Source organism: Uranotaenia lowii, chromosome 1 (assembly GCF_029784155.1).
Source record: "Uranotaenia lowii strain MFRU-FL chromosome 1, ASM2978415v1, whole genome shotgun sequence".
NCBI lineage: Eukaryota > Metazoa > Arthropoda > Insecta > Diptera > Culicidae > Uranotaenia > Uranotaenia lowii.
In genome coordinates, this window is record NC_073691.1 from 154,173,003 (window position 1) to 154,461,360 (window position 288,358).

Here is a 288,358-nt window from a genome sequence, read left to right on the forward strand (position 1 = left end):
AGTTTATATTTGCAATTCTAACATACAGGAAAAAAAATCATTCGTTAGAACAAAAGGCAGGTTTTTGAAAACATTGATCATCTTTTTAATTTCGGTGAAGCGAATTTCTCACCGTCATCCTTGATAAATAAAAAATCGCAAAATGGCTTATTAAGGTTGTAAAATTAGAATAATGAAAACTTGAAATTGAAGGTTAGTTATTGAAATATCATTTAAAAAGGATTTTAAAAAAATTATTTCAACGGTATATACAGAAACAAAAAAAAACATCTTTATCATACTTTTCAATACCTAGTTGACAATATTAATTAAAATCAATTAATGTTTTTCCGATTAATAAGGTCAAAGTAAATATTCATAAACTCATTAGAAAAAAAAATTTTAGATCAAAATAATTGATTTCAATAGAAATCAGAGCTTTGTTATAAAAAACTTTAATCATCCTACTTGATATTTAATCCTAGCTACCAATTTGCAAAATCAAATTAGTTATTTTTTTCTGAACAACCATGCACCAATTGATTTCGAAACAGAATACTTGCATTAAGCCATACGCAAAAATTGGTCATAGTATTAAATCCAAACATTGGTCAAAGTATTAATTATTCGAAATCCATTACAAAATACTTATGGTAATATATTAGGCCGTATTGAAAATGAATGAGATTAAATACGGCATAATACTTAGCTGCTGTTTACTGCAAACTACTTTTTTTTGCCAGAGGACATTCCGGGAAGAGCATTTTATTTTTATTTCATTTATTTTCTGTAACTGTAACATCGGAGTTTGAAGGAAGCCGCCAAAGTGCAGACATTCCACTGATTAATGAATTATATAAAATACAATAAAACTTTTCTAAGGATAACAATTTTGACACACGTGGAAAAAAAAATTTCATCCTGTTTCGTCAAAGCCTACTTCACTTCCAATCATATCTCTATTTATTTTCTTTTTTTTTTTGTTCAAAAAGTGAACTAGATATTGGCACAGAAACTTTTTTCTGTTTGTTTTATTTTAACTACAGAAGGTTAATTGCCCTTGTTAGAAAAAGTATCCCATGAAGCTTTTGAACTTTTATTCAAAGATCCGTTGTGCTTTAAATCCCTGTACTGCACTCCACGGAGAAAATAGACGATACTGGTTCGAATTTTTTCTGCTAATTACACCAATCATCAAGATGTAGCTGATTTCTTTGCATTCAACTATAAACATTGCATTCAACTATTTGGTCAACAACAAACTGCGGATTGTCCTTATGCAATCTATTATGAATATAGTAGTTTCAACTCTAACAGCATAATAAATTCGTTTGTAAATATGGTAGATTCAACTACAATCGTATGATTGATATTAGGTATTCAACTATAAATATGATAGATTCAACTAAACAATTCTGATTAACCTCTCACATTGATCTATAATAATGATAGATTCAACTATAAATTTCTGATTGTCAAATCTTCTAACCATGATAAAGTTCAGTGCCCCAGCGAGAACTCGTCGATCTAATTCTGTGCTTTCATATAAAATCCACCGAACATCATATGGCTACAAGAAAACCATTCAGTGCAATGATGCGTATTCGACGAGGAGTGTAGGACAAAAAGAACGACGCGTGGGCGGCATTAGTCGAGAGAAGCACCCGTCGAAACCCCAAAACGTCGAAATCACCGACAGCGGAAGAGACAGTGAGTCCAAATTTTCCCAGAGAAAAAGCACCGCCTGGTGAAGGAGAGGCTCTAGGAGCTGGAGCAGCTGCATCGTTCCCATGAAACACACAGATTTTTTTTCGATTTTTCTAGTTATCAATAACTTAATTTTTTTAAAATGTTTATCCGTTTCTGGTGAAGGATCCTAAATGAATGTTTATTTTTGATGTTGAAAAGTGTTGGTGAAACAACTTGCATAATGTCGAGAACACAACCAGCGACAATCAGGACATTCTTTCATTGTTTTAATGAAAGGTAGATAAATAATCGTTAAAAAATAAACGTGTGTCCTGTTTTATTTTATTTTACTACTGATTGTTCAACAAAATTAGTCAGCTGATCGGTGAAATGAACCGAACATTTAGCAAAAGATAACCAAACATCAAATATTTCAGGTGTACACACAAAATTGATTCACGAAATTCGAGTTTTCATCAGATTGCCATCAAATTTTCAGGGATTGCAGATGGCTTGCCAAACCAGGAATTTATTCGCAAATTTGGACATCTTCTGAGTGCGGACATGCTCTGGAACGCTGAACTTATCATTGGCCGTGAAAAACAGATTGCCTGGGATCTGTTTGATGTCGGCCTTCACATATGTTTCGTCTTCCATGATGCAGCATTCAACTTTTGTCACCATATTGAGGTACAACTTCCTAGCACGTGTTTTAGCGGACTTGTTCTGCTTTGGTCGCGATTAGGGACCTTTTGTACTTTGAACGATCGAAGCCCAGCATTAGATTTGGCCTTCTGGACAAAACTTCGGCTTAGGTGCAGCTTCATAGCCACATCTCAAACGGAGGCGTTCGGGTTTCGGTTGAAGGCCCCAACTACGCGGTTGTGATTTTTGTGTTGTACGGAATGCTTTTTCTTTCACTTCTGGGCTTCCGATCGGTGGTCAATCGTTCCTTGAACCACTTAATCATTCGCGACACCGTGGAATTCGCGATTCCCAACGTTTTAGCGATGGAACGATCCTTGTTCTCGTGATGAATGCGCAAGATTTTATCACGCACGAGTTGTTCTTTCGACTCCATTTGCGCGAGTTTTGATCACAGGACTTTTAAACTTGCAGGATGTAAACAATGAACTGTGAACAAAATCCACCCAAATTTTCAATAAATTCTACCCAACAGTTAAAAAGTTAGAGCAATTTCATAGTGTGGCAATTTCATCGCGGACACCCTTAGTGTTCAGTGCAATATATTTGTTATAGACAATTACCATTTTGCTTCATTAAATGTGGCTTATGGTGAAGGTCAGTTGTCAAAACAGTTGCCTCCTGAGCCCGATCTTCATTCGAACACAGTTGTACCGGATAAGTTTTTCAATATCTGTCCGCCAACTGAATCGTTGATTTACGTCGACAATATGGAAAATAAATTTGAGATTTGTTTCGTTGAAGCAACTGATATGACAGATGTTTCGGAGTACTGCGTTTGCAAATGGAGCCTTTTCTATCCTGGATTCGATGTTCTTCTTGTTACCATTCTGGATTATCTGGCTATCAAGATAGTATTGAGACACCCTAGTTTAGTCATTCACTTGTCGAAGCGTGTTAGAAAATTTTAAAGGAATCAATTAGATTAGTTTTTACGAAATCCTCATAGAGTTAGTTCAGAGTTTTAAGCTTTAGGTAATTTATGTCTATGGTATGATTTGATAGTATTTTCTCCCAAAATTATCAAGCTTCCGTATATGTACCGATTTTGAAGTTCAACATTCAACAGAGGCTTCCAACAACCTAACCATCAATTCTACTGAAGCCATGCTTTCCATGGTCTCTTATCGCGCGCAGCTCTCAGTAACTAACAAGTGGTGAGTGGTGGGAAATTCACCACCAGAGACTCCCCGAACGGAGGAGCCTCCAATTAAGCTTGGGCACCGCACCATGGCGGTTGACTTTAACATGGACTTGGAAGGCAATCACGTGCCAGCCAGCCAGCCGCCCAAACCTCGGAAAAGAAGCAACGCGCAAGCGAGAAAGAGAACGCGCACCACCAATAACCTGCCCTAACCAGGCTTACTGGCTGAGGCGCAGCGCGCGCGCCAACTTTTCGACGGCTTAGCTCAACCGACTGGAGGAACTCAGCTGACGGCTCAGTTGGTCGCGATCCGCGGGACCAAAAGCGCTAGTTTTTCACCTTCTCTTCGTCTCTACGGGCGTCGTCGTCTGAGAACTTTCGATTTCGTTGGAGTTCTCTAAGAGGAGTTGAGCCGCTTCAGGCTTTGAGTGATCTTGGTTCTGGAACTAAGCGGGAACGATATTTTACCGGTTTGTTTATTATTATTTTTTATCATTCATTTAAAAAAGGGATTTCACGCCTCACTGCGATCGATTAGTTGGGTTCCGGTGGACGAGACTTGAAGTAAGCAGGAAGTTTCGAACTAAGTGCCAAAGTGGATCGCCAAGTCGTAAAGTTTAATTTGCATCCCAACGATTCGGGTGGAAATCGATGGGGGTGATTAGAAATGTAGGAATTACTTCGTCGAAACCGGTACCTGGCACACATGCCAATCTGCTATTAATTAGTTTATTAAAAATGAAGGAAATTTGATTCCCAAGTTTTAACGCCTCATGTATCGCGACCCGGAATCTTTGGCAGTCGAATAAATTCCCCGCCAAATGTGACAGTGACCTGTGAAGATTACTATCCGGCTGCCAAATGGAAACCCTGTCGTTAAGCCAGGCCGGCCGTTTTAAGTCGGATCGGATTTAAAACCAGCTAACCTAATTTCGACCTGGACAACAGATTCCCCTTCCCTGGCTCTGGAGACAAGAATAATCGGGCAACGAAAAAAAACCCGTGCTCAGCGACAGTTAATTTACCAAACAGGCCGGAAAGTGAGTAAATGCATTCTGGGTCGTCAACTTCCGCGAGTTCCCTCAAAGTAGAAAAATAAAATAAACCCGGGAAGAATTGAGAAGTGAACGGTTGACCCGAGATTACTCTGGTTACAATTTGTCCCCCATTCCCTGGTGAAAGTACACCCAAGTAGTGACCACACTGTAGTTGTTCTCAGATTACTTAAAGTTGAAACGGAAGAATCTCCTCCTCGGACATCCCTCCTCTGCCACAATGTTGCTCAAAAAAAAATGACCAGTTGTTTGGCAATGTGACACGATTTAACGAGCCCAGCTCTTCTGTGTGTGGTGCTTAGCTAATTATCCCATCTCCGGAACTGGTCCGATGGCGGCCGATTGAGAATTCTCAACCCTAGAGCTTCTGCCGGAAAGGTCGAATCAATTGATGGTAAGTGATTATGTATTTTGCAGTAATCTTCTTCAGGGCTTTTGGGACCAGTTATGTGAACTCATAGGAAAATAGGATTCTCACTATCAGCTATTGAGTTTTCTGGGTAATTGAAAAAAATTTTATGTCTTGAGCTGCAAGATAATATAATTACATATTTAATATTATTAATTTGAGAAGAGACCTTTAACCATTAATATGGATTTCATATCCTAAATAAAAAGTCATATTTAAGTTGTTCTAAATTTTCATTAAGGTATGCATCGTCTTTATTCGTGGAAAAAATTAACTCCAAGGGGTTCCGACTATCGCTCGATTCACACCTCAGATGAAAATGAAAATTAATACTTTTTCAATAACTAAAAGGTTTGGGGATCTGCGGGAAATATGCTCTCGCTTCAAGGAATCGTTCGTGAATAAAGCTAGCAATCCAGTAGATTCGGCGTTATATTTGAAGATTAACCTTTACAGAAACACACAAACAGGAACACTTAATTTAATAATAAATTAAGTTTAGGTCCTAATCGTAAAATTTTTATAAACTTTCAAAAGTATGATTTCCGTTCCGTTTGGGAAAAAGTGCGCATATACATAAATTTAAGTGTCTCCGAAAGTGTTGGCAAGGTAAATAAAGTTCAATTGGACAGGGTGGCCAGATGGTATTTTTTTAAATTTGTATCGGCCTCATGAAAAAAATCTGTATTTATCTGTATTTGAACTAAAACTTCTATTTCTGTTTTCAGTGTTAGATTTTGCTTAGCATGTAAGTTGTAAATGTGTTTTAATGGTTTTAACGTATTCAGAATACAAAAATTGACAAATAATTTCATTAAATGAACATACAAAACACTCTCTTATTCCTCTTTCTAGTCATTATTAAACCTTCATACACCGCTTTTGTTTTAGACTTCTTTACATATAATTTTTAATAGTCAAAATATAACATAAAAGAGTATAAAAACTTTGTATGAATTTTAAAATTTTATGAAATTCATGAACATTAGCCTCGAAATGCAATGTTTAGATATGTTGTTTTACCAGCCGTTTCGACAAAACAAGAAATCAGAAGCAGCAGCCTTAGAAACCTGCGCTTCCTAAGCCATTCCGTCTTTTTCCACCGATAGGCCAAATCAATACAAACAATCAGCAACAGTAGCCCTGAAAACCTCTGGGGCGGGATTATGGAACTCGAAACAATCGAGTTTCGTTCGATTCGACCAACTTTGGCATTACCGATCTCGATTCGAATGGAACATTTCGAGATGATCTACTACCCGATTTACTCGAAATCTAGTATGTGAAAATTTAGAACTCGAACGAGATTCGTAATACTGATGCTAATTCGATTCGAGTTCAACTCGAAACGGGTAACTCGAATCGAATAGGATTCATAATTCCACCCCTTCCTGAGCCATTTCCGTTTTTCCACCGGTTGGCCAAATCAAAGCAAACAAACAACAGAAGCTGCCGGAAAATCTGCCCTTTCAAATGCATTCCGTCTTTTTCCACCGGGAAACTAAACCAAAACAAAAAAACAGCAGCAACACTCTCAAACATCTGCGCTTCCGAAGCTTTCCGTCTTTTTTTCCACCGGATGGTCAAATCAAAGCAAACAATCAGCAACAGCCGAAAAATCTGCGCTTCTAAACCCATTCAATCTTTATCCACCAGAAAGCCAAATCATAACAATCAGTCAGCAGCCGCAGCCTTTGAAATCTGCGCTTCTTTAGCCATTTCCATCTTTCTCCACCGGTAAGCCAAACGAAAACAAACAATCAGCAGCAGCAGCAGCAGTCTTGAAAATCTCCGCTTTCAAAGCCATTCCATCTTTTTCCGGTAGCCGAATAAGAAACAATTTTGATCGTAGCAGCAGCCTTTAAAATCTGTGCTCCCTGTGCCAATTCGTCTTTCTACCGGAGGCCGAATCAGAAACAAATTTTTCGTATTAGCAGTTTTGATGATCTGCGCTCTCTGTCCTTATTCTACCAACTACGCCATTGTCGTGATTTTATGATTCTTATGCATCTCAATTCAGAGATTCCCTCACGTCTTTCACTCACTAGAATAGATCAATGACTAACTTTGTTATGTTTGTTTTGCATCGTGTTGCCAAATTGACAAATGTTGCACCAAAAATTATAGATACAAAGATACCTAGCTCTATAAAATTTTCCTACAAATCCAACAGACAATCTTTTAACAAACATTAACACCATCTACTGACAGAAAAGTTCGAAATTTCTCGATAATTGAAGTTTTCGCTAGTACCCCTCATTTCTGGAGATTAAAATGCACTCTGACATAATTTTTCCCATTTTTGAAGGAAATCTATGCCAATTAAAAGGTAACTTGCTTTATGCGCAATCAAATTTCTCGATTAAAAAGTAAATATAATAACAGACGAGAACTGACGTTCACAAAGTCCTTATGTTTTCTCTCTTCCGTTAGATAAATTAAAATTGAATATTCTTGTAAAACATAATGTCATTTTAAATAAAAATTTGAATACATTGATTCCCAAAAAAAATTGTGACAATAATTACAATCTTTAGAGATGTAAAAATTGATTTCTATCGGAGCAAAGCTATTAAGATTTTTAGCAGCTTAGAATACAATCAAGGAACGTAATGTGATTATTTTCAGTTTTGACGACTGTTTGTCAAAGGTATATCAAATGAACTTTATTTTCCAACCACAGTGGTGGCTTTTGGTTGTAGTTTCTACTGGATTGTTACGAAATTTATGTTATTCACTTACACTGATAGACAAAAGTATTCAACTCACGCTAACTCATCGCATTTATTGGAGTTTACACAGTATCTTCAACTAGTTTGTGATAATTGCACATTTTTATATGTTAATAGATTCTGGGCAATGTTTTCGGAATTCTGAAAATTTCTACACTAAACTCTTCTTCCATAAAAAGAAGAGAAAATGTTAACACTACGAAAAATTACATCAGAACACTGAAAGTGTCTAATACTGCTAGTGTATGTTCTTTGGATGTTTTGGAAATTAGCGTTCACTAAAGCTGGACCATGGATAAAAATTCCAAGAAACATTGCTGAGGATTTTGCGATCAAGGGTTTTTGGCGATGTGGCTAGGTTTTCATTTTGATTGGTGTGGTATTTTATGAATCAATAAATTACACGTGTTTACACCAGATAGTAACCTTTATTATTGTACTTCAGTGATGCCAGTATTATTTTATTATTATCGTTTACACTCTTAAACACAACACCACATCTTCCCTTTTTTATAAAAATTAAACAGCTTGACAATCAATCTTCGAAACGGGCAAGTTTTCTTATAGCACACTGTGGACGTTCAAGAATCTCCTGCTTTGATTCCTCGATTACTTTTGGTGCTACACGAAGTTCCTCGCATCCTTCTGCTTCCCTTGACACCACAAGATCTGAAATTTCGTAACCATCGGTTTCCATTTCGGTAGGCTCCTCTCCTGGTCCTTTAACTGCATCTGCTGGAACTTGCTTGAGGTGGCTTGTATTTCGATCATAGAACTTATATGGCTTTGGGTCCAGAACCGTAACTCTTGAACCTTGTCTAGATTTTACTTCCACAGCTGTTGGCTTGAACGTTGTAGTAAGCTTATTCCCAGGCAAAACGTTCTTCATTAGAACCATATCTCCAACAGCGATGGCCGAAGGATGAGCTCTGCGACGTCGATCCTCCTTTTCCTTAAAGATTTGATCTCGATCTCTAAAATCAGATGGTGGAGGGGCTGCTGAGATGTCTTGCAACGATGGAAGTTTCGTCCGTATAACTCTGCCAAACATCAGCTCGCTAGGAGTCTTTCTCGTAGTACTATGCGGGGTAGAATAGTACATCGACAAATAGGTAAGAAGGTCTTGCTTCCAATCATTCTTAAGCGCTTGGCTTATTTTTAAGCGCTTTTCTAATGATCGATTTTGGCGTTCAACGAGGCCATTTTCCTGTGGCCAGTATGGTGTTGTTTTGTTTAATACTATACCTTTTTTACGACAGTATTCATCAAATTTAGAACTAACGAACTGACGGCAATTATCTAAGGTGATCGGGTTTGGGTATCCCAATCGAACAAATATCTTCTCTAAACGATCAATAGTTTCACCAGCTGTTATTATCTTGAGGTTTTCAACTTCCTTGTAGCGGCTGTAATAGTCAATAATGACCAACAAATAGTCACCACACGGCAGTGGGCCCAGGAAGTCAATAGCCACGTCCCTCCAAGGTGCATCGGGCAGTTTCCTTCTCTGCATAGGTTCCGGCCGATCAGGTTGACTCACCACCATACAACCCTGACATTTATCTACAGTTTTTGCACTCATCTCGTCCATACCCGGCCACCAGCATGTCATACGCAGTCTTTGTTGCATTTTTGTGCGACCCGGATAACCCTCGTGAGTCGTGACCTAGCTGAAGCATACGTTCTCGGAGTTTTTCTGGAATGATCAACCGAGATCCTCGAATAATCATTCCTCCAACTTTACCAAGTTCATTCCTAAATGGGTGATATGGTTTCAGGCGAGCTGAGGCGTAGTTCCAAATCCCTTTGTCGAGAAACTCTCTTAGCTCAGAAAGCTCAGGATCATCTAAGGAAGCGACTTCTAGTTCATCTATGTCAATGGCTGTGGACTCGATCACGTTACGTACATATACGGATCAAATTCATCTACAGCTGTTGTCAGAGCAAGACGGGACAAGGGATCAGCTTTATTTGCTTTACCCTTGCGGTAAACAACAGTATAACTGAACACCTGAAGTCGCAAAACTCAGCGTTCAATACGGAGGCAGGGTGTTGAGGTTGGAGCAAATATTGCTTCAAGCGGTTTATGGTCGGTTTCCAACTCGAAATGGATTCCAATCAAGTATATTTGGAACCTCTCTACGGCCCATACCAACGCTAAAGCCTCCTTCTCTGTTTGTGCATAACGCTTTTCGGCATCGGTGAGGCTCTTGCCGGCAAAACAAACCGCTCTTGGCTGCCCTTCAAAAAATTGTATAAGTACAGCCCCCAAACCGACCGGAGAGGCATCAGCTACGACTCTGGTAGACAGTTTAGGATAAATCTCCTATGATGGATATGAGGTGATTAAACGCTACTTGTTCTTCAGACCCCCACTTGAAAGGATTGTAACTCTTGGTTAATTCACGGAGTGTATATGAAATTGTAGCCAGATTCGGAATAAAGGAGCCAACATAATTTACAAGGCCGAGGAAACTACGCACTTCCTCCGAAGTGGCAGGAGCACGGAATTTCTGTACCGCCTCAATTTTGGATCGCGACGGGGTCATACCATTTTTGTCAAAACGATGTCCTAAAAAGTCGATTTCGGACATTTTGAATGCACACTTTCCTTGGTTCAAGAGTATATCATGGTGACGAAACTTTCCTAGCGTTTTCTGAAGCGCATCGTCATGCTCTTTTTCAGATTTCCCAAAAACGAAGATGTCGTCAATAAAATTCACTGTGTTGGGACAATCTGATAATATCTGCTCGATTACCTTCTGATATTTCTCCGGAGCACAAGAGATCCCGAACATTAATCTCTTATACCGATACAAACCTCGATGAGTTATAAAGGTGGTAAGCGGTCTACTAGCAGCGTCAGTTTCCAGCTGATGAAAAGCGTCCTTGATGTCCAATCTTGAAAATATTGTTGCCCCGTTAAGCTTCCATCTGATGTCTTCAATAGTAGGTAGCGGATGAGTTTCCCGTAGTATCGCTTTGTTCACTTGACGCATATCGATACACAATCTTAAATCACCACTATCTTTCATCACAACGACTAAAGGAGATACCCATCGGATGGGTTCAGTAACGGGTTCGATGATATCTTTTGCAAGTAGTTCATTAAGTTTTTCTTTAACCCTTTCGAGTGTTGCAAAAGGCAATCTCCGAAGTCTTTGTGAAACCGGCGGCACAGATTTATCGATAGGTAGACTGATCTTGTATCCACGAATTTTGAAAAACGGGCGGATTGATGTTACCTTATGGAGTGATTCCCTTTGGCTAGGCAGATCCACTATCAAAACATCCAGACTAGAAGCTGTCTTCCTTCCCAAGAGTGGTTGTGGACTTTTACTACATAGAAAGTTGCCACTGATTTGAGTTGCTTATCTCCGTCGTTGATTACAATTTCTGCTGTGAACCTATGACTGTCAGGCAGTCATTTGGCAGTCATTTTGAGCGTATGCTTTGAACTGCCTGTCCGGTGGAAGAAGGCCCTCCAGTAAAGCAACACCGTTGCGCGCCATGACCTGTCGGAAACTTGGTTATTTAAAGTTCTAATTCAACCATAATTTAATTATTTACCTGTCATGTTTTTGCCTTTCTTTCAGAAAGGTATAGTTATCGGTCGATTTGGGAGATCATTAATTATGGGTCTTAGATATACCTTTATAGGTACCTATCGAATCAGCTCGACGAGTTCAGACGATGTCAGTGTATTTGTGTGTGTTGGTGTGATTTTTTGTAAACTTTTTCCACACGTTTTTGCGAAACTGGGAAGTACAATAAATATGATTTTTGTCTTAAAAAATTTGATTTTTTTCCCTCTTCAATGTATAAAAGAAAGAAAAAAAAACAAAATAGTTTGAAAAATAAATTTTCATAGTAATTATCATCAAATCATCACTCCAAAAAACGTGTCAATTGGCCTTGCTAGCCACAACCAGCAATCACTAAAATCAAGATTATCGTATACTAGCTGACCCGTTGTGCTTTGCTACACCTTCCGAAAACAAATGTAATTTGTAAAAATTTATTCAAATTTAGATTTTAGAGAGCATTTTTTTAAATCATACTTCAGAACCAACAACTTTGAAATGAGAGCTGCAGCTGTAGTTCTGAATTGCAATTCAAAGATGGTATATATTATTTACTGAAACTTGATCTCTAAACTCGTTTTTCAGGATCTGAAATTTGTACTCTGTACCCAAAAAACCCTTTTTAAATATGGTCCCTTCTTTGAAAAGCTCTTCATCTCAAATTTACATGGGAGCTCTCCCATCTTTTCCTATTTTGTCCCACACTGCTTGAAGAAGGTAGGCAAATTTAACATGCTCGAGTTGACATAATACTAATTGAACGAAAAAGATTTGCATATTGGAATTTATTGCAAATTGCAGTTTATGGAGTGAGAATTTTTTAAATCGATGAATAGCGTGAATCGAGACAGTTTTTTGAGTATATTCCTTATAGTCTGTATTATTAGTACTTCCAGCTCCTGAAAAGCTTTTGATGGGGTATTTTTTGGAGTTGAAAAAATAAGCTAAAGAAATTTGAAAAAAAAACGATGAAAAGGATTTTTATTAACCATTTTCAAACAGCTTTTTTCACCATCCTCGCCTACGAAGCAGTTTGAATATCTATCCTTTTTGCGCCAAAATTATGTTAAAAAAATTGTTTTGCCATATTCCAAACTTGTGGACATGAGACATTATAGCTTGAAGTTTTTCCAAACAGCACTTATCATGGAAATGAAAAATATATTAAATTAGTTATGTATTAAATACAGTGCAAATTTCTTTTTTTTTAAATAAATTTACTAAGGCAAAAAAATATAAATATTCAAAAAAATATCAGTTGCAGAAATTCAAATATTCAAAAATGTTTTCAAAAACAAACTTTTAAGTTTACATTTGTCCCGTATATTGGGGTAAATGTCAATGCAAAGCTTATTTACAGATGCGTCAGAGTAATGGCTTTAGAATGAATTTAATACGTATTCATGTTTTTTGTTCTATCAAGTTTCACCGATATCTGCAGCATTCCTGCAGTATAAGTTTATGTTTTTACTCCACTTTTAACGAATGCCAGGAATGACCTTCATTTACAAATACATTTAAGAATTTTCAATATCCGCTTCAGTTTCAACATTCGGAAAACTCCTTCTGGTCTTTCCAACCTATTGAATCATTTTGAAAATGAATTTCTTAAAAGATCGACGTTTGCCCTTGCCCCACCGTGTAAGTTGACAGGAGGGAATATTGTTTTTAACACTATAGGGGTATACTAAAAATTTCTCATAAAAATGTTGCCTCCAGTTGAATATCAGTTCTTAAGTCTCGCTTTTCAAAAACGAAGCGGATCAAAAGTCTCTTTTATGCAGCCATGTAACACAAAAACACTTTTCATGTTAATCAATAATCATTCATGTAATCAAAAAGTACGATGGTTTTTTCAGATTTTTTTAAAATAAAAAGCTCCCAGTTTCATTTCTAAATTCGTTTCAGTGGTGTTTTTGGGCCGAAGTAACAATTTCTAGAAGAAAACATAATTTTTAATTTTTTTTAACATAAAAATTGAACGTTTGAACATGTTCTAATGTTTCTTGAATGAAAAGTCGAATGCTACCTACATTAACACGAACTAAATATGGAAGTATTTTTGCAAAGCTTTCAATTGGTTTTGATTCGATTGATAAAATACCAATCCGCAACACATCTAGGTTGCATATCGCTCCCACGTGCATAAGAAACATAGGAACTTGGTTGAGAAACTGGCGCCTGATTGTTAAATTTTTCCAGCGATCAATGAACAGTATGCTTTAGTTATATCCATTTGCGACGACGTTTGCTTGATCATAGAGACGAAAAAACAAACCCCTCAAATAAAAGAAAATCTCAAAAAATAGATGCCATGACTTTTCAATTTCAGATTTTGGCCAAAAAAAAGTTGGTACCGTCAAACGGGGCATCATGCAACAGCGGGGTTCGATGCAACATTTATATAACACTACATTGAATCAATTTTTAATTTAATGTATTGTAATAAAGTTATCTTTTAATGATAACAAAATGATGATGACATAATTTCTCACATTTTAAGCTAGTTTTCTTAAATTTTTATATTTTTAAGTAAAATTTGAAAAATTGAGCAATAAATGTACAATTTTTAACATTTTTTGATGCCGAAAAAAACTTTACCCAGTATGACGGATCGGCTTGATAAAATTATCTACAAACTTTTTACTGGTTTCCTCATGTTGTATCAACATTGTTGGTCTAAAAATATTTTTCGAACAATCACCCAATTTTTTTAAATAAATATTTTTAAAATTCAGTTAGGTGTCTGGGGTTAAATGCAACAAAATGCAAATCAAAGAAATACCTTGTAAATCTCGTTTCCATGTGTTGGAATATGAATGTTTTGCATCACGCGTTTGTGAACATTGAAATTTCATTCATCCAAACATTTATTTTTATAATTTCAGCTTTTAGAATTTTTCGTAGTATTATTTAACCCCTAAATGTATGCAGCATCCTTATTTTCATAAAAAATGTGAAAATTAGTTTTAACAGACCCAAAAACTACAGCAATTGGTATTGTCATGCGTAATGGTCTTAAAGGCATCGCCAATATATCAAAAACTATAAATTTTTGTACGTGTTCATTAGATTTTTCATTAAAAACAAAGTTTGTTGCAAGTTACCCCATTTTCTAAGGAGGTTGAAAATCGCATGTTTTTAGAAAATTAAAAATAACTGAAGAAACCTATAATTTTTCTAACTACACCAATTTGATATCCCAGCATCCTTTAAACTTTTGATGGAAAAGAGGTAGGATTAACTGTGAACATAAGTTTTTTAGAAGTTATTGAAGTTGAAAATTGTCGCATGTTGCCCCAGTTGACGGTACCTACATATATGTTTTATTCGATCGACAACATGTCAATCTGCGTCTCATCTATAGGCGTCATTCATAACCATGTGCTGTACAAATGAGCTAGGAATCAAGTAGAAAAAAAAATCACATCAAGGCTTCATATCGCCACCCCTTGCATTGAAAATATTCTTGGTTGAGAAATACGCGCCAAAATATTTCCACTGATCAGTATGCTATGCCACGGTTACTATCCTTTTGCGACGTTGGCTCGCGACGCCTCGACCTTGGAAACGAAAAACAAACCGCCCAAAGGAAGAAAAAATCTCGAGAAAATGTATGTCATGACTTTAATTTGTTCCGAAAAACTACAAATTTAGTATGGAAGCCCCCCCTCCCTTAAGTCGGATGGAGTTTTGACTATTACAGAAACCATCCCCGGCCTCAAAAACCCTCAGATGCAAATTTTGACGATGATCGGTTCAGTAGTTTCCGAGTCTATAGGGAACAGACAGACAGACAAACATTCATTTTTATATATATAGATATGACGTCAAATTATACGTGACGTCATAGATACGCGCTTGCTATCTAAAAGTATGGACCTGTCGATGTGTGGAAGGGAGAACAGACAGGCTTCACTCCCACTCAGGTTTGATGTCATCGTGACAGAAACCGTGTAGGAGGAAGACGACAGTTCAAATTTTCCCAGCTAATGATTGTATTTTTCATTTTAATGGTTTAGTTTGAAACCGAACCATTTCAAAAATTTCGGAACCGAAGCTCCGAATTATTGAACATAAAAATGGTTTTCACCAAGGGGTACGACCCCGAAATTTATGAAGTCGTTGGTGAGTACGTCATGCCCACACTGCATGGTACGAAAGCAATAGTAACTTCGCCCAACATTATATTCAGGAACAGATTGCTCTGAGAAGGGGAAAACAACACGGGTACGCGGACGATGTATGCACATCCTCTCATCTTCTCACGTGCCGTTCGTGCTTACGAAGCTTTTTCTTAAGCAGCAACGACAGGAGAGTATTTCGCCCGTGGAAGCAAATTAACACGTTCGTCGCCACGCTCATTTTGCTAGTTTTACTAGAAGGGCCCAAAGAAATTCTAAGAGCGAGAAAGAAAAGAGGGAGAGTTCCCAGATTTGCAACTTGAGGCCAAACTGAGCGGCTAACTTGAGTAAGAGAGCGTCACCTGCTTTTTGATGTGACGGGGCCCCCCAGGAAATACACCCCACGGTGTGCCAAAATACGTTATTAAAAATAAAAAATGACCACCAAAACGGCACTCGACATTCGAAAGATATAGTATTCAGGCATCTATCCTGAAAGTTTGGAAATGTTTCATCGGGCTTTTTTGAAATTAGAGCGATTTTAAATTTTAAGTCAATTTGCATTAGATTTCCAATGGGGGTTTTCGACCTTATGATCTATGACCATGGATTTTTCTGACTACACATATTTTTTGACAATCACCCAGTTCAATGACTTTATAGAAAATTTCATGCCCGACAACTTTGTGGAAGACTGGAAAAAGATTTGAGTTGATCCTGAAAAGTTATTGGCAATTTTCTAAAACTTTATTAGACTGATTGAAATGTTTCCATGTTTCTTAAGTTTTTTTTCAATTCCGCTTCACTAAAAAGCGAATATCTTTCCAGGCGTAGTTTGAATCGTTTTTGGGTCTTCAACCATTTTTATCGTGCTTAAAATGTGATTAGTCGAACAAGGCAAATAGCTTGATATTGGCTTTAAAATAGTCATTTTTGATTACCTTCTTAGATTCAACAATAAAAATAAACGATATTTTTTATTTAAAATTATAAATCAACACAGATGACCATTGTTATAGTCCACTACAGCATTTAAGAGATGATCATAGTACAACTTCGATGTATCGGGGGTTTGATATCGTTTCCACGATTCTGAAAAATCATGATAAACACTCTCCGAGGCTTGCTCTCCGAATACACCCAGCGATTTTCCGGTGTATTCGCGAAAATCCTTTACATGGAATCGTAGAATGTGGAATTTGGAAGAGTTTGGCAGTTTAAGATTCTCCCACACTGTAGAAAACTCATCAATGAGTGATGTGTATTCGGAATCTAAGTTTTCCTTAAAGCATGCCTTGTTAATCTCCTGGAACAGCTTCAGTGCCTACGATATCGGTATTTTTCAGTTTTAAGTGTTTTTTTTATTTATCTATTTTACTTACCTTTAAATGTTCTTGCACATCAAAATGACCTGCAAGCACATCTGAGAAATCCATTAGATTATGGTATGCTTTCCCTGTGAAACCAAACGTTTGTTGGAGATGCCTCACTCCTGCCTTTGCAGTCCACAATTCTGCTAGCTTGGATACGTTTCTGCAACTGCCTTAAACAAGGCATCCACGATTCCGAGAGTTAAGATCAAAGACGGTGGGGGAGCGGCAGTTCATATTAGCTGATCGCCAGATCCTTTGAAGAGTGGCTCGTGAACAGTTGGCTTCTTTCCATTGCTGTGCGTTTTTCTTGATTGTCCCCAAAGTCTTCAAGTTTCCGTTACGTGTCATCAAATATTGCTTATTGGCATCGCAATATGGGCACGGATGTGCTGAAGAATGAGCCATTATGCCCGTTATAATATTTATGACTTTTAAATCTCCTGCAACATAACCATCGATGTCTTGCAACTGTAACGCGTTCAAAATTGGAGCAATATTCTCATGTTTTTCTTACAGTTTTAAGGTAAGAGCAAGAATCACAAGTAGTTGATTAAATAATTTGACATTATAATACTATAAGTCTTATGTTCATAACTATTTCTAAAATACCATCGAACACCGCCATCCTTGAAACGTTCAGCTTTGGACTGCTGTCCCAATGAAATCACCGACAAAGTAATTTTAAAAGAACCACCTCCACCGTCCATTCCAAATTTAAAAATTAGTTCTTCATCAGACATATTTCGCGAGTCTCGAATCTTTTGAATAATTTCTTTTACATCGACGCAGTATACCTACTACAGGTGCTTCTTTGACGCTTTCGTTTCCTCCCATATCACTCAACTTCTTGATTTCGAAGAAATCCTTTAATTGCCGGTTAAATGAGCCTAACTTTTCTTTAAGATTAGGCTCAAAATTTATACCCATTTTACGGAAGTTTCGTGTAATACTTAGAGTTTTCCACACGCTTAAGTTGTTGTCAACTTTTATTTCGAAAACATTCTGGGCAGATAAAGTCTGCTTCATTTAATATTGGAACACAAACAATTGCGTGTAGTTCAGTCATTTATTAACGAATTCATAATTTGTTTTTCAAACAAATGTAGCATTTTCTTTACTCTTTCATAAAAAAAAATTAAAAAAAATTATTCATTGGTGTTTCGAAGAAATTTTCGTACTTTTCCCGTTATACGGCACATTAGGCGGCGCACACCCTTTTCGTTCACCGTTTTGGCGATTTGATTCCACCAGTTCTTCATTTGAGTCATGTTCCTAACAAGTTTTCCCTTTGCCTTAAGCCTCCGCTTCGTGATTGCCCAGTATTTCTCTATCGGCCGGAACTGGGGGCAGTTTGGGGGGTTGAGGTCCTTCGGTATTACGCTGACCCCGTTCGTTGCGTACCATTCCATAACCGTTTTGCTGTAATGGCAGCTTGCGAGGTCCGGCCAAAACATAACTGGATGGTCGTGGGCACGAATAAACGGCAGAATCCGTTTCTGTAGGCACTCTTTTTTGTAGACTTCTGATGTCATTGTCTTGTCAGTGAGAAAGACTTTGGTTTTCTGTCCACAACTGCATATCCCCTGCCAAATCATGTACTTGCGGGCGAATTTATCCGCAAACACGAACTTAAATTTTGCAGGTACATTCCCCCGAGCCGTCGCCAAATAAAATTTTTGACCTGGGATTTGCCCAAAGTCCGCCTTCACGTAGGTCTCATCGTCCATCAGAATACATCCGTCGAACTTGGTCAGCACTTGGTCGTACAGCTTTCGAGCACGGATTCTGGTCACATTACATTGTTCTGCTTCAGCGTCCGATTTGGCTGTTTGCTGGCTCGGAATGACCTTATTCCTTCCCGGAGACGAATTCGTCGCGCCGTACTGTGAGCGGCCTGGAACTTATTGGCCAAATCGCGGTCTGAAAGATTGGGATTCCTCTTGACGGCCTTGATGACTTTCCCACGCAGTTTCCGGTCGACAGTTCCACTCCGACGCTTCGAATGCGGCTTCCGAGCCGTCGTCAATGTTTCCTTGTACTGCTTGATAACACGCCATACGGTATTTCTGGGCATTTTAAGCTGTTTAGCTAGCTTCGATGCCGACAACAATGGATTTTCAAGAAAACTGTGCACAATTTGATCTCTCCGTTCGGCTTCCATGGCGGTTGTTTACAAAATGCTATCGTTTGATGTTATGACATAAATACATGGTGAAAGGTAATGAATTTCCCGACACGTGGGTGAAAAAAGTTTCCAAATCCGTCCACTAGGAGCGCCACAATATGCAAAAGAATTTGTTCCAATATTAAATGAAGCAGACTTTACAGGAGCAGTTGGTTTCAAAGAGCTGTGAGCTAGTATGATGACTATTACCCATAGATTTACTATTACATACACATTTGTGCTGAAATTTCTATCCCAAACAACTTTATCGAAGACCCAAAAACGACTCAAACTACGCCTGGAAAAATATTCGCTTTTAAGTGAAGCGGAATTGAAAAAAAACTTAAGAAACATGGACAAATTTCAATCAGTCTAATAAAGTTTTAGAAAATTGCCAATAATTTTTCAGGGTCAACTCAAATCTTTTTCCAGTCTTCCACAATGTTGTCGGGCATGAAATTTTCTATAAAGTCATTGAACTGGGTGATTGTCATAAAATATGTGTAGTCAGAAAAATCCATGGTCATAGAACATAAGGTCGAAAAACTCCATTGGAAATCTAATGCAAATTGACTTAAAATTTAAAATCGCTCTAATTTCAAAAAAGCCCGATAAAACATTTCCAAATTTTCAAGATAGATGCCTGAATACTATATCTTTCGAATGTCGAGTGCCGTTTTGGTGGTCATTTTTTATTTTTAATAACGTATTTTGGCACACCGTGACCCGTCACCCGAATATGGGTGCCGTGGCGATGAACGTGTTAAATATAATAAGACAAATGCTACTGAATCCTCTCGAGCTTTAAGCTCTCGAGCTTGTTTTTTTGTTCCCTTTTCTCTTCCTCTCTTCAGATCTAACGTTGCGTTGTTGTTGTTGGGGTTGGTGTCTTGCAAAAACGATGACGGCTTGGAGGTCAATCTGAACTTTCACTTGCTGAAGCCAATGGAAGATGACAACCAAACAGAAGCGCCACCAAGCCCTTCATAGTAGAGTTTGAAGCATTGACAAAGTTGAAGAAACAGAAAAAAAAATGACTAAATAGACCAATTTGACGAAATTGACAAATTTGACATAATTCATTGATTTGACAAAACTCACTTGATTAAAAAAATCATAACATTTACAAAATTTATAAAATTGACAAAATCGAGAAAATTGGCAGAATTGACCAAATTGACGATGAAAAACTGGATTAAAATTCACTGAATTGACAATATTGATAAAACTGACAAAATTAACAAACTTGAAAAAATTGACAAAATTGAAAAAATCGACAAAATTGACAAAATTGACAATATTGACAAAATTGACAAAATTGACAAAAGAGATGACAAAATTCACTAGATTGACAAAATTGACAAGATTGATAAAACTGACAAAATTGAGAAAATTGAAAAAAGTGACTTAATTAACGATGACAAAATCGAAAAAATTCACTAAATTGACAAAATTGACAAGATTGATAAAACTGACAAAAATCGACAAAATTGACAAAATTGATTAAATTGACCAAATTGACGAAATTGACAAACTTGGCTTTATTCATTGATTTAACAAAATTAACCTAGCTGAAAAAATCATAAAAATTGATAATATTTATAAATTTGACAAAATCGAGAAAATTGGCAGAATTGACAAAATTGACGATGACAAAATCGACAAAATTCACTGAATTGACAAAATTGACAAGATTGATAAAACTGACAAAATTGAAAAAAAAAAATTACTAAATTAACGATGACAAAATCGACAAAATTAACTTAATTGACAAAATTGACAAGATTGATAAAACTGACAAAATTGACAAAATTGACCAAATTGACCAAAATGACCAAATTGTCAAAATTCACAAAATTGACAAAGACAAAATTGACAAAATTCACTATATTTACAAAATTGACAAAATTGAAAAGATTGACAAAATTGACTGGCGAAATTTACAAAATTGACCCAATTGACCAAATTGACAAAATTGACAAGATTGACAAATTGACAAAATTTACAAAATCGAAGAAAATTGACAAAATTGAGAAAATTGGCCAAATACACTTAATTGACAAAGCTGACAAAATTGACAAAATTGACAAAATTGACAAAATTGACAAAATTGACAAAATTGACAAAATTGACAAAATTGACAAAATTGACAAAATTGACAAAATTGACAAAATTGACAAAATTGACAAAATTGTTAAAATTGACAAAATTGACAAAATTGACAAAATTGACAAAATTGACAAAATTGACAAAATTGACAAAATTGACAAAATTGACAAAATTGACAAAATTGACAAAATTGACAAAATTGACAAAATTGTTAAAATTGACAAAATTGACAAAATTGACAAAATTGACAAAATTGACAAAATTGACAAAATTGACAAAATTGACAAAATTGACAAAATTGACTAATTTGATAAAACTGACAAAATTGACAAAATTGACAAAATTAACAAAACTGACCAAATTGACAAATTTGACAAAATTGACAAAATTTTCAAATTTGAAAAAGTTGACAAAATCATGAAAATTGTTAAAATCGACAAAATTGACAAAATCTAGAAAATTGGTTAAATAGACAAAATTTATAAACTAAGAATGCTGACAAAATTATGAAAATTGAAAAAATAGACATTATTGACCAAATTGAAAAAATGACCAAATTAACAAAATCAACAAAACAGAATAAAAATCTCAAAATAACAAAATTAAAAATACTACGCTTTCAAAATTTTCAATACTTTTAATTTTCAAAATTTATTCTACCGATTTTCTGCATTTTGGTATCGTATTTTACTCTAGCAATTGAAATTTTGTTCCAATAATTTTATCTATGTATTTGATTCCTCTACTTGAGAGGTTGAATTATTTGAAATACATGGTCAGGCATCTTTTTTTAAATTGTATTCTTAATTTTTATACCCCTTCAATTTTGAAGATATCATATGCTGTAACTCCAAAAGGAGTAAATTGAGTTAGATTATAATGTCATAGAAACGGAATCATACATCATATTCCAGAATCTAGTCATTCAAAAATCTCCAACTAGTTGCAAATAAGGTTATTTATATGAAAATTATGATTATATAAAATTACTTTTATCCTAATAAAAACTTTGAATCTTTAATTCCTAAATTCATTTTGGATTTATTGCGTATGAAATTCATTAATCAAAATTCATAATTCATTTTGTTTTATATGTACCCAAATATAATTTACAGGCTGAAAGAAAGGCTACAATCCACTGTCAAGTGTATTAAATCGGGTTTTTCATCTAAGGCTATGATCATTTAGTATCCGGGCAGTTACAAACGTGTGTATTTTAAAAACTATTCATTTTATCGAAAAAATTTCTAGGAAGCAATTGAAGGTGTTAATATGACATTTAATGTAAAAATATAAAAAAAAAGTTTATCAATGATTTCAAGAAATACTCTAACTTTATCATAAAATCTCTTTGTTATCTTTGCACACTTTTTTCAGTCATGTATTGATTTATTTTTTTACCACAGAAGCAAAACCTTTCCAAAATCATGATATTTTACACAAACTCACCTAGGAAAAGCAATTGGAATCTGGTTGGAACCTTTTCATGAGTAGGCATCTCGAAGAATTTGATATCTTAAATCCGGTTTTAACATAATTTTTTTTATCCATCAGAACACATCTGTCATATTGCGTAAAAACCGGATGCACAGATTGCGATCTTTGGAACTGATCATTATTAGTTATTTACTTGGTGTCTTCTAGTCAGGCAACACTTTTTGCCGGCCGGAAATGGATGTTTTGCATTATTTAAGGAGTATACATTCAGTATCCCCCATAACCATAGACATTTTACTATATTTAAGATCAAGAGATCAAGTTGCATTCCGATGGTTGGTTTGAACTTCCTCCTGGATCCTAGAGTCTCCTTATACTTCTTAACCATTTGGTCCGAAAAAAAAATCAGAAAAAATCAACAGTTCATGAGCTTTCAAGTCAAAAATGAAGAATTTTCGAGGCGCAAAATGCGTAAAATGAGCCAATTTGTGCAAATTTTTTTAACCATGTCTTTTTGCATCGTAAATATCTCAAACACACGTTAACTTAAAAATCTATCAAAAATAGGCAAGATAGTCTTTTTCATAACTAACACAACGCTACTAAAGTTTTGCATGTCCGTGCTCTATTAACGTAGCTATCACCGAAATAAAGTTCCCGGATACTAAATGATCATAGCCTTATTATATTGGATTGAACCCCTGGATCGATTTGCATCTCTATAAGAACTCCTCCCACTTTAGCCCAAATCAAATCATTTCGTTCATCTTCTGATCCTACCATCTCAATCAGTTCTACTTCCTCATTCGCAGCTGAACAAAATTCAATTGAATTTATTTGTCGGTTAACACTTCCATAACGATTAAAATTTGGTTTTGGTCTTGAGTATGGTTTTGCTACTTGGTCAAATTTCCTTTTCGAAAATTGTGGTTTCGCATTCAACTGCTGTTGTGGCGGTCGGTTTACCATAGATCCACCAGCAACTTTTGAGAAACATACTGCTGCATAATGTCCTCTCTCGCCACATTTCGCACATGTTTACTCCATGCTGGACAGGTCTCAGTTGCATCGTGATTGTCTGTGCCACAATACTTGCAAAATGTTTGGATTTTACGTACTTCGTCGGAAGATTTCATATTACTTGGACAACCACTTATTTGTTCACTTGCTGCCCGACTTGCCTCAAATGCATTGACATGCTTCATGATCAAATCAACAGATAGTTTAGGTTCTTGTAAAAGCTTTTCTCTAAATTGTTTGATGTTATCATCGACAGACAGCGAATAACAGTACGACGATCGCTAGATAAAGTCCACTGAGGAGGAGCGAAACGCCAAAAGTAGCTCGAAACGTTTGGACCAACTGGCAAGTAATTTCGTTTTTATTTTCGCCGAAAAAAGTCGATGATAACATCAAACAATTCATCGCGGCGATTAACCAGTTAATCAACTAAACAAATTTTCTCTAAATTGACAACCAAATTAACCCTGTGCAAATTAACCCTCTAACTGCTAGTTTTTTTTTTCAAAACCTGTAGTATAAATTTCGATTTGCTCCTTAGCGTGTTTATACTGAGTAGTTACATTCCTGTCGCAACATTAGATGGTGGCGCTTTTTGATTTTGTCCGTCGATTTCCGTCGGAGTTCCGAATCTTTTATTGGATTATTTTTGGGTGCCCAATGGGGAAAAAAGTGTATAAACCGCGAAAAATTCAATATTTTCCATCCTACGCGAAAAAAATTTATGAAAAAATACTTTTCTTTAGTGAAAATATTCGGAGAATCGATTGGACGTTGTTTCGGAGGCCGAACAAGCTTACGAACGGAGTTATGGTGCCTTTTTAACCCCCGATTCCCATATATTTTGTGAACAATCCAAGTTCGAACATGCTTTTTTTTTAAATAATTGAAAATGTTGGGAATTTGACGTAAAAACAGCCTTAACTCCATTTTCCGTGAGGTGGCTCAAGCAGCTTTCTTTCAATTTTCTGGAAGTCACATTTGGTTAAAAATTCAAGTCCGAGCATGCTTTTTCTGAACGGTTTGAAAAATTTTGGGAAATTAAGGGCAGAGCAGCCATAACTCCAGTTTTCAATCCGTGTGGTGATTCCATTTTTTTAATACATATGTACCTTATTTTTATCAAAAAAAAAATAATGAAACCAATTGTAGCCCCAAAACCAACATCATATTCCAACCGCTTTGATCGCCTTATATAGATTTAAAAGAAATTGGACCAAATACTAAAATGTATTCTTTAAAAAATCCCACCAAATTGTGAGATGAAAACAAAAAATTTGAAAAAATTGTGAAAATTTCATGGAAAAAACTAATGTAAATAAGAGATGCACCCTGCCAAAATCGGAAGTGCTGGCGCAGCTCTGCCTGAGTTCATTCTTTTTCGACGCAACTGTACATAGATGAAACCTTGCCTATGGAGCTTTCAATATACACCTAGGTCTTTTTTTACACTGATATACGTACCTACCGCGTAAAAAAAAACCGTGTAAAAAAAAACCGTGTTAATTCCCGAAAACCGTGTAAACAAAAACCGTGCTAATTGCGGAAAACCGTGTAAAAAAAGAACTTTAAATTTATGCGGCTTTGAAACTTGAAACAATAAGACATGTAACTAGACACTTTAGACCTTAGACATGACACCTGAGACATGAGATTTGAGACCTGAAACTTGAGACTTTATACTGGTTCTGGTTCCTTAGACTTGAGACCTGACAATTGAGACATGAGACCTGAGAACTGATACGTGAGACCTGAGACTTTCGACATGACACCTGAGACCTGAGACCTGAGACCTGAGACCTGAGACCTGAGACCTGACACCTGAGACCTGAGACATTAGACCTGAGACCTGAGACACAAAACATGAGACCTGAGACATGAGACATGAGACCTGAGACCTGAGACATAAGACATGAGACATGAGACACGAGACATTAGACATTAGACATGAGACATTAGACATTAGACATTAGACATTAGACATTAGACACGAGACATGAGACATGAGACTTGAGACCTGAGACCTGAGACAAGAGACATGAGACATTAGACCTCAGACATGAGACATTAGACATTAGACATGAGACATGAGACATGAGACATTGGACATGAGACTTGAGACTTGAGACCTGAGACATGAGACATTAGACTTTAGACATTAGACATTAGACATTAGACATTCAACATGAGACATGAGACATGAGACATTAGACCTGAGACATAGGCATGACACATGAGACTTGAGACATGAGACATTAGACCTGAGACCTGAGACACAAAACATGAGACATGAGACATGAGACATGAGACTTGAGACCTGAGACCTGAGACATGAGACCTGAGACCTGAGACATGAGACATTAGACATGAGACATGAGACATGAGACATGAGACATGAGGCATGAGACATGAGACATGAGACATGAGACATTAGACATTAGACATTAGACATTAGACATTAGACATTAGATATTAGACATGAGACATGAGACATGAGACATGAGACATGAGACTTGAGACCTGAAACCTGAGACTTGAGACAAGAGACATGAGACATTAGACCTGAGACATGAGACATAAGACATTAGACATTAGACATGAGACATGAGACATGAGACATTAGACATGAGACATGAGACATGAGACATGAGACATTGGACATGAGACTTGAGACTTGAGACCTGAGACATGAGACATTAGACATTAGACATTAGACATTAGACATTAGACATTAGACATTAGACATTAGACATTAGACATTAGACATTAGACATTAGACATTAGACATTAGACATTAGGCATTAGACATTAGACATTAGACATTAGACATTAGACATTAGACATTAGACATTCAACATGAGACATGAGGCATGAGACATAAGACCTGAGACATTAGACATGATACATGAGACTTGAGACATTAGACATGAGACATTAGACATTAGACATTAGACATTAGACATTAGACATTAGACATAAAACATGAGACATGAGACATGAGGCATGGGTCTCTTGTCTCAAGTCTCCGGTCTCAGGTCTAATGTCTCAGGTCTAATGTCTCAGGTCTGATGTCTCAGGTCGAATTTCTCATGTCTCATGTCTCATATCTGAGGTCTTATGTCTCTTGTCTCATGTCTCAGGTCTCATGTCTCAGGACTCATGTCTCGGGTCTCATGTCTCATGTCTAATGTCTCAGGTCTCATGTCTCATGTCTCTGGTCTCATGTCTCATGTCTCATGTCTCATGTCTCATGTCTCATGTCTCATGTCTCATGTCTCATGTCTCATGTCTCATGTCTCATGTCTCATGTCTAATGTCTCATGTCTCATGTCTCATGCCTCATGTCTCATGTCTAATGTCTAATGTCTAATGCCTCATGTCTCATGTCTCATGTCTCAGGTCTAATGTCTCAAGTCTAATGTCTAATGTCTCATGTCTCATGTCTCAGGTGTCAAGTCTCAGGTCTTATGTCTAATGTCTAATGTCTCATGTCTCAGGTCTAATGTCTCTTGTCTCATGTCTCAGGTCTCAGGTCTCAAGTCTCATGTCTCATGTCTCATGTCTCATGTCTTATGTCTCATGTCTCATGTCTCATGTCTCATGTCTCATGTCTAATGTCTAATGTCTCATGTCTCATGTCTCATGTCTCATGTCTCATGTCTCAGGTCTCATGTCTCATGTCTAATGTCTCAGGTCTAATGTCTCATGTCTCATGTCTCATGTCCAATGTCTCAGGTCTAATGTCTCATGTCTCATGTCTCAGGTCTCAGGTCTCAGGTCTCAGGTCTCAAGTCTCAGGTCTAAAGTCTCATGTCTCGTGTCTGAGGTCTCAAGTCTCATATTTCAGGTCTCAAGTCTCAGGTCTAATGTCTCAGGTCTCAGGTCTCAGGTCTCAGGTCTCAGGTCTCAGGTCTCAGGTCTCAAGTCTCATGTCTCAGGTTTCAGTGGTCTCATGTTTCACGTTCTTAGTCTCAGAGCTAAGATTTTCCCAACTTCAAAAACATTCTAAGTGCTTTCCTTTGAAAAGGACTTAGAATATTTTCTCTCAAAAACCGTGTTAATTCGCGAAAACCGTGTAAAAAAAGCCGTGTAAAAAAAAACCGTGTAAAAAAAACCGCGTAAAAAAAAACCTAGGTGTAATTTTATTTCAAATTTTTCTCATTCATGTTATGTTCCGTTTGTACCCAATTAGACATTTTTATGTCATCCTCGATTTTTTCGGCCCATTTCGGTGTGCTCGAGGTTCATTGTTGGGCTCGAACTCATATCCATTGATTCAAACTACTAATTTACTCAACTGACTGAGCTATAAGCAATAGACTGAGGGTTATATTTGAATGTCTCCAACCCTGGAGTTTTAAAAGCTTCGTTTTGGTCCAAAACTCATCCACGATTTTTTGCACTGTACCCCACGAAATATTGCATGATATGTGGTCATGCAATACCTCGCTAGGCACCCAGCAGAGGTGTCAATTGAATTTATTGTTTATCAATGCAAAAAGACATACACCTGATGAACAGATAATAACTTTTTTGTTTAAAAAGATACAAAGTTATAATATTCGACAAAGTTGTTCAGCAGAAACCGGAATTTCCTTTAAAGAATTTAATAAATTAAAAAAAACCATTAGCAGGCTCGGTTCCCCAGAAGAAACAATAATGATGATGATTTTTCAGTTCAAAATATTCAATTTTCCCATACGAACCTAAAAGTGAAAATTTCCTCATGTAAATTATGTTAATCATGTTACTTAAAAATTCTGCTAAAAATCATGGATGAGTATTGGACTAAAACGAAGCTTTTAAGATCCCAGGGTTTGAGAAATTCAAAAATGACCCCAAATCGACTCAGTCTAATAAGCAAGCCGATAAAATCTCTGGTACCTATCACTTGACGAATCAAAAAATGAAATGAATGAATGAAATGAAAATTTTACTATCTTCGGACTCAAGACCATTGCTCCGATAAAATGTATCAAAGGGACTTGTGTTTGATAAATAATTTTCCCGTATGTCCAGAAACACTAACATCATCAAATCCTTATTTTCAAATGGGAAACTGATTTAACAAAATTAAACGCCGCACTGCATCACAACCAGATTTTCAAATTCATCGTGTCTGTCCGGATTAATCTGTCCTCTCCTCCACCCGCTGTTGCCGACTACTCCCACACCAGACCGGACCAATTGCTTTTCTTTTCTTTGCTCCCGAAGGTAAATTTATTGACAGAGGCCTTGCCATTCAGAAGGCTGGCAATGCGGATCGGTCGGTCGATCGGTCACGGGTGTGCGTGGTAATTGGCGAATTAAATTATCAATGGGCTTCGCGGCATTGAGTGCAATCGAGACCCGGAATTACTTTTCCATTTGGACATTCGAGGGCGAGTGGCCTCGAGAGACGCCTCTTTCTGACGTCTGGCTGCTCGATGACGACGATGAGATCGAAAGCGAACCGAAAGAGGGAAATGATTGACTTTGTGGATGGCGGATTTTACTCTGAAGAGTTTATTAACGACCCCTATAGGAAGAGTTACTTAGTTGTACAAATTGGAAACAGGTGGCGAAAACCGGGGGTGGAAAAATCAAAGCGGTGGCATTCGTTTGAATTACTTTTTGCTTGCTCGCAGTCATGGTCCGGGGACGGCCCCTCGAATCGCGATACCAATCAAAGGAAATCAACTATCTCGACACAATCTAATCACTCACAGAGGAAAGGTTATATAGGGGGTGGTGTAGTGAGGGAATGGGGGATTTTTACTTAATTTGGTGTTGCCTGTTGGATTTCTCAAAGTTTTTAGAAGGCATTCTTTAATTTAACCTCGAAGTTGATCCATCTGGCCTATTTAGGGTCTTTGGGCAATATCTTCCTGGATAGATGGTTGACGGTATATTTTTTACGATGAACAATAAATTTTAATCACCTATTTTGATATTATAAAATATTTTTTTCGAAACTGTAGCAATTTATTGCTATTGAATGCTTCAAGCCCAGCAGAAACAACAATAGTAACACAATTCATGTTTATATTAACTCTTTCTAGACTTAGACGATGAGTCGCATGTCGACAAGAATGGAAGACCTAGGTGTAAACATAAACACATTTCAACAATCAATATCGCAGACCAAGTTGCTAGCACTAGGCTTGAGATAGACGTTCGTTTATCGCAAACTTAAAATGCGTCTTATTGTGGGCAAACTGAGCGCCGCCCACTAGGTCATAATGGTCACTCTTATAAATGAAAAACTTGATCCCATTATCTCGGAAAATAATAGGGAAGGGTGGAGAAAATGGATCCCTGGGGTGACTTAATTTCTCAGCTCCAGATCGTAACATGAATGTCTTACAAATATTAAACGTTTCAGAAACATGGGTTACCACGTAAAATTTTAACAAATATTTTCTTGCATTTTTAAACTCCAAACTGAAAATTCTAAGGCTATGATCATTTAGAATCCGGGCAGTTACAAACGTGTGTATTTTAAAAACTATTCATTTGATCGAAAAACTTTCTATGGAGAAAATGAAGGTGTTAATATGACATTTAATGTAAAAATATTTAAAAAAGAAGAATAGAAGAAATAATATAACTTTTCAATAAAATATTTTTTTCATCTTTGCACACTTCTTTCAGTCATGTATTGATTTATTTTTTTTAACACAGAAGCAAAACCTACACAAACTCGCCTGGAAAAAGCAATTGGAATCTGGTTAGAACCATTTCATGAGTAGGCATCTCGAAGAGTTTGATCTTTTTAATCCGGTTTTAACATAAATTTTTTTGTCCATCAGAACACATCTGTCATATTGCGTAAAAACCGGATGCAACGATTGCGATCTTTGGAACTGATCATTATTAGTTATTTACATGGTGTCTACTAGCCAGGCATCACTTTTTGCCTGCCGAAAATGGATTTATTGCATTATTTAAGGGGTTTGCATTCAGTTATCTCCAATACACTTTTTACCATATTTAGGATCAAGGGTTGCACTACGATGGTTGGTTCGTGTGGATCTAGAGTGGCTCCTTATACTTCTTAACCATTTGGTCCGAAAATAAATCAGAAAAAATCAACAGTTCATGAGCTTTCATGTCAACAATGAAGAATTTTCGAGGCGCAAAATGCGTAAAAGGAGCTAATTTGTGCAAATTTTTTTTTTTACCATATCTTTTTGAATCGTTAATTGAGATATTTACACACACGTTTACTTAATAATCTATCAAAAATAGGCAAGATAGTCCTTTTTATAACCAACACAAGGCTACTAAAGCTTTGCATATCCGAGCTCTAATAACGTAGCTATCACCGAAATAAAGTGCCCGGATTCTAAATGATCATAGCCCTACACACAACTGTTCCAAAAAAAAAACATGTCCTGCTTTTATCGAAAAAGTCCCACCATCCCGCTTTTTATTCGAAATGTTCCACTTTTTCAACAAAGTATACAAATAAATTTATTAGTTTGTTCATTACTTAATTATATTAAATAATATTTTATTCCTTTATCTGAACGTCACAACAAACCAATGTCAATAGGATGCTGGCTTTTTTCTAAAACTATGATATTTTTAAATTTTGCGGTGGAAGGCGGATTCAAGCATTCCGTTTGAGTGCTTTTAAACATGTTTCATCTTTACCTATCACGAAACCCCATGATAATTAATTTGGTAAGTAATATTTACTCTTCAAGAATGAACCTCATCTCATCTATACAAATCAGTAGATTCTGCTTGATTTATTTCGGAATAAATTATGATGCATATTTCATTCTACTCTTACAATAATGAATAAGTTTATGGATTAAAATGTTTGGGCAACATATGCGTTATTTTACGTAGAGTAATTGTTATTGTCCAATTTCCAAAAAACGTTGAAAAACAAAAAATTTCACCATTTTTCCCTTTGAAAATAACTGAAATTGTTCAATAATCATTTTTACAGTTAAAATAGCTTTTTATCTCCATATTTACCCAAAAAAATATTTTTCAAATTTTACCGGAAGAAAATAAAAAACTTTAATAGCTCAGTAAGTGGTTCCAGTGCTGAAATTTTCTAACAGCTTGCTGCAAAATGTCTAATATCTTAGAAAGGTTCATTGGAGCTAAAATTCACTCAAATTTAACACAAATAAGATTGAATCAAATCAGTAACATAAATTCGTGATGTGGTGCCTAACACTTTTTCAATTTTTCATTTACTGTATTCTTTTTTGTTTATTAATATAAATATTTTATGTAAGATTAGCGTATGAAAGTGAGAGTAGAAAGTGAAATAAACGTTTAAAGGTGTTTTTCTTCTAAAATATATTTTTTTCTATATATGGTCGTTTTCATCACCAATGTGAAAAAAAACAATTTTTTTTATATTCAACTGATTTATTTCATTACTTTTTAGCGTCAGGTTGCCAGATTTCCCGCTTTTATTCGGGTTTGCCAGGATATTCAATACATAATTAAGGAACAGTCCGGCCCGGCCCGGTTTTCCGAATTTCCTTGAAAAATGCCCGGATTTTACCAGGATTTATTCAGTTTTTTTTGGCAAATTATGTTGTAATTTTTTTTTTTCATAATTATGTCGCATTTTTTTGAGCAAGTTTTATAAAATTAATCAAGATAGGGTTTTTAAAAGCCTTAAATACGTTTTGAAATCTCTAGATGGATTTTGATGAAAAGTTTTTTTTTCAATTTTTTTTCTTGATTTTTGTTGAGTGATTTCTGGGTTTCAACCAAACTTGCCCGGATATTGACCGGTTTTTGGTCGTTAATTTTGAAATCATATGCTTGAATTTTACCAGATTTTTTTTTATATAAAATTACTTGGATTTGCCCGGCCCGGATACGTGCTGAAAAAAATCTGGCAACCTTAATATAACTATTCATGTTTTTATTTATTTTAATTCTTCCAGTTAGTTTTCAGTAATTTTGATCAGACAATAGGCTCTACTATTTGATAAAAATCAGTAAAGTATTCGAGAAACTGAGATTTAACCGTGTTTTGGAAGTTATTTCTGAAAATATACAGAAATTTCTATTGCCATTGATTTAAAAGATTATAAGGATGTTTTTGAATGAATTTTCGAAAAAACTGAAAAACTGAAGAAATCAATCAAATTTGAAGAAAAAGTGCTTCTACTCTTCCAATCCGTTCTCCAAAAATGGCAAAAAATGGGCAGTCCAATTTGCAATATGTTGTAGTTCAGAAATATGGAAATCTATCTCACATAAAATTAGAGTGGGGTTATGAGGAGTTTTTTTTTTCATCCTTAGTTGAAGTAAACCAATTTGAAAATTTTATCGTTTTTTGAAAATAAATAACATAATCTTAAAAGATAAGTTTTCATTAAAAGACGTGTAAAGTATGCCTAGCAATTGCAAAGCAAAATACATTCAGAATTTTATTATATATTCGTTATTCAATGTAAGCCAATTTTTGTGAAATTTTTCAATAAAATTCAATCTTTCCCTAGCATTTCTTTGAGAATTCTTAAACGAGTATACTTATGAGTATCATCTTCATGGTTTCGTGTAGCCTGAAAGGGCCGGAATACGGTGAGATATATTGGTAGATAATCTTGACTGCTTCATAAATCGGTTTTCTGCCAGCTTTTCTGGGTTTTGGACCACTGTGCGTCCGTGGCCTAGAGGATAGCATTTAAATCTTCTAAGCCAGTGGTCATGAGAAATGAATTCAGAACTCTTCAAAGAAACATAAAGTTTCACTGAGATCCAACATGTGTTTGTTCGTTTTTTTATTGTACACTAGCTGATTCTACCCGGCGATGCTCGGGTTTTTATAAAATATTAATAAAAAAAAGTCGTTTGACTTTTCGAAATTTTCTTAACTTTGTTCTCATCATTATACCAAATTTGGTCCAGGTTTTTCCATGTAGACTTTGAAAGTTTTGTTAGTATTTTTAAAGTTTTTATTGGGATAAAAACTAATAGTTATAAGATTTGAAATAACTGAAATTTAAAAATAATTTCCTCTCAATGCTTATTCATATTATAGCAAAAAACAATTTTTTAAGGTTGAGTAGATTTGCCCTAATATTTGAGGCCTTCGCAGGCAAAGGGGTATAAGTGTATATTACTGACTTCGAGAAATCACGCTTAGAAGTTTTTGTTTTTGGCCATTTTACATACATTTTTCGATAACTTTTAATTTATTTTCGAACGTAGATGTTTGTAAATAAAACTCTTAAAACATGAAAAAATCACCAAATTAAGTTTTTAATATGAAAAATCGCTTAGAATTATTATTTCCAAATCGATTATATTTGCATGCAGCCCTTTGGCTCTAAAGGTCGCATTCTATATGGGAGAGTGGGGTATCAGGACACTTTTTTTCTTTGTTCAATAACTTCTCTATGATCAAATGAAAATAAAAAATGGTATGGTTTTCTATATTTTTGAAGTATCATTAGGCATTTTATTTTTAATTTTTTATAAGTTATTTTCCACAAGTTTTGACTGTTTTAAAATAGGCAATTTTTTGGGGATTTTGAAAAATGTTGGAGAATCGTGGAACACTAAATTCAAATTTAACAAATAACATGCAAAGTTTATGAGTTGAACCAATTTTTTAATTTTGAAATTCATTTCGTTTTTTTAAAACAATTTCAGATGATTAAATAATAAAGAGAGTTGTGTTAAGGGTTTCCACGATGAAATTGCCACACTATGAAATTTATCTTACTTTTTAACCGTTGGGTAGAATTAAATGAAAATTTGGGTGGATTTAGTTCATAGTGCATTGTTTACATCCTGCAAGTTTTAAAGTCCTGTTATCAAAACTCGCGGAAGTGGAGTCGAAAGAACAGCTCGTGCGTGATAAAATCTTCATCAAAGATCTCTCGCATCGTTCCCTCGCTAAAACGTTGGAAATCGCGAATTTCACGGTCCCGCGAGTGATGAAGCAGTTCGAGGAGCGATTGACCACCGATCGGAAATCCAGAAATGAAGGAAAAATAATCCGTACATCACCAAAAATCACAACCGCGTAGTTAGAGCCTTCAATCGGAACCCGAAGTCCTCCTTTCGGGATGTGGCTAAGAAGCTACACCTAAGCCGAAGTTTTGTCCAGAAGGCTAAAACTAAGGCTAGGCGATTTTGAAGCAGCCCCTTCTTAAAGACCTAAGGTAGTGAAGACAGTCGAGGAACTGAAGAAAGTATGAATTTACATGCAAAAAACGTTTGTTTCACAGTTTGTGCAAAATCATATGGCCGGCATAAAGGCCCAGATGCGGGCATTTGCTTATGGACTTTAAATAAAATACAGTAAAATGAAGTTTAGTTGTTATTTTTCAATCCCTGAAAATTTGATGGCAATCGGATGAAAGCTCGAAATTTGCGAATTAATTTTGTGTGTGGCCCTTTCATTTTGGCCCTCTTTATGATCGAATAGTTCCAAAAACCTGGCTCGCGAACGTTTTGGAAAAAAAAGGATGGACACAATCCCCCTTATTCTGCGCCGCGCGTGAGGTGACGATAGTCGAGTCACCCGATTTCAGTAGTCGCTTTAGGTGAGAAACGTCTTTTAGAATGAACTTTTTGATTTCTTATCCTTATCTAGTAGTCACCGTGAGTGACAAATCGATGCTTGTAGTGACGTTTACAGACGAGAATAGAACCTCTGTCACATCGGCTTCGGAAATAAGGTGATAAGACTCACGTGACTCCGACTCGACTCGACTATCGTCACCTCACGCGCGGCGCAGAATAAGGGGAATATTTTCAGAGTCTTTATTTGGCATAAGAATACTTTACAAATAGAGAAAATGTATTTTAAGTTCTGAAAGTGTATAAAAACTTAAAAATATAGGTAGCCCAAGATGTGTGGCCCACGATTCCCCACAAGCTATGATTTCCAAATTAGTTGCGTTTGTGTGTCGTTTTGATGTTTTATGAGCATATTTTCGTAATGAATTTCAGTTCCCCCATCGATGCAATTAGCGGGTGCTTTTTAAACAATTTTAAGCTTGATAAATAAAAGAAGCATATGGTTCGTTTTTATGTCAACAACATATAGAAAAACATGCTTAAGCAAAGCGTCGACGATGACAGTAGGACTGAGATTTTTATTTCAACATACATCTGCGATATTCAGAGTGGCCCACGTTTCCTCACTCTCCCCTACTTAAATTTGAATTTATGAAATATAGTTTGAATATTTGGTGAAATTTATTCAATTTCAACAAATATTCAAAGGTTCGAATTGGTCGAAAGACAAATTTGCGAATTTGACTTTAATAAAACATTGGGTTTGTGTAAATTGATTGTGATTTTATATCAACTTTTGTACTTGCTTTAATGATACAACGAACGGAAAAATATATTTTTATTGATTCGAAACCGTTCTTCTCATATCTTAAGTATTGTATCCCTTGTTTCCAATTGACTGCTTTGAATGAATCGTTTCACTTTTTCATACCGTCTAGTTATTCTCACAATCCACAGGGGAACTCCATAATATGATCTACTTAATTGCTGCGAAAATTCATACAATTCTGATTTCTCAGACTAACCGGCTGAGACCAAAATGCGCGCTTCATTTCTCCCCAAAAATGTTTCAGACTAAGTATGGGTGAGCGCAAAAATTAGCATCTTTTTTTTAAAGAAAACAAATCCACCCATAAAAGGAAACGGCAGCGAGGCAGAAGTGACCGTTTGAAGATAATGATCATCACACCTTCCATCTTCCGGTGCGGCACCCCACCTTCGTAAATTCCGGACCAACCCATAACCTCAACATGAGGTCCGAACAGACAAAACTCCTGGTGCGGCCTTACAGATCTAAACCACTGACCACTGGTCAGTGTCTAAACTTTTCGGACAACGGGCTAAACAAAGTTTGCATTACGATAAAACCCAGCCAGACTGACTGACAACTTGAACGCGCCCGAATGAATCAACGGATGCATGGATCTGGTGCGAAGATTGTCTACGATTTGTGTTTGGTTCGATGATTTTACCCCTACTGGCTACCGAATGACTTTGTCTTTGACCATTGATGCCTAGTCTGAGGAGTGAATGTTTTGATTCGATGGAAGTTGCGCGAATTTCGAGGGAGACAAATTGGTGAAACGGCAATCATTAATCAATTGTGGCACGTGCTTTCGTTGCCGCTCCAAAGTGTTCGGTTTTTGTTCAAAACGTCAAACGAAGCCATGGTTGGTTACATCACAACAAATCTAATGGACTTGACACATCGAGGTGTTCGGAAAGTGCTTGTGCTAACAGCTGTTAATGTGCCGATGAATGACAGCTATATATCAGTTTCCGCTTTGATGTTTTTTTTTTCATTTCAAATTTATTTTCATATGAAAAATAAACCGCCATTGCAACGTGATTGGACTGTTGAACCACAACTAAATCAAACAGTAAGAGCATGTTGTCCTGCTTTAGGGATGATATTAAATGAGGTTTTAAGTATTCAATCATTAATCATCCTTGAAAACTTTTTGAAAATTTGAAAACGAGTATGATCCCACTACTGCAGCTTGACTGCCAAAAATCAACCATACGAGCGTAGTTGAGTCAATTATTTACGGTTGAAGTAGCTGACCTCGTAGGCTAGGTTCTATCATCATTTTGAGCTGTTCGTTTATGCGTTCTTCCTGTTTTTGAAGAATAACTTTGGAGTAGCATTCATGAATCAATCCTTTGATTTTTTTTTGAAAATGGAAGTGATATGCTGAACCAATCGTTAGGACCAATGGTTTTCTAACTTTTTCTACTCATCACTGATCTATGTTTACTCTTGAGCTTGAACTCATGGACATCGGCTCAGGAAGCAACTGACTTGCCAACTAAGCTATATCACAAGCCCATAAATATGATTATGTTATCAGTTTCCGATGCAAAATAGTATTGTGTTTGATTTTGATATCACAACAGGTTATGGACCCAGTGGTTTACTGGCTTTGACCGATCTTCTGATTTTTTTGGATTGCGATGTCGAATCCAAAGTTCGAAGAGTGCATCGCAGCAGTTGGTGGTCAACCAACCTTCGAAGGCCAGCAACTACCACAGCCCGAGGCGGTTTGGCGTTCCCTCACACGGCAGCCGGGTTCTCGAAGGAACTGCCGTTCGACGGTAGAACGGTGATCTTCGGAGCCTCGAAGATGCGCCTCGAGAGACGTCTGGCCAAGCGTTGGACTCGCGTGGAGAATCTAGAGGAAGAATCTGCCGAAGCTGTTCCAGAGGCGGATGGAACAGGAGGTAACTGCGATGGACGAGTTAGTGATGGCCATCAACAACGTTGTCCTGAACAAAGTTGTTGGGGTCAATTTTGTCAAAGACGTGAATCTCCCTATGAAGAGGTTCGACTCTTTGTCATCACTATTTTATGAGTGCGACTTCATCATACGGGAACTGGACCGGATGGGAGCAACTCTGAGTAGAGGCGAAAAGGTCCGCTAGTTGCTTCTCGATTGTTCCTTGATTCTTAGCTCCTTAGAAACATCAGCACTTCATCAAATCAACATCGAGGTGAGCCAACGGTAGCAAACCACGCTTTACGGACCGCGCTTAAGAAGGCGGTGCTTCGCGTGCCGCGAGAAGGGTCACTTCAAGTCGCGCTGTCCCAAGCTTAATGCGGCTTAGAAAAACGGCTTCAGGCGTGACGGAGGCAGCGCTCACGCAATGTTGGCCCGCGTGAAGCGCAAGCAGATAGAAGAGGCGTGCGTCCGGGAGATAAGCACTCTTGGTTCCCTAAGTGCAGCTGCTGAACGCGAAGCAGCGGCTAGAGCGGTGCGGCGCGTCCTCACCTTTCCTGGCGAGGAAGTTAGTGCAGGTCGCAAGCAGCTGGGAGCTACGTTTGCAGGCGTGGCAACCCCGCATTTGAGCACAACTTCGAAGGTCGCACCTACGCTGGCTAGCGGAATTCGGAAGTTGGCTCCTCTGCAGGATGACGGAAGAAGGCCATCGGTCAGGCAAAGGTTGTCACCAAGGCCACTACTGAACTAGAGACAAATCTCCTTTCGGTTACATAGGCTTCCACTAAGGGAAAAAGGGTTACTTTTTCTGATGGTAAGATCACAATTACAGACTTGGGGGAGGTCATTTCTCAAGGGACAGTAATTGATGGTTTTTATTCCCTTGAATTGGATTCGTATATTGAAAATTCCAAGGCTTTACTTGGAAAGAACCGGTTAGATTTTGATACACGGCACAGTAGACTTGGCCATCTAAGCAATGCTGGCGTAACCAAACTCATGACACCGAAGATGGTAGAAGGAGTAGATTTTGGCGTCGAGACTTCCCACAAAAACGAAGTTTGCGAAAGCTTTTTAGATTGAAAACATTCAAGAAAAAAGTACAAGGGTCTATAAATACCAAGGACGAGTAGGCCACTTAAATCATTGCATTCTGACTTTTGCGGATACATGGAAGAAACCACGTTTGATGGGCATCGATTGTTCGTAACATTTTCGGATGACTACTGACATTTCACAGTAATCTACCTAACGCAAGAGCGAGGTTTATGAGAAATTTAAGGAGTTTGAAGCGACGGCAACGGCGATAATGGCCGTGAGTACGTTGGGGGAGATTTTCAAGAATTTTGCTAAGCAAAAGGCGCCCAATCGGTTCTAACAGTAGGGGAGAGTGGGGATACTTGATCCCCTTTTCTTATTTTCACCATACCTTTTTGGAAAAATTTAGCAACTCGCCGTCTTTGACATTTTCTGACAGCTTGTAATTTCAAGTTTCTATGCTCCAAAAATTAGAACGATACTTGAACCCGTTGATGAACTAGAAGCATTTTCGTGGGAGTAAAAAATTTGCGATTTTTCTGAAGTTAGGGGAGACTTGATCCCCTATTGAAGGAGACTTGATCTTTTATTCAGGAAGCCCTAATCCTTTTATAAAAATCAAACAAAACCCCAAGATAGAATGTTAATTGACTATTTTGGTCATGTTTGTTCTCATTTCACAATTTATAGCAGACATAAGAAGAAAATTCTGTGACTTTGTCTCAACGCTAATAACATTGCATACTTAAAGGCGCTATTTTATATAATTAAGAGAAAATTAATTATTTTTGCTCTTTTCTTCAGACAATTGTTCGATAAATATTAGCTTTTGGATAAATATTAGTAATTTCGTAATCAGCAATCATAACGATCAATCAGAAGAAGAATATGCCGTTTGGAAGGGGGATCAATTGTACCCAACTCTAGGGGATCAATTGTACCCATAATCAACTTTTTAGAAAACTTGTTCTGAAAAAAGTTGAGAGTTTTCCATTACTTTGAAAATATGGCATTTTGAAGTTCATTTTAAGATCGAGCGATTGATACATTGGAACAAATATTTTTTCATAATTTTCCCAAGTAAGGAGCATTTTAAAGTGATGAAAAAAGATCTTCAAGTTACATTTTGTGAAATTTTTCAAACAAAGTTCAATTACTCAAACAATTATTTTGTTAAAATTTTTTAAACAACAAATATTGTTATTTTGCTCATTTTGGCACATTTTTCTAGAACATTTGATCTTTGTAAGACATTCCAGTTTCGAGATATAGCTAAGGAATCAAGTATCCCCAGGGATCAAGTATCCTCATTCTCCCCTACCGTTTACTCATCAGCAGAATGGCGTGAACGAAAGAATCAACCGAACGTTGATGGAGAAAGTACGAGCAATGATCTACGAATGCGATCTTCCGAAATCGTTATGGGAAGAAGCTGTGTTCTGCACAGCTTATCTCACAAATCGATCGCCCACACGAGCTCTTGTGGATAACAAGACGCCATTCGAAATGTGGTATGGCAAGAAGCCTGACTCTAGCAATCTACGCGGCAGACTAGGGATGACTAGCCAAAGTGGAAAAATGCCATCAGCGAAGAATTGAATGCCTTGAACGAAAATAAGATCTGGAATACGGTCGAGCACTTACCCAATGAACGAAAATCGATCGCATCAAAATGGGTATTCTCTATTAAAGAAGACGGAAGATACAAACCAAGATTAATAGCGAAAGGTTGGTGAATCAACCAATCATCCATTTACAAGGAACTGCTAAGATGTTTGCAGTATCTGGCTCTTTCAACAAGGCTGAACATTTGTGCCGCGGTCAGCGCACTCAGCAAGTTTCAAGCGACGCATTCCGATGCGCATTGGGCGGGACTAAAGCGGATTCTATGATATCTGCGTGGTTCGACGTTAACAAAGCTGGTCTATACTAAGGGGGTAGAGAACCCTGTTTTTCAGGAATATGACTCTGTTGTGGTATGAGCCTACTTGGTTGAATGATTCAACTGAATCAAAGCAATCGAAAGATTCCTTTTAATTCAACCACGGTAAATGAAAAGTTCATATACCAGTATTTCGATAGCAACTTACTACCTTCTTCAGTGAACGTTTTCGATCGATCAATCGAAAAAGTTCACTGAAGAAACCTCCTTGGCGAGCTAGGTGCTAACACCGACTCTTTTCAAATCATTTAAAACAACATTCGATTCACAGAAAAACCTAGGAGTCATCAACGAATGAAGCATTTGGACGTGAAATATATGTTCATTCGAGAGCTGGTTAAAGTAGGCCATTGACTACACAAATGGCCTGTACAAATTCGATGATTCCACGACGATTGTTTGATCTATGCTCGCCCACACTCTATACAAACATTTTTCACGCGAACACAAACGATTGCTGGCGAAAACAGAAACAGCAACAAAAAAAATCATCTCCACCCCGCACAGCAAAAAAAATTGTAACGATGGACGATGTAATGTAATGTGTAAGCAGATGTTAGTCATATGATGTAATAATTTGAATTTATGTTGTTTTATTACAAAATTGTCGTGTTATTACATCCAAACGATGTGCACAATTTTAAGATGTCTGTTAGTGTAATATCACATCATTGAATGTAACAACATCAAAGCAACTCATATCTGTCAACGAAAAAACAAATCATATCAAAAACGATGGAGGGGTTTCTGAGGCTCTGAGGTAACCGATTAACTGGTAAGAAATATCAATTTGTTTAAAATTTGTAAGCAAATGTGTTGATATATGATAATATTTATATTTTTTTGCTTTTAGGACAATTACCTAAAAGAAATAATGTACTAGGAGTGTGAGAAAAAGTAAATAAACAGACGGAGGGTAAGTGTTTCGATTAATTTTTTTCTTCTGCTTTCAGGTGCTTCAATTATATTGAATCCTTTTAAAGGCTCAAAGCCTCAACCCGTTCCTCTCTTCATGTCATGCATGCCCATATGAGAACATAAATTAAGATCCAGAGTCAAAAGAGCAAAGACGAGTCTACGGGATGCTGATAGTTTCGACAGTAAGGACATTGCCGGATTCTGTTGTGGACTTAAAATGAAACATTCGATTTGCTTGTCGCGTACCGAACAGACCATAAAGTGTTAAAAAAAACCTACGATTGATGAGATATAAGACGTGATTGTGAACGCTGGATTTAAATTTTGTGTATTCAGTTGAAAAACCGAGATTCTCGCTGCTGATGCAATCTAGTCTAGTAACTTCATTAAATCAATTGCAGCTACGTAGTAATTTTATTAATTTAAAAGATTTTCTTTAATAAATTTCAATCTGAATAAACCATTTTTGTAGTTTTATTGAAGATTTACTCCTCTGAAAATGCCCCAGTAAATTTTAAACATAAAATCTTTCAGAGTATTATTTGTGACCACTTTGACCATTTGTGATTTTCAAGCATTAAGCCATTTTTACTCCTTCAATTTGATCATTTGAAAGCAAAGAGTTCATCAGACCTCTAATAATTGTAAACTTTCACATATTTAGGAAAGTACAACGACAAGTTCATACAATAATATCTTCCCTCATAAATATCGCATCGAAATTTTTACATCGTTTTGATGCTCTACGTTTATGTGTTTGTCTACTACGATACATTTTCAAGTACAATTTTTTTACATCTTAACGATGTGATTTTTTAAATCAAAACGATGTAATATTAGGTAACATTTGCGACTCAAGTTATGTGCACGTTTTTGATGTAATATCGCAACACTTTTTTTGCTGTGCGGCTGGGAGGATGGTTTGTACAAAATATTTCGATCCCAACCGATTTTACTCCAACCGTTTGGGCGCTCATTCAAGCAGTGCCATACACTATACAATTCGTGTTTACAGCGCCAAATTTTATCGAATTTCATCGCATTTGTACAAATGTTGGGCCTTATTCTGCGAGGCGAATGAAGTGACTCGGAGTCACATTAGTCGTAGTCACGTGACTACTGTCGTGGTATTCTGAGAGGCGACTCACTTTAAGTGACTAGTTCATTGCTCCGGAGGCGAATGTTCATTTTGACGTTCCAGCGGAGATGAACCAGTTTCATCGGGTTCACCATGCGAACTGTCAAAACATGGAAGAACATTTAAACGAGGTAGTGTAATATTCAATTTCTTTGATGACGTCAGATTCATAAAGCATTCGAAAATTGATGCTGATTCAATGCATGATTTTTTTTTTTATATAATTAAACCTATGTACGAAATTAAAAAAATTCCATTTTTTCTTAAATGCGCTGCTAACCTCTGAGCGGAATTCAAATTGTCTTTTGTTCTTGTTCGGGTTAAGCCAGCGGCTTCGGCGTAGTGGTTAGAGTTCAAGTCATCTACGCCAAAGTTCATGAGATCGAATCCCGGTCATGGCATACATAGTACACTTTCTGTGGTCTGGTGGTTTTAGCATTTATGAGATGCTAGCCATCATTATTTCGAAAGATGTGCGCTTAGAAAGAGACGAACCAGCCCAAGGCTGAAAGTCTCTATAATAAGAAAAAAAAATTGTTCGGGTTAAAAAAAACTCGGATTTGCATTTTTGTGCGTGATAAAAAATTAAATTAAGTTGTGAAATTCAAATTAAAAATGTATGAACTATTAATATTCTGGAATTAGATTTCGATACTCGAGTCGAAACTCTCATGTTTATTTGAATTTTAATTCGACTTAAATTCAGATTGAAAACCTCAATCTTAAATTTTATGTTGGATTTACGATTGTCAGACGAATTTCAAATTTTCTATTGAAGTTGATTTAGATTCAATATTAAGAGCCTATTATAAAAATCAGTTTTCTTAAATAGATTCATAATTCAGATGTACAGATTTCAGTTAACATTTGGAATTAGAATATCAAAATATATAAGAGCCATTTGCATATTATTCCAAACGAATCCTTAGTTAAGGTGCAATTTCAGTTCATATTACTTTATAAAAAGTAAACCTTAATTAAATCATTAAGATTTTCGTTATTGAATTTTATTAAGATGTTTATTATTAGTTGAAAAACAATCTGTACATGTCTGAATTTGAGTCCAGCCAAGCTTTTTGTAATCTCGTTTTTTTTTTTCTAAACATATAGATTAGTTTCGGAATAGAAGATTGAATGTAATTTCTTGTTTCAATAGAAGATTTTTTTTTAATGATTGCGATTGTTTTGCATCATTATTCAAAGTGGAATTGATAGCAAGAAAATTCCCTTTTGATGCAAATTTAAATTTAATTTTTTCAGTTCCATTTTTTGGCAAAATCGGAAAATGTAAACATCATTTTTAAATATGTAGTCCAAAAAGCATCTTAACTTTTTTTTATTTATTACCATTTTTTTTTTAATTATTAGATCTGTACTTTTCAGTGTTCGGCATTAAAACGCTAATCGCTAATTTGTCTGCTCCGTTTTTGTAAGATAATTATCACTTTCATTTATTTTTTCACCAAATTTTTGCACCAGCAGATAGACAAACGTCAAAACAAGTAATTAGTCAAGGAAGAATGCTGATACATGCTTTTTTGAAGTGTCTGGCGTTAAATCGCTAATCGCTAATTAGTCCGCTACTTTTTTGATGACAAATTTATTTTCTTACGGGATTTCTGTTGAAATAACGGATAAACAAACTCCACTAGATGCAATTATTCAAGCAGGAATGCTGATAAATGTTATTTTCTAGAAAGTTATGGAGTTTCTAGAGCCGTAAGTTCTCCAGAAATAAAGTTAAAAAATAAATATTGAAACAAAAATGTAGTGGACTAACTAGCGAATAGCGTTTTAATGCCGACCTCTGGTACTTTTCCATAAACAAATCACATCATTGACCATAAATTGTGCATGATAATTCCTCTAGCAGTTGCAATTTCATTTGATTTTGATTCATTAAATTTAGTCTTTTAAAGTGCTATATTATACACCCTTAAAGAACTTAAAGAACTCGAAAAATAGATATAATCATATGCCAGTGTTCTGTCATAATGAAGTAGACAAACAAACATATAAAAAATAAGTTTATCAAATATTTACTTTTTTATTAATAGCTTACTAATACAAAGGCAAAAAAAGAATGTTGTACCTAAGAAATCAAGTTGCCCATGACCCACGACATTTATTTGAAGTTCATCCGGAAATGACTTTTGTCCAACGTGCGTACATAATCAGGTAATGCATATCATATTAATTTAAAGCACAACTTTGTACATATGATCGCAAATTTTGAACACTTATGCATTCTACTGAATTCGCAGAACCATTTCAGTGATTGTTTTCAACTAAAACTTTAAAATTGGAACTCATAGACATAAAAAAAAAATAAAATTTTTCGGTTTATCTATTGGAAAAAATTAAGCAAAACTTTATGCATCACCTTCTCCTATATTTTGCCTCTGCATTCATTCGCGGGTTGGTGGAGTGAACCATGCATACTGTCAAAATACGTCTCTAACAAGACAACAGATCAAAAAGTTTAACATTTGATTTTTTAAATTCTGAAGTTTGCGCCATCCTGAGCAAGGTTGATTTGGATTTGCAATTAAGAATTTCAATATTTGTAACGTTTATTTTCTGTTTCAGTCTGTTCTACTGTTGTTGATTTCGTCTGCCGTGGCCAAAAGCGAAAAAATAAGCTACAAACGGCAGTTCATAATTTCATTCCGAATGAAATTTTCAGGATGATGGCTCTACACAAAAAATTAAGCCCGCCGGAAGGACCAGGTGACCAACATCTCTGCCAGTTTCAAACGGATCCTGTCACGACACAACTGCTTTGAAAATTGGTTCCAGTTATGTGGTTAGAACAACTTTAAAGGTTGTAAAACGTGTGGGATTGTGTCTTCCAGCAAACCGTTTTTCAGTTCTTTAAATATTGTGAAATTGTGAAAAGTCGGCAAAATAAATTATATAAAATGTTTAATTGACTGTTTTGTTTAAATTGTGAACTTCAATCGTAACGTTAAGGTGAATATCGTATCATAGGTAGCACGGAAACATCTGGTTATTTTTTAAAGAATTGTGTTAACTGAAAATGGTCTTAATTAAAAAAAAAAAAAGTTTTTTATTACAATTGTCTAAAATAATTCCTTTTTTCTAAAACAACATATCCTTGAAACCTATAAAATATTTGCCTCAAAAATTTAATTTATAAAAATCACAGATACAATAAATTAAACAAGATTATTAATGGAAGCATTTACGAAGTGATTGAATACACTTAAAATAAACTTCTGGAATAAAAACTTTTCATTTTATTTCGATTTTTTATATTTTTCATGCAAGTCACTTTCGAAATAGGTAACGACTTGAAAAGTCACTTGCCACCGACTTGAGTCACGCCATTCGCCTCTGAGAATACGGTGACAGTAAAAAAAAGTTCATTCGAGTCACCTAAAGTTCATTCAAGTCACGACATTCGCCTGCTAGAATACGGTGACTCTAAAAATCGTAGCCACTTCACGTCATTCGCCTCGCAGAATAACCCCCGTTGTGTAGTCTGTGGCCCGCTAAAGCTTCTGAAGGTCCACATCAAACACATCCGTTTGGAGGACCAACCGCCCGATGCATTCTCCATGCAAGAGGCTTTCCAAGGCACAGCATCGCAAGCTGTTCGAGTTACTGAATGTGCGAATTGAGAGCAGGTGTTGGAATTCACTCGTGACGGCCGAACATGTTTACTCCGCGGAGATTAATATAGACTGACGAACCGCGTGGCAAATGTAAACAATAACAGAGAGTTTCGAGTGAGGGAGAACGTCATTTCTCTATTGTCTAGAATTGATGAAGAGTGAATTCGTAGTGTTCACTGGAACTGTTGCCAGTTGAACAGATAGGAAATCATGAGAGATCCGAATGGGACCTATGTCCGGAGGTAGGCAGGTAGACTTCATGACGCAGGGGTAACTAGTAGCCGAGTCGTCTGATTGCACCTATGCACCCAGAACAGTGAACCATCGGGAAAGATCAGGCTCAGATCCGGACTAGCGCAATTTGGGGTCCAACGCCGGTCGATGAAGCGATAAATTGCTTGTAGTAGTTTTTTTAACTTTGAAAGGAAAAAGAATATCAAGACTTCAAATTCTACTCAATTAATAAAAATCATCTCTATCTTACCCTTGTGCCTCCGAGTAGGCTTAACCCCTTTCTCAAAGATGTGTCTCACGGCACATGATTTACATTTTTGTTTTAAAAACGTTTAACGCATCATTATAGGTCCCGGTGCTTTTCAACTTTCATTCTGCTGTCACCAGGTGAAGGTGAAATTCACTCACTGTCGGAGATTTGCATTGATTATTCATGGCTCATATCGCATAGCTACTAACTTTTTCCTACCCTTAAAAAACTTGTCGTTGTGATTGTTGGTTTTTTTATTTATCAATTACCACATAATACCATTCATACGTCTCACAGGAACCACAAAAAAAACTCGATCCGACAGCCCATTTCCTCCGCCGCGGCTATCGGTGGGGTTTCCGAAAAAAAAAACGCTCCAGCAAAAACAAACAACACAATCTTGCTCCGGGTACAAATTTTCCGTCATCCGAATGAAAGCCTACCTTGTAACAATGACCTATTGAATAATATCCCATGACCGGACCGCGCACAATCGGAGCCCGTAATCAGAAAACTGCAACCCGATGGCTTTTTATGACCCTTCCATTCGGCGTGCGGTCCTATCTCTCTCTCTCTCTCTCGCACCTGTCTCGTCACAGTCCTAGCCCAGCGACGACCAGAGATAAATGATTCAATTTACAACTGCTGAAATGCTGCCATTTGAAGTCATGTTTCTTTCACGGTGTTTTTTTGTCGACTTTTTTTCTGTTGCTTTCTGCACTTTTCGTTCATCTTTTCTCTGTTCGCGCCACAGCTGATTGGGAAGGTCAGATTTTGCGGTTCCATGACATTCCTTTCTCTTAGCGGAAAATTCGTGGACAGCTCTGTCAACTCTCAGTCACCAGTTGTGCCCATCAACACGCGGTTTTACTAAATTGATGCAATTTCTATGGTAAAAGATGACGGCAAAACTGGCTAATGATGCAACGTAGATGGGCTTTTGCTAAGATATACGGGTAACATATTATAACTATGGTTCATAACACACAAAATTAAAACGAAATTGGAAAAGGCATACCGATCTTTGTCATTCCCTGTCATCCCTGAAATCGACCAAGAATTCAATCTGCACGCTCATTTTTATCTAACCATTTATGTTTATAGAATAACCATTTTATTGTTTTTGATGACAAACTTTCAATATGGTTATTTTTTAAGAATTTTTCTGTGAAGAAATTTAACCATTTTGATAGTTCTCGAGTGAAAACCAAAAAATGAATGAAAAATTTAGAAATATGTACATCACGCCATTTTTAAAGTGATTGGTTCTGCAGCCACAGGTGCATTTTCTGTTAATAATAAGAAATTTAACATTTTTCGCTTATTTAGCGCCATTTATAGAAGTGAAAATGGAACGACGAACATCCTCTGGTCCAGAAAGGTAAGTCTTCAATAATATTTAGATTGATGAATCTGATATATTTTTTTCACCGAAATTTGAGGATCCTTATATTTTGTTTATGTTTTCCTCGGACAGGGAAAGCCCGCTGGAGTTAAATAATCGGAAGCAGGATTCGACCTGGTGCGGAAAACAGCAAAAAATCGTTCAAGTGTTAACATTTTTTGGTCCGGTCATTTTCCGTACCATCCGGAGGGAGCTGAAGTGGGTAGGAATGATAGGAAAACATCACCCGGATATAGAGGAAATGGTAGATTCGGTAGGACGGTAGGATATTCCCAACTACATCTGCTGCAACACCAACATCCCAACTCAAATAATTGGAAAAACTACAGCAGCAAATTAAGAAATACAACGGAATAATGCAAACCCATCCTTGAGCAGATTTCTAAAAAGGCTAGTCTCGCTTGGAAAGGAATAACAAGAACTTGTAAGTTATAACTCATTTTTTTTTTCAAATAATCTGATTTTATTTTCCATCCCATTTCTCATTATTAGAAACACTGTCCAGTAAGATAAAAACAGATTTGTGCAGTTGGTGCCGGTCATCCCCCGCAAAGACACTCAACAGAATACTACCAAAGAAATTATTCTACATGGACCACTTCCGGCAGCGTCTTCACTTGGTCCCGGTCAAGACACTCGTCGACAGCCCAACAGCAAGCTTCAGGGAACAGTCTGTAGTGACTCTACAACGCTAACACGAAAATAATGTACCGCCCAGAAGAACTTCGATTTCTACTGTTCAAAAATGTATATAAAAATAATACCAAATACTATCACTAACTTGGTTTCTTTTAAATGTCGAAAAACTGATTTTGCGAACGAAAAATGACGGTTTTTATTCAAAATTTTATGACAAATCCTCATGAATCGAAAAAAGCAGCTCATTTGAATTTCGTTTGAAAAATAACCATTTTTCAACTTCTCCTCCAGAATCGCATTCGGTTAAAAAATAACCATATTTGAACTTCTCCCCGAGAAGTCATTTTATGACTTCTCATGGAGAACTCATAAAATGACATTTCCCGGGAAAAGGTCAAAAATGGTTATTTTTGAAACATAAATGGTTTAATAGTTTCTAGCGTGTGTATAATTTATATTGCCTGTCTGAATGATCGAAGGGATTTTTTTTTATAATGAAAATCTCGGGCTCTAGAATAATTTTAAAACAGTTTTGAGCCCCTCCTACTTGAGGAAGAAAAATGACGGGTGTGTGCTCCAAAACAAGATCAATGCAGCATAACTCCAATAGTTTTTAGGTGGTGTTCATCTCATTTGGATCACAACTGAATTATTAAAATATGTAACTAATAGAAAGGTGAAGTACGGTAAAACTTGTACAATAGAGTGCCCCAAATGACCCGACTTTTGAAAAAGTTATACGCTGCAGGCTAAAATTGATCCTTGGCCTAGTACAAGATCTCATGCCAAATTTGGGCCAGAACGGATCACGTTTAGGGGTCGCTCAACGAGCCTGAAGTTTGTATGGGATTTTGAGACATTTTGTTCGAGAGAAACATGAAAAACCAGTTTTTCATCAATAACTTTGGTTCCCGTCGGCCGATTTCTTTCAAAAACGGGTTTTCTTAAAGCCTAAATTATGACAAATATTTCATGCGAAGACTGCGTTTCGATAAAAGTTAAGATAAAAAAGTAATAAGGCTTCAAAAATGGGCTAACTTTTTTAACGGTGGTATTCAGCACTGTTAATGAGGCGTCAATATGTTCGACCGCCTCGACTCATTAACAGTGATGAATACCATCCTTAAAAAAGTTAACCCATTTTTGAAGCCTTGTAACTTTCTTATCTTAACTCTAATTGAAATGCAGTCTTCGGGTGAAATATTTTTTTATAATTAAGGCTTTAAGAAAACCCGTTTTTGAAAGAAATCGGCCGACGGGAACCAAAGTTATTGATGAAAAACTGGTTTTTCATGTTTCTCCCGAACAAAATGTCTCAAAATCCCATACAAACTTCAGGCTCGTTGAGCGACCCCTAAACGTGATCCGATCTGGCCCAAATTTGGCATGAGATCTTGTACTAGGCCTAGGATCAATTTTAACCTGCAGCGCATAACATTTCACAGGTTTTGAATTTCCCATACAAATTTGGGGCAGTCTATTGTACAATTTAAAAGTGTTTTTTGATGATTCCCGAGTGTGAATCATATTCTATAGAACAGTATTTATTTTTTGTATTATCACATTAAGGACCGCGAAGAAATCTAAGCCGGAGGACACCAAAATTCGGTATTCTTTATCTCATAAACCCTTCAAATTTAGTTTGTTTGAATTACTCAAAATGATGTGTTTATTTTTACATTCTCCCAGAGCATAAACCTCAGTCACGGGACGACAGTTATCTAGGTGAGTGGAAATGCTAGCTCAGAAGCTGACAATAGCACGGCAGGTTTTCTCTGCTGGAAAAAAGTTGCATAAGTATTTGGCGACCTACTGGCAGGGTTCTCAACTGTTCTTCGAAAAATGTCTGGAAGATTTTGAAAAAATGTCTGAAAATAACTGGATAATTAAGTTTTAAGGTCGCCAGATCTCAATGTTGCGGATAGCCACTAATCGTATGTTTCTGTCATTTTCAGTCACGTGCTCTGTCTAATTCTCAATTAAACATACATCCTTAAAAGCATTTGCTGTTAATAAAAGGTTTCAAACACTTCTGAATTCATTGTTCATAAATTCTTATCGTTTCCTGCCATATTATACCTTGACCAATTATAATTTTCATAGTTTTCTAGAACAATTTATGTCCAAAAGTCTGGAATTCTCTGGAAGAAATGTTGAATGTTGAATGTGGAAACCTGAAAAAATGTCTGGCAAATATCCAAAAAGTCTGGAAGATTCAGACAAAAACTGGAAGGTTGAGGAAAGCATGAGGAAATACAGCGTGTTTAGTGGACAGCTGCTGTAGAAAAAATACAGGTTGAGAGGACAGCCTGCATGTTGGGAGGACCAAATGAATTGGAAACAGCGTGTTGAGAGCACAGCTGTAGATAACATAAAACGAGCTGAGAGAACAGCCTGAAGATTGCGTGTTGGGAGGACAACATGTATTGGAAACAGCGTGTTGAGAGGACAGCTGTAGATAACATAAAACGAACTGAGAGGACAGCCTGAAGAATGCGTATTGGGAGGAACGTATGAGGAAAAACAGCGTGATAAGTGGACAGCTGATGTAGAAAAAAATGCAGGTTGAGAGGACAGTCTGAAGAATGTGTGTTGGGAGGAACGTATGAGGAAAAATAGCGTGTTTAGTGGACAGCTGCTGTAGAAAAATGCAGGTTGAGAGGACAGCCTGAAAAATGCGTGTTGGAATGACCACATGTATTGGAAACAGCGTGTTGAGAGGACAACTGCAGAAAACAAAAGGAGAGTTGAGAGAACAGCCGCAAGAATGCGTGTTGGGAGGACCGCATGAATTGGAAACAGTGTGTTGAGAGGACAGCTGTAGAAAACATAAAGCGAGCTGAAAAGACAGCTTTAAGAATGCGTGTTGGTAGGACCTCATGAACTGGAAACAGCATGTTGAGAGGACAGCTGTAGAAAAACTAAAGCGAGCTGAGAGGACACGCATGAGAAGAAATAGCGTGTTTAGTGGACAGCAACAGCAACTAAATGCAGGTTGAGAGGACAGGCTGAAGAATGTTTGTTTTGAGGACCAAATGAATTTGAAAAACAGCGTGTTGAGAGGACATCTGTAGTAGAAAAAAGGCGAGTTGAATTGTTAGCCTGAAAAGTGCGTATTGAGAGAATCGCAATATCAGAAAAATAACTAAAGGTGCTGTAGAGAAAAAGCGCGTGTGGCCACAAAAAACAGCGTTTGAAAGGACAACTGTCATAGAAAAGGCAAGTAATGAAAAAGGCCTTATGATTTCAGAGGACCGCATGAGCCAAAATCGCTTGGTGAGGACAACTAGCGTAGAAAAAAGTAAGATTAGAGGACAGCTTTAACATTTTCAGATGTTTTTAAGCTTTCATCTCCAATGCTGTCAAGGCAAGAAAAGCTTAAATCTGATAAAAAAAAGCTTAAAACGAGATTCACTAACACTTAGCATATAGATAGATGTTGGTCACACGTATTATCAGTAATCGTGTAACGTTGCATACTCCTGATGGAAGCGCGAGCTTGCAAATTGTTACACTCAAAAGAAAAGCAAAGTAAAATTACTAAATCCGTGGTTCAAATGAACAACACTCAACCCTATTTTTGAGTCAGTACTGTTTTGTTCTTGAAATTACTTCGCACATAGGAATTTAACTATGTGTCGGTGTTTGCTAAGCATTTACGGATACGCATACTACGGATTCCAACTGCGTTCGTTGCAAAATTGGCATTAACCCTAATCCGCTCTTGAGTGTCAATATGACACCATTGGAAGTTTGGCGGCTTGTAACTTTCTTCGATGCATCCAAATATAACAATTTATTTAGGGACCCTCAAGGAGTTTTCGGAATCTTTAATTTTGCATCATTACTTTTTTATGAACGCACCCTGAAAGCCTAGGAAAAAAATCTCTCTAATCAGGCCTTGAGTGTAAATTTGCCACTCTTCGCTTAAAACCGCTATACCTCACTTGTTTCTCAACGGAGTTTTACAAAATTTATAGTTTTGAAAACCTTGTAATGTATGTATTCAAATATGTTTTTCAGACAATATTCACTTCCAACACTTCAGCTTTCCGTTATTCAAAGTCTTAGAAAAAATCCGGAAAAACATGCTTCAATTAAAAGACTGTAAATAAGCTAAGGAATGCTCAAAAAAAATTTCACTTAGTTTCCAAGAAAGCTGAAGTTTTTTAACTATACGATACTCATAAGGATACAATTTTTGGATTTTTGAAGATCATGACAACAACAAAATATTAAAAAAAGTGGTGTAGAAACCGTACTTTTCAATCAGTGAATACTATTCATATACAATATATACAATATATACAATATATACAATATATACAATATATACAATATATACAATATATACAATATATACATATACATATTCAATACAATTTTGACTATTCACTGAATAGTCAAAATTGTTTAAGTCATACCAAATTAACTTTGAAGAAAGGATTGGAAAGTTAACGTAATTTGGCACATTTTTGCGTTTTTAGATTGTCAAAATACAAATCACAGAATTTTTGACAAATTTTCAAAGGTAGCTGTTTTTTTTTTTTGGTCAGTTTGCAATTTCTCAGATTTTTTTGCACTTGCATTTAAGTTTGCACTAGATTTTGAGTACATTTACACAAAACTTTTTTTTTCATTTTTTGTGCTCATAATCTTCAAAAAAAAAATCAAAAAATATATTCTTATGTCCAACGTTTAGCTTTTAACACTAGAAGGACGGGCAAATTGAATATACCTATTCGGACCGTGACCAGTCAAAATGACTGGTAAAGGGGAATATTTTTATAACATAATATTTTTTACCTTTTCCTTTTAATATAATTTTGTTACTAATTCGGTAATATTTTTGTTATAAAATGGAAATATTTTTTCACCATGGGTGCACGGAATCACCTCATTTTGGCATAGTTGACGATTGCGTGTATGTCATGGATCGAATTTTTCAAATCATTATCAAAAAATAAAAAAAAATAAAACATTACCAATCCTTACAGAAATTAATGTTATATGGTTATAGGTTTTGACCATGGGTGCACGGTGTCACTTCAATTTGGTCGTAGTAGATATTTTAAAGCACCCACCGCTCTGAAGTTTTTCAACTTGTTGCTTATAAACCATACCTGATATTGTAGATTTTTAAGCATATTTTTCCATAAGTCAATTCAACATGGGTGCACGAATTCACAGCCATTCTTCCAAAATCAACTTTTGCATGCTAAAGGTAAAGAAAAACGAAAGAAAATGTGTGTTATACAAATGATTCTTCACTATGGGTGCACGGATTCACCGCATATTCTTCAAAATTTTGCGTTTTATGAAAAAGTATTTTGAAAATTTGACCTATACCAAACTAAAAATGCGGTAAATCCGTGCACTCATTGTGAAAAACCTTGAATATAATGACAATTTTCTTGCTAATCTAAAAATGCCGTTATTTTTTCCGTTTAGCATGCAATAAAGATGATTTTTTAAGAAAGGCAGTGAAACCGTGCACCCTTGGTATATTGCTCTTCTTATAGAAAAAAAAGTGAACGGTTGAATTTTAGGAATTATGTTTGTCAGGTTATATCGTGAGACAAACAACAATGAAAATAAAATGAAAATTATACCAAACACTACTATGTCTCAACATGAATTTTAAATCAACAATTTATTCAACGTTTTATTCATTTCTGGAAAAAAAAGTTTCAATCATAACTTTTAATTATATGTTTACATATTTATTAGTATAAAACAGGTTTTTTTCCAATCGTATATTTATCTGATTAGATGGTAAATGAATCAACGTTTGATATTCTGATTGTGAAAACATTGGTGAAATTCAAAATAAAAACTAGATTAAAGATGAAGAAAATCACTAAGTACTTGAAACCACTTTAACTTTTTTGTGATAACGCTTATCGTGATGCGATCAAACTTATTGAAAATTGTTAAAAATTTTTAAAAGTTTGACTATAAAATTCGGTATAATAATACAATATTATTTGATTAATAAATTTGGAAATCATAACACAATTTTAACTCAATTTATCTGCATTGTCGGTAAAAGTAATGTTCTTTTAGACAGAACATTTCAACATTAACAATTTAAAAATTTGATTCTTGAGGAACAAATTGATGACATGTGATGAAAATAGTTCTTATCAAATTCTACTCGCTCATTTTCAATAGGTATTCATTTCTTCTAATTCGATCTGCCTAAATTTAAATAATCTTGAAATTTTCTCAATTAAAGAACATAACTTCCATCAACGGGAAAAAATTTCGGCTCAGTCAATTCACGGACCCAAAACACCTTCTCTTCTATAAATAGATAAAATTTGATTTAATGTGGATATGTGTAATCGAACAAGCTTAGCTTAGATATTGTAAAATTCTACAAATTTGTGTCATACTTTTGTCATTATTTTGTGATATTTTGTTGTCATAACTGTATCTTATTTATACCCATTTGTATCCTTGAAGCCAACGGTGTATAAGCACAGAGAACAGGCGTACAAGCTCAAACAAAAAATCTTCAAAAAAAATTTGTAAAATTTCAAATGGTGACATCCAAAATATATGTTAAAAATAGACTCGAAACAGTGTCATCTATTGCGCCGTTCAAAAGTTACGAATCAAATTTTCAAGTGCGCAATTTTCGAAAAGGCGTAATCGTTTATGAACTAAGACGGGTTTTATTTATTAATAGATAAATGCAATAAGAGTTACTATTGACTGGACAGGATTTCACTTCCTTTATTTTGTACAGTTTTATTTTATTGACTTTTTACGGTAAGTGTAACGATTTTTTTTTAAATTTACGTAAAGTTCCGGGATATTTTTCGTCAAAACAGCTTCCGGGAAAGGAGTTTTATACGGCAAAAGGAAGGGGAAAGGTAGCAGATATTTTCAAGCACATGAAACTGTCAAAATTATCTGGTTTGGTAAGGCATCTGTACCTGTGGCTTGAAAAGCAGCATTTTCATACCTTCCGGGACTGTCAACCAAGAAATTTACGTAAAAGAGTGTTTGAATAAACGTCTGCTGCCTTTCCTGAAGAAACACGGTTATTCCGTACTGTTTTGGCCGGATTTGGCCGGATTTGGCATCTTGCCATTACGGTTAAAAGGCCATGGAGTGGTACGCCGCCATCAACGTGCAGGTGGTTCCCAAGGACAAGAACCCTCCCAACACACCAGAGCTCCGCCCAATTGAGAAATACTGGACTATTGTCAAGCGGAACCTAAAGAAGACCAAAAAACCTGCTAAGGACGAACAGCAGTTTAACCCTTCGTTTCATGATTTTTTATTTTTCCTTAAAAATCATTCTAAACTGTTTTAAATGATGAGTATATCAAGAAAAAAAAAATTAAATAAAATACGATTTTTCCATTTTTCCATACATTAATTGTTGTAAAATTGTTACTTCATGAAACAAAGGGTTAAGGTAAACTGGCTTTCTGCGGCGAAGAAGGTGGACAAGGTGTTAGACATCTGGAAGTGGATGAAAATAAAAGACAAAATACTTGGTAAATTTAAGAGAAATCCAAACAGTGTTTATCTCCGTGATCTCTTAAAACATATTTCTAAAAATCTACAAAACCTAAAAAAAACACTAAAAAAGAGATCTACAAAAACCTGTTCCGCAATGCCAATCCGAATAACATGTGAAAATGCCTAAAAGAGCTCACAGGAGATTCAAAGGACGAAAACAAAGAAATCAAACTTAATGTTGAAGGTAACTTAATCGATCATCAACAACTAGTTGCCCAAAAGTTTAACGATTTCTTCAGCAACATCGGACCCAAGCTTGCAGGTACGATCACAAGTTTGAGTAACGTTAATAGATTTGAGACCCTAGCCTCACAGTCAAATTCTATATTCCTCCGGCCTGCCAGTTCCCAGGAGGTTGTTTTAGAAATTAAAGACCTCGATACTAATAAAAGTGTGGGTGATGATGGAATTTCAGCACAATTCATCAAGCGACATTTTAATTTCTTTTCGGGTTTGATAAGTGACGTATTCAACAAAACCATCTCGAATGGAAGATTCCCAGATTGCCTCAAAATCGCTAGAGTTGTGCCAGTACATAAGCAAGGTACAAAAACAGATCCAAACAATTACCGTCCAATCTCAGTCCTGCCGATTCTGAGCAAGCTCTTAGAAAAAATGTTGGTATCGCGCATCACCACTTTTTTTCATCAAAATAATATACTATATGAGCATCAATACGGTTTCCGCTTAGGCTCAAGTACCCCCACAGCGACCTCCAATCTATTTGCTGAAATTTACCGCGCAATCGAGGATAAAAAACACATTGGTCTTCTTTTCTTGGATCTGAAAAAGGCTTTCGATACTATAGATAACAAGATAACACTATACTTCTAAAAAAAACTGGATTTCTACGGAATACGGGGACAAGCCAACGATCCCATAAAAAGTTTCTTGTCAAATCGAAACCAGTATGTGATGCTAAACAATTTTCAAAGTAACCTCCGTCCTCTCAAAGTGGGAGTACCTTAAGGAAGTTATTTAAGTCCTTTGTTATTCCTACTTTACGTGAACGATTTGCCGAATCTGAAACTCCACGGAAAACCACGGTTATTTGCCGACGACACCTGCCTACTTTACACCGAGGAAAACCCCGTCACGATAATCCAACACATGGCAGAAGACATGAAACTTCTTCAACAGTACTTCAGCGAAAACAAGTTAGGCTCACTACATTCAATCCTTAAAAAGTGAAGTTACTTCAGCATGCGGGTTGTTTTGGAAAATTATAAGCTTCGTGCCTTCAGAACAACTATGCGTTATGTACCATGCGTTTGTACAATCTAAGCTTCAATACTTATTCATCTGGGGAGCTGCTAACAGGTAGCGCAAAACCGATGTTTGAAAGTCGTTTATAAGCGTTCTCGTTTACCTGTACCTCGAAGCTGATAAATCTACTCTTCCAATCAACGCGTTGAGGGAGCTACAAGCTGTCTCAATAATCCATAATCACCTACATAACCCAATTGCACATCATAATCAAACTTACGACCACCCGGATCACAGGTATTCTTTAAGACACCAAAGTAGCTTATACGTCAGATAGCCCACCTCCGAATTTGCCAAGAAAGCATTTACCTGTCATGGTAAGATTTATTACAACCGACTTCCTGAAAACATACGATCAGAAGGAATCATCGCCAAATTCAAACACCTCATCAAGAGATTCACAAGAGCTAACATAGAAACATACATTCAGTGAACTAGACCAACAGTCCGGTTTCTGGTAACCTGACTAGCCAGCGTTCCCTTAAAAGAGATTTGTCTCACTGGGAACGCCTCAAACTCCTGGATCTTCATCACTCTCCAAGCGACCAGAAACTCGTATTATAAAGAAACTAATGCCTTTCACATATGTATTTTTCATCTTTTCGCCACCACCAACCGCCTCCGCCCACCGCCACCACCAGCGCCACCTTCAACCACCCAATCAAAGTTTTTAGTGAAAAAACTGAAAAAAAACGAAAATATTGTACAAAAATATTATTGAAAAAATAGTTGGAAAGATAAAAAAAGAGTGATGAGGAGGTTTTATGCCTTTGGGAGAAAGGGCTTGAATTTAGCTTTACTCCCAGGGGCTTTTCCTGCTCACACACATACATAAAAAGGTGGCTGTACAAAATCTGATGGCAGGGAATAAGACGCGGCAATTCGGATTTGGAAATGCGGAAGCCTAACTGAATATTTTTCCTGAATTTTATACTAATTAAACTTGAAAAAGAAATTTAATTTGATTTTTTGAATAAACGATTTCACCGATTTATACGCGTTTACCCTTGACCAAACTTTGACCGTAGCACCCTTCAGTACAGTAAAGTTTAAGGATTTTATTTTTTCAAAAGATGGGCCAAAGGAGTCATGTCTCCCTTGATGTTGAAAATTCCGTAAATTTATTATTATTTATTATTTATTTCGTCTTTGGTTTAATTACCGTACAGACTGATGACTTAAAAACTAGGATATTCTTTTTAAGCCTATTTAAAAAAAAAGGTACTGACCTAGATTATTTTCGTTAATTTGGCTCCAATTAAGGGTATTTTGAACAAAAAGGCAAACACACAAAAATAGCAATGCTTAAAATGATTTCATCATTGGTTTGATAAGGAAGTTTGAGAAATTTTGACGATTTTTATTGTGAAAATATACCACGACTCCTCGTGATACCATTTGATAGCGTAGAGACTTTCTTGGTTAAAGCTCAATCCATGTTTAAAAAGAGAATTCTTCCATCTTACTGAAACAACACGACCAGTTGTTTATGTTAAGATAGTACCTACTGTAGAAGGCTGCAATTTGTTACTGATGCAATATGAAAAATAATTTCAAAAATTATTAGCAAGATTGTGCATCTTTATTTCCTAGATTCGGAGCAGAGTAGCTGTAAGAAAGTGAAATTAGCTGCAGCAATAATATAAGTCAGCTAGCGCATAAACGATTCCAGTTCACACACCTATAAAATATGGCACCCGTTGGTTCGGATGCACTTTTAAGGGGCCAGAGCGAGCAAAACGGTCTCATTTGATATGCAAGTCGCCTCACTAAAAACGAACCCACAAAACCTTCTCCTTCCGGGCTCAGCGTTACGAAACTGCTTGGCCCCAGAAATTGTCAAACCGAGAAAACCGAGAGCGCGTTCTTATCGGTGCTCATAAATCGCGGCACGGTTAGCGTGAAGGTAAAAAGCGAAAATACTGCCTACCTGAAACCTAAACAACAACAAACCCACTACACTACCGTTTTCCTCCTACTGGCGAGCGAATGTTGACTATTTAGTGATAGCGCCTCGCCAGCGCACAAAAACCCTAAAGGTACTGCTAATAATCGTCTAATGGCTCGCTTCATCATGTTTTCTTTTCGCCTAATGTCATTCCTATTCTCATCCACACCTTTTGCTCTGTTTCCATTTTCAGATTTCATTGACAGATTTGAACCGGGCGATGAGTTTTGCCAACGCCGCCATTCGGACCGAAGCCGGTGCAGTTTGGTTGCCGGACCAAAAAGGTTCCATCCAGTACCCAGTAAGTGAGGAAACCAAATGGAATGCACAAGCTGGAGCAACTAGAATCGTGTCACATGAAGGTGGACTTATCGAAACGCTAGCTATTTGATGTACTCCCCCTCGGGAGTAATGGACCGGCAATCAAAGCCGGTGGCCAAACACGGATCAGATGAAGCGAACGATCACGAAATGGTTGAGAGTATCCACCTGGCCGTTTTATTTTTATCTTCAAAGTACAGTGTGCTTGGGGCGTTTTGAAGTATTGTACCACTAAAGTGTTTTTCAAGTGAAACTCATTTTTTCGTAGTTTTCGCAAATCAACACGATATAAACGAGAAAATAATTCTATAAGTCCATTTCATCTGATAGGATGAACATCCCTGACAAAAAAGCTCTTTTCATATAAACACGTATTTGCTATTGGGATTGGGATTAGCTCTGAGACTAGAGACATGAGACATTAGACTTCAGACATGAGACTTAAACTTGAACATGAGACACGAGACATGAGACATGAATCCCCTCAAAGTCAACAGGAGGAGATTGTAATTTGCTGTAAAATTGGAATTCCCATATATAGGGGTCCCATTATGTCCAAGCACGATTTTTATACAACCCTGCTTATTCCGGATGACTTTTAAACAGACGATTTCTGCTGGATGTTGTTGTTTACAGTTTATCTTAGAACTCTTTGTATCGTAAGCTACACTTTTCATTATTTCCTTGAAAATAAGAAGCGATTTCCCGGAAAACCACATAAATATTGTGCACAAATGGTGCATTATCCCCAAGATTTCGCTGGCGAGGTTGGCGAATAAAGGGTGGTACGGTCAAAATTTGGTCAAGAGAAAACGCGTGTAAATCGGTGAAATCGTTTATTTAAAAAATCAAATTATACTTCTTTTTCAAGTTTAATTAGTATAAAATTCAGGAAAAATATTCAGTTAGGCTTCCGCTTTTCCAAATCCGAATTCCCGGGCCTTACGCTTAACCCCTGCCATCAAATTTTGTACAGCCAACTTGTCCACCTTCTTCGCCGCAGAAAGCCAGTTTGCCTTGAACTGCTGCTCGTCCTTAGCAGTTTTTTTGGTCTTCTTTAGGTTCCACTTGACAATAGCCCAGTATTTCTCAATTGGGTGGAGCTCTGGCGTGTTGGGAGGGTTCTTGTCCTTGGGAACCACCTGCACGTTGTTGGCGGCGTACCACTCCATGGCCTTTTTACCGTAATGGCAAGATGCCATATCCGGCCAAAAAAGTACGGAACAACCGTGTTTCTTCAGGAAAGGCAGCAGACGTTTATTCAAACATTCTTTCACTTAAACTTCATGGTTGACAGTCTCGAAAGCTATGAAAATCCTGCTTTTCAAGCCACAGGTACAGATGGTTTGCCAAACCAAATATTTCTTCGCGAACTTTGACAGTTTCATGTGCTTGAAAATATCTGCTACCTTTCCCCTTCCTTTTGCCTCATAAAACTCCTGTTCCGGAAGCTGCTTGTATTCGGCTTTGACTTAGGTTTCGTCGTCCATTACCACGCAGTCTAACTTCGTCAGCATCGTCGTGTCCAGCCTCCGGGATCGCGCTTTGGCCGTCGTATTTTGGTTATCATCACGATTTGGAGTCACTACCTTCTTGTAAGTCGATAGGCTCGTTTTTTGGCTCGATGCACGGTTGTAGACGATACACCCAGCTTATTTGCGGCATCTCGGAGAAAGAGGTTAGGGTTTCGCTTGAAACTACCGGCAACTCTTTTGTCATCTCAGCGGCTTCCGGTTTTCGATTTCCCCCCGATCCAGACTTCCTTGCTGTCGACCAACGTTCCCCAAACACTTTAATTACATTTGTAACGGTTGATTTGGCAACTTTTTGCGATTTTGCCAGCTTTGCGTGCGAGTAGCTCGGATTTGTTTAAGTTGTCTTGTTAATTTTTGTTAGCCCTCTTAAAGTAACACCGCTTGTTTTGGAAGACTCTTTAAGCCTCTTATGAAAACTAAACTTGGTCCAGAAGCCTGCTATAAAACTTTAATTGTTACCTGGGTCCTTACCTCAAGTCCATAATTTTCAATTTCAACTGAAGGTGCCTGAAATCCATTCAGCCCAACAATCACTTGGCTCATTATCCACTAGGCCCATTATCCATTCGTCCGATTGTCCATCCATCCTAATGACCATTCGGCAAAACATCCTTTGCACAACCTTGGGCCATATTGATCATTCGGGTTAGTGACCTTTTCGGCATGATAATCCCATTCGGCCTAACATCAATTCAGCCTAGTGACCAGTGGGTCTATCATCAATTTATACTATCAATTTAACGAATCGTCCTCTTAGGCAGAACATCCTTCGACCTGATAACCTGACAACCTGATTGCCCATTCGACCAAGCAACGTCCGACCGAACATCTTTTGACCTGAAAAAAAATAAATAAACAATTCAAAGATGCACCATTTTGGAAAAAAACACAAACTGGCTTTATCTGTTTGGAAGATGTCCACATCAAAACAAAGCATAGCTTAGACGCGTTTACGTAACAGCTCTGTACCATTTACGTACAGCTGATAAGCCTCCAAATGTTCCCAACCGATTGACATTTCTTCTCATGTAGATGGTTTCGGCAATTCGTGTGATTTCCGTACCTGTAACGGTGATTAATTGTTCGTGGCAGAAGGTGGGTGAGGAAGAGCGTCTATCTGCACGTTTTGACTTTATTAGGAAAACGAGAGGTCACAAAGAACATCCCAACGAAAAGTGAACGAATTCAGAGGAAACCATGTTACAATCCAAACGGTCCGAAGAAAGCGAAAGTCAATGAAGACCCTCCAAATACCTTTGTATGTTGTTATCTAAATTTTGCCGGTTCGTGTTTTTGTGTCTCCCCCAGTTATGTAAATTAAGCGACAACAATACTCAGTCCCATTCCTAACGATAATGATGAGAAGTTTGGTGGAAAACGATGAAGAAAAATCCTGCCAAATATGCCAGGAAAAAGTGCAATGACCGAGCACAGGAAAAATCGAAACCAAATTCCCCTACGGCGAGTGAAACATAACCTAGCATAAGTGCGCGATGTCAAACAAACGGATCGAGAAGGTGTAGTTTCGAATTTATTGGAAATCGCCCGGAACCCGAGCCGGAATTCGCTCGTTTTGGGGCGATTGGTGTTGGTGGGCTTTCGAGTGAAAAGAAGAAAACACATCCAGCATCCACCCCGCTCGCGGAAAAAGTGTCGTGACGATCGCCTCCTCGTCATCGTCGTCGTCGTGTGATGCCGAATGTATCTCCTTCAATGATTATGCGCGGTAATTCGTGAGGGGAGTTTGTTTTCCGGCCGCACAGAAAACAACAACAGTGTGGAAACAACATGCAAAATGAATCCAACAACATGTGCATGACGGTTCTCCTGTTTTTGTTGCCGATCGTGGAGTTTGTCCGAGCAGAGCATATGCAGTATTCAGGTAAGAAAACTTGTTGCTTTTGATGTCTACACTAACCTAGCATAACTTATGTCATCAAAGTTTCATAACATTAGGCTGAGATCTAATATCAAAATCGAAGCCGATACAAGATATATCTTTCTCGGGTTTGAGAACAATACGTTTTTCACAGTTATTTTCTCCCGTGACTGAGACACTGGGAATCAATTGTTGTGACGTACGAAAAATATATTTTTTTTTCCAATTCAGTATTTTTTACTTAATATTCTCTAGATGTCCAAAAAACTTTGCGAGAACAATAAAATTGTGGACCTTTTTTGTTGTTTCCAAACATTTCTGGAAAAATATTTTTTTATTTTCATGAACTTTTTTCTTTGTTCTAGTTTTTCTGAAATTAAAAAACTAGAAATAACAGATTTATTAATAGAATAGGAAAAAATACTTTGCCTAAGTCACATTAAGTATAGGTTCATCTTAATATGTCATTTTTATTGCTCGCATATAAAACCTATTTCGTACCAACATAGATTAAAATTTCAGCTGGAACTCTTTTCCAATTTTCCAGTAAAGGGCGAACACGAAATTATTACGACACCTAAAATATCATGTCGATTTCCTATATTGTTGAGAATCAAACAAAACATTTAGAATAGTTTGATACATATATTTACTTCAAAAATCAAAACAAAAGTTAGCCGATGGAGCCTTGAGTGTAAAATTGAACGCGTTTTCGCTTGATTCCCTCCATCAAAGTCCTAACAGTGTCATCCGGTACCAGTTTTTCATTTTTTTTCCCATTTTCTTAACATGTCCTTCTCGTCTTTGACTGTCTTCTTGCTTTTCCGAAGTTCCCGCTTCATTATTTCCCAGTACTGCTTCATTGGGCGCAGCTCCGGACAGTTTGGCGGGTTCATGTCTTTTGGAACAAAATGGACAGAATTGGCCGCATGTCAGTCGCATAGTCGCATGATTCCAAATCTGGCCAAAATAGCAGAGCTTCGTCATGCTGCTGCAAGAACGGCAAAAGGCGCTTCTCGGAGCACTCAGATTTCAAGATCTCGCCCTTTGTCACGAAAGGCTCACTCCTCAATCCTCAAGATCAGGTGACCTGCCAAACGAGATACTTGGAGGCGAACTTCGAATTTTTTTTTCTAAAATTTGTGGAATATCAAACTTGCTCTTGTGAAAAACTCGGTGAAAAACTCCAACCCCGGAATTTGCTTAAAATCGGCTTTTATATACGTTTCACACAGAAGCCATATTTTGTCAGCATCTTACGTGCCAGTAGAGCTTACGTGCCCGTGCTTACGTGTATGTATGCAGTCCAGCTTTCTTCTTTGCATTCTGGACATAGCTTTGCGACATGCCGATCTTTTTAGCCAAATCACGGCTTGAGACGTTGGGATTTGCTTTAATCATTCGCTTCACCTTTCCTTCCGTCTTTTTGTTCTCCTGTCCCGGTTTTCTTCCAGCTTCTTTGCCGCTTAAACACTCTGGAGACGGTTGAATGGTGAATGTTCAACATTTTTCCCAACTGCCGGTGCGAAAGGTCAGGAAATTTCAGGTGTTTGGAAAGAATTTGTTCTCTCGACTCGCATTGGTTCACCTCCGTTTTCGTTGAATAGAAAAACAGACTTCGGATTTGACAGCATGTAAACAATACACATCAATTAGAAAGTGTGCAATATTGGTTGATTTTTACCCAATGATACATAAGTAATGCTCTATTGAATGCGTCGCAATAATTTCGATTTATCTCGATTAGACAAGTGTATTGATAAAGCCTTCCATAAACGGAATGAATGCGAATTTGATTATTTTAAAATCATTGCACATTTTTGTGAAAAAATCTGCTAAAGAAAAGTCATATTTATGAGAGATTTTTTGGTACCAAACCAGTTCTTGTTGAATTCTTCGACCCAATTAGAAAAGCTGTTTTTCATAATTGATGTTCATAGATACACGTTTCCGACTCGAAGATATAGGTCGTACTCGATATTACGATTTTTTGACGTAGAATTACGTCTTACGGCAACACTATAGGGGTACAAATTGAAATTCGCGAACGAACCTCGCGTCACGAAAAAAGCCTCTTTAACGGACATCTCTTCCAAAGATCATTTCGGGATGATTGTGTGTTGGTACACCAATACCATTTAAGCGAAAATACGAATTGGTGCTTGAAAATGTATAAATACCTGCCGCTAAAATCAATTACCAAGTTGTAAGGGATGAATCATCCGCGAGGATGAAAATCCCGGTAAAAAGAAAACAACAAAACAATTGCCAAGTTGTGTTTAAACATTTCAGAGTTCCGGATGTATGCTACCGAAATTGCTTGCGCGGCTGGTGCTGTGCGACCAGCCAAGAGCAAAAATCCAAACGTTCTCACAGAGATAAGGAATCTGGTGTTGGCAGCCAACATGACAAGACGTTGCACAGTGGTCCAGAAATGAAATTGAGCGGGAAACAATTATTTGCGCTCTCGCCTTAGGTTTAAGACATTTGGTGTCCAAGACAAAGTTGTAGAACATTACAAGGCGCTACTGATATAAATGTTACGATGAGTACGGTTATTCCTCACGCAGCCAAAAGTATTCAAAAATAATAAAGAGTTCAAGTTTTCCCTTTGCCTTAAACCTCGTGATTGCCCAGTATTTCTCTATCGGCCGGAACTGGGGGCAGTTTGGGGGGTTGAGGTCCTTCGGTATTACGCTGACCCCGTTCGTTGCGTACCATTCCATAACCGTTTTGCTGTAATGGCAGCTTGCGAGGTCCGGCCAAAACATTACTGGACGGTCGTGGGCACGAAAAAACGGCAGAATCCGTTTCTGTAGGCACTCTTTTTTGTAGACTTCTGATGTCATTGTCTTGTCAGTGAGAAAGACTTTGGTTTTCTGTCCACAACTGCATATCCCATGCCAAATCATGTACTTGCGGGCGAATTTATCCGCAGACACGAACTTAAATTTTGCAAGTACATCCCCCCGAGCCGTCGCCAAATAAAATTTTTGACCTGGGATTTGCCCAAAGTCCGCCTTCACGTAGGTCTCATTGTCCATCAGAGGTCAACTCTTGGTCGTACAGCTTTCGAGCACGGATTCTGGCCACATTGTTCTGCTTCAGCGTCCGATTTGGCTGTTTGCTGGCTCGGAATGACCTTATTCCTTCCCGGAAACGAATTCGTCGCACCGTACTGTGAGCGGCCTGGAACTTATTGGCCAAATCGCGGTCTGAAAGATTGGGATTCCTCTTGACGGCCTTGATGACTTTCCCACGCAGTTTCCGGTCGACAGTTCCACTCCGACGCTTCGAATGCTTCCGAATGGCTTCCGAGCCGTCGTCAATGTTTCCTTGTACTGCTTGATAACACGCCATACGGTATTTCTGGGCATTTTAAGCTGTTTAGCTAGCTTCGATGCCGACAACAATGGATTTTCAAGAAAACTGTGCACAATTTAATCTCTCCGTTCGGCTTCCATGGCGGTTGTTTACAAAATACTATCGTTTGGTGTTATGACATAAATACATGGTGAAAGGTAATGAATTTCCCGACACGTGGGTGAAAAAAGTTTCCAAATCCGTCCACTAGGAGCGCCACAATGAGCAAAAGAATTTGTTCCAATATTAAATGAAGCAGACTTTATAATCAGAACCTTGATATCATACTCATTCTAGTAGGGGAACATGCCCTATTATGCGCCACCTAAGCGAATCGCTGATTTTCTATGTTTTCCACGTACAAATTGTGTTAAAAATGGGTGTAATCGTCGAAGAAAAGTGTTTTCTACAAATTCCTATGATTTATCATTGCTCAAATTGCTATAGTTTCTTCAAAAACATGATTTTTAAAAACCATATTCAAAGCCACAGAACAAAACTGTGTTGCGAATACGCGCCGCTGTGTATTCAATACGCGCCTAGCAGCCGAACACACCCGAGAGCAGCCGAAGACCGAAAACACACCAATACTTACAGACACTTTGACTGAAAAGAAAATCAAAATGGACTAATAGAAATTTAACAAAAAATTAAAAATAGATTTTTTGGGCTGAATTAACGCTCAAAATATGGTTTTAGACTTTTTGTTCATTTTGGATGAAAATTGGCCTTTTTGAAAAATTAATGCAATTTTCAGCCTACTACGATTGGCGCGTTATAAAGAGCGCATGGGCCGTGATAGAACATACCCATGAAAAGCATACCTTAGCGAGTTCAGTATGATTTCTTAGCATAAAATCATAATTTAGATTCTCCTCCATCGATGTGTCAGCAAATATTGTCTTATTCATTTTTCTCTGCTTGGTGACACCTTATTATAAATGTTTTAAAATTTAGATCGAAATGAAGAAAAACCTAAATTCTGAATCTATCACGACACAGGGGCATTTTAAGGAAAAATTCATACTTGCCATGACCAATCACAGCATTTAAAACAAATTGGTAATATTTTGCAGGCTTAAAATGTTTCAGATTCTTCAAAACAAGAGTGGCGCGTATTAGCCACATGGGGCGTTATATGAACTTTTCCCCTACATGGTAAATCTGAATATAACTCTGTCATTTATTTACCCAATCTAAATCCCTACAATGACAAAGTTACGATCAAAAAAAAATTTTAGGTCAGACATTTCGGTTAAATTTTCCGGAACATAATCAATCTTTGTTATAAGTTTTCATGAAGCATGACTAGACTAAATTAAACTAAATATCAAACAAATACGGTTAACAGATTGACGATATGCTGTTTGATAACAGAGATACAGATGAAAAAAAATTACAAATTTTTGAAGACCGATCTCAAATTTTTAGCAGATACACCATACTTCGAGGTGACCCCGAACTTTTGATCGATAAGTTAGGTAGCTATTTAATAATTTGAAGTACAAGTCAAGTTATTGCTCAAAATTTAACAAATGTCTTTTTGAATGAGTGTGTTTTCATGTTTTAGAAGGGATGATCCCAAACTTTCGGCCGGCAGTGTACTTTCAATTCTATGTGGTTTATCTATAGGTGGGGACAAAAAAAACTTTAGTATTAGCACAGAGAACAGAGTTCGGGCTGGAGCTCGAAACGTGTGTGAGAATATCAACCTAAGTTTCAAACCAAATTCGTAAGTGGACTAACATCCATAAGATGTCGCTACCAGTACACCTAATTTTTTTTTCATTTTTTCGACACGCTTAGAAATTAAAACTCATCGCTTATCTTAAAGGAGGTCAGTGCAATATATGACAGTACCACAATTTGGTGTGTAATAAATTATAAAAACATCATGATTTAAAAAAAATGCAAATCATATTTCAATCACACTTTAATCGCTGTGATATGCCCCATATTGAATTGAAAGTTGAATTTCAAGTTTGAAAGTATGGGTGGGATTTTAATATCAGTAAACAGTTTTCTAGAACAGAAAATGTGAACATAAATGTTTTAGGGATGAATCAGCCTATTGGTTGAAAATCCCCAGAAAAAAAGAACATAAATGTTATAATTGTAAATTATGGGTCGATATTCGATGGGTCGATAGGAACCTCCCTTCCACAAACAATAATAATCTCGAAACTATTATACAAACCATCTCTGGCCCGATAACCTCTCAGATACCAAATTTCACTTAATTCCGACCGACCATTCATACGTGATGGTATTACAAAGAAAACGCCTCCATTTTATTATATAAGATTGGCGAAACTTTCATTTGCCGCATGCCATCATTTTTTGTACAGTTATATTATCCGCATTTTTCGGTGCAGAACGCCAGTTTGCTTTGAATTGCTTCTCGCTGCTTATAGGGTCTTCATACAGTTTTGCACAAAAATCGTAAAATATTTCTCGATTGGGAGAAATTCTGGTGTGTTGGGAGGGTTCTTATCCTTGGGCACAACCTAAATGTTTGTGGCATACCATTCCATAGCGTTTTTCCATAATGGCAGGATGCCAGATCCAGCCAAAATAGCACAGACAAGTCATGTTTCTTTAGGGAAGACAGCAAACGCTTTTGGAGACATTCTTTTACGTAAATCTCCTGATTGACGGTCCCGGCTGCAACGAAAATGTCGTTTTACAAGACTCAGGTACAGACAGCTTTTTGACAAACTTTGATAGTTTAATATGTCTAAAAATGTCTACCATCTTTCCCTATCCGGTTGCTATATAAAAATCTTGTCCGGGAAGCTGTCTGAAGTCTACCTTGGCATAGGATTCGTCTTCCATTACCACCCCAGACAACCATTTGGTGGGTATATCAAATTTGCAGCACAAATATACGTGCAAATATACGTGTAAACATATCGTATATAATGCATCAAAACCAGTATTTACGTATCATTTTGGAGGACATATAGGTACATTTGCACACATATTATTGATTTGGATTGTTTTGTCGTAATAAAATCATGCAATGTATTTAAATACGATAAAGAATATGCATGGGACGCACATTGTAGGTGCAGATATACGAACCTGAGTTTAAATAACATTCATATGATATAATCTGTAAAATAATATACGTCTTCTGGTTGTTTGGGACGCAATCAAACATAGTCAACAATGTCGTAAATATACAGCTTGCTTAGCCTTTCATCCAATAACCATATTGTTTTATGAGCATGTAAAAGTCTGATTCACATAGAATCTGGTCGGATAAAATAGATCATTTCTCCGCAAAGAAATAACATTAGAGATGGGCAAAACGGTTCATTTTTATGAGCGGCTCAGAGCCGTTCGCTCAATTCAATGAGCCGGTTCATTTGAGCGGCTCAAAATTGAACCGCGTTCGCAGCACCCGATCAAAAGTTTGTTTTTCGACGCAAGTTCATAATGTGAACCACTGCTGCAGCCATTAGAATTAGAATGGCTCAACGGCTTTTCTGGTTGTTCGTTTTCTTTGAATGGCTCTTTGTAGATGTGGCCCCATAGATATGCGTCAAATTTTGAGATAAACATAATGAATGAGCCTTTACAAATATATGTAAATAGGGGAAATTTGGGAAGCATGGAAAAAAAAATCTGGAAAAATGAAAAACTCACAAGAATACTTATGTAGATTTTGAAATAAAACACTTAATAAAGGATAACAGGTAGATTTAATAAGTAATTTAAAATTCAACGAATAAGTAAGATATTTCACATTTCTCTTTTGAATTTCTATTTAGTTTATATTGTGATTAACGAAAATTATTTTTTGCATATTGCTGGAAGAAAGTCGGCTTCGTCTGTCGTTACAAATTTGCCCAGCTTTGGAGAAGATCCGTTCACAGGGAACTGAAGTCGCCGGGATGCACAGCCTTTTTAGTACCATTTGATACAGGCGGGGATAGACCGACTTCCTTTCTTCCCACCAAAGCAAGGGATCGTTTTTTCTTTGAAGATGCGGCTCTGCTACATATTTGTCTAGCTCAATGATTGCAGCAACTGCCGGATCACGAGACGCTTGCAGTCTACCTACAACCTCGTCGAATTCTTCCCACAGAAACGACTGTGCTGAATTGCTAGCAGCATGTGTATGTGTCAGTTCCATCGGCTCCGGCATTGGTTCAATCGATGTCATTCTCATCTTTCTTATTAATGACTGGTATGCATTTTGGTATTTATCGTCATCTCCGAAACCTTGCTTTTTAAAGCGTGGATCCAGTAATATTGACTGGGCAACTAATTCGTTAGATTCCAGAAGAGAAAAACGTTTCGCCAACCCTGAAATTAATTGCTCACATAGCTTCTGAATATTCTCCGGTACCGATTTTTCCCGATCCAAGTACTGCCGAACGTATCGTGTCATTAATCTAGAGAGAACTGCAATTTTCGATAGTGACACATTTTTCTCTGCGGATATTTCGACTGTTACATCATAAAACACTTTCAACACCTTTACTGCATGATCTATTTCAATCCAGTCATGCGATTCCAGAGACAGGTCGGATTCTAAAAGTGCCAAAGTTGATACAACAGGCTCTTTATTGCGAAGCAACCGATCCAACATGTCATACGTAGAATTCCAACGAGTTGGAACGTCTTGTTTTAATTTTAACACAGGCCTGTTTAAATTCTGTTGCATTTCGTGTAGCTTGGATAAGGCGTGGGAGCTTTGTTTGAAATATTGAACGATTGATTTAGCTCTATCGACAACACCTTTAATCGATCCAATAATAGCTGTCTGTACCACCAAATTCAAGGAATGGGCAAAGCAGCTCAAATGACGGATTTTTAAAATAGAAGTGGCTAGTTTCATGTTAGCTGCGTTGTCTGTAACTATTGCTGTTATTTTAAAATTGATTGAATATCTTGTTAAGACTCCCGTTACCCAATTCGCGATATTTTCGGCTGTATGTCTTTCGGAGAACTCGGAACACTCCAGCAAAACCGATTTCAGTTTTGTGTTTGGCTCGAAATAATGTGCGGTAAGTGCATAGAAACTAGTGTTTTTAATGCTGGTCCAGCCATCACTGGTTAAGCAAACTGCTGAAGCGTCCAGTAATGCTTTCTGCACAGATGACTGGATGTCGTTATATACAACTGGTAACAGACTTGTTGTTAATGTTTTTCTGCTAGGAAGTTGATAGGTCGGATTCAACATCCCAACAAAAGTTTTAAACTCATTATCCTCGACCAATGATAGGGGGTGAAATTCTTTGCATATCATCTTCAGCAATTGAATATCACATGCCCTACTTTTTTGAATAGGCATGGGTTTAATTCTATCAACAAAATTGGTCATCAACGTCTGCGCCACTGGTTGTGGTTGCGTGGGAGGAATAAAAAGTGAAGTGGATTGACTTACGGGGTTGCTTTGCTGTTCGGTTGCTTCTTCTTGGACACTTGGTTGTGCTGTGGTGTTTCCTGGTGCTGCCGCTGACCGCTCTGTCCTGTCGACATTAATTGTTGGGTGGAGAGTGGAAAGGTGCCGCTTTAAATTTCCTGTCGATCCACCGGACAACGCAAGACTTTTTTTGCAGTAACGGCATATACCTGCAAATTTTCCTTTGCCATTTTCTTTTCGTTCGAAATGGTACCATATGTTACTTGATGGCATGGTAACAGCTGTAAAACATTATGCTTGAAAAAACATCTTTCATTCTTTTTAAGTCCTTTTTCTTACCTTTCGTCCGTTGACTTTCGATGTCAAACCAAATCGAAATTCTGAATTCAGGATAAAACACAGCGCAGAACAAAACCGACCAGCGACCAAACGTGAAACGATGATAGAATGGAAACACAACTTGAACGTAGACTGCAGACAATTAATGAAAATTTTCCCATACGCCACAATCGATGTGGAAATATATATTTCGCTTCCTTTTTTTCTAACACGAAATGCCGCCAAACAGTTGCATCTGCTATTGAATGAATGAGAAAAACGGTTTGTTCGTTCGATTGAGTAGAAAGAACCGTGGAACCGTGAGAATGAACGAACGGTAGCGGTTCATAAATGAACCGATTCTCGCCGCTCAACACCGGGTAAAAAACTGAATAGAAAGAACGAAGAGTGGAGTGGAGAGCCGTTCTTACCAATCAGGTTGGAATGAGCCGCAGCTTATTTTTGAACCGTAGCTCATTGAACCTCATGTGGTTCGGAGAGCCATTCGGTTCGTTCGAACGAACGGCTCTCCACTCTTCGCTCATTCCATTCAGTTTTCGACTCGGTATAGAGTTGTTTTTGACATTTCTTACGCACACTTGCTGAGCATGTACAGATGAGACGGGACAATTAACCTCAAAAACTCTCGGTACAAATAACGTGCAGGCGGTCGACACACATGGTCGTTTTTGAGGTTAATTGTCCCAAAGTTGAAAGTGTTGGTGAAACAACGTGCATAATATCACGACCACTATCAGCGGCAAATAGGACTATTGAGCGGCAAGACACGGTTCATTTTTGAGCCGCGGCTCTTTTTTCAAGAGCCGCCGCTCGTTCGTTCTTTTTGAAGAACCGGTTCAAATGAGCGGCTCTTGAGCGCTCGCGCATCACTAAATAACATACAACAAAAGTAAAAATGCCATTTTGTAGGGTTTTTATTGCATTTTAAGGAAAAAAATCATAAAAATCATTCGTCAGCTTTTCAGATGAATTTTCGAACTTTTTTTGTGATACCACCCATCATTTTCTGCACAGTACTTCTGGTAACCTCATTAGCCATCCTGTTTCACTATTGCTGATCCACTCTTTTTTTCTATTTCTGCGATAGCTGATTTGGGCTCCCGTAGGGTACCACTGTAAAAAAATTACAGTATTCAAGAAAAAAATGAGCATTGTTCTACATAAGGATTATTTATCGACTGAAATTAAATCGGATGAACAAGCGGAAAACATTGAAGGTTGATTTAATAAAAAGTTGTCAAACAAACATGTATACCAAATATTATTATCGGATTACCTATTGTTTATAAAACAAAAAATTGTGTTTGCCTTGAGCTTGGTCAATCAGCAATCAAAATCACGGAAAAATGAATAATAAAAAAAACCTGTTTGCTATGGGGTCAATTAGCGGACAAATTCACAAAAAAAAAAATGAAAACCTGTAGTTGTTTAAATAAGTTCGACGACACGGTAGCGATCATTCATTGAATGTTGGATTTCGTGCTATGTTTTGCAGTCGGAGTTATCCGTATAAAGTTTAACTGAAAAGCGGTGTAGAAAACCGTCAGATTTTATACTGATTTGACAGATTGCACAAATTTCGCAGTTATGAGTGCGCAGTCCAATTTTTTGCTATGCGAATGGTATTATTTCCTATAATAGATTATTCACCGCACACAACTTCTTTTTTTAACTTCTCATATACGATTTGTTACATTTTAACGACAACATAATTGAATTCGACCAGCATATAAAGTATCAAAGACGCATTTATCGCATCAAAAATCTTCGTCATGCCAAATTCGTAAATTCTCAGGCTATGGAAAAATTTGTTTTCAATAATGTAGATTGTTTTTTGTTTTGTCTGGAATTTTAACGCCCGCAATTAATTCAATCTCAATGAATACTAAGAATAATAATATTACATTCCGATGACTTCATGTTTTGTCCTCTCTTGCAAAATAATGATTTGAAGATTGATTCAAGAATTTACTTCTTAACTTTTCAAAGAAATTAGTGAGTAAGAGTGAATTTTTTAACTGTGTTTACTGCTCCGGCTAGCCTACCGCACGGAAGCCTACCGTCGCGCGATTAGAAATTTTCCCAGTAACCGCAATACTTTTCCATTTGAGCAGGTTTTTTTTTCTAGGTTCTGCCACATTCTTCAGTTTGCCTTAACTATTGCCCAATATTTCTCGATGGAACGAAAATCTGGACAGTTTGGTGGATTGATACTTTTTTCAACAAAATCGATCTTGTTCTCCTTATACCACTTAACGACATCCCGGCTGTAGTGGCAGCTTGCCAGGTCTGGCCAGAACTTCACCGGACCTTTGTGGGACCGAATGAATGGCAAAACACTCTTCTGGAGACATTCTTCTTTGTAAACATTTCCATTAATTGTGTCTTCTTAGTCATCTTCCAACAACTACAGATCCCTTGCCAAATCATAAACTTACGAGCAAATTTATCTGCGAAAACAAACTTGAATCTACCCGCAACATTCCCTTTACGCTTCCCAAGGTAAAATTTATTACCGGGTATTTGTCCAAATCCATTTTGACGTAAGTTTCGTCGTCCATCAAAATGCATCCGTTGTATTTCGTCAACACTTTCTCGTACAACTTCCTTGCCCTGGTTTTGGCAACCTGGTTTTGTTTCAGCGTCCTGTTGGGGTGTTTGTTTGCATGATACGACTGCAAGCCTTCTCGTAAACAAATTCGTCGAGCTGTAGTGTGGTTCATCTTGAACTTTTTCGCCAAATCACGCAAGGAGATTCCAGGATTATTGTGAACTGATCCAATTACCTTTGCTCGCAGCTTCGGGTCATATGTTCCACTTTTACGCCTGGTTTGTTTTGCTCGATCCACCGTAAGGGTATCCCGGTAACGTTGCAGCATCGAATTTACAGTCGATTTTGGATATTTCAGGAATTTCGCGATCTTTACCCCTGACCACGTCGGTTTCTCTACGTAAGTGTGCAAAATTTTCTCTCGCCTTTCGCGTTCCATCGTCGATAACTTTTGACTGACTGCTTCAATCTTAATCAAATTTTCACCACTAAGTAAACAAACCATCCGGATCAAAAAACTGTTAATAGATTCGCGATGTGACAACTAGGGGCGCTGCAGTAAATGAAAAGATGCGACAAGATTCTATGTGAAACAGACTTTAGTCATTTAAAGCATTGAAAATGAAAGCAGAAGCCACCATCTTCGATTAATGATGGCGTCAAGCAACAATTTTCTTTCCTACTTTTTGAGGCCCTTTCATTCAGTACTCATTTTGTAGAAATATTCAAACCAATTTTCAAAGATTTTTATAGATATATTTTTTTTAAACTCAAAGCCAACACACATAACTCATCCAAAAATGTTTAAAATTTAAAGAAGTGCAATCTAACCTGAGCGTGTCCTTTTTTGACATCTTGATCGAGAACTGTCACTAAGTTGTATGGCGGTTTACAAATCAAGCACTAAGTGCTATTATTAAACATGCTAAAGAAAGCTTGGAGCAAAATTCTCAGTTTGTGTTTTATTGTAGTTTAAAGCATTCATAACTCTTTTAAAACAAACTAAAACAGCATGTTTATAAAAGCATTTTGAGCGTTTTCAAAACTATCTAACAACCAATGACCGAAGAATATAAGCATTTTGTATGACTATAATTAAACCGTCATAAAATGAGCTGCACAAAAAATGCCATAATAAAACCAAAATAAAACTTCCTATGGCTAGTTGGCTTAATCTGAGTTACTTGGGCTGCCAGGCCAAGGTCGTTCAGTTGCTCCATCGTTGAAGGAGTCCACGGCAACCCTCGGTTTGGTGTTCAGTCAATCGATCTAGTCAAGATCTCATCCATTACGATTAGAAAAGGAAGCGGTGATAAGATACATCCCTGTCTCACTCCAACAGTTACCGGGATTGGATCGGACAGATATTGAAGATATTGAAACATTTTTCGGGTTGTGTTGCTATTTTTTCATTTGAGTGGCCATCACTTGTCAAATGTCAACTCTCATTTTTAGCTCCCGATAATTTGGTTCAGATCTTTAGTGGATTTCTAGCTTCCACGATAAATTCACAGGCTACGAAGTTTAAATTTTTCTTCCATCAGTAGGAATCGATCCCAGCCTGACTGGGCACAATCACGTTCGCACTCTCGTTGATCATTCACATTTTAGCGCTCGAGCGCCTCATTAAAGCCCATCCGGAACGAACGAAACCAAAAAAAAAACTAGGGGTGCCCATGCATAGCAAATGTAACTGTCGGCGTTTCGCTTGTAATTATAAAACGAAATGTAAATAAACTGAATGAAAGCGTTTAGCGACGTCGTCGTCGTTGTTGCTGTTGATGTTACTGCTTGTTAAAATCGTGTGGTCATGGGAGAATGGCCCTCAATTTATTCATGTAACTCATGTTGGTCCCTTGGGTGGGTGGCAGGGCGCGCGGTCCATTTGAAGGAAAGTTTAACAGAAAAGTCGAAAATGAGGGGAGGCATCGCTATACTGGTGCTGTTGCGATGCTTGCATATGTCGAATATAGATCTTATAAGTGCTAGAAGGTTGATGAAGCGACTTTATGAAGTTTGAAATTTTCCTAGACTTATAAAAAATTCTGGGATTAGTCAATTAGTTATAGAATTTTTATCTCTTTATGAATGGAAAGTGAAAAGTTCTCTTATTATTATGATGCCTCCGATGCCAAAAAAAATTATGGAAATTATTAAAACCAAATTGGGTTCGGTGTAGTAACGTGAACAAATGAACTCGGAAGTCCATTTCACGGTGATGGGCTTTGAATGTTATTTTTTAAAGCCCGGAGCCATTATGGAACTGCTAATTGGTAGGTTCGAATGAAATTATATGTACCTTGCTACAAAAATGGCTCCGTTATCTGATGGTGATACTTGGATGCCGAAAAAATTCAAATCATATACAAATTACAGCTACAACTAGCTTATTCGGTACATATGTAACGATGAAATGTTTCAGAATTCGTTTATTTTCGAAATAAACAAAAAAAAATCGCTACCAAAAAATGCAATAAACAAGGTCTCGTCTTCAATAATTAATTTATTGATGATGCTACCCATTTGGACATTGCTCCCGATTGGTTGATGACATCTAGGCTATCGACTCAACACATTGAATCATCTAGCATAAATTGCCATTACGCCTCGTTTTTATTTTTATTAACTTATCGAACTTTTTAAAAGCTCTGCCGACAAGAGAAAAAAAATATGAACAAGCTGCGAAGTTGCTGAATTTATGCTGACATAAAATCTGACCTGCTGAGAGCAAGCATCGCGGCGCTTCCCGTTCCAAATCAGCTTTGGCCAGGGGAAAAAAGCAAATGACTGCCGCCCGCTCGCCAAATTGAAACAGGGTTACCGTAAAAGAAATAACAACGTCAATAATAACTAAAATAAAGTTTACTACTTCAACCTGTAGGGTTATTGACGTCGCATGGTTATTGTTTACTGCCTTAAATATTGTGGAACTCGATAGGGTAGAGACGAGCTAAATACGCATACTAACAGAAATATCAATTGCATTCAATATTTCAATAACATAAGAATATGAAAACATGGCCGTTGGAAAGGGAGGGGGGTTTTGGGGGTTAAACCCCTCCCCATGAGGGTCCAAAAAAGCAAGCCAGGTATGCTACTCTACACTCAAAATTTAAATCCATAATCAAATGATGATAATTATAATTCTATTATAATAGAAGAAATATATTCAAGAAAAACAATCTAGACTAAAAATTAATGTCGAAACCTCAAAAACTCATCCCATGTTCAAAATTTAGCTACAATTTTTCAAAATTTTCTCACTCGTTCATAGACCAAGTTTGTCTGAATTTTTTCAGCACGTATCTGGGCTGAACAAATTCGGGCTATTTTATGTAATAAACCAGGAAAAATCTGGGGGTATTTGATTTCAAAACTTTCCACCAAAATCCAGGCAATATCGGGCAATTTTGATCAAAACTTAGGAATTGCTCATCAAAAATCATGAAAATAACTTGAAAAAACCTTTCCTGATTATTTTTTTTAACTTGCTCCAAAAATTGGACACATGAATTATAAATATTTTACAACTTAATTTGTTTTTTAAAGTTTGATTTAAAATGAGAATGAAAACAAACCCGGCTTTTCCGATGAAATCTGGTCAAACCGGGTCAAACCGGATTTTTCCCAAATTTTATATTCAATATTCGGGTATATTTATATTATTTGTCAGTCAATCTGGCAACCTTATCGTAGACATTCAGGTCTGAATACTAAATTTTAAATTAAACCCATTTTGGAGGTTCTGATTCTATATTCTCATACCCAAAATTGTATTTCTACATATTTTCGTATTTCTGATTATGTATCAAGTTTAGCATTCTTGATTTTCAGTTCGAATAATCATTCGAAATTAGGAATGAAAAGCTGCTTTGAAATCCTGATTCGATTTTGCATTTTATATCAAATTTGAATCATGTTTTACAAAAATCATTTGCATTTTCAATATTTTGATAATAATTTTCCGAGTATGAAAAAAAGAAGAATTTGGTTTTTTTAACACAAACACAAACTTTATTCTAAAACAAAATTTAAACATTAAAAGCTTCTAAGTAGCGATCCAAAATTGAAAACTCAGATTCAGATTTATCATTTGAAATTCACATTTTTAATCAGATTCACAAAATTGGTTAAAAATAAATAATTGAAAAAATTAATTAAGATTAAACCAGCACAACAAAATTAAAAAAAAAACCTATCCAAGATTGAGGGCTCAAAGACTTGGCTCATCAAATTCTGATCTGCAATTAAGTTTCGGAAATCGCATTTTTTGTACATTTCAGAAATGGTAGAGAAATTCGGAAACAGTTCAATTTTTGAATTAAGGTTCAGTATTCAGATTTAAAATTCAGGAATGAGTGAACGAGTTTTTCAATCAATATAAAATTGTAAAAGAATTCAAGAGAACATGAACATAAAAATTTGCTTGTCCATTTCCAGATTTGTTTTTTTTTTAATCAGAAGAAGTTTGTACACACAATTCAGCTGAAAATAACAGATATAAAGTTCAATATGAGTTAACTTTCTATGCTTTGTTTCATGCAAAATATCCCAAATTATATTTAAAAAAATTACCCACAGGATTTTCATCATGGAATTGATTTTTTATGAAAAATAATTCCTGTTAAAAAAAAACAAGTATCTGAACTTCACCTAAAAAATCAGCACAAAATTCTACAATAAACTGAACCAAACAAACTATGTCTCAGATTAAATTGTGTTCATCTTATCATTCTGTTCGAAGCTTATTTTTTCCAATTTCGCCGTCCCGATTTTTACCCGAAATGTCCCGCATTTTTTCTGACTTACACTGTAAAAAATCAAATTTTAATTCTCTGGTTTACACAAAAAAAACTTCCCAATACGCTTTGTTTCTCAAAATAAGCAATACAACACAAAATAATTTTCAAATATTCATCTTTTTTTTCTAAATAAATAAGCACATTTTTTTCGGAATTTACATTAGACAATCCTAAATAACTCTAAAGTTATAGTAAGATTCTGATTCAGTTAAGCATTCTTGGAGCACGTTCTACTTTGGTATGAAGAAAATATAGTTTAAGTTGTTTCCAAATAATTTTAAGATCTTAATTTTTCGACAGAATCTTAGTTTAATTTCCAAACTCTATCTTATTCGACTCAATCTTCCAAAGTATAAAATGATGGAAGTTCTCTTGAGTTTTGACAAATATTTGTTACTTCACAAAAGAATTAAACGCGATATCAAATCCATCGTTTACATGTAGAACTTGAAATATTTCTCTCAAATAACGTGTTGATTTGCGAGAACCGTGTAAAATGACCCTGGTTATTGCAAATAAAAAACCGTGTAAATGAAAATCGTGTAAGAAAAACTGAGCAAAACCAATCCGCTTTGAAAAAAAAAACTTAGTGTACTTTCTAAGAATTACTTTAGTATGCGTATAATTTCGACAATAAAATTAAGCTTTTTTAAGATTTTCTTAAATGTCCCGCTTTTTTCGGCTATGTCCCACTTTTTTGTAGTGAAATGTCCCGCTTTTTTCTGAAAGTATCTGCATTATACTGATCATGCTAGTTGAATATGATCGTACAAAATCGTCGAAAATCGTTTTCCTGTAACTTCAGAAAATATCGCGCGATTCGACTATCCATCTCCTTCTTCGCGAAAGTATCGCGTACTGCGGTGCAATCAGTTTTAATTACAAAAAATCGGATCGGATCCCGGGCGGATTCCTGCCGACGAACCTCAAACCCGAGAAACTCTACTTTTTGCACAAAAAAATTACTTTTGTTCAGGTTGATTGTAAATCCTCACTCTTTCAAGATCAGCAACAACACTTCGAATTTTTCAAGCACTTCTATTCCGCATTTTCTGGCCACAATAAGATCGTCTATGTAAGTCACGATCACTACACCTTATTGACGTGCTCTATTCACTATTTTGTTGACCGCTCGCTGGAACACTGCACACTCGTTGGCCAATCCGAACGGCATCCGAAGAAAACGATAATGACCATCCGGCGTCGAAAACGCAGTATACTGTTGACAATTTTCATCCAGCGGGATCTGGTAGTACCCGCAGTACAAATCCACCGCGATGAATACTTCAGCTCCTAATAGCTTATCTAGAAACGTCTCTATATCGGGCATCGGGAATCGATCTTTCACGATTTTGTTGTTCAGTAACCGGTAACTGCCAGACGGTACTGGTTATTCTTCTTGGGCTGTTATACGGAGACTCGGTTTCTTGGATGATCCCAGCATCAAGAAGCTCATGCACGATTTCTGCCAGTGCAGTTTCTTTAGCGTACTCCATTCGTCTGGGTTTCACAAATACAGGATCATTATCCACCAGCTGAATTTTCATTTCGGTAGCTTGTTAGGTTTTTGAGGTACTGACTCCATGATCTTGTACATGGACAAACTTCAGCGTCAACTTTCGATTGTTTCTCATCTGAGGGATTTTTCGAAATCAGCTTATTCCACATGAAATTCACATAGTTTCTTTTTTTAGCATGATGATATCATCGCTTTTGATAATGTCTTTCCCGAATATCACCGACACGTCCTGTGCCCAATCTGCTACTATCGCCAGCAATACCTTTAGCTCGATGTCGTCAACTTCGGCCAAAACCTTACAGTAATAAATTACAAATTTTGATCCTCCCAACTTTTTCTTTAAGCTTTTCAGATACCGTTGATCGATCTGCAGCAGAATCAATGTGTGCACCAAATTTTACACCAGCCAATTGGATAGATTTCAGGAACAAACTTTTTCTATCTACCAGTCGCATTGTGTTAGCACTATTATTCGTATTTTTCTGGGAGCTTTTTTCTTCAACTCGGGCCTTGCAATCTCGTTTAGCATGCCCTTTTCCGTTGCACCGAAAACATCTCATCTCAGGACACCTTCTCGCTAAATGCCCCGACTCTTTGCACAAGAAGCAAACGGATTCTCTAGCCTCCTTCATGCCCCTTTTACCTCCACTTTGAAGGCTCTTCTCCAGCCCGCTACTATCACTCGTAGATGGTGAGACTGATTTCACATTATCAACCCAGCGCAACTGATCTAACAATTAAGGCACTGTAGTAGTTTTTCCAATCGCCAAACTAGACCTCTGGATAAACCGCTTGAGGCCAGTCATGATGTAAGTGACGATTACTTCTTCCTCGAACCCTCCCTTGCGCCCCATGGCCATCATCTCGTAGACGCATTCTTCGATAACTTCACCGGGTTTCAATTTTTGTGCCGACATCAAACTGTGGTAATACACTGGATTCTTCTTTTTGGGAAATCCTTTCACAATTTCAGCTTTAAAACTTTTTCAGCTATGGGCTGCAGTATGGTTACCCTCTAGCCAGATTTTAGCGCAACCTCCGAGATCAAGTCTAGTTCAGAGCAATCTCATTGACCCGGATCATCCATTATTATTTCCAGTATTATCGATAGACTTTCTCCACGTTTCGCTCCACAGATTCGCTTCTATTAGCCACCCGATTCTCGGTCAAAAGATCCAACTGACCTTTTAGAGCAGCAATCTGGACTCTTAGTTCTTCCTCCATCTTGCTTTTGACCACAGTTGTCTTCACTTTGCGATCAGCAACTTTGCACGTGGCTTCTGAATCTGATATGTCGCAATAGTTTTTATCGTCAGATTCTGACATTACCAGGTTCCACTAAAGTGGCTAAGGAATCATATTCAACCAAGGCTTACCAAGGCCCTTCGACTCGAAAATTTCCCGACGATGAAATTTTCTACTCCGGCAACTACTCGACTAGTTACCCGACGGTGAAACTATCTACTCTGGAACTACTCAGTGCAACCCCCGACGATGGTATGCCTTACTTCGGCAGAATGAAAGCCCCAACGATGACTTTATTGTTCGATCACGTATCGCGCCCCGTTTTGCCTGGTTGAACAATCGAGCTTAATAGTCTTGTAGGCCAAATTTAACGAGAGCCTACCCTACACACTTCGGAATACTTCTTCCGACTTGCACATGGATGAATTACTCCGGTATCTCTAACTTACCAAGATACCTTACACACCAAACTTGCACGTACGGTTCTACCCGGTATTTTGGTTATTCCGGCCAATTTGCGGTATCCGTAGTGCGAATGCTGTCTACAACTGTGAGAAACCTTAATTCTCCAGTTCTTAAATTACTACTTACTTACTTAATGATCCCGCGCCGATCCTCCGGTGCATAGGGCCGTGGTAAAAGACCTCCACTGTTGACGATCCGGAGCCAGCGTCTTCACCTGGTCCCAGTCAAGATTCTCGTCGACAGTTCGGATTTCAGCGGCTAGGCTTCGCCGCCACGAATTTCTGGGTCTGCCTCTTCTTCGATGACCTTCTGGATTCCAATCTAGCGCCTCTCTGCAAATCTCGTTTTCATCTCTTCGCAGCGTGTGCCCAATCCATCTCCACTTACGTTCCCGAATCTCGATTTCTAGCGCCCTTTGATGACACCGGCGATGTAGTTCCTCATTCGAGATCCAATTGCCAGGCCACCAAGCGCGGATGATATTCCGCAGGCAGCGGTTTACAAATACTTGCAGTTTTCGCGTCGTTACCGCATATGTGCACCAAGTTTCGCACCCGTACAGCAATACGGATTTGACGTTTGAGTTGAAGATTCGGATTTTCGTTCGTAGAGAGATCTGGCGTGACCGCCAGATGTTTCGGAGACTCGCAAACGCAAATCGGGCCTTTCTTATCCGGGTTTCGATGTCTTTTCTGGTACCACCATCAGGCGTTATCTGGCTACCAAGATACTGGAAGCACTCCACTTTCTCAACTTGTTGCCCAGCTACCATGAAACTGGAGGGATTTCCTGTGTTGATCTCCATCGACTTGGTCTTTCCGACATTGACTTTGAGACCTGCTGCCTTGGAACTTTCGGTGAGATCGTCGAGTTTGCTCTGCATATCTGGTTGTGTTTGGGCGAGCAAAACAATATCGTCAGCCAGGTCAAGGTCGTTCAGTTGCTCCATTGTTGAAGGATTCCACGGCAATCCTCGGTTCGGTGCACAGTCAATCGATCCAATCAGAATCTCATCCATTACGATGAGAAAAAGTAGCGGTGATAGAATACATCCTTGTCTCACTCCAGCAGTTACCGGGATTGGTTCGGACAAGACACCGTCGTGCAAGACCTTGCACGAAAATGCCTCGTACTGTGCTTCGATGAGATGGACTAGTTTCTCTGGGACCCCTCGTCGCCTTAGAGCCGCCCAGATGTTTTCATGGTTAAGTCGGTCGAATGCTTTTTCGAAATCAACGAACACCAGCAGAAGAGAGTCCTGGAATTCGTTGATTTGTTCCAGTATGATTCGTAGCGTTGTGATGTGGTCCACACATGATCGTCCGGATCGGAATCCAGCTTGTTGCCGTCGGAGTGTAGCGTCTATTTTCTCCTGGATCCTGTTCAGGATCACTTTGCAGAGTACTTTGAGGGTTGTACAGATCAACGTTATGCCTCGCCAGTTACCGCACTCTGTCAGGTCTCCTTTCTTCGGGACCTTTACGAGGATACCCTGCATCCAGTCGGCCGGGAATGTTGCAGTATCCCAGATGTCAGCGAAAAGACGGTGCAACATTTGTGCTGATAGGGCAGGGTCGGCTTTGAGCATTTCAGCAGGGATGCAATCGAACAAATTCTTAAATTACATGGGATATTTTGGACACTAAAGGACAAGCGTCTAGCTTCTATGTGTGTAGTGTAGGGATCAGGATAGGGTAAGAAATATGAAAGAAATCGTGCCCATAGTCGAAGTAGATTTAAACGATTAGAATTGCCGTAATAGATATAGGCGTGAGCGTTTTTAAAAGAGCGTAGCTTAAGCGTGTTCGTGTTTGTGATTACTGTCGATACTGAGAATACGGTCGTATGTATGTATAGTGAAAGCATTTGGAAGAGCTAAACTGTTGCACAGTTGCACGCGTTGAGATTGCGTTGGTGAACTGATTGTATGCGGGTGCGGGTCGAGTAGATACGGACGGTTCGCGAATTTCTCGGTCCGAAAAGCGGAACTGAAAACGTGGCGTGCAATGAGGAACATCCTGGTCCGGTTACTACATGTAGGATTAAGACTTAATGTATTGAACAAGTATAGTGAAGGAGTATTGCTCACTGCGAAAGTTCATGATCGCAGCGAACTACGTTTGTAAATGTCAAAAGTCGATTGCCTTATTGGCCAAATTGTTACACGAGTGTTTTTGATTTGAATGAGTTCAAGGTTTCATTCCAATAGATTTCTAGAGATTTTATTAAAGAAAAATAAAGTTTTAAATTTGTAAATTTGTTCAGCATTTGTAAAAGATGTTTTTTTTTACTGTAAATATTCTAGTGGAGAGCACGGTTGCAGCTTTTTAACACATTTTGGAGCTTTGTTTTGATGAATTTTTATTCGTTGCAAGCGTTTTTCTGCTGAAGTAGTTTCTGTGGCAATCAACCAAACCAAACAAACTATGTCTCAAATTAAATTGTGTTCATCTTATCATTCTGTTAGAAGCTAATTTTTTCCAATTTCAATTTTAAGCTTTTCTTTAAACCTTATACTGATCATGCTTGTTGATTATGATCGTACAATAATTTAATATTAGATTTAAAATTTCAATTTTGTCTATGAATTAACAGAATTGCAATATTGCTTTGGTTAAAACCCCGGATTGTTGAAGTTAATCTAAACTATAGAATGTTTGAAGAAGCCACCTGCAATGTATTGAATTTAATTCTTTAATCAATTGCAATCATTTTAATCAAGCACAAAATTGATCAATCTTGTAAATATCTGAAGCGTAAAATAGGATAAACGAAAATTTTTGGCGAGTTCAGCCAAAGTCAAGACAATTTGAAGAAAAAGTTTTGTGGTAGGGTAAATAATAATAATTTAATAATAATTTATTCATTGAAATTACGGTAGCCTTAAAGTTATATGTAACTATTGCACAAGGTCAAGAGTTGAATTATTGTTGTCTAGGTAAGACTTTTTAAAAAATATTTATTTCATAATACAACTTAAGACTAACTTAGTACTATCACTTTCACTATTCACTGCGACTGTTGACCGTCTGGAATCTCGAACTGAGTAAGAATCTTGTGTTGAGTTCTGGATGCTCCATATTTATACTGCCGCTTATCGCCAATGTTGTCCTTCAAGGTAGAGTCGAACTTTCTTGATGCGACGTGTTGTATTCATGAGTGGGACGGGTTCTGTTAATCAATCTATTTCTATGCTTTGTTTTACATCGGAGGCGACGATAACAATTTTATGAGTCCGTTGGCTCGATCCCATTAACCTTGTTTTGATAGCTTGTCGATCGGATGATGTTGTTTGTTTTAAGTCCGAGGTGTTGATTTAAATAATGTGTTGACTTTCGTTAACTCAAGGAAGTACAATTTAGGAGAGATTGAATTAATGTACCCGACCTTGGCACCTAAGGCATGGTTTACCCTTTTTTCGACATTCCTACCTTCCTGTTGAGTGCACCATATAACATCCTATGAAGAATTTACTTGCTAACTTGCTTAGAGTTCAACAAAAATATGTTTTCTCTATGGAACTTTCATTAATGTGAGTAAAATGCATGCAAAGTACTCACTGCGGTGCTCCAATTACTTGGCCGCCGTACCAATTGTTTGCCGTTTCGATGATCCGATTCTTGGCCACCAGCAAAGTGCAATAGATCTTTACCAACAATGCTCAATTGACAGTTAACAGAATCGTTGGCTATTCTGAATATAAGGCCACTGACAGAATAACGTCAGCTGAGCGTAAAGTTCTATACGACGATGAGCGACCGGGTGCCACTCATACAACAAAAAGGCTTTTGAAAACATTGATGAAATTTGGTTGAAAGGGAAGCACAAAATAAGCTTTCATTTCAAAAAGTCGGAAGTCCAGAAAATCCGCAATGCGATTGCGACACATAGGGTTATTTTCACTACCAAACAACTGTCTTCATATTGTGGAGTTTGGCTTCAAAAAGTAAAAAATTGAAAAATTCCTTGAATGGTATTTAAAAATTTTGCCCTTTTGAATTTGTTAGCTGAGATTATGAGCTCCTAGCAAGAGCCATCTCGAATGCCCGGGGTATTGCGCAGTGGTTTGACACGCCAAATAGATGTTAGAATGTAAACCTTGCTAAAAAAATTTTTTTTAATTCGACTCACATTAAATATTTTAAGGAATAATTGAAAAGGAAACGATATTTTCCTGAACTTCCAACTTCTGTTTCCATAAAAAAAATTAGAACAAAATTCCAAAAATTAAATCTGAGTAGGTCTATGGTTCCCAAGCAATAGAAAACGATTCCAAAACTTTATTAATTATGTATTTTATATACTAAAGTCATAAATTGCCATCGATCTAACAATTTTTAGATAAGAAAAACATCTTAAGTCTTGTGAGATGCTTAATTTAACTAAGTTTTTTTCAATATTTCGAACCACTGTGTTCTGTAGGAGACCACGCTTTTGCTCGGCAGACTGCAATGCAAATGCTGTTCGCACGCATACCAATGTACCTTCGATTCATGGTTTCCAAATAGCAATTTTTGCATTTAAAATGCTTGGATATGAATTTTAGTTCGTCGAATCACTTATGTTCTCCAACTTATTTCGAAACTTAAGTTGATAGCAACGGTCTTATCATACAACCCAATTAGAATGAAAACATTTGTGCGTAGATTTAAATGAATTTTTAGGGAAAACATCAACCCAAAAATACCACTTTAAGAACATGTATTTTTTCTAGCTTCCAACACTGGTGGTGTATTCCGATTGAAGTTGCATGCCAAGAAAAGGAACAAAATTAGTTTTAAATTTTTATTCAAAACCTATATAAATATTCACTCTTTAGTCTTCCTAGTATTTTTTGATTTTTTGCCGAGTTTAACTGTAAGCATGAGTATTTATTGCAAATTTTTCAAATGAATGTCCGCGTTTGAAAGCGCATGTGAATTTAACAGTTACACTAGAAAGGTGAGTTCATCTGATTCTCATACGGTGATTTCCAACATAATTTCCTCGGATGCAGATAGAAAAAAATTAACTTCTTTATTAAAGTACAAACAATCATAAACTTCGGTATGCACAGATTTCAAACAAATTATTCTCTTCGCAATGAAAATATATTCAAAATTTTTTAAGCTCAATTTGGACCTGAAAAACATGAAAAGACATGTTGGCATGCCAAGAAAAGGACCATGCCAAAATAGGGCTCACTTACCCTAGTCTGTCCCGTGCCTGAATGATTTTAAATGAAATGAAATGAAATTAAATGAATTTTCATCAAATTTATGTAATTATGAATACAAAATAATTTAATTAAGTTGAACGAGAATTAAATGAACATCCAGGATAGGATGAGAGAAGTAAAAGTGGATTTCGTAATCGCTAATCACATTCACTATACATCACACATACTGAAAATGCCCGATTTCTTCATCTTTGCAATTAGCCAGTCGCCTATAATTCTCTAGCTCTCCGGCGGCAGACAGATAAAAAAAAAAATACTAAGCAAGGGTCCCAAACACAAAACATGCCAAGCTATTTGGAACGCTCAACAGAAGCGCGAAGGCGGATTATCGTAAATCGGCTACCCGTTTTTTTTTCTACGTTTACTTCCTCCGCCCTCCACAATTTGTTCCTGATTATTGGCTATGATCATGTTGCTTAGTCATGATGATCATGCTCAAGGCCCGGTCTTTGGGGTTCCAACCATTTCTGAAGTAGCCGGCTGATGAGATGCATCTTGTGGTCTCGTATAACTTCCCGCTTTTTGCTTCATCTGTCCGTCTCAGTCGTCAATAAGGGTCTGTTTGGATCGGTTCATTCCGTTCCTTTTTTTGCTGGTCCTATCTTTCGAATTCCACCTTGGGGGTGGATGATGTAATGAATTCAATTGAAAATATGAGGGAACGCCTTAAACTTTTTCACCCGATTCGCGATGTAGCGACTAATGGCCGCGAAAGATCGTGCAAGGTGATTAGTTTTCCTATCGTCTTAAGGGTCTTCGCCGACTTAGGAGTGTTACCTGTTTTCTGTCTTTGGTCGATCGCCCGCTGTCTGTTGAGGATTAATTATGACAAGTGGTTCCGATGCCGGGTGACGATGATTCCTCGAGGATAAGGCGGAAGCTCTCGTTTCAACAAGCTGTTGATGAGTGAAAGTGATTTTCATAACAGAAATATTTCCGCGCTGTACAGCCCATTTGTTTGAATTTTATATATGTATTTAAATTTTTATTAAGTGATCCATTGAATATAACTTTACAATTTTAACTTTTTCTGTAGTGTTTGGCACAAACTAGTTTGTTAACTTTTCGATAGCCATATAGGTATATGACTTTCACGCTGAATTTTTAATAAGTTCGAAAATATACCAATGATAAGAGTGCTTCCTATTGCTTAAAGTTTTTGTCAAATGTTGTTGCTTATTTAACCATAGAAAACAGCTATATTATGTGACTTACCTCATTGTTTACATAATATCTGAACACTAAAGGAGTCTATTTGGTATCTGGCTGAAACTTGAAAAGGTAGATGAAACCGTTGAAAAAAGCATTCATTTTTTTCTTGTCGAGAGCTGAAAATCGGTCACTATAGGGGCATAATGAGAACTATTTTTCAAAGTTGACTACTTTGCGCGATATTTTCACAAGTTGAAATTTCATCTGTTATTGTGGTCCACCGTCAGGTTGTACCCGGATTTTCAGTGCTTTTACTATGCTTGGACCATGCTTGGATGCGTGTTTCGCATCATTATTTCGGCTCTCGGCTTGGCTCTCTGCCCAAATCACCACCCATCGTACCTACTTTCGCCTCAATGTAATTTTCGCCTCGTAATAGAAGCACTAGCATCCATAGATTGGTCACAGCTTATTGGCAGCCTTTATCCCGATGAAGCTGTCTCGATATTCTACGAACAGTTGCTAAGAATAGTTGCGCTTCACACTCCAAAGAAACGCCCTTTCCAACATCAGTCGTACAAGCAACCTTGGTGGAACGCCGACCTTCGTCGTTTAAGAAACAGACTACGCAAGATACGCAAACGATACTTCTTGAATAAAACAGCAGCAAACAAAGCTGATCTAGCATCAACGGAAGCTGATTACTCAGCGTTACGCAGCACTCTTTTCCGGAGATACGTCAATGATATGGAGAGGGAAGTGAAAAGCAATCCTTCTGAATTCTGGAAATTTATCAAGTCTAGACGTCGTACCAGCAGCTTTCCATCGCGAGTATTGTTTGACGGGCGCTCCTCCGAAACTGCCTGTGAGTCTGCAAACCTTTTTGCAGATTTTTTTAAGAGCATTTATTCAACACAAATACCACCTGCTACCAACGAAAACTTCGAAACATTGCCTGCATTTGACATCAACCTTCCTCAGCCGCTTCTAACCCAGCATGAAGTTTTGACAGCTCTGAAAACTATCGATCCGTCGAAAGGACCAGGCCCAGATGGCATTCCGCCGTGTCTTATACTGGGCATTGCGGAATCACTTGCCGAACCACTGCAAATCATCTTTAATCGGTCACTTAACGAAGGTATTTTCCCTAGCATTTGGAAGACGGCCGCTATAACACCAATACACAAATCGGGAAACAGTCATAGCGTGGAGAACTACAGACCTATTTCGATTCTCTGTTGCTTGTCAAAGGTGTTTGAGTCAATTATCTACGAGAGGCTTTACCACGCTGCTAAACCAATAATAACCGAACACCAACATGGTTTCATGAAAAAAAGGTCCACGGTCTCGAATCTGATGAGCTACTATGCCACACTTCATACAGCTATCAGCAAAAAGCAACAAGTAAATGCCATTTACATAGATTTCTCAAAAGCATTTGATAAAGTTCCACATGAAATCGCCATCAGGAAAATAGAACGCTACGGCTTTCCGTCATGGTCTACAAAATGGCTCTACTCCTACTTGACAAACCGACGAGCATTTGTGAATCTACGAGGAATCAGATCTCAGCCATTTGACGTCCCTTCCGGTGTTCCCCAGGGCAGCCACATAGGACCACTAATCTTTATCCTTTTTGTTTACGATCTTGATTGTTTACTGCAATCCTCTAAATTGATGTACGCAGATTACCTTAAGTTTTACCGGAAAATCGAATCACCAGTGGACTGTGCAGCACTTCAAGCCGACATCTCGACACTTTTGGACTGGTGCAAGTCTCATGGGATGGAAGCTAATGCCAGTAAATGCCGATGTATAACTTTCTGCAGAGCTAGAACTCCACTTCTCTTTGCCTACAAAATGGACACAGCAGAAATGGAACGAGTAGTCTCGATTAAAGATTTCGGAGTTATTTTTGATCAGAAACTAAGTTTTCCAGAACACATAGCCGCCACAACCGCAAAAGCCTTTGCCATTCTTGGCTTTATACGTAGAAACACTGTTGAGTTTGAGGATGTATATTGTCTTAAAGCGGTTTACTGCGCCTTGGTGCGCAGCGTTCTGGAATACACCGTGGTAGTTTGGACGCCGCATCCAACAGTACACACTAAAGACTAGAAAGGGTACAAAAGAAGTTCCTACGATTTGCACTCCGTAGACTGCCGTGGAATGATGCCGTTCGATTGCCACCGTATGCCGAAAGATGCAATCTAATAAGTCTTGAGACCCTGCGATACAGACGAATAAACATCCAAAGGATATTTGTATTCGATTTGTTGATGAACAATATTGACTGTCCCCTACTGCTACAAAGCATCCACATTCATGCTCCAGCGAGACGTCTTCGTCAACAGAACTTTTTGTGGATTCCATCTAGTCGCACAGTTTTTGCCCAAAATCACCCTATACATAATTGTTGTCGTGTTTTTAATGAAGTGTCTAACGTTTTTTATTTTAATCAATCCAAAGAAGTGTTTAGAAATAATATTCGTAGTCTTAGAACATAACTCATGTTTAGTTTAAGATATGTCTGTATGGTTTATATCAAAGACATTAAATAAATAAATAAAATACTCGGAGAGCAAACAAACACGTTTTGCTGGACGTGCTGCTTGTGGTTCTAGAAATTCAGAAATGATTTTACGTTTATAATTTTCATATTTTTGTGAAATCTCACAGCGTACATTGTTGCACTTCACTAGAATGTAGATTAAATTAGCTTTCCAATGAATATACTTTTTATTGGTTCAAGCATAGTTAAAGCACTGAAAATCCGGGTACAACCTGACGGTGGACCACAAAAACAGATGAAATTTCAACTTGTGAAATTATCGCGCAAAGTAGTCGACTTTGAAAAATTCCAGTTAATTCAATTTTTGTTGCATAAAAAATCTAAAGACAACAAAATGTCAGAATTAGAATAAAATTTGTAATGATATTTTTACAAAAGCTCTACCACCGCTCAAACAGTTTTTATTAGCAATCTAATGAAAAGTAGGTTTTTCAGACCACTTTTTTGAACTTTTTGTGACCATTACATTAGAAATTTTTTTTAAAAATATTTCTTAGCTTCATGATGTAGACGTTAACTTCAGCTTTCATATGAATAAAGCAAATATTTTTAGACGTGTAATATATGAACTACAGCACTTTTCCTGCGGCATGTTTTTTCGGATTTTTTTTCTTTCATGCTGAATAACGAGAAAGCTAGAAGCTTTAGCTATATTTAATGTTCTAAACATATTTTACTGACATTACAAGGTTTTCTATTGATATACGTTTTGTATGAAGTTCAAAATAATTTAAACGAATTAAATAGATTTAACTTTTGGAGTGTCGATATGACACTCTAAGTCGGAAAAGGGTGTTTTTTTTGTCCAGGCTTCCAGGGTTCGTCCATAAATAAAGTAAAGATGCAATATTAAAGAACTTTTTAATTCATTTAGGGTCCCCTATTGCAAGAATAGTGTCAAAATGACACTCTAATGCGGATGAGGGTTAAACAAAGCAACAACGAAATAATGTTATTGTGATTGTAGAATTTGAACATTTCAATTAAGAAAAATTGATTGAGAATTTTGAAACTCAAAAGGTGAGGCAAATTCAAAATTCTCAATTACCAATAAAACTTATAAACTTAAAAAAAATTCTTTTAGAAAATTGTATTGAATTTGAAAGGGTGTTCAAACGGAATTCTTTAAATCGACAATGTTATGTAGCAAAGGCCGACAGCTTGGGGAGAAGGGTCGTATCCTAATGCTATTTTACATTAGAAGTGAAAAATAAAGAAAAACTTATGGAAAACGCTGTTGAAGGGCAACAGGCTCAAAGCTTATTTAAGAAAGACCATAAAATGTTTCCAGGGCCCGTTACTGGTCACTGTGAATGCAGATATCACAAAATTGGCAGAATTCTGACGTGTGTCATTTTTGCAGTACGGACAAGGAATCTTCGGAGTATCTTTTTTGCGAAGGTCCTTCTCTTATATCGAACCGGATTGAAAACGGAAAAGATCACTCCGAAGTTTTTTCAATTGGTCCTCAAAAGGTGAATAGCTACATAAAATCGGTTATCCTACACAGCAAAAAATTTCTAAAAGTACACGGAATCTAAAACACGAGTGATCTATTTTTTCTTGAGTGTAATTACAAAAAGATGTAATTTTAAACTTCTTTCGATGTAATATTAGTCTATTTTCTAAAATTGAATAGAAATAAACTGTTTTGATCTAATTTTACACTGCATCGTGCAAAAATCAACCGGTCAACGAAATTTATATCACAAACAGTGTAAAATTATATCTGTTTGATTTAAAATTGAATGCAAATATTTAAATTGTACCTTTTTATATTTCAAGTTAGTTTGCGCGTCGGGCACAAAGTAAACAAGTCGGAAAATTATTCGGAAACGAGTCATTCAAAGGCGTAGCTACAGGAGCACTTAAAAAGTCTTTAAAGTAGTAAGTTTATGAGACGTGAAATAAAGAATATGGTTGAAACTGATAAGTTTTCTCTCCATTACAGCAAGGTCAGATTTTTCGCAGCGGCTGATATCCGGCCAGTGATTATCCGGAGAAACTTTTGTCAGAACAATTCGAGTGTGCAGGATGCTGACCGAAAAATTATGATTTCCGGAACCATTCGAGGATGCTGATCATGCTGATTCGAAAAACATCCCCGTGCTGGGGATCATCGGATGCAACAACAATATCAGCCTGACGCTTTCCGAATGATTTTTATGTTCAGTTTTGTAAATAAATGTGAATTAAAAATGATACATGCAGCGTATTTATTCAAGACAAAAGCAAAAACCTTAATATTTAGAAAAAATATCATTATTTACGATAATAAATTTTAAAATTTACATCCCTGTGTATTTTTACACGACGGTTTTTGTGATCCAATCTCGTGCATTGATTTCGATCTAAATTTACATGCCTCAAAAATTACATCCTCGAAAAAAATACACCGTGATAGAATTTTACATCAAAATCGATGTTCCGTTTTCGTGCATCGTTTTCGATCTAAATTTACACGAATTTTTCTTGCTGTGTAAACTGGGAAAATGCTAAATCTCAAGATAGGAACATTATCTGAATATATCGACGTGATCATTCTTGACTTAGCATACATTAAACAGGGGATAGATTACAACCCAAGTAACACAGATTAAGCCAACTAGCATTTGGAAGTTTTATTATGGTTTAATTATGGCAATTTTTGTGCAGATCGTTTTATGACGGTTTAATTATGGTCATGCAAAATGCTTATATTCTTTTTCGACCACATGTTTTCAGATAGTTTTGAAAACATACTGTTTTAATTATTTTGAAAGAGTTATGAATGCTCTGTTTCAACTAGAAGTTTGCTCCAAACTTTCTTTTGCATGTTCTATAATAGCACTGCATGATCATTAAACAGCCATAAAACTTAGTGACAGTTCTAGATCAAGATGTCAAAACAGGACACGCTCGAGTTAGATAGCACATATTTAAATTGGAACTCCCATTTTTACACATTTTTGATATGTTATGCGTGTTGGTTTTGAGTTAAAATTAAAAAAATACTTCTTTGAAAAATTGAAATCACTGAAAGTGGTATGAATATCTTTACAATATGAGTATTGAGTAAAAGAGCCCAAATAGTAGGAAAAAAAATTTGTTGCTTGACGCCATCATTTATCCAAGATGGTGGCTTTCGCTTTTATTTCCAAAGCTGTAAATAACTGAAATTATCGTGAAACCTTCACAATATGATTATTAGGTGAAAGTGATAAAGAGTAGAAGTCGATTTTTGTTGTCCGTCGCCATCTTAAATTCCAAGATGGCGGCTACAACTCAACTTGAAAGTAGTGTAAATGACTGATAATCGCAAAAAAAAACCCTTACAACATGGATATAAGTTGAAAGAGGTGAACCGGTAGAAGTCGAATTTCGTTATCTGACGCCATCTTAAAATCCAAGTACAGCACTAGTATTTTATGAAACCTTCATAATAGAGAGAATTCTATGGCAGATAAACAGAATAATTGAACACAGAATTTTCTCAGGCATATTTGCGATTAACTTAAAAGCGCAAGTTAATTAAGAGTTGGAATAAAAATTTCAGAATAGTAAAAAATTATAGAATTTTCTAACAGAATGATGACAAACATATTTCAGCTAAGTGCTTTGGAATTTTTAGTCAATTTAAATGAGATTAATTTGTTTTAAAAAATTTTATTGAAAACCAAATCCAAGAGCAGAATGGTTTATAAACGAAAACCTATATATTATAGAAAGCAATTTCTGTGGCTTTGTTTGTTTGTTTGTTTTTTTTATATGTCTTTATTAGTCTTTTAATCATTACATTTAAGTTATATTATTAAAGTAAATTAAGTGTTCAGATCAATTATGATCAGATAAACTCTTTAATTCAGAAAATTCTAAACATTGTTTATTTGATTTAAATTTGCTATAGCAATAAATTATTTCATATATAGGAGAATATCCTGTGGAGCAAAAAAAATGTAAAAACTTATTCCTAGATCCTAAAAACTAACTTAGTTGTAGAGAGCGAATCTCTGCGATGGAAGACTTCATCGATTTGCATCTGAAGTTGGAGATGATTTTGTTGACCATCTCTTCGATCGATTCAATGCCCGCAATCCGATGAAGATCTTCGGTGCTGTGCCAAGGTGGAAGCCGCAAAATCATTTTCAGAACCTTGTTCTGAATCCTCTGGATGGCTTTCTTCCTCGTCGCGCAGCAGCTAGACCAAATCGGAACTGCATACATTATCGCTGGTCGGAACACCAGTTTGTAGATGAGCAACTTATTTCGCAGACACAACTTGGATTTCCTGTTGATGAGAGAATAAAGAGTGTTGGATGCAGACCATTTTTCGGATGGGAAATAAAAATCACTTCTGATCTTGTCGACAAATGAAAACTGAAGAGGAATTTAATAGTGCCATCTTTAAGCATTACAACTTTTTGCGTCCTAAATTTCATTTAATAATGAACAGTACGAAAACTGGCAACATTATGGTTTAATATAAAACGGTGAAACGCATTGTATACTTCTAGGCGTTTTTCATTTTAGAGTGACCAATATGGATGAGATTCATCATACCGGCCACCTAAAACAATTGTTTTAATATTAGCAACCCTTGAAACAGATTTAAGCTAGCAAACTGAACACACGAAAACATCAAATCGAACACTGATTTAAAACTATTCCTAGCGGGACATTTTCAGGATATTCCACGGCTGATGGGCTTGGGTATCATTGCTTCGGAACAGTGTTGTGTATTTAGTGTATTTATTACATTAAGATTGAATATCTTCAATGTGATTTTTGAAAGAAAGACTCCGATCAAGTGTAAGTCCCAAGTACTTCACGTGATCAGACCATTCTAATGAAACCCCAATAAAAGTTTTGGAATGGTTTTCATTAGGTTTTAAAAATTCAGCTTTCGGCTTCTGGGGAAATAAAATAAGTGGAGTTTTTCAAGCGTTAGGAGAAATTTTCCACATTTTCAAGTAATTCAAAAAGGAATTTAAATTTTGTTGCAATCTACTGCGTACCACCCGTAAATTCTGACCTTTGGCTGAAAGCAAAGTATCATCAGCAAATAATCTTCTACCTTTTCCTTCTGGTACATCAGGAAGATCAGAAGTAAAAATATTGTATAAAATTGGCCCAAGTATACTGCCCTGAGGGACACCAGCATTTAGATAATGGGAAAATAAGCCAAGTGAAAACATTTGTTGAAGATTTTAACTAAAAAATTTAAAGTGCTTTCAGGCAACATTTTAATAAGAATATAGAAAATCCCATCTTCTACCGGGGCTTTCATATTTTTAAATTTTTTGAAAATCAATTAAAGTTCATCAAAATTTGTCTCACAAGAACTTTCAAATACATTTTGTTTAGAAAGAATAACACCAAATTCAAGGGAAATTTGAGCATCAATTGGACTTACAACGTTTAAATTAAAATCATGAGCAGACTCAAACTGTAGGGCTAATTTTTTAGCTTTTTCTTAGTTAAAGTTCTTAGTTTTTTAGTTAAAAGAAGTTTATCCCCATCTTTCAAAGTAGGAATTGGCTTCTGGGGCTATTTCAGAATTTTAGTTGATTGCCAAAATGGCTTTGAGTAGGGTTTTATGTCCTCTACTGCTTTGGCAAAATTTTCATTACGGATGAAATTTAAACGACGTTTGTTCTCTTTTTGAAGGTCGCGATAAATTAATTTCAAATAAGGATCCCTAGTACGTTGATATTGGCGTCGACGAATGTTTTTCAGTCGTATCAAAAACTGAAGATCATCGTCGATCAAAGGTTGATTAAATTTATGTTTAACTTTAGGTATTGAAGTGGCTTTAGCATTGACTATAGAAGTTGTCAAAGTTTCTACAGCCAAATCAATATTTTCTATTGAATTCAGTGGAACGTTTACATCCAAATTTCGTTCAATAAAATTCCTATATCGCTCCCAGTCAGCTGTTTGAAAGTAAAAAGTTGATTTTAAAGGGATTTCAATGGGACTTTGGGATAAAGAAAAAGTTACTGGAAGGTGGTCTGAATCGAGGTCCGCATTAGTAACTAATTGTATACAATGCTCGCCTAAATCCATTAGAACCAAATCAATTGTGGAGGGATTTCTAATTGAAGAAAAACAAGGATGCCCATTACGGTATTCAACAGTATAAAAACCTGCAGAGCAGTCATTAAATAAAATATTCCCACTAGAATTTGTTGAAATATTATTCCAAGATCGGTGTTTTGCATTAAAGTCACCAATAATAAAAATTTTAGATTTGTTTCCAGTGAGTTTTTGTAAATCTGTCTTCAAAAAATTTTCTGTTCACCGCTACATTGAAAAAGCAAATATGCGGCAAAAATTATAATTTTCCCCATAGACGTTTCTAATTCAATTCCAATTGTTTCTAAGACTTTTGTATTGAAAGAAGGAAGAAGTCTAAAGTTGAGACGACTATTGATGACAATAGCTACACCCCCACCTTGTCGATCAAGTCGATCATTTCGCAAAATTTTAAAGAAAGCATTGCTTTTCAAGTTATTGTCCGGCTTTAAAAAAAAGTTTCAGTGATGGCAGCAATATGTATGTTTTGGGTTTTCAAAAATAAAAAGAACTCATCTTGGTTAGCCAGCAAAGATCTAGCGTTCCAATTCATAATATTTAAACACCTATTTGGATCCATGAGTGAATACCAGTTATACCAGAAGAGGGCAACCCATTTTCAACCACCTCTGAGAACGTTAAACAACGAGTCTGTGGCGCTGAATCAGCACAGGTAACATTAAAATCACTTCAAGCATTACCAAGACGTGATTCTAATGTAGACCGAGGCTGACTGCGAGCAGGCAGATTGTTTACCGGCCTGACGTGTGAAGACGAAAAAGAGGAAAGAGGAGAAGAAACTTTTCTGGAAACTTTGGGATTTTTCCTAGAAGCAATAATTTTTGCCATGATGGGACAGTCTAGCGAATTCGAGGAATGATTACCTGCGCAATTTGCACACTTGAAAAATTCTGTTTGTGGCTTATCACCACCAAAAAGGCATTTAGATTTTTCATGATCGAATGAGCCGCAAAGCATGCATCTGGCATTCATTCTACAATTTTTAGTGCCATGACAAAAAGCTTGACAACGACGACATTGCGTAATATTTTGGAGAAAATTGATAGACGATTTTCGAAAAGGTTCGAATTTGACTCGACAATGAAACATAAGACGAGCCTTTTCAAGAATTTACAAATTATTCACCTGATCCTTTTTAAAATGGATCAAATAAAGCTCAGGAGCAAAACCAACACTACTGGTATTATTCGTGTTGGTTCTTTTCCTCATTTGAATTACTTGAATCGGACAAAAACCTAACAAAGAATTTAATTCAGTTGTGATCTCATCCGGTGTCTGATCGCTAGTGAGACCACGAAGTACAACTTTAAAAGGACGATCACTTCTAGTATCGTACGTAAAAAATTGGTATTTTTTATTATTCGAATAATTTAAAATTTTTTGAAAATCATTAAAAGATTCCGCCAAAATACGAGCAGTTCCCCTTCGACCGATCTGAAAAGAAATCTTCACATCCTTGACGGAAGTGACGATTTCTTTTCGAAAGGCATTGAAGTCAGGAATCGTGACCGTTATTGGTGGAATCTTTTCGTTTTTAAGAGTATAAGAAGAAGAAGAAGATTTCTTAGTACTCTTATCAGAATTAAATATGAATATTTCCTCATCACCGATGTTATGAAGGACATCGAATGAATTGGAAATTTCAACTTTTTTGGGCGATGGACCTGAATTAGGTTCGGCAATCCGTTTTCTCCCGGCCCTTGAGCCGGCCGAAGACTTCCCCATGCTGGAAAGAAAACAGAAAAATATGAATAGAAGAAAATGAAAATAATTTTAGCACTGGAAAGTGCTGATTAAAAATAAGGTAAAAATAAAATAAATAATGTAAAATGTTCCTGCAGGTACACAGCAACGATACGATGCTCCGGCGTACATCTCAACGTTACAGATGGAAGTTGACGCATTTAAGTTTTGATGTTTAGTAATTTTCCATATATTTCTTAAAAATTTGCATTTTTCCTATGAATGAATCAGTATGTAAATAAAATTCTAAAAATCTGAAAAATTTACAAAATTTTGAAATTATCAAATCCAAATTGACCATTTTACACTTATTATACCCCCTACTTCTTCGGCTCTGAGGGCATCATTTAAATTTGAATGAATTTTAAGTTAAGTCTTACAACAACATAAAGCAAATGGTTTTTCAACGATCCATATTATCGTTTTTTATAAGTTTTCAAAAAATTTGCCCAGAAGGGCGTTGAGCCTGAATTTTTTGCAAAAGGGTGTGGTGATTGAAAAAAGTTTGAAAACCACTGGTCTAGATATTGGGTTTGCCATAGAGTTTCGCGAGCTCGTCGATCACCCATCGTAGATGTGATCAGTCTGATAAGTTTCTTGGGAAAGACGATCTCATCCATGATGATTCATGGCTTGTCAAGGTCGATCGTTTCGTATGCGACTTTGAAGTGGATGAAAAGATGGTGCGTAGCAACTTGGTGTTCACGGCGTTTTAGGAGGAATTGCCGTAGTGTGAAGATCCGGTTATCCCTCCATGAACCCAGCCTTATGAATTTCCACGAACCTTTTGATTTAAGGCGTTGAGCGGTGATTTAATATTTGGGATAGCCCTTTGTAGGCATTATTGAAGACAGTGATTACACCCGCCCCTTAAAACCACCTGCTTCCACTCCTCTGAAAGCTTTTCTGCGTCATTTTGATCAGACATCGTGGAGCTCCACTTCTTCTTCGTTTGCTGGTCTGATGCATTTTAGTTACTCATCGAAGTCTTATTTCCACTATTTGATCACCTCACGTTCGTCTGTCAGGATGCTTTCATCCTTATCCTGGAAAATTTCGGCTGGCAGCACGAAGCCTTTGCAGAATGTTCAGTAGAATTTTCGTTTTTCCTGGAAACGATGCAGCGGCTCACATCTTCCTACTCTCCTAGTCTGGACTACAAAAAACGACTAATATTAAACCATAAAGACTAGTAAATCTGTTTGAAATACTCACAGGATTAAGCGTAGGGCTTACTATTCCAGTCACTGATTCAGGAACTCCCCAATTGCATAATACCGAAGATGATTCAATCACATGCCAATCGGTCGCAAGTGGCCGTCCAACAGACAGAAACCGCCTTAATCAATTGATCCTTCCTCTTTGATTAGACCACCCCCAGGGCAGATTGGTGTCTATTTTGACAAACGACTCTCGATGTTCGGCGAGCTTAAAAAATTGATTTGTTTCCCTTCGGTCCAATGATTGGTCCAAAAGCCATTAATCTGCATGATGATCATCCAAAATTGCCGGGCTGGAACCCGAGCCTAGATGACAGTAATCATCCCGTTCGAGGGGTTCCAATAAATCCAACCGAATTGGAATTACATAAATTCATCAGCTGCTGGCTGCTCACTTCGGCCCGATCAGGAAGTGATAAAATCCGATCGATATCGAACCGATTACATTTGAATATATTAACCCGTTCACGGGCACGGATCTCTCTCCAACAAAAGTGGAACCAATTCTACCGGCTGCTGCTAGCTTAGGAGATGGAAAGAGGTAGCTCGGAGGGATCAATAAACACATCATTGGTAAGCTAACGATCGCTTTGAATGGCAGTTTTAAACTCCGATATCTGGATCCGGATGGAGGCTGCAGCATAAGTATTTAGTTGGAACCCTCGAGTAGGAAAACTTGAAACCTACGCCAGACTGAAGGTGATCGTGAGTTGAGTTTTCTGCCACCGGGCATAATTAATTACTGGTACAAATATTTCAGACACGAACAACAAGAGGACCATGACGATCGACAGACCTTCTCATATTGAGCCCTCGGGATAGGCACAGCGTGAAAATCGGTGTAGTCCCAATTATCGAGACCGTTTTGACATGGTACTTAATAAGAACCGAGATTGTAAATAAAGCAATGATACCTTGTGCCAGATGGTCGAGATAATCATTGAGTAAATTTCTTACACTTTCCTAATTACCTAATGTTTTCCGCTTATACAGAACCTATGTTTATCATTTTGCCAAACATCACAAGTTGTTATTCTCAACTTTGCTTCGAGGTTCTTGAATTTTTTTTATCTGGCCCAAATTTTCTTTGAGACCTTGCACTAGGTCAATGATTTATTTAAGCCTGCAGCACATAACTTTTTCAAAACTCGGGTCATTTGGGGCACTCTATTGCACAGCCAATATTTTTTCACCGTCAATATTTCAGTCATTTTTCGATTTTTTTCAAAAATGATACTGGACCCTTCAAGAAAGTAGGAGGAACCTTCCCCGGTCTCAAAGACCCCGCCTGCCAAGTTTCAAGAAAATCGGTTCAGTAGTTTCTGAGTCTATGTGAAACAGACAGACAGACGGACAGACAGAAATTCAGCTATAATATGTGAAGAACATCATTGTTTCGTGTTCAGACACTCAAATAGTCTATTGCCCAATTTAATGAAACTTGAAAAAGTAGATAAAAACGTTCAAAAATGCATTTTCATATTTTTTGCCAAAAGCTAAAAACCAGTCACTATAGGCTAGACTGAGTCGATTTGGGGTCATTTTTGAATTTCTCAAACCCTGGGGTCTTAAAAGCTATGTAACGTTAGCTAATATTTTTTTTGCCTAATAAGATACGAAGTTACGATATTCGACAAAGTTTTTCAGCGGAAAATTTCCTTTAGGAATTTTATAAATTGGCACAAAAACTGTCAGTTGTTTTCAGTACATAATATTCAATTTTTCCATACAAACCTAAAAGTTCAAATTTACTCATGTAAACGTTACTTAAAATTCTACAAAAAATCAAGGATGAGTTTTGGACCAAGACAAAGCTTTTAAGACCCCAGGGTTTGCGAAATTCAAAAATGACCCCAAATCGACTCAGTGTACTGTAGGCGCACAATAAGCACCATGAATCGGGGCACAATGAGCGTTTTCTGCCAGGGAATCTTGCAGCGAATTCGACTCGATGAAGTCAACTGAATAATAGAGCTACAGCTTGACTTGTTTCATCTGCGCCTCACCGTTTAATGCAAAATGCATCGATCATGAATGGTATGTGAAAAAAATCTCCTCGAACAGGAATCGAACTCGAGCCTACTGATTACCTCCCCGACACCTTACCAATGCCAAATCGACAGATGAAACAAGTTAAGCTGTAGCTCTATTACTCAGTTGACTTCATCGAGTTCAATTCGCTGCTAGATTATACGGCAGAAAACGCTCATCGTGCCCTGATTGATAGTGCTCTGTTCGCCCCAGTTCAACAATATTTAGTAAAATCGCGTTTTGAAATTGATTAAAGTGAAAAATCAACAATTTTATGATGGTGAAAATTGAGCAGCAATGTGTAAACCATGTTGTAGTGCGTACATTTTAGATCAAGATGATTTAAAGGCCATAAAAGCTTATTTGGTGATGCTCAAAATTTATAATATTTTCGTCACTTGAGAATCTAGCAGGTTATTATTTAATGTTTCTGTCAAGATGAAAAGGATATATCTTTTTGGTGAAAAATAATACTAGATATAGGTAGTACGAAAAAAGGAGTGCTTATTATGCCCTGGGTGCTCGTTATGCCCTTATCTCCCCTATATATAGATAAGTTCCTTAATTTTGTCACAATAAATGTTTGACAAATTTGATTCCATTTGAGCACTTTCAAAATATAATCCAATACCAAGTTCAGTGCCTTTCGACTGATTATCTCTCGAAATATTAAAAAAAACTGTGATGTTCCCCTCATATCTTCTTATTTATTTACTGGGATCAGGGAAGGGTCTCAAACAACCATAGAGTCTTTTTCAGTATCCGAATATCCTCCCATACCAAATTTAATTCCATTTTCTCGATTATTTCACCAACCATGAAAAAAATTGTATGGGAGCCCCCTCCCCCTCTATGTAACTCTAATGTAAGGTGGGAAGAGCTTCAAACCATCTTGGGAATATTTCGTTCACCCAAATATCCTCACATGCCAAATTTCATTCCCCTCGCATGACAATTATCGGATATTGCAAAAATTTGTCTGAGCCCCCTCTCCTCTTCTTATCCTCCCAAAGCAAATCGGGAGGAGTGACAAAAAATCATAGAACTTTTTTTCCATATCTGGATATCCCCCCAAGTCCATCAGGTTCCATTTGCTCGAATTGTTATCGCATTTTGCAATAAAAATTGTATGGAAGCTCTCTTCCTTCTTTCAATCTCTCCACTGGAAGAAGGAAGGGATCTCAAATCATCATTGGAACATTGCTCGTATCCAAATACCCTCGCATGCCAAATCTGGTTCCATTTGCTTGACCAATTCTCGAGTTACATATGTTAAAAATAGTAAGAGAGCCCCCCTTCCCGATCAGGAGAGCATATCAAAATAATAACGCAAACGTATCTCACCAAGATATTTACATCTGATTCAGTTATAATTACGTACTGAAAAATTTAGATTTTAAGTTTCTCCAATCTGAATAATATCTTATTCTGATTGACAGACTTGAATGGGGTTGAGATAATTTTCAATGATAAAGAATTTTTTCGGGTTGTCCCAAAATAAAATGATTATATCTTATTTCGATATATGTACAACTTTTTCTGAAACACGGACATCGAAGTCAACGGCCCAAACCGTACTTTAATGAGTTTCGCTCAACAGATTCTTGGAATAGAATACAAAATTTGAGGAAACCATAAATGGAACATGGTTTCAGCAAATAATGTGGGTTATTGACATTCCACTAGAAAGTTTTCTCGAAGCATGTATATCTAGATAAGTTATAATTCTGATAGGTTTTGTTCTGCCTAATATCAAACTATGCTATCTGAACGAGATATAATTTTGATCGGAGCATATCAAAAACTGATATGATTTAGCTATGACCGTATAGATTTTCTGATATAATTTGAGATATTTTAACATCCTACGAGTACTGAATTATAACTCATTTAGATAGAAAATAAAATAGTATCAAAATATCTTATCTTGATATAATTTTGTTTTCCCCTCCTGATCGGGTTCCCATTTCCCCTTTATAAAAAAGGATGGATATCAAACATTCATAGAAATATATCTCATAACCAAATACCCTACCTTGCCGAATTTGGTACCATTAGCTTGAATGGTTCTCAAATTGTGCACACATTTCGGTTTTGTCAAGTTTCAAGAAAATCGGTTTAGTAATTTCCGAGTCTATAGGGAACAGACAGACAGACAGAAATAAATCTATTTTTATGTATATAGATATAGATGTATATAGATTTGACAGTGCAGTGCAGGGATAAGCAAAGCGCGGCCGGCGGCTCTCGAGACATGTTTGTGCGGCCCGCGAAGCTTATCTCAAATTCATTGAATTTATTTCACGATTTTTTCTACGATAGATTCTTATTTATCATAAAATAGCAGTACCCACAAAACCAGAAAAAAATATATCTATAACTTGATATGCACGTCACTTGTTTGCATTTGCATTTGTCTCATAATCACCCAGATTGTTTACTTTTATGTAGGATTTAAGCTTTTCATTGAGTTCATTTAAGGTATACATGCAATATTATTTATTGATTAAACGCAATATTCAATTAGTTAAGTCATTATTTTTCATTTTAAGCCAAGTGAATGATGAAGTATGATAAAGTAAAATATTTTTGTTCTTGAGTTATGCTGGAAATAAGTAAAGTTTTATAATAAAGACTGGGTGAACGATTATAGATTTCTTATCGACATGACTCAGGGAATTTCGAATTTCTCGACTCTGTAGTTTTGTGATTCAACCCAAAATGTTTGAAACGATTACACAGGGGAACAGCATTTTTGATGCCTAAGTTTCAATAACTGGTTTTGTATGATTTTGGCGTCCTGAATTCAAAACATCCCGAGCAACCAAAAGTCTCATACCTACTTAAACTCGTGCCTCCAAAGTTCAAATTTTGCTGAACAAAGGTTCCAAAAGGATTTGGTGCCGAATTTTCCCGAATGTGAGCATGGAAGTTACAAAAGGTTCCTCAAAAACCTTTTTTTGTGACATGTCAATCGTATCAGTATAAAACAGCATAAAAGTTACAAATAAGGCCTCAAATAGCCTTCTGTGAACTTCAAGTTCCAAGAAGTTCTTCAATAGCCTTTTTTGTGACATGTCAATCGCATTATTCAGAATAAAAATTACAAATTGGTTCTCAAATAGCCTTCTATGGACTCGAAGTTCCAAAAAGTTCCTCAAATGGCCTTTTTTGAGACATGTTCGCCATTTCATGGATATGAAATGTGAACGAACATCACAAAAGGGCATATAATAAATAAATCATTTTTTGGAGCTTGGAAATTGTTGAAATGTATAATTTATATTGAAACTTCAACTCAGAACAACTTAAAACTAACTCGCAAATGATTGTTTTTGAAAAGAGTAAATATTTTGATTTTATAAAATTTCGTCCATCTGTATTTACTTACCACGAAGTTATCACACATTGAAAGTCAGTTGAAGCAATTCATTAATTTTTAGCTTTACAGTTATCAACATGGAATTCCATTTTTTTTAAACCGATATTATTTTAACGGATGATTGATTTATACGCCGCTTTGTAATGTTTCTTAGTCATAATCAACATGCGTCTTTGCTGCTGGCTGCTGGCTGCCCTTGCGGGTAGGGGAAAAGTTCATATAACGCCCCATGTGGCTAATACGCGCCACTCTTGTTTTGAAGAATCTGAAGCATTTTAAGCCTGCAAAATATTAACAATTTGTTCTAAATGCTGTGATTGGTCATGGCAAGTATGAATTTTTCCTTAAAATGCTCCTGTGTCGTGATAATTTCACAATTTAGGTTTTTCTTCATTTCGATCTAAATTTTAAAACACTTTCAATAAGGTGTCACCAAGCAGAGAAAAACGAATAAGACAATATTTTCTGACACATCGATAGAAGAGAATCTTAACTACGATTTAATGCTAAAAAGTTATACCGAACTCGCTATGGTATGCTTTTTATGGGTATGTTTTATCACGGCCCATGCGCTCGTTATAACGCGCCAATCGTAGTAGGCTGAAAATAGCATAAATTTTTCAAAAAGGCCAATTTTCATTGAAAATGAACAAAAAGTCTAAAACCTTATTTTGAGCGTTAATTCGGCCCAAAAATTTCTACTTTTATTTTTATTTAAATTTTGATTAGTCCATTTTGATTTTATTTTCATTCAAAGTGTCTGTAAGTATTGGTGTGTTTTCGGTCTTCGGCTGCTTTCGGGTGTGTTCGGCTGCTAGGCGCGTATTGAATACACAGCGGCGCGTATTTGCAACACAGTTTTGTTCTGTGGCTTTGAATAAGATTTTTAAAAATCAAGTTTTTGAAGCAACTATAGCAATTTGAGTAATAAAAAATCATAGGCATTTGTAGAAAACAATGTTCTTCAACAATGGCACCCATTTTTAACACATTTTGTACGTGGAATACATAGAAAATCAGCTATTCGCTTAGGTGGCGCATAAAAGGGCATGTTCCCCTATCGTCTACAACAGTGCATCGAGCCAAAAAACGAGCCGGACTATCGACTTACAAGAAGTTAGTGACTCCAAATCGCGATGATAAACAAAATACGACGGTCAAAGCCCGATCCCGGAGGCTGTACACGACGATGCTGACGAAGTTTGACTGCGTGGTAATGGACGACGAAACCTACGTCAAAGCCGACTACAAGCAGCTGCCGGGACAGGAGTTTTATACGGCAAAAGGAAGGGGAAAGGTAGCAGATATTTCAAGCACATGAAACTGTCAAAGTTTGCGAAGAAATATCTGGTTTTGCAAGCCATCTGTACCTGTGGCTTGAAAAGCAGTATTTTCATAGCTTCCGGGATTGTCAACCAAAAAATTTACGTGAAAAAGTGTTTGAATGAACGTCTGCTGCCTTTCCTATAGAAACACAGTTGTTCCGTACTGTTTTGGCCGGATTTGGCATCTTATCTCAAAATTAAAAAAAAAACATGTGTATACATTTTGCTTAAAAAAGTTGGGAATTTGGAATTTCGCAAGATCGATTATTTACACAATTCAGTTGAAAATTGCAAATTTTATGTAAAATTCAATAAAAAAATATTTTAAAAAGAGTATCTGAAAGATTTGAATTATGGAAGTGATTAAAAAAAAGATTTGCCAATAAAGGAAAAATAACGATAACAATTTGGATGGAGTTCCATATTTTCTAGGTATAGGTTTTGTTCAACATTATTAATATTGCAATTTTTTTACAAGAGCAAAATTTCAAATTAAACACTTTAATTTGGATTGAGTTTGAAAGAATCAGATTTGAATCGCATAATCAAAATGTTTACCTTTTCCTTTTAAAAATTTGATGAATTTCATCGATGGAATTTCAAAATAGATGCAATATTAGAAGCTTTTCTTCTGGGCTTCTGCAAATTCGTGTTCCTTGTGATCCGTAGGATTCAATTATCGGTATAGCACGTTTTTTTTAAATACATTATTCATAAAATATTTAGTATTTTACAGTGAGCTAAAGAGCCACAGCTTTATATTCAAAGAGCCGCATGTTTGCCGACCTATGCTCCAGGCCTGTGGTCGGCAACCTTTTGAGTCGAAAGAGCTAATTCTATGATATTTTAAATTTTACAGGGTTTCAAAGAGCCGCACTAATGTCTTGACAAACTTATGTACATCCTATTCTGATTATATACATAGTAAGAAAACAAAAAAACGAATAAAATAAGAAGGATTTCTCCCAAATGAAAATGATTTTAAAAGTTGTTTCCTTTTTTGTATTACGCACGGAGCAAAAATGCAGATAAAGAAAATTCAAATTGAATCGCAAGCTGAAGTTTATGACTTCCATGATGCCTTTCCTACAATGTAATACTAACAAAAGAAGAAAACAAATTTAAATTATTTTCGGACAAGACGAAAACTTATTTTCAAATTACATAAGTTGGATAAAATGAAAAGTCGTTGAGTTGCAATTGAAAGTGTTATTCAACTTCAATTCTTTTCTGATGGAAAATTAAATATTTTCAGAAATTTTGACCAAGCAATGAATGTTTCAGAATTATGATGAGGAATTTAGCAGAATTTCATGTAAATAGTCGAAAAATTACATCTTCTAAAATAATGCTTTTGACAATGCCTTTTTAAATTAAAATTCTTCAAAATTAAAAGCATTAAGGTTTATCCAGATTTTAACGCATCTGAGTAATTAAATTAATGCTTATTTTTTTTTAAGAAAGATGAGACTCTTCAATTCAGGGCCTTCGATTTAATATATAATACTTTGCCGATTGTTACTCCTTGTGTCTGCTTAGATTACTGAAAAAATAAGTGTTTACGTCAAAAAGTTTAACGTTTCTGAATAGTTACCAATTTGTTTTCAAAATGTTCGGTAATTTGTAACATCACATGATTTTTTTTATTTTACACTTTGTTCAAAATTTTTATGATTTTGACAGCTTTTGCTTGGCTATAGCACCGTTCTTTATAAAGCCACGTTCGAGAAAGAATGAAATCGTGCAGAGCAGCGCACAAACTTCCAACTTTGACAGGCTGCCATTAGTTTTACAGTTGGTATTTTTTTAAGAAAACTTTTACCCAAGCTCGTTAGCCTTATAAACTCTTCATTGATTGAGTTTTGGACATTCTGTACGCACTAGGAAGAGAGATACATCTATTTAGGTAAAAGTAGGGAACATTGAGATTGCCTCACAAAATACTTAAGCTGAATCTTTGTCAAATTTTACGTTTTCATCTCAAAATTTTATTATCTGACCAAATTTAAAAAAAAAAATCGTTCAACGCGAAAAATTTAAGTGGTTTGAATTTGAGGTTAATTTCGTGAAACAGGAGACTTCATTCATTTTGGACGGGTGTATGATTACAATCTATTGGAAACTACAAATGCCAAACCATAAATATCATCTTAGATCATTGTAAAATTGAAATTTGCATGAATTTGAAGCAATTTGAGAATGGAAAAATTCAAACTGTGAAGAAGAGATCGAGAAGCTTTTGTGAAAGTTTTATGAAAAAATATCAACTGTGAGAGGAATGGCAGACTATTTAATTCGGAAGTTTTGAGCGCAACTTTATTTACTTTAACAAATTGGAGAAACTCAAAGTCTTGTAAAATAATTAAAAAATAAAGCAGCAAAATATTTTTTGAAAAAAAAAACTGCTTTCAAATAGGTCGATAAAGTTTTTTGGTAAACTGAACTTTAAAATGATATGAATGCAAATCGATTTTGTCAGTTTATAACATATTTTTTAAGCAGTTCAAAAGGATATTTGTGATAGCTCAAAACCGAAAAACTGATTTTATCTTAGTTAATTTTGTTTAAAACAATTTTATGCATTGGAGAATTAATGAAAAATCGCATGTGATTTTAATATTTATTCCAATATGATTCAAAACCACGTGAAACAAACCAAAAATCATCAAATTAGGCTTACTCAACGCAATAATTTTACTATTCGGATAACCTATCAATTTGTTCCAACAGCGAAAGCATTGTAAATTTTTTTCTTCTGGACCTCTGTATGAAAAATAAGCTTGCCAGATTGGCCGGACTCTTCCGTGTTTGCCTGGGTATTTAATTACAAAATTTGGGAACAGTCCGGCCCAGCCCGGTTACCCGGATTTGATTGAAAGAAGCCCAGACTTTGTCCGGATTTATTCAATTCATTTTCCAAATCAAATAAAAAAAATAGAAAATGTGTTGTAAACAAATTTTTTATTTATGCATCCAAAACGAATTGTTTTGTAGCAAGTTTTATAAAACATATCATGATTGGTTTTAAAAGCCTAAAATACGATTTACGATAAGATACCAAAAACTTTATTTTTCAATACTTTTTTTATTTTTTTTTTTGGAAATTCCTGGATTTTGACCAAATTTTGCTGGAAATAGACCGGATTTCCGATCGACAATTTTGAAATCAAATGCTGGATTTTACCAGGTTTTTAGATGAAATAACCCGGATTTGTCTGGACCGGATACGTGCTGTATAAATTCTGGCAACCTTAATGTGAAACCGTATTTTATATGACAATACTCAATTATTGGTGCTGTGCGTTTTTTATTTGTTTTTCAATAAAATCATTTTTTTTTTTTTGCTCTGTGAGCTAATTACATCTAAAGAGCCACGTTGCCTGGTTGCCGACCACTGCTCTAGGCGCATTCAGGAACATTTTCGCTTTTTTTAGACATTACAAGGTTTCCAGTTTTGTTAAAGATATATTGGTTTTAGTCAGGGCCAAGAGGGTCAAATTGACACTTCAGAGCCTGTAACGGATAAAAATTACAGGGACAGATGAAGGGTTAAAAATCAATTACTTTAAAGATGAAACGGGGCCAAATTACCATGCATCGAGAAATTACCTCATACCATCTCGATTATCGAAGACATCTCGACATTCACCCGGCTGAGCTATGCGAGCAGTGGGTTACCGGAACATGAATTTTTGATCTACTAATGCTTCACTCTTTTTCACTTCGTCAAATAGACACATTGACTCCATTTATTGCCGGTCGGTGCCATACTTCATTTCGGCGAGCCTTCCTCAACATGACACACACCGGTAAAGCTCGCAATAATGATGTTTTTCACACTCTCCTCATTTTCCACATTCATTCGTCGGATTGGACGACATCGGCGAACCAAGAAAGCAGAAGTAAAAAATGTTACTGAGCCACATTCGCATAACTTCCGCCCGACTCAAATGGGGTAGCGATACAACGTCAATCAAACTGAGGCAATGAAAAAAAACAGAGAAAGAAATTGATCTTTGTTTACCTATCAGTGCCTTGGAGTTTTTCTTTAAAACAAATTCCAATTTCAAACTTTTTTAAATAGTCAACATAACTTAGATCCATTGTCAATTTTATCATTATCGACAACCATCAAAAGGCAACATAAATTATTTTTTTCTTAAAATCGTACAGTTTCCAGTAAGGAAACGATCATTCACATATTACGTAACGCGTTAGTGAGGGGGGGGGGGGGGGGGGGGTAATGTGGTTTATCACTTTGTTGCGTTTAGTGGATTATGGAAACAAAATTTGATAAAAATGTGCTACCCAAGATGGGTTAAGTAGAGGGGAAAGGAGGTCGAAATTTATTGAAAATATCTTTACGTAATATTTGAACGACCCTAAATGTAAAATAAAAAACGACTCCAAATAAACAGAAATCGACCCGCTTAACTGTCAATCATCGAATTGAGACGCATTGGCGGGGACCGATTCGTGTAATTCTTTCGAGCCGATTGGATGATTAATTGGCCGATTATACAAGTAGTTAGCAGGTAGTTTTGCGGTCCGATCCGAACAAGTTTCGGAACAGAAGCCTGAGGGCCAAGAAAAATCACACAACCCGAAAGCAGCGGTAACTCTTGGGGAGATTCGAAGGTGAAACAGAAATATGCACCGCTAATTACGCGCCAATCAGCCGGATCGTCTAACAAATTTCCGCTCATACATCATTCACACGTTCACATTCGGAATGCGCGGTAGCGGTTGATTGATTTAGGTGAAAGTTGGAATGGAAGAAAATGGGAAGGTATTTTGGCGTCGCACTTTTGGCGCCCCCTCAAATCATTTATGTCAGCAGGTTTTTTTTTATCCGGTCGAAATTATTGCAACACCGAAAATGTCATGCCAATTTTCTTATAATGTTTAGAATCAAATCAAAATTTAATGGTAGCTTTATACTTATATTTGCTTCAAAAATCAAAAGAAAAGTTAATCAATAGAGCCTTGAGTGTAAAATTGACACATTTTTTCTTGATGCCCTCCATAAAAGTCCTAACAGTGTCATCCGGTACCAACTTCTGAGTTTTTTTTCCATTTTCTTAACATGTCCTTCTCGTCTTTGACTGTCTTCTTGCTCTTCCGAAGTTCCCGCTTCATTATTGCCCAATACTGCTCCACCGAGAAACTCCAACCCCGGAATTGGTTGAAAGTCGGCATTTATAAACCTTTCGTCGTCAAACACACAACAGCCTTATTTTGTCTGCATCTTCTCGTAGAGCTTCCGTGCCCGAAATTTAGACGTCGATTGTTGCCGGATTTGCCGCTCATCGCGGTTTGGGAAGTTCTGTACCTTGTATGTATGTAGTCCATCTCTCTTCTTTGCATTCTAAACGTAGCTCTGCGACATGCCGATCTTTTTAGCCAAATCACGGCTTGAGACGTTGTGATTTGCTTTAATCATCCGCTTTACCTTTCCCTCCGTCTTTTTGTTCCCGGTTTAAGTTGTTCCGGTTTTCTTCCAGCTCCTTTGCCGTGGACCAATGTCAACCGCTCCTGGAACAGCTTCAACACTCTGGAGACGATTCAATGGTGAATGTTCAACATTATTCCCAACTGCAGGTGCGACAGGTCAGGAAATTCCAGGTGTTTAGAAAGAATTTGTTCTCTCGACTCGCGTTGGTTCACCTCCATTTTCGTTGAATCGAAAAACACGACTCCGAGTTGGACAGCATGTAAACAATACACATCAATGAGAAAGTGTGCGAAATTTGGTTGATTTTTACTCTATGAATTTTTCGGCAAAAAATCATTTTTTTAGATTTTTTCCGGTCAGGGGGCGCGCAAAAAACCTTGATTTTTTTGAATCTTGCAAAATTTTAAAGTCGAAAATTTTTCGGCAAAAAATCATTTTTTTCGATTTTTTCCGGTCGGGGGGCGCGCGAAAAACCTTGAATTTTTTGAATCTTGCAAAATTTTAAAGTCGAAAATTTTTCGGCAAAAAATCATTTTTTTAGATTTTTTCCGGTCAGGGGGCGCGCAAAAAACCTTGATTTTTTTGAATCTTGCAAAATTTTAAAGTCGAAAATTTTTCGGCAAAAAATCATTTTTTTCGATTTTTTCCGGTCGGGGGGCGCGCGAAAAACCTTGAATTTTTTGAATCTTGCAAAATTTTAAAGTCGAAAATTTTTCGGCAAAAAATCATTTTTTTCGATTTTTTCCGGTCGGGGGGCGCGCGAAAAACCTTGAATTTTTTGAATCTTGCAAAATTTTAAAGTCGAAAATTTTTCGGCAAAAAATCATTTTTTTTCGATTTTTTTCCGGTCGAGGGGAGCGCGAAAAACCTTGAATTTTTTGAATCTTGCAAAATTTTAAAGTCGAAAATTTTTCGGCAAAAAATCATTTTTTTCGATTTTTTCCGGTCGGGGGGCGCGCGAAAAACCTTGAATTTTTTGAATCTTGCAAAATTTTAAAGTCGAAAATTTTTCAGCAAAAAATCATTTTTTTCGATTTTTTCCGGTCGGGGGGCGCGCGAAAAACCTTGAATTTTTTTAATCTTGCAAAATTTTAAAGTCGAAAATTTTTCGGCAAAAAATCATTTTTTTCGATTTTTTCCGGTCGGGGGGCGCGCGAAAAACCTTGAATTTTTTGAATCTTGCAAAATTTTAAAGTCGAAAATTTTTCGGCAAAAAATCATTTTTTTCGATTTTTTCCGGTCGGGGGGCGCGCGAAAAACCTTGAATTTTTTGAATCTTGCAAAATTTTAAAGTCGAAAATTTTTCGGCAAAAAACAATGCACTATGAACTAAATCCACAAAAATTTTCAATAAATTCTATCCAACGGTTTAAAAGTTAAAGCAATTTCATCGTGGATACCCTTTACTTGGAGCTAAATTAAAGGGCGAACACAAAATTATTCTAAAGTCATCATGAAGACTTTTTTTTCTTAAAAAAAGTCTTCTTAAGACCACATTACTGGTGTTAGCTGTCGATCGTGAGCGTAGAAAAAATGAGTTGGTCAAACGGCGTTCAATTTTTATAAAGAACATCAGATCATTTATGCGATGTCGGTTCTCTAGTAAATCCAGATCCAAAAGTTAACAGATGTGTTCGTAATCTGGCAAGTTTCCTCTCCAGCCTAGATTCCTGACAGCGAAACTCACAAAGCGTTTCTGTACTTCTTCCAGTCGACTTATATGGACATTGTACATTGGCCTCCAGACTATACTCGCGAAATCAAATCTAGATCTTATCAAACTGATATACATGCTTTTGATGGTATATGGATCTTCCAATTCGCCAGCAAAGCGCCGCACTAAACCGAAAAGTACAAGTCCATCCGATTATTGTTAATGTGGTCTCTGAAACTTAACCCGGAATCCAAGGTGACGCTTAGGGGAGAAGCGGGCTATATGCGCCTGTTAAGCAGAATACTGATTTAATCAAATATTGCATCGAATAAAGGGCGATCCGATCAAAATTTGGCCAAAGGAAAACGAGTGTAAATCGGTGAAATCGTTTATTTAAAAAATCAAATCAAATTTCTTTTTCAAGTTTAATTAGTATAAAATTCAGGAAAAATATTCAGTTAAGCTTCCGCTTTTCCAAATCCAAATTGCTGGGCCTTACGCTTAACGCCTGACATCAGATTTTGTACAGCCACCTTGTCCACCTTCTTCGCCGCAGAAAGCCAGTTTGCCTTGAACTGCTGCTCGTCCTTAGCAGTTTTTTTGGTCTTCTTTAGGTTCCGCTTGACAATAGCCCAGTATTTCTCAATTGGGCACGTTGTTAGCGGCGTACCACTCCATGGCCTTTTTACCGTAATGGCAAGATGCCAAATCCGGCCAAAACAGTACGGAACAACCGTGTTTCTTCAGGAAAGGCAGCAGACGTATATTCAAACACTCTTTCACGTAAATTTCTTGGTTGACAGTCCCGGAAGCTATGAAAATGCTGCTTTTCAAGCCACAGGTACAGATGGCTTGCCAAACCAGATATTTCCACGCGAACTTTGACAGTTTCATATGCTTGAAAATATCTGCTACCTTTCCCCTTCCTTTTGCCGTATAAAACTACTGTCCCGGAAGCTGCTTGTAGTCGGTTTTGAAGTAGGTTTCGTCGTCCATTGCCACGCAGTCAAACTTTGTCAGCATCGTTGTGTACAGCCTCCGGGATCGCGCTTTGGCCGTCGTATTTTGTTTATCATCGCGATTTGGAGTCACTACCTTCTTGTAAGTCGATAGCCCGGCTCGTTTTTTGCAAGGGGCTGAAAGAGAAGAAAATTTCCGAACTGACATTTCAGTACCGCACTGACGTTTTGGTTCCAAAATTCCATTGAAATCAAAGGGGAACTGACGTTCTGGTTCCAAAAAGTCAGTACGGTCGGTTTGTATGTGATTTGACAGTTGCTTCAGTCCTTTGGTTTTTTGGCTCGACGCACGGTTGTAGACGATACACCCAGCTTATTTGCGGCATCTCGGAGAGAGAGGTTAGGGTTTGGCTTGAAACTACCGGCAACTCTCTTTGTCGTCTCAGCGACTTCCGGTTTTCGATTTCCCCCCGAACCAGACTTCCTGGCTGTCGACAAACGTTCCCCAAACACTTTAATTACATTTGTAACGGTTGATTTGGCAACTTTTAGCGATTTTGCCAGCTTTGCGTGCGAGTAGCTCGGATTTTCGCGATGCGCGAGCAAAATATTGATACGATGCTCTTCTTCCTTGGACGGCATTTTGACAACTGAAGAGTGAATTCCAAAATCAAAATAGGAACAACATGTCGAACACACACCTTCAAAATGAGGGGTGTTCAGGTTTTTAAATGCAAAATTGAAAGAAATACGTCAAGTTGATATTGATATGTTTGCAAAAACTATATACACATGAGCATACATTATTATAAATATAGAAAATCGGAGTAATTTTTATGTTGAAAATTTCTTCAGTTTTTGAGAAATCGATTTTATTATAACTGTTGTAAAAATTTCCGAACCTCAAACCGTGCTGGCTAAACGAGCCTATTCATGTTCTAGGCAAAATTTCTATTATTTTGGCAATATTTCCGTAGTATTTGAAAATGAACAAAAAGTCTAAAACAATATTTTGAGCGTTAATTCAACCCAAAAAATCTATTTTTCATTTTTTTTTTATTTTGACTAATCCATTTTGATTTTCTTTTCAGTCAAAGTGTCTGTAAGTATTGGTGTGTTTTCGGTCTTCGGCTGCTCTCGGGTGTGTTCGGCTGCTAGGCGCGTATTTGCAACGCAGTTTTGTTCTGTGGCTTTGAATATGGTTTTTAAAAATCAAGTTTTTGAAGAAACTATAGCAATTTGAGTAATAAAAAATCATAGGCATTTGTAGAAAACACTTTTCTTCAACGATTACACCCATTTTTAACACAATTTGTGCGTGGAATACATAGAAAATCAGCGATTCGCTTAGGTGGCGCATAATAGGGCATGTTCCCCTAATAGATCTTCTAGGGCACAACTTAAAAGCTTTAATATCGACAGGCGTTCGTTTCAGCTGCTGACGATGGTGGAATCAGTCCCGGCTACTGCGGATGTTCTTTTTTTTCATACTCACCGGATGAGCACAAAATAGATAAATTTTCGCCTCTTGGGTTGAGTCCCTTAAAAATTACCTGGCTCTGGACGAAAAATTTGCTCAAAACACAAAAAAACAAATTTTCATTCCAATATTAACGTTTGGAAGTGCCATTTTCACCCAGGTTGCTGCCCAACAATTTGGCAACACCAAAATTCAACGCATGACCTTCGTACAAAAACAAGAATCACTTTTTCAAATTCGTTCGAAAGTACCCGTTCGAATGAAATCCAGAAAGTAAGGTATAAGGTAAGTTATTCATTAACAAAATAAAGAGAAGTGGACTCAAATGGCTACCTTGAGGCACTTCAGAGGATGCTTTATGGAATGCAGATATAGCCGAATTTACGGAAACATATTGAAGCCTACCCGCTAAATGGGTTTTTTTCAAAAGAAGGATATTTCCTCCTATACTAACATTCTATGATGCCTCCAGAATTTCCTTTATTCCTGAAACATCGAAAGCTTTCGACATGTCCGTTTAAAATCGGGAGCGATATTATGTTCAATGAATACCCTATCACCTAGACGTACATAGATACATAGATCACATTGTTACATCAAATCCAGCATGCACGGTTTAACAAGACCATCAAAATCAATTAAAGCGCTTCAGGCAGGAGATGCCAACCAGCAGTACACATTTACGAGGTATCGAATGGTAAACTTGCTAACAGCTCGTCCAATTAGGGAGTATTTCCCTCTTCCGCCCACCCGAACATGCGATGGGTAAAACAAACAGACAAACAAGCATCCATTTAATAAATGCCAACAATCTGGCAAAGCTCTGATCGTGTTCGCCTTCGCGTTCCTCGAAACTTCGTCGAGCAGCCTAGCTGGAGGATGATGATTAATAGATGATGAGCAACCCACAGTGGGAACCGAAGAAATCCCCATACACACATGACTGATTTCAACAACTTGAACACGAAAGCCGCGGTGCCCAAAAGGTGCCGGGAATTTGAGGTTAACCCGCCTCATCGGTTGCATCGTGTGAACAAGTTGTTCCGTCCAATTGACTGACAGCTCACTCGCTGACGAGCATCGCCGGCAACAATAACATTTTGTTGCATTTCTGTTATACACAGATTTCGAGGGCGGTTTGGCTGTGGATGATACGGTTGTCGGTCGATATTTGAGTCGAAAAGCCTCGACGACAACGCGGATAGGAAACTCATCAGCTATTTGGTTAGTTGAGCACGCGATTTCACGAAACCTTTCGAAACCTCTTGACGTTTGGGACATCTTCACGTCTCGCTCGGCACTAACAGCTTCATAACGCATTCAAGTAGGTAGGAGCTAATAACTCTATCTGTTCACTAGACTAGGGTTGTTGAATTTGCATGCCGTTGGTTTTGAAGCATTTTTTCATCTTCATCTAGGTACTAGAGGAAGTTCAAACATAAGAAATAGGTATGTTAGCTTATTGAGACAAACTGGTTCGTTTTAACAGCTGAAGTTGATACATGAAACGGATCATCAAGCCTTAATGATCCATTAGCACATAATAATTAGTTATTTGAAATGTTATTACTGCAATCAACAGATGCCTACACTCGAAGAAGAAGTTGCAAAATTGAAATGCCGATGGGAGCTAACCATGTGCCGAAAATGCGCTAAAATGTGCATTGCACTAAAACCGATATGATCGCTTCCCTGTCACTGGCATTAAGACTCGTTCTCTCGGGCAAAATGATGCAGGACAACTACATACAAACATTCAAGCGAAAAAAGAAAAACATTTTATGTTTATCTTGCCCATCTGACCACGGAGAAAAAAGTATAGTATTTTCAACAATTTTCCACTAACAGTGAATCATATTTCTGATTATCGACCAACTATAAATATTAAACTTTCAACCTTATGATATAGTGCATTCAACGATACATATAATAGATTCAACTATATGTGAATGATTGATTTAACGCACTCAACCATGAACATAAAATATTGAACTTAAGTAGTATGGTTGGTTTTCTGAATTTAACAATAAGTAAAGTAGGTTCAATTATAATGGTATAGTTGATTCAACTTTAAACATGATAGTTTCTATTATATTTTTATGATTGATTTATTCAGTTCAACAATAGATATTGTAGATTTAACTAATATTTATATTAGAAGTCATCATACTTACTGTTGGTTGTTTCCTACTATTTTTTTAAATTTTTGTTTTTTTTTATAAAAAAAAAGCAAAACATTTAACAAGAACCAATTAAAATAATAACCATAGCTGCATTCGGGTGGTCCGCCTCACATCTACAGGATTAGGTATAAAGTCTGTTTTACATAGAATCTGGTCGCATCTTTTCATTTACTGCAGCGCCCCTAGTTGTCATATCGCGAATGACTGTGTTTTGATCCGGATGGTTTGTTTACTTAGTGGTTAAATTTCATCAAGATTGAAGCAGTCAGTCAAAAGTTATCGACGATGGAACGCGAAAGGCGAGAGAAAATTCTGCACACTCACGTAGAGAAACCGACGTGGTCAGGGGTAAAGATCGCAAAATTTCTGAAATATCCAAAATCGACTGTAAATTCGCTGCTGCAACGTTACCGGGAGACCCTTACGGTGGATCGAGCAAAACAAACCAGGCGTAAAAGTGGACCGGAAGTTGCGAGCAATGGTAATTCGATCAGTTCACAATAATCCTGGAATCTCCTTGCGTTATTTGGCGAAAAAGTTCTAGACGAACCACCGTACCACTCGACGAATTTGTTTGCGAGAAGGCTTGCGGTCGTCCCAAGTAACACAGATTATGCCAACTAGCATTAGTTTTATTATGGTTTAATTATGGCATTTTTTGTGCAGCTCGTTTTATGGCGGTTTTATTATGGTCATGCAGAATGCTTATAATTTTTTTTCGACCATATGTTTTCAGATGGTTTTGAAAACGCTAATAAAACTTTTATTAAACATGCTGTTTTAGTTATTTTGAAAGAGTTATGAATGCTCTTTTTAAACTGTAATAAAACACAAACCTAGAAGTTTGCTCCAAGCTTTCTTTTGCATGTTCTATAATAGCACTCAGTGCCTGATTATTAAACCGCCATAAAACTTAGTGACAGTTCTCGATCAAGATGTCAAAACATGACACGCTCAGATTAGATAGCACATATTTGAATTGGAACTCCCATTTTTACACATTTTTGGTAAGTTATGCGTGTTGGTTTTGAGTTAAAATTAAAAAAAGACATCTTTGAAAACTTGAAATCACCGAAAGTGATATGAATATCTTTACAATATGAGTATTGAGTGAAAGGGCCCAAATAGTAGGAAAAAAATTGTTGCTTGACGCCATCATTAATTCAAGATGGCGGCTTCCGCTTTTATTTTCAAAGCTGTAAATTACTGAAAATATCGTGAAACCTTCACAATATGGTTATTAGGTGAAAGTAATAAACAAGTAGAATTCAAATTTCGTTGCCCGTCGCCATCTTAAAACCCAAAATGGCGGCTACCACTCAACTTGAAAATACTGTAAATGACTGAAAATCGCATAAAACCTATATTATAGGGGTATAAGTTGAAAGAAATCAACCGGTAGAAGTCAAGGAATATTTAAAGGAGGTAGTGCCGAGGCAGCCTTGCTTTAGTATTAGTACCGCCTGTGACGTCACTGTTGCCAATAATCTGTGAATTTATATGGACATTTTTCCTTTTTTGTTAGCAATTAAAAAAATTTGAAGATTTTTTCAACTTTGAAGGCAAACAATTCTAGAAATATTATTGTTCTTCAAGACTGATACTAAAAAAGTTGAATGTAGTAGTTGTTTTGCTTTAATTCAGACGATTGAAGTTGCTGAGGTATCCTAACTCAAATTGACAAAACTTGATAATTAGTTCGAAATTTTGCTTATAAATGTTGAAATCAGTTAGATTAGAATCGTTGATAAAATAAACTAACCAAAAATAGTATTTTTCGAATCCAACCACAATCTTTTATTGTAATTTAGTAAACCAAAGTTGCAATGGTTTTATTGGGGTTAATTGTTCTAAATTAGAAATTCATATGGTACACCATGTTAGATTCAAATCATGACGATGAGGTGCGCTGCCATAAACTACCAATCAGACCTTTTGAAAGGGGAAAATTATTATTTTTGCTCGTTTCACATAGAGCATGACTGTGCATTTAATAACAAATTCAAGAATAAAACACACTGCAGTCTATTAAACACAAAGAAACATCATAGCACAATCAACTAGTGGCCTTACAACATAATCCGAATCAAATTGGATTTTTATTTAGTTCTTTAATGTGTTTGACTTTGGAATTTGAGTTCTACCAGTATAAACCTTCGACAGCTTGGCAACACTGACGTCACGAAAAAAATCCAATATGGCTCTCGGCACTACCTTCTTTCAATATTCCTTGGGTAGAAGTTGAATTTCGCTATCTGACGCCATCTTGAAATCCAAGATGGCGGCTTCCGCTAAAGTTTAAAATGTAGTGAATGACTTAAAATGACATGAAACCCAGGTGGTAGTGGGTGGAAGGGCTTAACGAGTTGAAGTCGAATATTGCTATCTTACGCCATCTTGAAATCCAAGATGACAGCTTTCTATAAACTTTAAAAATGCTCTAAATCATTGAATATCGCATGAAACCTCCAAAATATGGGTGTTTGTCAATTGGGATAAGTTATAAAAAGTTTATTTTTGCATTCTGACGCTATCTTGAAATCCCAGGATGGTGGCTTCAGCTGAACTTAAAAATACTGTAAATGAATGAAAATAGCATGAAACTCCCAAATATATTGTATTGGGTGCTAAGGCTAAATGATAGAAGTCAAATATCTCTTTTCGCGTTTCTCTGAAAATCTTTAAGTGATTGAAAATCCCACAAAAACCACCACAATACAGACGCTGTTTGTTTTTGGCAACATTCGATTTTGGCAACATCGAATTTGGCACATGTGCCTGAATCAGACGGTTAACAGAAAACATAGCCTTATAGTTTTCGCTAGAATAAGGCCAATACAATTTAAACATAATAGCATGATAGGAATAATAGAATTACATAAATGGCAAAAAAAAACTAAAACTATAAACAAAACAAGAAAAGTACTAAATGCATAAGAAACATAATGAAAAAATAATAAAAGTGATTTAAAATGATCTAAATTGTCTTAAAATAGTAGTTTTAATGTAGTATTACGTGGAAAAAAGTTGTGTTCAAGCGATTTTTATTGATTAACAGTATTTTAAATTTAGTGGAAGCTGCCATCTTGGATTTCAAGATGGCGTCGGAAAGAAAAAAATCGACTTCTAGTCTAGCCCTTCACCCAATACCCGTATAGTAGTGGTTAATGCGACTTTTTGTCAGCTGATAGCGAAATTCAAATTCTACTCGTTTAGCCCTTTCACCCAATACCCATTTTGTTGGAGTTTCATGCGATTTCAAATCATTTACACCATTTTAAAGTTCAGCGGAAGCCGCCATCTTTTATTTCAAGATGGCGTCAGACAACGAAATTTGACTTCAACTCATGATTTATTCCACGGGTCATTCAAAACCAATCCCTTTTCATTCAAAAAGTGTGTCCTCATTTACTGTACTAATGATTAACAACTCAGAAATGAGGAACTCAACCTTAGCGTGTAATTGGTTGGCTTGCGAGAGAAACGTCAAATCGTTGCTTTTTTTGGGGTCATCATTAAACCATAATAAAACTATGAATTGACTCACGCCATGTTGGTTGCAAAATCAAAGGGCACAAAATGACGCCATGTTGATGGATTCACAATGCAAGCATTGGAAAATATTTTTTCAAGCCTTTTTCCATCAATTCCATCATGATTGACCATCAGATTTGACGAGGCGCATTTATTTTAAGATACTACATATTTCATATACATTTTACCTAAAATCTTGACTGGCAGTAGAAAAGACGCTTAATATATGGTTAAAACATTGGTTTTTTTAGCTATTAATTTTACCAGATCATATCTGAATAATGCAATCATCATTCATCAACCATTATGGTTGCTGGAAAAAGTAAAAAAAAAACTCCGAGAACTGACAGAACCGAAAAAAACAAAAATTTCTAACATGTTTAATAATAGCTTTTTAAAAGCTTTGGTGACCAACATTGATGACCAACAATTATATGTCTTGATGACGTTTCTAGGGTAGGGCCAAATAGCCTGATTTTGGCTTTATTAGAGTCCAGGTGATGTTATAGAATGCGCTTTAGCTTTTTATGAAGATTAATGATATTTTGCTGACCATAATAAAGCTAAAATTGTTACTTGGGGTATCATGTAAGCAAACACCCCAACAGGACGCTGAAACAAAACTTGGTTGCCAAAACCAGGGCAAGGAAGATGTACGAGAAAGTATTGACCAAGTACAACGGATGCATTTTGATGGACGACGAAACTTACGTCGAAATGGATTTTGAACAAATACCCGGTAACAAATTTTACCTTGCGAAGCGTAAAGAGAATGTTGCGGGTAGATTCAAGTTTATTTTCGTAGATAAATTTGTTCGTAAGTTGATGATTTGGCAAGGGGTCTGTAGTTGTGGGAAGAAGACTAAGATCTTCACTGAGGACACAATGAATGAACATGTTTACAAAGAAGAATGTCTCCAGAAGAGGATTTTGCCATTCATTCGGTCCCACAAAGGTCCGGTGAAGTTTTGGCCGGACCTGGCAAGCTGCCACTACAGCCGGGATGTCGTTAAGTGTTATAAGGAGACCAAGATCGATTTTGTTGAAAAAAGTATCAATCCACCAAACTGTCCGGAATTTCGACCCATCGAAATATATTGGGCAATAGTTAAGGGCAAACTAAAGAAATGTGGCAAAACCATGAAAAAACCCACTCAAATGTAAAAGTGGTGGAACAAGATGGCGAATGAGGTCACCAGCTGTACTGTGCAGAAAATAATGGGGGGTTATCCCAAAAAAATGTTCGAAAATTCGTCCGAAATGCTGACGAATGAATTTCATGTATTTTTTTCCTTAATGTGCAATAAAAACCCTACAAAATGACATTTTTACTTTTGTTGTACGTTATTTCTTTGCGGAGAAATGATCTATTTTATCCGACCAGATTCTATGTGAAACAGACTTTAGCTATCATTTCTAATGCGGTTTTCTTGGGGATGAATAACACGATATTTAGTGTTAAAATCCCAGACAAACAAACAAATCTAATGCGATTTTATGTTTGCTGGCAAACTTTCAATTTTTCGAATAAAATAGGTCAATTTCTCATGTTTTGTTTCTCTTAGCTGTAACTTTTTACAACTTTTTGTCAAACAGTTTTCATTAGTATGGATTGTAAGTTTACCATATTTTGAAAGAGTCTGCGCAAAAATTCAATGAAAATAATTATTGGCTTTTATTTTATTTATGTCGATTTTATTGAAGCTTTGTTTTGTTTGAATTCTGCATAATGAATAAGTTAAAAACTTCTAAATAGAATATGAGTCAAAAGCTCAGGATGTTTTCTTATTGTTTCTCACATTCGGAAAATTATTATCTGTTTATAGAATATACATATGCGTTTCGAAAATCATGAATCAAATTTTACATGAAACTAGCTGATCCCATACGAACTCCGTTTGACTTTCAACTTAAATATGTCATGAACAGTTTTTATGAAAGTCAATTGCCAAGCATTTTTGCAGATGCACTTCCGAATCTTTGATATCTGAAATCGATTGCCCTTCCCTCAAAACTCCCGTGTGCAAATTTTCAAAGCCATCAATTGCATTATAACTTCAATATTGCTAAAAAAAATTAATATGGATGACCACTTTCGTTGATCCCTGGAAAAACATTTGACATCTGAAATCGATTGCATGTCCCTGAAAACTACCGTGTACAAATTTTCATTCCAATCCGATTTATGCTAACGACGATATTGCGAAGATATTGAAAGATTAATATGGACGACCCCCTTTACTGGACCCTAACTCTGAATTTAATACCTGAAATCGATTGCCCGTCCCTCAAAACTCTCGTGTACCAATTTTTATTTTAATCCGATGTATAATAACGAGAATAGCGCATTAACAGTGAATAGTGAATATGGACGACCCCTTTGGCTGACCCCTTACAAAAAATTTTACACCTGAAATCAATTGCTTGTCTTTTAAAACACTCATGTGCAAATTTTCACCACAATCTGACGAAAAGTAACGTCAATATTGCGAAAACAATATTTGTCCTGTATTGACGACCCCCTTCAGAAGGGGTCATCCGAAAATCTGAAAACATTTTTCAACCTTCCCGGTCCTAATGAGCATCCATGCCAAATTTCAGACCTCTAGCTCTTAAGACGGCTGAGTCTATAGAGGACAAACAAACAAACATACTGAAATTGCCTTTTATATATATATAGATGCAAAGTCAAATGTGAACAAAGATTCCAAACAGTTTCCATTTCTTATTTCTTAAGAAGATTCAAACTGAAAATCAAGAATCATAAACTGTATACAGACAATTCAATTTGCAAAACTGAATTTCAATCAATAAGTTTGAAAATTTTGAAGAAATGTAGCAGAATTCGGAACCAGGGAATAATTTTCGAGATTTTGGCATCAGTTTAGAGTCAAGCTTGTAACTTTTCAGTAACCTTATTCTATCATAAATATTTGATTGAAAATTTAATATTTTGAGTGTAGAGTACAATATCTCGTTTATTTTTCCTGGACCCTTATGAGGTATCAGGAAAGGTACATATGTAAATTTACGGGAAAATTGCTTCACATTTTTTATCATACATTTGAGAAACCTTAAAACCTTACAAAAATTCTTCTCTCAACATTTTTTACAGATTGTGGAATTCGATCTTCACGCAGACAACCAAGAAGTGCCATTAACCCTTGGAATCATAACCTTTACACAAACTACGACACCAACCCGAATCCAACGTCTTTCAGTAAAATACCAAAAATGGCCCCTTCAGACTCGACGGATAGAAGCCCTAAAATAATGCACGGGGTCCCTACCCTGGAGGGACAATTCCCGTGGCAGGTATCCCTAGAACTGCTGCATCCTTCGTACGGTTTCATCGGCCATTGGTGCGGGGGAGTTCTGATCGATCGGAATTGGGTGCTATCGGCGGCGCACTGTATCCATAAGTATTAAAAGCACACGAGCAGCCAGCTTCCGGTAAGTATCGATGGAGTTATGCTAACCGCAAAAAACGATTTTTTCTAGCGAACTTTTCAACCTTCCACTGCCGGCCCTCTGGACGGTGGTTCTTGGAGAGTATGACAGATCCGTGGAATCGGGCTTCGAGCAACGCATCCCGGTGGATAAAATTATCCTCCACGAAAAGTATCACAATTTTAAGCACGATCTCGGTACGTTCTTAGCTTACTCGAAATATAAAACCTTTAAACAGAAATTTTTCCCATTTCAAGTTCTGCTGAAGCTAACGAGACCGGCAAATACCGGATTCAGTGCCCGGGTCAAGCGCATTTGTCTCCCATTTGCGGACATCAAAGTCAACAGTAAGCCGTTCGATCCCCGGCCAGAATTGGATCGAATCAACACCAACAACAAACCGTTGTTTTTCTTCGACTATCCGGAACGCCCACCGGATAAAGGAGGAGGACCAACAATGGCCACCACGAATTCTTCAATCGATGTTGTCACCAACGATGATCAAGTACAAACGAAGCTGGAGCTAGAATCCGGATCCAGCATTCCGGAGGCGTCATTTCCGGACCGGGAGGACAACTACCTACGCCGATTGAGACAATCGTCATCCAGTCGGCGGGCTCGAGGTAGCAGTGCAGGACAGCTTTATCACCGACCTCGAACGGCTCGAGCTCAGGTGACTGGGCAAGTCCAGCGAGTGCTGCAGCAACGGCGAAAAGCTGCCGCCAGGAGAAGTTTCACGGTCCGAAGCGATGCCAGGACGTTGGTCAGGAATAGTTCTAGAGCTGGAAAAAGGAGGTATTTGATTCAATTTGAGAAACGTTTGCAGCGATTATTTTCGCAAAATAATGTTGTCTTTCTTCCAAAAAATTAAGTTATTACTTAAAAAAAATAGATTTTTTTAAAAAAAAGTGATAGGGTAAGTAGGCTTATTTCGCTATATTATGTCAGAAGTTTTTAGCTTTGATATTAGTAGGCCGAAACTTTAATTGTTAGATATACAAGTTTTTGGTAACTAAGTTCCAATTATTTTTCTAAACTCTGTTATGGTTTGAAATAATCATTTCTAGCTTTAATTTACGAAAAATTTCATGTTTTATAAAGTTTGTCGATGTTCCTAATTTGACACTAATTATTCCTAATGTTAACATATGAGGAAAAATGTTTCCACATACCCAATATCACACTATTTGTTCCTCATTTTGCATATGGGTCTGTTTTTTAAATACTTGATAAGAAAAATTTCAAAACTCACCTTTTTTATAAATTTAATAACGTTTTTGGAATATGAATAGAGAAATAAGGACTATTTAAATCCTACACAATATTCCTTTACGCTAGTTTTTAAGAAAGTAGTGGATGTTGAGCTTATTAAAATTCAAACTTTAAATTTTCCAATGGATACATTTGTTATATTTGATAAAAGTAGAACATTCATTGTAATGGATACAAATGAGATACAGTCAAACAGAGCATCATGCAACAGCTTGGTCAGATGCAACATTTGTGTACCACAACAACACTTATTTGACATTTATTTTAGGATAATGTAATAAAATTAACATTTTATTATAACAAAACAATGATGCCATACTTTCTCACAACGTGAGATAGTTTTAAAAGTTTTTGTTTCTCAAAGAAAATTTAAGAAATCGAAATTTTCACATTTTTTGGTGCCGTAAAAAACTTTACACAGTATGACGGACTTTATATTGATTTTATTATCCTATAACAACTTTGTTGGTGTATAAATATTTTTTGAACAATCATTAGATTCACAGTTTTAATTTTTTTTTGTTTTATATTTTTTTTGTAGTATTTTTTATCCCTAAATCCCCCTTTTTTATATTTGACCGAAAAAATTTCATTCAAATTTCATTCGAACGAAATCAAAAATAACTGCATATCGTGCTTTATGCGTAACGAAATCACAAATTTATCAAAAACTATAACTTACACACTTTTTCAATAGATTTTTCATTAAAAACAAAGGTTTTCTTCTTCTTCTTCTTCTTTTTCTTATTCTTCTTTTTTTACTTCTTTTTCTTCGTCTACTTCTTCTTCTTCTTTTTCTTCTAACATCAACATGGCCAAAACATGTAGGCATCCTGGAAAATGGAGGACTTGCGCCTTTCATTTTTCTTTTCAGCGTATTATCTGTTACATATCATCATGCGTTGCAGATTCTACTACGGCTAGGCCAACCATGTGATGAAAATCGCGAAAATACAGGAACAAGGGAGGAATGAAGCGTGAAGTTCCCTACCCAACGCTTCATATGATATTTTGATGAAATTTATAAATATTTATTGATAGGTAATGGTGAGAAATCTGAGATGGATTAGAGTCAAAAGAGTACAATTTAATTAAAAAAAACTCACCACACTCCATTGAAAAGTCAAAGGTTTCCACCGATGCTATCTCACAATTTTACCTGGTTCCGGTAATCTTGAAGTTGGTTGCATTCACATGTTCTCAAAATCACTGTTCCCTCAATTTCAACCACCCAACAGCAAGCGCCAATTCTTTTCATTAAAACAAAGGTTTTTGCAACTTACCTTTTTTAGTAGAATTAAAATCACATATTTTGTAAATTGGAAAATAACTAGTGAAACTAGTGAAAATTTGATGTCCCATTAACCTCAAAACTTTTAATGTACAAGTGTATGATTATCTGTGGGCATTTGGTTTTTAGAAGCCATTGAAGTTGAAAAGTGTTACATGATGTCCCAGGTGACGGTATACAACGTATTTTATTTAGATTTTTATTTTATTTTTTCCTTTCGATTCTTTTCTTGTTGAGAAGCTGTCTGTAACTTGAAGGTTTCCTTTTCTGTCGCGTAGGGTGCGTTCTTTACAGCCTGGTGAAAATATATTTTCAACATTTTTAGCTTTTAAGTACACTGAAGTAAAAAAAAATATCATGTTTTATTAACTCAAACAGTATATTTTAACAGTTCGTTGAAAATTAAGTTGAAAAACAATTCAATCAATCAAATTTATTTCAAATGACTTTGATATAGTTTGGAAAACTTTGACTATGTCCATAATAAGGAACACGAAAAATTTCAAAAAATTGGTTGACAAATTCAGCTTTAATCTTCCTTTTCTTAATAGGTGTTTTTTAAGAAATTTGCTAACAATTCCATTGAATTTGGACATACTTTGAAACAATCCGGATTTTACGAAAAATCCTGTGAATATGAAAATTAATTTGTTTTTAAAATGAAAGTTCACATGATCCGTTACATTATCAATTTTTTTTATAATTGTGATAAGTGATAAATAACGTCAAAAACAGTCGAAATCGAATGGTATGTTAACATTAGGCACACATGCCAAATTAGGAACACCTACCCTACCTTCTTTCACTGTCCAGAGCGAGCTAATACAGCAGCAGGTGATTAAAATGTAAGCAACACATGTGCGACCACCTGAAAACTCGTTAGAACAATTTTTGACGGTCGCGATGCAATTGAAAAATCAAATAGCATCCTAGGGTTATAAAATTTCGAATTATTCAAATTTCAAAAAAATAGAAATTGAAACATCGATCAATATCAATATTGTTTAACTTAAGGTTGCCGGATTGCTCGGTTTAAAGGGTGATACGGTAAAAATTTGGTCAGTATCAACTTGACGTATTTATTTTTTATTTTTGAGATTTTTTTTATATTTTAGCACTGTTCCTTAGTCAGTCTTCCTTTTGAGTGGATAAAAGCAAATGGATACCCTTGTGTCAGAAAAAATCCAGAATTACAGTTCAATATACAAATAAGTTACGCTAAGTTTCGGTTAGCGAACTTATTTCCTTCCGGTAACTTAAGAACGCTTAATCTACAAGTTTCAATTTAGTTTTGCCATCATTCCTATTTAAAAACTCCTATCTGATCAAGTAGTTTAAAATTACTGAAGATTGATTTGAACAAAAAATAGATCCTTTTTGCTGGAGTCATCATAAACTGATTTTTTTTTCGATTTATGTTTACTTCTGTATTGAAATACATTAAAGTTTCTTTTAAGCATGATCGTAAGAATAGAAAAATTAAAAAATAAATTGGACAAAACCATTAAAGAATAATGAAAATAAACTTAATTTTTAATTTTTTTTTAGTTTTTCAAATGTTGTTTTTTTGGACTTTGTACTAAATACACTTATTGAATCTTATTGTGAATTGTCAGAGCTGAGTTTGACAAATATTTAACAATTCAGGAAGATTCATCTCATTTTACAGCAACACTTTTTTAATCAATATAGATAATGTTTGAAAATGTCTTTAAAATTTGTGTCATCATTATCTTTTTTCAATTTTCAGTTAGGGATTGGCAAATTGCACTATAAATTAGCAAATTAAAAAAAAACAATTTAAACTTTCATGTTTTTGGATTAGTTTTCTCTTAGCATTTGAAACCTTGAATAAAGGCAAATCTATTTTGAGTATTTGCAATAAAAATTCAAAACAATCACAAATTATTTAAAATTTTAGTTTATGATCGTAAGATAAGAAACTGTAATCCAAACAGTTAAATTTAATTCTGAGTTTTATTGTTAATTTATATCAATATTTTGAATTTGGCTTTATGAATCTGGATTTTCAGTTATATTTGAACGTAAATTTAAAAGCCGATTTTCTTTGATCTTGATTTTATTTTTGTTGATCGAGTTCAAGTGTTTATATTCTTAAACTCACTTGTGCTTGATAGAATGTTTTTTGGATCTGATATCTGGTACGAAACTTTTTTTGTATTTTTGTGTATTGATTAAGATTTTGCTCTATACTTAAATGTTTCGAAATTTTTAATCTAATTGGATCTTGTTATCAAGTTGGATCTAATATCATGTTTAAGTCCTATACAGCTATACTTTTGAAAAGTTACGTTTAATCACTGAGCATGAAAGATAGTGTGCAGTTTTCAATGTTCCTGATCCTCCAATCCGTTCTTATGAAAGTGATGCAATTTACTTGGAATCACAAAATTGATAACATTCAATTCTCAAACTGACTGGATAAAATCCTAACATCTTTCAAAAATCAACTAAAAATAAATAAAGGTGATTTTTTATCAGTTATATGACTTTCTATTGGTGTTATCAAACTCAATAAAAATGATTTGGTTATGGTAATGTTTTGAGTCAATTGAACATTTTACATCCATATTGCTTGAGTTGCTTAAAGAGTATGACATTTAAAAAAAAAAATAACGGTGCACGATCAATCATCTAAGAAAATATTAGAGTTGCCTTGATTGTGATGCAACAAAAAACACATTTCGTAAATACACCGGCTAGTTGCAGCACCCCATAGGGACAATCATATCCAAGTATCCATTTTACTGGTGCCGTGAAAAGTACACTGGCAATGAAAATGGGCGCCAAAACTTCCTTCCTATAGATAGATGGATGAGCATCAGAAAGCCTTGATTTTTTTTTAGCTCCTTCCTACTCTGGGTGATTCGTATGAAAAAAAAAAATGGAAATTGGGTGCCATGACTTTTATTTGATACGAATGAAAACTAAAACTGAATTTTCAAATTCCACAAAAACATTTTCGAAATTATCTCTCCGTTTTGTTTTTCTTCGCGCTAAGACGAACACAACAAAAAAAATCGCATGCAAATCGGATGAACCCTGCAAGAGTTTTGCGTGTTCGTACATTTCTGTCTCTCTCCCTGTTTTATATACATATATAGATCATACATTTTTATATATCATCCATCATATATATTCTATCATTAAGTCACTAATATCAACAATATTCTTGATCAAACGTAAAAATTAAGTTCAAGTGGTCGATAGCAAAATTATTCACCTTTAATATGCAAAAGAGAGATTTCAAATTTATGTAACGCATTCCGACATATTTGAATCTAAGTTTAAGAACTTTTTTTTTATTTTTCCAAGATTTCATATTTGGAGCATAACTCAAAAACTGTTCTACTGAGTTTTTTTTATTTCATTTTCGGATTCAGCGCCCGATTTCACATTAAAAATATACGCTGGTCAATAAAGTTCACGATTTTTTTTAAATTTTGTCAACTAGTGTTATTATTGTAAATTTCAGAAATAGTTAAGTTAAATTATTAATTATGAATTATGATTTTCCAAATAGGTACAAGATTTTTATGTTTGTTGAGATAAATTATCAATTTGATAAGTTTGTGAACGTAAATGTTTCTATCATTATATTTACAAATAAAGTTTTAGAGTGTGTGAGGAATGTGTGTGGAATCTGATAGCAAATTGCTCAAATTCACGAAACGGTTGCATATTTTTCTCTAAAACTGAATCAAATTATTTCGGACTGCATTTTGCATAGTTTTAATTTCAAATGATTGAAAAAAATCGGAGTGTATCTTGAGTTAAACATCATACACGTTACGATCAATAAACACAATTTGTGAGAAATACTGACTTTTCCGTCAGTAGAGTCGGCTGATGTTTGTAAAAAGAAATGTCTGTTGGAATTTATATGGAAAATGTAAAGAGTTGGGAATCTTTATATTTACTATCTTTGCCAAAGCGGTCCAAAATAGGTCCGTTACCCTATGTGTACCAAGTTTCGCACCCGTACAGCCATACGGATTTGACGTTTGAGTTGAAGATTCGGATTTTCGGAGACTCGCAAACGCAAATTGGAAGGATTCATTATGTTTTCGTGGATCAGTCTGTCAAATGCTTTTTCGAAATCAACGAACACCAGCAGAAAAGCGTCCTGAAATTCGTTGATTGGTTCCAGTATGATTTGTAGCGTTGTAATGTGATCCAGATATGATTGTCCAGAATCCAGCTTGTTGCCGTTCGGAGTGTAGCGTCAATTTTCTCACAGATAAACTTTATTTCGGGACCTTTACGAGGATATCCTGCATCGAATCGGCCGGGAATGTTGCAAGTTGGTATCCCAAATGTCAGTGTAAAGACCGTGCAACATTTGGGCTGACAAGGCAGGGTCGGCTTTCAGCATTTCAGCAGGCATGCAATCGATCCCAGGTGCTTTGTTGGATTTCATGGCTTTGTTTGCCGCTTCTGTTTCAGCCAGGGAGGGCGCTTGCGAGTTGACGCCATTGATGCAGTTTACTGGTGGCGCTTCGAGCTGCGGGTTCTGTTGGTCATTGCTAATTTTGATTCGGAAGAGTTGTTCGAAGTGCTCAGTCCATTGTTTGAGCTGATCTGTTCTTTCGTTTATAAATTGATCTGCTCGGTCTTTCAGTGACATTCCAGCATTAGTCTTTGCCCCACAAAGGCGTCATAAAGTAAGCGGATCAGCACACGACGTATTGGCCCCAATATTCAAGCCCTTGATGCGGTAGGAACCACTTTGAAACCGATGATTTAAATTCCTGAATACAGCATCCTCATTCGAAATAGTAAACTCATGGATTTGGCGGATTTGGTTGATTTATAACGACAGTTCGCTAAAAAAATGCTGAGTTAAAGCGTGATTCTTTCCAGCTTGATGACTGAATAACAGTTAAAGAGTTGTTTCTGAATCACTTTTTCAGCCTTTGATCAACCATTCCTGCTACCATTGAAATTTGACAGAATGAACTGTGGTAAAAAACTGTAATGCACGATGGCGGATTTTGAAATGAGATTTTGTTTTGCTTTTGTAAGGCATTCAACAAATCTGTCCATCTGTCTCATAACCATAATTTCTTTTATAGAGGGCAATGTTGGTCGCTATAGGTACGATAAATTTTCATCGCTCCGCAGACTTAATGGTTGGTTCTGCGTTCTGCTGCATGCGACTAATAAACCGGAGGATTAAAGTTCGGGAAACAATGACACTTTCGCTGAATAATTTCTCCAAATTTATTTATTTATTTATTATAATTGAATTCATCGAACATAAATGTTTAAATGAAAAGGTTTAGTTACAATCAAATTAGTAAAACAATTTGGACTGACGAATTCGACGAATAAATCGGCTGGATGATTCTTCGAACTGATGCAGGTGCTCAGCATCCTGAAACATACGCATCATTGCACTGAGTGGTTCATTGTAGCCATACGATGTTCGGTGGATTTGATGTGACAGCAACGAATTAAATCGCAGAGTTCTCGATGGGGCACTGAGGTTTATCATCCTGAGAAGATTTGGCGATTGAACTTCTCCATTCATAATCTTAACAACGAAAGAAGCCTGTTGAGTCTTTCGGCGACATTCGAGGGTTTCGAGACCCAAAAGCTGACACCGATCTGAATATGCTGGAAGATCTTCGGGATGACGCCAAGGCAGGTGTCGCAAGGCGAATCTGACAAACCGCTTCTGTACACGTTCAATCCTCAAGATCCAACTTAGTTGATACGGAGCCCAAACTACAGCAGCATGCTCAGTTATAGATCTGACGAGGGCGCAGTACAGTGATTTTAAGCACAAAGGATCTTTGAACTCACGTGACACTTTGGTGATGAAGCCGAGCTGACGATTCGCTTTGTTGATAACTGAAGAGCGTTGACTGTTGAAAGTGAGCTGCGCATCAAGGATCACGCCAAGATCATCCACTTCAAAGACCCTTTTCAAAAACTGGCTGCCGATACTATAGTCATAAGGGATCGGTGTCTTATTCCGGTGAAAAGTTATCACAGAGCATTTTGAAACACTGACTGTTAGTTTGTTCAGTCTACACCATTCATCAAACTGGTTCAGCAGAGATTGGAGGCGAATGCAATCAGCAGTACATTCCACTGGCAGAAATATTTTAAGGTCATCAGCGTAACCAATTTTCGTTCCGTCTTCTAGGCTTGTAATCAAATCGTTAAAAAATAGCGCAAATAATAATGGCCCCAAATTACTCCCTTGAGGGACGCCAGATCGATTGGTAAAAGGATATGAAATGCTAGTGCCGTACTTGATCCTTATGCAGCGCTCGGTAAGAAAGGATTTCAGCCAAGCAATCATGTTGTCATGAATGCCAAGCTTGGCAAGCTTAGCGAGCAAAATCTTATGGTCAATCGCGTCAAAAGCGGCTTTGATATCTGTATACACCGCATCGACTTGTTTTTTATTTTCCAACTGATTGAGGCAAAACGACGTGTATTCTATCAGGTTAGTACTCACCGATCTACCAGGCATGAAACCATGCTGTTCAGGTGCGATGTACTGTGATGAAGCGCGTAAAAGGGCTTGACCAACAATTATTTCAAAGAGCTTAGACCCTGCAGACAAATTGGTGATACAACGATATTGCTTAACGTCTCGACGATCGCCATTTTTGTACACCGGAAACATAAACGAATTTTTCCATTTCTCTGGAAATTTTCTTTGCTGGAATGATCTGTTGTAGATTTTAGCCAGAGGCAAGGAAAGAGCTTCGATGCAGCGACGATAGATAACAGCTGGAATCCCATCAGGTCCAGGAGCAAATGAGCTTTTAAGCTTTTTCGCAGAGCGCTCGATAAGATCTTGATTAATTTCAAAAGTATTCAAGTCAAAAACATCGACAGGTACATGATTGATGGCTTCACTGCACTCTCTTTCGGATGAGACGGTGTTCAAAAAAACTGACTTGAAATGCTCTGCAAATAAGTTGCAACAGGTATCTGGGGAGTTACCGACAGCATCATTGTAGAAAACGGAAGTAGGTAAACAGCTCGTTTTACGTTTTGCGTTTACGAAGGTCCAAAAACATCGCGGGTTACTGCGTAAACTAGATTGTAAGCGTAGGACGTGAAGCTTATACAACGATGCGTTTAGTCTACGGTAAGCGCCGCTTGCTGCTTTGAACTGTTGTTGAAAATCCTCTGTTCGATTTTTTCTCAGTCTGCGAAGACAAGCATTTTTTTTCCGTCGTAGTTGCCGCAAGGTGGGCGTGCTCCAAGCGGGTGTCATAGGCGCTTTAAATCTGGGAACGTGCGAATTCAACCAGGTACAAATCAAGTTGCAGAACGATTGTGTCATAGCATCAACTGATGAGTCTCCGAAAACTGCATCCCAGTCAATACTGTTCAAGTATTGAAAGAGCAACGAAAAGTCCGTTTTCCGGAAATTTAAAGGCCTATGCCTAGGTTCGGAGGTGTTTCGAGAACCGTAATTGGTAGACATAGCAGCAGGTAAATCGAAGACGATGGGTGGGTGATGTATGTCTATCGGTACGAGCACATCGGGAGCATTTCTAGTTACAATTAGTTCCTCACTTGAGCCAAAAACAAGATCCAGTATCCGTCCGAGATGATTGCTGATAGCGTTGAATTGATTCAGATTGAGCGAATTCATTCCATCGATCAATGAGGCGGCGGAAGCACTGATAGGTGTAACATTCAATAGTTTTGCACCTGCATCACTCGCCTCCCACAACAAACGAGGTTGGTTATAATCGCCACATACCAAGACGGACTCCTCAGCAGAAGCACGGGTGCACAACTCGCGTACGGTGGCCACATGGGACTCTAAAATGTGCATACAGTTACTTTTGTCAGGAGGCACATATATTGCACAGAAAATAAATTTTTTCTCGTTGATGTTCGCTGCAACACAGACTTGTTCTAAATCATATCCGCTATCAGTGGTGACAAAGCTGCTCACGTGGTGTTGTTTAACAGCAATCAAAACTCCGCCAAAGCATTTTTTTAAACTATTTCGCGAGCTGCGGTCGCATCGAAACACTGAGTACCCATTGCCGAATAGTTGGGCAGTATTGATCGAATCAGTCAAGCCAGTTTCGGTCAAAATGATGACATCGTAGCTGCAATCGATAGCTGCCAGATAGAAGTCCTCTGTTTTAGTGCGTAGGCCCCGAACGTTTTGGTAATAGCACCAAGCTGGCTTGTTGGGTTGAGTAGACGGAGTCCTGTTCGATGCAAGGCTGGAAGGCAAAAATGCATCACTGGGTGAAGTGCTCGGAACAGACGAATACTTGCCGTAACTTGGCAATTGGAAGCCTCCCCCTGAACCACCTGACCGATCAACGGGACGACTTGTAACAGGAACAGTCGGTCGTTGGTGGCCAGAGAAGAGAGCTTCCGAATTGACATGAGTAAAGATGCGTCCCGAAGTCCAATTACAATTTACCGGAACACCCTCGGTAGCCGGGTTTTCGTCGGCAGTAGGCTGCAGCAGTAAGTTGCCATCAACATGAATTGATTCATCGTCACGGGCAAAACTGAGTACATTCGACGCATACGATGCGTGGCTGGAAAGTTGAGATGCATGACGGAATCTTAAAACAGACAAATACTTGCCATTGCATGGCAATTGGAAGCCTCCCCCTGAACCACCTGACCGATAAACGGGACGACTTTGGACAGGAACAGTCGGTCGTTGGTGGCCAGAGAAGAGAGCTTCCGAATTGGCATGATAAATGGTGCGCCCCGATGTCCAATTGAGATTCGCCGAGATAGAGTTGGTATCCAAAATATCATCAGCAGCATACTCCTGCACCAAGTTTGTAGCAAAATGATTTTGCTCATCATAGCGGGAAGAATGAAACCAATCAAACCAATAATTCGAGGCGGGGCTAGAAGGCAGGAATGCATGACTGGGAGAAAAGTCCAAAGTAAAAAAATACTTGCCGTTGCATGGCAATTGGAAGCCTCCCCCTGAACCACCTGACCGATAAACGGGACGACTTGTAACAGGAACGATCGGCCTTAGGTGGTCAGAGAAGAGAACTTCCGAATTGGCATGAGTGGTGCGTCCCGGTGTCCAATAGATATTTGCTGGCGGTTGATTACAGTTGAGGACCACGAAACTGCTTCGAGTTGTAGTCTACAAATTCCCGGAAATATAATCCCTTAGGCCAAGAATCAGGATTCAATGCTTTCTGTTTCAAATCCGGAGAAATGCCGACTTTGAATGATATAAACCGGTAAGAGCTAATATCACTTCCTCTTGAGACCAATTTGACGACATTAACATCCTCCACGCCAAGATTAGCATTGACCATGGCCTTGACAGCATCTTCTGTGACATCAGGTTTGATGCGTGACAAGTAAATCCACACCAACTTGGAGTTCTCGTCGTCACACAGTGGAACGGAAACTAAGTCGGTTGAGGTCTGTCTAGATCCAAGTTGGCACGGTTCAGCAGAAACAGCATCTGGGGCTCGTATACGTTTTAATGGACGTCTTAGCTCAGGCGTGGGCGTAGACTTGTTCCACAGAGGGGTACGGATAGGCCTCGGGGCGAGTTGCTGAATGTCAGAGCGCATTTCGGTTATCGCACTTGTAAGTTTCTCTAGTGCGTTTGTTTCAACCGGAGAATTAAATGCCATTGAACGGTAGGTTGGGTTTGTTATCAAAGCAGCGCAGTCGTCACAAAACCAGAAGACATTTTTGGACATTGCATCAATTTGCCTTGCCAAACTCTTCGACACACCGGAGCAAACTATATGAAATCGCTTGCCGCAAGCACCTTTGCAAGCAATTTGCTCGATTCCGGTTATCGCTTCACTGCAAGTCGAGCAGATGTTATCCATTGCGCCTTCAGGTATGCAATAAAATGCTCGGTTCGAAAGAGCTGGTGGTGCCAAATTTTACTACCAGATGTCGCTTCAGTAGAAAAAAACGAACTGGGTGTTTACACAAATGTCTTTTGTAAACAAATGGCACTTATAACAACCGATACTTTGAGACGATTTATCACTTAGCCAATGTTGCCACATCGAAATCTGTACCGCTCATCGAAAAAATCTTTTTCATCTGTACCGTAAACTCAAAAATCTGTACCAAAATCTGTACCGAAGAAAACAAATTCAGCATTCAATGTGTTCATATGTGAAGATTTAGTTTCCTTATTTTTAATCTTTAAAAAGATAGATACTTTTTGTGAAACTCATCTCATTTAATTATTTATATGATCTATTTATCTTTAAAAATCTGGCATCTCATAACAAACACTTCCTAATGTTCTTGATGTTCATTGAAAGTTTTATAAAAACGATTTTTAAGCGTCATATTTAATACAAAATTTTTCGTTCCGTCGTTTAATCTTATATAACTTTTCGTTCTAAGGATAGCGTCCAATGTGTCAACAATCAAACGATTACGAACTTTGTTTTATTTGGCATTTACTTGCGAGAAAATGCGTTCAACCACTGCTGACAAGTGGGGATTATAGTCAAATATTTCATAATTGTAGCAAATTTGGAAATCTAATTGTTCCATCGTGCACTCCCCAGTAAAGAACTCCTATCGTCAGAATAATAAAGGCTTTTGACTTATTTTCTATAAAGTTCTCAATAAACTGGATGAAAGCAAATGTAGAAACTTTTTCCAGTTTTAAAAATCAAAAATCTGTACAAATCTGTACCAAATTTCGAAAATCTGTCATCTGTACGTACAGATTCTGTACCAAAAATGAGCTCGAAAATCTGTACCTGTCTAGATAAATCTGTACATGTGGCAACCATGCACTTAGCTTTTCTTCGTAGCACATGTACTCGAATAGTAACGAGTTTGATAGAGGTTCTCTCCACGAATGAACTGTCCGACCGTATTTAAAATACCATAAAACACATTAAAAAACAGATAAATTAAGAGCAGTTGAACTATCCGTTCTTTTGCATTACAGAGTTACCAGAAACAAATCTAGATGATTTAAGGCTGAACAGCAGATTCTTAGTGGATTTTGGTGGCCTTCATTCAGCGAGATGGCTGATTTATGGCTTTTTCAGCTAAAAAAAAGGTCATTGGGATGACACGAATGCCACAAGGATGGTAAAATGTTACTAATAAATCTGAAAAAAGGTACAAGTTTCTAAGTATACCTAGCTAAATAGAATCCATCGATGCTGTAAAAACGACACATTTTCTTTACCGCAAAATGGTCCCTTAATCATGATTTATAACGGATCCTGAAGAGTGATCAAATAAATTTTCTCATTCACCAGCAAATCAAAAGTCCTAGACTCACCGCAATTTTTTCCCCCATTTCAGCAGATCTTCCAGCCGACGGGGGCGTTTCCTGTATCATACGGCAGATTTCAACATTCGGTCTCCTTGGACAAGCTACGACGATAATGATGACGATGATGACAACGACGTCCAGGGCGACGACGTCGAAAACTTCGATGACAGCCGTCGTCGGGGGTCCAATGGCGGTGGCGGCCACTGGTACGGCAAGCGTCGCCGGAACGATAAATTCGCCACTGGGGGTCTTCACTACCGGAATGTGCAACAGCGCAACGACATTGGCACGGTTTCGGTGACGGCAGAGGAGACGGCAGGATCGCCAAATGTGCCAAACGACGGAGCAGGCGACGCAGAAGGGTTCAGTGCCATTCCCGATACGACCCAGTACGTCGACTGCCTGGCAACAGGTTGGGGCAAATCGACAATCGATGATGAATTAACTGACATCCTGCTGCAGACGAAGGCTCCCATTCAGAACAGCAAAAAGTATTGACATTTATTTATTTCCACAGTGATTTTTTTTTCGGTGCTCGGTTTCTCCTTTCCTTTTTCGATCCGAAATATTAGGTTTCCCCTTTTTCGCAATAGCTCATGGAGAGAAACGATGCAATTTCGGGACGCGCTACAGCCCTAGATAAAGTTTATCGTACTTTGGTGTGTTTCGAATTTGTCTTCTTATGAACCTATCCCAAGCAACCAAATGTCCCATAAAACAGGTACAAAAACGCTTGCTCAGCCCCATCATTGATTTAAAGTACGTTCTATGGAGCTCAAAATTTAAGTTCTTATTGATACTTCCAAGTTCCAAGACAAGATAATGATCGTCTAATCAACTTTCAGCTTCCAAAAAATCATAAAATGAGCAAAAAATCTTTCTATCTCAACTGCACCTTGGCATCCGTTCATATCACTTTCTCTTGATTATTTACTATGTTCTGTACAGGTGTCACCATGATGCCACGCGCTGGATTCCAAACTCGACAAATTGCTCAATTGCTTCTTTCCTACGTTTCCTACAAATAGGGTAACGGACTTATTTTGGACCGGGTACATATTTTGGACCACCTTGTAGCTTTTTGCCAATATTTCTCTCATAAATCATTTTATTCATGAACATTTTTAACAAATAAAGTTAAAGCTACTTCTTCTGATTATAATCACATCTAAAATTTTATTTAAGTAAGCTGTTAACGGAAAGTAAATTGAAAATAAAGTTTTGATTTTTCACAGTTGGACCGAATCAGTGCTATTTCAGGAGGACGTGCCATCATTGGAGTCAACTTTCAAGAGGTTTGCTGCATAGCTGTGATGAATTTTACAAATACAAACATGTTCACAGCTATTATAAAACACGTGAAAACTATTTTGCAAGCTCGAAAAAGCAAAATAACTGGTTTTTATAGCAATTTGACCCATGTCGAAAATAGGTCCTACTTTATTCCTTAGGGACTTATTTTGGACCACTCAACATAACCTGGGTATTAAACTTGCTGTTAAATGTTCATGAACGGAATAAGAGGTTGTACGACGATATGAAAGAATTATGCACACTATTTCAATCACTCATTTTGAATAAAATTCGGAATTTAAGCATGATTTTATTTAATAAACTCGCCAAAGCTCAAACTCGCCATTAGACGAGGTTCACTTTAATCGGCATAAATCCAAGCCAATCATAGTTTTAACTTACTTTTTGTGCACTATGCTTTGAATCACGTTAATCTAACAATCTACATCAATGGCAATTGTTTGATAAGCAGTTGTTAAAAGCTATAGCTTAAAGAAGCCTCAAAACATGAAAACTTTGACTTGCACTTATTATTTATTAAGTCATTGTTTTTTATACTTCATGAAAAAATATTGAATGTTTGGTCTACAAGTTTTAACAATTTAGGATTGCCAGTAAAATGAGTGCATTCAGGAATGATTTTCGAGGAAAAAAAACTTGGATAGGTAGAAGAAACGAAATATATAACCCGTCTAAAGAAGGGGTTTGGAAAAAACGACTACAAATCGGCAAATATACAACGAGTTTAATTTTTGTAACAGTTGAAATATCTCAGTTAATACTAGAACAAGTTTATCAAAAAATATATTTAATTATAGCTATATATGTTTCAAAACTTGGGAAAAGGTGGTTGAAATGTGTAAATTTTACAAGCGATAAAGTACTAAAAATCTAGTTTTTCAGCCCCTGTGGTTATGCAATTTAGAACAAAAACTGTTGGAAAATTACTCCAACGATATATTTTATCCTAGAACACAGTTAGTATCAAACTTAAAACTGAATTTTGTGAAAAAAAATCTGGCTTTTAGATGGCTAAAAAGATAGCATAAATCTCGCACATTTTTATCTTTTGGAATCTATCTACAGAACTGAAGCAAAACCAAATCCACTAAGGTTTTGGAAGTCAAAATGCATCAATTGATGTCGCGAAGTTCATGATGTCAGACTTTCTCAACTTATCATTGGGTCGCCTGAAGGGGATTTGCGTTCTGAAAATTGAGCCTAAAGATAAGCCAACTGGTCAGTATTGAACACTGCAGAACAAATTTCGTCGAGATTTCATTGTGCTGTCAGAATGTTCATAACATTTGGAACACACTATATAACAGGAATTTTACTGTTTTTACTCTATTCTTATCGAACAAACAAAACTTCAATAGTCTATAACAATAAGAAAAGACAAAATTATCTGAATAATTCGCATAATTGCGCATCAATCGCTGTCAAAATATAGCAAAATTTAGAAAAAATAAACTTATTTAGTTTAAGGGTGGTCCAAAATAGGTCCAAAGGGTGGTCCAAAATAGAAAAGTGGTGGTCCAAAATACTGACCAGAGTAATGATAGAAGAAACGTATTTTTTGGCTGGAATCTTGTTACATTGCAACAAACGACGATATTTTTCGATAGAAAAAGCCTTGATCTTCGCAATGAACGGATGAAGCAGTCGAAAATTGTAACATATGCTTGTTTATTCCAGAAAATAGCATAGCCACTTCCCAAAGCGGTCCAAAATTGGTCCGTTACCCTATTGCATCAGAATGGTCACACAATTACCAAATCACTTATTGAAAAAAAACTTGCCCGGCTTGCGGATCGAACCCCACCCTTCGTGATGGGGATCGAACACGGTACCACTAGACCACGCCTAGATGTTGTTCTAACTGAAACTAGAACTCGAATCGGTGATTTGATTTTGAAAGCACCTCAGTGCACTTTTTGTGACTTACCAAATCCCGTTTTGAGCACTTTTGTGCCCTTTATGTGACTTAAATCCCGTATAACGTACGTATAGATCACTTTTGCAACTTTCAAGTTCGTTAATCTATATATATAAAAAGCAATTATCTGTATGTTTGTTTGTTTGTTTGTTTGTTTGTTTGTCCTCTATAGACTCAGCCGTCTTAAGAGCTAGAGATCTGAAATTTGGCATGGATGCTCATTAGGACCAGGAATGATGAAAAATGTTTTTAGATTTTTGGACGATCCCTTCTGAAGGGGGTCGTCCATACAAGACAAATATTGTTTTCACGTTATTGACGTTATTTTCCGTCGGATTGTGATGCAATTTGCACATGAGTGTTTTAAGAGACGAGCAATCGATTACAGTTATCAAATTTAGGGATAGGGGTCGGCAAAAGGGGTCGTCCATATCCACTGGTTTATGTTTTTGCGATATTGGCGTTATTATACATCGGATTGTGATGAAAATTTGCACATGAGTGTTTTAAGAGACGAGCAATCGATTACAGTTATCAAATTTAGGGTCAGGGGTTGGCAAAAGGGGTCGTCCATATCCACTGATTTATGTTTTTGCGATATTGGCGTTATTATACATCGGATTGTGATGAAAATTTGCACATGAGTGTTTTAAGAGACGAGCAATCGACTACAGTTATCAAACTTAGGGTTTGAGGTCGACAAAAGGGGTCGTCCATATCCACTGATTAATGTTTTTGCGATATTGGCGTTATTATACATCGGATTGTGATGAAAATTTGCACATGAGTGTTTTGAAAGACGAGCAATCGATTCCAGTTATCAAACTTAGGGTCAGGGGTCGGCCAAAGGGGTCGTCCATATCTACTGATTAATATTTTTGCGATATTGGCGTTATTATAGATAGTATTGTGATGAAAATTAGCACATGACTGTTTTGAGGGACGAGCAATCGATTTCAAGTTTCGAATTGCGGATCAGAAGTCGGCTGAAGGAGTCGTCCATACCCAACTTTAATGTTTTTGCGATATTGACGTTATTCTACATTGGATTGAGATGAAAATTGCCGCATAGGAGTTTTTAGGGACGCTCTTTTGCTTTCAGGTTTCAAATCTTGACTCAGGGGTCGGCAAAAGGGGATATTATCTGTTCACTGTTTTTACGATATTCTCTTGATTGAGCATAGAAATGTAATAATAATTGACACATGGGAGTTTAACAGAAAAAAAAATTGATTTCAGGTGTCAAATTTTGAATCGTGGTCAAAAAAAAGGCTGTCCATGTTAGTTGCTCACTGTTTTCGCGATATTGTCGTGATCATGCATCGGATTGAGATGAAAATTTTCAGATGAGGGTTATAAACTATGGGCAATTGGCTCGGTGAAAGGGGCGTCTATATTCACTGTTTACTGTTTTCAAGTTCCTGACGTTATTTTACATATAATTTGAAAAGAAAAAATGACACAAGTGAGTTTTGAGGAACGTAAAATTGGTTTCAATTATCGAATTTCGGGCCATGGGACAGAAAAAGAGGGTTTCATCGAATGTTCAGTGTTTTGTGCAATAATTTTGTTGGAAGCAGTTAATTGATACCAATTTAAGTGTGAAGGTCAAGCAAAAGAGTCGTGCACATAAACAAATAGTACATGTTTCTACCATGATGTCTAGATTTTGCAATCGATCGAGAAGAAAACACTCTCACATAAATTTTAATAAAAAGCTAATCAACTGTTTAATTTGAATTTCAAGTAATAGTAATAGTAGCGACTTTAAACACTGTTGAATTTTTTCCACAAAATTGTCGAAAGAATGTTTCGAATTCATTTTCTAAACTCATTTTGACGTACCAATGATTTAAAGCGAAACGAAGTTCGTACGGGATCAGCTAGTGAGTACATATAGTTCACTCATGGGAATTGGGCAAAACAAGTCTCATATAACGTACATATTGATCACTTTTGCAACTTTTAAGTTCATTAATCAGTACATAAAGTTTACTAAAGGGAATTGGGCAGTTGATTCTCTTGGTCAGCCAATATGTAACTTTCAATGCCTTCATTCAAGTAAATATGTGACTTATGGTTGCTTGGGTACTTTGTTTTGGGCCTTTTGATTGCTTATTGATTTTTTGAGGCATTGAAAAAGATTGAAAAGTTTTGCAATACTAGGTACTACCTTAAATTCAAAAATACCATATTGATAAGAATTCCCGGGATTCCGGGAATTCCTGGGAAAAGAATCGCCAGATTTCCCGATTCCCGGGAACGCTAAAATGGCCGGGAAATGGACACTCTACTCTGGACGTGAAGAACGCCTTCAACAGCGATTGCGTCGTCGTTCATCCAAATGAGGGCCCCGGCATATCTGTATAGGCTTGTGGAAAGTTATTTCCACAATCTCCAACTACAGCATGTGACCGGTGAGGGCTTACGAACACAAGAGGTTTCAGCGGGTGTGCCACAGGGGTCAATACTTGGCCTGATCCTGTGGAACATCACGTACGACGAGCTCCTACGAATGAGTGGGATTTGCGGATGATGTAGTCCTCTGGCGAGAGGCTCCCCGACAGCGGAGGTACAGCTACTTGCCACAGTAGCTACCCAGGTAGTGGAAAGCTGGATGTACTCCAAGTGACTGCTTCTAGCCCACCATAAAATCGAGAGGGTGTTGAACATCAACCTGATCTCACCCCAAACAGGTACAATTGCAGTTGAACCGTGTGATATCGTGTCCAAACGCGTCGCCGACGACAGACTCAGCTTCACGAGTCATGTTGACTATGTGTGTAAAAGAACGGCAATGGCCACGGCCGATTTCTCACGGATGATGTCGAACTCCTAGGCAATCCGCAGTAGCGAGAGGAGTATAATGTCTAGCATGACCACGTCATTCTTGCGGTTCGGAGCGGAGGCCTGGAAGCAGACCCTGAGAAGACACTGTAACCTGCAGAGACTTAGCAGCGGCTTATAAACCTGCGGATTACTAGTGGGTACCGGACCAGCTCATCCAAAGCCGCATGCGTAGTGGCGGGTGTCCCTCTCGGTTTTGCTAGAGGAAGATGTCTACTGTTACGACAATGAAGACACGCTCACCGTACGAGATCTCGCCAATGAGGATTCGATGTCCAACTGGCAGCAGCTGTGGGACAGCTCAGCGAGAGGAAGATGGACCCCGCATCTGATCGCGCACATCGGGAGCTGGATCGAAAGAAGACACGGTGAAATTGACTTCCATATGACACAATTCCTGACTGGTCATGGATGTTCCATGAAGTACCACTACCGGTTTGGACATATGGCTTCGCCATATTGCCCAGATTGTAATGACGGAGACGAAACACCCGAACACGTGGTGTTCGCCTGTCTGAGGTTTGCGGCGGTTCGTATCAACATACTTGTCTGTGGGCCCGACACGACCGCAGCCAACGTTGTGCAGAGGATGTGTACGGACTCCAATACTTGGCATGCGGTCAGCGATGGGTTCACCCGAATCATGACTGCCCTGCAAAGCAGCTGGAGTTAACGGCAGTCCGCGAACGGTGTAGGATGACTCCATTGCCGGGGAGCATCTGAGATACACTTCTCCTTGATCGAAGCTACAAAGATGCGGGTAGAAAAAGCCGCGGACCGAAAATCCCAGGGTTGCCAGCCAAAATGATGAAGAAGACCAGACAACGATCGGACTAGACTGCCCCATCGACGGGGGGCTGTCGAGTAGTGTGCGTACGATCCAACGGTTTGAGGCTACAAAGATAAGGGAACATCTTCTGCGTAAAGGATGCCGCGATCGTACGTAGAATGCTCCACTTTCGGGGAGTATCCGCGAACGACCGAAGCTGTGGGAATGAGTAGAAACCGTTGGCAAAAGGGTTATTCCACGATCGGAGAATGCCCACGGGTAGAGTGGCTTTAATCACCAGGTGAACCATTCGAGTCGGTGTAGGCTAACGTCTTCGTCGGGAATAATCCAAGTAGTTGCGTTAAGTCCTGCGCGTTTGCTGTGACAGGCGCGAGTCTAGGATAAGCTGCTCTCGATCGGCACACGACAGGCATAAAGGTGGCAAACCTCGAATCCTGGAGATAAAATGTCGGACTTCGAGTCATTAGAGGAGAGGCCTGGAGTCGAGTCTTCATCAAGAGAGGTGTGTGTGGTCAACCCCGAGTCTTTACGATAAGAGGCGATCAGGCCTTAAATTAACAAGAGGAGGGGTATAAGTGGTTATCTCGAGTCATTACGAGGAGAGGTCAGATCTCGCGTCGTTAGAGGAGAGATCGGACCTTGAGTCGTGCAGAGGAAAGGTCAACCTGGAGTCGATGCGAGGAGGGGTCAGATCTCGAGTCGCTACAGGAAAGATAACTCCTCAAGTCGTGGAGAGGAGAGGTTGATGTGGGAATCTGTCGGTTCTCAAGTCATTAGAGAAGAGTTTTGACGTGGAGTCGTAAAGATGAGAAGTATTGCTGAAAGTGGTCCTGTTAATGAGTATTGCTGTGGAGCGCACTAACGCGAATAGACCTCCCACTATTGAAGCAAAATGTGTTAAACAGTTCGAAGTGGGAACTTGGTCTACGGCCCCAGGTGGAGTTTAGGAAGTAGGAGGTATACACGGAGTATATCATGAGTCTTCCCGTTGTACCCATGGACCCAGACTAGCAAACTGGGGAGACGATGTGCCTTGGAATGCAATCCATAAACAGGGATTTGAAATTTTGCAACCTATTCTTTGGGTGTAGGTTTCTCCAAAGCACCTATACAGACAACTTCTTATGAAGGGGTTTACAATATTTTCCTCACTTTTACAACGAAGTTTTAAAGCACCTTTGTAGTATTTTTATAGAACAACAATTTTCCTAGGGAAGTCATCTCCAGAAGCAGCGTTACCGGTGATTGTGTGTCATTTTTCGTGTGCAATTTCAATCGTTTCTGTTCGATGATTGTCGTTTGCCGTTTTTTTTTTACTGCATTCTCTTTCTCTCCATTGCGCGAATCACCTAGCTACTGTTATTCATTTCAGTACGAAAGGGGTTCCCTCGAATTGAGTCGGATGGCGGTGATTTGCACTTTCGGAATCGCTTTCCATTTCTATTGTGATTGTATTGCGAAAAAGGATCCCCACTCCCACACTTTTTTTTCTATCTCTATTTTAAAACGGGATGGGAGCAAAAACTAGCTGCTGAATCCCGAAAGGATTCCATCCCGTTGCGATTTTCGAATTTGTTTCTACGGGTGTTTTACTAAAATCGATTTTCCTTCTTTTCTTTTTTCGTTTTGTTTTTCAATGTTTGCTTTCGTGAACCGTCACTTGTTGCAGATGTGAAGAGGCGTATGGAGATTTCATAAAACTACATCGTGGACATTTATGCGCAGGAAACGTCGATGGAACCGGTGGCACCTGTGTGGTAGGTTGCGTCTTATCCTTAAGTTAAATCGAGTTTTTTTTTATTTAAATATACTTGGTATAAGTACTTTCTGTTTAAATAAGGAAAAATATTGAAACTTGACTATATAATTCACTAACTTAAGGTCAGTCAAAATGCGCAGTCGATGCGGGGTAGAATACTCAAAGGTCGTCGTGAAGATTTCACCGAATTTTCTTTATTGTATTTCAGCCGATTCTACGGCTCACCGTTTAGTGAAAATGCATCAACCATGAATGGTAAAAAAAAATCGCTTCCACCAGGAATCGAACTCGAGTCTACTGATTACCTCTCCGACACCTAAACAATAGGCCAAATCGTCAGATGTAAGGGTCAAGCTGTGGCTCTATAAATCAGATGAAATCATGAAGTTAAATTCGCTGCTAGATTCTACGGCAGACATTGTTCATCGTGCCCCGATCAATGGTGCTCTGTTCACCCCGAATCAACAAGTTGAAGTAAAATCGCGTTTCAACATTGATTATAGTGAAAAATCAAAAATTTAGAGATGATGAAATTTGAAAGATAATACTTCTCGGAGGAACTCGAAAATTTACATAAATTTCTAAAAAGCGATAGTATCCCGTTTACCCGATAACTTTTATCTGAAATACCTGAATCAAATCTCAGAATGAACCAATTTTAAGAAAAAAAAATCCCCGCAGATTGGACCATTTCCCAGATTTTTTCCTCTCAAATGGAACATTTACCCGAATGGCACAAATCACAGTTTTTTTCTGATAAAATAATTTAACTTTTTTTTAATTTAATATGATTCGGAATAAAATTTTTGATAATTATTTGCTAAATGAAACACTGTGGAACACAATACAGTGTGTCTTCGAAAAAACATTTTGACTCCTTAATTTTCGCGTTCGAACTTGAAAGACATGTTGTCCTTCACCCTTTGACTTTTCACTAAAAATCTGTAAGAAAATGAGCAAAAACTAAAAATGATTACTTTCATTTTTTCAATTTTTTTTTTTTTTGAAAAGTCATAATTGCCAAGTAAGTCACATAACTAGCAACTAATTGTAACTACATATTTGAATGGCCTCAAGTTTGCTGGTTTCTCCCGTTTCTCCTAAACATTGTGAAATATGATTCCAACGTACTCTTTTTGACGTTGGAGGATATGGTAACCCTAACTGTGTGTATAGGATTTAAAGGATGGTTGGTGATTCGGCACGAGCGTGCATGCCAGCCAGTCAGCCGTCGGCATCCCAGTGAGCGAGTCAAGCAGTGTGTGGTTCTCCCGGTAATTCATGATCCGGTGGCTCACCGGTGTCACTTCCGAGCTGCAAATGTGATCAAAAGTGCAACAAAAACAAGGATCAATAGAAAAAATTCACCCAAACGAGGGGTACACGATGAGAAAAAACTACCAATCGATAGTTAAAATTCGATAAACTAACTTCTCATTGGGTGGTATTAAAATGCGTAATTTATTTAAAAGTGTGAACATAGAAAATTTTGGAGAAAAACAATTCTGTAAATGATTTTATAGAGGTTTTTTCTTGAGAAAATCAAGGCAAAGGCTTTCAAATATAATGCTTTTAAAAATTTTGACGAGAAATTCTGTCAAATAAGAGAATTGCGAAAATTGCCGTCAATAACTATGATTGAAATCTTATCGAATTTAAAATCAAGCGAGTTGAGAGGATAGCTTGAGATATGATTAAGCTTTGAAGCGAGTCGAGAGGACAGCTTGAAATAAATGAAAAGCGGGTCGAGAGGACAGCTTTATTATCTTATCGAATTGAAAATCAAGCGAGTTGAGAGGACAGCTTGCGATAAGATTGGACTTTGAAGCGAGTCATGAGGACAGCTTGAATTTGGAAAAAAAACCGAGTCGAGAGGACAGCTTTAATATATTATCAAATTGAAAGTCAAGCGGGTTGAGAGGACAGCTTGAGATAAGATTAAGTTTAAAAGCGAGTTGAGAGGACAGCTTGAAGTTTGTGAAAAGCGGGTCGAGAGGACAGCTTAAATATCATATCGAATTGAAAATCAATCGAGTTTAGAGGACAGCTTGCGATAAGATCGGACTTTGAAGCGAGTCAGGAGGACAGCCCTCCTCGGATTTGGGACGGCTCAGCCCCTTGATCCACGTTAGTTGCATCTTTGGCGCCAAAGAATAAAAATTTTTAAAACCCAATTTTCATTTTCAAATTTCATTTTTGATAAATATTTTGAATTTTCTTGGAAATTATCCTTTTGGTTGAACTGGAAAATGATTCATTCTGGTGAAAAAAATTCAAAGGAATGGTCCAGACTGGTATTTTTGTTTTTTTTGGGAATGGTTTGTCTGGGAAACAATTCTGGGAAATAGTTTTTCCTGCCGATTGAAATTCTGAGGATTTTTCATTCTGGGCAAATGTTTTCGGGTTAATGGAGTACAACCCTAAAGGAGATCTAATCGGATTTAAAACACTTTCAGAGCTGTACAAAAAAATTGAAAAACAGCAAAAATATTTAAACAAAAACATATAGGTTCTCAAGTGACGATGATATTATAATTTTCGAGCACCAGGAACCAAGCTTTTATGATTTTTGAATCATCTTGATCTATAATGTTCGCACTGCAACATGATAACATGACATTGTTCCTCAATTTCTCCTTCATAATTTTTTTTTTTGATTTTTCAGTAAAATCAATTTCAAAACGCGTTTTCACTATAATTTTTTGATTCGGGGCGAATAGAGCACAATTGTTCGGGGCACGATAAACATTTTCATGATAATGCTATAGCTGCACCAGTTTACATCTGACGATTTGGACTATTGGTAAGATGTCGGAGAGGTAATCAGTAGGCTCGAGTTCAATTCCTGTTCGAGGATTTTTTTTTTCGTTTGCCATTCATGATCGATTATTTTGATTGTTGCATTATATGACTAGTAGCATCTTGGCGGGTGATGCAAAGCACCAAAAACATAATGTATGAGTGTGTGTATCCTCTTTGTTTAATGGATCTACGCCTCACCGTTTAGTGTAAAATGCATCGGCCATGAATGGTAAATGCAAAAAAAAATCACCTCGAACAGGAATCAAACTCCAACCTACTGATTACCTCTCCGACAGCTAACCAATAGGCCAAATCGTCAGATGAAACAAGTCAAGCTGAAGCTCTATTATTCAGTTGACTTCATCGAGTGAAATTCACTGCTAGATTCCACGGCAGAAAACGCTCATCGTGCCCCTATTAATGTTGCTTATACTGCCCCAGTGGGGGTTCTCATTATGCTTCCTATAGTGACGAATTTTCAGCTTTCGGCAATTTTTTTAAAATGCATTTTTAAACGTTTTTATCAAATTTTTCAAGTATCAGCCAGTTAGGAAATACTCTGTTTTAGTGTCCTAAACACGAAACAATGATGTTATTCACATATCATAGCTGTTTTCTATGGTTAAATAAGCATCTTTCTTAAGGTGGCCATTATACCCTTATCTCCCCTATACCTTTTTAAAGGTTTTCTGAGGATTCGTTTGAATTATTAACGTGCAAAGAAAAAGTGTACTGTCAGTTTTCCGAAATGCATATAATATTTACTTCTAAACTTTAATTCTTATGAAATATTTAACTCTAAAATTTCTATTTCAACTATTTTTCCTTAACGAAAGCTAACTTTTCTCTAGCAATCGCTGCATCAATAAAAAAAACAAGCTGAAATAATTTCAACGACGCAAACGAATACCACCATTCCCGAGTTCTGATATTTATTCGTTTTTTTTTTTCTCTCACATTCTTTCTTGCTTCTGGCCATTGTTTTTTTTTCCGCAGGGAGATTCCGGCGGACCGTTGCAGTGCCGCATCACGAAACATGGGCCCTGGATCCTGGTAGGAATCACGTCGTTCGGATCCGGATGTGCCTTTAAAAATTACCCGGACGTGTACACCAAGATCTCTTTCTATCGCCAGTGGATTGTGGACACCATCCGGGAGAACTAGGTTGGCCGAGAGACAGATACCTTCATATCGCCGGAAGCGTTGGCATTCCGCGTGAAACGTCAGTCGTGTAAAGGAAGGAGCAGAAGGTCCGGTATCAGTCAAAAGCTACCAATTCAACGTTACCACTACCTGTTTGGTAGTTCGTTTAGGATTAACGCGAAGACGAGTCGTTGTTTTTTTTTGTTATTTGAAAAGCAAGCATTTTTGAAGTTATTTGCCGTGAAGCTAGTGAATAGTTAATTGTTGTAGTTTGATGAGTACATTAATTTCATTAAACAAGGAATTAAAAAAAACAAAATCTTTTTATTATTTCAAATTATTTAGTACTAGCTGACCCGGTGTGCTTTGCTACACCTTTCCATGCCATATTTGTTTCCATTTGTTGACTTCGTAAGCATAAATTGAGAACTAATGCTACCAAAACTGTATTGGGCTCACCTTCTTTATCTCATGTACCTACTCACTGAAAGGAGAATGGTGAGTCAGATAATCATAGAATCATACAAAAATGATTTTCCATATTAAGTTTTGTCCGTTTCTCGGATTTTGTAAAAAAAAAAAAAATAAATGTAAGCTTTCCTCTTTCCTTCCTATATTCCCAATTCTATCATCCTACTGCAAGAAAGGAATTGTTTCACATAGAAAAATTTTTCGTATTAAAATACCATCCCATGCCAAATTTGATTTTATTTGCGTAGTAAATTCTCGAGTTATGCTTAAACTTGAAAGGAAGTACCATCCCCTCTTCCGTTCTCCACATTGAATAGAAGGGTAAGAACTTAATATTCATAAAAGTATTTTTCGTACTCGAATACTTTTTGATGTAAAATTTGGTTTCATTAGCTCGATTAATTCTTGAATTATGTAAAAAAAATGTATGGAAGCCCCCCTTTCCCCCTTTAAATCTTTCTTCTGAAAAGGTGGGGCATACCATTTATAATAGAAACATTTCTCGTATCCGAATACCCTCACCTGCCAAATATGGTTCAATTTACTCTTTCAGCTCTCCAGTTATACTAAAAATTGTAAGGGCAACCTCTCCTCCCCCTTTTTATCCACCTCTTTGAAGGAGTGAGGGATACCAAATAAATAGAAGCATTTCTCGTACCCAAATATGGTCCCATGCCAAATTTGGTTCAATTTGCTGTTGTAGTTCTTGAGTTATGCAATAAAAATTGTATGAAACTTCCCTCCCTCTTTCCTTTCTACCCGCTGGAAGAAGAAAGGGGTCTCAAACAATCATTAGAACATGTAATGTTCCCAAATACCCGCCCATGCCAAGTTTGGTACCATTTGATTAATAAGTTTTTGAGTTATTTAAAAAATTATAAAAGAGGCACCCTCCCCCCCTTTATATTTCCCTACTGTAAAGAGTGAGGGGTTTGTGAGTGAGAAATATTTTTCGTATCCAAATACCTTCCTATGCAAAATTTGGTTCCAATTGCTTTATTAGTTTTTGAGTAATGTAAAACAAATTAAAGAGGAGCTACTAATTCCGCTCACGGGAAAACTAGAAATAAATAAACCAGCGAAGGAAAAATTGGGGTATCAATTATCAATAATGCTTAAAGCAACGTATATTTATCTCCAGGAAAACGATTGTCCACGAAAAACTCTATTTTTCACACAAAAATCGTTAAATTATTGCGGACTCAACTTTGCAATAACGCTTTGCAACGCCAGAAAGTGACGTTTCAACCGAAGAGTGCTGGCGTTTTTATTTTTTCTTGGGCTGTGTAAAGCATAAAAGGCTGTAGGTATTTGAGAGCATTGTGCGTAAGTTCAATGTCTACACGATAGCATAAAATTATGTTGGATATAAATAATTTTTCGCATAGAAAATAATCATTTTTCTAGGAAAATGCACGGAATCATCCGCAGTCACTGTAGTTGTCTAATTGAAAGACTACTCATAGTGATCTCATTGTTAAAAATCTGCTTTCTTTGCTCGGAAATGAGGCAATGTATTTTCAGATTTCTTCGCGAAAAACGATAACAAATGACAACGCTTTATTCACTTGGATGTAAACAACAGTCACAGCAAAAAAAATTGTAACTGTGGTTGATGTAATTTTGGAGGATGTTAGCCAACCTATGTATTATAATTGATTTCGGTTAAAATATTACATCGGAACGATGTAGGTACACGACCTGAACACGTCATGTTGTGTAATATTACAACTGGATCACATCAAGTAGTCAATGTTTGTTCCAATTGTCATCCAGAATTGTTTTCGTATCTGAAAATTAGAAATGGATTGTGAGGCTCAGGAGGATTTATTTTGCTGGTAAGTGTAGTGAATTTCATTTCAATTTTTAATAAAACTTGAACAAGCTCTAAACAACCGTTCAAGCCAAAAGTCGTTACTAGAATGACGAAGTATTTCAAGAAAGCTTTCTCTCTCGCGTCAGTGAGTGTAGAGATTTTTTTCTCCGCTCTTTCGTTAATACCCAGGGTTGCCAACATTTTCTTTCAAAAATCAGGGAACTGGTGAAATAAAAATCAGGCAAAATCTGACTACGTTAGTAACGGAAATTCCGCTCAATGAGATGACCTTTTTTTTTTTTTTGGTCATCACCCCATATTTTAACTTCAATATGTGTTGTGAGCCTACTTCGTTGAGTAATTTCACTGAATGAAAGCAATCGAAAGATTACCTTTAATTCCCTTTTTTAAATAAGAATTAAAGGGAATCTCTCGATTGCTTTGATTCAGCCTCATTTACACTTTTTAACTACAGCAATGCTCCTAATTTAGTTCCTTACTACCTATTTTTCATCACATTCGCAAAAATCAGGCAAAATCAGGGAAATTTTAAAAAATCAGGGAAATTCAATGGCTTTTCAGGTTGTCAGACAGAGCCTCGAAAAATCAGGCAATCCCTGAAAAATCAGGCACATTGGCATCTCTGTTAATACCAAATCTTGTATATAATTATCTTGGATCAAAATAGGTCTGTTCAAATGCTTAAGAGTTTCGATTAAAGAAATAGGTTTGTACTTTTCTTTTCATTGTATTATTCCCTACAGTAAGTCATATCAATAATCAGAATACATCTAAGCAAAACCAATGGTCATAGTTTTTCTATATTTTTTTTCCATTTTTAGGCATTTTGGCCCTTGTTTATTAGCGATAGAAAAAAAATGTTCCGTAAATTGAAAACAGCCGGTTTTGAAGGTGAGTATTTTGTGTTAAACTTTTTAACCCTTCTATTAAATTATTTTCTGTGATGTTTACAGAACTTGATATTCGCCGTTTGTAGATGCGATGTTTCATGACCGATGGCCATCCAAGGGACAGATCCAATACATAAGGAACCTAGAAAACCAGTGTTTCGTTTATCGTATTTAAGGCTGGCTGATAGTGAGATTCCCAGATATCTTGAAAGTTTTTGTTTCAAGATGACAATCTATGAACAATGATTAAAACAGGATTCTGATAGGACAGGATTCATGTGTGATTCTTCTTCTTCTTCTTTCTGGTATCATGTCTCTTTCGGATGACATGAAAATAGATGAGGGCCAGTATCTCAGACTATATGCCCAACCATTTGTGATTAGTTCTGTTTTCACGACTCCTTTCTTCTAAAAGGCTTAGGAAAAATAGGACACCCCGTATTTGAACAGCCCAAGAAGAGCAGACCCTGGTAAAGAAAAAGTTTACCAAAGAATAGTTTTTTGGAGACCTTTTTAGGGAACGAACAACAACAAAAAAAAATTATTGTGATGTTTTTGAAAACTAAAACTAAACTTTGGAAATGATAACGGCAAGATATTTTATTGGGAGCTGTATTTTATTTTCATGCTCGAATCTGTCTACTTCATACTTTTAGTGTAATTTTTATGCAGCAAAAATGCGCAGTAGTCAGTACGTTCAAAATAATGTAATATTAAATACATTTAGCGACTCAGGTTATGTGCACATTTTTGATGTAATATAACAACACTTTTTTTGCTGTGTGAGCAGCCAAAATTTGGTTGTACACTACACGATTTTTGAAATGACGGTTATTTTATAGTGTAGGGGAGAATGAGGATACTTGATCCCTGGGGATACTTGATTCCTCAGCTATATCTCGAAACTGGAATGTCTTACAAAGATCAAATGTTCTAGAAAAATGTGCAAAATTGAGCAAAATAACAATGCTTGTAGTTTAAAAAAAAATTAACAAATAATTGTTTGAGTAATTGAACTTTTTTTGAAAAATTTAACAAAATGTAACTTGAAGATCTTTTTTCATCACTTTAAAATGATCCTTATAAGGGAAAAATTATGAAAAAAATATTTGTTCCAATGTATCAATCGTTCGAGCGTAAAATGAACTTCATAATGCCATATTTTCAAAGCAATGGAAAACTCTCAACTTTTTCCAGAAAAAGTTTGCTAAAATGTTGATTATGGGTACAATTGATCCCCCTTCCAAACGGCATATTCTTCTTCTGAATTGATCGTTATGATTGCTGATTACGAAATTACTAATGTTTATCCAAAAACTAATATTTATCAAACAATTGTCTGAAGAAAAGAGCAAAAATAATTATTTTTTTCTTAATTATAAAAAATAGCGCCTTTAAGTATGCAATGTAATTAGCGTTGAGACAAAGTTATAGAATTTTCTTCTTATGTCTACTACAAATTGTGAAATGAGAACAAGCATGACCAAAACAGTCAATTAATATTCTATCTTGGGGTTTTGTTTGATTTTTATACAAGGATTAGGGCTTCCTGAATAAAATATCAAGTCTCCTTCAATAGGGGATCAAGTCTCCCCTAACTTCAGAAAAATCGCATTTTTTTACTCCCACGAAAACGCTTCTAGTTCATCAACGGATTCAAGTATCGTTCTTATTTTTGGAGCATAGAAACTTGAAGTTACAAGCTGTCAGAAAATGTCAAAGACGGCGAGTTGCTAAATTTTTCCAATAAGATATGGTGAAAATATGGTGGTGAAATAGAATTCCATCCACCACGTCTCATTGCAATGAAACAACTCAACTGACAAAAACCGTCCGCAGGGAGGCAGTTATTTGCACAGGTCCACATCCCGTTTGTGACTGGATCCTCCGTTTTCTGCAATTTTTCTCGTCCATTCGGGAAGAGCAAACATCAAGCGAAAATATGGATAGGTATTACTTTCAAGCCCTTCGAACAATTTCCACGCCGAAGTGCATTGGAAGTAGTCGCTCCGAAAGTTTGGAAGCCCGAAAAAAATCGAGAATTGTTCGGATAGGATTTAGACTGTCCGGTAGCAAGTGTTTTTTGTGGCTTCTTCGCTTCAGTTGAGGTACTTTTGCTGATGTTGAGACGGTTTAGATGAGAGGAGAACTTTTTGCTCAATCAGAAACGGTTTAGAAATTTACAGTTTGTAAACCACCCCAGGAGTGTTTCCACAAAAAAAAAACCTTGAACTCGGGAATCGACTCGGGATTTATTACATTTCCAGATCTCTATGCAATGTTATATTTGAACTTAAACCGGTCTCTCCGAAGACTGATGATTAATCTTACGTTGGAGGGTATCCAAAGCTCCGGAGCTATGTAGCTTCAACTTCTGCCCGCAATTGTAAACAACGGGAATGAGAAACCATAAATGGTACCTCATATGTTAGCAGAATCTTTCGGTATACGCTTGTTGGTGTGTGTTTCCCAAGGTCGCAAACAATAAAATGGCTCAGTCTTATCTGTTCTGCTCCCAGAACATTCTAGCCAAACATACGTCCTTTAACAACACCCGTCATCTTTCAACTCGCTGCTTACTTCCCATTGAACTCAATCTCGTACTGACTTGCTTCCACCCGCTACAGTTTGTGTTTGTGTGTCTGTTTGTTCTGTTGATTGTTCTTCTGTTACTGGTGGCTAAATGTGGATATGAAGTTTTATTTACTTTTATTACCATTCGCCGTGACTGCTTTTCGCCTGGTTCGGCCATTTTGGTGGCCATTTTAATGAGGATGGTGCTGTGTATGGAGAAAGAGCAATACAAAAACACACGAGAAAAAAATGGAACCGGAACCGGATAACACAAACCACATGCTTCCCCAGGGCTTTGCCAGGCGTTTTCCCGAATCCCTGAGAGGGCGGCGGCGTTGGTGGTGTTTGTTTAAATTTTTATTGCCTCGACCTCGGTAGCAGAAAACTTCCCAGGACGAACGAGTTGAATGGTAGAACGTGTACTTGATGGGAGCTTTCAACACTTTTATTACACTTTTTGCGACTTACACAAGAGTTCATAATCGCTGGAAGTTGCCGTTGATTGCCATCCAATTGTGTAGTGCGGTTTGTTAACTTTCACCTACTTTCAGGGGTAATTTCTTTTCGATTAGCGCCTGCCTGAAATTAGAGTTATAACTTCGTTATTGGCTAATACAGCTCCAGGGTAATTTAAATCAAAGTAAATAATAAAACATCCCAAAGCTCATTTATCACCGGACTAGTTTTCCGGCAGACGCGACTAATGCCTCAATTAAAAAGTGATGTAAATTGCTGGAACCCATCATTAAGCCCATCCTTTCCTCTTTCCAAAAACACAGTATCCGTTAATGAGGCGCAAGCATTTCAACACCATCATTGCATTTGGGGGCAAATTATGAAACGCAAAAATAACCAACAACAATTGGTACACAGGATAATTGAATTCCTCTGGTGGAACGATGGCTCAATTCATCAACAATTTCGAAAGCACTCACTGATTCAGTGGCGATGTATTTAGTATTCATTGGAATAGATAGGTATATGGGTATTAGACTCAAGGCCGTGAGAACGGAGTTGGTTTTAAGGGTTTAACAAAGTCACAAAACTCACATTTTTCGAAGGGAGGAGTAAGCCATGACTTTTGAGCGACGCACGTGATTTTTTTCTCGTCGTTAAATTTCCGATAATTCATTCGAAAAACAGGATTTAAGATTGGTTAAATAAAAATAGGTTGACTGTTGTACGTGAAAGTTAAAAGTTAGGTAAGTGATTTTTTCATTTATTATGGGAATTTAAACGTGAAAAAAGTGTAAAACATTCAAGCGACAAAACTGCTAGGGCTAGTACTACGCCTTCCGGATCAACCCAGATTTTTTCACCAGCCGAGCGTAAACATGAGATGTCTAGTCTAAATTTAAGATAAGTAATCTGTTTTCATTTTTTCCATTCCTTCCTTATTCCTTTTTTAATATAATTTCAGTATTTATTCGAAACATTGAATTTAAAATGATGTAAAGAATCAGATCTAAATACTGGGGTATTTCGTTTAACGAAAGTCATGAAATATTTCAAAGATTGCTGCTCATTGTGGTGTACTGACTGATTGATTGATGGTAAACCGACTATACTGAGTGGTCCTTTTAACAACATCCTTGAGTTAAATTATTCAACTATACTTAAGGAGGAGAGTACTGAATATTATTAGGAGTCCTAAATTGTTTTGAAAAAGAGGCAGTAAGTCATTCGGGATTATTTTCTCCGTGCAATTGTGAAATCAATATGAGGCAAAAAGTTGAATTGCACTGATGAATTTCCAAAAACGATGTTTTTCAGTTATCACAACATACCATATCACAACATACATAACAAGTTTAAAATTAAATAGAACAAAAAGAGGATCTACTTCATCCATTGTCAAAATTTAAGTATTTTAAATATCTCTTTATAAATATTCTTCGAAGTTTGATAGAAGTATGTCGTTTTTGAAAACACATTAGTGTCAGGAACAAGAAGGAGGAACAAGTTAGTTAAAAGAATATTTAAACACATCTTTTACTTTATTATCAAACTTCTTATAACTGCCTCTAAGATAGAAATAGGAGTTTCCTTAAGAAAAGTCTAGGAGCATAGGAGGTGTAGGTAAACTCGATCGCACCATTCACCAGGATGGACCCTGATCTATCCCCTTTCCCCTACAAACACAACCCTTTCCTTGGATATTTAAATATAGTTTCGCAGTCGTATAGACGGTTTCTATAGTTGATAATTTTGACTTACCTTTGTTTCTGAATTTTTCAAAATAAATCTTTGGAATATAAAGGGACAATAGGTTGTTATTTGATCCTATAAAGTATCCTACTAACAATCCCTCCTTCATTTCTCATTGACTACTAGGACGTGGCCGGCGCCGTTATTGATCATTTTCAAAGGGAGAGCATGAGTTTTGTGCATTGTGAATGAACTGTTAGTCCCAAGCACCATTCTTTTGGCTTTTGCGAAAAACTGATGACCTTGATAAATCACGGAGTAGCAACCATTGGCGAGGTAGAACTTGTTCTACTTAGCCACGCCAGCGATCATGGAATTTGAAGTGCGTAAGTTAAACAAAGTCTAATCAAATCTGCTATCTGAAGCTTTAAACGAATGGTCATATCTAAGCACTTCAAGTTCAATGATTTAAGGTGGATATGAGTAGTCAACTAAGCTAAACTAAGCTAAAACTCACATTTTTCGAAGGTTTTGCACATTAGAACTTATTATGAATAATATTATTAGTTTTTTTCAATTATTATTTTTCTATCAGCTTTTAGTTTTCAATTAACTCTTGAAGTAGATAAAAATTATTTAAGAAGCTTCTGCATTAGCTGGTTAAACCACAGAGAACAGACGTACAAGCTCGAACAAAAAATCTTCCAAAAAGAGTGTAAAATTTCAAATGCTGACATTCAAAAAACACGTTAGAAATTGACTTGAAATAGTGCCATCTATTGCGCCGTTCAAAAGTTACCAATCAAATTTTCAGGTGGCCAGTTTTCGAAAAGGCCCAGCCAAAAACAAAAAATTGTTCAAAACTATCGTTAGAAATTTTACACAAGTATCGTGGGCTAGCTTGTATGTCTGTTCTCTGTGGTTAAACCTTAAAAATTTAAACAAATTAATACTTTTAATTTCTGCAAAATAAGTTATAGAGAATTTCTATTTGTTTACTTTACCCCATTCTGTAAAATACGGAAATTTTAACGTTTTAAAAGTTTTTAAGCAAATTAAATTTTCAATATCTTTTAAATCAAACATCAAATCTTTTTCGCAGGATTTAACAATTTTTTTGAATGCAATAAAATCTTTACTTCAAACTTTCCTTACTTATGTCAGTAAAACGAGTGATGATAGTTTTCGAATTTTTTAAAACTGTAAAATTTAAATTTTTGAGCTCATTTTTCAGTATAATTATCAAAATATTATTTTCTAAGTCAATATTAGGCTGGAACAAATATCAATTTCTTCTTTTGTCACCCCCTCCCCCTTCGAAATTTCCAAAAACCCCAAAGGGAGGAATAAATAAAATTTGAAGTATTTAATGTTAATTTCGAAAAAAAAGTTTAGTATTGGATAGATTACAAGACCAAATAAAAAATTGTGGAAGATGGGAGCTGTTTCACCATTTGTATTCTTGATATTATTGAATTTTTCGATAAAAAAGATATTGTATGCGATTTTTTTGCATACAAGCTTGTGTGTGCAATTTAATCCAATATTTTTGTTTTTCGCCTTATTTTTTATTAACCCCCCCTTGGGATGTTCCAATTCCGAGTGACAAAAAAAGGATTTGAAATTAGTGCCGGCCAAGTATAATAACAAATTCAGCATCAGTTTTTTTTTATTCATGTAGATTTGTCAGTTCTTCAATTATCAATGACTGGTTCACTTAAAATTCAACCCAACTTCATTTAAACTTGTTCACATCGCCAAAACAAGAGTTGGCAGACAAAATCTTACAAAAGATAAGAGTTCAGGACGCTAAAATCTACCAAATAGTTGAAGCCTAGGCTACAAAATGCTGTTTTCTTGAGTAATCGATAAAATACTTTTAATAAGTTTTTAAAATGTCAAGATGTATCTATTTAAAAAAAATTTCTTCTGAATTTTTTTTTTTTTTTTTTTGTTTCGATTATAGTCGTTTTACCATCTTTATGGCATTCGCGACTTTATCAACGTTACAGTTGGCGGATCGTTATTGAAAAACTATCCGGTACAACTGTGTTCGATGTTTACTCTTGGGCTCGAACTCGCGGACATCGGCTCAGGAGACAACAGACTTGCCAACTGAGCTATATCACAAGCCCTTCTTCTGAAATGTTAACACTAAACATACCGACACTTTGTATATACCTATTCATACCGCGAGCGGTCAAATGACGGCAAACACCGTTTTCGCTAAAACTCCCTTGTTTCTCAACCGATTTCTATCAAATTTATAGTTTTGAAAAGCTTATAATTCGACTCAAATATATTTCTCATTCAATTTTCAGCTACAATCAATAACTTTAAAGTTATTTACAGTACAAGAAAAATTTTATGAAAAAACATGCTTCAGGAAAAAGGTTGTAAATCAGTTACGAAGAGCTCGAAAAAAATTTCACTTAGTGCCTGAGAAAGCTGAAGTTAGAAGCTATATGTTGCACATATGGAAAAAATTTTAAAAAAATTTCTAAGATCATGGTCACAAAAAATGTAAAAAAGTTGTGTAAAACCCGTACTTTTCAATCAATCAACCGCCAAAGCTGATCCTGTTACAGTAGAAAATTTTGAAAAAGTGAATTGAAAAGTAGACGTAATTTGTCACATTTTGAAATCTTTAGATTTTGATTATACTAAATACATAATTTTTGACGGCTTTTCAAAGATAGTTGTTTTGCGAACTTTTTATGAATCTGGATTTTCTGAGACAATCCCTACACCTAAGCTCAGCTTTGCACTAGATTTTGAGTCCGTTAACGTACACCCAAAAGAATTTGAAAATTATTTCTACGGTATTTTTCACGTAGACTGAGCTTTTAATGCATCCCATCGATTCTACATGAATTCGGAGTAACTAACTTTTTTCAACATGAATTTCACGTAAAGTCTAAGGGAATGGCTTCTGAAATCAATGGAGCAATTTTCTCAAACGTTTGGTTATAAATTCTTATAAGAAAAAGAGCTGGCATCCATCTGTTTGTTGAGCTTTGTTTGAGTTGTGAAAATTGGTTTGGACGTTTTTTCAGTAATTCCATGTTTTGTTTTCAGAACCTTATCAACGAACTGATGCTGAAATTTTTACGCTCGTGTAGATCGAATGAAAAGGGTAAGTCAAAGCCAAAAAAAAATTGATCCCCGCTGACAGAAAATATACTTTCCCCTCAGGTCCAAAAATGGTACGATAAGAAAAGTTCCGGCACATCGAGAAGGAAGAGCTTCGTGTGTGCTGGAACGAATGCCAGAGGGTATCGTAAATGGTGCGTTATTTATCATTTCTAATTTTTTTAGTTATTATTGAAATAAGTTTTTTCTTTTTCAGGATTTTGCAAATCGAAGTAAACTGGGCCGCAAGAGCTAGCGGAAATAAAATTTTTTTTATCAGCAAGTGCAGTGAAAGTGTTTTGTTTTGAGGAATATAGTGTAAATAAATTAAATTGAATAAAACTTTTATTTCTTTTATTTAATTCAACAGAGAAAAAGCTGACTGAATGGGATAATAAAAATTACAACACAATTCACCACGATGCATTTGGCAAAAAAGTAAGGCATCGGATGGATAATATGCGAAAACAAAAGTAGCAACCATCCGATGTACCTAAAAAAGTAGCACGCATCGATAGAATTGGCTTAGCAATAGAACAGCACATGTGAGCGCTGCTTGGGTGATTTTTTGCCCGGTCGGACACAATCTCACATGTGTTCGACCCGTCCGTGTTTCAATGTGGGTAGGAATGCGATGGGTTTCTTCATCGCTTCCTATCAACATTGAAACGGCGCGCGGCAAAGAATCACGCAAGTAGTTCAAAAGCTGTTCACACAACAAAAGCCCTGCTCACATTTTCACCAACTATTCAATTTCTTCTACCCAAAGCGCTCTAGCTTTGATCTTTCCACCTATAATACCTTCATGTTCTTTCTAAATATTCTACCTTGAATTTTCACAACTCGCCGAAATGCCAAAAATTAAAATAAGGAAATTTCTGTATGTGCAACATATAGCTTCTAACTTCAGCTTTCTCAGGCACTAAGTGAAATTTTTTTCGAGCACTTAACAACTGATTTACAACCTTTTTCCTGAAGCATGTTTTTCATAAAATTTTTCTTGTACTGTAAATAACTTTAAAGTTATTGATTGTAGCTGAAAATTGTCTGAGAAATATATTTGAGTCGAGTTATAAGCTTTTCAAAACTATAAATTTGATAGAAATCGGTTGAGAAACAAGCGAGTTTTAGTGAAAACGGTGTTTGCCGTCATTTGACCGCTCGCGGTATGAATAGGTATACCACATGCGTTATTCGAAAACCGTAACACTTAAAAAAAATTAAAAACGCAAAAATACTTGCATTTCAAAAATTAAAATAGTCCTGTCGTTAAATTTGCGAAAAAACAGTTATATAAGGCATAATCCTCGTTTAAAGTTCAAAAACCGTCATTTGACCGCCTCCGGTACGTTTAGTGTTAAAAGAAACTTTTTTTTTAATCTTTCACATTTTGTTTGATTTCCAAATAAATTAATCGAGTTTTAAAGAATCTTTTTTTTCGTTTCACCGAATCTTTTAATTCAGACTTTTAAATTTTTTTTGTGATATTTTTAATAACTTTGTCTTTGTTTTCAAATCCTGATTTTTTGCCTTTTGAGAAAACAATCTTCTTGGAAGCCTTTTTTTAATCTAAATTTGTGATAAGAAAAACATAATTTATTTATTTTGTCCTAGGACAAAAAACAAGTACAAAATATTCAGAACTTAAAATTATAAACTGAAAAACCTGCGCTCTGAAATGAAAAATGTTTCACTTTTTTTATTATTTTAAATCATCTTTCCTAAATCGATCATATTTTTTAAATAAACTATGCAAAGCAAAATAGCAGCTGTAAGGCCAAAATTCAATGTGCAATGCTATGCAGATTAGTATATGCTTTGTGCTTTCAATATTTATAACAAAACTGGAAATTCTTTATTTATATTACTGAAGGGTGTCCACGATGAAATTGCCACACTATGAAATTGTTTTAACTTTTTAACCGTTGGATAGAATTTAATGAAAATTTGGGCGGATTAAGTTCATAGTGCATTGTTTACATTCTGCAAGTTTTAAAGTCCTGTTATCAAACTCTTCCGCATTCATCACGAGATCAAGGATTGGGCATATAGTCATTGTCACTGGCCCAACAATCTGGAGCAGTCGCTCCAAGAAAGAAAGAAAGAAAGAAAGAAAGAAAGAAGAAGAAGAAGAAGAGATCAAGGATCTCTCGCATCGTTCCTTCGCTAAAACGTTGGGTATGGCGAATTGCACGGTTGCGAGTGATTAAGCGGCTCGAGGAACGATTAACCACCCAGATCGGTAGCCCAGAAGTGAAGGAAAAAGTATTCCGTACAACACCAAAAATCATAACCGCGTAGTTGGGGCCTTCAACCGAAACCCAAACGCCTCTGTTCGGGATGTGGCTAAGAAGCTGCACCTAAGCCGTCCAGAAGGCCAAAACTGAGGCTGGGTTTCGAACGTTCATGGTACAAAAGGCGCCTTATCGCGTCGAGAAGCAGGAAAAGTCCGCCAAAACCCGTGCCAGGACGTTGTACCTCAGCATGCTGATGAAAGTTGAATGCTGCATCACGGACGACGAAACATATGTGAAGGCCGACTTCAAACAGATCCCCGGCAACCTGTTTTTCGCGGCCAAGGATAAGTTCAGCGTTTCGGAGCATGTCCGTACCTAGAAGATGTCAAAATTTGCGAATAAATTCCTGGTTTGGCAAGCCATCTGCACGTGCGGGAAGCGGTGAATGGACAGTTGTACATGAAAGAGGGTCTCCAGAAGAGTCTGCTTCCTCTCCTGAAGGCCCACAACGTCCCAACAATCTTCTGGCCGGATATGGCCGCATGCCAACGTGCTAAAATGGTATGCGGACAATAAGGTCAATTTCGTGCCGAAAATGTTCAACCCTCCCAACACTCCGCAGCTCCGCCTCATCGAGAAGTACTGGGCGATTATGAAGCAGCACCTTCTTAAACAACCTAAGTAGTGAAGACAGTCGAGAAATTGAAGAAAGTATGGGTTTACATGCAAAAAACGGTTGATTCATAAGTTGTGCAGAATCTTATGGTCGGGTTAAGGCCAAGGTGAGGGCATTTGCATGTGGACTGTAAATAGAATACGAATAAAATAGTAAAATGAAGTTCAATAGTTATTTTTCTATCTCTGAAAATTTGATGGCAATCGGATGAAAACTCGAATTTTGCGAATCAATTTCGTGCGTGGCAATTTCATCGTGGCAATTTCATAGTGCGCAATGATGAGTACCTACATGAAGGGAAAAATAATGGAAAAATATTATTTTCACATATTTCGAGTACTTAGCCAAAATATTAACTGTTGCAAATTTGCAACAACATGAAATGGAGGAAGGTTTTTGTTCCTCACACAAGACAGCTAGAAATAAATGCTTATTTCCTAATTTACCTTGCTCTAATCATAGTTAAAGCTTATGAACTTCGAAAACCTAGTGTCTCGACACAATTAAGCTGGGGTTAGTACCTATGTATGTTGGTTATCCACCATGGATGCACAGATTCACCTCAGTTTCTGCCTAAGTATGTGCTTAAATGCATTATTTAGATAAATTAGCTCGATAAATCTCCAATGCAGGCCTTCACCCGGACCCCATGGTTTCGTATGAACTATTATCGAGTAAATGTATTGCGTGTGCTGATGATAGTATGTTTTGGAAGAACAAGCCAATCCGTTTACTATATGAATTTTGGCATCCGTGTATTATCTGGCCTGGGCAACTGATTGAACATTCTCATATATGAGCATTTCAAAGAAGCACATCTTACCTGTTGGCCATTTGTGTGATTCGAACCCAAAAGTTGTCTGCCGATACCGGTAATCGAACCCAATACGCCTAGCATACCAAAAAAAAGACTTGCGCCAGCGTATTTGCTAGCGCCTAGACAATCCCGGCACAGAATTTAGCAGGGGGTAGTTATGCGATAATATACCAGCTAGTGACTTATTCATTACGTTTGCTTGAAGGTGCTATATGGGAAGCTGGAACGTCTTTCCAAAATCATTTTTTTGAAAAAATAACCTTATCAAAATCCATACTTGGTATAACATTCAAGCTGTGGACTTATATTCAGTTCTTTTTCAGTAACTTCATTTTTTGTGAAAGGTTTTATGGTAATCTTCGTGCCCATAGTTCTTTAGCGCAATATGCAGCAATCTAAAAAAAAAGTTCATACTAGGCTGACAACAATGTTTGAATTATAAAACTTTTTAAACAAAAAAGCGATTATTGTGATTCAAAGAAACAAGGAGCTTGAAAATCAAGAAATACAAATTGTAGAAGAAACAATTTGCGTTGTTTATTCGAACACCTATAATAAAAAAAAAACCAAAACAATATTTTTATTATTCCTTAATACAGAAAACCGATGCATAAAAACATTTCAAATGGTTCTACCCGTATAACATTTTTTTAATATAGTACGCGTTTGAAAGAGTAAACAGAATTATAAATAGGACTTAAATGGAACTGCCATTTTCGTTTCACCTTCATATATTATTTCCATATAAAGTTCGTTCTGAAAACATTAAAACTGTTAACATAAATTCTATACAAACGATAGAAAGTAATTGAAGCACATTATGGAACTAATGTTACAAACTAGGGTATAACATTGCATAATATTGAGAATCATGAATGTATCATTATTTAGTAGTAAGTAGAAAAAAGATGTTAACTTTCAATTTACTTAAAATGTGAATTTTTTTTACAAATAAATCCTTTCCAGGGATCATATGATTGTATTTAAAATCATCGCTGTTTGCATTTGAAAAATTTAAGATTCAAATTATCAATATAAATACTTTAACTACTTAATAGTCACAAATGTGTACTAAATGTGACCCTTTGAAAAAAAAAATTATTGCAAAATCAACTTTTATGCAGGATTTTTAACTAGGTTTCGTAATTGCTGCCATTTTTATACTTTATGAAACGAATGGTTGATGATCTAGCCAAAACATTCTAATTCTATCCATTTGTGTTAATTGCATTACTGAAAATGCGCAAATATTTTATCTAGTCAAATTTATTTTCCCGGTGTGAATTGGACTGGGTCAAAACGTTGAAAAAGGCCTTTTTAAACATTTTATATTTTTAAGATTCAAGTTGGTGTAGTTTGTATATATATATTCAGCAATTCATTTTCTTAATTGAACGTTATCTTGAAATAAGAAATATTATTGTCACGATGAACAAAGTTGACTATATTGCTTTCTGTCAAATTTACAACAGCTTTAATTAATTGTTGCAAATTTGTTACTTTATGAAACGAAGGGTTAATACGAACTGAGCAGCCGACAATAGTTTTCGAACTTACCCAGTTAGGTAGTATGAGCTAAATAAAGAAAACAAAAGTTCGAATTCACATTCACACATGTAAACGATTCTTAAAAAAATTGCCAAAATCATGAATCAGTTTTGAACCAAAATAAAGCTTTTAAGACCCCATGATTTTATAAATTCCAAAAAGGCCCCCAATCGACTCAGTCTAATAGGTATATCATTTGCTAGTTCTGCTTTTACGTGGAATTCTACCGATGACAATAAAAAACTACTAATTTTAAATTTCTTTTATTCTTAGTAGTTGAAGAGGTTGTGTAGAATAAACAATCACAAGGCTTCATACTTTACGACAACCTGTCTCCTGTGGATGAGAGCATATTCCGAAATAGTTGACTGTTGAGTTAAGCAAAAATGTATGGGATACCCCCTTCCCCCCGTACTCCTTACGACTGGGTTTGATTGGACGAAAAACCCCAATGTAACATTTTCTACTATTCGAAAGATTTCTTTTCGTTCCACCAAGTCACACACAGCCGATATTTTCTTAATTCGAAATTTATTTCTCATTAGTAAATTTTCAGTAAGTAGAAAAAAACCCTATCGCATGGAACTGTTTTGGGATAAAAAAAAATTCGTTATCGTCAGTTGCTATTGATTCGCTCCTTCCTACTACAGTTAGAAAATAACACAAAACCGCCTCCTAGCTATGTGAACATAGATTTTTGCATTTTAAATTAGAAAATATATGTTTGATTGGAAAATATGTACAAAAATAAAATCTAAAATTACAAAACATATCATATAGGTAGAGTGTAGCTTAGATATCACAATGACTGCGTTATTCTAGAACGAATAATCCGTTGCAATCCCGCTCGACTTTGTTCGTTTCGAATTTGGGAAAACCAGTCCAACCGGTCGCAAACTTTGGCCAAAGTCGAACCGAATCATTTGTTGTCGGTTCACAGTTTAGGATGCTTCGTTTTCGATGAGCAACGCCTCCCGGCGAATTTCTGCCACCCCCTCGAGGCCACTGCTGCCATACTTTTCCAGCTCCTTGCGCAACGGGTACGGGATCATGTTGACGGTCGAGTATCGGATGGATTTCCGCGGATCGTACTCGAGGGTGGCATGCCGGGAGCACAGCGACATCAGCGTCGTGGTGGCGAGTAGCGAAAGCCCGAGTAGCGCCAGCAGATAGACACAACCGGTTTGCAGGTACGGGGCGATATCGAACAGCAGATGCAGCAGCATCACGATGTCCGGGGTAAGCTTTTCTACGCACTGTTTCGAGAGGGAGAAAAAAAAGGAGAGAAAGAAATTTGGATAAAGCTCGTCTGAAAAGCTCTTTCGTGGAAGCACGGTGAGAAAATGTTGTTCGCTTTAAATATGCTTAAATTAACTATGAAACCAATTTGGTTGCATATCATCAAGGAAACAAAATACAAAATTCCTGTAGTTTTTCTTTCATGAAATGAATAAGTGTCTTAGAGCAAATTCTTCCGTGTTGGGAAAAGGTGGGAGGTAGAAATTTTGACTTATGTAGCACATTTTGAATATTTAACCCTTTTTTAATTCATAAGTAGTTAAAATTGTTTTTTTCCGTTATACATATAAACAGTTCTGAAGATAGTAGAAAAAAAAATTAATTCAGTAAACCGAAACGTGAACTAAATAGCAGTTATTGTTGACCCATTCCAGCGTGACGTCACAACGTTTGCAAAACATTTTTCTGGTATATTGTATGTAAATTTGACAGTTCATAGCGCAAATTGAAAAAATATACCAATAAGTTAAAAATTTATTTCGCTACAACTTAGAATCAAAAGTATTTTTATTGAACGAATAGATATCAAAATATAAGGGAAACAAATCACAACGCGCAACTTTTTCCACTATTTTTTTTTTACAAAATCATATTTTTCTGCTCTTCTATTCAATCATATTTTATGAAAATTTCAGGAAAGAATCAATTCATTACAACCAACAAATCGCTTTTTTTGATTTTTTTTTTAAATTGCGATTTAGTTTTGTGACGTCACAACCCGCCATATTTTTTCAACACGGTTTTGCAAAGCTTTGTGACGTCACGAAATTTTATGGTCAGATAAATAATTGTTATAAAAATCTTGAAACTAATGCTAAATTTACTTTAAATGCTTAGAAAAATAACAAATAATGTGATTTGATTATGAATTCGATCCATTTATTCTCAAAAAATTAAGGGCATTGAATCTAAAAAGCCCATATAGGGGAGATAAGGGCATAACGAGCACCCAGGGCATAATAAGCACTCCTTTTTTCTACAAAAGTACGTATTTTCTTAAACAAATTTTCATGAGGATTTGTTTCGTACTACCTATAGTATTAATTTTTCACCAAAAAAGAAATATCCTTATCAGCTTTACATAAATATTAAATAATAACCAGCTAGGTTCTCAAGTGACGAAAATATTATAATTTTTGAGCACCACCAAATGAGCTTTTATGACCTTTAAATCATCTTGATCTGAAATGTACGCACTGCAAGATGATTTACACATTGTTTCTCAATTTTCAACACCAGTTTTTGTGTTTTCACTTTAATCAATTTTAAAACGCGTTTTTACTTAAATTTGTTGAGCTGGGGCAAACAGAGCACTTTAAATCAGGGCAAGATGAGCGTTTTCTGCCGTATAATCTAGCAGCGAATTCGACTTGATGAAGTCAACTTAATAATAGAGCTACAGCTTGACTTAATTCATCTGTTGATTTGGCCTATTGGTATTGGTAAGGTGTCGGAGAGGTAATCAATAGACTCGAGTTCGATTCCTGTTCGAGGGGTTCTTTTTTACATACCAACCATTCATGATTGATTTTTTTTATTGTTACATTATACGGCTAGTAGCATCATCCGTCAAACAAAACACCAGAAACATAATGTATGAGCGTGTGTTAATTCTTAATTCTACAAACAGACCTAGATTATTTTGTTACTGCTTTGTTTGATGAATCTACACCTCACCGTTTAGTGCAAAATGCATCGATCATGAATGATAAATGAAAAAAAAATCATCTCGACCAGGAATCGAACCCGAGCCTACTGATTACCCCTCCGACATCCAACCAATAGGCCAAATCGTCAGACGATACACGTTAAGCTGTAGCTCTATTATTCAGGTGACTTCATCGAGTCGAATTCACTGCTAGATTCCCCGGCAGAAAACGCTCATCTAGCCTTCATTAATGGTGCCCATACTGCATCGGGGGGTTTCTCATTATGCCTCTATAGTGACTGGTTTTCAGCTTTCGGCAAAACATTTTAAAATGCATTTTTAAACGTTTTTATCTACTTTTTCAAGTTTCATCCAATTAGGCAATTAACAATTTGAGTGTCTGAACACGAAACAATGATGTAGTTCACATATTACAGCTGTTCTCTATTGTTAAATAAGCGTTTTGCTTAAGGTGGCCATTATGCCCTCATCTCCCCTAGATAGATAGATAAAGTTAAAAAGTTATCATTTTATAATAACAAAATGATGAAGACAAAGCTTCTCACATCATGGGATAGTTTTTTAATGTTTTTGATTCTCATAGAAAATTTAAAAAAAATGACCAAAAGATGTATGAATTTTAAAAAATTTAGATGCCGTAAAAAACTTTACCAGAATTAATGATAAGGAGTGTATTCGAATAAAATGCAACACTTTGTTTCATGAATAACTTTTGAATGTATGGATGGAAATCGATGGAATTTTCAGTGAAGCTACCTAATAATGCATTGTGTACGAGCACAAAATTTAGTGACAATCTGTCAAGTGGTTTTTGAGATAGCGTGCAAACTGAAGTTTACTGACAAATTTTTTTGGGCAGGATCAAGAAAAATCCAGAAAAGTCCCAGTGGGTGACCCAAAAACATCTGAAAATCATCTATTCGACCAAAGTTCACATGGCAAATCGTTCAAGAAGTCTTAGAGGACAAAATAGTGAACTTAAGTTTGAATAAAAGTGAAGATAGTTGATTCACAGACCCCTCCCCTTCTTATGAAGGAGGGAAGGGGCCTCCCAAACAAAAGACAATTTTTTGCATAACTTGAGAACCAATCAAGCAAATGGCATCAAATTTGGCATGGGGTGGTATTTGGGAACGAGAAAAATTTCTATGAATATTTTGTACCCCTCCCTTCTCTCAGTGGGGTTGATAGGAAAGGGGAAGGGGGGCTAACTTACAATATATAATTCGAAAACTAATCAAGATATTGGAATAAAATTTGGCATGTAAAGGTATTTGGATACGAAAAGTACATCAATGATTATTTGAGACTCCTCCCTACTGGAAAGTAGAAAGAGGGAGGAGGCCTCTTTCATGTTTTTTTTACATAACTCAAAAACTGTTAAAGCAAATGGAGCCAAAATTGGCGTGAGAGGGTATTGGGATACGAAAAATATTTCTATGACTATTTGAGACCCCTCCCTCTTTCCAGTAGGGAGATGAAAAGGGGGGAGGGCGCTCCTCCCTTTTTCCAGTAGAAAGAGAGAGAAGGCCTCTTTCATGTTTTTTTACATAACTCAAAAACTAATTAAGCAAATGGAACCAAATTTGGCATGCGCGGGTATTTGGGAACGTAACATGTTCTAATGATTTTTTGAGACCCCTTCCTTATTCCAGTGGGGAGGAATGAAAGAGGGAGGAAAGTTTCATACAATTTTTTTTTTCATAACTGGAGTATTAATCGAGCAAATGAAACCAAATTTGGCATCAAAAAGTATTTGAGTACGAAAAAACTATTATGAATATTAAGTTCTCACGTACTCGACGAAAAGTTCGAAAATTCATCAAAACAACATCGTAATATTTTTTTTATTATTTTTCCTTTAAAGTGCAACAAAATTACATTGTCTCGGTATTACGGATTTAGGTTATGCGCATGGGTACTCTTCGATATCATTAGAGATGTACCGAATAGTGGTATTCGGCGAACGGCCGAATACCGAATACTGTTCTTTTCAACTATTCGGCCAAACGAATATTCGGTCGAATATTCTATTGAGTTTTTAATGATAAAATTTAAGCGATTATTTCAATGCTTTTTATTTCTTCCATATTAATGCCCCTCATTTTTAAAGTCAATTATTTTCAACTAGACGATATTATCGGATGATGTGTTAAAAGATATTTTTTAAGTAGGATTATTTCTGATTTTTTAAATAACACCAATAACTGAAAAGACATCAGATGACTAGTCGCTTCTAGGGCATTTATCACCATAGAAATTGCGTTCCTGTGAAATCTGGGATCAAACATGTCGGAACAGGTGCCGAGCTATTTGATATTGCTTCTTTGATATTGAATTAGATGAAGGTTGAATTTGAGCAAGATATCTTCAATATAGTTAATGAAAAGGCAGAAGATCTTTAAGCATACCATACTTTCAACCACACGTATCCACACGGTCAGGCTTTCAGAACGATAAAAAAAAATAAAAAAGGGCAAAATTAATGTACATTTTGAAATTTTTGAAAAATCATTATCGAACTCCGAATCTAAAATTTTTTAAAGAGGACCTCTAGTTTTTTATTTGATTTAGCAAATAATGTTAATAAACTCGAGCAAAACTCGGGAAGCTTTAACCAGTTTCTGGATATCCCGTCCAGTTTGACGTATCTGGATTTTTTACTGGATTTATGGGCAAGCCTGAATATATCCAGAAAATCTGGAATATTTCCTAGACAGATTGTTCTAAAAATTATTGCATTTTTGGACCATCTTCATAAACCAGCTAGCTCTGCATATATTTGCAAAACTTGTTTTGTATGATTTCCTTAGCAAGCACACATGCCGATACAGTAGGGATACCATACGTACTCTTTTAAGAGTACATGTACTCTTTTTTGATCGAGAAACGGGCGTACTCTTCTTTTTGTGAAAATTGACCAAATGTACTCTTTTTTTGTTGAAAGACATTTTCTTTGAAAAACCTGTGTATTTCTTCCATTTTATGAGGTTATTCCACATCTTATACAAAAACTATGAAAGGAGAACAGCTTATAACAAATTACTTTAACATCATATTTTCATTAAAATGCATTTTTTTTGTTTGTAATAAACTGAGCGTGATAAGTGCCTTTGAGAATGCAAACAGAAATCAATATGTACACAATTAAGGTAATATGCTTAAATGCTCCCAATTCTAAAATAATGGTTGTTAAGGAAATGTACGCGTCTATAAAAAAAAAAAGAAAAATGAAAATTGAATTGTGTTATTTTTTATTGTGGTTTATCAGCATAACATCTAAATCCTGCTATCTCTTCGAATAATCCAACTGTTACATAACCTCATCAAATTGACAGTATTTGATTAAATTGAAATGGCTTGGTTTCCAATTACAGTAAAACCTCGCTTATTTGAGGTTGTAGGGGCCTCCTCACATAATAAGAAATATGTACATCCTTTTCCTTCTGTTTTTGCATACCATCCGGGCGCAAAGCTCGATAACTAAATGGATCTTGTATCAAGCTGATGCCTGGGAGCTCAGAAATCCGCAGTTGTTTCGTTTCTCTTGACTTTTATGGTAAATAATCTCAATGTACTTGTAGAGAATATGTGAGTAAAGATAGACAAATGTATGAAAAAAAATAAAAGTCCTTCTGAGTTTAAGTAACTCTCCAAATAAGGTATTTATACAGTAATTCCACATTTGAGACATACGATGTCTGTGAACTCACTAGCCACTCCAAACCAGGAGAGCTTGCTTACATCGCATCACTAATACAAGCTTGCTAAAAGCTAATCGCTCGAATGTGGCTGAGCGAAGCGATAAATTAATTTGAATCGGGTCCGAAGAAAGAAACTTAACGAAAGAATATTATGATTGTGTGTGTGCAATCGAAGTAGGAAAATATTTCTGCTTCCCGAAGATCGACGAAACAAGTCAGTTAATAGAATATTGCGGTAACGAACGGAGTATTCGACAGCGAGTGGTTGAAGATATTCCGAACGCGTGTAGAAAAATATCCGCCGGACTCGACACACGCTCATTTTTATTTAACCAATTTTGAATGAAAAATAACCATTTTCTGGTTTTAACTGCAGAACTGCCAATATGGTTATTTTTCATCGATATTTTAAGGAACAATTTTAACCATATTCCTAGTTTTCGGGTATTAACCAAAAAAAGGATGAAAATTTAACCTCAATCGAAAAACAGAACCGATAATACATTGTTTGTCTACGCAATCGATCTTGCTTGAAGTCAAATTTTTCCAATATTTTATAATTTCCTGTAGACTTAACAGTTAACATAACAGTATTTTGGAAATAACTCTTATTTTGTAAAGTTAATAATTCACAAAATTACAAAAGACTACACTGGTGAAATTATTATCGCACAAGGTAAGTTATCATTTTCAAACATTAGCAGTGAACTTTAAAAACTAAATTTATTTGCAGGAATCGGATAATCTTACCGAATGTTTCGTTACCGTGAATGGAGAAAACAAGTCTCAGCTAATGCAGGACCTCTTAACGAACTCCGCTGGATGCCAACCAAACAGCGAAGTCAAGGAATTTTGAACCATCTGCGGTATGAAGCAAGCATTTCCGCGGTCATGTCCAACCTCACGGCAGCCGGGAAGAATCAAGTGTTGGATTTGGAATCTGGCGCGACAACTGGCAAGACAGCAAGCTGCCGGAATCGAATCAAGCTACAGTCCTGAACACATTTTTTAGCCACGAAAATTAGTTAAAATCAAAGGAAACCTCCCCGGAATCGGAACTAATGGCCATCGGATGTCGGTCACTCAACAGCACCGACAACTTGAATAATCCCAGACGGCCAAAATCTTGCTCCCGACTCAGCCTGGAGGAAAAAGGCAGCGGAACGGATCATGAATCGCTGGGCAATGGTTCACCGCTCGGCTTTAGCTCCAGATCCGATCGACACCCGCCTGAACCGATTCGAAGAGAACAACCAGGCCCATTAGTGAGCAACCGGTGCCTCTTTTGTCGCGTTAAATTGAAATTTCATGAAAAACATTAAAATGAAAAATACGATGATGAACATAATTCTCATAATAAACAAAGCATTCCGAAATCAAAAGTTCTTTCTGACTATCACAGCTTTATTTTTCATCAAATAAAAAACGCTTCTTGAATTTCAATGAAAAAATAACCATTTTCTAACTTCTTCGCCATGTTCAATACGGATGAAAAATAACCATATTTCTACTTCTCCCCGAAAAGTCATTTTATGGGTTCTCATGGAGAACTCATAAAATGGCATTTCCCGGGAAAAGGTCAAAAATGGTTATTTTTGAATCGTAAATGGTTTAATAATTTCTAGCGTGCAGTACTCTTTTTGGTGTTGCGGGATCTGGTAACCCTACGATACAGATCTAATGGAGAATCGACATTAGAAAGATCATTGAACATAAAAAAGAAAAAAGCCGTTAAAATTTATAATATTGCTAATTTTCAAGTTTGTGGAAGTCTATCAGAACCTATACCGATAAAGCGAGTGCGCTCCACGGTCCAACAAAGCTTAAAATAAGTTGAAAAAATACGTTGGAAAAGATTTGTCCCGGCAATAATTTGGCGAAACGTGATATCAGCAACACCTTAAAAAATCCTGTTCCAAGAAACATATGCGAATATTTCTTTATGGTCACCATTCCTACCATCTTAGACGGAAAAGCGCTTAAAGCACACATAAAGTTCGACCTTGAAATCCGCATTTGCATTCGCCAAAAATCATTCACATTAGCGAATCCCCGATGCGGGACTGGCGGCAAACCCGCGAAGAGATGAATACCTAATATGCAGATTTAGTTTTTTCGCGGGTGTGACACACCTTTCGGACCAAATTGCTCGACCGAAAAATCGCACAGATTGGCTAGGTTAGGAATCAGGAAATATTTTTCATCTTTTTCTCAGATTTGGTCACCGGCAGTTGGAACGAGTTATTGTGAGAAGTGAGTTATTGCAGATATTTTCTCTCGTTTTCTCTGCCTTTGCAGTCGGTGGTTCAACGAAATTCTTGAGGATGCGTCAGTTTCCAAATGAGGATCCAATTTAGAAGTCTTGGATTTGCAAATCCGACAATGATTTGACTTCTTCTGAGATCTTCTACGCATCTGTTCTCAATTAATCAAGCTCAGTTTTTAAGGAATGCAGACAAACTACAGTGGCACAGAATCAGTGCCATCTATTGTGCCGTTGAACATTTAAGAATTAACTTTTGAAGTACATCATAATCAAAACAGTGCAATTTTACATGAACTCAAATATAATAAATGTATATGTAATTTACCTATTACATGAATGATTGTGAAACAATCAAAGCCAGAAAACACCTAAATTTGGCACTCGTTGTTTAAGAATCCACTGGACCAAATTGTAGAAATTAAGTATCATTGAGTTACCAAACGTTTTGTGTTTAGTTTTGAAGATGATAATTTCACCACTGGTTTCACAATGTTTAAAAAAAACATTATGCCAAATCACAATATTGTTTGCAAATTGATCAGCAAATATAAACTTAATACTGATAGGAACCTTGCCACGAGCAGAGATGTTCAAGAATATAGAATTTTTTTTTTCATAAGTTTTGTCGTCCATCAAAAAGTCCCACGTAGAAAAAACTTTACCAAAACTAAGATTAAAATAGTACATTTCAAATTTCAAAAACATCAGCTTACCATTTCAGCCCACAGCAGCGGGATGGCCGAATTGTGGAACGGTTTCAGGTCCGCGTTGAAGCTGACGTTGGTCAGCAAGCTTATCTGTACCCGGATGTTTGCCTTCATCGGAATCCCTAGTTGCTGTATTACACAAAAAATAGGAAAAATAAATAAGGGGTTGATCCGACTAATATCTGCGTTTGGGAGCTTACCGGCTGCATGATCAACACCGTATCGTGTTTCTCCTTGACCGGCTTCAATCCATCGATCGCATCTGACAGAGCTTTGTCGCCTTTGTAGAAATGGGGCAACGATACGGCTAGGGGAATGTCTGTAAGAGATTTTTCAAGTTTATTTCCAAACCAAGGCTTTCCCAATTCGTGCTACTCACTGTACCAGCAAGGGCTCAGATCGCCCAGCCCTTTCGGCAGGCACTGACCATTCCGGCAGTAGCAGGCCGTATACGGATCGTCCGTCGAACTTTCGAACGCATTATCCTGGATGGCGAACCAGTACGCCTTGATGCCGTCGTGTTCGCCTTCCTTTTCGAAGGCAATGGGCAACGTTCGACAGAAAGCCTTCCGGTACACTTTGAACACTTCCGTCTTGGAGATGTTCCGGGGGAAAACAGTCCCATCGTACGATCCTTGCAGGGTGTTGCAGGGTGTGTTTCTAAAAAGGGAAGCAGTAGGAAAATTAATACTTAAAGAACGATTTCAAACTGGAAAGATCGATACCAAGCAAACATTTTTGTAGGTATATTTCTCAACAACTTTGTTATACGTTTCAAATACATTATAGAATGATCGTATGAAACTCGAAAAACCAGCATTTACCTACCAACGTGGAGGCAATATACGTACATATTTTCAACTTCTACCCAGCAAACATTTAAGAGGGTATATCGCAGGAACAACAGAATTAATCAAACGAATATACTAGATGAAAAGATTGTATTAAACTTACCAAAATAGCATATAGCTATAAAAGTGGAGGCGATATATCTACAATGACAAGATTTTAACGATTCGATTTCCCCACAAAATGCAAAATATACGATTTGAAGTAATTTGAGTAAAACGAAAAAAAAAAATTCCCGACCGAGATTTGAACTCCAGCCTACGAGTTGTCTGTCCGGTATCTTACCACTATGCCAACTCATGAGTTGAAATGATTCGCGCTATAGCTCTATATCTGAGATTTTCTGTTTACGAACCGGTCAAAAGAAGAAAGAAGGAAGGATCGCCCATTTATCGCAAATCAGTTTACTCAAATCGTAAATGTCGAATTAGCGTATTCTAAACTATTTGGAGACATATTTACGAATTGACTAAACTGCTATCCGATTCAACTTTTTTTGGGCAAAGCTTCTCGTAAATGAATGATAGAAAATTACTCAATACCAGCTTGTTTACGATGGCTATTGAAAATGTCTTAATATTCGATTTGGATTATCATTTCTATTACGATTTCATGTTAGCTGGGTAGCTAAAACGATACAGTTAACGATTTTTGCGATATTTGACACCAAATTCATACATACTGAAAGAATGCAGGAGAGCACAATTTTTTTCCCTCAACGCATGCAAACCGTTGCCAGCGACAAAAGTTGCTGCCTCTGCCATTGAGCAATTCTTTCAAATACACCATCTGTTTTTTAGTAATCTGGTTGCACTGATAGTCGCAAAGAGAACAACAAAGCTGTTCTCCCACTTAACCCACGCGGGAGATAAAAAAGGAACGAAATCGACTCAAAATCTGCCAATATAGCGGACTTTTTAGCATTTCCGATTTAAACCATTTAATCCGACTTCGAGTAACGATTTTCACGACCTTTTACTTGCGTTAGTTGGAATTACGATTCGCAGTAACGTTTTTTATGACTTGAATTATCGTTTTTAATTCGATTTTAGGTTTGCTGGATAATGATCGCCCGGCTAAGATCATGACAAAAAAGAAGAAGGGATAACTGGAAGGGCTGTTTAAACACGTTCCTTGCCATGGGACCCATATTCGAGTGACGGATGTATTTCCTGAGAGGCCCGGTCACATCAAAAAACGTGTGACGCTCTCTTACTAAAGTAAGCTGCTCAGTTTATTCACGCGTTTCAAATCTGGAACTCTCCTTCCTAATTTTTTCGCTCCGAGAATTTCTTTAGGTCAAGCTTGTAAAACCACAAAATTGGGCGTGACGATGAACGTGTTAACACGTTCGTCGCCACGCTCATTTTGGTAGTTTTGCTAGCCGGGCCCAAAAAATTTTTCAGAGAGAGAAAGCAAAGAGGGAGAACTCCCATATTTGAAACGTGTGGCGAAGCCGAGCGGTAAAATCTTGTAAGAGAGCGTCACCTGCTTTTTGATGTGACGGGGCCCCCCAGGAAATACACCCGTCTGCCGAATATGGGTGATGTGGCGACGAACGTGTTAAGGCTGGTCCACACTAAAAGGCAGTTTGTATTGAGAGCTTGATACGATAACACCTATTTTCAATTGATTACGCTAGCAGTACAAAGTTTCTGAGACCGGGGTTTGCGCTTGTGCTAAACAAGTTTCCACCCGCGATGAATTCGCTAAGGGTTCGCACTTTCTTCATCGATATTCGCGATATTCGTAAAATCAAAGATGACACAATCTACACTTTCATCGCAAAAAGCCTGGAACTTACACCAACCGAAGTATCAGCAATTCAAATCGACAGAATCGAAGGCAAAGTATACGTTGAAGTGGAATCTCAAGAAGCAGCAGCAGCTATTGTTCAAAAATTCGACAACACTCTGGAACTCAGCAATAATGGTACCGTGCACAAAGTGCGACTTCATATCGAAGATGGAGGCACTGATGTAAAATTACACCATCTACCACCGAGAATGCCGTCCCAATGGATTATCGAACACTTCTCGGCGTATGGAGAGGTCATTGGCATCAAACACCAGCTTTGTCGCACAGAACTCTTCCCGAAAGTTCCGAGCGGAATAAGAATAATACGCTTACGATTGAGGAACTCAATTCCTTCGTTTGTAAGTATTAAAGGATATAGCACTCAAGTCACATACACAAATCAACTCCAAACATGCCGGCACTGTAATCATGAAGTGCATTTTGGAGAAAGCTGTGCCGAAAATCGGGCCAAGTCTGCAGCCTCCTATTCCAATGTACTTACCGGATCGCAAAAACCAACAACAACATCATCCACAGTAGCAGCATCATCATCATCAGCACTATCAGCATCAACTTTAACTCTACCAACACCGGCATCAGCAATGGCTGCACGGGGATCGGCGACACTAGGAGCGGACTCCAGCAACTCAACATCATCCGGATCGAAAATAGCTACATCAGCTGTGATCGATTCGCAACTGGCAGCATCGGCTTTCAAACGACCATTGGCTTCGTTATCCGTGGAGGAGGTCAACAAAAACCGCGAAAAAACCGCAAAGATAACCGGAGATAAACAAACCACAACCAACCGCGTAAGAACACTGAGCAATACCAGCAACGCAAGCAATAGATCCATCTCACCCATCAACATCACTATGGAAACGTCCGAAGATGAGAACGAGAAACTCAGCTCACGACTACGGAAAAAACAAACAACGGCAAGTAAACCTCTCTACCAATGGCTCAAGTAAACGTTACTCCTAGACTCTCTTACACTCTCGCCACACTCAACATAAACGGTATAACTAACACAAACAAACTACGCTCGTTGACGTCGTTTGTTTACACTTTCGATATAGACATTCTCTGCATGCAAGAAGTAGTAACCGAAGATCTACACATACCAGGCTACAATATTTTTTATAACATAAATGAAACTAGACGTGGTACCGCGGTGGCTCTCAAAAGTGGAATCGGTGTATCTCACTTAAATCGAAGTGTAGATTCACGTCTCATCTGTTTTCAAATTGGAAACGATACGACGATTGTAAATGTCTACGCCCCGTCAGGCTCCAACAATAGATGCACGCGAGAAAATTTCTTCAACACCATAATTCCTCAATTCATGCAAAGGTCACCACAGAGTATAATTATTTTAGGCGATTTTAATTGCGTTTTGAATCAAACAGACACTACGGGTGGACCAAATTTCAGCCCAGCTTTGAAACGTCTGTGTGACGCAGCTCATCTAAAAGATGCTTGGTTGGAAAGGCGTAGATCATCAAGTCAAAACGAATTTACTTTTGTGAGAGGAAGATCAATGTCTAGAATTGACCGAATCTATGTCTCTGAAAATTGCCTACTAAATCCAAAATTGCTCTATTCAGGGAAACAGTTTCAGTGACCATAAAGCTACGCTAATGCGTATGGAACTTACCCTTTCTGTACAAAGACCTTCACGCCCATTGTGGAGACTCAACAATTCACTACTTACGCATGACAATGTGCATGAATTCCAATTACAATGGAATGCATGGGTTCGTCAACGCAGAAACTATGGTTCCTGGGTACAGTGGTGGTTTGATTTCGCCAAACGAAAAATCGCATCCTTTTTTCGTTGGAAAAATTCTTTGGCTGTCCGAGCTTTCAACAACACTATGAGCTTCTATTACGTCTGCTTGAAGGAGGCTTATGAGAAGCACATAATAGACGATTGTACACCGGAGATCAACAAAATAAAATGCTTAATGCTGCAGAAACAAAAAAGCTTTGCCGAATCAAGACAAAGTTTAAACTTCCATCGTCTCGGGGGTGAAACTATGTCAACGTATCAAATTGGAAATCAGAGAACTAAAAGAAAGGGTACGCAAATCCCATCATTGCAAATTGGTCAGATAGTTACGGAGGACGAGACAGAAATAAGGCAACACATATTAAATTATTTTTCGGAGCTTTTTGATTCGGAGGAAGTTCTACCAGATGGAAATTTTGTCCCCCTGAGAACTGTTCAAAATAATCATCTTAACGATCGCTTAATGAATGACTTCACTGAGGAAGAAATTTTCACTGCAATACAAGGTTCAGCTGCTAATAAATCTCCAGGAAAAGATGGATTGACTAAAGAATTCTTTCAAAAAGTGTGGGATATTATCAAAACAGAATTCACCCTTGTTTTAAATGACATAAAAAACGGTTCTATTCCCAGATTGTTTACAAGATGGGATTATTGTTCTCGTTAAGAAAAAGGATGGCGACGGCACACTAGCCTCGTACAGACCCATAACATTATTAAACGTTGACTTCAAGATATTTTGCCGAGTCTTCAAAGCCGGATTGGGATGTTTGATACCTGATGTTCTTACATCTCATCAAAAATGCAGCAATGGCGATCGAAACATTTTTGAAGCTGTATGTACCGTTAGAGACCAAATTGCAATCTCAAACCATGAGCGGACGGGTGGAATACTTGTTGCACTTGACCTTAGCCATGCTTTCGATCGCGTCAGCCATAGTTTTCTTCTCACTACGCTCCGCTCGATGCGTTTCAATAGGAGATTTCTTGATCTTCAGGCAAATCTGTTGATGGCTGCCTCGTCGCAAATTTTGATCAATGGGAAATGCACCGAACCTTTTGGGATAAGAAGATCAGTTCGGCAAGGAGATCTTCTGAGTATGTTATTCTTTGTGATCTATCTCCAGCCCCTTTTAGAAAAGCTGAACCAAATATGCAACTCCCCTGGAGAATTCGTTATAGCTTATGCTGACGATATAACTATCATTGTACGTGAAGTTTCAAATCTGCAGGCAATAAAAGCATGCCTAGAAAATTTTGAAGCTGTAGCTGGAGCAAAGTTAAACATACGGAAAACGGAAGCAATGGAGTTCGGTACGCAGCTCCCTTTCTGGAACGATTTTGAAAAAAAAGATGCTGTCAAAATTCTTGGGGTCGTTTTTCATAGGAATGTGAAAGAAACCATTGAAGCTAACATGGAAAAACTATACCGAAATATAAATACTATGCTCGTAACGCATCGTTACAGACTGTTAAACTTAAAACAGAAAGTTTTTCTCCTCAACACATATATATGCTCCAGACTATGGTACTTAGCGTCAATTTTACCCTTGACAAATAAGTATATAGCCATGATCACCCGCCAAATCGGCTATTTTCTATGGTCAAATATTCCGGCACAACGTGTTAGATTAACCGACATAGTAAGGTCAAAAAGCAATGGAGGACTTGGCCTACACTCCCCAGACTTGAAGTCAAAGTCTCTACTGGTCAACCGATTTTTGCGACTTGAGAACAGAATCCCGTTCGTCAACCAATACATTACCTTAGATATAATACCACATACGATGTCACACCTAAGTATCATAAGAAGAGGGCTGGAGGATATTAATGCGGAAATTCGAGCAGCACCAGAGGCAAAGCGAATCTACGAGCACTTCGTTAACACCTTGCCTCCTGTTCGCATAGTTAGCAGAATCAACAAACGATGGAACCGGATCTGGAGAAACATCAACAGCCGAGAATTGGACTCCGAAGAAAAGTCAATATACTTTTTGCTGGTTCATGGAAAGCTAAACCACAACGCACTTTTCTATGAACAAGAAAGACGAGATGATCCAAACTGTAACTTTTGTAATTTGGTAGAAGACATCGATCACAAGTATGCGGGGTGTTCAGCAGTTGCACCAATGTGGGCAGTTTTCCAGCAACATGTTCGAAGCTCCAATAGCTTCGAGAAATTTTGTTATCCTGAGGAGATTTGTAGAAGTGTAAATAGTAGAAAAGCATTGAAAATTTTTATTAGGTACATCATGTACCATTTAGAAGTAAATGATAGTTTGAAAAATTGTACTACACTCAAAAACTACTTAGAAATGTTTTAAACTGACTGGAATAAAAACAATATAAAAAAAAAAGAGACAATTAGCCTCGAGCAGACCCCTGCAAGGATACAGGATTTGTCTATGTATCGTGTGACCAACATCTATTCGCTAAGCAGGGACCGAAAACAGCACGAAAACAGTTTGTTGACACGACACATACGAAACGAAGCTGTGCTGTGTCTGTGTTGATCTACTTTTGTTGCGTGTCGGCCGCAACACAGCACAGTTCTGTGTGTGACACAAAATCCGACACAGTTGACTACACAGTGTTTTCCTGTGCCGGTCCTGAAACGATGTGATCATCATTGCTCCTGCCAACAAGCTTTTTTTTCAATTCGTAGCCTACTCGCCAGCAGCCGAACTGGAAAGATTTTTTTTTTGTTTTGCTTTCAAGGTTGTTCCTTAATACAATGTGAGTGAAGAGCTTCGCCAATGGAAATACGAAGAAATGCTCTCCAGTCAAGCGCGACGGGTGAAAAAATAGCCTTGCTCGTAACAACACTCTGTGTTGCGTGCTGAGCACAACTCTGTTATTTTCGACACGACACAACTGGAAACTGTGTCGTGTTGATTTCATGCAACACAACACAATTAAAGTGCTGTGCCAAACCGAAGTGTCGCACACAGAAATTTATGTGTCAGCACTCCAGGATTTGTGTTGCACGATATGTACTCTGCTGTAATTGTGTTTTTTTTTCGGTCTCTGTTGCTAAGTGCAGGTAAATCTCGTTTTTAAGCTTTTTTTTCCTCAGATTTAAGCTTTTTTTTGCCTTGACAGCATAGAAGATGTAAGCTTAAATCTGAGAAAAAAAAGTAGGAACTCCGACAGATTTTACACTGATTTGACAGGCCGCTCAAATGTCATAGCCATGAGTGCGCAGTCCAGCCTAACATATTCCAAATTGAGTAGCAATCTTCCAAAATCCACTCGCAGGCCAGTATTCCAATTTTTCATCCATTCCCCTTTCTGAAATTTTTTCGAATTTCAGCCACACGCGCTCCGAAGTCATACCAGTTGGTAACCCTGCGCTGACTCAACAAGTTGTTTCCTGACGGTGTATTACCAGAATGTCAGGGGGCTTAGGACAAAAACGAACGACCTTAAACTAATGCTGTCGAGTTGCGACTATGACATTCTGGTATTGACAGAGACATGGCTGCGGCAGGATATTCTAAACAGCGAATTATCTACAAACTACTGCATCTTCAGATGTGAAGGGAGTGATTCTACAAGTAAATTATCCAGAGGTGGTGGAGTACTGATCGCCGTCAAGGAAGTCCATCATTGTACTGCAGTCTCCGTGGAGGATTGCGATCAACTCGAGCAGGCCATTGTCCGTATCAAACTACCACATCGATCAATCTACGTTGTTGGTATTTATGTCAGGCCATTATCCAGTCCAGATGTATACAATGCACACAGCAGTGCCATCCAAATTGTATGCGACAAATTATCGAACGTGGACATTCTTCTTGTGTTGGGCGACTACAACCTTCCACACCTAGACTGGCACTTTGATGATGACGTTAAAGGCTGTTTACCCACGAATGCTTCAACAAAACAAGAAGTTGCGCTGACCGAATCAATTTCCGCTGTCGAGTTCGTTCAAATGAATTTCCTAAAAAATGCGAATGACCGAATTCTCAATTTAGCCTTCGTCAATAATCCGAATAGACGAACATCACAAGCCATTCATTCTACACTGTGACATGCAGTTTACTCTACCAGCCTACGACAACGTTAGGGAAAACGCTACTGGCTTTGACTTTAAAAGGTGTTATCTCGGACTGTTGAATGATAAGCTTTCGACAATAGATTGGACACAAAACCTGAGTTGCTCTTCTGTCGATGGAACATTGGATGTATTCTACAAAACATTGAACAACTTATTCCACGAATTTGTACCACGTCACCGTAACACTACGACCACCGTAAGCCGGCAACCTTGGTGGACAAATGAGCTCCGTAACTTACACAACAGACTCCGTGAAGCCCGCAATCAGTTCTTTAGGACCAAATTCAAAGAAAACAGCAAAAGTCTACGAGTCATTACATCGACTTATGCGGCGTACCTGGAACGGCTGCAATCAAACCTAAAGAAGAATCCGTCGTCGTTTTGGACTTTCATCAGGACTAAAAAACGTCAAAACGCATCCCGGGTAACGTGGAGTATAAAGGACGTTTAGCATGCACAGCTGAGAAAGCAGCCAATCTGTTTGCAGACTTCTATAAAAGTGTATTCCGTACCGCCTCTCCTTCATCGCATTCTGAAAGATTTCACTTCGTGCCAACGTACGACGTGACCGTTCCGGTCTTTCATTTCTCTTAATAGTTTAGGCACTACCAAAGGTCCTGGAGTTGATGGACTAACACCATTTTTCGTGAAAGGTTGTTCGGAAGCGCTGGCTGCACCAATTATGCTGATTTTCAACCGTTCGCTAGCTTAGGGTACGTTCCCGTCAGCATGGAAGGCTGCTAAGATGGTACCAATTCACTAGGCAGGAAGTATCCAACTTGTTGAAAACCACGTGGAATTCGATATTTTTTGTCCTCGGGAAGGTCTTTGAAACGCTCGTCCAACGGTTTTTGAGCAACGCTGCAAAACCATTGATCTGCGAATTTCAACATGGCTTCGTTGAGTGACGTTCAACAACGACAAATCTAATGGACTATACTAACACGCTGTTCCCTGCAGTTGAATCTCGTCGCCAGGTAGACTCCATATATGTAGATTTTTCAAAAGCGTTCGATCTAGTTCCACATGCCCTTGTAATCGACAAACACTTACATCTGGGCTTTCCGAGGTGGATAGTTGAATGGTTGAATTCGTACCTGTCAGACCGCAAACCGTTCGTTCAAGTGAATCACGAAGCCTCAGCGCTATTCAACATCACCTCAGGTGTTCCTCAAGGGAGCGTGCTCAGTCCGCTAATTTTCATCCTGTACATCAACGACCTCGCATACCGTTTAAAATCTGGGAAATTATTCTTCGCGGACGATCTCACAATCTTCCGAATAATCCGATGAAAACGGAATGGCCGTTTATATCAAGAAATGTAAAGTAGATTCATTTGCTCGGTGTCTGATTACTATCAAATTTAGCTACGCGATTGGTTAGACTGTCCTTGAGCGGGTTAGTTCTATTCGTGACTTAGGTGTGGTAGTTGATAGCAAACTAAGATTCAACGAACATGTTTCGCTAACTGCAACCAAAGCATTTTCTGTCCTGGGCTTCATTCGTCGCAACGCAGCATTTATCACTGACGTTTATGCTCTCAAATCTTTATACTGCTCATTGGTGCGTAGTGTACTTGAATACGCAGCGCCAGTTTGGGTACCGTATCACGCCACACATGCCCTCAAACTAGAACGAGTCCAAAAATACTTTATCCGATTCGCTTTTCGTCAGTTTCCTTGGACTAATCCTGCTGAACTGCCGCCGTATCCTTCACGCTGCTTGTTAATTGGCTTAGAAATGCTTTTGGCTAGACACCTTAAATTACAGCGAATATTTATATTTGACTTTCTTACAAATCGTATCGATTGCTCAGCTTTGCTTTCAAATATCAATATTAACACCCCTTTCCATAATCTCCAAAACTATGTTAGGCTTGTGTTACCATTTAACAGGACAAGCTATGGATACAACAATCCACTCAGTACTTTTATTCGAACTTTTAATGTTGTTTTCGAATTGTATGACTTTAATATAAGTAAGGATGTCTTTGTGAATAGAATTAAGAATTTAGGATTCAGGCTGTACGAATGATTTCGAAGACGAAGAAGAATAAATAAATAAATACTTACTTCCGGTCCGCATCCCAGTGGTCCTTCCCGACGTAGCCCCAGTGAGCTAGCCCAGGCGACCCATTCCACAGGTCGATCGAGTAGGTCCGGATCGGATCCTCGCGCTCTTCCCGTTCCTTCTCGACGACCAGCTCCGCAATGGATTCCGCATCGAACCCGTAATCGTCCTCGTCGTCGTCATCGTCCTCCCCGTTCAGCTGACTGTCGTAATCGTCGGCCGAGTGCAGCACGTCGTGCTCCGAGATGCCTTTGGAGACGACCTTCTGCTTTCGCTGGTTCTGCACCGACTTGGGCAGGTTGATGGTAACCGTATTGAACCCGTCGTCGAACATCTAAATTGGCCAACACGGAATATTGAACACACGGTCGTTAAACTGTTAGCGACACGAAAAAGGTGGTTACGGAGAAAATGTGTGTGTGTTTTTATAGGTTTTGTGGGTGTGGGTTGTGAATTTCCAGAGCGGGAGAAAAAGAGAAACACACAGAGAAAGAGTATGGATGAAAACAGTGGATACAGATTGGTTTTTTGCAAGACGGAGGCAAGCGATTGGGAGGTGTCCTCAAACCGATGATCTTGGTGGATATGGAGGAGTAAAACTTACCCGATCAAGTACGCCTATTTTCTTGAAGGTGATGAATTCGGGAAGGAGAGTTGACGCCACTTTTACGACTGGGTCATCGTAGCCCCAGAGTAGTTCGTGGGAGGTTATGTTCATAAACGGACTCATCCCGAGAGGTTTAAGAGCGGCAGCGGCGGCGAGTGAAGCCCAGGTTGATATCCGATAGGCTGCACTGGACAGCCCTAGCAGCACAATGTTTGGTACTATGATGCGATCGTTTTTGGGATCGCCTATCGATCGTTCCGGTACAAAAACTTGACGCCGAACGGGGGTGAAGCTGAGAGTGCCATTCGGATTGAAGGTTGCGTTGTGATGTTCCAGGAACTCTTGGTACACATACGGGCCGATCTCCTCCAATCGAAGTTTCTCCCGGCCATGAAGAAATGCATCCGGATTGGTTACGTTGAAGACCCGTATACTTATGAACACTTCTAAGGGTGGCTTCTTCCACAGTCTGTTCATATAGGAACCTTCGTACATGGATAGCATCTGCACGAGGGGAAATGAGAAGCGGACATTGTAAAACTGTCGGAATGTTGATTGTCAATATTAACTTACATTTGTAACGACTACCTCAGTCGGATCGATGGCCACGATGGCGCAACTGATTACCACGCAGAGCAACCCGAGCACGCCGAATTTAAGGATTCCTGCAACAAGAGAAAAGCAAATAAAACATGGAAAGGTCAGTGATCAACTTAAGGGACAATTACTCATCGGTTAATTTGCGGCGTGCGCTGAAACTATATTTCTTGGTTTCGTTTTGATCGGGCCATATCGGGCTGCGTTGATCTGGGCTCATCATTCGAGCCGAACGCGGCCACGCAAGAGCTCAATGTCACATTAGCGATCATTAAACTCAACGGCTCAGAGCGGCAGAGTTCAGTCCAACAATGCGCAGGTTTGTTCATTCATCAAACTTGTTTTAGTGTACCCGTGTGATCGCACATCACTCATAGAGCGATATACGGAGTGTTTTGCGACCCGATCTTTCCACCCAAACTCTCCGCCAACCCCTCCGAGGCATGTACTCGAAAACCGCAAAAGGGTTCACGCACTCGTGTAACCTCGAGTACAACATCGGTGCATCTCCGTAGAAGAAAGAAACGGTATACCAAACTAGGAACCCGATCTAGTAACTACTAGGATATTCCGGTCGTGACTCATGCCATAAAACCACACCCTGAGGCGCCATCTACGGAAGTAGCGCAACGGGTGCTGCGTAAGAACCCGATATCGTAACTTTCCAGCTATCGGATGTTGAACATCTCAATTTAGCAGACGCGCCGGCTCCCCACATAAGACATTGTTGATAATTAGGCACTAAAGCTTGCTCACGCCCCAGGAACGATCGCAAGATTCACACGCTGGGAAGCGACGAACTTAATCGTGATGATTATGTGCTGTTTTCTGTTCGATTGGATGCATGCAAATTTGGATTGCATCACAACAGTTCAGCTGTTGATAATGTTTGAATGAAAAACTTTGATACTTGGGTACAAATTTCAAACTGAAAATAGCTGAGATCTGCTACATTCGTTTCTGGTAGACTTTTTTTTGTATGAGCAAATCCACTGCGACCAATTTATTTGATCTATTATGGAAAAACACAATTTATTATTTGTCTGATCACGTCGTACTGTCATCATTGATTGAGATGTCAGTTGTAGTGGAAATCGAGACATAACTCCAGTTTGGGATGGTATTTCTTATGAATTCCACCGCCTTTCTGGCTTTCATCTTCCAAGTATCATCGGGCGTTAGGATTCGCTTATCAAGAACTTTTAGTCGATGTGTCATAAAATATCCGCAGTCGTACATTAAGTGCTCTGCAGTTTCTACTTCAGTTTTACAGAACCGGCACATATCATTACTAACTTCGCTAATTTTCAACCCTCATCCGGTCTAGAGAGTCCATTTGACACTTTTGGAAGTTTGACGGTTTATAACTTTTTCCGGGCGCATCCGAGAAAAAAAAACCGTCATGATACATTTCATTTTTCATCATTGCATTTTAACCCTCATCCGCATTAGAGTGTTATTTTGACACTATTGCAAGTTTAACGGCTTGAAACTTTTTTCAGAAGCTTAAAAAACAAAAATTTCTTCGAGGACCCCAAATGATTTCAAAAGTTCTTGAATATTGATTGTATCTTTACTTTTATTATGGACGAACCCTGGAAGCCTGGACAAAAAAACTCCCTTTTACGACTTAGAATGTCAATTTGATATTCCAAAAGTGAAATCTATCTAAGTCGTTTGAATTATAATTAATTTCATATAAAACTTATATCAAAAGAAACCTTGTAATGTCAGTAAAATATGTTTAGAAAATTATATATAGCTAAAGCTTCTAGTTTTCTCGTTATTCAGCATGAAAGGAAACAAATCTGAAAATACATGCCTCAGGAAAACTGCTTCAGTTCATATATTACACGTCCAAAAAATATCTGTCTTATGGATATGAAAGCTGAAGTTAATGACTACATCATGAAGCCAAGAAATATTTTTTTAATTTTTTTTTAATGAAAGGGTCACAAAAAGTTAAAAAAAGTGGCCTGAAAAACCTACTTTTCATTCGATTGCTAGTAAAAACTGTTTGAGCGATGGTAGAGTTTTTGAAGAAATATTACTACATTTTTTTTTTAAAAATTCTAACATTTTGTTGTCTTTAGATTTTTAAAAGCAACAAAAATTGAATTTATTGGAATTTTTCAAAGTTGACTGCTTCGCGATTCTTTTACAAATTGAAATTTGACACCTGGCACCTCTGCTTTGACGTTCTGCGGTGAGATTATACTCAAACATTAGTTTTAATTGACAACTTTGTAAATTTTATATTTTTATTTCAACTTTATCCTTTTTGTAAATTACATGATTTTTTGTTAAAATTCTTCAGATTTGATTTAAACAAAAAACCAGAAATTGACAAAATTACAAAACTGAACAAACTAAATTGACAAATAAAATTTAAAAAAAAAACTTAAATGATAAATTGAACGAATTAACAACCTTGACATCAATTACAAAACTGACAGAGTTGACAAAAATTACGACACCCTGCAAACATGAAATCGTATCTGAAATGATGACTAAAGTCGTTTACAATGGTGTTTCGAACAGCAATTCCATCTGCATAGTGAAAAGATCGTATAAAATGTTGTCTGAAGTCAGTTTAAATCGGATATCATAAAAAGTCTGCCTGCGTGGGCTTCAAGTAAAGAAATTATCGTCATGTTCTCTCTGCAACCAGTGAGCAATCAGATTCAGATTCACTTGCATTCCTCCGATTGGTACGAATAAGGTGTCAGATAACGCCCAATTGGTGTAGATTTCATCGTTTTTTGAAATATATGTTGAAATATATGTTCGTATGTTGTCTTCACTTTGGTAGGTAAATGCTAATTTTTTCAACATTCATACGATCATTCTAAAACTAATATAGAACGAATATCAAAACAGTATGAAAGGCATTGACAGAACTGACCAAAACTTGAAATTTCATAATACAGACCCCGTTCGTTTTTGGCAACATTCGATTTTGGCAACATTCGATTTTGGCAACATCCGATTTTGGCACATGTGCCAAAATCGAACGGTTTTTAGAAGCGACATTACCTTTAAGTTTTTTCTATAACGGGACTGATATAATTTAGACAAACACCAACAATATGTTTTTAAGTTCAGAAATGGTGATAGAATACAACAAAAAAATCAAAAGTTTTTTAAAAAAAATTTAAAGTACTCAAAAATTACAAAAAGTTGAAAAATTAAAAAAAATCAAAAACAAATACAAACAAAAGACTAAAAATTACAAAATCAAATTAAAAATGACAAAGAACGACAAAAACAGCAAAAATCTGTATTGACAAAATTGAAGAAAGATTGAAAAAAGGAAAAAAATGCCAACAGGCAAAACACCGTTTAAAATAACAGAACTGAAAACATTTGGAAAAATTTACAAAAGTGACAAATTTACCACATTGATAAAATAAATTAACTTGACAAATCCAATTAATTAAATACAATTGACAAAATGAACATAAATGACATAAATGACAAGAAAGAACTTGTCGTTATTTTCATTTTTGTCAAAAATGACAACAGGGAATTTTGTCGTTATTGCCATTTTTGTCAATTTAGTTATTTTGGCCATTTGAGTTATTTCGGTCTTATTTTTAATTTTTGAAATTTTTATAATTCATATATTTTCTCTAGGATTTGTATTTTTTGTAATTTTTGTAATTTTTGTCATTTTTGTCATTTTTGTCATTTTTGTCATTTTTGTAATTTTTGTAATTTTTGTAATTTTTGTAATTTTTGTAATTTTTGTAATTTTTGTAATTTTTGTAATTTTTGTAATTTTTGTAATTTTTGTAATTTTTGTAATTTTTGTAATTTTTGTAATTTTTGTAATTTTTGTAATTTTTGTAATTTTTGTAATTTTTGTAATTTTTGTAATTTTTGTAATTTTTGTAATTTTTGTAATTTTTGTAATTTTTGAATTTTTGTAATTTTTGTAATTTTTGTAATTTTTGTAATTTTTGTAATTTTTGTAATTTTTGTAATTTTTGTAATTTTTGTAATTTTTGTAATTTTTGTAATTTTTGTAATTTTTGTAATTTTTGTAATTTTTGTAATTTTTGTAATTTTTGTAATTTTTGTAATTTTTGTAATTTTTGTAATTTTTGTAATTTTTGTAATTTTTGTAATTTTTGTAATTTTTGTAATTTTTGTAATTTTTGTAATTTTTGTAATTTTTGTAATTTTTGTAATTTTTGTAATTTTTGTAATTTTTGTAATTTTTGTAATTTTTGTAATTTTTGTAATTTTTGTAATTTTTTAAATTTTTGTAATTTTTGTAATTTTTGTAATTTTTGTAATTTTTGTAATTTTTGTAATTTTTGTAATTTTTGTAATTTTTGTAATTTTTGTAATTTTTTGTAATTTTTGTAATTTTTATAATTTTTATAATTTTTTAAATTTTTGTAATTTTTGTAATTTTTGTAATTTTTGTAATTTTTGGAATTTTTGTAATTTTTGTCATTTTTTTAATTTTTGTCATTTTTGTAATTTTTGTAATTTTTGTAATTTTTGTAATTTTTGTAATTTTTGTAATTTTTGTAATTTTTGTAATTTTTGTAATTTTTGTAATTTTTGTAATTTTTGTAATTTTTGTAATTTTTGTAATTTTTGTAATTTTTGTAATTTTTGTAATTTTTGTAATTTTTGTAATTTTTGTAATTTTTGTAATTTTTGTAATTTTTGTAATTTTTGTAATTTTTGTAATTTTTGTAATTTTTGTAATTTTTGTAATTTTTGTAATTTTTGTAATTTTTGTAATTTTTGTAATTTTTGTAATTTTTGTAATTTTTGTAATTTTTGTAATTTTTGTAATTTTTGTAATTTTTGTAATTTTTGTAATTTTTGTAATTTTTGTAATTTTTGTAATTTTTGTAATTTTTGTAATTTTTGTAATTTTTGTAATTTTTGTAATTTTTGTAATTTTTGTAATTTTTGTAATTTTTGTAATTTTTGTAATTTTTGTAATTTTTGTAATTTTTGTAATTTTTGTAATTTTTGTAATTTTTGTAATTTTTGTAATTTTTGTAATTTTTGTAATTTTTGTAATTTTTGTAATTTTTGTAATTTTTGTAATTTTTGTAGTTTTTGTAATTTTTGTAATTTTTGTAATTTTTGTAATTTTTGTCATTTTTGTAATTTTTGTAATTTTTGTAATTTTTGTAATTTTTGTAATTTTTTTAATTTTTGTAATTTTTGTAATTTTTGTAATTTTTGTAATTTTTGTAATTTTTGTAATTTTTGTAATTTTTGTAATTTTTGTAATTTTTGTAATTTTTGTAATTTTTGTTATTTTTGTAATTTTTCAATTTTTGTCATTTTTGTAATTTTTGTAATTTTTGTAATTTTTGTAATTTTTGTAATTTTTGTAATTTTTTAATTTTTGTAATTTTTGTAATTTTTGTAATTTTTGTAATTTTTGTAATTTTTGTAATTTTTGTAATTTTTGTAATTTTTGTAATTTTTGTAATTTTTGTAATTTTTGTAATTTTTGTAATTTTTGTAATTTTTGTAATTTTTGTAATTTTTGTAATTTTTGTAATTTTTGTAATTTTTGTAATTTTTGTAATTTTTGTAATTTTTGTAATTTTTGTAATTTTTGTAATTTTTGTAATTTTTGTAATTTTTGTAATTTTTGTTATTTTTGTAATTTTTGTAATTTTTGTAATTTTTGTAATTTTTGTAATTTTTGTAATTTTTGTAATTTTTGTAATTTTTGTAATTTTTGTAATTTTGTAATTTTTGAAATTTTTGTCATTTTTGTAATTTTTGTAGTTTTTTGTCCTTTTTGTCCTTTTTGTCAATATTGTCATTTTTGTCATTATTGTAAGTTTTGAAATTTTTGTCATTTTTGTCATTTTTGTAATTTTTGTAGTTTTTTTAATTTTTGTAAATTTTGTCATTTTTGTAATTTTTGTAATTTTTTGTAATTTTTGTAATTTTTGTAATTTTTGTCATTTTTGTAATTTTGTAATTTTTGTAATTTTTGTCATTTTTGTAATTTTTGTAATTTTTGTAATTTTTGTAATTTTTGTAATTTTTGTAATTTTTGTAATTTTTGTAATTTTTGTAATTTTTGTAATTTTTGTAATTTTTGTAATTTATGTAATTTTTGTAATTTTTGTAATTTTTGTAATTTTTGTAATTTTTGTAATTTTTGTAATTTTTGTAATTTTTATAATTTTTGTAATTTTTGTAATTTTTGTAATTTTTGTAATTTTTGTAATTTTTGTAATTTTTGTAATTTTTGTAATTTTTGTAATTTTTGTAATTTTTGTAATTTTTGTAATTTTTTAAATTTTTGTAATTTTTGTAATTTTTGTAATTTTTGTAATTTTTGTATTTTTTGTAATTTTTGTAATTTTTGTCATTTTTGTAATTTTTGTAATTTTTGTAATTTTTGTAATTTTTGTAATTTTTGTAATTTTTGTAATTTTTGTAATTTTTGTAATTTTTGTAATTTTTGTAATTTTTGTAATTTTTGTAATTTTTGTAATTTTTGTAATTTTTGTAATTTTTGTAATTTTTGTAATTTTTGTAATTTTTGTAATTTTTGTAATTTTTGTAATTTTTGTAATTTTTGTAATTTTTGTAATTTTTGTAATTTTTGTAATTTTTGTAATTTTTGTAATTTTTGTAATTTTTGTAATTTTTGTAATTTTTGTAATTTTTGTAATTTTTGTAATTTTTGTAATTTTTGTAATTTTTGTAATTTTTGTAATTTTTGTAATTTTTGTAATTTTTGAAATTTTTGTAATTTTTGTAATTTTTGAAATTTTTTTTATATTTGTAATTTTTGTAGTTTTTTAATTTTTGTAATTATTGTAATTTTTGTAATTTATGTAATTTTTTAATTTTTGTAATTTTTGTAATTATTGTAATTTTTGTAATTTTTGTAATTCTTGTAATTTTTGACATTTTTGGAATTAATCAATTTTTGTAATTTCTGTTATTTTTGAATTTTTTTAAATTATTGTATTTTTTTTAATTTTTGTCATTTTTGTAATTTTTGTCATTTTTGTAATTTTTGTCATTTTTGTAATTTTTGTCATTTTTGTCATTTTTGTCATTTTTGTCATTTTTGTCATTTTTGTCATTTTTGTCATTTTTGTCATTTTTGTCATTTTTGTCATTTTTGTCATTTTTGTCATTTTTGTCATTTTTGTCATTTTTGTCATTTTTGTCATTTTTGTCATTTTTGTCATTTTTGTCATTTTTGTCATTTTTGTCATTTTTGTCATTTTATTCATTTTTGTCATTTTTGTCTTTTTTGTCATTTTTGTCATTTTTGTCTATTTTGTCTTTTTTGTCATTTTTTTCATTTTTGTCATTTTTGTCATTTTTGTCATTTTTGTCATTTTTGTCATTTTTGTCATTTTTGTCATTTTTGTCATTTTTGTCATTTTTGTCATTTTTGTCATTTTTGTCATTTTTGTCTTTTTTGTCATTTTTGTCATTTTTGTCATTTTTGTCATTTTTGTCATTTTTGTCATTTTTGTCATTTTTGTCATTTTTGTCATTTTTGTCATTTTTGTCATTTTTGTCATTTTTGTCATTTTTGTCATTTTTGTCATTTTTGTCATTTTTGTCATTTTTGTCATTTTTGTCATTTTTGTCATTTTTGTCATTTTTGTCATTTTTGTCATTTTTGTCATTTTTGTCATTTTTGTCATTTTTGTCATTTTTGTCATTTTTGTCATTTTTGTCATTTTTGTCATTTTTGTCATTTTTGTCATTTTTGTCATTTTTGTCATTTTTGTCATTTTTGTCATTTTTGTCATTTTTGTCATTTTTGTCATTTTTGTCATTTTTGTCATTTTTGTCATTTTTGTCATTTTTGTCATTTTTGTCATTTTTGTCATTTTTGTCATTTTTGTCATTTTTGTCATTTTTGTCATTTTTGTCATTTTTGTCATTTTTGTCATTTTTGTCATTTTTGTCATTTTTGTCATTTTTGTCATTTTTGTCATTTTTGTCATTTTTGTCATTTTTGTCATTTTTGTCATTTTTGTCATTTTTGTCAATTTATCATTTTTGTCATTTATGTTTTTATTTGTAATTTTTATAAACTTTTGACATTTTCTGAATTATTTATGTAGATTTTGTCAAATTGACCAATTTTGTAAGTTTTTTTTAATGAGTCATTTTCTTCCAATGTTTTAAATTTTGATAAACTTGCTAACTTTATCACTTTTTGTTTTTTGTTTTTTTTTTTTGTTAATCTTTCCATAATGTAAATTTTATCGTTTCGAGAGGTTTGTTCAGTTTTTTTCCAATTTTTTCTATTTTTAATTAAATCAATTTGTTCAAATTTGCCATATTTGTGGAATTTGACATTTTTGGGAATTTTTGTAATTTTGTCAAGTTTTTGCTTTTTCTCATTTCATCTCAGTTTTTTTTTAAATTTTTTTCATTTTTGATAGTTGTGACGTTTTATGTTTATTTTGTAAAATCAGTCTTGATTTTTATTTTTTTTAAATTGAAGAGGAAAAAATGCATTTTTTTTTCAAATGAAAATCATTTTTGTTGTGCAGCCCAGTTTCGCAAAAACTTCGTGAATAAAATGTTTAGGAATTCACTCTTATACACAAAAATACAAAGACATCGTCAGAACTCGTCGAGCTAAGAGCCATAATTAAAGATCTCCCAAATCGATCGAGCTATAAATCAGCTTTTTATAAAATTCTCAAAATAAATTTCACTTTGCTAAATGTTCCGATATTCATAAAGTATCATGAATTTAAACCAGTCATTTTTCACAGATATCCATCCAGAAATTTGTTACTTATTCCAATCAAGTAATTTTCAGATATTTTGAACACGTCCATATTGACCACCACGTGTCTCGTATGTTTGAATAAATTCCACATGACTAACTCAACTTCCTCGATTGCATTGAGAAAATCCTTAGGCCTGATGTGAACTTTTGAACCGTACGGCGACTTCAAAACAACAATAACATCAGCCAAATAGAATATAGGACTCAGACAAGACTAGGTAATTAAGTCATCAGCACACTCTAATCTCGTCGAAACCCTACCAGATGCTGCTTAGCTCGAAGCAAACGCGTGGCGGCAAACGTGCAAACGCTTGCGCAAATCCTGTCCTATACAATCAAGCAAATGACACATTTAGCTGTCGTCAGGTTGGTGCAATCTCTCATCAGGTGCCTGGCTACCGGTTGTTCGTTGTTGACCCTCTGAACCCGATCTAGATCACCCCGCGCCGCGCAAATTCATCAATGACGGGTGAAGCGTTGACGGATAAGCGGCAAAACTGTTTCGTGGATCACCCCTTTTTTGCGGACCACACCGTTTGAAACTCCGCTAAAAATTGCGTCACGTCCCGGACATTCGTCCGCATTCTCGGTTGGAGCAGCTACTCAGCTTGGTCAGGTTTTCCCATTCGTCTTGCACCAGTAGGTAGTCGAGTGCTCTCAGGAAAGCGCCCGCAAGGATAACTGGTGAGCTTTAGAAGGCATTTGCGCGGGTGATGACCCGTCGTCGTCGTCGGTGCTGCGCAAGCTTCTCGCATTAGTGCTCTAAGTAGGTACGTCAAGTGATTCGATATCAATTAACCATAATGGGGATTTTGCGGGACTCGGTCAGTAATCGCGCGGGGCCTATTGAACAAAAACCTAATCCACGTCCGCAAACCTGCGCAAGGATTCCGGCTGATCGTAAATCGATGTTGCCGGGGCAAAACAAACGGGCGTAACACGCTCATAAACTAGGGACCAATTAAGTAGTTACAATCTCAGTTGAAACGCCGTAGAAGTTGCCGGGGCGTGCATGGAAATTAAAATTTTTAATAATTATACACCAGAATATCGTAAGTAATCGTCGATGGAGTACTTATGACTCACTTGGAAAAGTGTTTTGCAATGTCGTTCAGTAGACGTAGTTGGTGACAAGTCCAAAAAAAAGATACAATAAAAAAATTTTTCACTTTTTTTTCAAATTTTTTTTTGTTTATCCGGGCTTACCTGCATATTTTATGAAAAATTGTATGTAGTGCTTCAATTCTTAGAAATTATTGCGGAGGTTTTGGATCAATCCTTGAATCAGTTCTAAAAAAGTTAGTTTCAAACTGATATTTATATTGAACTGGTTGCTTTTGTTGGAATTTGGGTCTAAGCCAGGTAATCATCCAAAATTTATCTTCGTCGGAAAGTTTTTTCAGGCAATTCAGTTGAAATGCTGTTTTTTCCGCCTTTCCTAGACCGATCGCTTCAAATAATTGTAATCGTATCTCTGATTAGAAAACTGCGCTTACGTCGTAGGCGATTGGCAAGACAATCCGACAACATTCATCCGGGTTCCAACAATGGACTGGAGGATTTTCCGACGAAAAGTATGGCCTAACCAACCCGGATTCTTCTAGGCAACGCGAGGCTGGTAGCCTACAGAAACGTAAATTTACAAAACCAATCAACAGAGCAGCCAAACAACAAAAACAGCCGGGCAAAGCGTTCGGATACAGACCGTTTATTGTCCGATTTTGATCTGAAAACTGACCGATTTTGGTCGGAAAACTGACCGATTTTTGTCTGGAAACGGCCTGGTTGTTTTGACAGCTCTCACGAAAAATCTTACTGTTGTCAGGAAAGTTGTGTGAAGGGCACCAGGGCACCGAATTGGTCTGAGTTTGGCTCGTTTCCTGGTCTGTTTTCGAACCGATTTACCCAACGGATTTTTGACCGATTTTTCGATCCGGGACGATGCGAAAGATCTTGATGAAATGGGTAAAAAAAGCAGTGGTAGAAAAAATGTATGGAACAAAAAAGTTGTTTTCTGTGTAAAATCAGTAAAATTGGCCAGAATTGATCACTGGAAAAAGCAAATTTTCCGAGTGGAGTCGCCACTTGCGTAGCAAAGAAAACACAGAAATATCAACAAAACAAGGAACTGTGTTGTACTATGAGAGATCACGCGGCCAAAAATCGAAAAACATCATCAAAATATTAGATGAAAGTAGACACTAAAGCCTGTTTCTCATAGAATCTGGTCGCATCTTTTCATTTACCGCAGCGCCCCTAGTTGTCACATCGCGAATCTATTGACAGTGTTTTGATCCGGATGTTTGTTTACTTTGTGGTGAAAATTTCATCAAGATTGTAGCAGTCAGTCAAAAGTTATCAACGATGGAACGCGAAAGGCGAGAGAAAATTCTGCACACTCACGTAGAGAAACCGACGTGGTCAGGGGTAAAGATCGCAAAATTCCTGAAATATCCAAAATCGACTGTAAATTCGGTGCTGCAACATTACCGGGAGACCCTTACGGTAGATCGAGCAAAACAAACCAGGCGTGAAAGTGGAACATATGACCGGAAGCTGCGAGCAAAGGTAATTCGATCAGTTCACAATAATCATGGAATCTCCTTGCGTGATTTAGCGAAAAAGTTCAAGACGAACCACACCCAAGTAACACTGATAGTTTTGTAAAACTCCTCAACCCCCTTATAAAACCATAACTTGATCTAGTAGCGTGCTATAAAACTCTAAATGTTACTTGGGCAGTACAGCTCGACGAATTTGTTTGCGAGAAGGCTTGCGGTCGTATCATGCAAGCAAACACCCCAACAGGACGCTGAAACAAAACCTGGTTGCCAAAACCAGAACAAGAAAGTTGTACGAGAAAGTGTTGACCAAGTACAAGGGATGCATTTTGATGGACGACGAAACTTACGTCAAAATGGATTTTGGACAAATACCCGGTAACAAATTTTACCTTGAGAAGCGTAAAGGGAATGTTGCTAGTCGATTCAAATTTGTTTTCGCAAATAAATTTGCTCGTTAGTTTATGATTTGGCAAGGGATCTGTAGTCGTGGGAAGAAGACTAAGATTTTCATCATTGGGGACACACACAATGAATGGAAATGTTTACAAAGAAGAATGTCTCCAGAAGAAGGTTTTGCCATTTATTCGGTCCCACAAAGGTCCGGTGAAGTTCTGACCGGACCTGGCAAGCTGCCAGATGAAGAATGAGAAAATCAGAAAAAAATTAAATAATCAAAGTTTTCGTACGTGATCATTTGAGTTCGGCTGATTTTTTTCAAGTTCACAATTTCCGAAGAGTTCAGTTACGATCTGAAGATTTAGAGCTTTTGGAGAATTTCAACATTGTCAGTTTTTGGACCTACCCTCTATAAAAAGTAGTTATGGAGAAGTAGGCGTTGTCTTGATGGCAACGCAAATGTCTTTTTTTCGGGTCCGCGAAAATTTTTCTGATTTCATTGTTTTTGATAGAATTTTTATTGTTTAAATAATCGAAAACACGTTCCTTAGTTTGAGAGACGGGATGTCTACTGAAAGACTAATCACCGGAAGTGTTTTGAACGAGTTTGGTGGTTGATTGTAAGAGCAGCAAGTGATCTTTAAGGAGCAGCAGTAGATCTTTAAGGAGTACGGGAACATCAAAACAATATCGATCTAAGCTAAGTATTTGTATAAAAAACCTTCTAATTCAAAAAAATAATTGATATTGAAATTTCCAAGCATCAGATATATACAGATACTTATGATTTTGATATGATTTTATTTGGTTGATCTGGATTAAATTGCTTTGTTCAACCTTAAAGTTTTAATGAATCATTAATGGTTTTCAATGGTGCAACGGTTTACAATGAAAAACTAGTGAAGCATGCATAAATTCAATTTTGCTTTCGTAGAGTTCTCATAATTTATACAGTCAAACAAATTAATTTCCTAAATATCGCCTGATTGTGTTTATCATTAACAAATCGTTCAAAATGGCATTACTATTTTTTTTTCTTTAAAAAAACTCAAGCAATTTTTTTATTTGTTTTGGAGCCATGTTTCTATCTAGTCCGTGTTAAAGATAATCGAAGAGCACAAAAATAAATGTATTGTCAAGTTTTTTAGAGTGAGCAGATATTAGAATGCTACACAAATAAGCGAAACTATGGTAGGGTATCGAAAATAGATTAGCTTTAAGCTCAATAATATGGATGGAAGAAATTTTGTATTACTGGTCCAAAGAACATTAGTGATTTATCTTTCAAAGCTCAACATTTTTCTTCATGAATCTTTGAAAATCAGCATGACAGTTTTTGATACGACATGGATATGCGAACGTGGTGTATGAATAGGCATATTTGAATAAAAAGATGCATGCTTGACAGTTATTTATTTTCAATCGCTCTGTTTTAAATTTTGAAAGAAAAGTAACTGGTTAGTTTTCTGTTGTTAGAGGTTACTTAAAATGGAGAGCCCACTCATTGACAAGATAGAAATTCTAGTATAGGATACGAGCTTGTTATTGAGGGATTTGAGTTAGGTTTTTTTTTTCAAATTCACTTTTAAGTTACTTGAATTGTAACAGTTAGCTATTTTGTCTTTAGGAAAACAGGAGAATAGCAGAATATAATGCTAAGAATCAGATCACACTAGTCAAAAGTGTCTCCAGATTACATCCTTTTACCCACTCCCCAGAACAAAATTATTTGCTAGGATGCAGAGGTGACCTCGGTCCTAAGGCACGAATTATTTCTTTCATCCCTTTCTCCTCTTTTCAAACTATCTATTGACTACTAGGACGTGGCCGGCGCCGTTATTGATGATCAAAGAGAGAGCATCAGTTTTGGGCATTGTGAATGTGTTGTCAGTCCCAGACACCATTCATTTGACCTTTGAACAAAAAAGGTGGCCTCGGTCAATCACGGAGTAGCAACCATTGGCGATGTAGAATTCGTTCTACTGAGCCACGCCTGCGACCATGGGATTCGAAATGCATTAGATTCAAGATCATTGTTGTACCAATAAAGAGTTGAAAAGCATACTTAAGAAATTCAACGGAATTGTTCAATATTAACTTATAAAGTCTGCTTCATTTAATATTGGAACAAATTCTTTTGCTCATTGTGGCGCTCCTAGTGGACGGATTTGGAAACTTTTTTCACCCACGTGTCGGGAAATTCATTACCTTTCACCATGTATTTATGTCATAACACCAAACGATAGCATTTTGTAAACAACTGCCATGGAAGCCGAACGGAGAGATCAAATTGTGCACAGTTTTCTTGAAAATCCATTGTTGTCGGCATCGAAGCTAGCTAAACAGCTTAAAATGCCCAGAAATACCGTATGGCGTGTTATCAAGCAGTACAAGGAAACATTGACGACGGCTCGGAAGCCGCATTCGAAGCGTCGGAGTGGAACTGTCGACCGGAAACTGCGTGGGAAAGTCATCAAGGCCGTCAAGAGGAATCCCAATCTTTCAGACCGCGATTTGGCCAATAAGTTCCAGGCCGCTCACAGTACGGTGCGACGAATTCGTCTCCGGGAAGGAATAAGGTCATTCCGAGCCAGCAAACAGCCAAATCGGACGCTGAAGCAGAACAATGTGGCCAGAATCCGTGCTCGAAAGCTGTACGACCAAGTGCTGACCAAGTTCGACGGATGTAAAGTCTGCTTCATTTAATATCGGAACACAAACAATTGCGTGTAGTTCAGTCATTTATTAACGAATTCATAATTTGTTTTTCATACAAATGTAGCATTTTCTTTACTCTTTCATAAAAAAAAAATTAAAAAAGTTATTCATTGCTGTTTCGAAGAAATTCTCGTACTCATACTCGTAAGAAAACTGTGCATAATTTGATCTCTCCGTTCGGCTTCCATGGCAGTTGTTTACAAAATGCTATCTTTTGGTGTTATGACATAAATACATGGTGAAAGGTAATGAATTTCCCGACACGTGGGTGAAAAAAGTTTCCAAATCCGTCCACTAGGAACGCCACAATGAGCAAAAGAATTTGTTCCAATATTAAATGAAGCAGACTTTAACTAAAGATTTATAATAAAGCATTTCGGGCTCAATGTTTAAAGGTGGATGTGAGTAATCAATCAAGCTAAGCTAAGCTAAGCTACCCTCTATAAAAAGTAGTTATAAAACGACCTAATCAACTTTTCAGGTGACCGTGTGTATTCAAACGTGTTTTTTTTTACATATTATAACTGGCTAGGGGTGTTTAGGAAATGAAAAGACAGCCACTGCAAGGATAGGGGCCTGAGTTCCGCACAAATCCTTGCAAGATGTTCCTCTTTTTTATAAACATATAAGCCACTTTCAAATTGAGATCTTGAAATGTTAACTTATGATCTTACGATCGTAATCAAAAGAAACGACAGTCAAATTGTTGAAACCATTCTGAATATATTTTTGTCCACTTGCTTGTATGACGACAATCTCTCATAGTGCGTTACCACTGTTACCATAGTTACCACTAGAATTGTTTTATTTTCATAATAAACAAGAATGAACGCAAAAAATAAGTATGGAGTAAACATGAAAAGATAGGCTGGCAGATTTTATGAGGTTTAAATTCATGTTGAAGTTCGTTTTTTTTTTCAATAAGGCTGGAACAAATATCAATTTCTTCTTTTGTCACCCCCCCCCCCCCCCCCTTCGAAATTTCCAAAAACCCGAAGGGGGAAATAAATAAAGTTTGAAGTATTTAATGTAAATTTTGAAAAAAAAATTTAAGAATCCATAAGATTATAAGAATAAAAAAACAAATTTTTGAAGATGGAAGTTATTTCACCTTCAGTATTCTTGATTTTATAGAATTTTTCGATAAAAAATTACTTGTTTTTTTAGGTTTTGTGCAATGGTATTGTATGCAACTTGGTTGTATACAAGCTTTCGTGCAATTAATTCCAGTTTATTTGTTTTTCGCATTATTTTTTATTGTCCCCCCCCTCGTGATGTTCCAACTCCGAGTGACAAAAGAAGGATTTGAAATTTGTTCCGGCCTAAAGTAAAAATAACTATCAGGATCGAGCGATTCTATGTGCGTGCTTGTCTGAGTTGATCGAGTGTGACTGGAGCCAAAATCGATGGAATTCGTTACTATGCATTCCTAAAATTTTCCAGCACGTTTTCAACCCAAGCCATTTTTTTTTAACCGGGGAAAACTGTGCATTCAATCTCAAATTTTCAAATACAAAAAAAAAACAAATAAATCTGAGCAAAATAATCCAATATTCAAACAAAATCAAAAAAAGATAGGAGAATATCTCTTGAACTTGTTTTTTCACATCAAATTGTGTTCAGTGGTTCTAAAAAAAATCATGGATGAGTTTAGAACCAAAAGGAAGTTTTTTAGACCCCAGGGTTTAAAGAAATTTGAAAATGACCCTTAATCGACTTCGATTAATATTACAAGTTACGAAAGAAAAGCATTTAAAGGTGGAAGAGAGATATGTATCGGTAGGGTACAATCAAATTTTACATCGAATATGTGTACAAAAAACTATATACATGTATACATATATATGTTGAAATCTCCTTTAGTTTTTGAGAAATCCATTTTATTATAACTGTTGTCAAAATTGCCGAACCGTGTGGGCTAAATGAGCCTATTTATGTTTTAGGTAAAATTTCTGTGTTTTTGGCAATATTTCCGTTTAATTTCATTGGAAATGCTTGAAACCATAAACTATCGTACAACAAACCTGAAGTTTTATAAAAATCCATTTTTTTATTATTTTATAGAATAAAACAAAATTTAGGGTTGCCATATTGTGGAGGCAGTTCATCCATAAGAAAAAACTTTATCAAATCTGTTTTGGAGATCTTCAATGCTCTCTAATGGTGCTAATTAGAGCTTAAATTCGAAGTTTTAATGATAAAAATCATATATTTATTCTATTCATCCCGGATAGCGGCATTTTACAAACATGGTGGGGGCATACAAAATCACTCTCTTACTCCACTTTTCAATCATTATGAAAACATCATAAAAGCATAAATTTATTTTACTTCTAAGGTTCATCTGAATTGAAACAAAAACCACCCAACTTTTTGTTTTGAGCTTCTTTACGTATAATTTTTTTTAAAGTCAAAATAATTCATCAAATGGAATCAAAACCTTGTACGAATTTTTATTTATTTATTTTTTTTTGAGTTGGTTTATTCATGAAATTCTTTCTTGCCTTGTGTTCAAAGCGTATCCCCCTTAAAAATGCATGGATCAGATATGTTGTCTTGTCAGCCATTTCGTCAGACGAAATAGGCGAATTTAACCCAATAGGCCCATTAAGGAAACCTTGCCCCTATTTGCATCTGTTAATTATCAAATTTTCAGAGCAATTATGGTTTTTTTGGAAAAATGTGGAAAATCTAAGAAGGGAAAAACGTAGGCGTTACATTTTGTGGCGAAAGAATTTTGTAAGAAAAAATTGTGATTTTTCGAAATGTTTTATCTTCCTGATTTATTAGGAAGTGAAGCCCCCCTTCTACCCCAAATCTCTTCACGGTACGACGTGATTTACCGAGAAGCTCTATTGGCAAGACCGGTTGCCGTAGGTAAGTAGGTATTTAGTTGTTAAATCATTTCACGTTCGGCGTTCAAAACAAGTGGTGCAACAGGGCTCGACACACACGCGATCATCAACAGCAAAAACAGCAACAAAAACAACAAGTTCAAGAGGTGCCTGTCGTTGGTTTGTTGTTGTTGTTGTTGTGATGCTGTGCTGTCTGTGCGTTCATCGCGTCTTCACGGTAGAGAGCAGAGAAACCATAAGTCTCGTGCATCGACGAGGCATGTTGTCAAGTTCAATGTCAGTTTGTGAGCGCGCGCGGGCCCCTCTCTGATTTACGGCTCACTACACCGGGACTAGAGCCGGGTGGTATTTGATGAAGCGGTTTTGGAGTCACCTTTCCTCTAGTGAGTTCACCACGCACAAATGTTGCGTTCTTCCGGAACCACGCGGAACCGTTAGAGGCAGGATCAAATCGTCGGTGCTCAAGTAGCGGCTCTGCTGAAAAAGGCAAAAAGGTGTGAAAGCATCACGTTTGCAGGAAGTTCTGCAGATGGCGATTAGCGATTGGCGACTAGTCACGCCTTGACCTCGGAAGCTGCGAAGAATATTATAGATCTTACTTATGGTTGGTACCTGTTGTTAACACTATGACTCGGTTGGTTTCTTCCAAACATTTGTCTACATTGTCTTGTTTATCTGTTTGCAGAGACGGATAGTTTAATGCCATGCCAAGTACACAAACATGGAGCGACATTTGCCGTCCAGAGGCAGGTACCGCGCGTGACAGCTGAATAGTACGACACGTTCCCGATTGACGACGGTGCTGATCCACGTGATCAGAGCGCCCGAGATCCAAATCGTATCATTAAACTGTCGAACGATAATGACCTCTACCGGATCGAATTACACACTTGTTAAAACAAACAAAACAGAAGCGTTCCACATCGCAACGACGCCAATGACTTTCGACAGTAAAGCTTTTACTTTACAGTTCCGATCCGGTCAGCGGAACTAGCAGAAAAAAAAACCTGATGAAAGAGCAGGGGGGCCAAAGGTTGTTGCACTTGTATCTCGCCATCTGTCAACACCCCACCACCAATGGTAAACACGCTTGCTTGGGTTGCAAATGAGCGCATTCGAAGAAGATGGCTAATTAAGCTGTCAAATATGACATATGATACGGCCTTGACCACGACCCGCGCCGGAGAAGTACCGACTAGGACCAACTAAACTATTTGCCTACCAATAACAACAACAACCACATCACCAACCGGTGGCGAGTGCATCGTGCCATGTAAACATTTACATTAGAGCCCCAACATGGATCGACAAATAAGAGTGTTTACTTCCTAACTAAGTAGATACTGTTTTTTTTGTGTTTTAACGTGGAAGTAATTAAACAAAAGCAATCATAAGTTATGATTTTCTGCTCGCTTACTTCCAATCATCATTGCCGAATGATAAACGGACCAAATCAAATCATTGAAGATATTAATAGGTATTATCTACCTAAGCCAAGGTTATAAGATCACAAGGTTCTAATCAAACCCAGAACTCGTAAGTCATATGATCAACTGCCGTGTGGAAAATCGGTGGGCGTTAAAACGCTTTCGGGTGACCAGTTTAACACTGTTGAGGAGGCCCAGACAACCATTTGGTGGGTATTTCGAATTTGCAACGCAAATACACGTGCAAATATACGTGTAAACATATCGTATATAATGTAGCAAAACCAGTATATACATATCATTTTGGAGGCCATATAGGTACATTAGCAAACATATTCTTGATTTGGATTGTATAAAATTACGATTTGCACGACTTGTCATGCGCATCATTTACGACTACCCTGATTCTTTTTGGAATATACTATGACAATTTACATCATCATATGGATGATTGAGGTTGTAATATACGACATTTTTCGTAACAATATGGAATGTTTGACGACTTATTTGGTCGTCTTTTGTGACTTGAGTGCAGGCTCTCATTTTCCCTCAGTTAAATAAAAATAAGATTATTATTTTTTTTGTACTTTAAACCAATTGGTTTATTTATCCCCAAAAATAATAAAAATAAGATTATTTCAAAGAAATACGTTTTTTGCTGTCAAATTCAAGTTTTTTAACGTTCATGAAGTTATTGTTAGTACCTGGACTTGATCCCCTGACCATACGATCTGCAGCTCATGATGGTTCCTCGACGCTATTGTTTATTGTTTATTGTTTATTGTTTAAAACATCAACGGATCACATGTTGATCCTAATGATTACTAACTAACAAATTAAAATTAATATCAACATAAGACTACACAATACTTCATACACTTAAAATTTTTCTTCGGAATACGTTCCTTGAGACGTCGAAGTCGAAATGTTCGGAAAACCGATTAAAAGTTTTTAGAATGCCGATGAAAGCGCTGTTAGCCCCGTAATTGTTCAGGCGAATCGGAACGTAGAGCTGCAGGTTCTGGTTTCGTAATCCTCGGGATCGTACGCTGAGAGGTATGGCCTCCAACAGTTCGGGGCAGTCGATTCTAGATGTTAGAAGGTCCGCTACAACTAGAGCACGTGTAGCATTTCGGCGTGCTTGAAGCGTATCTAAGCCTATGAGACGGCAGCGGCTTTCATAGCTTGGTAAACGAAACGGATCCTGCCAGTTTAAGTGTCGTAGAGCGTACCGCAAGAAACGCCGCTGGATAGCCTCGATTCTTTCAGCTCCGTTTTGGTAGAAAGGGCACCAAACAGCTGAAGCGTACTCGAGAATAGAACGAACTATGCAACAATAAAGACTTTTCAGGCAGTATACGTCTTTGAAATCTTTGGCCATACGAAACAAGAATCCAAGGCTTCGAGAAGCTTTGTCGACAACATAGTTCGTATGAATCTTGAACTCCAGCCTTCGGTCGAGAATAACGCCCAGATCGTTGATATGGTCCACCCGGATGATGGTTTGGTCTCCGAGGATGTACTCTGCATGAAGAGGATGCCGCTTACGGGTAAACGATATTACCGAGCATTTACTGCGGTTCAAGGGCAAGCAGTTGATATCGCACCAGTGAGCAAAAGCGGTGAATTGCTGTTGGAGGAAGTTGATGTCGTCTTGGCCGTTTATAGTGTGAAAAAGTTTCAGGTCATCGGCATAAGCGAGCTTTGTGCCACCGAGGAGCGAGAGTACATCATTAAAATAGATCACGAAAATGATCGGTCCCAAATGACTTCCTTGAGGCACTCCTGAAGAAGCAACGAACTGCCTGGAAAAGGATTCACCAGTACGGACGGATAACTTTCGTCCCATTAAGTAACTCCGGAACCAATCCAGTAGTGAACCACAGAAGCCTAAACGTTCGAGTTTTGCGATTGCAATTTCATGGTTCACCTTATCGAACGCAGCAGAGAGATCTGTGTAAATGGCGTCTGTTTGACTTTTCTTGGCAAAGCTGTCCTGCACGAACGATGTAAAGCTCAGTAGGTTTGTAGTCGTGGATCTTTTAGGCATGAACCCGTGCTGATCGTTGGAGAAGTGATGCTTGCAAAATGAGAAAATGGGATCCAAAACAACTAGTTCAAACAATTTGGCGATCGCGCATAGAGCGGAGATTCCACGATAGTTGCTCACGTCTCTCTTATCTCCCTTTTTGTGGACAGGAAACATGTGAGCTTCTTTCCACAATGAAGGAAAGATTCCACCGTCCAGCGATGATTGAAAGATATGCCTGATAGGTGTCAGCAAAGATGGCATAAAACGCTTCAGAAAGGTAGCTGGTATACCGTCCGGGCCCGTAGAAGATGAATTTTTTAGCATAGCTGTCGCTTTTAGGATGGCTGCATCGTCGACCAGAATACCATTCAAAGATGACCCTAGGGGTGATATATTCAGTACAGCTCTGGCCAGTTGCTCCAAGGAAATTCCCCCAGTTGTGAAAATACTAGAAAATTTCTCGGCAAAAAGTTCACAAATTTCTGGATCAGAGTTCGCTGTGTCGCTGTCGAGGAACATGTAGGACGGAAGCCCTGGTTCTTTCCGTTGATTTTTTACGTGCTTCCAAAAAGATTTCGGCCTGATCTTGAAATTCCTTTGTAACCGATTTAGATAATTCAAGTAGCTACGCTTACTGACTTTTTTATAAGCAGAGTTTAGTTTGCGGTATTCTCCCTTAGTGTAAGGGGATTTGTGCTTGTTGTAGTTTCGGAATGCACGTTTCTTGGCCGTCTTCAGTCGCCGCAGTTCTTTAGTGACCCAGGGAGCCCGTAGATCAGTAGCTACCCTACGTTTCGGAACATGGCGATCAATAACGTAGTTGAGAATGTTCGAAAAAGTCTCAGCAGCTGCATTTGGATCAGAAGGATCGAGCTCAACTTCCCATTCGATGGACTCAAGAACGAGAGATATAGTTTCGAAATCCACGTTCTTGAAATCTTGATAGAAGGTTGCCGTTTTCTTTACTGAAGCATATCTCCTTGCAGCAGCGAAAGAGACCACTAAGGCTGGGTGATGTGGAACAGCTTTGACAAGGGGAGCGGGAGCTAAGTCAATCGTCGGAATCCAGAAACCTTCGTTAACGAAACAGAGGTCGAGCATTCGTCCGTTTTCATTCTCGATATTATTTATCTGACGTAGAGTCGCTGTACTCAGGGCGTCTAAGTATATGCTGGAAGATGCCGAGATCGAAGAGGGCACAGGATCTGGAAACAGAAAGCCACTTCGAGAGGAGCACCATTTTAGACCGGGCATGTTGAAGTCGCCAATGATAAGTATGTCATCCTCAGGAGAGCAAAAGGAGCTGACTTTAGACAGGCAATGCGAAAAACGCTATCTGGAATATATAAGTTCAAGGAGATATGCTTCAAAAGCATTAAACCAAAAGCAAATCGTATATTTCTATAACTTAAATCTTTTAAATCGTAGAACACGTCATCGATGATCTAAAAATAGACCAACATTTTGAAGCCTCCTTTAAAACGATTCCAATCATCGATGTCCCATTATCATAAACGATTTTATTGAACTTTTTTTGTATTCTTTTACGATTGCCAGCAAATACGTTTTGCGAAAATCAGACATGAGAATTAATATGCAAAGGTATACGATTGCATGCACATTATTACGAATCAATGCAGTTATATACGTTTTTTATTTCGATTAATTTTATGCATAGCATGACAAAATCTCTCAGTCACGGCTGATTACCGTATATCGATTGTTTTACGGATTTTTTGCGAATTGTCGTACACAAAGGTCGAGTTCATATGTACATAAGTATGAGTATCTCTTCTTGTCGTAATAAATTCATGCAATGCTTTTAAATACGATAAAGGATATGCATGGACCGCACATTGTAGGTGCAGATATACGAAAATGAATATAAATAACATTCTATACGATGTAATCAGTAAAATAAAATACGACTTCTGGTTGTCTGGGGGGCCAAAGTGTTGAAATGACGGGGACATCAATTTTTACAGAAAAAATCGGTAACAGGGCAATGGTTTGGTAAGCCATATTTAAAGTTAGCATGCTTTCCGTTCAAGACTACCCACGCAATGAATCTTTAAGCGGAATATTTGATATTTTCCGTGTTTGTTAAATATATCACTTTTGACGTCAATAAGTCAAATAGAGTAATAATATAGATAAAAAAAACAGCCAATTATTCATCAATGCTTCAAAAAAGTCCAAAGTTTTGTGCGTCAAATGACGCTTTCCAAATACTTGATGGAGAGTGACAACTTGCAGATATCGCTGAACCTGTTGCGCACATTATTTGGCTTTGACAAACATAAGCTCGGGTCCGTCAATTTTTTCCAAGTGGTAATTCCCCACACATTCAATTCCTGACCGGGCTCGGGATTCGTCACTTGATGGCAACCTAACGGGGCGAGCAAATTTCTTTACATTGCTAACAAAACAAAGCCAACAACGGGGTGGTGGGAAAATATGTTCGGGGTGCGTAAAACTCGACTTCCTCCATTCCTGTTGACGATGGATTACATTCGGAAATGTCAACAGCAACAACAACAACAATCAAAGATTCAAGCAAACAGTCAAAACCGGCAACACTGGTCCCCGAATCGCTCACTGGTTCCTCGCGGTGATGATTATCAACTACCGGGCTGCGTGCGGGTAGCTTTATTATTTGTTCCATGAAGAGCAATCACGAAGCTTTATTTTCCTGATTAAACGCCAACAACAACTATTGTTGATTGTTGCGGAGGGAAAGGGTATTTCCGAAGCATAACTTCCCGGATCAGCCACCAGAGGGGGTGGGGGGAGAAACTTAGAAAAGAATCAAGTGATATCGGAGCACGCTTGACCATTTCTCAAAGGTGCTAAACATTTCATGTGCCATCCCCGCATGATGGAATCGGTTTTGCAATGAGTTAACTGAACTGCTAGCGTGCCGGATTCGATGATCGGCTTTTATCTGGGGATGTAGAGCACCGGGGCTTGAAGGTTTATCGCATATTATCGAGTCACGATTGAGTTTGTTGTCGAGAGTGTGGAAACTGGAAGTTCATAAAATTACCGTTAAAGGTCAGTTTTCGAGTCAAAGTCAGAGGCCAGACCTACATATATTGAGAATCGCGACAAGATTTTCAAATTCTTTGAACATTTTTAGATTTTTACCCTTGTGAAAAAATTATCGGAAATCAATCGTTCCTTTCAATTCCTGTTAAGAGTAAGGAAGTTTGTCAATACTTTACGATGTTAATACCACAGAGAACAGACGTACAAGCTCGAACAAAAAAATCTTCAAAAAAGTGTGTACAATTTCAAATGCTGACATCCAACAAATACGTTGAAAACTTTGTTACAAATCAAATTTTCAAGACCCCAGTTTTCGAAAAGGCGCAATCGTATATGAACTCAATAATTATAAAACTAATGCCGCTCTAAAATAGACGGGTTCAATTTATTGCTAGATAAATGCAATAAGAGTTACTTTTGACTAGACAGAATTTCACTTCCTTTATTATATAAGGTTTTTACTTATTGGCTTTTTTCGGAGAGCGAAACAACTTTTTTTTCTTTTTTTACCCTGAGAACGAATCTGCTATATCCAGTCAATTAGGAACATTCTTGACGATCAGTCTTACTCATCAGAACTGATTCTTGACATCTCAAAGTGGGTTACTTTAAAGTAGCACTTTTGCATCCCATTGTTCAAAATTTAGCACTTCTAGCTTGAAGGAAATAGCGAATAACTTTTCAGATATTTATGCAACCGGACGAAAGTATTACGAAACTTAAACAGAAATTTTCTTGAAACATGGCAAACAGTTCATACGACCTGTTCAAAACTGACCAAAATTTTATTTTTTTTTTCCCAGTTTGGTTTTGACAGTTCTCTTTGGTGTGTTTGGAGACATCTAGTGGCCCAACAAAAAAATAAAAATTGGTTCAAACCGATCGTTGGAAATTTTACACAAGTTTCGTGGGCTAGCTAGTACGTCTGTTCTCTGTGTTAATACTATCTACCACAGATTTTATTTGTTCGAGTCGTTTTTGAGTAATAAAAAAAAAGGACGCGAGCCCTCTCTCTCCTTCCTTTCGAACCAATGGAAGAAGGGATAAACATAGTTCCATTTGCTTGATAAGTTCTTCTCAACTTCTACTCTACCCAATGGACAATGGGAAAAATTGTTTATTCGATGAAAATCACCGGCTGGGTAGTGCCGAATTTTATATTCATTTTATATTGGACCCATAATTACGAGGTTGGTTGGTTCTTCTTTTATGATAAATCATCTCCATGTGTCAGAACACTTTTATGCTCCAAATTTCAAAGAGATCAATTCAAAATAGTTCGAATTTTCTGGTGATTTTGTATGGGGTTTCTTCCCCTATTTTTTCCTGCTGGGGAGAGATTTGCTATGCTAAATATGCAATAAGTATTTTTTTAGCAAATCTTATGTTCGAAATAACTTTGGAAATTCGTAAAAAAAAATCAATTATTCATTATTCATAGCGTTTATTCCAATATATTTTCAACTGCTTTTAGCTATGTATTACCCATTTACGAATAAGCGTGCAGCCCCTCACTAACACTCGCACAAGTCTTCGGCGTCAACGACGGAATCGGGCACGTCCTCCCTTAGCAACGCTTCAAGTGGCAGGAAGTAGGTAAACGGGTCAGCAGATTTTCCTACGGAGTTATCGAACAACCAAGGGTTTCCTATAGAGTGCGAAGCAGGCTTTCTACAATTACAATGATTTGAAAATTCAAAATCGCCAATTTCGAGTTCTGGGGAAATGTTATGGAAGTTTTCTTTTGGTTTATTTTTCTCAATTTTGCAAAATATGGCAATTTTGACAAAATGTTTACCCAAATTGAATCTAAGATATGTATTTAACCCTAAGTTCAATCGTTTTGCATCCTTCAACAAAGATCAAATTTTACAGCTATTAAAAATATGGTGAACATTGTACATTTGAAGATGAACCTTCCGTTCGGGATGTGGCGAGAAAAGTCGGGACCTCGACGTCTAACGTGATGCGTGATAAAGAGCGACTTGGGTTCAAGACGTACCGGAAGCAGAAAAAAACCTAAAAGGAACCCAAATCAAGCAGCTTCTGTCAAACCAAAAGCCCGGAAACTGTTTGATTCAATTCAATTTGATTCAATACAAAGTTCTGGGTGCATTTTGATGGAAATTTGACTAAAAACCTTTCCTGGGCCACAATACTTCACTGTACGCAAGGTCAAGGATGTCCCCGAAACGGAGAAGACCTTTTTCATCGAAAAATTTGGCAAAAAGGTGATGGTGTGACAGGCAATTTGCGAGTGCGGCAAAATATCTAGCACGTACGTCACATCGGAAACAATGAACACCCAGAACTATATCAAGGATTGTCTCCAGAAGCGTTTATTGCCGATGATCAAGCAACATGATGGACCCGTCATACTTTGGCCCTATTTGGCATCACGTCATTACTCCAAAAACACACTAGGATGGTTCAAAAGCCAAAACGTCTGTTTTGTACCAAAAAACATGAATCCGCCAAATGGTCTTGAGGCATGGCCAATCGAAACTTTTTGGGCGTTGACCAAAGCAAAGCTACGAAAATACATAAAACCAGCTAATGACATCGGAAAATTTAAAAATGATTGGCCAAAGGGGTGAAAATGGTAGGTAATGCAGCTGTGCAGAAGCTTATGAGTCATGTTCGAGGAAAACTGCGAAGTCTGGCTTATGATTGAAATTTTTCATCAGCGGTATCAGAAATAGTTGTTATCTTTAAAAAAATCGAAAAATTGTAGAATTAAAAAAAATAAATTCAAAATCAGTTTTGTTTTACATGTATGTATGTATGTTTGACCAACCAGTGGCTGGTAGGTAGGTCTTTCGACCTGAGTCGGTACGGGAAGTCTCGATCACTCATTCAAATATTGTTCATGCTTAACTCATCAACAATATTTGCAACACAACCAAGGGGTCCGTTACCACTGGCTTGGGACAGGTTTGACTCATCCCACTCCCTTCCAACTGTTCGAAACAAATAAAGAATCCGGAAAAGGAACCTTAGTAGCCTATTCATGATTCCAAATTTACCGAGATATTCCTGCTGGCTTAAACCCACAATCCATTGTATATCAGTTTTCCGCTCGTTTGATGCCCTGTCCTACCCCCTCTAATCGCCAAGAATAGAGCTCTATTTAAATATACATATCTATATATATAAAAAGCAATTTCTGTATGTTTGTTTGTTTGTTTGTCCTCTATAGACTCAGCCGTCTTAAGAGCTAGAGGTCTGGAATTTGGCATGGATGCTCATTAGGACCAGGAATGATGAAAAATGTTTTCAGATTTTCAGATGACCCTATCTGAAAGGGGTCGTCCATACAAGTCAAATATTGTTTTCGCGATAATTACGTCAATTTTTCTCGGATTGTTATGAACATTTGCACATGAGGGTTTTGAGAGATGGACAACTGATTTCAGGTATTTAATTTAGGATCAGGGGTCAGCAAAAGGGGTCGTCCATATTAACTTATCAATATTTTTGTGATATCAACGTTATTATGCATCGGATTGAGATGAAAATTTGGGGTCGGATATTTTTAGGGACAGGCAATCGATTGCCGATATAAAATTTTGTGTAAGGGACCACCCAAAGGGGTCGTCCATATTAACTGTTCCTTTTTTTTACGATATTGACGTTACTATACATCGGATTCAGATGAAAATTGGTACACGAGAGTTTTGAATGACGTGCAATCGATTTCAGGTATCAAATTCAGTTTAAGGGGCCGGCAAAAGGGGTCGTCCTTATTAACTTTTCAATATTTTCGTGATATTGACGTTATTATACATCGGATTAAGATGAAAATTTGCACATAGGAATTATCAAGGACGACCAATTGATTCCAATTATCCATCTTTGAGTCAAGGTCGGCCAAAAGGATCGTCCATATTAACTTATCATTTTTTTTTTGCGATCTTGACGTTATTATGCAATGGATTGTTTTGAAAATTTGCACAGGAGTGTTTTGAGGGAAGGGAAATCAATTTCAGATATCAAAGTTTGTAAAAGAGGCCACTGAAAGGGGTTAAAATTTTTTGGCAATAATTCTGTTTTTATGCAACGATCGAGTCAAAATTTAAAACGGAATCTGAAAAAACCAATAACACATCGCTTGAACTGGCTCAGCAATAGGAAAGCTTCACCAGAGCCATGCGGTCTAGACTTTTTGTCCGATTGGGAAGCACGTGCTTTGCCAATCCATCGGGTTGGATGTATATGTGAACGTAATTGCGCTTCTCGCTATTACTTCCCTCAGCCATTCAATTGATGCGGGACAAAGGGTCTAGAACGCACCTTTGAAGCTTACCATAAAAATATGCTCTTGGCTCATTTTCAACATCTTTCAATTTTCTTCTATTAAGCATCTGATTTGTCTATCCATCATTTAATTTCAATCTGTAATTCTTCTATCAAGAATTTTCGTAGTAAAAAGTTCACCGCAATGCCATTAAACTATTATAAAAAAAATCATATTCCAAGTTGAAAGCGAAACGGAGTTCGTATGGGATCAGCTAGTAATGAATAAAAAGTTACATATTTGTACATATTTTTCCATTTTACCTTTCAACCAACTGCACTTCGCTTACCTTGTTGTTCTTACCCCCAACTTTGACTTGATAATCATGAACTTTATGATACCATATCCTTAACCTGAACTTTAGTTTATAACTGGCAGGCTTATGTACTCCTTACAATAAACATCAAATATTTAACAGATTTTGATTTTGATTACCAAAAAATAACGGAAGCTCGAAAAAAGAAACGACTAAAAAAAAAATTGGAAGCTTACAACAATTACCTATTTACCGATTTCCTGTAACCTGGACATGATTCCTAAAAATCAATTTGCATTAAGTATGGAAAAAAAAAACATTCAATGCGCTTGCACAATTCCTATCAATCGATTGATTCGATTGAATGCTTAGAATACCTGGAACAGTAAGGAAATATTTTATCTGAAAGTATTTGGATTGTTTATACATTCTTATCAAAATTTATTTAAATTTCAATGCATATTTTTGAAGCAATTTGATGTAAAATTAAGATAAGGGAAAAACTCTTAAATGCTTAACTTGACTTGGTATTTTGGATTCCTGCATCAATGATTTTTAATGATCAAAGCAATCGATGGCTGTTACGATGACATCACCTGCTGGAACAAAATGAAAAAAAAAAACCTTCCAAACTCCTCGGTCGTGGAAACCAAACTTTTGATCATCATCACAATTTGCACTGCCGCCAAAAAAAATTGTAGTCTATCTGGATTTCCACCGGTACCTGCTGTGTAAAGTATGGTATTGGTATTTAGGCTGGAACAAATATCAATTTCTTCTTTTGTCACCCCCCCCCCCCCCCCCCCTTCGAAATTTCCAAAAACCCAAAGGGGGGGAAAAATAAAGTTTGAAGTATTTTATGTTAGTTTCGACAAAAAATTCAAATATCCGCAAGATTACAAGATCAAAACACAAATTTTGAAAGATGGGAGTTTTTTCACGTTTTCTAATCTTGATTTTATTGAATTATTCGATAAAAAAGTACTTGATTTATAGGTTTTGTGCAATGATGGAGTAGGCTATTTTGTTGCATACAAGCTTTCGTGCGATTTATTCCAATTTATTTGTTTTTCGCATTATTTTTTATTGTCCCCCCCCCCCCCCTTGCGATGTTCCAACCCCGAGTGACAAAAGAAGGATTTAAAATTTGTTCCGGCCTTATAAGGATGAATAAAATAGATTCACAATACCAACCCGTCGAAAGGCTGCTACACAGTATATGAACACAATCCACAAATTTTATGTTCAAAATGTAGAAATGCAAAGCAGCAAAAGCCGTAGGAGAGTGAAAGTATAAAAAAAATTGGAAAGCTCTCACCGGGATTTCCTGTCCTTTTGGTGCAATCCGTCTGCTGTCCACCAAATTGTGACATCCATGTTTGGTGTACATTCAGCTTTCCCTGCCAAAAAATCACTTCGATATCCTTTAATTCCACTTCATTTACTATAAACACGAAAAGATTCTTTTCGTTTTCTTGCAGATTTCACTTTCTCAAACCATTAGGATTTGTATTTTTAAAAGACAAAACTTTAAAAATTGCAGAGTAACGAAAATACAGAAAAACGCGTCCCGAGCAAGGCCTACTCGAAACTTCCAAAATCAGTTTTGTTTAACATGTAGGTTTTATGGTTCATCAGTTACGTTTACTCAAAACCGATCAATTTCCAAAATTTCCACATGCCATTTCACTGAAACAAGAGCTAATAGACATTATCCGGCAAATGATTCGATTTCAGGACGCCAAAATCTTCCAAAAACAATTTTGAAATCATAGGCACCGAAAATGCTGTTCCCAAGTTTTTTTAAGTGAGCCATATTTCGAAATAAAATATACCCCCCTCTCTCGAAAAGTGGGAGGAGTCCTAAGGTTGAACAAACAATGTTCTGATTGTGTATACAATTTTTATGAGAATCACTTGAAAACTTTTCGGAAGGTGTTAAATTTGGAAAAAAAATTGCATAGGACTCCGTTATTTTAAAGATTTATAATCTTTTGATAAAACCCAAATCACTGTTGACCAAAATCAGTTCAAAACTGTTCCAGTTGACTCGCTCAATAAGTTGATTTTAAATGGGAGCTGTGTGAATGGATTAACCCGATACCGCGTCATTCGTCACAAGCGTGCAGCGAGTCTTTCGGTCAGTCAGTCGGCCAGCAAGCGTACTAGCCCAGTAGCGCACAGTTTCCTCGGCAGTTCGAGATCGGGTTGCTCACCGGTGTTGCTTCCGGGTTGCAGACCTCCGGACAGGTCTGCACATTTGGCGACCGTTACAGGTAATTTCTTGTTACATTGCATAAAAACAAGAAATTATAAAAACCGAAAAAAATACCGAACCGAAAAAGTAAACAAACGTGGTCATCGATTCACGCTGAGTTTATTTTCATCAAACTTGATTGAAAATCAATCAGTTTGTTAATTACCGTGATAAAATGAGTAATTCGAATACTCAATAAGTGAAATGTAGTTACCGGCGGGTTGTGAAATAATACCGAAACTGGAATTGGTGATTTAAGTATTGAAGTTTCGTTGAGAAGACAACATGAAATCAAAATTAAATTTCAAGCAAGTCGTGAGGACAGCTTGATCATGTTCACAATTTCAAGCGGGTTGAGAGGACAGCTTGAAATTGGAAGGCGAGTTGAGAGGACAGCCTGAACGTATCGATAGAAATTTCAAGCAAGTTGAGAGGACAGCTTGAAATTGGAAGGCGAGTTGAGAGGACAGCCTAAACGTATCGATTGCAATTTCAAGCGAGTTGATAGGACAGCTTGAAGTTGAAAGGCGAGTTGAGAGGACAGCCTGAAAGTACCGATAGCAATTTCAAGCGAGTTGAGAGGACAGCTTGAAATTGACAGGCGAGTTGAGAGGACAGCCTGAGAGTACCGATAGAAATTTCAAGCGAGTTGAGAGGACAGCTTGAAATTGACAGGCGAGTTGAGAGGACAGCCTAAACGTATCGATATAAATTTCAAGCGAGCTGAGAGGACAGCTTGAAATTGTCAGGCGAGTTGAGAGGACAGCCTAAACGTATTGATAGAAATTAGAGCGAGTTGAGAGGACAGCCTGAAAGCATCAATAGAAATTTCAAGCGAATTGAGAGAACAGCTTGAAATTAGAAGGTCGGTTAAGATGACAGCTTGAAATAAGATTGAAATTTAAAGCAAGTCGAGAGGACTACTTTCAATTTGAAAAAAAATCGTGTTGACTTTTTGAAATTAATTTGAAAATCTAGCGAGTTCGGAGAACAGCTTGAGAAATTATGCACCTATGAGCGTGTCGAGGGGACAACTTGAAAGGAGGAAGAAAGGGTATCAAGAGGACAGATTGAAGATTGCTTATAATAAGAATGAACAATAAAGCGTGTCCAGGTGATAGCTCGTTCAAATTGATGAATTGATTTCATACGAGCTTACAGGATAGTTTTGAATTGACAAAACACAATTTAAAGAACAGTTTTCCCATTCAAGGAATAAATTTGAACTAAACAGTTTGATATAAGAACTATGGAACGTTTCGAGAGAGCAGCTCGATAGGATTTCAACTGAGTAATAACTGCTCCTGGAAACGAAAAGTATGTTGAGAGGACGGTTTCGGTATCTCATTAAATTAATAATCAAGTTGATTGAGGAGACAGCTTGAGATAATAGAAAACAATGAGAAAGTCTAGAAAACAGCCTGAACAAATAGTTTGAAATTTCTAGTGCGTTGAGTTGACAATTGAAAAAAATGAAAAGTGTATGTCGAGTTTTAAGGGTGAATAGCAAACCTCGATAGCATCTTGAGGGAACAGTTATAGTTTTTTAACGCGCCGAGAGGTCATTTCGTAATTTTACCGATTTGAACCAAGCGGGTTGTAGGAAAGTTTGAGAAAAAATACAAGATGAGTACTTACAATATACAAAAATACAATACAAAATAAACCATGTTTTGTGCTTTGAGCTTATCCTCATGAATTTGGATCTAAATACACAATTAGTTCGTTAGGTATCACAATTAGCCAATTAGAAATTCATCACACGGGTTTTTCCCCGGCAGTTTTTATCGAAAGTTTTTGTATATCGCGATTTAATAATATTTTGATGCAGTTGATAACTGAAGCTTTAACGCTGGTAGTTTACCATTTTGCCAACCAGAAATGGTAAAAAAAATTATATCAATTCAACAAACACTTTGGCAGTCGACAGCCCTTGCTGTTGTCCGGTACCATTTTATAGATTATATGTGTGATCTGTGGAACGCAACAAAAAAAAATGCAATATAGAAACAAACGTGTGACTAAGTTTGAAACCACTACACCCAACTTGCTTGCATAGTGTTATAAAATATCTATTTGAGATTTTCATAGTTCGCAATTTTTTGAATAATTGTCGCTTAGCTACTCGATGATCAAATAGAGATCTAATTTCATCGAAGTGTTTAGGATGATTTCGTTCAACGGAAATTGAAAGAGAGGTGGAAATGAGATATGAAAGCATCGGCCATAAATTGTAGCGCAAGTTGTTTGTACCTACTTCACATCAGTCCATCTATGCATCCTGGCAAATGCCAAGTAGACGAGTTTTCTAAAACAAAAACAAACTTATTCTCGATTTGCATTTTTTTTTAATTAATAAAAAAAACGATTTCAAAACAGTTTCTTTTTAATTATATGAAATCATTTTGTTTGGGATAGGAGGGGGATGTGTGAATGGATTAACCCGATACCGCGTCATTCGTCACAAGCGTGCAGCGAGTCAGTCGGTCAGTCAGTCGGCCAGCAAGCGTACTAGCCGAGTAGCGCACAGTTTCCTCGGCAGTTCGAGATCGGGTTGCTCACCGGTGTTGCTTCCGGGTTGCAGACCTCCGGACAGGTCTGCACAGGAGCACCCCCTCTCTCAGCTGGGACGGGCTTGTAACTATTATATGATTCATCTTCGTTTCCAAAAACTCCCGGTTACGGTAAAAAAAAATATTTATCGACTCCACGAATTTTCAAGTGAAGTTGTAACTAAGAAAACTCTTGTATCAATAAATTACATTTATTGATTTATTGATTACATTTCCTTCCACAAAGGCTTTTATTACTGTTTTTTTTTTCATATTTAATCAGTAATAATTAAGCATCTTAATGCCAACCCCATTCACAAAACCTTTGGTCGTTCTTAGCAACAGTAACGGTTTCGGATGGAAGGCCTCAAGCCCTTAACTCCCATTCAATTCGGGCTTCAGCTGAAAAGTAGATTTGTGCGAAATCGAAACAAGTTTCAGCGCGGAAACCCCCGATCGGGAACGAGATACTATCTCAAATAGTTCATTGGACCGTACAGCCGGACAGGTTCAGGTGCCTCCGCCAAACTCCTTGTGTCCACGTTTTTACGGATGAGGAAGTAGTACCTATGCCTTTTAGTACATCCGCAGGTTCCGATCGCGTTGTGACAAAATGCCGGCTGATTGCCGGCACGTTTGAACCACGAGCTATAAGAAAAAAGTTTAAGGACAAAAAAGGGAATAATACGGTCGCAACATTTTCGCAGAAAAGGGTGGATTGCTCTCCGTGGTTCATGATTGTTCTTGGAGAAGCTTTTTATATTCTAAGCCTGGTTTTGTGAACTATAAACTTGATTGCAGGGCCACTTTACGTCGACGTTAACGTAAAACACTAGTTCAGAAGCCAATGTTAGTCGAAAAATTTCCTCGGGTCCTAAACTTTTTTGAACTTACATGAGTTTTAAGCTTCAAATGAACATTTTTTATCTTCTGGATTCCGTCCATTATCTACTACAGGCTTAATCAACCTGGCAACGACGCCGCTGAGTTGCAGTTTTGTGACACGTGAGTTGATCTCGCTCGAGTCATTCTAGGAAATTGGATCGAAGAATCTGATTTATGTTTGTAGACTAATTACTGGCTTTTGCTCGTATCTACTACTAATGTAGTACGAAAGGGGAACGCGTGAAAAGGCGAAACATTAAGAAAAACTAGAGTAAAGCAACGAAAAAAAAGCGTGCTATCGGCCCACTTGTTGCGCTGATCTTTTTAGTGCCGATCGCGACGTGCAACTTCGCGTATAACGATACCGCACGTCACTAAACAGTTCAACTTTAGTGGCAAGAAATGGTAAAAGCACTATCAACTACTTAAGAGGAAGAGGCAAGAGAAAAAAAATAAATTAAACCTACAAACGGAACCTCGTCTCGCCTGAGTTTACTTTTTGCGTGGCTTGTGGATCATGACAGCAGTTGTGTGGACTTCTAGTTGCTCCGTCCCCGTCTGGCGTTAGTGGCGTGGCCAGTTTGCTGATCTTAGTCGAGTGTTTGCGAGCACTTCTTCAAGGTTAGGACTATCGAGAGCCGGCCGTGTATGACCGACGGTTTTGTTGAGTCGGGAAATTATTTCCGATCCGGCTTTTGACGCAAAACAGCTTTGAGGGGAGAATTGTTTTAATTAATAATATTCTCTTTTTGAACACTATTGTTTGAAAAACTATTTGGATGTTCTTTCATTATTTTAACCATAAACTTGAGAATATAAAAAGTTCCAGCATCTCACAAAATGTGTCAGATTACAGAGGAAACTCTTTCATATTCAACGCATTATTTGCGGAAAATTTAATTACAAATTTTTAGCGATTTTTTTTTCAAAGATCAATGAAACTTATTTCAAATTTAAAAAAAAAATGATTGGGCACGTCTCCAAATCAAAGTCAGGATGTGCTGGAAAACATTGATTTTTTCCAATTAACTTTAACTTCTTCGCAATATTGTTCTTCCAAACATGGACATCGTTTGTATCGCATTTTTTCCTTAAAACAGGAAATTTTTCAAGGTTTTTCTAAGATGCACAAAAACATTTAACTCGTTTCCATTTAAAAAAAAATTAAATTGCCTTTATTTACTCATTACTTTCATTCAAGAGTCTTCTGGAGATATGTATACTAAATTATTACTGCAATAACTAAAAAACGAGAGATATATTTTTTTTTATTTTTGTAGTTCAAATTCGCTGATCAAACTTTTGGTTTCCTGTACGTATTTTCAAAAAATAGTTAAAATTTGCTACGAAAACCTGATTTTATCTGCAATTTTTGAGAACATATTTTTAACACAACATGTCGATCAACTTTGCTGGTAATAACAAAAAAATCACAGATTCCCAATGAAATTTGATCAAAGAAGAGTTTACATCAGTTAGATTGTTCATTTTTATGTAGGATTTTTTGACAAAAACAATATCTGTAGTTCTGTGATACAACCCAAAAAGTTTGTAACGACTTCTCAGGAAAACAGCAATTTGGGGGCTTATGTTTCAATAACTGATTTGTTAAACTTTGGCGTCCTGAATTCAAAACACTTCACAGATTTTGTCAATCACTTCTGGTCTCGGTGATATGGCGTGAGGAAATTTCAAAATGTATCAGTTTTTGGTGAAATCGAGCTCATCAAAAGCTGATTTTGAATCAATTTACTATCCTTAATTCAATGAAAATCTCAGATAGTACCTAGATATTCTTGTAAGAGAGATACAACGCTTTCGAAAAATTGAATTCTACAAATTCTAGAAATTCCAAAAAATAAGATTACAACTTCTTTTGATCTCATTTAAGAAAGTTATTGAAAATTGGATATTAAAGATTTTAGCTTATCATCAACTATGTTGAAGACTGCTAAATGAGACTTACGGTTCTAAAAATATCAAAGCTTCAATGTAGTTTAATTTTTCTTTAAAATTTTGTCAAAACTCCCGTTTTTGCAGGTTTTGAAAAAAATAACAAAAAGAAAACTTCCATTAATTTTTTACGGAATTCAAAATTCCATAACTTTTTCTCAGAATTCAAAATTACTCGCGATTTTTGGGAAGGTTGTTCATTGAGTCAATAAATATTTGTTTTTTTACAGTTTTGTCAAATAAGTACATAAATTAAATTACATATTTTTTACCTCTTTTTAAAAGTTATTTAGAAAACTAGAACTGAAAAAAAACTAATTGCATATTTGGACTCAGCGCTTCCGAATAAGTCAAAATCAATTCTGAGATTCCTTGCAGCTCGGAAAAATGTGAATCTCGTTGTCTTGTTCGTTGTGGAGCTATTTTAAGAAACTTCATTGGCAAAACATGCAAAACATCGATTGAATTGAGTTATTTAACTTGAAAATTACTAATCCACATTACCAAAGTCATAAGATTTTCATGATTCAGCCTAAGAAGACCTATCCCAGAGATATTTAAATTAAATTTCTAGAAACTAAAATTTAAACTGTAACATTGACAAACAAATCTGGATTAAAATCTGTGAAATTATGAATTTTTCATAATTTTTAAATCGTGCTCAATATCTCAATGCAATGAACTCATAAGGAAATTCAAATTAAAAAATAATCACCGTTTCTAGAAAAAAAAAACGGAGGCTTCACGACAAAATTTATATAAATTGTGAAAAAAAACTTTTCAAAAATGGGCACGAAAAAAATCGCTATGTTAAGCAAGCTGCATGAAACTTTTAAATGGAAGTGATGACGAAAAATACCATCGCATTTGTTCGAACAAAAATATTCTATTCTTAAAACACGATTTAAATCTTTTAACGAACCATAGAAAGACTTTCAACATTTATCGTTTTCAATAAATAAATAAAAGGGAAGCAAATGATTGTCAAAAAGAATTTTCGCTTAACATTTCAAATCAATTCAAATATTATAATTTCGGCTGGTCTAATCACCTTATACCTACTTAAAAAAATGTTTATGCAAGTACATGAATTTGTTTTTTTATCCCTTTACAGTTTTATTTTTGGTAAAAATTTGTCTGTATAAAAAAAATACGTAAAGCTTTGCAAACTATTCTTACCAAACCGCCGAAAGAACTTCAAATCAAAAGTGGCCCGTTGCTTCAAAAGGTTGCTCACCCCTGCATTATACGATCAACAACTAAGTTGACAAAATCCTATTTCTGGTCTTGCCACAATCAGTGATGAGAAGATTTATGAGATTATTCAAATGAAATTATAATCACTCTGTTTGTGACATTTCAACCCATTTCTTAAAATTTGTATCATTTTGATGTCTTCTACAAAGTTTTAGCCAGAGAAATTTGGTATGAAATCATGTAATTGACAAATGGAATTAGGTTGACGCTAAAGGTAAGACAAGCGTTTTCACAGTAATAAGTATGATTTTGTCCATAAAAAAAAACCATTCAAAACGTTAAAATATCTTCAAAAATAATTTATTTCAGCCCCCCGAAGGATTATTTTAAATTTAGGCTCTAATGAAAGGCGACAGTCCCAGCTTTCAAATGGTGCAAAACTAAAGTTTTCTCCTATGAACACCGTGATTGGTACCACAAAGTTGATACTAGTTGGATTTGGAGTCGTGTCATTACGCGAAAACTGTGTTAGAGTGATAAAAAGTTGAATACAGTGTTTTTATGCGGAAGGAAGACAATCTGCTGAATTTGCCGTAACTTCCATTACATTTAAAGTTTAAATAAATTTTGGAGGAAACAGAAAATTTAATCAAAACGAGCCTAGATTAGGAAAAGGGTGGTTTATAGTAAACATGGTAGATGGCACACGAGGTGAGTCAATATGACATTTAGACCATCTTAATCTTTATCCAATATACTGATGTACTCAGATTTTTGAGAGACCAAGTATGTTCAATAAAATGATGAGCTAATTGTCGAGAAAAAACTAGAATTTTAGTATAAAAAGTCGGATAATTGAAAAATGAGATATAGCGAGGCAAAGCCATTATTGTAAGTTAAATTTTTCTTACCGGAACATCCAGGATAGCGCTCAAAGTTTCCATCTGACCCCAAATCATTTATGTATACATTCTTGACAATTCCAGAGATTTAAATAAAACTTAAATGCAGTATAGTTGTCAAAAATAACATATAACTTGAAAGTAAAATTGTTTTTCGAGACTTTTTTCATTCCATTTGCAGGTAAGGAAACGCCAACAAACTAAATATTTTCCAGAACCGATTATTTTACTAACAGTTTTGGAAGGTTGGCACTGTTGTGTTTGGTAATTTTCCATATATTTTTCGAAAATCTGTATTTTTCTTCCGAGGGTAAAGTATGTCTAAAAACCTAAAAATCCGAAAGAATCATTAACTATAGTTTGAAATATGAAAAAAAGATTAGCATCATTATCTTAAAATCGACTTTTCTGTCATTTATATCAGCGCTTAGGCTCTGAGGGCCTCATATAAAATTGTTGAATCTTAAATATATTAAAACTAAATTTACTTATGATTTTTATATCGAAGAACTCCTAATTGAAAATCAAGTTCTTTGAGAATAGTTCGTTGGAGAGAGCAAAATGTTCTCCATAATGCGACAAACTTTAAGAGATAGGTAGGGGAAAAGTTCATATAACGCCCCATGTGGCTAATACGCGCCACCCTTGTTTTGAAGAACCTGAAACATTTTAAGTCTGCAAAATCAATTTTCCCTCAATGTCCCTGTGTCGTGATAATTTCACAATTTAGGTTTTTCTTCATTTCGATCTAAATTTTAGAACACTTTTAATAAGGTGTCACCAAGCAGAGAAAAACGAATAAGACAATATTTACTGACACATCCCAAGTAACAATTTTAGCTTTATTATGGTCAGCAAAATTTCGTTTGGACTATCGCATTAATCTTCATAAAAAGCTAAAGCGCATTCTATAACATCATCTGGACTCTAATAAAGCCAAAATCAGGCTATTTGGCCCTACCCTAGAAACGTCATCAAGACATATAATTGTTGGTCATCAATGTTGGTCACCAAAGCTTTTTAAAAAACTATTATTAAACATGTTAGAAATTTTTGTTTTTTTTTTCGGTTCTGTCAGTTCTCGGAGTTTTTTTTTTATTTTTCCAGCAACCATAATGGTTGATGAATGATGATTGCATTATTCAGATATGATCTGGTAAAATTAATAGCTAAAAAAACCAATGTTTAAACCATATATTGAGCTTCTTTTCTACTGCCAGTCAAGATTTTAGGTAAAATGTATATGAAATAGTATCTTAAATTAAATGCGCCTCGTCAAATCTGATGGTCAATCATGATGGAATTGATGGAAAAAGGCCTAAAAAAATATTTTCCAATGCTTGCATTGTGAATCCATCAACATGGCGTCATTTTGTGCCCTTCGATTTTGCAACCAACATGGCGTGAGTCAATTCATAGTTTTATTATGGTTTAATGATGACCCCAAAAAAAGCTACGATTTGACGTTTCTCTCGCAAGCCAACCAATTACACGCTAAGGTTGAGTTCCTCATTTCTGAGTTGTTAATCATTAGTACAGTAAATGAGGAGATGAAATGAAAAGACTTTTTGAATGAAAAGGGATTGGTTTTGAATGACCCGTGGAATAAATCATGAGTTGAAGTCAAATTTCGTTGTCTGACGCCATCTTGAAATCCAAGATGGCGGCTTCCGCTGAACTTTAAAATGGTGTAAATGACTTGAAATCGCATGAAACCCCAACAAAATGGGTATCGGGTGAAAGGGCTAAACGAGTAGAAGTTGAATTTCGCTATCAGACGCCATCTTGAAATCCAAGATGGCGGCATCCTCTCAACTTTTAATGCTTAATGCTGACAAAAAGTCGCATTAAACCACCACTATACGGGTATTGGGTGAAAGGGCTGAACTAGAAGTCGATTTTTTTCTTTCCGACGCCATCTTGAAATCCAAGATGGCAGCTTCCACTGAATTTAAAATACTGTTAATCAATTTTTCATTGATTAACAGTATTTTGAACACAACTTTTTTCACGTAATACTACATTAAAACTACTATTTTAAGATAATTTAGATCATTTTAAATCACTTTTATTATTTTTTCATTATGTTTCTAATGCATTTAGCACTTTTCTATAAGGTTACTAGCAGACCCGGTAAACTTCGTCTTACCATGTGCAACTTGGCGTCCATTTTTTTTCCTAGTTTTCTTTACATTTCCCTTCTTTCCCTTTACTCGAATCGCCCCGCTCAATTGTATCGAAATTAAACCAAAGAATTTAAACTCAACGGGTCTTTTAAAATCCAATTTTTGTAACTTGTTCAATAAATAACTGTATGTTGATAATTATTCCGTTTTGTTATATTGTTTTTAATATCGGGACAGTTTTTGGAGTATTTGCCGAATATTCTGCCTAATGCAGCGCTTTCAGCTCCCAATTAGCTTTGGATGGTGTATTTTTTTAGAGCTGAAGAATTAAAAATCATAAGAAAAGATTTTTTACTAACCATTTTCAAACAGCTTTTTATTCACCATCCTCATCCTTCGAAGCAGTTTGAATTAAAATTCATATTTTCACCATAATTATTTCCAAAAATATTCGCCTGATACTTAAGTTATAGACTTTACACATTTCAACTTAAAGTGTTCCCAAACAGGCATTAAATGGCGATTTTGTGTATTGCAAATTCCTTCTTTTTATTCAAGCAAAAAATGCAAATTAATTCCTTTGAACTTTAACTCAATGAATCAAAGAAACGATTGGTTTTGAAAAGAGGAAAACATATGTTTAGATATATTCACCCATTATTTTTAAGATTTTAATTGAAGCAGTTCTGATTTCAAAATTTCCTGAACATTGTTGGTGGTGATCTGCGATTTCATTAAGGATTATGTTATATTTTTAAGATTTAATAACATTTAATTGAAAAGCAGATTTTTTTGAAATTAAATAGATCTAAAAGAAATAATCTGTTCAGGCTTCGATGGTTTCATGAGTTCATTTTGTTTCCTGGAAATTATCATATAAACAAAACCTTAGTAAAAATTATGTGTCTTTTTAACTGTAAATCTTAATTTTCAAAAATGAAACACCGGCCAAATCCTAATCACCACAGTTCAACTTTCGTATTCTCTGAAAAAAGTAATATTTTCAGAAAAATATTAGTTATGTTGACAAAAAAATATCGAAGTATACATTTGTCTCATTTATTGGGGCAGGTGAAAACACATTGGTCTTTTTTCAGATGCGTCAGTGAAAAGACTTCAAAATGAATTTAATACTTGTTCTTGTTTGTCTGTTTTATCAACTTTTATTGCCATATCCTAAGTTTTTCTTCGGAATTAATTAATGCTTGGTACTTCAATTTCACTGAATGCTGTTCAACCAAAAGACCTTGATTTACAAAGATCTTTATAATAATTTTGAATATCCGCTTCAACACTCGGGATATCCTTTCTGGCCATTTTGGAGATAAAATTCTTAAATTGTAGACGTTTCATAGCTAAATGGCGCATTTTCACTTATTCCCCCTAAGAAATTACAGGAATTAATATTATTTTTAACACTTTCAGATCATATTAAAAGTTCATCATAAAAATCTGCTGCCCCTGGAATATCAATCACAAAAATTCTATTCATTAAAAAAGTGAATCAAAAGTCTCTTCTATACTATAGCCAAAATATGTAAAACAAAAACACACTTTTCATGTTAAGTTAGTACTTGAATTGTGTGTAAACAAACAGTAAACGTGTAAGCAGTTTTTTTGGTGAATGCTTTTTTAAAAAGAGTTAAGTTGATTGAATCAAATTTTTTTTGGGCCCAACAATTTTTAGATGAAGTTGATAGTTTGCACTTGCCTTGTCTACATTCTTAATTGAAAATTCTTCCAAAAAATGCATATCCTCACTTTTTGTTATTAAAAAGTAGATTATTTGATTGATAACATCAATTTACGTTTGCAAAAATTCAAATAGTTCATTCGGCCTTTTAAAACTTCAATCCTATCTAATCTATTTCAAAGAACAGACTCTTTTTGAGAGGACGAATGGCCAAGTTGGTTAAAATCCTCTATGAATAAACAAAATAGATTAGAATAGACTCTTGTTCAGTTAATGTGTCTAGCGTTCTAGGCTTATTGGATTATACAAAATTGAATGTAAAGCTTCCCAATTTCTTATTTTCAAACGTCCGCAAAGTGTCATAACATTATTTCATATTTATCTTTACCAAATTCATATTTTTTGGACAACAATTCACTACTTAAATTAACACGAATTAAAAATGGTTTTAATATTTGAAATCGTTTATATGGTTTTAATTCGATCGATAAAATATCAATCCGTGTCACATCTAGGCGTCATTTATTACCATGTGCTGTGTACAAATAAGCAAGAAAAAAAAACATCTAGGTTGCATATCGCCCCCACGTGCATAAGAAATTTAGGTACTTGGTTGGAAATAGGCGCCTAATTTTGAAATTTTTCCAGCGATCAATGAACAGTATGTTATTATTGCTATTATCTTGCAACGACGTTTGTTAGCGACGCCTCGCCCATGAAGACGAAAAACAAACCTCTCGAAGAAAAGAAAATCTATAAAAATGGATGCCTGACGTTTCAATTTCAGATTTTGGCAAAACAAATATTAGGTACCTATATGTTTTATTCGATCAGCAAAATGTCAACCTAAGTTACATCTAGGGCGTCATTCATAACCATGTGCTGTAGAAATGAGCTAGGAATCAAGAACAAAAAAAAATGACATCAAGGCTTCATATCGCCACCACTTGCAATGAAAATATGCTTGGTTGAGAAATACGCGCCAAAATATTCTCACTGATCAGTATGCTATGCCATGGTTACTATCTTCTAACGACGTCTGCTCGCGACGCCTCGACCTTGGAGACGAAAAACAAACCGCCCAAAGGAAAAAAAAATCTCGAAAAAATGGAAGCCATGACTTTTATTTCATTCAAAAAACTACAAATTTAATTATTACGGACAATTGATGCGACTTTGTGTTGTTTTTATTCGATATAAACCGATTCGCATGGCTACAGAATATTCTAAAAATAATTTCATTCGAATCGTTTGGGTCGTTTCGGAGGAGTAGTACTACAAACACCGTTACAAGAGAATTTTATATAATAGATGTTGTTTCTGTTAACCGTCTGATTTAGGCACATGTGCCAAATTCGATGTTGCCAAAATCGAATGTTGCCAAAAACGAACGGGGTCTGTATTGTGGTGGTTTTTGTGGGATTTTCAGTCACTTACAGATTTTCAGAGAAACGCGAAAAGAGATATTTGACTTCTATCATTTAGCCTTAGCACCCAGTACAATATATTTGAGAGTCTCATGCTATTTTCATTCATTTACAGTATTTTTAAGTTCAGCTGAAGCCACCATCTTGGATTTCAAGATAGCGTCAGTATGCAAAAATAAACTTTTTATAGCTTATCCCAATTGACAAACACCCATATTTTGGAGGTTTCATGCGATATTCAATGATTTAGAGCATTTTTAAAGTTTATAGAAAGCTGCCATCTTGGATTTCAAGATGGCGTAAGATAGCAATATTCGACTTCTACTCGTTAAGCCCTTCCACCCACTACCACCTGGGTTTCATGTCATTTTAAGTCATTTACTACATTTTAAAGTTTAGCGGAAGCTGCCATCTTGGATTTCAAGATGGCGTCAGATAGCGAAATTCAACTTCTACCGGTTGATTTCTTTCAACTTATACCCCTATAATATAGGTTTTATGCGATTTTCAGTCATTTACAGTATTTTCAAGTTGAGTGATAGCCGCCATCTTGGATTTAAGATGGCGACGGGCAACGAAATTTGACTTCTACTCGTTCATTACTTTCACCTAATAACCATATTGTGAAGGTTTCACGATATTTTCAGTAATTTACAGCTTTGAAAATAAAAGCGGAAGCCGCCATCTTGAATGAATGATGGCGTCAAGCAACAATTTTTTCCTACTATTTGGGCCCTTTCACTCAATACTCATATTGTAAAGATAGTGATTTCAAGTTTTCAAAGATGCATTTTTTTAATTTTAACTCAAAACCAACACGCATAACTTACCAAAAATGTGTAAAAATGGGAGTTCCAATTCAAATATGTGCTATCTAATCTGAGCGTGTCCTGTTTTGACATCTTGATCGAAAACTGTCACTAAGTTTTATGGCGGTTTAATAATCATGCACTGAGTGCTATTATAGAACATGCAAAAGAAAGCTTGGAGCAAACTTCTAGGTTTGTGTTTTATTATAGTTTAAAAAAAGCATTCACAACTCTTTCAAAATAACTAAAACAGCATGTTTAATAAAAGTTTTATTAGCGTTTTCAAAATCATCTGAAAACATATGGTCGAAAAAAAATTATAAGCATTCTGCATGACCATAATAAAACCGCCATAAAACGAGCTGCACAAAAAAATGCCATAATTAAACCATAATAAAACTTCCTAATGCTAGTTGGCATAATCTGTGTTACTTGGGATCGATAGAGGAGATTCTGAACTATGATTTTTTGCTAAAAAATCATACTGAACTCGCTAAGGTATGCTTTTTATGGGTATGTTCTATCACGGCCCATGCGCTCGTAATAACGCGCCAATCGTAGTAGGCTGAAAATAGCATTAATTTTTCAAAAAGGCCAATTTTCATTAAAATTGGACAAAAAGTCTAAAACCATATTTTGAGCGTTGATTCAGCCCAAAGAATCTACTTTTCTTTTTTTTTAATTTTTATTAGTCCATTTTGAATTTCTTTTCAGTCAAAGTGTCTGTAAGTTTGGTGTGTTTTCGGTCATCGGCTGCTTTCGGGTGCGTTCGGCTGCTAGGCGCGTATTGAATACACAGCGGCGCGTATTTGCAACACAGTTTTGTTCTGTGGCTTTTAATATGCTTTTTAAAAATCAAGTTTTTGAAGCAATTATAGCAATTTGAGTAATAAAAAATCATAGGCATTTGTAGAAAACACTTTTCTTCAACAATTACACCCATTTTTACCACAATTTGTACGTGGAATACATAGGAAATCAGCGATTCGCTTAGGTGGCGCATAATAGGGCATGTTCCCCTAACAGGTTTGTTATTGTAAAGGTTGGAAAAATGCAGGAAGCCTTCGAGATTCAAAAGACTTCAACGAACGAAAAAGCGACGAACCTTTCGACTGGCGGGCACAAGTTGTCCAGCCCGGAAACTGAAATTATTCGCGCAAGTAGATATCGTACTCATGAATTGTGTCCCCCAAAGCCTTCAGGAACAGCAAATAAATTGCCGGCTGCAAAATGCCCCTATCAATTGGAGAAATGTGTTTGTACTTCTCGAAATCAATCGGCGGCGGCCACATTTTACGACATATTGAAAGCAATTCACTTCAGAACATAGGACGCGACATGCCGCCGGCCGGGGGGGGATGATTATTATTATTAGATTACTGCCCCGGAGCGTCTGCGTAACTCGCGCTTTGTTTTGCCCTCTTCTCGTTGCGCGAACTTTAATTATATGCAAATGAGCAAATATCATCGCTGCTGTAAAGCGGCAACTTCCAGTGAGGTGCAGTTGCCTTTAATTGGTCGGATTCGTTGTCCTTTCAACTGACTTCTAGTGCCAGTCGCCGTCTTTTGGGTAACCTACCCTTCGAAAGTAGCGTTTTCTATAGCTCACAAACTTCAGCCGGATTAGTTAGAACAAATCAAAACCGCAACAATTGCACATCGTCTCAATCTGTTTGTCTTGCATTTGCAGCCTGCAGCTTTGTCGACAGGTATGTTGTTGATGATAATTTTTTTTTGTTCCATCGATTCAATATTTCCCCATTTCATTTCCTGAAACGCTTTTGTCTATAAAAGCCGGAATGAGAGCCCGATATGATGGGGATGCCGGGGATCGTTTATTGATAAAAAGTGGGGTTCGATAAAAGCGAAACAACGTCTAAACGCAACTTAGCGGGAGCTACTTATTCCGGTGGTGAGTTTGCGCGGGCTGGTTGAGACGACCGTTCGTTTTTTTTTCTAATACCATCTAAGCAACAGCACAGGCGAAAGGGTGATGCGTTGTCGTAATTCAACTTGGAACTTGTAACGTAATCGAGTATGCGATCATTTATGATGAGAACGGGAACGATGGGAACAATTTAGGGCAATTTTAGGAATTATGAAATATTCGTAATTCAATGACTCTCGCGGTCAAGGAAATTCGCCCTGGAGGGAGTGTCGCCTGGGGTGGAAAATTTACGAACAGTTGTCTTCGAGAACAACCTTCTAGGATGAACACGCAAACCTGGCTCATGTGTTGCATGTTGGGAATTTTTTCCCCAAGGTGATTGAAATTGATTCTGGAATAATTCTGAGACCCTGAGTTCTCACGCGAAATCACAATCGAACGTTTTCAATCTCGAACGATGATTCATTACATTAGAAAATTTAGACCGTTTTCAAAAACGAACTCTTAATGTTATGAAATAATTGATTCATTTCTATGTCGTTTATTGATTCGTACACAATGCACTAAAAATGCCATTTTTCCGATGCTTTTTGAATTTTTTGGGTAACCAACGTGTGAAGTAGTGTAAACGACGTATCATAATTAGCACATTTAGCCATATGGCTACTTATCGATACTAGTTAGAATTAATACAAATTACAACAACAGATTAAGCTAAAATGATAAGCCACCCAGATACACTCTTTTGCAATTTTTTACTCATCTCATCAACTCTGAAGATCAACGCTTGAGTTCATATGGGACTTTGATATTTGCTATTCTAGCCAAAAATTTAAAAAGAAATTCACAGACTGACTTTAACATTTAAGCATAAAGGGTAATACGGTCAAAATTTGGTCAATATCAACTTAACGTATTTCTTCCGATTTTGCATTTAAAAAACCTGAACACCCCTCATTTTGAAGGTGTTTGTATGTAGAATGTTGCTTCTATTTTGATTTTGGAATTCACTCTTCAGTTGTCAAAATGCCCTCCAAGGAAGAAGAGCAGCGTATCCAAATTTTGCTCGCACATTGCGAAAATCCGAGCTACTCGCACGCAAAGCTGGCAAAATCGCTAAAAGTTGTCAAATCAACTGTTATAAATGTAATTAAAGTGTTTGGGGAACGTTTGTCGACAGCCATGAAGTTCGGATCGGGGGGAAATCGAAAACCGGAAGCTGCTGAGACGACAAAGAGAGTTGCCGGTAGTTTCAGGCGTAACCCTAACCTCTCCCTCTCCGAGATGTCGCAAATAAGCTGGGTGTATTATCTACAACCGTGCATCGAGCCAAAAAACGAGCCGGACTATCGACTTACAAGAAGGTAGCGACTCCAAATCGCGATGATAAACAAACAAAAGACGGCCAAAGCGCGATCCCGGAGACTGTACACGACGATGCTGACGAAGTTTGACTGCGTAGTAATGGACGACGAAACCTACGTCAAAGCCGACTACAAGCAGCTTCCGGGACAGGAGTTTTATACGGCAAAAGAAAGGGGAAAGGTAGCAGATATTTTCAAGCACATGAAACTGTCAAAGTTCGTGAAGAAATATCTGGTTTTGCAAGCCATCTGTACCTGTGGCTTGAAAAGCAGCATTTTCATAGCTTCCGGGATTGTCAACCAAGAAATTTGCGTGAAAGAGTGTTTGAATAAACGATTGCTGCCTTTCCTGAAGAAACACGATTGTTCCGTACTGTTTTGGCCGGATTTGGCATCTTGCCATTACGGTGGAAAGGCCATGGTGGCAGTTGGTTCCCAAGGACAAGAACCCTCCCAACACGCCAGAGCTCCGCCCAATTGAGAAATACTGGGCTATTGTCAAGCGGAACCTAAAGAAGACCAAAAAACTGTCAAGGACGAGCAGCAGTTCAAGGCAAACTGGCTTTCTGCGGCGAAGAAGGTGGACAAGGTGGCTGTACAAAATCTGATGGCAGGGTTTAAGCGTAAGGCCCGGCAATTCGGATTTGGAAAAGCTGAAGCCTGACTGAATATTTTTCCTGAATTTTATACTAATTAAACTTGAAAAAGAAATATAATTTGATTTTTTAAATAAACGATTTCACCGATTAACACGCGTTTTTCCTTAACCGAATTTTGACCGTATCACCCTTTATATCAAATGAACTATGCTAAATGAATCGGTACCTTTAAAGATTTTCATGCTGACTAATCAAAATTGGAATATCAATTAGATTTACCAAATAAATTTTAATCATTGTAAGTGAACTTAATAAAAATGTGATGAAAATTTATTCGGACGGCATCCCTGATCAACACTTTTGCGATTGTCCAACAGAGGTGCCAGGTGGTATTGTCAAAAATATAATATAATTTATTATTCTCAACCTTTGGCAGTTTAGCTTAATCAGCTAGCCAAGAAGAAGAAAGAAGAAGATTTATTATTCAGAACATCACTAGAGTGCATAAACAAAGTAGAAACAGGTGATGTTGACGCCTTAATATATGCAAAAAAAGCGAGCTTCTTCTTGGTTGGACTGCAGTTCATATCTAAAAACACCATTTAAATAAATATCATATGAACCGAGAATAACCATCGGTTAAATGGGTCAACTATTTTATTGCATCTTCGATCGATGTTTTCATTATTTAACTAGAAATTCGATCCCTATTGAGATCTTTATTTTGAAAATCAGGACAATTCAGGACATTTTAAAGGCCATTTTTCAAAAATTAGGACAAATCAAAAGTTTTTCAAAGCGATACCCGAAAATCGGGATAAATTATGAAAAAATCATGACATCTGGCATCCCTAATAAAAAAAATCCTCCGAAAAAAAACAGAGTGTAGTAACACTGACCGTACTGACTGGACACTCGATTTCGTTTGTTGGATAATTTCTCCAACAGTGCGCAATGCTGATTCCAGAGTGCGCATCGATCGATTTGAAGAAATACTATCCCAGAAAGAAAGTGCCACCCAACACTCAAAAAATAATAGGCAATTCCTACAATAAAATCGGGCTAAACAGGTACATTTTTTCCTACAGGGCATTTGTATCGGAAAATGATAGGTTCGCCACCTACCGTTGGTAAATCTGGCAAAAAAAAAGTTAGCCAGAAAATGGTCGAATTTTTGTATGCCCTGTCAGTGTGATCACTGGTAATAGCTTTCATTTTTGTTACCAGATACCGCTATCGGTTAAAGTATATTTGCCTTTATACTCCTTTGGCTCCAGGGTTCTCAATTGTTATTTCAAGTAATATCCCAATAAACATTTTGGCTGCTTAAGAACGGCAATTCGCTGAACAAAAGCTGAGCTAAAGCGTAATTGCTGCTTCGCTTAATGGTTGAATAAAGACAAACTATAACCATGTTTCAGCGTTTAAAGAAGTCTCAGTGCAGCCAATGAAAGGAGTTGAAGAGTTGCTTCCATAACACTATTTCAGCCTATGTTCAACCATTCGCTACCATTGGAACTTGACAGACTGTGAACTGTGGTAAAACTGCCCTGCATGATGGCGGCTTGATTGGAATGAGAGGGGAATTTTTGTTTTCTTTATGCAATGAGATTTTTTTATGATTTCTCATTTAGCTTAATTTTGAAATAAAGAATAAATTTCCCCACAAATTTTATTTTTGGTGCCCAAAACTGAAAAAAAAGATCATTTCTCTCACACTTATTTAAAAAAAATATATTCGGTTGAGAGGCATGTTGGTCGCTTAAGATCGACAAATTTTCATCGCACCGCAGACTTCATGATTGGATCTGCGTACTGCGGCATGCGACCAACAAGCCGGAGGTTTAAAAGTCGGGGCAGTTGAAACGAAAAAAAAAAACAACACAGAGGGGAAAAGTGGGTGCGAAACATCTGACAGACAGACATTTGCCTTTTTTATATATTTTTTTTTTTTGGATGATCCGTCAATTGACGTTTAATGACGTTTGCTGAATAACTTCTCCAGATCAAGATGATTAAAAGCTGAAGACACGTGAATTAGTGAATTTTTGAGACCTTCTTTCAGCCAGATTGCTGATTAAAAATTGATGAAAATTTGATAGGAATTTTTTAAGAAATTAATTAATATAGTATCACAGTAATCTACATTAACATTTTGCCTCATTTTGCACTATGATTCAAAAACAACCGTTTTTCAACTTCTCCTTCAGAATTCCATCCGGTTGAAAAATAACCATATTCGAACTTCTCCATTAGAAGTCATTTTATGGCTTCTCATGGAGAACTCATAAAATGACATTTCCCGGGAAAAGGTCAAAAATGGTTATTTTTTATTCATAAATGGTTCAATAATTTCTAGCGTGTATATCATGCAAATTCTTATTGAGGTGCGTTCACATGATTTACTCGTAGAAGCTACGTGAAAATCAATTGGATAAAAATTATGTGTTCTTCACGTAGCCACGACGTGCGGATTATTTTGCGTGTAAGATTATTACGTTCACCAGAAGCAGGGTTGAGATTACCCATCTATTCACAGCTGATAGCGTCTCTCTTGAAAAAAAAAATTTGAGTCTTTTAGGGATCTCGGTGTGATTATGGATAAATCTCTGACATTCAAGGAGCATTTAGTTGTAACCGTGGCCAAAGCAAAAACTGTGCTGGGAATTCTGATAAGGGACACCAAAGGATTCAATACAATATCCAAATATGGGCACCAAATTTTATTGGCGGGCTGAAACTACTTGAGTCAGTCCAGAAGCGGTTCCTGCGATACACGTTTCCAAATTTACCATGGAATGAATCTCAGCGACTTCCCTCCTACCATGCCCGATGTGGAATCTTGAACATCGAACTGTAGGGTCTAGGATTGATAAGGTAAAAAATGTGAATCTAGTATTCATTTGAATTATTGTACATTCAACGTGTAATTCGACGTATTTCGTGAGTATTATCACATAAGCGTGTTTAAAGCTAGAGCTAAAACTTATAATGCTATTGTATTGGTGAAACCAGAGTAGCATTTATTCTTGTGGAGGAGTATCTATGTATGTTTGATAAACATTGAAGATCGGCAGTTGAGAAAATAACTTTACAGTGAAAGGACGCGTGAAGAATTGAATTAAGGAACTTTGAATTCAAAAACAAAAATATGGCGTCCGGTCACGACACGAACCAATCGGCACACGTGCTGCTTCGTCGTTTGTTTCTATTCGTCCTCATATCCGAGAATAAAGATAGTGCCCGACTCATCGAAATGATACCGTTTCATGTCCCATCTCGTTCTCTAAGAAATTTCGAGCCGCTAAGATTAAACAATTATGGAAGAAATGAATTGTATAACCCATTTGAAATCTCTTGTAGATTGTTCAACCAAGTGTATGTTTGTTCTGATTTTAATATAAGTAAGTTTTAGGCGTAGTTTAAGTAACCAGTCTGTATGATATTGAGTTATCGTAGACCGTGAACAATAAATGAAATTTCCAATATCTCTGCTGCCTTTCCAAGCAAAATAGTTCCATGTGAAAAAAAATGCAAACGAGGAATTCGCGATTCAAATTTCAGCCATATTTTCCATGTTTCTCTACAGTTCAAGTTAATTATTTGACAATATTTTCTGACAAAAAAGTTACATTTCTTTTAATTTACAACAATCTGGAAGTTTCGTGTGACATTTTTGCGTAGACTGGTTCATTTTAATTATTTTTCCTCAGATCACAGTGAAACATGGTCAGTGGTGAAACTTCCGTAAACTGTTTCTTATGCATGGTAATTTGAGTAATTACCGCTAGAGAAACGCTAAAACAAAAACAATCATGACCTTTTTGCTCGGAAAATGTCTCCTAAAATGAGTAATTTCAGTAAATGAGTAAAAAACTGCTCACAGCAATAAATAACACACCTTGCTTAAGTGCACTTGAACGAGCCGGGGTTTTCCCTTCGACCGGGCACGGGTACTTTCAAGAGATTTGTATGCCGCACAACCGCAAGATCCCCCACTAGATATGCCACCTGAAACGTCACTGAAACGAAACGCTGGGGTTAGAATCTTCAACTCTGCGCCCTGGAAGAGAAAGGTCAGCAACGGCGCATCATCCTCCATACAAAATGTCGTAACACTGCACTGCACATGGCTTGCCACTTCCCGGATTCTTGGGCAGATGCTGCAATGAGTAGGTAAAACTACTCAAACAATACTCACATGTTCTTGGTTGCCGCAACGATCCGCTGCATTCGAGCGGCAAAGATAATTTGTTCGCCGATGGCACTCTGGCACCTCGCAGCAGCACTGGAAGAACCCCGCAATTATTATCGGAGCTCAGAGCTTCGCGTGAATCGAACTATTCTTATGATAGTACCTGACCCATGGGTAACCCTCATTAGCGATTGGCTATGGGTCTTTGCCGAGCTCGCTGATTCAGCTGAAGTTTATGAATGGAAGCCGAGTCCCCTCATTCTCATATTGGTCACAATAAAAACGAGTGTTTGTAGGCGTGCTCTTTAATTGGTACGTTTTTCTGCACCGGGTGAACCCTATAAATTGTAGAAATAAATGCGACCCCCAGGGATCGTTGAATTAATGTTCCAATCAAAAACAAGTTGGAAGGGGGACCAACAAGGAACCAAACTGTCGGGTGAAAGGAGAAATCATTCAAGGACACGTGTCCTCTGGGATTGCTCTGTGTGTGCACTGTGCACATTTATCACGTGTTTGAACGATCATAACGGTTCGGCTCTAATGATAGGGATGGGGCTGCTGCTGATGAAGGGCTTTTGGTGCTATTAATAATGGCTCGAATTAAAATGCAAATTAATTGTTTCTGGTTTTCTAAGTGCTGTTCTTGTTATGGATTGACTTCTGGTATACATTGTTTTGAAATAACTTCTGAAATCTACGTTTCATTAGCAACTTCGATTTATTTATCGGAGCCTCGAGGATTCTCACATTTCCTTAGTTACTCACTGCGTTAGTGTACTCATGTCATTTTAACAGGAGGGATACGTACAGCTGAAACTGCGTAAAAATCAATGTCGCAGTGAATATGACTTAGAATCTTAAGGAAACTTACACAAGCAGCAAGTTTCCTTGTGATGACATCTGGAAATAAATTTTAACGCCATCTTGAAATCCAATATGGTGGCTTCCCCTTAGCTTCAAAACGCTATAAATCAAGGGATTGCATGGGAGAGAGAATTCTTTGCACTTGGAATGGTAATGATCAAAATTCCACAACTGCTTAACAAATTGGAACAATTTGCAACTTCTATTATTAATGAAAATTAATGAAAAAAAAAATAAAAATAAAAAATTAAACTAATGACACTACAAATACAATTGTCTACACAAAACTTAAAGCTTTAGGGATTTTTCTTTGGAATGCATCCCTCGAAACGTCAAAATCAAAATGTTCGGAGTAGCGGTTGAATGTCTTGATTACACCAATAAGTGCTGTGTTAGCCCCATAATTATTCAAACGAAGAGGGACGTAGAGCTGGAACTCACGATTTCTCAAACCACGTGGTCGTATGTTGAGTTGAATACCTTCCAAAAGTGCGGGACAATCAGTTCTGGATGAAAGTAAATCAGCTACGACAGAGGCTCGTGCGGCGGTTCTGCGGGCTTGCAGCGTGTCAATGTCGATTAAGCGATAGCGGCTCTCGTAGCTGGGAAGTCGGAACGGGTCTTGCCAGCTCAAGTGTCGAAGAGCGAATCTCATAAAACGCCGTTGGATAGGCTCAATACGCTCGGAGCCGTTTTGTTAATAAGGGCACCAGATAGCAGAGGCGTATTCAAGGATCGAACGAACCAAACTGCAATAAAGACTCTTCAAACAGTAAATATCTTTGGAGTCTTTCGCCATGCGGAACAGTAGACCCAGGCTTCTAGAAGCTTTATCGACGATGTAATTGGTGTGAATCTTGAAATCCAATACCAATTAATCCAATACCTACTCGTTAAAAAAACTTATTATTTTCTTCTTCATATATTGTTTAAATTTTCAAATAAACTTACTGAATTTTAAAGTTAAATTATGAAATTTATTTTATGAAATATTTTTTAAAAGCGTGTTTTTTTTTAATTCTGAATTTTTGTGTTCTAGAAACATATTTTGCTTGGAAGCCTTTAACCCAATATTCCAATTGAAACCGAAAAAATATTCAGAGCTTGAAATCTTGAATTCTTAAACCTTCGATGAAAATTTTTAAATTTATAAATTTATAATTTTTGCTTATTTTATTTTCATTATATTTATTAATTTTTCAATCGATAGGGATTTTTAATTTGCCTTTGGAAAGTTTAAAAAATATTTGATGTAGCAATTTAAAAGTTAAATTTTAATGCCCAATGTTAACCAAATTTGTATAAACTTTTTGCTTTCAATATTTACAACAAAACTTGTAATTCATTATTTTTATTTTTATTCTTCAATTTCTTATTGGTTATTTGCCAATCTTTTATTTGTTAGTTTAATTCAACAAATCAGGATTGAAATTTTTATCAATAACCCACATTTCAAATTCAAAAATAAAAAGTCCTCAAAAACATTCCTTACTGAAACTAACGTAAGTCACATATGCACAAAAATATTGCTTTGGAATTCATGAAAGCTGAAGTTTACAGCTATACGATGAAATATCAAAAAAAAATAAATTTTTTTTTAGTTTTTGGCGAAAAAAAACTTTAAAAAGTAATCCTAAAACGTAGTTTTCATTGCACCTCTAATTAAAACTGTTTTAAAGATAGAACAATCAAAAAACGGTCACAAAATTTATGTTATTCCAACAATTTGCAATCATCAGATTTCGGATACATAGAGAATAGAGATACAAGAGAAGTTGGCAAATTGTTATCCATTTAAATTTTATCTTCCCTGAATTTGCACTCAGTTTTTTTTGTGAATTTTTACTGTTTGGACCAATTGAAATTATATTCATTCAATGGAAAGCCAATTTAACTGACATTCTTATGAAATAAATAAGTTCCGCTATGATGTGTCAACAAAATATACAAATTGTAAACTTGAAATCATTCCAAGATTTTATAAACCCCCCTTTTAGATGTGCTGGCTGTGATAGACTTGGACTACATGTTCGAAATATATCTTTTTCTAAAAGCTATTGATCTTCGTCTATAATTCTTTTTATTTTCACATTTCCCTATCTATCTTCTATCTTTTCTTCAAAAAGTTAACTAGATATAAGCACACAATTGTAATCAAACAAAACGAGTTTGGCTCCTTAAAGCCTAAAGGTATGAGCCGTTTGAAATAAAGAAATTACAAAAAAAAAACCCCTTTTGGCTTATACCCACGGATAAAAAACTCTACAGGTTGATATCAAAATTCGTATGGTTGGCTTTTCCATATCACAGATTTTTGGTTGAACCCATAATATTGTTTAATCAACGTCGATAACACGAACAAACTAACGTTACAGTGAAATTGATTTGGCTGTAGGAGATTTCTCAACTACTTATTGCTAAAACAGATCAACAGCTGGTAGATTTGGCTATTTTTTCCTAGTCAATCTGATAGTTAGTTCTCAAACATCACTGATGCTTGACTAGACCTCGAATTTTGTTCAACCAACATTGATTTCCAAGAAGAACAATACATTTGTTTGGTTTAGGAATTCAAAAAAGTAAAAGACAAAGGAGGTGTTGGAGCTTTTTTAGGAAAAGTTGACCGTCACCAAGTAGGTAGGTAGGTAGGTAATGCTAATTTCTTTTTAAATCTTTTTTTTTTAACATAATCTTACTGCGTTTTAGATACCTTTGGGCAAAGAGCAGCAGCGGACGTACTTCGGATTCCCGGACCAATAATATCGTGTACGTTTTCGGATATTTACATTATTCTAACGGTCGAACTTTTAACGAAAACATTTTTTTTCCTTTCAGGGCCATGATGTTTTACTTCCCCCAGCGAGTCTCGGCCATGAGACAAACAAAATCGGTTACAATATGTGCGTTTTATGAAAATAAATGAAAGTATTTTATTTAGAAAACGGAAATAACAATGGATTTTTCCTGCTTAAATTTATTACTATTCATATTTCAAATCTACAATTTTCTACATTCAGGGGAATAGCAATTACGGTTAAAACAGCCATTCTATTGAATTTGAAGTTTAGCTAGTTTAGCCATAGCCATGTTTGTGGCATCAGATATTCTGATGGTTGGCATGATCGTATTTTCGGGTCAGAACCAAACAATCATATTTATGTTCAAGTAGACGCGTAATTTAACTGAATCTTTGATATTTTAAGCCTGCAAAATATTACCATTTTTTTTTTTCAAATACACTGATTGGCCATGGCAAGTATGAATATTTCCTTAAAATATTTGAGACAATTTGAGAATTTTAGAAGATTAGGAGTATAAGGGTCAATCGCCTGTTTAGGGGATAGTTCATGCTACTTCTACCCTCGTACATTCAGCCTAGAGATTTGTGAAGAGATGGCGTATTTCTAGTTTTTCGACAAAGTTGTTTTTTTTTTTCAATCAGGGCTTATAATAGTTTTGAAGCTTCTTATGGTCAGAATTTTAAATCTGATTTGAAACAATCATATAGTACTGAAGAAGGCATAGACTAATGAGAACATCAACGAGTTTACAAAATGATATAAAAAAATTCTAGAAGCATAGGAGGCGTAGGAAAACCAAAGACTGCACCATTTACCAAAATGGATCCTGGTCTATACCTTTCTCCTACTAACAAATTCCCCTACGGAGACACTTGAATAAAGATAAGCAGACGTACAGACGGTTTCCATAGCTGGTGATTCTATCTTATCTCTGTTGCTGACTATTTCAAATCATTTGTTGAGGTATGCAGGAGCAAAAGGTTGCTGGTTGAACTTGAAAAGTATCTCACTAACATTCCTTCCCTGTATCCCCATTGACTACTAGGACGTGGCCGGCGCCATTATTAACCATTATTTAAATTGGAGAGCATCAGTTTTATACAATGAGAATGAGAATTACTGCTAATCCCAAGCACCATTCTTTTGGACCTTGCACAAAATTGTTGGCCACGATTTATCACGGAGTATTGTTGTCTTCAGCAACATTATTCAGTTTTACATGGAGCGTATTCTAGTATCAAAATTTTTGCCGAGGGGTCCACAGATAGCGAGCTAAAAATGCTAACTTTTTTGTTTTTCAAATCAGGGCTTTGTTGTCTTCGACAAAGTTGTTTATCTGATCAAAATACATAAGTTTGTAGAATATGTCAAAGTCCTATCACATCACTCTCAGGTGTTACCGTGAAAGTAAAAAAAATCTCTTGAAAAAACAGTTTTTTGAACTTGACACGTTGTAGATTGGATAAAATGGTTTACTGTCTATGAAACAAAGTTGTAACAAAGCACGATCTACAACTGTCTCATACATTATGATGGGTTTAGAAGTTGCTGTAGCTCTATAGACAAAAAAAGACATGTAGCTCTATAGAAAGCATTTAGTGTATTTTATCGGCAGTTTCGGAAGGCTCATCCATCGAAAAGTGCACATTTTCGCATCTTCCCCTTTTTTATGATTAGCGGAAACATTTCCATTTGAAATTATCGGGTAAATCGGTGGAACTAGTAGAGATTTGAATGATTGAAAATACACTTATTTATTTAATTAAGGAGATTTTACCAACAAATCACCTCGAGCAGGAATCGAACTCGAGCCTACTGATTACCTCTCCGACATCTTACCAATAGGCCAAATCGGCAGACGATACAAGTCAAGCTGTATCTCTATTATTCAGTTGATTTCATCGAGTCGAATTCGCTGCTAGATTCCCGGGCAGAAAACGCTCATTATGCCTTCATTAATGGTGCTCATACTGCCTCGGGGGGTTTCTCATTATGCCTCTACAGTGACTGGTTTTCAGCTTTCGGCAAAAATTTTTAAAATGCATTTTTAAACGTTTTTAACTACTTTTTCAAGTTTCATCCCATTAGGTAATACAATATTTGAGTGTCTGAACACGAAACAATGATGTAATTCACATATACAGCTGTTCTCTATGATTAAATAAGCGTTTTCCTTAAGGTGGCCATTATGCCCTCATCTCCCCTAGTGTCATATTGACACTCAATAGCGGATTAGGGTTAAGAAAAAGGACTTGCTATTGAAACGTTGAAGGGAATACTAGTTATGATATTGTACTGTGAACATTACGTTTATTTTCGTCTTCTACTTGGACGAATGAAATTTCACTGTCCCTGTTGCGCGGTTTCGAAACAGTCTGACCAACCAATAAAGCAGGAAGCACACTGCAGCGTGGCAAAAACAAAAACGATTATAGGCCTATTTTCCGAAGTGCACGTTTTCAAACGAGTTTCCAGTGCGTGACTCCGAAAGGTAGGTTCCTAACCAGTGATTTAGCTGACCCCAGAAACCCCATCCGGTGTAACCTTACTCCGGCAGGATCCTTGCCCACCCAGCTTAACTTTCCATGAGCGATTAGCAGTCAATTAAATGTTGATCGATCAATAAACGGCACACGACAACACAGCTCTCCAAGACTGTCGTCGATCAACGGGGAAGAAGGATCGATTAAGATCGACCAGGGGCGAGGCGAGACGCCTCGCGATCGATGACAGGTTATTGTTGTTGCTGTTGAACTGGTTTTTGGTTCTGGGTAGCAGCACTTTTTCATTGATACGGATGGCAATTTGTGTATTTTTTTTCCTTAGTTTTCTTGAACATTTAGAGATCGAATGATCGATATGCTCTCTCGCAGGGAAGTAAACATTTACCATAAATGGAGTGTTGCTGATCCGGCTACCGGGAATCGATGTGGTAGGGAGAATTGCAGATTAAAGAGCAGATCTTTTCGCAAGAAGTGCTAAATCAGCTCTTTTGATAAAAAGAAAATTATGTTTGCAAAAGTCATGACAGAAAAGAAAAGGTTATTAAACTTAACTTTTAGAAACTAATTTTACAAAACTCAAAGACAAAAAGGAGAATGCCAGTACGAATGGTTTTTCGATTACCACTCATGATTGATGCACTTTGCTCTTAACATAAGGTTGCCAGAATTTTTTCAGCACATAGCCGGGCCGGGAATCCCGGCAATTTTATATAAAAACCTGTCAAAATCCGGGCATTTGTTTTCAAAACTGACGACCAAAAATCCGGGCAATATCCTGGCAAATTTTGTCAAAACCCAAGAATTGCTCAACAGAAATCGAGAAAAAAATTGAAAAATATTTTTTTGTCATCAAAATTTATCGAAAGATTTTAAATTGTATTTAATTCAAATTAAAAAAAAAATCATTTATGATTATTTTTGTAAAACTTAGTCAAAAAAATTTCGTTCTGGATGCATAAATATAAAATTTTTATAACACAATTTGTTTTTTGGTTTGATTTGCCAGACCGAATGAATAAATCCGGGCAAAATCTCTTTTTTTTTTAAAATGAAATCCAGGCACCCAGCCCGGGCCGGATTGCTTCCAAATATTGTACTGAATATGCGAGCAAACCCGGATAAAACCGGGCAAACTGGCAACCTTATCTTAACAGCGAGTCGTATCACCCATCGAACAAAGCAATAATGTATGTGTGTTTGTGAGATACCGACAATTCACTCACTTCTACATGATTTTTCTGGTGCTTTATTTTGCGGATGACGCGACTTGCCGTATACTGCAACAAGCAAGATCAGGGTTGCCAACATTTTTTTTTAAATCAGGGACCTGGTGAAATAAAAATCAGGTTAAATCAGGCTACGTTCCAGTAACGGAAATTTCACTCAAAGTGATGACCCTTTTTTCGGTCATCGCTCCACATTTTCACTGTAATATGTGTTGTGCGCCTACTTGGTTGAATAATTCTACTGAATCAAAGACAATAGATTCCCTTTAATTTCCTTTTTAAATAAGAATTAAAGGGCATCATTCGATTGCTTGTATTCAGTTACATTTTCAATTTTTAACTTCAGCAATGGTACTTAATCCAATTCTTTACTACCCATTTTTCATCACATTCGCAATAATCAGGTAGTATCAGACATTTTTTTCAGAAATCAGAGAAATTCAATGGCTTATCAGGTTGTCAGACTGAGCCTCGAAAAATCAGGCACATTGGCATCTCTGGACATGGATATTGCTCGAGGAGAACCTGCGTACACTTGGAGTATTCGAGCGACGAGTTTTGAGGAATGCTGGAGAACGGAGTGTGGAGAAGAAGGATTAATCATGAGCTCGCGCAACTCAACTTCAAACCTAGTATCCAGAAAGTGGTAAAAGCTGGCTGAATACGCAGGACAAGACATGTAGAGAGAATGCCAGACGACTGTACTGCAAAAAAGGTGTTCGCTACGAATGCGGTTGGAACGAGACAAGCAGGGGTGCACCGAGCTAGGTGGTTGGACCAAGTGGAGAGTGATCTGGCGTATGTGGGATGTTCGAGAAATTGAAGAACGGTTGCACAATCTATGTAAATAAAATATAAAAATAATGAGTAGAGTTCATTGAGTTGATTTCGCTGCTAGATTCTACCGCAAAAAATGCCCTAGTGCGCCCCTAGTCGTCAAGTTGAAAATGTAGCTTAAACTTGACTTTAGCGAAAAATCGTAATTTCATTGACGGTGAAACTTGAGGAACAATATGTTCATCATGTAGCAGTGTGAACATTATAGATCGAGATCAAGATTACATTTTTGCTGAACAATTAATTCAATAGGAACAACAAAACTGTTCCTCATGAAATTTCTTTAAGCAAATACCCAATTCCCCTAAATGTCAATCTTGCCTGACGTCACTGGCGAGTTGTAAGGAGAACTCATCCCTTAGTCTAGACACAGAATAAATTTACGAATAATGCTTGTCTGTTAACTGTAACCTCAAATTTTAGAAGCTGCTCTGGTAGCTGTTCATTGTTGATAAATTCATCTGAACATTTATGAACGTAAAGGGTGATACGGCCGGCGGTCAAGGGAAAACGCTTGTAAATCGGTGAAACCGTTTATTTAAAAAATCAAATTAAATTTCTTTTTCAAGTTTCAATAGTAGGTATAAAATTCAGGAAAAATATTCACTTAAGCTTCCGCTGTTCCAAATCTGAATTGCCGGGCCTTACGCTTAACCCCTGCCATCAGATTTTGTACAGCCACCTTGTCCACCTTCTTCGCCGCAGAAAGACAGTTTGCCTTGAACTGCTGCTCGTCCTTAGCAGTTTTTTTCTTGGTCTTCTTTAGGTTCCGCTTGACAATAGCCCAGTATTTCTCAATTGGGCGGAGCTCTGGCGTGTTGGGAGGGTTCTTGTCCTTGGGAACCACCTGCACCTTGTTGGCGGCGTACCACTCCATGGCCTTTTTACCGTAATGGCAAGATGCCAAATCCGGCCAAAACACTTCGGAACAACCGTGATTCTTCAGGAAAGGCAACAGACGTTTATTCAAACACTCTTTCACGTAAATTTCTTTGACAGTCCCAGAAGCTATGAAAATGATGCTTTTCAAGCCACAGGTACAGATGGCTTGCCAAACCAGATATTTCTTCGCGAACTTTGACAGTTTCATGTGCTTGAAAATATCTGCTACCTTTCCTCTTCCTTTTGCCGTATAAAACTCCTGTCCCGGAAACTGCTTGTAGTCGGCTTTGGCGTAGGTTTCGTCGTCCATTACCACGCAGTCAAACTTCGTCAGCATCGTCGTGTACAGCCTCCGGGATCGCGCTTTGGCCGTCGTATTTTGTTTATCATCGCGATTTGGAGTCACTATCTTCTTGTAAGTCGATAGTCCGGCTCGGTTTTTGGCTCGATGCACGGTTGTAGACGATACACCCAGCTTATTTGCGGCATCTCGGAGAGAGGGGTTAGGGTTTCGCTTGAAACCACCGGCAACTATCTTTGTCGTCTCAGAGGCTTCCGGTTTTCGATTTTCCCCCGATCCATACTTCCTGGCTGTCGACAAAAGTTCCCCAAACACTTTAAATACATTTGTAACGGTTGATTTGGCAACTTTTAGCGATTTTGCCAGCTTTGCGTGCGAGTAGCTCGGATTTTCGCGATGCGCGAGCAAAATTTTGATACGCTGCTCTTCTTCCTTGGATGGCATTTTGACAACTGAAGAGTAAATTCCAAAATCAAAATAGGAGCAACATTCTGCACACACACACCTTCAAAATGAGAGGTGATCAGGTTTTTTAAATGCAAAATTGAAAGAAATACGTTGATATTGACCAAATTTTGACCGTATCACCCTTTATCCAAAACGTCATTTCGAAAATGACGACCAATGGCCATATGTGCCAGCTTCGAAAATTTTATGACGTTTTGTATGACGGATGTAGAAATCGCCTGCTTATCAACTGCTGGTGCTGCTATTGACAAAATGTGGGATCTTTAACATAATTTTTTTATTCAAGCTTTTTTCAGCAAACAGATAACAACGAATTGTCTTTTACATTTTACGTAGTTATGGAAACAAGTATCAAGTTTAGGTTGAATCTAGCATTTTTAAGGATTCAGAGCTAAGAGACATTTTTCAATCAATCAATCATGAAAGAAAGTTGTTCCCCTGGCAACAGGTGTTACAGTAGCAATATCAAATAGTCGACGCAAAGCTCTAAGTGCCTTAGGACCATAGAAATTCAAAACCTGTTTTACGACGGGATGCTAATTGTTGGGGTAAATAGTGTTTGACTGCTGCTGGTTCAAAAATTTGCAAATTAACAAACGGATAAACCAATAGCTAAAGCTTAATGCGCGCAAAAGGAAAAGAAATAAATAAAATCGATTACTCACGCTTTCGCCCGGCATTCAGTGGGAATATTGGCGTGGTCGTCATGATGATGATGATGATGTATGTTCCGCTAATCTAAGCGCGACACTTTTGTCGAGTTGAAGCAAAAAAAAACCGTAAACAAAACCAACTAAAGCCCCTGCTTAAACACCACACACTTGCACCACCCTAACACACACTCTCCCTGGACGGTCTCTTCAGGCGTCAAAACTCGGCATCATCTTAACAGCACAGGATGATCGTTCTTCCAGGGCCCCGGAGTAACAACACTGATCCAAGCCGAAGCGGCGGGAGAGTACCTGAAAAAGTAAACAGAAACAAAACAAACAGAACACGGTTAAGGAATGGTTAATCAGGGAACCCCGGTCCGGTCCTGCCAGGGAGATTGGAGACTGGAACACCTGAGAGTACTTCAGGTCAATATTGAATGGCGTGGTTGGACGACAACCTTGGGATTACCTCACCGGCGTGAGGTGTGAAAATATTTGTCACATAAATAGAAACATAGCAGCGAATTGGAAGAGTCCACAAAAGATTCGAACGAATCGAGGAACGTTTGGAACGGCGGTCTAGGGTGACTTCATGTGCGTGAGATTGCTATTTGTGGAACGATTAGGAAACTGGGGGTAATACGCTCATGTTAGGAAGAATTTCTTACTTCTTGTTAAAAAGGAATGCAATCTTGTAAAATAGGCTATGTTTTAAAAAATTGGACTGATCTTTATCAAAAAAACAGACACAGGAACTCTTATATTGATAAACATGCATTTAATCTTCCAATTTGAAGAGGGCTTCGAAAGAAGCTCCCTGCCTCTTCCTATTTCCCTATTTTAAGGAGGGATACTAAAGATTCAGGGAAACATTTTTTGTTTCATAATAACCTCCCATGCCAAATTCCAATTGTGGACTTCTCTTTGAGTAATAAAAAAATCTATAGAAGCTCCCACCGGTATAACTTTTTCCTCATTGGAAGGAGAGAGGAGTCTCAAATAATTGTAAAAATATTTCTCGTACTCAAATACCCACTCATGCCCAATTTTGATTCCATTTGCTCGATTAGTCTCCAGTTATGCAGAAATTGAAAGGGAGACCTCTCATCCCTTGTTCCTATCTCCCAGCTGGAAGGAGAGAGGGATGCCAAATATTCATTGAAACATTTCTCAAACACTAAAATCTCTCCCATGCCAAAATTGGTTCCATTTGATTGATTAGTTTTTGATATATTTAAAAAATTGTAAGGGAGTCCTATCCAACCTTTCTATCTCCATACCGAAGAGAGGGAGGCATCTCAAATAATCAAAGAAATGTTTTATGTATCCCAATACCCTCTCATGCCAAATTTGATACAATTTACCTGATCGGTTCACAGGTTCTGCAAACATATGTCTTATATTTGAGAGGCTCTTTACTAGGGTGGCCTAAAATTGTACTATGTCTGGAATTTTGGGGGCTCAAGCTTCAAATGATAGCTTAGAGAGTAAGAAACAATATTTTATATGGCGGCGAGTCAGAAAAATGATGTTCAGAGGTCGCACTGGTTCGATTTTTGAAAAAAGGGCATTTTTTCGACATTATGTCCTAATAACATTTTCAGATCTTGAAAAAGTATCGAACATGTGTCTCTAATATTTTTCAAATTTTTTTTATAATGTAAGTTTTAAACTAAAAATTTATTTGGACTGTTTTAGACTCTCAATTTGTATGTATGATTTTTTAAATTTCGCAATACTATGAATTTTTGTGAAAAAATTTTCAATTCACAAAAAAGTGTACTTTGGAATAACATTTTCAATCAACATTGAATTCGAAATATGAGCAACGTTATGTTGTGCAACTTTGCAGAAGAAAGTGAACAGCTATTACTTGTCGTTAAAAAGTTATTCAAGTTTTTCTGAGTGAAAAAGTCACAAATTTCAAACTTTTGCTAAGAATTGCTTTATATTATGATGTGGATGAGTTTCGAGCAGAGCAATCTAAACTTCTGATATCAAACTTTTTCATCCTTTTATCGATCCTTCAATCAGCAGAAACAACCATGACTGGTTTCTAGATTTTTATTTTAAATTTATTTAGTGGTTGTAGCCATAACACATTCACCAAACCGTCACCCAAGTATGGGTAACACGACCTTCAGTCAATAAAAAATCTAAAATCATGAAATGGTTCTTTCTGTGGATTTAAGGATCGATAAAAGGATGAAAAATTTTGATATCAGGAGTTTATTTGGTTCTTAGATTGCTCGAAACTCATCCACATCATAATTTAAAGCAATTCTTAGCAAAAATTTGAAAATTGTTACTTTTTTCCACAATGAAACTTGAATTACTTTGAAACGACAAGTCATAGCTATACACTTTCTTCTGCAAAGTTGCACATCATAATGTCGTGCATCTTTTGAATTCAAAATTGATTAAAAATCTTAATCCAAAGTTCACTTTTTTGTTAATTTTAATTATTTTTTTACAAAAAATCATAGTATTGCGTAATTCAAAAAATCATACATAAAAATTGAGAGTCCAAAACAGTCCAAATAAATTTTTAGTTTAAAACTTACATTATAAAGAAAATTGGAAAAATATTAGAGACACATGTTTGATACTTTTTCAAGGTGTGAAAATGTTATTAGGACAATATGTCGAAAAAATGGCCTTTTTTCAAAAATCGAACCAGTGCGACCTCTAAACATCATTTTTCTGAGTCGCCGCCATATAAAATATTGTTTCTTACACCCTAAGCTATCATTTGAAGCTTGAGCCCCCAAAATCCCAGACATAGTACAATTTTGGGCTACCTTACTCTTTAGCCCCTTCATGTGAGAAGGAGGGATCTCAAATCATAAGAGTCCAAGTCTAAACTTAAAAAATCTCAAAACTCGGTTGGTATTTGAAAATCTCATATAAAGTAAATGTATAATTTCAAAACCTTGAAATATCTTTTTTTAGAAGGCTCGCAAACAAACACCCTTCCTGATGAAATCAATGCGTTTAAAAGCAAGCAGGTTGATTTATGTGAGAGTTCAACCTTTTTCCTTAGTAAATGTATAGTTTTGGTGTAGTTTTTATTGTTGTTTGAGGTAATTTTTTTATATTTAAAAATCAGGAACATTTTCCAAGAGTAAGTCAGTCTAGGACAAAAGGCTAGAAACCCTATCAAATGGTTGAGTTTGAAAGAGAAAATAAAAGATGAATAGTATGAGAGCCTAGGGATTTGAATGAATGAAAAATATCATTTGTTTTTGTAGTTAAAATTTAAATTAGTAATGTTAAAAAATTTAGCTCCTCAATTTATGCAGTATTATTGTCCATCTTTGGATTTTAATCGTTGTTCGGCCTTGTTGTTTTATTTGGGCCGCGAAGAAATCTAAACCAAGGAAAAGAGAAATTTAGAAGTTGTTTTGTATCCTTTATGATAAAAAAAAACTCGTTAAACCTGTCAAAATAAAGACTGATTTTTGCAACTATGTTTTACGTTCATAGGAATCCAGTACTGGTTTTGAAAATATGAAACATGTCACATTCTCCTTGACAGAAAAAATAATCGAAAAATATTGAAAAAAGTGATCAATCTTATCCCGTATCAGGAACTTCCATCGCCTCGGGAAAGGTTAAATTATCGATAGCGGAACTTCTAAGCGCTTTTAATGCAACTTCTTTCAAGAAAGACGATAACGTTTAGATTCTTTTGTTGTTATTTAACTTATCGTACATCCATCAGAAAAGGGCAAGGCAAGGCAAGATATTTCTAGGTGTTTTAAAGAACTTCAATGGGAATTCTAAGCGACATTTTAAAAATGTCTGTCAATTTCTTGTCATGGTATTTGTTTTGTTTATATCAGTACTGATATTTACAAATGGAATTCAAGAATTTCTCAAATTTTTCTTATCAATGTTAAGATATTCGAATAAATTTGTGATGATGAGAATTTTTGTTTTTATTTACTGAAAGTCCTCCAAACGAAATATACGAAATATGGTACAATCTATTGACCAACTCATTCAATCATCACAAATGACATTTAGTTTAAATACTAATTATTACAGTGGCAATGAACTATTGCTGGATTAATCGAGAGGCTGGTGAGTTTCATTGCAACCTAGAGAGCAGCGGTTCAAGTTCAATTCTCTAGTCGTGAGCAGCTTTTGTCATCAAAACAATATCATTAAAATCAATGAGATAGACCATGATTGACCGGAAACCTTGCAATCTGTCATCTGGTTGTCAGAGCAATCTGTGAATCGGGTTTTTTTTCGGCGTGTAAAAGTTTTTTGACATTCTCATAGAAGCTGAATGGCATTCTCTTCAGCCACATAAACGAACTTCAAAGTAGCTTTAAGAACTTAAATTTTGGGTTGATCAGCATTCTCTTCAGACAGAAACGAGAGCTGATTAAACTTCTATGAAACCTTTTTAAGGGAATTCTGGTTGCTTGGGGTACCTTCGCCTGGTGTACCAAAAAGTTGTTTTTTACAAATAAATGGTTTTTAAATCGAGTTGAAAATTTACGTACCTACTCTTGAAAACTATTATCCTTACCATTGTTTCTTGGTTCTTAGTGGCTCTACAAAACCTACAGAATAAATAACGTATTACTAGGAAAGAGCTGAAGTAAAAAACTTGTAGAAACTCGCCGATTTGGTTCGGATTATCTGGCAAAAAATCCAGTATCCAGAAGGTGGTGAAGGCTGGACGGATACGCTGGGCAGGAAATGTAGCGAGAATGCCGGACGACTGTCCACAGCAAAACAGGTGTTCGCTACGATTCCGGTAGGAACAAGACGAGCAGGGGCGCAACGAACGAGGTGGTTAGACCAAGTGGAGCGTGATCAGGCGAATGTGGGATGCCCGAAAAGCTGGAGAACGGTTGCCATGAACCGAGTGAATTGGAGGAATATTGTTCATCAGGTTATGTCGTGAGACGGAACAGTAAATAAATAAATAAAATAAATATCCGGCAGAAAAACGTTTTGTAGAAGCTATCTGCTGCACCGAGCAGAACCAAAACACTTTGTTTTGGTTCTCCACATGCTTTGGTCAATTCGCAATTGAACAATAGATCGATGATTGTTGATGACTTGTGATGACGATAAACACGGTACAAATTTTGACATCATCAAGCAAAACTACTCAAACTGTGGTTAATAGTTACACTGCATTGTTGGCAGGCATAAATGAGTAGATGTATCTCAATACGCAGTAAAAAAAATGAGTACTTTCCCGGTTAAGGAAAACAAGTAAATAATAGTGACGAATTAGAAATCGCTAGAATACGTTTTCAGATAGGGGGATAGTCGAAATGTGAATAAAGAAACTTTATTCCACCATTAAATCTGCGTTGTTACTAAGTTTTCATCATCTCCAAAGTCTGTATTTAAGCTTACAAAATAGAAAAGATTGAGCATTTTGTTACCAATATTGCGGTAGCCTTTGTATCGCTACACAATTTATAAATTTTAATATCAGATGAATATAAACAAATAAAATAGTTGAAAACTGAAAATCTTTGGACAAAAAATGTAGCTTAAGGTAAAACAAAGCACCACGGCTGACACCTATTTTTAGCAATAATTTCCGCTAGAAGTCTCGTCCAAACAAACTTCGGATCTGTGGTGGAATTTTCTTGTCACCTATCTTTTTGAAGCTTCCTAAGTGCCAAAACACGCTATAACACACGAAAAGATAACTTACTAATGTTTATGTCAAATTTAAAAAAACCAGCTGTCAAAACAGGGGTCCACTGCCGAAAATGAAACAAAGCTACTACTATTAGCTAATAACTGAACTGACGTTTGGTTGAATAGTCGTTAATGCCTTCAAATTTATCTAAACTACTAATTGTAATTGCTAATCGCGATCAATTTCGTGGATAAAATGCTTCGATTGGCATGAAGAATGTTTTTCTAGGACCGGTATTTAGTAAACGCCTCTTCGCGTTTATTCATAGTTTATGAAGCAAAATCTTTCGATTTATGTTGTTCTTCTAGCTTCCAAAATCTATTGAAGCAAATTCTCTGAAAATATTTCAAACGCCTCATTATACAAAAGCACATTAATTTTGGTTAGCGCCTTGAAGAACTTTTAGGCACTTTTCATGTTTGTTCAACTGCTTACTGTTTGATGCCCGTAGTGCATGCTCAGTACATTTCATCAGAAAGATGCCTAAATGCTTTAATGAACTGACAGTAATGCAACTCGGTTTAAAAAATGAATGGCTAAATGGATACTTTTATTTTTACTGCTGCTACTTTCTGTTATTTAAAAAAAACCAAGCGAGGCTTTCAAATCGAATGAAATCTACAACAAAATCATTTTCAACCAAACGTTTCGAAAACAGATTAGCCAAACACTAGCGCTGTTCTGAAAAAGGAAGTACCCAATATTGAAACAGCTGAGTTGGAAGCTGTCATAATATTTGAAATTCTTTTTTTTTATTTAGATTACCATTTTGATAAAATTAAGAGATTCAAAGATGATTATGATGACCTTTTTGTATCATGTTTAAGGTTTATAGCTCAATCGGCAGGATGCAGGATTTTCAAGCGCAAATTTTGAATGAAACACAGTAACACCAGGTCGTGTTTTCATTACCATTTTAATATCCGAATAAAAAAATGTTAAGTTGACGAAAAATTGAAAACAAAAATATACAGTGAAAGCAACCTAGCTGATTAGGAGGTCCTGCTTTTTTTTTCGTACCAGCGTTATAAGTATTTGCTTTATGAGGTAGCTTTCATTAATGTTTTGATTGGATTGGCACGTGGTTTATTTGCCATTTTTTCTCTTTGAGTTCAATCAAACAGTGCGTCGAAAGCCAGTCGAAAACTATTGGGAAAACAGCTGATCAAATCCGGATCGATAGCGATTGCTAACGACCAAGTTTGACTAAACAAACCTATTTTGGCATTCTTAACAGCCTCTCTGGGGTGGTCGTTTGGTCTTATGGCGAACGTCTTTGTCTTATAAGCCAGTGGTCCAGGGATCGAATCCCGCCGCCCTAAAATCTAGGTTAAGGAAATTTTGTAAGTCCACGGACGTAAATGAACACTAATACCACGAAATGTAACAAAAATTGTAAACTCTACTAAGTATAAAAGAATGCTCTACGGAGTATAAACAGATACGCAGGTCATATAGTCTCAGTAACTGGACCATAATAGGAGCTAGTCGGCAGTTCCGAGTCGTGCTATTATAGCGCCAGCACTAAATTTTACTTCGGAAGTCCGGACATCCGATCCCGAACTTATGACAGTTGTGTTAAAAAAAATGATAGTGTATTATATGCAACGTTGCCACACATAATTTGTATCCCTCAGAGTATCTCTACATACATTAAACGGGCCACAGACTACACAACATTTGTACAAATGCGATGAAATTCGATAAAATTTTATCGCTGGGAACACGATTTGCATAGTGTATGGCACTGCTTGAATGAGCGCTCAAACGGTTGGAGTAAAATCGGTCGGGATCGAAATATTTTGTACAAACTATTCTCCCAGCCGGGGTGGAGATGGTTTTTTTTTGTTGCCGTTGCTGTTTTCGCCAGCAATCGTTTATGTTCGCATGAAATATACTCTTACGGGCAAGAATGAGATACACAAACGATTCAAATGAATTTGTGGCAACGTTGATTTTATGTAAATTTGAAAACAGAAAATTTCTTGCCGCACGCTTAAATAAAACGACTCAATATGATTTGGTCGGAAGTCAGCCATGATGCCAGTTCACCAACGACGTTTATAAAATTTTTACTAAAAGCACAATAAAAATAGCATCGGCGATAAAATAGAAGAAGAAGAAGAACAGTCTCTCACAGAATATGATGTAAAAAAGTAAAAGAGTAGGTACGTAATCTTTCAACTCGATTTATAAACCGTTCATTTGTAAAAAAAAACACATCTTATGATTCCAACAACTATTTGCTCAACTTCAGGCGAAGTTAAACAAATATTGAAGTAACCGTTTTGTTACACTCCAGATTTTTTTTGGAACATGATCAGTGATCACCTTATCAGCAAGAATGACAAACACCGTTCGATGAAACTTTACGTAAAAATTAAGCATACCCATCAAGCTCATTCCTCTTCTATCGCTCTTTGTTTTGATTCAGCGTACTTTCCAGCTTATTTTCACTGTGTCCGAGAAACTTAGCTTGTTCGGAGTGATCTTGCAGACAAAAACAATCGCTAAACGAGGCATGAAATAGGCATCCATGTCGATCACCCGGCGATCGAGGGCGGTGTTGTTATATGATCCCTATTTGTTTGATTGCTGCTCCTACAAAGCTCTCCTTTGTCGACACATTACCGGGGATCGACTTGTGAACAAAACAATCTGTCATTCATCAAAACGAGCAAAAAAAAAACAATATTCATTGAACCATCGAAGCTCAACCTGCTACCGACAATCGAAGCTGCGCTGATAGCGAGTTCGGTTTCGATTATAATCTCCGAAACATCACAATTCACAAATTGCCTGGTTATGGCCGCGCCGGCAAGTTCAATCGTTTCATAATCGACGGTTCTGTTTCCCTTCGGCTTCAGTAACTGACCCCAGAAAACTAACGAGATACAACCGTAGGTTACGGAACATAGCGAAACTCCGACCCACTACCCTATTGGAGTTGTTGAAAATTGTATATCCCTCAACAATCGCTAGAAATCCGTTTTGCCTTTTGCATTATTGTTTTCCATCACCCACAAAAACAACAAACCGAGCGATCTCAACCCTCCGATAAGGTGCCGGGGGACGTGATAAGAAGTGATCTACAATAACTGGGGAAGATCCGTTCTGAGCATTTTTTTTCTGCTAATTAAACGACCGATGAAATCGTAATTGATCAATCAGGGTTAGGGAAGCTTGATTCTCCTTTCAGTCAGTTTTTTACTGCGTTTTGGGATTGTTTGCATTTGTTCATCGATTGATTACTCTCCATGCAATTAGTAACTGCTGCTGCTGCTGAAGGCGTTTTGTTTGTTGGTTTGTTGCTCCGGCTTATTAGGTTTATAATTCGCTGAAAACCTAGATCAATTAAGATATTTCTCAAAAACATGATTTTTTTTCGTTCGTTGGCAATAGAATTCGTGCTAATGGAGCTTGATAATTTTATCTATTCCAACGAATAAACGTAATCATTTGAACCCGTGTCAGAAATTGGGATATGATTGGTATAACGTTAAAAATTTACATTAGCTTGGAAACGCCAGTTAAAATCAAAACCGATAGCAACAGATAAGTGGTAAGAAAATGTTGAAAAAGTAAGATTTATGTGCTTCCTCACTTCCCGGTTGAATTTGAGAATCTGTAACAGCAAAATGTTAGGGCTGATTGAACTTTTCTATGGAAAAGGGGAAAATTTTATCCAAAAACAATGTGACTGTTTCGTATTTCTGTGATAACCGACAGCTGAATAAAAATATATAAGATTGAACCATGGTCAAAGGAACGGTGGGGGAGGAGGTTGGGGGTTTAAAACCCGACAATGGAGTTCAAAAATACATATTTTTTTTGCTTAGCTAAAAATTTGAAATTCTCAATCAAATTTTGATGAACAACTAAAATGATTCAACAGTAATAATCTCGACCCCAAAACCTAGAAATTTCCAAATTCCACAATTCTACAACAGTTTTCCGGAAAAAAAATTCACTTGTTGATAGTAATTTAGTCCCAAATATTGAATTCCAATAAAATCAGACTAAGCTCGCCAAATTGTCCGGATGTTGACTAGATTTTTTCCCTCTATTTGCAAAGTCGAACAAAAATTTCATTAAATTATGTATCTTTCATCCAAAACATTTTTTCGAACAAATTTTGTCAATACAAACATGAAAATAATTTTGAATCGGCTGATGTGTTTTGAAAAAAAAACAGTTTTTCAAGTGTTTTTCTAATGGATTTTAATAGAATATTTCAAAAATTTGCCCGTATTTAAGCCGGAAATTGGGGAATATTTTGATACAATATTCTCGGATTATGCAAAGTTGTAGGAAAATAGCCCGGATTTCTATTGTGTTGTGAGCCTACTTAGTTTAATGATTCAACTGAATCAATTGAATGAATTAAAAGGAATCTTTCGATTGCTTTGATTTAGCCCGGATTGGCCCATCCCGGATCCAGTATCCAGTTTATTGCTCTTGATTTTCAGTTTGGATCATCATTGGTATAGAATATGGTTGTCAGATTGCCTGGTTTTATCCGGCTTTGTCCGGATATTTAAACAAATATTTGAAAAAGTCCGGTCCGGCCCGGAAGCCCGGATATCATTGAAAAAAGCTCGGAAATTGCTCTCATAATTTCGGAATATGAAAAGAAAATATTTAAAATTCAAATCATTTTAATTTTTTTTTTTTTTTTTATTTTTTCCCGGTATAAATCATTTTTAAGATTTGGATTTGGAATTTTTATCCATGTTTCATGAGTGCAGAATTGAAAAATCTGATAAAACTTCACCATTCCCAATTTAATTCAAATCCACAAGTTCAATAACCGAAAAAAAATTCAAAAAATTGTATTGAAAAGATTTAAGGCTGAGGGTTCTGCTGATATAAATTTCGTTATTTTGTTTTTTAATTTATTGCAACTCTTATATAACATTGAGATTCGGGTTTTTAATTTATGTTCCAAATGCAGAATTCAGACTTAGAATTAAAATTCAAAAATCGTATTCAGATTCAGCTCGAATTTAAGTTTTATAAACGGCGAACACGAAATTATTGCGACACTTTCAACAGAGCACAACTTTTTTACCATTGAGTAAAAATCAACCAAATGTTGCACAATTTCTCATTGATGTGTATTGTTTACATGCACGCTCATTTTTTTCTAACCATTTTTGAATGAAAAATAATCATTTTCTGTGTTTTTCTGCAAAACTGCCAATATGGTTATTTTTCAACAATATTTTATGGTACAATTTTAACCATATTATCAGTTTTCGGGTATTAACCGAAAAAAGGATAAAAATTTAACCTCAATCGAAAAAAAACGGAAAAACATTGTACATTTTCGCCATCGTGCGGTCGTAGCTGCAGTAGAATTTTTCAACAGCAAATTCCGGATTCAACGTGAAGACCAAACTTCTGCATCCATTAACGTACAAGGTAAGTTTTATTTATTAATACTCATCCTTTTTAATGACATTGAACTTTAAAAATCTAAATTCTTTGCAGGATCCGTATTTTCTTCGGAATTTATCGTCCCGTCCTTCCTCGCCAAGGATAAATGGATTGATGCTCTTTTTCGTATGCAGAACAACGAAATGCTGCAAAAAAAAAAATTCAAAAACCCCTCATCCGGGTGGAACAGCACCGGGAAGCACCATTTTTCAATCACCTGCTTATGTTTACCGGATGATGATAAGTGTCTTTATGTGGCCAACCAGCAATGGTATCGTCGTACGATTGGATCTTAGAAAAAGCAAAAGTGTCCACCGATTAATGGCAATTTCCTGTCATTTGAAATATCTGGTAGTGTCGGATGGTATAGCAACGGAACCAAAGTTTTGAACGGAACCACTGGAACCCGCGAACACACTGAGTGGCCCTTCGGAATCGATCACTGGAGTTGTTTTTCAGAAGAATACCCATTAGTTGTATTCCTGCAGCGAATTTCGGAATCACTGTAAGTTAGATTTGCTTCCAAAAAACATTTAGATTAATAGAGATTTTTAAATTTTAGGCTATGGTCACGACGGTCACAGCAATCGATGTACTTTTGAGGGAACGTGCTCCACATCTGGAAATTACTTGAAGAAACGCAGCTCGTTTGCAACTGTCTCCCGACAACGGATAGCATCCGAGTGCGTTCAATTGACTGGCGAAGAGGACTTCCTTACCTATGGAACCGATGGGCCCCTGTCATTGTAGAGTTCCGATAAAAAGAGGCCCCTGTACACGGTTGGATTGGCTGGCCACATCCGCCAGTAAAACCATTCGAAAATGTAAAAAAAGCCATTCCGAAAAGTTCTATCGGAGCAGAATCGGCAAACAAAGTTTTGCTAGGAAATCTCATTGTAGATTACCAGAAAGCGGAGCGGGACCAGAGGAACCAGAGTAAACATGCATGTTAAACAAACAAGAAATACAATATAAAAAAAATGAAAACTCGTATTTTCTGAATTTTTATGTACAATTTTGAAAATTTCCACATTTGCAATTCTGCTTTCCGAATTACGGTTCAAAAATAACCATTTTCCTACTTCTTGGGTGCTGTCTCTTACGATTGAAAAATAACCATATTTGAACTTCTCCCCTAGAAGTCATTTTATGACTTCTCATGGAGAACTCATAAAATGACATTTCCCGGGAAAAGGTCAAAAATGGTTATTTTTGAATCGTAAATGGTTTAATCATTTCTAGCGTGTGCTGTCAAACTCGAAGTCGTGTTTTTCGATTCAACGAAAATGAAGGAGAACCAACGCGAGTCGAGAGAACAAATTATTTCCAAACACCTGGAATTTCCTGACCTGTCGCACCGGCAGTTGGGGAAAAAATGTTGAAATGCACCGTTCAACCGTCTCTAGGGTGTTAAAACGGTTCCAGAAGCGGTTGACGTTATACCCCGGCAAAGGAGCTGGAAGAACATCGGGACAGGAGAATAAAAAGACGGAGGGAAAGGTGAAGCGTATAATTAAAGCAAATTCCATCGTCTAAAGCCTTGATTTAGCTAAAAAGATCGGCATGTCGGAGAACGACCTCCAGAAGCAGCAGCATTCTGTGAACGACGAAACGTACATAAAAGCCGATTTTAAGCAAATTCCGGGGTTGAAGTTTTTCACCGGCAAGAGCAAGTTCGATGTGGACGACAAATTTAAGAAGAAAAAAATTTCGAAGTTCGCCTCCAAATATCCCGTTTGGCAGCCTTTCGTGACAAAGGGCACTGTAAATGGCGAGATCTACAAGTCTGAGTGCCGTTCTTGCAGCAGTACGGCTATTTTGGCAATGCCACTATTCTAAATGTGTTCTGGAATGGTATGAGGCCAATTCTGTCCATTTTGTTCCAAAGGACATGAACCCGTCAAACCGTAATTTCGTGTTCGCCTTTAAAGTTTCAAATTAACAGCTTCACGCAGCAATAACGATTCTAGGGTTCTCTAAGCTGGCATACCTATTTCATACCTGTATCTATCTATTCAGTGGTTCATACTAATTTGAAGCATTTGGAAAAACAGCTTTAAGCTAGAAATTTTTATTATTCGAATCACAAATGTGTTAGGAAACTTCAACATCAGTTTGCTCGAAACACGTCAAATAGTGATACGACCTCTTCAAAACTGGCTTATTGTTTGCTATTTTGTTTTGTTTACATTGCACTTTCTTCTTGACAGTTCTCTCCGGTGTCCTTGGAGACATCTAGTGGCTCAACCAAAAAACATAAAACTGAATCGAAACGGTCGTTGGGACTTTTCACACGTTCTAAGACTTAGCTTGTACATTTATGGTTGAATCAAGCTGAAGATCTGGTCGGCTGTGCAATCTTCTGCCTCATTCGATTACGACCCAATCAACAATAGAATTATGAAACCTAATATTTGTCAATAATTCAAGGCAAGATAAAGTCATTTTTATCGCCAAATCTACGGACATTTTTAAGGCCATTATACGAGGATATCACTTCACTGAATAAAAAAATAGAATCTTTTTTTTTGCTGAACGAGGATGCAGAACGTGTTTTTTCACAGATTACTTATAAAGGGTGATACGGTCAAAATTTGGTCAAGGGAAAACGCGTGTAAATAGATGAAATCGTTTATTTAAAAAATCAAATTAAATTTTGTTTGAAGTTTAATTAGTATCAAATTCAGGAAAAATATTCAGTTAGGCTTCCGCTTTTCCAAATCCGAATTGCCGGGCCTTACGCTTAACCCCTGCCATCAGATTTTGTTCAGCCACCTTGTCCACCTTCTTCGCCGCAGAAAGCCAGTTTGCCTTAAACTGCTGCTCGTCCTTAGCAATTTTTCTGGTCTTCTTTAGGTTCCGCTTGATAATAGCCCAGTATTTCTCAATTGGGCGGAGCTCTGGCGTGTTGGGAGGGTTCTTGTCCTTGGGAACCACCTGCACGTTGTTGGCGGCGTACCACTCCATGGCTTTTTAACCGTAATGGCAAGATGCCAAATCCAGCCCAAACAGTACGGAACAACCGTGTTTCTTCAGGAAAGGCAGCAGACGTTTATTCAAACACTCTTACACGTAAATTTCTTGGTTTACAGTCCTGGAAGCTATGAAAATGCTGCTTTTTATGCCACAGGTACAGATGGCTTGCCAAACCAGATATTTCTTCGCGAACTTTGACAGTTTCATGTGCTTGAAAATATCTGCTACCTTTCCCCTTCCTTTTGCCGTATAAAACTCCTGTCCCGGAAGCTGCTTGTAGTCGTCTTTGACGTAGGTTTCGTCGTCCATTACCACGCAGTCAAACTTCGTCAACATCGTCGTGTACAGCCTCCGGGATCGCGCTTTGGCCGTCGAATTTTGTTTATCATCGCAATTTGGAGTCACTACCTTCTTGTAAGTCGATAGTCCGGCTCGTTTTTTAACTCGATGCACGGTTGTAGACGATACACCCAGCTTATTTGCGGCATCTCGGAGAGAGAGGTTAGGGTTTCGCTTGAAACTACCGGCAACTCTCTTTGTCGTCTCAGCGGCTTCCGGTTTTCGATTTCCCTCCGATCCAAATTTTCTGGCTGTCGACAAACGTTCCCCACTTTAATTTCCTTTTTTAACGATTGATTTGGCAACTTTGAGCGATTTTACCAGCTTTGCGTGCGAGTAGCTCGGATTTTCGCGATGCGCGAGCAAAATTTGATACGCTGCTCTTCTTCCTTGGACGGCATTTTGACAACTGAAGAGTGAATTCCAAAATCAAAATAGGAGCATCATTCTACACACACACACACACCTTCAAAATGAGGGGTGTTCAGGTTTTTTAAATGCAAAATTGAAAGAAATACGTCAAGTTGATATTGACCAAATTTTGATCGTATCACCCTTTATTGAGGGAGCTTATATTACTGGCAGACGATTAACCATCTTGATTCAAAGATGCATGTGATTGTTTTTCACTAGCTGAGCTGCGAGTTCAAGGTATATTTCAAGAAAAATTCGAACTTTCCTATTCTAAACATTCCATCAACTGTGAAAACTATACAAAATCTTTTTTATTTCAAAGTTTTAGAACTGTCAGATATGTGAAAAAAAAACTAATAAATTACATTGATATATTGAACACAATAAAAATCATCTTTGAAATAGCCATAATATTTACATATTTAAATTCTGCAGAACATTTCAAAGTTCTACTACACTCTCTTTTGGCGGAACCTATAAAATTTGTAAAATTAACCCGTTATTAAGAACGTCCACGATCTGTCAAATAACGCGTCAATATTACACATTTTTTTTGGAAAAACCCGGGCACGCTTCAAGGTGTGAAGTTTTAGACAATATCAAAATTTCGGTTCTCAAATGCGTTCAACACATTGTTTTGTGGCTTTAATAATGTCAAGGTGTGTATTTTCATTTTTAATCTCCACAAGAATTTCTCTTATTTGATGTGCTTGAAACAGACCGGCTTGGACACAAGGAATTATGACAACGAGATCCCGAAGGATATTTTTTTCCGTTTTCCAGCAGTAATAGAATCCAATCAAAATGGTAACGGCTCCTAAAACACACCCCAAAGACCCTGCTGTAACTTCCGAGGTGAAAAATTAAGTGTGAATAAAACTCAGCAGAAAATTTTCAACCATAACAAAGAAATGTTATAAGAGTTAATTTTTTGTGTAACTTGATTTTTTTTTTGTTGAAATTAGTCGGGAAATATTAGCTGATATCAGAAGAAAAACTTCGACACTCAAAACTCAAGTATAAGATATTTTATCGAAGAAGGAGTATTTTGTCAACATACAACAGTTATATTTGATCGATTAAATTTCCAACAATGCTAAAATGATTGCTGAATCCTATCACAGCCGATAGTCTAATCGTAAAATCCTGGCATATGAAATTGCTCATAATTTTTCACCGGCCCCAAAGGTTAAAATTATGCAAAGTAGACATTTCCAGCTTTATTTCGAGCAATGAAATCTTCGCGCTGCGGCCGGCTTTATAATATTTGAATACGTTATCCTGCGAGAAGAATGTCGCTTCAAGCGCTTAGGATTCTAAGAGCCGGTCGAAAGAAAGACATCCGATATGAACGAACTGACAACTGGATTTACATATTCGTTTTTTTTTTAAATTTAAATACGTTTATTTATTTCATTCTGTTTATTTCTTGTTCAAACTGAGCGGACAACTTCTTGGCAGACTTTAGCACATCACCTATGGATTAGGATGTTTTTTCATGGTTTGGTTGTTTGTCTTTCAATTTGTTTATCTCTCAACAAAAATAAGTGTGTGTGGACACTTGAGTAGATCTACAAGTAGTGAGGTGTCCAACGCAACTTGAGCCGAGTTTTTCGTTTTTGAGGACTTACTTAAAATTACATTTAATTTTTTTCGCCGTGTAATTGTGTCTTTTTGGTTAAAATAAAGCTGTGATTGTGTGACTTAAATCAGAATATCTGTGACATTATTCACAAAGTTTAAACAAAAGTTAAAAGTTTAAAAACATTCTGATATTCTGAGATGTCTTTTAAAATTAAACTTGAATTTGCTTGAAATTCTTTGAAATTATAGATTTGTGATTTCGATAACCTTGGCTGTGATATTAAGAAGTTAACTTAAAAAAATCAAATTCCTTCAAAAAGTGTGATCTTTCTCTGCTTATCTTCTTCTTTTTTACCAACATGGCCAAAACTATTAAGCATATGGTAAATACCGCAAAAAATACTGGCACAAGGGGTGGAAAACAGCGTAGATCTCCCTACCAAACGCTTCATATGTACAAAAACTTTACTTAAAAAATCATACAATGTAAAAGTTCCCAATCATAAAAAAAAGGTTGGATCTCAGCAAATAGGTTATCGTCAACACGACACATTCTTCGGAACCGTACATCTAAAATTGGCAGATGCCAGGCTGATGCTGTTTTGAGATCGGAACCTACTGCAACTGAAGATTCTGAAGCTGTTTAGTTTTTTTTTAATTCTCTACAGCACACTTAACAATTTTGTACACTTTAACGGTTATTTTCAACTGAATTCGATACAGGTTCTTTCTTATTTTAACTTTTTTCTTCCTCAGTTTAAACAACTTTTTCACGGATCGAAAATTTTGACGTCCGCTCGGGTCAACGCCTACTTCCTTCTAAGATTCCTTTAAAAAATGCGATCACAGCTAAAAAGGAGCTCCAACTTAAAGCACTGATTGCTAACGGGAAAAACATTTTAAAGTTATTAAATTTATATAAGGTTCGGTCAATATAATTCCGTAATAAAATACAAATTCCTTTGTGAGTTGGATTATGCTTTTTTTTTTCTTAAAATCGAATAATATACAAAACAGTTTTTGAATTCAAATTTGAGTGTTCTGCTAATAACGAATTTTTCTGCAGTGAAAGAAAACTCCCTTACTACCTTCGAAGGGTACTACTAATAGCTCTATTTGTCTCTAGTATAATACAGAATCATTGATAACCTCTTATATTTTGTTCTTCAAATAATCAAACAATACAAATTCGCTTGATCAATCAAGATTTAGTGAAGAAATGAAATCGCTAATAAGAGTGAATTTTTGTACCGAAAATTGTTTAAAAAAAATTACTGATGGAGAGAAATTGTCAACTTCAAGATTCTGAACTTAATTTAAACATTGCCAAACTGTGGATGTTCTGGATTACATTTGAACTTTCAAATGTGATACATAGTCAAATGAAAAAAAAATGATATTCTGAGATTTTTTTTCCAAGCTTGGTTTCCAATGTTGCAGTTTAGCAACAGTTAATTGCGGCATGTGAGATGTAATTGTAATTTCTATGAATCTTTTCGTGTACACACGCACGGAATGCTCTACCAAAGCGTTTAACAATCAATCTAACGGGCCCTGTTAGAAGCCAGCAATTATCAGAAAAATTAATATCTCGACCTCACGCAAGGTGGGAAAGGCTGGCTGGGGGAGGGATAAGTTTTACACCTTAAACAGCTTTTGAAAAGTGGGATACAAAACTCTATCTCATCACATTAGGCACGACCTTTTCGAACAATCTGTAATCCGCGATTGAACGATTTTCTTCCCGCGTTTCCCACTATTCAGCATCCAGCATCTGACAACCAAAAGCTCGAAAGCATGATGCGCAACGGATTTTAAACGAATTTTCTCCTTTTTAAAGTAACCATACAAACACGTGCGTTTCCCACAGGAATACTCACCGGTTATTTACAACAGATCACGCATCGATTGTGACTGACCGGGGGAAAAAATCTTCCGGCGATGTTTTATTTTAAGTAGTCAGATAAAATGCTAAGTTTCCGGTATTTCCACAAGATCACTAATCAGCGCACTTGGGCTTCCTTCGGGATGTCAGTAAGGTGAGAAACAATTGTTATTTATGGTCAATTGTTCGATTTGAAAACTGATTCTCGAATTTATTCCACTTTGCTGATGAGCTGCTAGTTTCAAATATTCACTTCACTGAACACTAACTCATAAACTTGGGTTTTCCTTGGTTGAAAAATGCACTTTAACGGTTTCTCCGATATCCTTTTCGGTTTTTTGAAGGCTTCAGTTTTCAGCTGTCCCGTCTTTTCCCATATGTCTTCAAGTTTGAGAAAAGTCCTTTCACTCTACCGTTGATCCCCCAACTTAACTCACTGATCACCAGCCAAAAGGCTTACTTTAAAAAAGCAGAATCAACAAGAACGCGAACGCGCGCGCTTTTCCACTTTTAGTCCAGATACAAGAATCAACACACCCGAGGGGGGAAAAAGCTAGATCCTCGCGACTTGCCAGTAACCGATAAAATAGGCGCACAGCATCCCATTACAATCACTTTTATACGACACCTCGAATGGCGGGCGAATGGCGGCGAGAAACGCAAGTGATATTTCCTCCTCGCGCATGAAGGAGTGCGGGCGTACGATCGCTCTACGCGTAGAACGCTCTAAGATGAGCCGAAACAAATCTCGCCACGACCAGATTCGCTGCTGATCGCTTGTTCCGGCTTCGGTTAGAATTTCCAGAGAACCACCCTAGCGGCAGTCATCAGGCAGGAGATGCAAGTTGCGCTCTCTCGAACCGGCAGCAGCGATGTCCGAACCGAACGCATCACACGACCCGGCGCTAGCGAAAGCTCGTAAACACCCGAGAGAATAGGAGAATAAGTTTTGGTACCTACTAAGGAGCTGGAACATCTCTTAAGTTAAGACGCTGCTTAGTAGAACCTCCACGCGGCTTAGTAGTCATCCCGCAGCCGGTTTGCTCAACAAAACCGAACCAGCAAAATTCTCCCTCGCTCCGATCGTCTTTTTTCCGGCGGATCGAGAGTTTACCGGTCGGCTTCTCATCTCTTAAAACCTTCGTCATCCGATGATATCGGTCAATTGATAACAAATCAATGCTAGTTAGTTCTCCCATATATGTATGTTTGCAAAGCGCGTGGATTTTGTTCTCTTTCTGTTTACACGCAATCATGATCATCCACGATCCCTGTTAGCTTCGAGAGAGTACTTAGCTGCTCTTTCACTGACTGTTTGGGAGCCAACGGAGCGCTTAACCAGTATTTATTTCTTACTGGAAGAAGGGAAATTTGTTGAATGGCGAGAAATGAAATAATTAAAAACAAAAAGTTTACACATTTTTATATCGGAAGCGGATCGATGAACCTGATGGTGTTCTAATATTTTTCGATCAAGTCAAGTTGTTCACTATATGATCGCCCAACTGATAAAAAAAAATCTGTTCATAAATACCATGTTGTTGATGGATGTTAAATAACTGAAAGGAACTTCAGTAAACGGTTATATAAAGTCTGTAGTATTTGAGTGGATCATAGAAGGTTCAATAAGTAACATTATTCGGGAATAAATCACTTCCATCTGTAGGGGAGAATGAGGATACTTGATCCCTGGGGATACTTGATTCCTTAGCTATATCTCCAAACTGGAATGTCGTACAAAGATCAAATGTTCTAGAAAAATGTGCCAAATGGAACAAAACAGCAATGGTTGAAGCTCCAAAAATTTTAACAAAATAAGTTTTTGGGTTATTGAACTTTGTTTGAAAAATTTCACAAAATGTGACTTGAAGATCTTTTTTCATCATTTTAAAATGTTCCTAACATGGAAATATTATAACAAAAATATTTATTCCAATACATCAATCTTTCGAGTGTAAAATTAACTTAAAAATACAATATTTTCAAAGCGATGGAAAACTCCCAACTTTTTTCAGAAAAAGTTTTCTAAAATGTTGATTTTGGGTACAATTGATCCCTAATATATGGGTACAAATGATCCCGGTATATTCTTCTTCTCAATGCAATGGATCGTGTCATTGCTGATTACGAGATTACTTATATTTATCCAATAGCTAATATTCATCCATCAATTATCTGAAGAAAAGGGCTAAAATAATTGATTTTCTCTTGTTTATGCAAAAATGCGCCCGTAAGTATGCAACGGCATAAGGTTTGAGAATAAGCTATAGAATTTTTTTTTTCTGACAATTATAGATTGTGAAATGAGAACAAACATGATCAAAATAGTCAATTAACATTCTATCTTGGGGTTATGTTTGATTTTTCCATGGATTAGGGCTTCCTGAATAAAGGATCAAGTATCCCCTAACTTCAAAAATATCGCAATTTTTATACTCCCACTAAAATGCTTCTAGTTCATCTACGGGTTCAAGTATTGTTCTAATTTTAGAGGCATAGAAACTTGAAGTTACTCGCTGTCAGAAAGTGTAAAAGAGTGCGAGTTGCTAAATTTTTCCAAAAAGATATGGTGAAAATAAGAAAAAGGGATCAAGTATCCCCACTCTCCCCTACCGTTGAGCCGTCAACACGTACGTCGGAGCATCGTATCGTTGCTGTGTACCTGCAGGAACATTTTTCATTATTAATTTTATTTTCTCACCTGTTTTTTAATCAGCAAATTTTCAGTGCTAAAATTATTTTCATTTTTTTTTTTAATAAGATTCTCTCTTTTCTTTCCACGGCATGGGGAAGTCATCGGTCAGCACAAACGCCGGAAGAAAGCTAGTTGCCGAATCTAATTCAGGTCCATTGGCCCAAAAAGTTGAAATTTCCCATTCATTGGATGTCCTTCATAACAACGGTGAAAAAGAAATATTCATATTCAATTCTGATAAGAGTACTAAGAAACCTTCTTCTTCTTATACTCTTAAAAATGAAACGGTTCCACCAATTACGGTCACGATTCCTGACTTCAATGCCTTCCGGAATGAAATCGTCAAAGATGTGTAGATTACTTTTCAGATCGGTCGAAGAGGAACTGCTCGTATATTGGCGGAATATTTTAATGATTTTCAAATGTTTTTAAATTATTTTGAATAATAAAAAAAAACACCAATTTTTTACTCACGACACTAAAAGTGATCGTCCTTTCAAAGTTGTACTTCGTAGTCTCACCGGCGATCAGACACCGGATGAGATCACAACTGAATTGAATTCTTTGTTAGGTTTTTCTCCGATACAAGCTATTCAAATGAGGAAAAGAACGAACACGACTAATACCAGTAGTGTTGGTTTTGCTCCTGAACTTCATTTCATCCATTTTAAAAAGGATCAGGTTAATAATTTGCAAATGCTTGAAAAGGCTCGTCTTATGTTTCATTGTCAAGTAAAATTTGAACCTTTTCGAAAATCTTCTACTAATTTTCTTCAAAATATTACGCAATGTCGTCGTTGTCAAGCTTTTTGTTATGGCACTCAAAATTGTAGAATGAATGCCAGATGCATGCTTTGCGGCTCATTCGATCATGAAAAATCTAAATGCCTTTTTGTTGGTAATAAACCGCAAACAGAATTTTTAAGTGTGCGAATTGTGCAGGTAATCATTCCTCGAATTCCATAGACTGTCCCGTTAGGGCAAAAATTATTGATTCTACAAAAAAATCCCAAAGTTGTCAAAAAATCATCTTCTCCTCCTTCCTCTTTCTCGTCTTCACACGTCAGGCCGGCATACATAGACAAGTTCCCCCTACAAAAAAATAATGATTCGAATTTTGTGCTGACAGATTATCACCGCTGGTTTTATGATTTAATTGAATGATTAATTGAATGAACATTCTAATAGGAAGAATATCAAATGAAAGTAATAAAAATTATAGACGGATAGATTAGATTAGGAAGCATGAAAGGTGTTGAAAACAAGCCCAGAGCGTGATTTGAGAAAACTTCTTGCCGCACAAGACCATTTGTCCCACACCGTATTATTGTCTAGAAGAAGCAAAGTCGATAGGCTGACTTTGCATTGTGGGGTGTGGGACTAATGGTCTTGTACGGCAAAAAGTTTTCTCAAATCACGCTCTTGGCTCATTTTTAACACCTTTCATGCTTCCTAATCTAATCTATCCGTCTATAATTTTCATTACTTTCATTTGATATTCTTCCTATTAGAATGTAAAGTTCACCGGTTCATTTTCGGTGGGATGAAATTCTATAGAGAAATAAGTGCGCCAATAGAAGAAAGCTAGATAGGTGTTGAAATTTTAGGCTAGAGGGCATGTTGATGAAAAGCTCCCATGAATTGTAACGCCTTTGCTCTACACTAGCTAATTATGCATGAGAAACTGCGCCTATTTTTTTTTCAAAATTTAAAATTCTCTTGCATCGTAAATATCTCAAAAATGCCCAATTTGAGATATTTACGATGCCAGAGAAAATGAAAAAAAATAATTTAGCCAAGTTTCCTTCAAAATCGATCGTTCTCAAATTGATAGCTGACAAAACCGATGATTATTCATTAGAATTCATTAGAATTACTATGTGTGAATGGTGGAGAGGTATGCAAACACTGTCAAAAAAGTCCACAAAGTTCAAATCAAGCTTTGGAGTGAAGCACATGGTCGGCAACTACGGTTAAAAGTTTTCAGGAAAGTCAAGTCTCATACCAGAACTTTTTGTTATGAATAAACGAAAAACTAAGTTTAGATCCCTAAAATGTCCAACAATTTTTTCTCCGATAAGCTAAAAGTGTTGCCTAATACTGAGTCATTCAAACCTAACCTCAAACAACAATTTTTTCCTAGTTCCAGAGCTCGTAAGCTTTGTAGCCGATACCGAGGCTATGAGACAGATGATTTCTGATGAACGACAAAACTTATGAATAACCTGATTTTAAAAAAAAATCAAGCGTTTGAATCATATATCACGTCTGCTCGTGGCCGATCCCGAGTATATTATAGTACGTATTTGATGGATATTTTGTATAAAATATAATGATTTGCTAAAATTCTGATCCTGTGAAAAAAAAAACAACAATTTTTTAAACGAAAACTTTGGTTTTCGCTGTTTTTAAAAGCCTAAAAAGAGTATTCTTGTGTGTACCCTCCGCAACCTACGATCTATGCTAACCGTTTATACTTTAAGTTCAATCTCATGATGTTTTTAAAAACGCTTAAAAAAGCTGCTCAAAATTAATCAAATTTGTAAATTTCGAAACAGGTGTATCCACTGAATTACCTCAGTTTCTTTTAAAAGAGAAGTATTGGACCGAAAAGTAGCAGACATTGAAGGAGGAGGATGTAGCCACCTAAATCTGTATTAGACGAAGTAAAAGTTTGAAAATCTTATCATAAAATCACCTTCATTTCCTTCATAGAAAGTATTTAGATCAAAAGAATGTTTTTTGAGATACACGCATTCGTAACTGTCCCATTTCTAAAAGAACTAAGCTTTATCAGAAGTACAGCAAACGACTTGATACGAAGTTATCTGGCCAACCGGGAACAGTTTGTTTGTTTAGGAATTGCTAGGAGCTCTTTAGAAGTTCCAGCAATCGGTGTCCCGCAGGGCAGAAGCATATGGCCTCTCTTATTTTTAATATATATAAACGATATCAACAAGCGATCTCTGCATGGCGTTCCCGGCCTTTTTGCTGATGATACAGCTTGTGTTATTATGCATATGGAAGAAGGTTTAGAAGTTCTCCATAAATACTTTTCATCCTTCTGTCACTTTCACCAAAACAAAGTATATGACCTACCGCTCTTTAAAAAAAAATCAAACATCAATAATCTCAAAGGCTCTGAAATTGCAATCGCAACAGTAAACAACTTCAAATATTTGTGTACTACTTTAGATTAAACTCTTTCATGGAGCAATCACGTTGAAAATTTACAAAAAAAAAGATCTTATCTTATAGCGGAATCTTATGAAAGGTTGAAGCATTCGTTTCTCGCCACCGTTTTGTTTAAATTATATTGAGCCTTCAAACATTTTCATTTAATTTATTTTATTGCCCTATGCGCATCTTTGTCCTTTTTGTCAGGTCTACAATCCCTGCAAAACCGTTGCCTGAAAACAATCTTCAATTACTGACCACACTGACTGGCCACCAGTGATGCCACATTAAAATCGGTATTTCAAAGCCCGAAAATACCGGTATTCGGTATCAAAATTCCAAAAATCGGTATCAATACTGATTTTTTCCAACCAACTTTTTAGAAAGAGTACCAAAATATTTCTATATTTTCAAAGTTTGAATGAAAAAATGTTGATTATAACAATACATTGAAAATTAAAGCTGTTTAGCTCATTTAATATGTTCAGAAGATAGATAACCCCGCGTGGTTTAATTCCTCTTTAAAGGAATAAAAATTTATTTTCTCTTTCAATTCGTAAAAAAAAGACCAGGTAAAAAGGTACAGTTTTGATAACAAATTTATCTTAAAATCCATATTAAGCTTTTCTTCTGTGTCAAATGATTTTTCAATTCAATGATGATTTAATGGTTTGGAAGGGTTTTCATTACGCTGGTTGTTTTGACTATTTGTTAATAAATATTTTTTGTGTTTGCTTGATCATTTGTTCATAGAAATTATTATTGTCAATTGCATGTTATTGTCGATTGCATGAATTTTTAGACTATTGCGAGAATCTGATTCGACAGATAAAAATTCCCCATTCACTAATACCATCACATTCTTTATGTAAACAACCATGTGCCAAAAGTTGAAAAGGGAGTATCAGACAAAAGGACCAACATCAGAGTTTAGTTGATTCAATTTATTTCTACTAAAAAATCAACATTCATACGCACCACTACCATCCTCAACCAATTGGACTGCACCTATTTAGACCCCCGTTCAAATAATTTACGCGCATTATAATCTGCTCATTGATGCATACATAGACAATGACATATGTATATCGATATGCTTTACATCTCAAAACGAAATTGAATTAAAAAAAATTGTGACTGGCGTGTCTAAAAAAAAAGTCGATGATTTCTTAACTTTAGCTATTTTTTCATTAATTATAAAAAAATGCCCGAATCTATGATTTATTTGTTCAACTAACATTCTAGTACCGTAGTGTTCAGAATGCATTATGTTTTCTGTTCATTTCTTTTCATATGTAGGTCGATCAACTTTCATTATTAAACTCCATGGTTCGCATTTCATAACAATTTTCATTCAAAACAACAACGATTATGCCGTTTGGAAATGTGATTCGAAAATCAGAAGCGAGCAAAGGCTGATTTGAAAAACTGTCATCGATTGTCTATGTATGCGTCAGTGTGAAATTATTTGCACAGGAGTCTAAATGGGTGCAATTTCCGCAATAACAGGATTCAACGGTATTTTTTGAAATCACATTTCTCATAAGAAACTTTACCATTCGTTTTATAATCTTCGCATCAATTGTTAGTCAGGCTTAATGAATCCTTGATTAGCGGTTTGACAGTTGTATCGCGATTTTAAAGCATCATATTTTCTGTTAGGAAGCACATAGTACCGAATTGGTTCCTTAGTTTTAAACATTCAACTAAAAGATGCCTACAGCTGCTATAATCTCTTATCCACCATATTATTCGATGACCAAGATTCGATTTCAAAAAGTCAAATTTTTCTCGCCTGTATTTCCCGGAGATAAACAAGAAGATTAAATTGAAAAATTTAATGTCTAGTACTTGAAGAGGCTATCGATCTGTGGAAACTGCAAATTATTCAGTTTTTCATAACGATTGACACGATGATTGGCTAAAAATATAAAGAAGACGGCCTCTGAATGTTTATACTCTGTTTCGGCTGTATCTGGAATCATGTTATTACGCAAAAACGATGGTGGAGTGATTGAAAGTCAGATATCTACCAAATTTCGACCAAATTAAAAAATTTTGAGTTATTTTGAGAATCTAGTTTCAGGAAACAGAACACGTTATCAAAAATATTGATTTGAAAAACGGGTGGTTCATAGTATGCATGATAGATGGCGCATGTGTTGCCCATTATAGTCGGAAAATTTCTGCATTAGACGCTATCTCAAAAACCACTTGACAGAACATCACAAAAATTTGCAAATGTAAACATTACATTACCGAGTAAAATCGACGAAAATTTCATCAATTTTCATTCATGCATTCAGTTATTCACAAAATGAAGTGTTGCTTTTTTTTTGAATACACTCCTTATTCAACCAAATAACAGGATATAGGGTAACGGACTTATTTTGGACCTTGAAGCTTTTTTCCAATCTATTAGTGTTTTTGTTTATTAGCAGTGGTAACCTAGTTATCCACGAGTTTTGCCCTAAATGCTGTTTTTGTGATCGTTTAATAATTTAGAAGTCCACTAGAATTGCCCGAGGTTTGAACCTCAAGCAGGCGGTTGCAACCCGTAGAAGTTGTCAGAGTTGGGGGTAAGCATAAGGTTGACTATAGCAACCATATACAGTGTCGGACAATAGAATAGGACCGCTCTTATGCAAAATATTTAAATCACCTTTAAACTGCCAATTCAAATATAATAATATGCGACACCTAGCGGCAAGCACTTATTGTAGTATGCCAACTTTGTATACTGCACGTTTGTTGCAATCAAAGCAACCCGTTTGTTCTTCTCGACCAGAAAGCAGAAGGTGAAAAAAGTCGCGTCATAAAATAAGACCAGCTCATCGGTTCGGCTGTTCCGGCATTTTCAGCATCAGCTCTAGATTTGAAGAATAGGTGTTGTTTTCGGTGTTGTTTGTCCATTTTCGTGTCCTGGTAAGTATTTCCCATAAAATTAATCTTGTAAATCATGAAAAACAAAAAATTTAGATTTCCTTCCTTCTACTCTGTTTTCAGTGAAAAAGCGACGGGTCGGCCACAGCACTGCAAGGAGGTCCAGCGAGCGATCATCCGGAATCTGTAAAAGGCTGGCAAAAGCCAACGCGAGATTGCCAACTACTTAGGAAGGTCGAAAACTTTCGTTTTCAACGCGCTTCACAGCACCGGCAAACGGGAACTGACCGGCCGCCCCCGCAAAACGACGCCGAAGGACGATTCGGCAATCAAGCGGGCCTCGCAAAAGGACCCTTTCAAAGCGTCCAAGCAGATCAGAGACGAGCTGAACTTATCTGTGAGTTCCCGGACGGTTCAGCGACGGTTGGCGAAGAAGGGACTAGGAGGGAAAAGACGCCGAAGCACTTGAAGGCGCAGCTGAAGTATGCGAAGGACCATTTCGATTGGGTCGGTCCGGAAAAGGAGAAACTATGGAGAAATGTGCTGTGGTCGGATGAGACCAAAGTGAACCTCATCGGCTTGGACGGAAAGAGTTGGGTCCATCGCCCACTCGGCTGTGCGTATATGCCCCAGTATACAAATAAAACATTCAAACATGGTGGAGGTAGCATCATGGTGTGGGGGTGCTTTTCTTGGTACGGGGTGGGCCTCTTGTACTGGATCGACCGGATTATGGACCAGCATCTCTACGCCCAGATACTTCGGGAAGTAATGCTGCCACACGCCGAGTGGGAGATGCCCCTAAAGTGGCAGTTCCAGCAGGACAACGACCCCAAACATACCGCTAAAACGGTTAAAAAGTGGTTCCAGGATAATAATGTAGACGTTAAGGAGTGGCCAGCACAGTCCCCTGATCTCAATCCCATAGAGAACCTATGGGAAACAGTTAAACGTAAGGTGTACACCGAAAAATCAAAAAACAAGCAGCAGCTGTGGGAGAGAATCCAGGCGGTGTGGTACGCTATCCCGGTGAGAACGTGCCAAAAGCTGGTGGAGTCGATGCCGAACTGGGTGCGAGAAGTGATGCGTAATAAGGGTTATACCACCAAGTACTAACCCTGCAAATTCCTTTTTTTTTTTTAATTTTTTTTTTACCATGAATTCTAAAGCGGTCCTACTTTATGTCGCGTTATTTTAGTCAGTAAGTATGCTTAAAACGCATTATTAAATAAAGGACAATTGCTTTAACTACAGATGATTTTAATTTCTTCGAAGAATGGAATTTAAAAAAAATAGGTCCAAAGGGTGGTCCAAAATAGAAATCTGGTGGTCCAATATACCGACCAGAGTAATAATCAAAGAAACGAATTTTTAGGCTTAAATCTTGTTACATTGCACAAACAACGATATGTTCCGATAGAAAAAGCCTTGATCTTCGCAATGAACGGATAAAGTAGTCAAAAATTGTAAAATGTACTTTTTTATTTCAGAAAAGAGCATAGCCACTTCCCAAAGCGGTCCAAAATAAGTCCGTTACCCTACTCTGTCATAAATCTGTGATTTGATGTAATTTGAAGAATCGACTTAGAAATGACAGTAGGAATTTTCTAATTTGATGCCTAATGCAGAAATTTCATGCCCGTTTTATCAGTTAGACTTTCAGGAAATGACACGTTACTCCCAAGATCTAGTCGTATGTAAAAACAGGAATTAGCATTTGTCCAAACAACTGACGACGACGACGACGACGACGACGACGCCAGCTAGGTAGCTGTTAATTAAGAAGCTGCAGTACATTTCAATCGATTGCAAAACATGCACTTTGACCATAGTTATACCAACAACGGGCGTTGCTTGGTGACCCGCCTTTTGATAAATATCCTTTCCACGAGCGCGCGCAATCGCTGCCTAATTACTTCTCGACCAGCAGTTGTTGCGCCACACTTCCTGATCGCTGTCAACGACTCTCCCCGTGTCGAGCGATCAATATCTCATCTCGCTTGTTTTCGCACCAAATTACGCACGACGTAACTAACTTTAGTTAGTGGCTCGCCCATAAATCCGTTTCCCCTCGGCTTTCCGCTCTCGGAAGCACGCTGACGCTGACTTATCTTCGTTTACTCTTCCGTTCCTACTCTTCATCTCTCTCTTTTTTGTTGAAAGCTAGAATGAAAATCAGAAGGAAGTGTTTGGGGTACTTACACACAAGCACACACTCTCTCTCTCTCTCTCTCTCTCCCTGGTTAATCGAAATGATTATTTCTAAGTAATCTGACGCTTAATTTGAAAGGTGTCTCGAACAACGGAGTGTGTTGATTTGCAAATGTTTTTGACGCATGATACCCGTCTTACCACTTTTTTAGTACAATGAAAAGGTTTAATGAAATACCAACGATTTTCCCCGAACCAAGTTCAGGTTTTAAATTTTCTGATCTATCTTTCAACTCGGGAGCTATGGATTGAATCGCGCCCACAACTAGTCATAAAATTAATCTCTCCTACACCTTCGGGCAATCTTAACGGTTTAGGCTGAATCGCTTCGGCTTCCACCCGAAAAGTAATAACAATCAATAGGGAGGAGGGTGGTTAAGTCGGTTAAGACGCTACAACAATTCTGCTTGTAGCTGAGTAGCACGCATCAGCTACACTCAGTCGTCTCGTTACATTGTGGGATACGTTCGTCTGTCGATTAGTTAGTTACGTGGGCATCGTCTTTGAACCGATGCATGTTTTGTTGTTTTTGCTGAGTGTGACGCGAATTCATGTAACGATGTGATTAATTTCGCGGCATCGAAGATCTTGTGTTATTCAAATTATTAACAATGGGATCCGAATGGCTGTTTTAAAATCTAGATGAACCTGTTACGAGTCAGATAATGGAAGTCTTTAGTAATTAAATTATATCTTAAATGAATATGTCGATTTCTAATGATAAATATGAATTTATTTCAGGTTTTAAAAACAATACGATAGACATTCTTCATGCAAGTCACTGAATATTTGGAAAACAGGACAATGATACTCATTCCAGCGCAGGAACATGGCATGCAGTTTTCTGATACTTTAAAATGCAATATCAATTGAAAATCTCGGAATGTACCACAATACAACAAAATAAAGCGTGTTTTGAACCATTATTATCTTTATTTGAATTTCAGTCGGTTTCGTTAAATCTACTAGCATAAAAAATCCGTCAGCCTTTCCATTACTGAATATTCCGACATAATTCGAGTGATGATTTTCTGACTGTCCAGTTGGTTTTTTGGGGAATGCGGAAAAATTAAAAAGGGTAAATTTTGCAGTATACACAGAAAAAAATAATGACAATTACGTGTACTTGAATCTGGTTTCATTTAAACTAAAACATCCTGTAATTAAAAATAGACGTTATTTTTAATAGAGTAGTTGAAAATTAAATTAAAAACCAATTAATTTTACAGCAAATGCTCTTTAACAAAAATTAGCATGACACTTGCCGTAGTTTTACAGGTCGACGTCATGTATTTTTAAATTAACTCATCATTAACCGGTTTTTATTCAATTACACGACTGTTCAATTTCTGGTTGTATAAATAAATAAAATAAGACAAACAGAAACAAAACATGTGTGTCAGCAAATGTTTATTCCGTGTCTATTCGGAAATTCATCCATCGGAAAAGCGTTGGTCAGTAAATCCGAAAAAGTGCCCCCTATAAAAGTCTATCGGTCGAGAATGGTGATCTTGCCGAAATTCGTTGTTTTAGTTGTAAAAGAACAGACAAGTTTTTTATGTCCTGTGAAGTATCTCTTGCGATGTAAACGTATGGAAATGCGAACATGTTGCAACTTTCCTTATTTGCTTTGGAAAACATCTTATCAACACGACTGACACATGATGAAGTTCATGCATGCAAAGTCCAAGTGGAATCCTTAAAACCCGTAGCGTTTGATATTTTTTCAAGCGTGTCCGTGCGCACGTAAACAAACATTAGAATCTTGTTGTTGTCCGTACGGTGCTGGCTGGAAGATTGATTCCGTTTTTCTGCGTAAACAAGGCAAGTATTAAATTTGCTTACACAGAATGTAAATAATAAGTAAGGCTCTCGATTACAGATCCTAATAGCCAGACGAAAAGTGAAGCAGCAGCAGCTCCAATATTCCCACCACGGAAACGCCTTCAGTACTACCTCCGAAGCGGCTGATCGACAATTTAACGGATTAAGAACCGAAAAGTAGACAACTGCTGTTTCAGAAAAAGTTTGCATTTAGCGGCAGCACCCAGTATAAAGTACAGCTTATTTCAGATCAGGTAAGTAGCATATTTTCTTTTTCTTAAAGTTCAAATGTTATGGTTTATTTACCTACTTCCCCAGCAGCGACAATTGCCATCACGGAGTACATCAAAAACTACTCCCGATTTACCGCAGTCAGCACGAGATAGCTCCGCAGGACGAGAATCCGGCGGAAACCTTCCGATTTTTTCAACTCCTTCGAATGATTGGCCTCCACTAATCCATAAAATTGTCTTGAAGTTGAACCAAAATTTTTACTTCCGCGAATAATCTCCCGGCATTCTCCCACTCGGCCTTTGGGTCTAAAGGCAACGGATAGGGAATATGGATCAAGGATCAAAACCTTGTGGACACCAGAAGTGGACCGGCCACCAAGGATTTTCCACAGTTTGATGAGGCATTAGTTTGAGGTAAGTTCTGATGCACATAAATTTTAGTCTTTATTATAAAATCTACAATATTCATTACAGGTTGGGGGAAAACTGGAATTGGCGGAACAACATGAGTGACGGGAACAAAGAGCAAACGTTGAGTCATCCGTATGAGTTGCGAAGTCTTGAAAAATGGCCTGGGACGGGAGCTTTCATTAAGCATAAGTCGGAAACTAGAAATTGAAGGTGAGTAATTTGAAGTTTCTTAGTAGGATTTTTTTTTCATTAGTTAAACATCCGGAGTTAGAATTTCATTTTTTGGATCGATTGCAAGTTACTGCTAGTACTTTTTTAAAGTCTCGTTCAAATTTGTCTTAAAAAATGCATTCTGTTTCAGTAGACGATTTTCTGCAAAACATTTATTTGAACTGTTGATACAAGAATTTAGTCAGATGTTAAGTTCAATATTCGATGCTGTTGAAAGCTTTATTGAAGTGTAAAAATTAATTTTGAATAGGCTTCAAAAATTGGTTCTAAATTTTCAGTTGGTCCTTTTTAAAATCGTGATTTTTATTTCGGATTCAATTGCAACTTTTGTTTTAATATTGAAATTACTTTATTTTAATTTTTCTTTTATATTTATAACTTTCTATTTTATTTATAACAGTTATTTATGTTCTTTATCTTAGTGTGCTTTTATTGATTGTTGTTCGGGAAAAAATTTAACATTCCAACAGCATGATTTTTTTTAAATAATCCCAGTGATGAGTAGTTATGTCATAGCAACTTGTTTTAAACTATTAACAAACCCATTTGTGCACTGAAAAAAATTCGAAACGCACTAACCCCAGATTGCTTTGCACTTAGTATTGCGAATTTCTTATTAAATTTCAAAAACTTTTTTTGCAAAATAAATAAGACTGATATCTTTATTTTTTTCAGTTTTCCAGGAAACTTCAAGCTTCAAGCCAAGTATCTTCAACACCTGATGCTGCCCTATGCTGGAAATTTTCCGTTATATAATTAAGGATAATGGACCGGTTAATGAGCTGAAGATGTGCTGTATACCAAACATATTTGAGTTCAACGTACCCAAGATACTGGAATCGTAACAGACGTTTAGTGTTCCATGAAAAGTAAGGAATCAATTTTTATGAAAGGTCATTTAAATACTTTTTATTTTTTTAAGGTTTTGGCTCTGATTTTTTTTAATTTTTTGTTTGTAGCCTTGATCCGTGTCTATCCACTCAAAACGGTCAATAATCCCAGAATACTATGAAACAGCAACAGAGGATAGTTATCGTTACACAACTGCAACAAACAACGCCTTCGTTACGAGGTATATTTTGAAACTATAGTTCAGTATATTTGCATGAGTGTTTCTAATTACAGTAATTCGTTTTTTTTCTTTTCTAGTTTTAAAGTTAATTTATCACACCAGAAGACAATTCCGTGGCCATAATCCAGCAGTGTCGAAAGCAAAATGCCACATAGCCAGGTTTTCTTCTACTATCAAAATAGGTACATCGCAGGAAGGTCGAGTGGTCACAGTAATCATCAAACCACACAGCAAATCTACAGGATCACAGCGAGTGTCTCTTAAGTGCAGCGAGCTACTGTGTATCTAGCAGTAATGTGTAGTGCTGGTGCTAGGATTTGAGTTCTTATGAAAAGGCAAAATGGCAAAAAGTGCATTTCGTAGTTGTGAAATCATTATCAAGTTGAGTGTAGGGACGAAATGGTACGCTGCAAATAAAAAATTTTTAAACCATATTTACTAAGCTTTATTTTCACAGCTAAAATATTCCGAATCTAATATTTTCGAGAAAATAAATCATTCAGTCAAAACAATTCAGTGACTAAAAATTTACAGTCCTGTAAATTTAAAAAAGCCTGTAAAAAAATTTGTTCACGTAAAAATAAACGACACGTATTTTTTTTGTGACCTGTAAAATTACGGTAAATGTCCTGCTCCTTTTTGTTACAGGATATTTCCCGTAATTTTACAGCAAATAATTTTTTCTGTGTACGGTAGACGTTTTAGAATTCAGAAACTTATCTTCTATTAAAAGGTCATCCGGTCGATACATAACAAAAGAAAACAATTTGTGTTATCATATTATTTTATTTTTAAAGTATCGTATTCGTTGAAATGGACACAAATTTTAGCCATTTAAGCAATAGAATTGTCCTATTTTTTTTTAACTCTAAGTATAACCTTCGGAATCTTTGTTTTAGACCATTCGTTCCAGGTTCTTGACGGGATCCTGACTTGCTCGGCACATCGTTTCCAGAATGTCATGCACAGAAAAAAATAATGACAATTACGTGTACTTGAATCTGGTTTCATTTAAACTAAAACATCCTGTAATTAAAAATAGACGTTATTTTTAATAGAGTAGTTGAAAATTAAATTAAAAACCAATTAATTTTACAGCAAATGCTCTTTAACAAAAATTAGCATGACACTTGCCGTAGTTTTACAGGTCGACGTCATGTATTTTTAAATTAACTCATCATTAACCGGTTTTTATTCAATTACACGACTGTTCAATTTCTGGTTGTATAAATAAATAAAATAAGACAAACAGAAACAAAACATGTGTGTCAGCAAATGTTTATTCCGTGTCTATTCGGAAATTCATCCATCGGAAAAGCGTTGGTCAGTAAATCCGAAAAAGTGCCCCCTATAAAAGTCTATCGGTCGAGAATGGTGATCTTGCCGAAATTCGTTGTTTTAGTTGTAAAAGAACAGACAAGTTTTTTATGTCCTGTGAAGTATCTCTTGCGATGTAAACGTATGGAAATGCGAACATGTTGCAACTTTCCTTATTTGCTTTGGAAAACATCTTATCAACACGACTGACACATGATGAAGTTCATGCATGCAAAGTCCAAGTGGAATCCTTAAAACCCGTAGCGTTTGATATTTTTTCAAGCGTGTCCGTGCGCACGTAAACAAACATTAGAATCTTGTTGTTGTCCGTACGGTGCTGGCTGGAAGATTGATTCCGTTTTTCTGCGTAAACAAGGCAAGTATTAAATTTGCTTACACAGAATGTAAATAATAAGTAAGGCTCTCGATTACAGATCCTAATAGCCAGACGAAAAGTGAAGCAGCAGCAGCTCCAATATTCCCACCACGGAAACGCCTTCAGTACTACCTCCGAAGCGGCTGATCGACAATTTAACGGATT

At 36.7% G+C, this 288,358-nt stretch overlaps 2 protein-coding genes across 5 annotated transcripts; one reads left to right on the forward strand and one right to left on the reverse strand.

The window, feature by feature from the left end:
* The first annotated feature begins 3,829 nt into the window (after nucleotides 1-3,829).
* On the forward strand, nucleotides 3,830-153,253 carry LOC129740594 (uncharacterized). Of its 4 annotated transcripts, none has more exons than XM_055732302.1 (8): nucleotides 3,830-3,987; nucleotides 62,860-63,433; nucleotides 126,190-126,496; nucleotides 126,576-126,721; nucleotides 126,782-127,319; nucleotides 140,398-140,856; nucleotides 148,904-148,991; nucleotides 152,792-153,253. In XM_055732302.1, exons 2-8 carry the CDS (start codon nucleotides 63,340-63,342, stop codon nucleotides 152,957-152,959), a joined length of 1,800 nt encoding a protein of 599 aa, XP_055588277.1. In that variant the 5' UTR covers nucleotides 3,830-3,987; nucleotides 62,860-63,339; the 3' UTR covers nucleotides 152,960-153,253. The 4 variants fall into 4 exon arrangements, with proteins under 4 accessions (XP_055588277.1, XP_055588273.1, XP_055588275.1 ...); XM_055732298.1 differs by having other exon boundaries at nucleotides 140,395-140,856; nucleotides 152,792-153,252; XM_055732300.1 differs by lacking the exon at nucleotides 3,830-3,987 and adding an exon at nucleotides 4,420-4,557 and having other exon boundaries at nucleotides 140,395-140,856; nucleotides 152,792-153,252.
* Nucleotides 153,254-169,800: 16,547 nt separating this feature from the next.
* LOC129740595 (scavenger receptor class B member 1) lies at nucleotides 169,801-272,338 on the reverse strand. Its single transcript, XM_055732303.1, has 9 exons — nucleotides 271,759-272,338; nucleotides 253,456-253,752; nucleotides 190,662-190,753; nucleotides 190,086-190,592; nucleotides 189,484-189,815; nucleotides 179,293-179,573; nucleotides 179,114-179,232; nucleotides 178,920-179,042; nucleotides 169,801-170,524 (listed from the first exon to the last, which is right to left on the reverse strand). The coding sequence occupies exons 2-9, from the start codon at nucleotides 253,496-253,498 to the stop codon at nucleotides 170,210-170,212; spliced, it is 1,812 nt and encodes a 603-aa protein (XP_055588278.1). The 5' UTR covers nucleotides 253,499-253,752; nucleotides 271,759-272,338; the 3' UTR covers nucleotides 169,801-170,209.
* Between the last annotated feature and the right edge of the window lie 16,020 nt (nucleotides 272,339-288,358).

What these genes read in the sequence shown, in the direction of transcription:
- LOC129740595 (XM_055732303.1), bottom strand. Translation starts at nt 253,498, where the DNA reads ATGACGACCACGCCAATATTCCCACTGAATGCCGGGCGAAAGC. An exon ending in AAATAGGCGTACTTGATCGG is followed by an intron (nt 189,816 to 190,085) that starts GTAAGTTTTACT and finishes TGGCCAATTTAG; the next exon opens with ATGTTCGACGACGGGTTCAA. An exon ending in CACTGGGATGCGGACCGGAA is followed by an intron (nt 179,574 to 189,483) that starts GTAAGTATTTAT and finishes TTCCCTTTTTAG; the next exon opens with AAACACACCCTGCAACACCC.
- LOC129740594 (XM_055732298.1), top strand. Translation starts at nt 63,340, where the DNA reads ATGCAAAATGAATCCAACAACATGTGCATGACGGTTCTCCTGTTTTTG. An exon ending in TCTAGAGCTGGAAAAAGGAG is followed by an intron (nt 127,320 to 140,394) that starts GTATTTGATTCA and finishes CCCCCATTTCAG; the next exon opens with CAGATCTTCCAGCCGACGGG. An exon ending in CCCATTCAGAACAGCAAAAA is followed by an intron (nt 140,857 to 148,903) that starts GTATTGACATTT and finishes CACTTGTTGCAG; the next exon opens with ATGTGAAGAGGCGTATGGAG.